Source organism: Phoenix dactylifera, chromosome 1 (genome assembly GCF_009389715.1).
Source record: "Phoenix dactylifera cultivar Barhee BC4 chromosome 1, palm_55x_up_171113_PBpolish2nd_filt_p, whole genome shotgun sequence".
Lineage (NCBI taxonomy): Eukaryota > Viridiplantae > Streptophyta > Magnoliopsida > Arecales > Arecaceae > Phoenix > Phoenix dactylifera.
The window spans coordinates 35,838,766-36,113,912 of NC_052392.1; the positions used below are offsets into that span (position 1 = coordinate 35,838,766).

Sequence of the window (275,147 nt, forward strand, 5' to 3'; positions counted from 1 at the left end):
TTTAAACTTGTTATATGTTCACTAATTTTCTCTTAAGAATCTAACATATAAATAACCATATGCATGTAATAACACTTGAGAATAGGAATTATCTAGATAGAACTAAAACCAGATCGGAAATGTACCAAATACCAGTATATTTATATCAATATTTGCTGTTCTTGATGAATATAAAGAAATATAAATATCAGCCGGATAGATTTGGATATAAAAATGGTCTTGGCCAACTCACGTTCGCCTCTATATCTAAATGAGCTTATGGTACACTTCAAGACAAATGATGATGCACGCACGTTCCTTTGCCAACACAAAAGTAGAATTTATGACTCATTTCCAGGGATGCTCATCAACCCCATTCAGAACAACGGCGGCTTCCAATGGTCTTGCCCCAATAGTCATGGAAGTCCGCGACCGCCCTCGTTTGGATGCCACAATTACGTACGTGACCAACTCGCAAAGGACAAGTCTCGGTTGCATGGGCGTGCACGAAATCTACAAGACTAAAACAGTCCATCCGTCATGAGCCGGCTCACCAGATTGCAGCTGAGTAGAAGATGGACAAGCCTAGTAATTTTGACATCAAAAGCTCAGTTGGGGGAGTTTCCTACTTTACGGCATTCGTCGGATGCTAAAAGACTGTAGCGCACAGGGCACATATATCGGAAGACAAAGAAAACTGTAGACTGGATGGCTTCTTATGCTGTGCAGCACTCCGAAGAGATACATTGGCCATATGAAAGACCCTCTCTCGCATTTGTGTCAGATTGTAGCTTTTGATCTCTGCTCTTACATTAAAGTAGGATGAGCAGCGTGGTAAAAAAAAAAAAACCCTCAGATGGGGTATTTTGGTCATTCTAAGCAGTCCAAAAAAGGATATAAACCACCCTCATCCAAGATGCGTGTTGCCAGTGCCACACAAACACACACCAATGGCTTCCAGTAGCTCAACCTCTTCAACCAAATCCAACGCCCCTTCTCGGATCTGTCTCTGCGCTCCGACGACGCACCCGGGATCCTTTCGTTGCAGTCTTCATCGGAGTCCTCGAAAGATCTCGAGTCCATCCATGGCGGATTCAAATCCTTCAAGTCGGGGGGCGCTGAAAGGAGGAAAGAAGGCGAGCTCAACCAGAGCTCTTCTCATGCAAATTATCAATCCCTCGAGTCATGATCTCTCTAGGAGGAGGAATTTCCAGCCGAAGCCATCGAGGTTTTGTTTGATGAACGAGAGTAACAGAGGAATCGCAGTGGTTTGACCTTAGTGGCTTAGTATATTGTTTTAAGGTCTTATTGAACTAATTTTGATGTACATATATATATGTAGCCGACTTTGCAATATGACTGAATTTATAGCCTCAAATTTTTATGGGCATTGGATAAGTGAATAGTTGATAAGAGGATTTGTTTGGATATTCTTTCTTAATTAATTTCCTCCCATCATGGCAGAGGCAATCCAAGTAATCCATTAATTTTTCTTTTCCCTTTGAAGATGGAGAGGTTGGAATACTACCGGTGTGTAGAAATTGAATGGGATAAAAGGCCTTTTATGATGAAAATTAGTGGGAAGTAGTTCGTTCTTAGTAAGAAAAAGACTAGGCAAGGAGATTTTTGTACTTGGCCATTAATTTTTGAATTCTCCGATTCCCGTTGGCTTCGCAGAAATACGTTATAGAGCAAAAGCTGCGAGGCAACTGAGGCTTCTTCCTGGAAAAGGAGTTTCCCCATGGAAAATCTCCACTTCCTCTCCTCATATCTTGCTAAAAGTTTGTGCTCGGGGGATTTGGGATATGGCAATGGGCTTAGATCGTAACTGATGATAATCTTATCATTAGTTTTAGAAACTTAGAAGACTTGAACTTCTTAGTCCATTTTGAGTGGGTCCCAACTCCAATATGTGCTTTGTCATCTGGCAGACTAGAAGAATTTATTAGACTCCTAGGGAGAAGTGATGCTCAATTACATTAAATTTTCTTCTCCCTAGTTAGCCGCCTAGCAGCTTCGATGCGTAGAAGAAATTAATTTTCTTTAGACTTGGTTGTTCCGGCCAGGCTATAGAACAAGAATATAGACGTACATTTGCCGCTTTTACTTACAAAGACAAATACATTAGTATATTCAAATTTTTACCAACAATTCTATATTATTATCTACAAAGCTCACAATCCTTTAGTAAAATATATAAATTGTCTACAAATAATTGTAATCCATTAGTAAAAGTCAAGATATTTGCCAATGGATTTACTAATCATAGATAGGTATCGAAATGTTACGACACTTATTTTTGAGCATAGGTAAAAGCTTGTGTTTATGCCTACGACGTTGGATTTACTATAGGTATAACCCTAAAGTTGCACATCTCTAAATTTTCACTCTTCCATCCCTTCATAACCAAAATTGCACATCTTAAATTTTCTTTCACTCTCCTATCCCTTCGCCAGTTGAAGCTATACATCAATACTAATTTCTTTTCACTTTCCCAGCCAATCTCCTTCACCACACGCCTTTTGCTTTTCACCGAACCCCATTATCTTCTTCTCCCTTCGCCTTCCTCATTTACCTTCATCTTGTGCCCTTTGCTCGCCCTCATAGAGCTCTTCTCTCCTTTGACGCCCTTCACGTCTCCCACTCCTCTTCGCCGATCTTTATAGATCCCATTCTCTTCCATCACCGGAACCTTAGGTTAGATCCTTCTTCTCCATCGGCTCCACCACTAGCTTTTCATCCCCAACTCTCCTTTACCACATGCCCTTCACTTGCCCTTATAGAACCCTTCTCTATTTCATAGCTTTTTGCCTTACTCACTCCCCTTCGCTTGCCTTTGTGGTTTCCACTCTCCTTTGCCGCAGAAACCTTAGATGAGGGCCTCCTTCTCTATCGACTTTGCCTCCCCCATTCTCCTTCGCCGCATGCCCTTTGCTTGTCTTCCCAGAACCCTTCTTTTCTTCAGTGCCCTTTACCTCCCTGACTCTCCTTCATCAACCTTTGTGAATCCCACTCTCCTCCTCCATTAGAACCCTAGATGCGGGGCCTCCTCTACTGGCTTTGCTATCGGCTTTGCCCTTCGCTAGCTCTCATAGAACCTTCATCTCTTTTGGTACCCTTCACCTTCCCCACTCACTTTCATTGGCCTTCGTGGATCCCACTCTCCTATGCCATCGGAACCCTAGGTAAGTGCCTCCTCCATAAGCTTCGCCTCACCCACTTTCTTTCACTGTGCACCCTTCGCTCGCCCTCAAGAAACCCTCCTCTCCTTTGGTGTCCTTTGCCTCCCCTACTCTCCTTCGTTATCCTTCATGGATCCCACTCTCCTCCGCCACTAGAACCCTAGATGAGGGCCTCCACCCCCAGCTCTACCATCGATTCTATCTCACTAAATCCTAGGTGGTAACTCCTCCACTCTCGGCTTTGCCTCCTCTACTCTCCTTCGTCGTCAGCTTTCCCTTCCCCACTCTTCTTCTCCTGAATCATCTCTGGAACACATGCACAATCTGAAAGGCATCATACTCCCCCAACAGCCTCTAGATGTCATCTAGAATTGGGTGATCTGTCTCTCCCAACCCCTTCTATAGAATCTACTCAATCACCTTCGCCGAGTCCCCCTCTAGGATAATGCTCCCAATCTCTAACACTCGCCTCGCATAGGAGATTTCCTCTCACGCGGCCCTGAGCTCTACCCTAAAAATTGATGCCTCGAATGTTTGCCACCCTCCTGCAGCAATCAGCCTGAAATCATTGTCCCTAATTACAAATGCAACACCAGTGCAACCTCCTCCATCTGGCAAACTATCATCAAAGTTTACCTTTAGATGGCCAGAGGGTGGGATCTCCCAAGATGCTACGACGTACTTGGGCACTATAGTAGTAGAGGGGGAGACCTACATATCCCTAGCCATCTTAGATGAAATAGCCATAGTAGCCTTAGCGACTTTAGCGGCATGACAAATATCTCTATCCACCACAAACCTCAGGGAGGCCCTCCTATCCTTGAAGACTGTCATTCTTATCAAGCCAGATATGATAAGCCAGATAGGCACCAACAGCACCCCAACCGGTAGAACTTGGAGATTGCAAGGCAGCCCTCATCTACCGAAGTAAATTCTCTACAAACTCAGTGGACTTCGATAGACATCCTCCAAATTTGAGCGGCTTGTGGGCACTGTAACAGGGCATGGCTGACCATCTCCACCACCTCCGGGCAGTCCACGCATGATGGAGAAATTCCAACCCCCTCCTCGCCAACACACTCCTAGTTGGTAGACATCCTCAGGACACCTTCCAAATCAACAAGGCAACCCGGAAGTGGACTCGCATCATTCATATCCAACCACCATCAAGTCACCTAGAACCCTCACCACCCATCATTGCCTGCAGATCAGTTGAGCAAACCCTGGCCCTCTTGGTGGCTGCCCAAACCAACCTATTTATGATGTAGCGGGACAACAAGGATCCTCTCAGCCAGCTGAGTCCGAAGGCCTCTCTGATCAGCACCTCGTCCCACTTACCCTCACTGGAGATGACGAGATCACTGACTGTGAGCCCCGCCAATCTCGTCGAATCAACTATCGTCGGTAGCCAGCTTAGCGGCTGCTCAACCACCCATCTATCCTCTAGCACATCAATAGACTGACCACACTAGTGGCCCACTTGATCTGTGCCAACATAGACGGTGCATGAGAGCAGAACTCTCTCCATATAAAAGAGCAATGCTGCCCTGGCTGAAAGTTAGCCAATATTGTGTGCGCTCTATACTTGGCCCTCAGCAAGGTGCTCCACAAGTTGTCCGACTTTAAGATAAACCTAGCTGTGCATCTCGCAGCGAGTACCTCCCGCCTCGCCACCAGAGAGTGAATACCGGACCACCATGTTTGGATGACTAATAGACCACCTTCCATGCCACCAAGTGAATACCACGACTGCCATCCCATCTACTCTAGATGAAGTTGCTGAATAACTGCTCCAAAGACCTTAGTAGTGACAGCGACACAGTAATGTTCGCTAACATGTACACTAGTATCGAGCTCACCACCGACCGAACCAAGGTGACTGCCCATCATAGATAGAGCCTCCATCTGCCATTTCTCCAGCCTGCGTCGATACCCTGCTTAACATCGGTGTAATCACTATGTCGAAGCCGGGACCCCGTGATCGGAACCCCCAAGTACGTCAATGTGCCATCTAGCTCGCCTATCGCTAGAATGTCTTTGATAGATGCCTTTATCTGTGGCTTCATCCTTGGGCTAAAGCAAATGACAGATTTAGCCCCATTCACCCGCTGCCGAGAGATAGAGCAATATCCTCCAGGATGTCCCGAACCATCCTTACCGCCCTCCTCGTTGTACGAACTAGTGCAGACAATCATCGGCGAAGAGAAGGTGCGAGATCTGAATCGACTCTAGCACCGGTTTGTAAGCCTCTAAGATCTAAGTCTCCGCTGCCCACCGGAGGGCCCTGAAAAATGCATTCGAACACATGATGAACAGTAGGAGAGACAACGAGAATCCCTAATAAAGGCCAACTGCAGAGTTGAAGAACCGTCTGGGGGATCCATTCACCAGGATGGCAAAGCACGATGTACTCACACAGCCTATAACCCAGCAAATTCAAATCTCGTAAAAACCAAAGCTCTCTAGTGACCTCAATACAAACTCCCAGCTCATTCTATCATAAGCCCTCTCCATGTCCAACTTGATACTCATAAGGCTCCTCCACTCTAGGGCCCTCTGTAGGTCGGACATAAATTCCTGGGCAATGAGGACATTATCTGAGATGCTGCTCCCACCAACAAAAGCCCTCTGCTCTGGGTTAATAAGTCTTGGTAAGATGCTCCTCAATTTAGCGACTAGAATCTTCGCTGTGTTCTTGTACAAAGTGGTACACAAACTAATTGGCCGATAATGGCAAGGCTCCGAGGCATCCTGTCCCTTCGGGATCAGGATGACGAAGATCCTCTTCCAATCTATCGGTAGTACTACTAAGCTGAAAAATAGCTGAACTGCCTCAACCACATTCTGTCTGATCAGAGTCCAATACCTCCTAAAGAAAATAAGGAAAAACCTGTTCGGACCCAGGGCCATATCCTTCCCAAAATCCAAAAAGTCTCCTGGATCTCCTTGACAGAAACAAGCTCGATCAAAGTAGAATTCTCCTCCTTTGAAATCCTAGATGATGGTTCCGGCATAAAGGACGAACTCTCGCATCTTGACCAATCTGTCTATCTGGATATGAAGAACTGCTCCAACACCTGCTTGATAGCCACTGGATCCTCAGTCACCTAGCCATCAGTGCCCCTGATACATCTAATTCTGTTCCTCTGCCTTCTGATGATAGTTGACTAATGGAAGAACTTGGTGTTTTGATCCTCCTTCCTGATCCACTAAATCCGAAACTTCTGTTTCGAGAACGTCTCCTGCTGACGAAGAAGTGAGTCATGAGTGGACTAGCAAAACTTCCGCTCCTCCATCGCCTCAACCGTCAATTCTCCCCTTGGAACCTCTAGTGTCTGTAAACTGATAATAGCCAGGCAATTGAGGCTTCTGCCTGGAAAAAGAGTTTCCACATATAAGCTTTACTCTAAAACTAAATGTCGTTTGGTGATTCCATCCATTTATGGGGCAAAAGGGTCTGATGATTGCCTATAAAATCCAGGGCTTCCCCCAGATTCTATGCAAGAAAGTTGTTTCAATGATGGTTTTAAATTAGGACGCGGTTTAGCATATAGGCTCCTGCCAACTCACAATCTGAATGCACCATGAAATGTGGAATAGCACCATCCGTCCCTGCAAATGCTGCAAAGCCTGTCAAATTGGCTACATCCTCAATAGCATCCTAGACCCATGTTAAATCTCCCCAACTTCAACATGGATCGGACATGATGTTTTAGGCGAGTTCATGCAAATATCCAACACAACATAACAATAACACAATTGTGAGGGATTTGCCAACCATTCCTTGCACAACTCACATCATTGCACCAAGAAAGTCTTTACTACAAATTCTTTCTTGAGGAGGTAATTGTAGATTGACAGCAACAGCATCTCACATTGCCTAAAGCTCCTTGTTAGCCCACCCTCATCTTGGTCGCCGACTGCCATGCGCGCCTGATCCTCCTGAGGAGCAATGAACTTCTGCGGTAAAAGAATTTTTTTTTCCAAACAAGAGAAGTTCTCCACTCCATGTTTGATCCTATCGTAGGGTCGGGCGTGCTTCTTTATAGACATTTTCAACTTTTTTATTCTTTTTTGCTTGCATGGGTTGAAGTAAGGCCCGGAAACCGTTACACGCAACTCCTTAATGACTCCCATGGACGATTTCGTATCTGCCAGGTACGTCATCGTGTCGCCAGGAATAAACTGATACATTGATTGTGGATGTATGGATATATTTTTCATCTCATGGGAGGCCATGGCGGGACTCCCGACCAAGCGCGCTCGAGAGCCGAAAGAGGGCCGCCCCCGCCACAGCGAAGGCGAGGGGTTCGATGATAGTTGACTGATGGAAGAACTTGGTGTTTTGATCCCTCTTCCTAATCCACTGAATCTAGAACTTTTGTCTCGAGAAGGTCTCCTACTGACGAAGAAGTGAGTCATGAGTGGACAAGTGAAACTTCCGCTCCTCTATCTTCTCAACTATCAATTCTTCCCTTTGTACCTCTAGGGTCTGTAAACTAGAAATAGCCATCTCAGACTTCTCAACCCATCTGAAAATGTTGCCCACCTCCTTATTCCACCCCAAAATATTTTTTTTATATAAAAAAGGATAGAATAGTCCTTTAAAATTGATATGAGGGGTAAAATTGGAAGGAATGAAAAGATAATGACATAGTTGTAGATGCGTTGAAGTGGTAAGGGTAAAATTGGAAAGGAATCAAAAGTTAATGGCATAACCGTAGATATGTTGAAGTGTTAGGGGCAAAATGGGAATTTAATAATATTAAAAAAAGGGTGAATAGTATCTTGATGTGATTTAATTGGAGGGTTTGAGCTGGCTTTTGGAATGAAACCGAGAGAAAGAGGGAGGGGGTTCTCAGGCGTGAAACAGAGAGGAAAGAAAGAAAGAAAAAGAGAAGAAGAAGAAGAAGAAAGAAGAAGAGGAAGGGGATTCGAGGAGGAAAGGGATCCCGGTTGCACTTCCAGCTGAAGGAAAAAACGTAGATCTCCTTCCCCTCTACGCAAGGACCTCGATTTTCAAAAAGAAAAAGGTAAATATCCGTCCCTATCTAGTCTTTTGATGACATTAGGCTATACAAAAGGTGAATATAGTCTAGAGGGGTCGGATAAGGGTTGTAGAGGCGGTTAAAAGAGGAAGAATCGAATTTTGACAAATTTTTCCGGCACTACGGAAAAACTGTGTCGAAGTCCCAACTTCGGCGAATTATTTAGGGGGTCAAACGACCTCCGATAGCAATGCATGTTTACCTCTTTGGAACCCCCTATGAGTGTAGAATGTTAGGTAAAAATTTCATCAAATTTGGAGTTTGGAAAGTGGATCAAACCTAGGATGAAGTAACCGGCTGTCGGTCCGGGTTACTGTTCATCCGAGTGGGAAAATAGGGGATTTCATGCCATAATAGGGTATTAAGCCTAGATTAAGCTAAGGGGACCTTGTACTCGTGCAAGGGAGTCCCTAATACACATAAATGATGAGTTAATTAATAGAAAAAGAAAAAGAGAAAGAAAAGAAAAGATTTAGGGAACGGGGGAGTTGAATCAATTAAAGTTCCCTATATTATAATTGGCACGTAGATTATGACCTTGATACAAGACTAAATGTATGGTAAATGCATGTCACAGTTGGGCAAGAAGCTAGGGAACGAGAGGAAGAAGTTCCCCACTGCCTGCTGTAGAATTCTAGAGGCGTATCGAGGCCGTGCCGGATTGGCAGGTGAGTGGGAGTCATGTACTTTGCACCATGAGCATCCTTAATTCATTTTCATGAATGTCGCCAAGTGTGAATTGATTCCACTTGAGCATATTGATTGATATTGTAGTAGATTTCTCTATAATCTTGATTCTCCATGCTTGATTATTCTGTACATGCATTTGAGGGAACATTGAGAGGAATTACGAGAGGTTGATGAGTAATCAAATTGATTCCGAATTGTGAAATGATTTCTTTTGTAAATTGATTTCATTTTCTCTATTTTAAAGACTTGTGAGTCGTAGCTTGATTATACTCTTTTATGAGTAATTAAATTGGTTCCAAATTGTGAAATAACTTCTTTTATAAATTGATTTCGTTTCCTCCATTTCAAAGATTTGTAGAGCCCTTTTTAGTGGTATATTGAGTTGGATTGCACTTCCTTGACCCTCACTCCTAACCCTGATGTTAGTTTATGATTGGGTCATGATCGAGTGAGTGGTAATCTTGATTATACTCCTTTTTAGTAGAGTATTGGGAGGGTGCATTATGGCATTCATGCATGGCTTGACAGTATCTGCAGGACACCTATAGTCGATGGGGTTGAACATCGGCCTTTGTGCACATAGTAGCCTTCTGGGTGGGCGGAGCCCAGTCCCTTCCTAGGGGGGACACGGCCCTAGGCGTAGGATCGGCCGGTCCTACGACTTATATTCTGCTTGCCGCCGGGCATAGTAAGACCCCGCGAGGTGCAGTATGGCTTTCCGCGGATGTAGAATTCCCGCGAGGTGCCGTTTAGTATGTAGATGTGAGATGGATTTCTGTTCTGGATACTGGCCGACATTTATATGATCAGTGTGGTGTCTTATCCTGCATATGCATGTGACAGTAGGGAGTTGTTGCTGGTTCGCCTAGGGCGTAAAACCCACCTCCCGATAGCTGTCTAGCATTTATGTTATCGGTATGGTGTCTTATCCTGCATATGCATGTGACAGTAGGGAGTTGTTGCTGGTTCGCCTGGGGCGTAAAACCCACCTCCCGACAGCTGTCTAGCATTTATGTTATCGGTATGGTGTCTTATCCTGCATATGCATGTGATAGTAGGGAGTTGTTGCTGGTTCGCCTGGGGCGTAAAACCCACCTCCCGACAGCTGTCTAGTGATGATTTACATATTGGTGTGGTGTCATATTCGATGTATGCATATGGCAGTAGAGAGTTGTTGCTGGTTCGCCTGGGGCGTAAAACCCACCTCCCGATAGCTGTCTTGTTGATGATTCAGCCTATTGACACCTGATTTATATGATTCAGTACTATGACATGTTGAGCATATTCATGAGTAGCATATATGTTGACTTGATTATTCCATATATGCTTCAGATGAGTTGATATTGATTGTGGTGATATTGATGACTTACTCCATATTCTCTATGTTGAGTTCATGTTCATCTTGTTATTGATCTTGAGATTTCATCTCGAGCCATGATTATATTCTGTCTCATGTGCATAGTACTCTCTACTCCACTCACTGAGTATTTATATACTCACTCCCCAGTTTGATGTTTTTGATTGCAGGAAAGGTATTGTATAGAGAGGAGCAGGATTAGTGGTTGCCTGCTAGCTGTGCCGCTCCATAGTATAGTATAGTATAATGTAGATAGAGGTTTATTCCCTTTTGGTGTATTATAAACCTTCTGTTGTATTTAGTGTATAGTTACAGTCATAGATCCTGTTGTGGATATGGGTTTGACCATGGATAGAATGGGAACCAGATTTTTATACAGTTGAGTTATATGCCTGTGATGATGTATTGATATATATTGTCCAGGTTCGTTATGTGACAGGTTATGTGATTGCTGCTCTGACAGGTAGCGTTGTTGTATGTAATGAGATAATCCTGACAGGTCACCATAGGAAAGGTGATCATTTTGTGCATGCATCATGCCAAAATTTTCAGAATTTATTGATGATTAATAGGTAGTAGGGTTCTACGTGGTGGCTGGTGGCCTTATGCCTACCCGCACCCTAGGACCGTCGCGGCGGCCCGCCGGGAACGGGGCGGGGGTCGTGACAAAGCTTGGTATCAGAGCCAAGGGTTAAGAAGAGTCCTGTCAGAGCAATAGAGTGAGTCAGGATTAAGTATAGGATTATACTATGGAGCGTAGGATTTTTCTGTATGTTATTTTGAGTCATTTACAATTCAGTAAAATATATTATGGCTCTGTGTAACGACTGCCGTCTTTTTTTGACTCTTTTAGAGACATATAAAGAATACTTCCAAGGAAAATGGAGCCAGATATAGCATTGGATGTGGGTTCTGCACATGTCGAGCCCCAAAGAGAAAAACCTCCTTCTGCTGATAGACGGAGGGTTGATGATCAAGGAGAGGTAGGAAGTAGAGATGCATTAATGGAACAGTTACTGGCGGAGAATCAGGCTCTGAGGGAGCAGATTGCTCGGGGGAAACCTCCTGCCCTGTCAGTAGTATCTATCCCACTTCCTGTACCTGTGCCAAGAAGTTTGGCCAGGCGGGCTCTAGATGATGAGGGGATTACTGTACAGGAATTTCTGAGGCTCAGAACCCCAGAGTTTAAGGGGGAAGAAGGTGAAGATCCTCAGAGATTCCTGGAGGAGACTGAAAAGATGATACGGAGACTGCCCTGTTCTGATGCAAGGGCAATAGAACTTGTAGGGCTCACAATGAAAGAAGATGCCTGGGGCTGGTACCAGAGGCACGTGGAGGACAGATTGTACAGTTGGAATCCTCCAACCTGGGAAGAGTTCAGGCAAGCAGTGATGGATGAGTTTTTGTCTCCGGCTGAGAGGCAGAATCGGGCTCTTCAGTTTGAGAGGCTGAAGCAGATGCCCGGAATGAGCGTATCTGAGTACGCTCGTGAGTTCACTAGATTGGGGAAGTATGCTCCTTACATCATCCCCACTGAAGCTGCCAGGATAGAAAGATTCAGGCGGGGTCTGATTTCCCCGCTTTATAATGCAGTATTGGCAGTAGAGGTCCCCACCTTGTCTAGGCTGATTGATAAAGCAAAACAGTGGGAGACCAGAAACAAAGAAGAAAGAGCTGAAAGAGAACAGAGAAAAATGAGTGTGGGGAAGGAGCAAAGCAGTAAAGATAGATCTGAGGGAGTAGATCTCTCGGAGGGCCCGACGGAGCAGTCTGTATGCTCAGCTCCACCTGCCCCACGTAAGAGGAAATGGAGGGAAAGAGGTCAATCACAAGATACTTGTCTACCATCAGTACCTCATCCTCCGGTCACTATGGCCAGAACGGAATCCAAGTTCCAATCATGGCCAGTATGTGGCATATGTGGGAAGCAGCACCCTGGCAGATGCAGAATGGGTCAGGGAGTGTGCTACAGATGTGGACAGCCGGGTCATTTTATCAGAGAATGCCCGCAGAGTGCCACCCAGCAGTTTGTGCCCTTGGAATCCTATCCTTCTGTGCAGATGGACAGGCCTAGTAGTAGGGGGCCTGTAGGCAGAGGCAGAGGTCAGACACCAGTGTCACAGCAGAATGCTGGACCATCTCAGCCATCAGCTCCAGTAGGCAGAGGGCAAGGAAGGGTGTTCACGGTAAATCCACAGGAGGCACAGGCATCAAATGCAGCTGTGACAGGTATGCTCCTCATTGATAAGATTAAAGCTAGAGTGTTATTTGATTCTGGAGCTACCCATTCATTTGTGTCCCCTTATTTTGCTAAAAAGTTAGCTAAGGATAAGATATTGATGCATATTCTCTTAGCTATTAGTACACCTGTAGGGGATAGTATAAAAGCGAAGTATGTGTATCCTACCTGTGTGGTAGAGATAGAAGGTAAAACACTTCTAATTGATTTGATTTCCAATACCACACCAAGCAGAATATGAAAAGCAGATACACTCACCCCTTTGAGTAATCAGGTAATTTACTCTTTTAAATTCGAGGACGAATTTTATATAAGGGGGGGAGGATGTAATAACCCCAAAATATTTTTTTTATATAAAAAAGGATAGAATAGTCCTTTAAAATTGATATGAGGGGTAAAATTGGAAGGAATGAAAAGATAATGACATAGTTGTAGATGCGTTGAAGTGGTAAGGGTAAAATTGGAAAGGAATCAAAAGTTAATGGCATAACCGTAGATATGTTGAAGTGTTAGGGGCAAAATGGGAATTTAATAATATTAAAAAAAGGGTGAATAGTATCTTGATGTGATTTAATTGGAGGGTTTGAGCTGGCTTTTGGAATGAAACCGAGAGAAAGAGGGAGGGGGTTCTCAGGCGTGAAACAGAGAGGAAAGAAAGAAAGAAAAAGAGAAGAAGAAGAAGAAGAAAGAAGAAGAGGAAGGGGATTCGAGGAGGAAAGGGATCCCGGTTGCACTTCCAGCTGAAGGGAAAAACGTAGATCTCCTTCCCCTCTACGCAAGGACCTCGATTTCCAAAAAGAAAAAGGTAAATATCCGTCCCTATCTAGTCTTTTGATGACATTAGGCTATACAAAGGGTGAATATAGTCTAGAGGGGTCGGATAAGGGTTGTAGAGGCGGTTAAAAGAGGAAGAATCGGATTTTGACAAATTTTTCCGGCACTACGGAAAAACTGTGTCGAAATCCCAACTTCGGCGAATTATTTAGGGGGTCAAACGACCTCCGATAGCAATGCATGTTACCTCTTTGGAACCCCCTATGAGTGTAGAATGTTAGGTAAAAATTTCATCAAATTTGGAGTTTGGAAAGTGGATCAAACCTAGGATGAAGTAACCGGCTGTCGGTCCGGGTTACTGTTCATCCGAGTGGGAAAATAGGGGATTTCATGCCATAATAGGGTATTAAGCCTAGATTAAGCTAAGGGGACCTTGTACTCGTGCAAGGGAGTCCCTAATACACATAAATGATGAGTTAATTAATAGAAAAAGAAAAAAAGAAAGAAAAGAAAAGATTTAGGGAACGGGGGAGTTGAATCAATTAAAGTTCCCTATATTATAATTGGCACGTAGATTATGACCTTGATACAAGACTAAATGTATGGTAAATGCATGTCACAGTTGGGCAAGAAGCTAGGGAACGAGAGGAAGAAGTTTTCCACTGCCTGCTGTAGAATTCTAGAGGCGTATCGAGGCCGTGCCGGATTGGCAGGTGAGTGGGAGTCATGTACTTTGCACCATGAGCATCCTTAATTCATTTTCATGAATGTCGCCAAGTGTGAATTGATTCCACTTGAGCATATTGATTGATATTGTAGTAGATTTCTCTATAATCTTGATTCTCCATGCTTGATTATTCTGTACATGCATTTGAGGGAACATTGAGAGGAATTACGAGAGGTTGATGAGTAATCAAATTGATTCCGAATTGTGAAATGATTTCTTTTGTAAATTGATTTCATTTCCTCTATTTTAAAGACTTGTGAGTCGTAGCTTGATTATACTCTTTTATGAGTAATTAAATTGGTTCCAAATTATGAAATAACTTCTTTTGTAAATTGATTTCGTTTCCTCCATTTCAAAGATTTGTAGAGCCCTTTTTAGTGGTATATTGAGTTGGATTGCACTTCCTTGACCCTCACTCCTAACCCTGATGTTAGTTTATGATTGGGTCATGATCGAGTGAGTGGTAATCTTGATTATACTCCTTTTTAGTAGAGTATTGGGAGGGTGCATTATGGCATTCATGCATGGCTTGACAGTATCTGCAGGACACCTATAGTCGATGGGGTTGAACATCGGCCTTTGTACACATAGTAGCCTTCTGGGTGGGCGGAGCCCAGTCCCTTCCTAGGGGGGACACGGCCCTAGGCGTAGGATCGGCCGGTCCTACGACTTATATTCTGCTTGCCGCCGGGCATAGTAAGACCCCGCGAGGTGCAGTATGGCTTTCCGCGGATTTAGAATTCCCGCGAGGTGCCGTTTAGTATGTAGATGTGAGATGGATTTCTATTCTGGATACTGGCCGACATTTATATGATCAGTGTGGTGTCTTATCCTGCATATGCATGTGACAGTAGGGAGTTGTTGCTGGTTCGCCTGGGGCGTAAAACCCACCTCCCGATAGCTGTCTAGCATTTATGTTATCGGTATGGTGTCTTATCCTGCATATGCATGTGACAGTAGGGAGTTGTTGCTGGTTCGCCTGGGGCGTAAAACCCACCTCCCGACAGCTGTCTAGCATTTATGTTATCGGTATGGTGTCTTATCCTGCATATGCATGTGATAGTAGGGAGTTGTTGCTGGTTCGCCTGGGGCGTAAAACCCACCTCCCGACAGCTGTCTAGTGATGATTTACATATTGGTGTGGTGTCATATTCGATGTATGCATATGGCAGTAGAGAGTTGTTGCTGGTTCGCCTGGGGCGTAAAACCCACCTCCCGATAGCTGTCTTGTTGATGATTCAGCCTATTGACACTTGATTTATATGATTCAGTACTATGACATGTTGAGCATATTCATGAGTAGCATATATGTTGACTTGATTATTCCATATATGCTTCAGATGAGTTGATATTGATTGTGGTGATATTGATGACTTACTCCATATTCTCTATGTTGAGTTCATGTTCATCTTGTTATTGATCTTGAGATTTCATCTCGAGCCATGATTATATTCTGTCTCATGTGCATAGTACTCTCTACTCCACTCACTGAGTATTTATATACTCACTCCCCAGTTTGATGTTTTTGATTGCAGGAAAGGTATTGTATAGAGAGGAGCAGGATTAGTGGTTGCCTGCTAGCTGTGCCGCTCCATAGTATAGTATAGTATAATGTAGATAGAGGTTTATTCCCTTTTGGTGTATTATAAACCTTCTGTTGTATTTAGTGTATAGTTACAGTCATAGATCCTGTTGTGGATATGGGTTTGACCATGGATAGAATGGGAACCAGATTTTTATACAGTTGAGTTATATGCCTGTGATGATGTATTGATATATATTGTCCAGGTTTGTTATGTGACAGGTTATGTGATTGCTGCTCTGACAGGTAGCGTTGTTGTATGTAATGAGATAATCCTGACAGGTCACCATAGGAAAGGTGATCATTTTGTGCATGCATCATGCCAAAATTTTCAAAATTTATTGATGATTAATAGGTAGTAGGGTTCTACGTGGTGGCTGGTGGCCTTATGCCTACCCGCACCCTAGGACCGTCGCGGCGGCCCGCCGGGAACGGGGCGGGGGTCGTGACAAAGCTTGGTATCAGAGCCAAGGGTTAAGAAGAGTCCTGTCAGAGCAATAGAGTGAGTCAGGATTAAGTATAGGATTATACTATGGAGCGTAGGATTTTTCTGTATGTTATTTTGAGTCATTTACAATTCAGTAAAATATATTATGGCTCTGTGTAACGACTGCCGTCTCTTTTTGACTCTTTTAGAGACATATAAAGAATACTTCCAAGGAAAATGGAGCCAGATATAGCATTGGATGTGGGTTCTGCACATGTCGAGCCCCAAAGAGAAAAACCTCCTTCTGCTGATAGACGGAGGGTTGATGATCAAGGAGAGGTAGGAAGTAGAGATGCATTAATGGAACAGTTACTGGCGGAGAATCAGGCTCTGAGGGAGCAGATTGCTCGGGGAAACCTCCTGCCCCGTCAGTAGTATCCATCCCACTTCCTGTACCTGTGCCAAGAAGTTTGGCCAGGCGGGCTCTAGATGATGAGGGGATTACTGTACAGGAATTTTTGAGGCTCAGAACCCCAGAGTTTAAGGGGGAAGAAGGTGAAGATCCTCAGAGATTCCTGGAGGAGACTGAAAAGATGATACGGAGACTGCCCTGTTCTGATGCAAGGGCAATAGAACTTGTAGGGCTCACAATGAAAGAAGATGCCTGGGGCTGGTACCAGAGGCACGTGGAGGACAGATTGTACAGTAGGAATCCTCCAACCTGAGAAGAGTTCAGGCAAGCAGTGATGGATGAGTTTTTGTCTCCGGCTGAGAGGCAGAATCGGGCTCTTCAGTTTGAGAGGCTGAAGCAGATGCTCGGAATGAGCGTATCTGAGTACGCTCGTGAGTTCACTAGATTGGGAAAGTATGCTCCTTACATCATCCCCACTGAAGCTGCCAGGATAGAAAGATTCAGGCGGGGTCTGATTTCCCCGCTTTATAATGCAGTATTGGCAGTAGAGGTCCCCACCTTGTCTAGGCTGATTGATAAAGCAAAACAGTGGGAGACCAGAAACAAAGAAGAAAGAGCTGAAAGAGAACAGAGAAAAATGAGTGTGGGGAAGGAGCAAAGCAGTAAAGATAGATCTGAGGGAGTAGATCTCTCGGAGGGCCCGACGGAGCAGTCTGTATGCTCAGCTCCACCTGCCCCACGTAAGAGGAAATGGAGGGAAAGAGGTCAATCACAAGATACTTGTCTACCATCAGTACCTCGTCCTCCGGTCACTATGGCCAGAACGGAATCCAAGTTCCAATCATGGCCAGTATGTGGCATATGTGGGAAGCAGCACCCTGGCAGATGCAGAATGGGTCAGGGAGTGTGCTACAGATGTGGACAGCCGGGTCATTTTGTCAGAGAATGCCCGCAGAGTGCCACCCAGCAGTTTGTGCCCTTGGAATCCTATCCTTCTGTGCAGATGGACAGGCCTAGTAGTAGGGGGCCTGTAGGCAGAGGCAGAGGTCAGACACCAGTGTCACAGCAGAATGCTGGACCATCTCAGCCATCAGCTCCAGTAGGCAGAGGGCAAGGAAGGGTGTTCACGGTAAATCCACAGGAGGCACAGGCATCAAATGCAGCTGTGACAGGTATGCTCCTCATTGATAAGATTAAAGCTAGAGTGTTATTTGATTCTGGAGCTACCCATTCATTTGTGTCCCCTTATTTTGCTAAAAAGTTAGCTAAGGATAAGATATTGATGCATATTCTCTTAGCTATTAGTACACCTGTAGGGGATAGTATAAAAGCGAAGTATGTGTATCCTACCTGTGTGGTAGAGATAGAAGGTAAAACACTTCTAATTGATTTGATTTCCAATACCACACCAAGCAGAATATGAAAAGCAGATACACTCACCCCTTTGAGTAATCAGGTAATTTACTCTTTTAAATTCGAGGACGAATTTTATATAAGGGGGGGAGGATGTAATAACCCCAAAATATTTTTTTTATATAAAAAAGGATAGAATAGTCCTTTAAAATTGATATGAGGGGTAAAATTAGAAGGAATGAAAAGATAATGACATAGTTGTAGATGCGTTGAAGTGGTAAGGGTAAAATTGGAAAGGAATCAAAAGTTAATGGCATAACCGTAGATATGTTGAAGTGTTAGGGGCAAAATGGGAATTTAATAATATTAAAAAAAGGGTGAATAGTATCTTGATGTGATTTAATTGGAGGGTTTGAGCTGGCTTTTGGAATGAAACCGAGAGAAAGAGGGAGGGGGTTCTCAGGCGTGAAACAGAGAGGAAAGAAAGAAAGAAAAAGAGAAGAAGAAGAAGAAGAAAGAAGAAGAGGAAGGGGATTCGAGGAGGAAAGGGATCCCGGTTGCACTTCCAGCTGAAGGGAAAAACGTAGATCTCCTTCCCCTCTACGCAAGGACCTCGATTTCCAAAAAGAAAAAGGTAAATATCCGTCCCTATCTAGTCTTTTGATGACATTAGGCTATACAAAGGGTGAATATAGTCTAGAGGGGTCGGATAAGGGTTGTAGAGGCGGTTAAAAGAGGAAGAATCGGATTTTGACAAATTTTTCCGGCACTACGGAAAAACTGTGTCGAAGTCCCAACTTCGGCGAATTATTTAGGGGGACAAACGACCTCCGATAGCAATGCATGTTACCTCTTTGGAACCCCCTATGAGTGTAGAATGTTAGGTAAAAATTTCATCAAATTTGGAGTTTGGAAAGTGGATCAAACCTAGGATGAAGTAACCGGCTGTCGGTCCGGTTTACTGTTCATCCGAGTGGGAAAATAGGGGATTTCATGCCATAATAGGGTATTAAGCCTAGATTAAGCTAAGGGGACCTTGTACTCGTGCAAGGGAGTCCCTAATACACATAAATGATGAGTTAATTAATAGAAAAAGAAAAAGAGAAAGAAAAGAAAAGATTTAGGGAACGGGGGAGTTGAATCAATTAAAGTTCCCTATATTATAATTGGCACGTATATTATGACCTTGATACAAGACTAAATGTATGGTAAATGCATGTCACAGTTGGGCAAGAAGCTAGGAAACGAGAGGAAGAAGTTTCCCACTGCCTGCTGTAGAATTCTAGAGGCGTATCGAGGCCGTGCCGGATTGGCAGGTGAGTGGGAGTCATGTACTTTGCACCATGAGCATCCTTAATTCATTTTCATGAATGTCGCCAAGTGTGAATTGATTCCACTTGAGCATATTGATTGATATTGTAGTAGATTTCTCTATAATCTTGATTCTCCATGCTTGATTATTCTGTACATGCATTTGAGGGAACATTGAGAGGAATTACGAGAGGTTGATGAGTAATCAAATTGATTCCGAATTGTGAAATGATTTCTTTTGTAAATTGATTTCATTTCCTCTATTTTAAAGACTTGTGAGTCGTAGCTTGATTATACTCTTTTATGAGTAATTAAATTGGTTCCAAATTGTGAAATAACTTCTTTTGTAAATTGATTTCGTTTCCTCCATTTCAAAGATTTGTAGAGCCCTTTTTAGTGGTATATTGAGTTGGATTGCACTTCCTTGACCCTCACTCCTAACCCTGATGTTAGTTTATGATTGGGTCATGATCGAGTGAGTGGTAATCTTGATTATACTCCTTTTTAGTAGAGTATTGGGAGGGTGCATTATGGCATTCATGCATGGCTTGACAGTATCTGCAGGACACCTATAGTCGATGGGGTTGAACATCGGCCTTTGTGCACATAGTAGCCTTCTGGGTGGGCGGAGCCCAGTCTCTTCCTAGGGGGGGACACGGCCCTAGGCGTAGGATCGGCCGGTCCTACGACTTATATTCTGCTTGCCGCCGGGCATAGTAAGACCCCGCGAGGTGCAGTATGGCTTTCCGCGGATGTAGAATTCCCGCGAGGTGCCGTTTAGTATGTAGATGTGAGATGGATTTCTATTCTGGATACTGGCCGACATTTATATGATCAGTGTGGTGTCTTATCCTGCATATGCATGTGACAGTAGGGAGTTGTTGCTGGTTCGCCTGGGGCGTAAAACCCACCTCCCGATAGCTGTCTAGCATTTATGTTATCGGTATGGTGTCTTATCCTGCATATGCATGTGACAGTAGGGAGTTGTTGCTGGTTCGCCTGGGGCGTAAAACCCACCTCCCGACAGCTGTCTAGCATTTATGTTATCGGTATGGTGTCTTATCCTGCATATGCATGTGACAGTAGGGAGTTGTTGCTGGTTCGCCTGGGGCGTAAAACCCACCTCCCGACAGCTGTCTAGTGATGATTTACATATTGGTGTGGTGTCATATTCGATGTATGCATATGGCAGTAGAGAGTTGTTGCTGGTTCGCCTGGGGCGTAAAACCCACCTCCCGATAGCTGTCTTGTTGATGATTCAGCCTATTGACACCTGATTTATATGATTCAGTACTATGACATGTTGAGCATATTCATGAGTAGCATATATGTTGACTTGATTATTCCATATATGCTTCAGATGAGTTGATATTGATTGTGGTGATATTGATGACTTACTCCATATTCTCTATGTTGAGTTCATGTTCATCTTGTTATTGATCTTGAGATTTCATCTCGAGCCATAATTATATTCTGTCTCATGTGCATAGTACTCTCTACTCCACTCACTGAGTATTTATATACTCACTCCCCAGTTTGATGTTTTTGATTGCAGGAAAAGTATTGTATAGAGAGGAGCAGGATTAGTGGTTGCCTGCTAGCTGTGCCGCTCCATAGTATAGTATAGTATAATGTAGATAGAGGTTTATTCCCTTTTGGTGTATTATAAACCTTCTGTTGTATTTAGTGTATAGTTACAGTCATAGATCCTGTTGTGGATATGGGTTTGACCATGGATAGAATGGGAACCAGATTTTTATACAGTTGAGTTATATGCCTGTGATGATGTATTGATATATATTGTCCAGGTTCGTTATGTGACAGGTTATGTGATTGCTGCTCTGACAGGTAGCGTTGTTGTATGTAATGAGATAATCCTGACAGGTCACCATAGGAAAGGTGATCATTTTGTGCATGCATCATGCCAAAATTTTCAGAATTTATTGATGATTAATAGGTAGTAGGGTTCTACGTGGTGGCTGGTGGCCTTATGCCTACCCACACCCTAGGACCGTCGCGGCGGCCCGCCGGGAACGGGGCGGGGGTCGTGACACTCTAGGGTCTGTAAACTATAAATAGCCATCTCAGACTTCTCAACCCATCTGAAAATGTTGCCCACCTCCTTATTCCACCCCCTATCCCTTCGCTAGTTAAAGCTATGCATCATTTCTAATTTCTTTTCACTTCCCCGGCTAATCTTCTTCGCCGCACGCCTCATACTCTTCATTGAACCCCATTATCTTCTTCTCCATTCGCCTTCTTCATTTACCTTCATCTTGTGCCCTTTGCTCGCCCTCATAAAACTCTTCTCTCCTTCGACACCATTCACCTCCTCCACTCCTCTTCGCTGGTCTTTATAGATCACACTCTCCTATATCACGAAACCTTAGGTTAGATCCTTCTTCTCCAAAAGGACGAACTCTCGAATCCTAACCGATCTGTCCATCTGTATCTGAAGAACTGCTCCAACACCTGCTTGATAGCCACCGGATCCTCAATCACGTAGCCATCCGTGCCCCTGATACATCTGATTCTGTTTCTATGCCTTCTGATGATAGTTGACTTATGAAAGTACTTGGTGTTTTGATCCCTCTTCCTAATCCACTAAATCCGGAACTTCTGTCTCGAGAACGTCTCTTGCTGACGAAGAAGTGAGTCATGAGTGGACAAGTGGGACTTCTGCTCCTCCATCCTTTCAACTGTCAATTATCCTCTTTGCACCTATAGGATCTGTAAACTAGTAATAGCCATCTCAGACTCCTCAACCCTTCTGAAAATGTTGCCCACGTCCTTATTTCATCTCCTTAGAAAGTTCTAGGATCCACAAAGGTTGATTAAGGAGAGTCAGGGAGGTAAAGGGCACTGAAGAAAAGGAGGGTTCTAGGAAGACAAGCAAAGGGCATGCGGCGAAGGAGAATGGGGGAGGCAAAGTCGATAGAGAAGGAGGCCCTCATCTAAGGTTCCTATGGCAAAGCAGAGTGGGAACCATAAAGGCAAGCGAAGGGAAGTGAGTAAGGCAAAAAGCTTTGAAGGAGAGGAGAGTTCTATAAGGGCAAGTGAAGGGCATGTGGTAAAGGAGAGTTGGGGATGAAAAGCTAGTGGTGGAGCCTATGGAGAAGAAGGATCTAACCTAAGGTTCCGATGATGGAGGAGAGTGGGATCTATAAAGACTGGCGAAGAGGAGTGGAGGAGGTGAAGGGCGTCGAAGGAGAGAAGAGTTCTATGAGGGCGAGCAAAGGGCACAAGATGAAGGTAAATGAAGAAGGCGAAGGGAGAATAAGATAATGGGGTTCAGTGAAGAGCATAAGGCGTGCGGCGAAGGAGAGTAGCCGGGAAAGTGAAAAGAAAGTACATATTCGATTCTTATATTCCAAAAGAACAAGAAAAAGAGAGGCAGAGCAAGAGACGGCGCGCGCAGGAAGGAGATGGACCGACGTGTCAATATTTTCGATTTTATTACTACGAGGTGAAGGATCTTCACTCTCGCGACCACTTACATCTAATTCCTAAAGCAAAGTGTCGTTCCACTTCACCATTCCGAACCCTTCCACGTACGTGGCTATCTCTGCCCAAACACCTGGCTCAGAGTCGCCCGCGACGAGGACACGACCCTCGTCTTGGTCTCCGACTTTCGTGCGCACCTGATACTCCTGGGGAGCAATGGCCTTCTAGGGTAAAAGAAATTTTTTTTTCTCAATAAAGAGAAGTTCTCCACTCCATGTTTGATCCTATCGTAGGGGAAGTGAAGAGAAATTAAAAATGATGCATAGCTTCAACTAGCGAAGGGATAGGAGGTGGAATAAGGAGGTAGGCAATATTTTCAAAAAGGTTGAGGAGTCTAAGATGGCTATTAGTAGTTTACAGAACCTAGAGGTGTAAAGGGGAGAATTGACAGTTGAGGAGATGAATGAGCGGAAGTCCCAGTTGTCCACTCATGACTCACTTCTTCATCAGCAGGAGACGTTCTCGAGACACTAGTTCCACGAATTTTTCATAAATCACGGTTCATCAGATGACAAAGCACATATTCGGTTCTCATATTTCAAAAGAACAACAAACAGAGAGGCAGAGCAAGAGAGGAAGCGCGCGCGAAGGAGATAGATCGCCGCGTCAATATTTTCGATTTTATTACTACAGAGGCGAATGACCTTCACTCTCGCAACCGCTTATATCCAATTCCTAAAGCAAAGAGCCGTTCCAATTCACCATTCCGACCCCTTCCACGTACGTGGCCATCTCTGCCCAAATGCCTGGCTCTGAGTCGCCCGCAACGAGGACACGACCCTCGTCTTGGTCTTCGACTGCCGTGCACGCCTGATTCTCCTGGGGAGCAATGGCCTTCTGCGGTAAAAGATTTTTTTTTTCTTCTAAAAGAGAGAAATTCTCCACTCCATATTTGATCCTATCCTAGGGTCGGGCGTGCTTCTTTATAGACGTTTTCAACTTTTTTATTCTCTTGGGCTTGCAGAGATTGAGGTAAGGCCCGGAAACTGTTACACGCATCTCCTTAACGACTCCCACGGACGATTTCGTATCTGCGAGGTACGTCATCGTGTCGCCGAAAATAAACTGAAACATTGATTGCGAATGTTTAGAAATTTTTTTCATCTCATGGAAGACTACGGCGGGACTCCCGACCAAGCACGCTCGAGGGCCGAAAAAGGGGCACCCCCACCACCGCGAAGGCGAGGGTTTCGATGATAGTTGATTGATGGAAGAACTTGGTGTTTTGATACCTTTTCCTAATCCACTGAAACCAGAACTTCTGTTTTGAGAACGTCTTCTGCTGACGAAGAAGTGAGTCATGAGTGGACAAGTGGGACTTCCGCTCCTCCATTTTTTCAATTGTCCCCCTTTGCACCTCTATGTTCTGTAAACTAGTAATAGCCATCTCAGACTCCTCAACCCATCTGAGAAAGTTGTCATCATCTAGGGGAAGTAAAGAGAAATTAGAAATGATGCATAGCTTCAACTAGCAAAGGGATAGGAGGTGGAATAAGGAGGTAGGCAACATTTTCAAAAGGGTTGAGGAGTCTGAGATGGCTATTACTAGTTTAAAGACCCTAAAGGTGTAAAGGGGAGAATTAACAGTTGAGGAGATGGAGGAGTGGAAGTCCTACTTGTCCACTCATGACTCACTTCTTCGTCAGCAAGAGACGTTCTCGAGACACTAGTTCCATGAATTTTTCATAAATCACGGTTCATCAGATGACAAAGCACATATTCGATTCTCATGATCCAAAAGAACAAGAAACAGAGAGGCAGAGCAAGAGAGGGCGCGCGCGCGAAGGAGATGGATCGCCGCGTCAATATTTTCGATTTTATTACTACAGAGGCGAAGGACCTTAACTCTCGCGACCGCTTACGTCCAATTCCAAAAGCAAAGAGCCGTTCCACTTCACCATTCCGACCCCTTCCACGTACATGGCCATCTCTGCCCAAACGCTTGGCTCTGAGTCGCCCGCGTTGAGGACACGACCCTCGTCTTGGTCTTCGACTGCCGTGCGCGCCTGATCCTCCTGAATAGCAATGGCCTTATGCGGTAAAAGATTTTTTTTTCTTCCAAAAGAGAGAAGTTCTCCACTCCATGCTTGATCCTATCCTAGGGTCGGGCGTGCTTCTTTATAGACATTTTCAACTTTTTTATTCTCTTATGCTTGCAGGGGTTGAGGTAAGGCTCGAAAACCGTTACACGCATCTCCTTATTGACTCCCATGGACGATTTCGTATCTGCCAGGAACGTCATCGTGTCGCCGGAAATAAACTGATACATTGATTGCGGATGTTTAGAAATTTTTTTCATCTCATGGAAGACTACGGCGGGACTCCCGACCAAGCACGCTCGAGGGCCAAAAGAGGGCCGCCCCCAGCATAGCGAAGGCGAAGGTTTCGATTATAGTTGACTGATGGAAGAACTTAGTATTTTGATACCTCTTCCTAATCCATTGAATCCAGAACTTCTGTCTCGAGAACGTCTTCTGCTGACGAAGAAGTGAGTCATGAGTGGACAAGTGGGACTTCCGCTCCTCCATCTTCTCAATTGTCAATTCCCCCCTTTGCACCTCTATATTCTGTAAATTAATAATAGCCATCTCAGACTCCTCAACCCATCTGAGAATGTTGTCCTCGTCTAGGGGAAGTAAAGAGAAATTAGAAATGATGCATAGCTTCAACTAGCAAAGGTATAGGAGGTGGAATAGGGAGGTAGGCAATATTTTCAAAAGGGTTGAGGAGTCTGAGATGGCTATTACTAGTTTACAGACCCTAGAGGTGTAAAGGGAAGAATTGACAGTTGAGGAGATGGAGGAGCGGAAGTCCCACTTGTCCACTCATGACTCACTTCTTCGTCAGCAGGAGACGTTCTGGAGACACTAGTTCCATTAATTTTTCATAAATCACGGTTCATCAGATGACAAAGCACATATTCGGTTCTCATGTTCCAAAAGAACAAGAAACAGAGAGGCAGAGCAAGAGAGGGCGCGCGCGCGAAGGAGATGGATCGCCGCGTCAATATTTTCGATTTTATTACTACAGAGGCGAAGGACCTTCACTCTCGCAACCGCTTACGTCCAATTCCTAAAGCAAAGAGCCGTTCCACTTCACCATTCTGACCCCTTCCACGTACGTGGCCATCTCTGCCCAAACACCTGGCTCTGAGTCGCCCGCGTCGAGGACACGACCCTCGTCTTGGTCTTCGACTGCCGTGCGCGCCTGATCCTCCTGGGTAGCAATGGCCTTCTGCGGTAAAAGATTTTTTTTTTTTCTTCCAAAAGAGAGAAGTTCTCCACTCCATGCTTGATCCTATCCCAGGGTCGGACGTGCTTCTTTATAGACATTTTCAACTTTTTTATTCTCTTGTGCTTGCAGAGGTTGAGGTAAGGCCCGGAAACCGTTACACGCATCTCCTTATCGACTTCCATTGACGATTTCGTATCTGCCAGGTACGTCATCGTGTCGCCGGAAATAATCTGATATATTGATTACGGATGTTTAGAAATTTTTTTCATCTCATGGAAGGCCACGGCGGGACTCCCGACCAAGCACACTCGAGGGTCGAAAGAGGGCCGCCCCCGCCACAGCGAAGGCGAGGGTTTCGATGATAGTTGACTGATGGAAGAACTTGGTGTTTTGATACCTCTTCCTAATCCACTGAATCCAGAACTTCTGTCTCAAGAACGTCTTCTGCTGACGAAGAAGTGAGTCATTAGTGGACAAGTGGGACTTCCGCTCCTCCATCTTCTCAATTGTCAATTCCCCCCTTTGCACCTCTATGTTCTGTAAACTAGTAATAGCTATCTTAGACTTCTCAACCCATCTGAGAATGTTGTCCTCGTCTAGGGGAAGTAAAGAGAAATTAGAAATGATGCATAGCTTCAACTAGCAAAGGTATAGGAGGTGGAATAAGGAGGTAAGCAACATTTTCAAAAGGGTTGAGGAGTCTGAGATGGCTATTACTAGTTTACAGACCCCAGAGGTGTAAAGGGGAGAATTGATAGTTGAGGAGATGGAGGAGTGGAAGTCCCACTTGTCCACTCATGACTCACTTTTTCATCAGCAGGAGACGTTCTCGAGACACTAGTTCCACGAATTTTTCATAAATCACGGTTCATCAGATGACAAAGCACATATTCGGTTCTCATGTTCCAAAAGAACAAGAAACAGAGAGGCAGAGCAAGAGAGGAAGCGCGCGCGAAGGAGATGGATCGCCGCGTCAATATTTTCGATTTTATTACTACAGAGGCGAATGACCTTCACTCTCGCAACCGCTTATATCCAATTCCTAAAGCAAAGAGCCGTTCCAATTCACCATTCCGACCCCTTCCACGTACGTGGCCATCTCTGCCCAAACGCCTGGCTCTGAGTCGCCCGCAACGAGGACACGACCCTCGTCTTGGTCTTCGACTGCCATGCACGCCTGATTCTCCTGGGGAGCAATGGCCTTCTGCGGTAAAAGATTTTTTTTTTCTTCTAAAAGAGAGAAGTTCTCCACTCCATATTTGATCCTATCCTAGGGTCGGGCGTGCTTCTTTATAGACGTTTTCAACTTTTTTATTCTCTTGTGCTTGCAGAGGTTGAGGTAAGGCCCGGAAACTGTTACACGCATCTCCTTAACGACTCCCACGGACTATTTCGTATCTGCGAGGTACGTCATCGTGTCGCCGAAAATAAACTGAAACATTGATTGCGAATGTTTAGAAATTTTTTTTATCTCATGGAAGACTACGGCGGGACTCCCGACCAAGCACGCTCGAGGGCCGAAAGAGGGCCACCCCCACCACCGCGAAGGCGAGGGTTTCGATGATAGTTGACTGATGGAAGAACTTGGTGTTTTGATACCTTTTCCTAATCCACTGAAACCAGAACTTCTGTTTTGAGAACGTCTTCTGCTGACGAAGAAGTGAGTCATGAGTGGACAAGTGGGACTTCCGCTCCTCCATTTTCTCAATTGTCCCCCTTTGCACCTCTATGTTCTGTAAACTAGTAATAGCCATCTCAGACTACTCAATCCATCTGAGAAAGTTGTCATCGTCTAGGGGAAGTAAAGAGAAATTAGAAATGATGCATAGCTTCAACTAGCAAAGGGATAGGAGGTGGAATAAGGAGGTAGGCAACATTTTCAAAAGGGTTGAGGAGTCTGAGATGGCTATTACTAGTTTAAAAACCCTAAAGGTGTAAAGGGGAGAATTAACAGTTGAGGAGATGGAGGAGTGGAAGTCCTACTTGTCCACTCATGACTCACTTCTTCGTCAGCAGGAGACGTTCTCGAGGCACTAGTTCCATGAATTTTTCATAAATCACGGTTCATCAGATGACAAAGCACATATTCGATTCTCATGATCCAAAAGAACAAGAAACAGAGAGGCAGAGCAAGAGAGGGCGCGCGCGCGAAGGAGATGGATCGCCGCGTCAATATTTTCGATTTTATTACTACAGAGGCGAAGGACCTTAACTCTCGCGACCGCTTACGTCCAATTCCAAAAGCAAAGAGCCGTTCCACTTCACCATTCCGACCCCTTCCACGTACATGGCCATCTCTGCCCAAACGCTTGGCTCTGAGTCGCCCGCGTTGAGGACACGACCCTCATCTTGGTCTTCGACTGCCGTGCGCGCCTGATCCTCCTGAATAGCAATGGCCTTATGCGGTAAAAGATTTTTTTTTCTTCCAAAAGAGAGAAGTTCTCCACTCCATGCTTGATCCTATCCTAGGGTCGGGCGTGCTTCTTTATAGACATTTTCAACTTTTTTATTCTCTTATGCTTGCAGGGGTTGAGGTAAGGCTCGAAAACCGTTACACGCATCTCCTTATTGACTCTCATGGACGATTTCGTATCTGCCAGGTACGTCATCGTGTCGCCGGAAATAAACTGATACATTGATTGCGGATGTTTAGAAATTTTTTTCATCTCATGGAAGACTACGGCGGGACTCCCGACCAAGCACGCTCGAGGGCCAAAAGAGGGCCGCCCCCACCACAGCGAAGGCGAAGGTTTCGATTATAGTTGACTGATGGAAGAACTTGGTGTTTTGATACCTCTTCCTAATCCATTGAATCCAGAACTTCTGTCTCGAGAACGTCTTCTGCTGACGAAGAAGTGAGTCATGAGTAGACAAGTGGGACTTCCGCTCCTCCATCTTCTCAATTGTCAATTCCCCCCTTTGCACCTCTATATTCTGTAAATTAATAATAGCCATCTCAGACTCCTCAACCCATCTGAGAATTTTGTCCTCGTCTAGGGGAAGTAAAGAGAAATTAGAAATGATGCATAGCTTCAACTAGCAAAGGTATAGGAGGTGGAATAGGGAGGTAGGCAACATTTTCAAAAGGGTTGAGTAGTCTGAGATGGCTATTACTAATTTACAGACCCTAGAGGTGTAAAGGGAGGAATTGACAGTTGAGGAGATGGAGGAGCGGAAGTCCCACTTGTCCACTCATGACTCACTTCTTCGTCAGCAGGAGACGTTCTGGAGACACTAGTTCCATTAATTTTTCATAAATCACGGTTCATCAGATGACAAAGCACATATTCGGTTCTCATGTTCCAAAAGAACAAGAAACAGAGAGGCAGAGCAAGAGAGGGCGCGCGCGCGAAGGAGATGGATCGCCGCGTCAATATTTTCGATTTTATTACTACAGAGGCGAAGGACCTTCACTCTCGCAACCGCTTACGTCCAATTCCTAAAGCAAAGAGCCGTTCCACTTCACCATTCCGACCCCTTCCACGTACGTGGCCATCTCTGCCCAAACACCTGGCTCTAAGTCGCCCACGTCGAGGACACGACCCTCGTCTTGGTCTTCGACTGCCGTGCGCGCCTGATCCTCCTGGGTAGCAATGGCCTTCTGCGGTAAAAGATTTTTTTTTTTCTTCCAAAAGAGAGAAGTTCTCCACTCCATGCTTGATCCTATCCCAGGATCGGACGTGCTTCTTTATAGACATTTTCAACTTTTTTATTCTCTTGTGCTTGCAGAGGTTGAGGTAAGGCCCGGAAACCGTTACACACATCTCCTTATCGACTTCCATTGACGATTTCGTATCTGCCAGGTACGTCATCGTGTCGCCGGAAATAATCTGATATATTGATTGCGGATGTTTAGAAATTTTTTTTATCTCATGGAAGGCCACGGCGGGACTCCCGACCAAGCACACTCGAGGGTCGAAAGAGGGCCGCCCCCGCCACAGCGAAGGCGAGGGTTTCGATGATAGTTGACTGATGGAAGAACTTGGTGTTTTGATACCTCTTCCTAATCCACTGAATCCAGAACTTCTGTCTCAAGAACGTCTTCTGCTGACGAAGAAGTGAGTCATTAGTGGACAAGTGGGACTTCCGCTCCTCTATATTCTCAATTGTCAATTCCCCCCTTTGCACCTCTATGTTCTGTAAACTAGTAATAGCTATCTTAGACTTCTCAACCCATCTGAGAATGTTGTCCTCGTATAGGGGAAGTAAAGAGAAATTAGAAATGATGCATAGCTTCAACTAGCAAAGGTATAGGAGGTGGAATAGGGAGGTAAGCAACATTTTCAAAAGGGTTGAGGAGTCTGAGATGGCTATTACGAGTTTACAGACCCTAGAGGTGTAAAGGGGAGAATTGATAGTTGAGGAGATGGAGGAGCGGAAGTCCCACTTGTCCACTCATGACTCACTTTTTCATCAGCAGGAGACGTTCTCGAGACACTAGTTCCACGAATTTTTTATAAATCACGGTTTATCAGATGACAAAGCACATATTCGGTTCTCATGTTCCAAAAGAACAAGAAACAGAGAGGTAGAGCAAGAGAGGAAGCGTGCGCGAAGGAGATGGATCGCCGCGTCAATATTTTCGATTTTATTACTACAGAGGCGAATGACCTTCACTCTCGCAACCGCTTATATCCAATTCCTAAAGCAAAGAGCCGTTCCAATTCACCATTCCGACCCCTTCCACGTACGTGGCCATCTCTGCCCAAACGCCTGGCTCTGAGTCGCCCGCAACGAGGACACGACCCTCGTCTTGGTCTTCGACTGCCGTGCACGCCTGATTCTCCTGGGGAGCAATGGCCTTCTGCGGTAAAAGATTTTTTTTTCTTCTAAAAGAGAGAAGTTCTCCACTCCATATTTGATCCTATCCTAGGGTCGGGCGTGCTTCTTTATAGACGTTTTCAACTTTTTTATTCTCTTGTGCTTGCAGAGGTTGAGGTAAGGCCCGAAAACTGTTACACGCATCTCCTTAACGACTCCCACGGACGATTTCGTATCTGCGAGGTACGTCATCGTGTCGCCGAAAATAAACTGAAACATTGATTGCGAATGTTTAGAAATTTTTTTCATCTCATGGAAGACTACGGCGGGACTCCCGACCAAGCACGCTTGAGGGCCGAAAGAGGGCCACCCACACCACCGCGAAGGCGAGGGTTTCGATGATAGTTGACTGATGGAAGAACTTGGTGTTTTGATACCTTTTCCTAATCCACTGAAACCAGAACTTCTGTTTTGAGAACGTCTTCTGCTGACGAAGAAGTGAGTCACGAGTGGACAAGTGGGACTTCCGCTCCTCCATTTTCTCAATTGTCCCCCTTTGCACCTCTATGTTCTGTAAACTAGTAATAGCCATCTCAGACTCCTCAACCCATCTGAGAAAGTTGTCATCGTCTAGGGGAAGTAAAGAGAAATTAGAAATGATGCATAGCTTCAACTAGCAAAGGGATAGGAGGTGGAATAAGGAGGTAGGCAACATTTTCAAAAGGGTTGAGGAGTCTGAGATGGCTATTACTAGTTTAAAGACCCTAAAGGTGTAAAGGGGAGAATTAACAGTTGAGGAGATGGAGGAGTGGAAGTCCTACTTGTCCACTCATGACTCACTTCTTCGTCAGCAGGAGACGTTCTCGAGACACTAGTTTCATGAATTTTTCATAAATCACGGTTCATCAGATGACAAAGTACATATTCGATTCTCATGATCCAAAAGAACAAGAAACAGAGAGGCAGAGCAAGAGAGGGCGCGCGCGCGAAGGAGATGGATCGCCGCATCAATATTTTCGATTTTATTACTACAGAGGCGAAGGACCTTCACTCTCGCGACCGCTTACGTCCAATTCCTAAAGCAAAGAGCCGTTCCATTTCACCATTCCGACCCCTTCCACGTACGTGGCCATCTCTGCCCAAACGCTTGGCTCTGAGTCGCCCGCGTTGAGGACACGACCCTCGTCTTGGTCTTCGACTGCCGTGCGCGCCTGATCCTCCTGGATAGCAATGGCCTTATGCGGTAAAAGATTTTTTTTTCTTCCAAAAGAGAGAAGTTCTCCACTCCATGCTTGATCCTATCCTAGGGTCGGGCGTGCTTCTTTATAGACATTTTCAACTTTTTTATTCTCTTATGCTTGCAGGGGTTGAGGTAAGGCTCGAAAACCGTTACACGCATCTCCTTATTGACTCCCATGGACGATTTCGTATCTGCCAGGTACGTCATCGTGTCGCCGGAAATAAACTGATACATTGATTGCGGATGTTTAGAAATTTTTTTCATCTCAAGGAAGACTACGGCGGGACTCCCGACCAAGCACGCTCGAGGGCCAAAAGAGGGCCGCCCCCACCACAGCGAAGGCGAAGGTTTCGATTATAGTTGACTAATGGAAGAACTCGGTGTTTTGATACCTCTTCCTAATCCATTGAATCCAGAACTTCTGTCTCGAGAACGTCTTCTGCTGACGAAGAAGTGAGTCATGAGTGGACAAGTGGGACTTCCGCTCCTCCATCTTCTCAATTGTCAATTCCCCCCTTTGCACCTCTATATTCTGTAAATTAATAATAGCCATCTCAGACAACTCAACCCTTCTGAGAATGTTGTCCTCGTCTAGGGGAAGTAAAGAGAAATTAGAAATGATGCATAGCTTCAACTAGCAAAGGTATAGGAGGTGGAATAGGGAGGTAGGCAACATTTTCAAAAGGGTTGAGTCTGAGATGGCTATTACTAGTTTACAGACCCTAGAGGTGTAAAGGGAAGAATTGACAGTTGAGGAGATGGAGGAGCGGAAGTTCCACTTGTCCACTCATGACTCATTTCTTCGTCAGCAGGAGACGTTCTGGAGACACTAGTTCCATTAATTTTTCATAAATCATGGTTCATCAGATGACAAAGCACATATTCGGTTCTCATGTTCCAAAAGAACAAGAAACAGAGAGGCAGAGCAAGAGAGGGCGCGCGCGCGAAGGAGATGGATCGCCGCGTCAATATTTTCGATTTTATTACTACAGAGGCGAAGGACCTTCACTCTCGCAACCGCTTACGTCCAATTTCTAAAGCAAAGAGCCGTTCCACTTCACCATTCCGACCCCTTCCACGTACGTGGCCATCTCTGCCCAAACACCTGGCTCTGAGTCGCCCGCGTCGAGGACACGACCCTCGTCTTGGTCTTCGACTGCCGTGCGCGCCTGATCCTCCTGGGTAGCAATGGCCTTCTGCGGTAAAAGATTTTTTTTTTCTTCCAAAAGAGAGAAGTTCTCCACTCCATGCTTGATCCTATCCCAGGGTCGGACGTGCTTCTTTATAGACATTTTCAACTTTTTTATTCTCTTGTGCTTGCAGAGGTTGAGGTAAGGCCCGGAAACCGTTACACGCATCTCCTTATCGACTTCCATTGACGATTTCGTATCTGCCAGGTACGTCATCGTGTCGCCGGAAATAATCTGATATATTGATTGCGGATGTTTAGAAATTTTTTTCATCTCATGGAAGGCCACGGCGGGACTCTCGACCAAGCACACTCGAGGGTCGAAAGAGGGCCACCCCCGCCACAGCGAAGGCGAGGGTTTCGATGATAGTTGACTGATGGAAGAACTTGGTGTTTTGATACCTCTTCCTAATCCACTGAATCCAGAACTTCTGTCTCAAGAACGTCTTCTGCTGACGAAGAAGTGAGTCATTAGTGGACAAGTGGGACATCCGCTCCTCCATCTTCTCAATTGTCAATTCCCCCCTTTGCACCTCTATGTTCTGTAAACTAGTAATAGCTATCTTAGACTTCTCAACCCATCTGAGAATGTTGTCCTCGTCTAGGGGAAGTAAAGAGAAATTAGAAATGATGCATAGCTTCAACTAGCAAAGGTATAGGAGGTGGAATAGGGAGGTAAGCAACATTTTCAAAAGGGTTGAGGAGTCTGAGATGGCAATTACTAGTTTACAGACCCTAGAGGTGTAAAGGGGAGAATTGATAGTTGAGGAGATGGATGAGCGGAAGTGCCACTTGTCCACTCATGACTCACTTTTTCATCAGCAGGAGACGTTCTCGAGACACTAGTTCCACGAATTTTTCATAAATCACGGTTCATCAGATGACAAAGCACATATTCGGTTCTCATGTTCCAAAAGAACAAGAAACAGAGAGGCAGAGCAAGAGAGGAAGCGCGCGCGAAGGAGATGGATCGCCGCGTCAATATTTTTGATTTTATTACTACAGAGGCGAAGGACCTTCACTCTCGCAACCGCTTACATCCAATTCCTAAAGCAAAGAACCGTTCCAATTCACCATTTCGACCTCTTCCACGTACGTGGCCATCTCTACCCAAATGCCTGGCTTTGAGTCGCCCGCAACGAGGACATGACCCTCGTTTTGGTCTTCGACTGCCGTGCACGCCTGATTCTCCTGGGAAGCAATGGCCTTCTGCGGTAAAAGATTTTTTTTTTCTTCTAAAAGAGAGAAGTTCTCCACTCGATATTTGATCCTATCCTAGGGTCGGGCATGCTTCTTTATAGGCGTTTTCAACTTTTTTTTTCTCTTGTGCTTGTAGAGGTTGAGGTAAGGCCCGGAAACCGTTACACGCATCTCCTTAATGACTCCCACGGACGATTTCGTATCTGCCAGGTACGTCATCGTGTCGCCGGAAATAAACTGATACATTGATTGCGGATGTTTAGAAATTTTTTTCATCTCATGGAAGGCTACGGCGGGACTCCCGACCAAGCATGCTCGAGGGCCGAAAGAGGGCCACCCCACCACAGCGAAAGCGAGGGTTTCGATGATAGTTGACTGATGGAAGAACTTGGTGTTTTGATACCTCTTCCGAATCCACTGAATCCAGAACTTCTGTCTCGAGAACGTCTTCTGCTGACGAAGAAGTGAGTCATGAGTGGACAACTGGGACTTCCGCTCCTCCATCTTCTCAATTGTCAATTTTCCCCTTTGCACCTCTATGTTCTGTAAACTAGTAATAGCCATCTCAGACTCCTCAACCCATCTGAGAATGTTGTCCTCGTCTAGGGGAAGTAAAGAGAAATTAGAAATGATGTATAGCTTCAACTAGCAAAGGGATAGGAGGTGGAATAAGGAGGTAGGCAACATTTTCAAAAGGGTTGAGGAGTCTGAGATGGCTATTACTAGTTTACAGACTCTAGAGGTGTAAAGGGGAGAATTGACTGTTGAGGAGATGGAGGAGCGGAAGTCCTACTTGTCCACTCATGACTCACTTCTTCGTCAGTAGGAGACGTTCTCGAGACACTAGTTCCACGAATTTTTCATAAATCACGGTTCATCAGATGACAAAGCATATATTCGGTTCTCATGTTCCAAAAGAACAAGAAACAGAGAGGCAGAGCATGAGAGGGCGCGCGCGCGAAGGAGATGGATCGCCGCGTCAATATTTTCGATTTTATTACTACAGAGGCGTAGGACCTTAACTCTCACGACCGTTTACATCCAATTCCTAAAGCAAAGAGCCGTTCCAATTCACCATTCCGACCCCTTCCACGTACGTAGCCATCTCTGCCCAAACGCCTAGCTCTGAGTCGCCCGCGACGAGGACACGACCCTCGTCTTGTTCTTCGACTGCCGTGCCCGCCTGATCCTTCTGGGGAGCAATGGCCTTCTGCGGTAAAAGATTTTTTTTCTTCCAAAAGAGAGAAGTTCTCCACTCCATGTTTGATCCTATCCTAGGGTCGGGCGTGCTTCTTTATAGATGTTTTCAACTTTTTTATTCTCTTGTGCTTGCAGGGGTTGAAGTAAGGCCCGAAAACCATTACATGCATCTCCTTATCGATTCCCATGGGCGATTTTGTATCTGTCAGGTACGTTATCGTGTCGCCAAAAATAAACTGATACATCGATTGCGGATGTTTAGAAATCTTTTTCATCTCATGGAAGGCCACGGCGGGACTCCCGACCAAGCACGCTCGAGGGCCGAAAGAGGGCCGCCCCCGCCACAGCGAAGGCGAGGGTTTCGATGATAGTTGACTGATGGAAGAACTTCGTGTTTTGATACCTCTTCCTAATCCACTGAATCCAGAACTTCGGTCTCAAGAACATCTTCTGCTGACGAAGAAGTGAGTCATGAGCGGACAAGTGGGACTTCCGCTCCTCCATCTTCTCAATTGTCAATTCCTCCCTTTGCACCTCTATGTTCTGTAAACTAGTAATAGCAATATCAGACTTCTCAACCCATCTGAGAATGTTGTTCTCGTCTAGGGAAAGTAAAGAGAAATTAGAAATGATGCATAGCTTCAACTAGCAAAGGAATAGGAGGTGGAATAAGGAGGTAGGCAACATTTTCAAAAGGGTTGAGGAGTCTAAGATGGCTATTACTAGTTTACAGACCCTAGAGGTGTAAAGGGAAGAATTGATAGTTGAGGAGATGGAGGAGCGGAAGTCCCACTTGTCCACTCATGACTCACTTCTTCATCAGCAGGAGACGTTCTCGAGACACTAGTTCCACGAATTTTTTATAAATCACGGTTCATCAGATGACAAAGCACATATTCGGTTCTCATGTTCCAAAAGAACAAGAAACAGAGAGGCAGAGCAAGAGAGGAAGCGCGCGCGAAGGAGATGGATCGCCGCATCAATATTTTCGATTTTATTACTACAGAGGGGAAGGACCTTCACACTCGCAACCGCTTACATCCAATTCCTAAAGCAAAGAGCCGTTCCAATTCACCATTCCGACCCCTTTCACATACATGGCCATTTCTGCCCAAACGCCTGGCTCTGAGTCGCCCGCGACGAGGACACGACCCTCGTCTTGGTCTTCACTGCCGTGCACGCCTGATTCTCCTGGGGAGCAATGGCCTTCTGCGGTAAAAGATTTTTTTTTCCTTCTAAAAGAGAGAAGTTCTCCACTCCATATTTGATCCTATCCTAGGGTCGGGCGTGCTTCTTTATAGACGTTTTCAACTTTTTTATTCTCTTGTGCTTGCAGAGGTTGAGGTAAGGCCCGGAAACTGTTACACGCATCTCTTTAACGACTCCCACGGACGATTTCGTATCTGCTAGGTACGTCATCGTGTCGCCAGAAATAAACTGATACATTGATTGCGGATGTTTAAAAATTTTTTTCATCTCATGGAAGGCTACGGCGGGACTCCCGACCAAGCACGCTCGAGGGCCGAAAGAGGGCCACCCCCACCACAGCGAAAACGAGGGTTTCGATGATAGTTGACTGATGGAAGAACTTAGTGTTTTGATACCTCTTCCTAATCCACTGAATCCAGAACTTCTGTTTCGAGAACGTCTTCTGCTAACGAAGAAGTGAGTCATGAGTGGACAAGTGGGACTTCCGCTCCTCCATCTTCTCAATTTTCAATTCCCCCGTTTGCACCTCTATGTTCTGTAAACTAGTAATAGCCATCTCAGACTCCTCAACCCATCTGAGAATGTTGTCCTCGTCTAGGGGAAGTAAAGAGAAATTAGAAATGATGCATAGCTTCAACTAGCAAAGGGATAGGAGGTGGAATAAGGAGGTAGACAACGTTTTCAAAAGAATTGAGGAGTCTGAGATGGCTATTACTAGTTTACAGACCCTAAAGGTGTAAAGGGGAGAATTGACAGTAGAGGAGATGGAGGAGCGGAAGTCCCACTTGTCCACTCATGACTCACTTCTTCGTCAGCAGGAGACGTTCTCGAGACACTAGTTCCTTAAACTTTTAATAAATCACAGTTCATCAGATGACAAAGCACATATTCGGTTCTCATGTTCCAAAAGAACAAGAAACAGAGAGGCAGAGCAAGAGAGGGCGCGCGCGCGAAGGAGATGGATCGCCGCGTTAATAGCCATCTGAGAATGTTGTCCTCGTCTAGGAAAAGTGAAGAGAAATTAGAAATGATGCATAGCTTCAACTAGCAAAGGGATAGGAGGTGGAATAAGGAGGTAAGCAACATTTTGAAAAGGGTTAAGGAGTCTGAGATGGCTATTACTAGTTTACAGATCCTAGAGGTGTAAAGGGGGGAATTGACAGTTGAGGAAATGGAGGAGCGGAAGTCCCACTTGTCCACTCATGACTCACTTCTTCGTCAGCAGGAGGCGTTCTCGAGACACTTGTTCCACGAATTTTTCATAAATCACGGTTCATCAGATGACAAAGCACATATTCGGTTCTCATGTTCCAAAAGAACAAGAAACAGAGAAGCAAAGCAAGAAAGGGCGCCCGCCACGGCAGATGTCTGGAATTTTTTTCATCTCATGGAAGGCCACGGCGGGACTCTCGACCAAGCGCGCTCGAGGGCCGAAAGAGGGCCGCCCCGCCACAGCGAAGGCGAGGGGTTCGATGATAGTTGACTGATGGAAGAACTTGATGTTTTGATCCCTCTTCCTAATCCGCTGAATTCAGAACTTCAGTCTTGAGAATGTCTCTTGCTGACGAAAAAGTGAGTAATGAGTGGACAAGTGGGATTTCGGCTCCTTCTCAACTGTCAATTCTTCCCTTTGCACCTCTAGGGTCTGTAAACTAGTAATAGCCATCTCAGACTCCTCAACCCTTCTGAAAATATTGCCTACCTTCTTATTCCACCTCCTATCCCTTCGCTAGTTGAAGCTATGCATCATTTCTAATTTCTTTTCACTTCCCCGGCTACTCTCCTTCGCTGCATGTCTTATGCTCTTCACTGAACCCCATTATCTTCTTCTCCCTTCGCCTTCTTCATTTACCTTCATCTTGTGCCCTTTGCTCGCCCTCATAGAACTCTTCTCTCCTTCGATGCCCTTCACCTCCTCCACTCCTCTTCGCTTATAGATCCCACTCTCCATCATCGGAACCTTAGGTTAGATCCTTCTTCTCCATAGGCTCCACCACTAGCTTTTCGTCCCCAACTCTCCTTTACCACATGCCCTTCACTTGCCCTTATAGAACCCTCCTCTCCTTCAGAGCTTTTTGCCTTACTCACTTCCCTTCAATTGCCTTTGTGGTTCCCACTCTGCTTTGCCATAGGAACCTTAGATGTTCGCCTCCCCCATTCTCCTTCGCCGCATACCCTTTGCTTGTCTTCCTAGAACCCTCCTTTCCTTCAGTGCCCTTTACCTCCCTGACTCTCCTTCGTCAACCTTTGTGGATCGCACTCTCCTCGTCCATTAGAACCTTAGATGCGGGCCTCCTCTACTGGCTTTGCTATCGGCTTCACCTGCCTGACTCTCCTTTACTAAGTGCCCTTCACTAGCCCTCATAGAACCTTCCTCTCTTTTGGTACCCTTCACCTTCCCCACTCACCTTTGTTGGCCTTCGTGGATCCCACTCTCCTATGCCATTACAACCCTAGGTAAGTGCTCTCCATAAGCTTCGCCTTGCCCACTTTCTTTCACCGTGCACCCTTCGCTCACCCTCAAGAAACTCTCCTCTCCTTTGGTGACCTTTGCCTCCCCTATTCTCCTTCGTTGTCCTTCATGTATCCCACTCTCCTCCACCACTAGAACCCTAGATGAGGGCCTCCTCCACCAGCTCTACCATGGAATCTACCTCACTAAATCCTACGTGGTAACTCCTTCTCCACTCCCGGCTTTGCCTCCTCTACTCTCCTTCGTCGTCAGCTTTTCCTTCCCCATTCTTCTTCTCCTGAACCATCTCTGGAACACATGCACAACCTTAAAGGCATTTACTCCCTCAGCAGCCTCTGGATGTCATCTAGAATCGGGTGATCTGTCTCTCTCAACCCCTCTTGTAGAATCCGCTCAATCACGTCCGCTGAGTCCCCTTCAGGATGATGCTCCGAACCTCTAACACTCACCTCGCATAGCAGATTTCCTCTCATGTGGCTCTAAGCTATGCTCCAAAAACTGATGCCTCGAAGCTATACTACCCTCTTGTAGCAATCAGCCTGGAATCATAGTCCCTGATTACAAATACAACACCAGTGCAACCTCCTCCATTTGGCAAAATATCATCAAAGTTTACCTTTAGGTGGCGAGAGGGTGGGAGCTCCCAAGATGCAAAGACATACTTGGGCACTATAGTAGTAGAGGGGGAGACCTAGATATCCCTAGCCATCTCAGATGAAACAACCATAGTAGCTTTAGTGATTTTAACAGCCTGACGAATAGCTCTATCCACCCCAAACCTCAGGGGGGCCTTCCTATTCTTGAAGACCCTGTCATTCTTATCCATCCAGATATGAGAAGCCAGATAGGCACCAACAGCACCCCAACTGGTAGAACATGGAGATTGCAAGGCAACCGTCATCTGCCAAGTAAATTCTCTGCAGACTCTGTAGACCTTGGTAGATATCCTCCAAATCTGAGCGACTCGTGGGCATTGTAATAGGGCGTGGCTGACCATCTCTACCACCTCTGGGCAGTCCACGCATGACGGAGAAATCCCTACCTCCTTCTCGCCAACACACTCCTAGTCGGTAGACATCCTCAGGACACTTTCTAGATGAACAAGACAACCCGGGGGTGGACCCGCATCATTCATATCCAACCACCGTCAAGTCACCTAGAACCCTCATCACCCATCACTGCCTGCAAATTAGCTGAGCAAACCCTGGCCCTCTCGATGGTTGCCCAAACCAACCTATTTGTCGTGGCCTGATGAGGTAGCAAGACAACAAAGATCCTCTCAGCCAGCTGAGTCTGAAGGCCCCTCTGATCAGCACCTCGTCCTACTTACCCTCACCAAAGATGACGAGATCACTGACTGTGAGCCCCGCCAACCTCGCCGAATCAACAGTTGTCGGTAGCTAGCTCAGCGGCTACTCAGCCACCCACCTATCCTCCAGCACATCAATAGACTGACCATCACCAGCGGCCCACCTAATCTGCTCCAACACAGATAGTGCATGAGAGCAGAACTCTGTCCATATAAAAGAGCAGTGCTGCCCTGGCTGAAAGTCAGCCAACGCCGTGTGCACTCTATACTTGGCCCTCAGCAAGGTGCTCCACAAGTTGTCCGACTTTAGGATAAACCTAGCCGTGCCTCTTGCAGCAAGTACCTCCCGCCTCGCCACCAGAGAGTGAATCCCCAAACCACCCTGTCTGGATGACTAATAGACCACCTTCCATGCCACCAAGTGAATGCCACCCCTGCCATCCCATCTACCCCATATGAAGTTTCTGAACAACTGCTCAAGAGATCTCGGTAGTGACAGCGGCACAGTAATGTTCGCTAACATGTCCACTAGTATCGAGCTCAACACCGACTGAACCAAGGTGACTGCCCATCATAGATAGAGCCTCCATTTGTGATCTCTCCAGCCCGCGCTTGATACCCTGCTTAACATCGGTGCAATTACTATGTCAAAGCCGAGACCCCATGATCGGAACCCCCAAGTACCTCAATGTGCCCTCTAGCTCGCCCATCGCTAGAATGTCTTTGATAGATGCCTTTATCTGCGGCTTCGTCCTTGGGCTAAAGCGAATGATAGATTTAGCCCTATTCACCCGCTAGCGAGAAATAGAGCAATAATCCTCCAGGATGTCCCGAACCACCCTTACCGCCCTCCTCATCGCACGAACTAGTGTAGACAGTCATCAGCGAAGAGAAGGTGCGAGATCTGAACCGACTCTAGCACCGGTTTGTAAGCCTCTAAGATTTGAGTCTCCGCCGCCCACCAGAGGGCTCTAGAAAATGCATTCAAACACATGATGAATAATAGGAGAGACAGCGAGTATCCTTAACAAAGGCCAAATGCGGAGTTAAAGAACCGTGTGGGGGATCCATTCCCTAGGATGGCGAAGCACGGCGTACTCACACAACCCATAACCCAGCCAATCTAAATCTCGTGAAAACCAAAGCTCTCTAGTGACCTCCATACAAACTCCCAACTCATCCTATCATAAGCCCTCTCCATGTCTAACTTGATAGTCATAAGGCCCTTCCTAGGACCCTCTGTAGGTCGGACATAAACTCCTGGGCAATGAGGACATTATTTGAGATACTGCTCCTACCAACAAAAGTCCTCTGCTCCGGGTTAATAAGTCTTAGTAAGATGCTCCTCAATTTAGCGACTAGAATCTTCGCCATGGCCTTGTACAAAGTGGTACACGAGCTGATTGGCTGATAATGGCAAGGCTCCAAGGCATCCTATCTCTTCGGGATTAGGGTGACGAAGATCTCTTCCAATCTATTGGTAGTACTACTGAGCTGAAAATTTACTGAACTGCCTCAACCACATTCTGTCTGATCAGAGTCCAATTCCTCTTAAAGAAAATAGGGGGAAACCTATTTGAACCTTGGGCAATATCCTCCCCCAAAAACCAAAAAGTCTCCCGGATCTCGGCAGAAACAAGCTTGATCAAAATAGAATTCTCATCCTTCGAGATCCTAGATGATGGTTCCGACATAAAGGACGAACTCTCGCATCCTGACTGATCTGTCCATATGGATCTGAAGAACTACTCCAACACCTGCTTGATAGCCTCCGGATCCTCAGTCACCTAGCCATCTGTGCCCCTGATACATCTGATTTTGTTCCTCTGCCTTCTGATGATAGTAGACTAATGGAAGAGCTTGGTGTTTTGATCCCTCTTCCTAATCCACTGAATCCGAAATTTCTGTCTCGAGAACGTCTCCTGCTGACGAAGAAGTGAGTCATGAGTGGACAAGTGGGACTTTTGCTCCTCCATCTCTTCAACTGTCAATTCTCCCTTTTGCACCCCTAGGGTCTGTAAACTAGTAATAGCCATCTCAGACTCCTCAACCCTTCTGAAAATGTTGCCCACCTCCTTATTCCATCTCCTTAGACGCCGTTTGGTAATCTCCAGCTTACGAGATACTCTGTACATGGCACTACCCCGAACAGGCACGCACTAAGCCTCATGAATCACCTCCTAAAAGCGGAGATATTATAGCCATAATTTTCAAATGTAAAAAGAACAAAATAATAAGTAGGAGAGGAGTACTAATCAGTATCAGACAGTGGTCCGAGACGATCCAAGGTAGATAGCTCATACAGTAGTCCGAATAACACTGCACCACCCAACCGTGGCAAAGACTCTGTCAATCTTCTTCCAAACTCTGGCCTACCTTGTAGTTGTTGCACTATGTAAACCTCGGGCTGTCGAAGCCAAGGTTAATCAGCCCATTGCTCATGATGAAGTCCTAGAACTCCTTGACCTCCTTCTCGTTGGAGAAGGTCTTACCTCCTAACTTCTCTTGGGGGCCATCGATACAATTAAAATCTCCTACCACTAATAAATGATGTCCTGAGATAGCTTTGCAACCTCTCCCCACAACATCCTCTTCTCTCTGAAAGCCGTACTAGCATATACAACCATTAACACCCACGACCTATTGTTGCCTTCCGAAATAACCATCACTACCTGTTGCTCACAAATATTGAATATGTCTAGGTTTCCACACTCCGGCCTCTATCGCAATTATCCCACCCGACAGATCATAGGATTCACTGCATAGAAGCCCTATGATCGTGGGAAGGCCCGTCTGGCTCGCTGTAAACTCCTTCCGAACAAACGAGTCTCGAATTGCATGCACACCTCTAGATTATGAATCTGCACCAACCTTCGGAAGGTTGGGGAGAAGGAAGGCTTTCCTACCCTCCGACGATTCCACAATAGGACCTCCATCAAGCATCCACATTAGAATAAGGGACCACCTTGGGTCCTGTTTCTCCATTGCTGAATAGCTCCCCACCTTCCGTTACATCCTCCTGCTGCTCCCCCTACAAAATCCGTTGCAGAAGGCGGAAGAGCCTCTCATGGGGGTGCGCACTCCCACCTCCCAACGAGACGCCACCGCTTCCAGCGCTAGCCAGACTGGGCCCTTGCCCGCTCGTTGAGGTCATCACCTCCTTTGTCGAACTCCTCCATTTCCCTCTCCCCAAGCCACCACCCAAGCTTCCCGCCAAGACCACACAACTGAGAGACGCCATCGCCGAAAAAGAAGAAGAAGAAGAAGAGGCCCCACAGCCCAAAGCAGCCTCGGGCGTCTTCGCCTCCACCGAGGATGATGCCAGAGCCACCTTCCAAAAAGGCCTGGACCCGCCCTCGCCGCTGCCTATGGGGCAGTGCTCGACCCCCGACCTATGCGATAGGAAAAGACTCTAGACCTCAGGGCGAACTAGGCTCCTCCGCCGCCCCGAGCCCTCCCCCTCCTCTGCTACTGCTGGGACGGAGGCTACCCGCCCAGTTGGCCCTCATCGATTTGCAAGGCTACATGCCCTAATCCAGTTGCTTGGCTGCATCCCGGAGTCAACCACCACCAAGCCGACCTCCTCGGCCTCTCGAGGGGACTAGCCCACATCGCCCGCGCCCGCGCCCGCGCCAAGCCCAGTGAGTCCGCACTAGCCCGGATGCCCTAGGGCAGCTAAGCCATTAGAGGCCGGATCAAGCTTCAACAAGCCCGACCCACCACTTCCCAGCCTGTCGACCAAGCCAGGTATGGATGGGCTACGGGCCCTCTTGATCTCTGGGCCCAGCCCAGTCTCCCGCTCTCCATAGTCCGCCCGGCCCATGGACACCACGCCCCCCTCGCCTCCAGACTCGGTGACTCGTCCGAGTCGACTCATCGTCCTCTCCCTCAGCACGCCTGAGCCACCGCAGAGGCTTCCTTCGTCGGCGATTGCCTCTGAGCAACTTTGGACGGTTTTTGCCACCGTCCAGGTCCGGAGGAGTACTTGGCTTGGACGTGGACCCCTCGTGACGAGCCGATTGCGTGGCCGCCGGCCTCCGATTCTCCTTGACTGGTGGCGCCACCCTCTCCCTCAGCTTGCTACCCCCCGCAGGCCCCTTGGAAGGCCTGACCCTGTTCGTGGTCAGCCAAGGTCCGAAAACCGGGCGCTACAGGCCGCACTCCATCTTTCTTCCCAACGAGCCTATAATTTACTGAAAAACCACAATACTACACTACAACAATTTGAAGGGCGACCCCCCTTCCTGTGCGGGCTCCGGGGCAGCACTGGCATAAGCCCCCCATCCGACCCCCCAATCCTCCGCCATCTCACAGGTGCCGACCCGCTTCTCCTCAGGCGGGCCTGGGGGAACTTGCACGCCCCCTCCCCGTGGTCGATCCGGCCGCATCGGAAACAGACCGCCGGCAGGCTTTCATTAGTTTCATAAACGAAGGCCTGCCAGAACTTCTCCGGCGAACCTTGGACGAATACCCCTGGCTTCAATGGCTGCCTCGCGTCCAGCTCCACTTGGACCCTCACAAAGTCCAACCTGCGTCGCTGCTTAGTGCATCCGTCCACCACGACCAGCCTGCCGGCCGCCGCGATGATCTCCAGAACCGACTCCGGCTCCCAGTACTCCACTGGCAGCCGTGGGAGGCAGACCCAAGCTGTTGCCCTACTCACCTTCTTCACCCCAGCAATGAAGTCCAGTTGCCATCTTTCCACTGCGAAGAGCTGCCCACCGACTACCCACGGGCCTCTCGACAGTGGCGCCTCCCGAACTTCTTCACACTTGAATCTAAGGATGACATGATTGTCCGCCATCGGGAGAGCCTCGGGGTCATAATTGAGCTCCCCCCTCGATCGGAACTCCCCCGGCCACCCAATCCACAGGCACCCTCCTTCCCATGCTCTGCAGGATCACTGCGGTGGAGCTCCAGGCCTGCCTAGCTTTCTCTAACCTCTCCGGCGGAATCACCACCACCTCAGGGAACAATTTTTGAACCTCCTCCAGTTCCTCATGAAAGATGTTGAAGCTGGTCCAAGCGGTCTATCGGGGCCGCACTCTAGTTACCTCTGCCCATGACTGACCGGTGGCATTCATCCCTAGGGACCGGTGTACCACGTCGGCCCCTGGCGTGACGTCGCCAATCTTCTCCTTTCTCGATCTACGATCACCCATGCATTCACCCTACGAGTGTTCGACGAAATGCCTCGCTCGCTCTCCTTAACCAGCTCTGCTTTCAACTTTTCAAGGGTGAGAAAAGTTTTTCCCCTTTTTATTTTATTTTACCTTTTGTAACGAGTCTCGTGCCCCTCATATGTATCATTTCATGTCATGCACTCTTGTTGATTTTGTCACCGGATTTCAAACGTTTCACGAGACCAGGACATACAAAGGCCATGTGTCACTTCTGTGGGGAATTAGCAATGGCCAGGCTCTTTTTAATCCTTTAACAAAGACATCTCGCTTCCCAATTTCTCCAAACCTATTAATGGCGATTTGTTTGTTTTCGACTGGTCCAAAAGGGCACGACGCTTGAACGAAGCAAGTTTAATATAGGGTCGGCGGACTGAAGGAAAGAAAAAAATAATAAAAAAATAAAAAATATTTTATTTTTGATTGAAGTTTTTTTAAAAAAATTGATGAAATTTTTTTTTATATTTCATAAAAAACCTACCTCCCATATTTTATAAACTCGTATGGTCCGGTTGAAAATTAAGATAATTTTTTTAAAAAATATTATTAAATTTTTCAATAAAATATAATAATTTTTTTTATTTGTTAAAGTATAACAAATATTTCACATATTTTTTAAAAAAATAAATATTCAACTAAATATAAATAATTTTATAATATATCAATTTTTTAGTCAAATAAATATATAAAAATTATTTTTCAAAAATCAATTTTTTAAAAAAATGTTATAATAATTTTTTTTCCACCAACTAAATGAATCCACCATGTTTCGAAGCAGTCCTGCTTCAAAGCCTCTGTAATTAGTTGTAACAGCCTGTTCCACTGGATTCCAGTAACTGAGGTGAATCCCATAAACTCAATTGGTCTTCTTGGATCAACACTGGAGCCCCATTCCTTTGCCGGACCAAACTTCGGTTCCGTCTCCACTTTTTCTTTGCTTTTAATCATGCTCTGCTCTCTGTGATGTACGAGTCCCACCAACTGCCATCTGGTTCCCCATTTTAAATTATTATTTTTGATCTTCAGAGTATTTACTTTCATATTTCTTTAATTAATTAATTAAATATCTTGTATTGGGTCTAATACTCTAGTAGTCCCGAACTCCTGATGAATGATGATGATCAGGTTCCGTGAACCAGCCCGGCCTTAACGGGACATAATTAATTATTGGGAGCAAAAATATATTAATAAATAACTTAATTAATTATTATTTTAATATAAAAAGGGGAAAAATATTCGGACCGGGCCCACGTTTCTCGTATTCCAGAGTAAAACCCGGCGCCGATGCCGGCGATTCCTCCAAGGCTCCAACCCATTTCTACGACCAAACAGACAAAAACGAAATAAATTAAAATCAAAATAAATGAATAAATGAAAAAAAAAACGTACCGACGACGATGACGGCATATACACGACGGGCGACGGACGACGGACGACGGACGACGGAATCGATACGACGGCTGCCACACGCCAAACGGAGACGGGAAATTTCAACGGAACGGGAAGAACGTATGCTCTCGCTGCTGCAGAGAATCGTTTCATTCACAAGTCACAACACCTTATGGCTTAATTTAAATTAATCCATAAATTAAAGAATTAATTAGTTTTATAGTGTCAGCTGTTCCAGTCCAGTTCGGATGTGAAATACTCGTTCAAAAGCCATCAACGGCTGTCAAAAGTTCAGATACACATCTGTCTCCGTCTGTCCTTTACAGGAAAAAAAGAAAAAAATAAAATAAAATCCCCCCATCTTCTTTTTTTTTCATGCACGAGTTCCTGAGATCGGGAAACCTCCGATCGGATTCTGTCGCCGCCGGCGAAGCCGATATCGAGAAAAGAGGAGAAAAGATTATAAAATATGATACCGTTTTTCCTTTTCTGATTAACGAAGCTGCTTTGGTTCGAGATCCAGACCTACGAGGGGGGTTTAGATCAGAGATCGTCGGCCTTGGACATGACGGAGAGGCGACTGGACCGCGGCTGGAACGCCGCCCGCCGCCGCTGCTGGTGGGAAGAGGGGCGGATGAGTGCGGTGAGCGCCCGCTTCACCCATTCCCCCTCCACGGTCCCGATCCGGACGAGCGAGTTCGCCATCGCGGATCGCCGCGCGTTGAGCCGGTTCGACGACGACGAGACGGCGCTGTGGCTGTGTTGGAGCTGGCCGAGGCCCTTGTGGAGGCTGCACCGGAAGGAGCCCGGGTGGGTGGTGGGGGAGCACATGCACGTCCGGCGCTGGGGGACGGAGGAGGTGATGGGGCGCGGGGAGCGGTGGTCTGCGAAGGCGAGGGAGCGGCCGGGGGAGGTGGGGCGGTGGCGGTCGAAGGAGAAGCGGACGGAGGGGACGGGAGACGGGGGGGCGCCGACGAGGTTGACACGGGTGGGGGAGGAGGGCCGGTGGTGGTGGAAGAAGGTGGAGGAGCTGGAGGAGATAACGGCCATGCCGCCGGCGGAGGCGGAGGGGAAGCGTCCAGACGGCGACTTCGATCTTCTCGAGGTGGTTCCCATTAGGTACTCAGAGAGAGAAACTTCAAATTTTTTCACCAAAAAGAGGAATTGGGAGAGCAGAGGAGTGGGGAAGAAGGGGGCTTAGGAGGCTAGTTGGGCAAACCGACCTCGCCTCGAGCGTGGTATTTATAGGGGAGTTTGACGCGGAGAAGGGAGGGCAGATGGGGTAAATAAGGGGATCGTTGGGGGCGATGATAGGATAGTCGGACCGGCCGTTGGGTTGTCGGTTAGCTAACTAGGGTTTGGGTTTTGGATAGAGTCGGGTAAACAGATCATTGGGGGCTCCGCGAGGCCGCCACGCAGTCGGACGGCAGTGCAATGGCTCTTCTTTTGTGAGTTAATTACAAGAATGTCCTCAACTCGTTTTGCCGGTATTTACGACGTGCCATTTTCTTGACGAAATTATCCTTGACCTTTTATCCTACGACTTGTCGAGTAACTTTACCCACGGTACGGTGATACCATCTTTTCTCTGCTCATCCTACTCCAGATGCAGCCAAGAGGATCAAAAGTAATAATTTGATATAACTGTAGAGAGAAAAGGCATCCTACCTTTGTTGCCGATCATTCCGGGACCATCTGGATGGAGAAAATGGAGTTGCCTAATACTCTCCGCAATCTGTTGTTTTTTAATTTTTTTAATTATATCCGTATACATTATATATGATATTTTTATTTTTAGCAAAAAAAAAAGACATCCTGATCTGTCGAAAGGATTCTTCCAAAATGTTGTGCTGCATAGAAGATGACCTAATAAGATCTTTCATTATATTGTCAGATTATTGAAATATAAATAACTGATTTTATTGGGTGTTATTCTATTATCAAGGTACTTGTTTGCCAATTTTCCTAGTTATATAATCAACATAGGATTTTCAAAAATTTCAGCTGAGTGCTAATTGAAAGATGTTATATTAACAAATAAAATAAGTAATTATTTGGTGACACTGCATCCTTCTAGCTTTAGCCTTATCATTTCGGGAGCAAGAGGGATTCTTGAATTCTTGTTGGTGGTGTCTTGATGCAATATCCAATTCTTTTGGTGAGCAAATGTACATGGTTAAATATTCAATTATCCTTCCATTTCCCATGTCTAGATCAAATGAAGAAAGGCAAAAAAGGGTTACAAATGAACATGAGTCAAGCAGACTCTAGAATTTGTTAGACCCACTTGCAAATCTACACATGTCAAGTTGGGTTTAAGGGATTGTAGGTCTAACCTACTTTTTTGCACCATTACTACTTGCTCTGAATTAGCCTCTTTCTTTCATTGGTGGGATTCCTTCTTAAATTACTTGGTAAACCAAACAAAGATTTTTACTAACTTGGTAAATGAGCACGATGGAAAAAAAAGAAAGTCATATCAGATTTTTGGGAAACACATCCCAATATATAATATATCATTTCCCTTTCGTAAATGCAAATTCAATCACTAGAATTAAATTGCAATTCTTTTTCTTTCTTAAGAAAAATCTGCAACCTTAATGCAGTTTTTATCTAATCTTATAAAAATTTAAATTAACAAATAAAAGTAACTGGTATTACCTAAAGTCTCCTATTTCTCAATCCACCTTCTGGATGTGAAAATCATCCCATATACTTACCTCAATCTAGTTAGCCCTAAGATAAAGTGGATAAGTTGCGAGCTAGATATTCTCTAAAAAATTGAGTTTAGAACTGGGATTTCTGAAAGAAACACAAAGATATAATGCATGGTAAACCATGTTCAGATTGGTTTTTATGTTGTGTTTGGTAGCGACTTCAGCTCTTTACTTAGAATAGCTCATGGAGAATACCTAGATAACTAATGCAATATATACATTAAATATTATGGGTTTGCTTTATTTTTTATTTTTAGTAATTTTAAAATAGTTCAATTTTCACCATCCGACCAAAAAAGGAGAAAGAAAAGAAAGTCGGTTAGTAATTTTAGAGGATGAGAGAGAGAAAGAGATAGAGGTGGCCGTAGTAATTTTGCCTTTCTTACATTTTTTTTCTGGCTCTTTAGGCTGTGCTTATATCTAGTATGGATGCGCTACGGATGTATAAGAAGAAGAAAGAAGGAAAAGAAGAAGAAAAAACAAAAAAGAAGAAAGAAAGAGAGAGAGAAAGAAAGAAAGTAAGAAAGAAAGGAAGAGGGGTTGTAAGTCTTTTAACAAATCTGAAGTCGTCTATCCCCGGGTAAAAAGGCAAAGGAATCGTGAATAGGGGAAGTAATTAAAAAGAGGCGGCCGTTAGAAAAAGAGTTGGAAAGTCTTTTAACAAATCCGAACTTGTCTATTCCCGTGTAAAAAGGCAAAGGAATCGTGAACAGGGGAAGTGATGAAAAGACGTTTCCTCTAGTTCTTTGTATGAACTATATCCAAGACCGAAAAAATAAAACAAAATAAAAAAAAAAAACTAGAATCCGCAGAGAATAAAGCAATTCCTAAACCAAAAGTATATAATATTTTTTTTATTAATTATAGAGATCTATACAGGTATATAATTAGTTTTGCATCAAATATATATTATATAGATTTTGAATATTTATATAGAACTAAAAAATGTGAATAATATCTACCTACTAATCTTTTAAAATAAAATTTTGAACTATGAGATAATTCATTTTCTTACAATTTTGAGAGTATAATTGGATCACTTATTAGTATTCTTCAAAGGAATCTTCATAGTATTTTTGTTCTTTCAGTTCCATTTATATAAGTAAGGAAGAGGAGGGATGATCTATAGCCCAGCTTGCTCCTGAATAAAAGAAGAAGCAAAAAATTATTTAAAAAAAGGTTAAAAAAAGAATAACTAAACATATGCCTTAATTTTTGGAGCCAATATTTTTCTCACATATGGGAATAGAAAAGTTTGCGCATCTATTTTTTGTTTATTTATGTTGGAAGTCTAATTTTTAACCGGTACATCAAGGAAAAGAATGCCCTTACTTTAAATCTCTGCCTTTAAACTAATGTGAAACAACCAAGAAAAACCTCGAAGCAAGAGATACTAGAGACCATATCAAATGAGCATTATAGTGACAACCAGAATAACAGAAGGCATCTAATATTCAGTATCAGATAATACAAATGCTTCATTAGCATATAAAAGATGTAGCTAAATAAACATCAAGGTGTTACTAAATTCTTCTGGAATAATTTAAATAACTAACAAGCGGACTCTTGAATAATTCAAAGAAAAAATATATCTCCAAGTGATACATGGTTTTCACCAAGAACTAGATTATAGTTTTCAAAAATAAATGCAGTATACTTCTAGGTTTTTGGTTGAGTTCTTCTTTTCGGACCTAGAGATTTTGAGGTCAGGCTCTATCCTCTTTTTTTTTTTTTTTTTTTTTTTTGCTATGGCGGGTTTATCATACAATATGTGTACGAATACATCTAATAAAATTAAAAAATACTAGTTCACGGAGTGCCCAAGGCAGCTTTTCTTTTTCTTGGCTCAGCACAGATAGGCCTAATAATGAGAAACAAGTACCTCATAGCTGTCAATTAATATTTTAGAGCTTTGTGCAAAACTATGGTTTGCAAACATAACCTAATACTCCACATATATCATTATATAATTAAATTATCTAATCTGCCACCTTATTTAATTCCAGTGTCCCATTAACAGGTGGCCTGCCAATGCCGCCGCATCACATGATATGTCCCAAATCGGTGGGTTTCGTAGCCCATTGGAAATAGAGATTCCTTGGATTCTACTCTCCATGCTCGTTTATGGATAGGTAAGGGCGGTTTTTATCAGTTTGAGGGGTTGGTGTGAAGTGGGTTGGGCAATCCCCCTAGTTCCGTGAGAGCTGTGACAAAGAAGAGGTCACAGTCCACTGTCTCAGCTAAAAAAAACAAAACTAATTAAAAAATATTATTTACTTTTTTTAGTTTTATATAAATATTTAAAATTTTTTCGACTGATAATCATTATAGTGCTAAATATATGTATGCAAAGATTCTTACATACTCCTTCCATTTAAGCGGTCGAGTCAAAAGTCTGAATTCATTCAAATTCAATGCACGACGATAAGCCCGTAGTCAATCCAAATAATTATGTATTGTAGTATCTTTTGATTTATATAGATTATAGACCGGATCTATTTTGATACTATTTTTAGATCATTCAATAGATTTTATTAAAAAACTATATATTTCTTTATCTCAATAATAATAATTTTTAAGCAATATTAAAGATTCATCGTGGACAACATAAAAGTCAAATTTTTAGGAGGTATCGATCAACCATGCTAAGAATTGTTGGCCAATTATAATAAATCCTTTATATCTCAGAATTACATATGATAAGTTTAATTGGTTGAAGGGGGACAGCTATATGTTCAGCTTACTATTATATATATGATCTGCATAATCCCAGCTGGTTCACATGACAACCTTAAGCTCGGGACCCACAAATTACAATCCTTGGCGTACCTAGGGTCTAGGAATTTCCAAGATCACAAATTGTGGAGGATTTCAAATTCTGAGCAAGGAGAGTCTTGTAGATGAGAGCGTGCTTGGATGATAAGTAATGCAATTTGACATCTTTACGGAAGAAACAGAAACAATGGTCAAATGTCTAATCGCACCAAGTCAAAGTCGATCCACTCATGGTTTGTCATACCAGTCTGAATCGGATAGTATGAAGCATACTGTACAGTACTGATGCGATACTAGTATCCGGTACGGATGGTGTACCGATACTTGGTACAACGAAAAAATCTCATACAATATCGTATCGACATAATCATAGAATGGCATTGGTACGGAATGTGGTACCGAAATGACAAACCTTATATCTACTTGATTTCAAGAAGCCTTGGTGATAAGTTAGTTTACTAAGAAGCTTCTGAAGTGGTCACACTAGCTTCAAAGCCAATACCAAGGCTTCTGGCGGCTGTTATTCACAAACAACATCAAAATAGGCAGGGACGTGCTAAATGTAACATTTTTGTTTTGTTGATGTCAGGTGTCATAATATTTCACTATGGTTTTATGTGCCATATGAGAGCTAAAATCATAGCCATGTATAATGGCATACCGAGTATTTGGTTTGCATTCTGCGAAAGTGAAAGAGAGCCACCAAGGTGGTAGCCTAGTGGTACTGGGCAGAAATTCTAACCTTAAGGTCCCAAGTTCGAATCGCTGCGGCGACGATTAAATTGTGGACCGGAGCTCACTACTTTGGCCACTGCTTGGACTTGAGGTATAGGACCGCTCTTGAACCGCTAGTAGCCGGGGTGGTGCCGGGTGTGACGTACTCACACTTGGAACTCGAGCCAGAGCCTAGAGGGGTAGCTGAGCCGGGCCCATGGGTGGGGAGGGTATGAGTAAAACCGGTCGAGGTGCCCAACACACGGCCATTTCTGCCCGCATCGAACATTTTCCTGGCGGGGCGGGGGCCCAGTGGGGGCTGCTACGCGGGGTTGGGCTTGTCCCTTCCTCCCCCCTACCTCTTTTCTTAAGCAAAAAAAAAAAAAAAAAAAAAAAAAGTGAAAGAGAAAAGAAAGAAAGAAATGGGTATATTGACTATATATATTTGATGTTTTAATTGGCTTTTCATGTTCCCAAAGAGCCAAAGGGGAAAGCCTTCTTGGATGGGTCTTATCATAGCAAGTAATGGAGCACTCTCTTGGTCTCTTTGGCCGACAATATTGGCGGTGTCACGAGGACGAGCTAAAGCTTCTAGTCTTCTTTTCGTCAGCGTGAGTCTCTCCTAGAGGTGATCACGGGCCTTCTGGCCCGTCCAGCCCGCCCGGCCCGGCCCGAAAATTTTCGGGCTTGGGCATTGAAAAAGCGCCCATGGGTCGGGCCTGGGCAGGAAAAGCGGCCCGACCAAAAAAATCGGGCCGGGCCTGGAAACTTTTAAAAATGGCCCGGTTCGGCCCGGCCCGACCATAAAACATTAATATAATATATTAAATTTTTTTTTTTGAGAAACCCTAGACTAAAGTCCTAAACCAAACCCACCCACCCACCCCCCTCGCTAAGAGCCGCCGCACCCCTCCCCTTCCCTCGCAGAGAGCCGCCGCACCCCTCCCCCTCGCTGAGAGCCGCCGCACCCCCCCTCCCTCGCTGAGAGCCGCCGCACCCCCCCTCCTTCCCTCGCTGAGAGCCGCCGCACCCCCCCCCCCTCGCTGAGAGCCGCCGCACCCCCCCTCCCTCGCTGAGAGCCGCCGCACCAGGAGGAGCAGCGAGCAACGATAGCGGTCGACGACAACGACGAGGCGGTGATCGCCGCGCTCCGCGCCTCCCGCTCCAACATCGTCTCCATTCTCCGTGCCTCCGCCCGCAAGGACAAAGGCCTCGCCGCCGTGGACGCCCGCCTCTCCCTCGGCCTCGACGCCCGCCTCTCCCTCGGCCTCGACGCCCGCATCAACCGCGCCGTCCCCCCTTATCTCGACTTCGTCGACTGCGTGGACCGCCTCCGCGAGACCATCGCCGCCGTGACGGCCGGGTGCGAGCCGGCAGTCCTCCTTCTCTTCGAGCTCGATCCCGGCTACGAGGTGCAGGATGGAAGAGAGAGAGAGAGAGAGAGAGAGAGAGAGAGAGAGGTGGGGGGGGGAGGGAGGTGGGTGTCGGGTCGGGCCTGTCGGGTCGGGTGTCGGGTCGGGCCTCTCGGGTCGGGCCCGTCGGGTCGGGCCTCTCGGGTCGGGCCTGGGACCAGATTTATAAGGTTGGGTCGGGCCTGGACAAAAATTTAAGCCCGACAGTCGGGCCGGGCCGGGTCTGAACATAGCCATCGGGCCTAATTTCTGCTGTCGAGCCCGGCCCGAGCCCGGTTTTGATCAGCTCTAGTCTCTCCCAACCACCCAATTTAAATGCATGGGAGCCCCCACCAAATTCTTTGGGTGCATACCCTTTGCTCTTCCATAGGCATTTGTGCCGGTTCGTCCTCATATTCCATGACTTTTCCCCAAGCTGGTCCATTCCTTTTTTTTTGCTGAAAGGTTAGGTGTATAATCTAAATGCATTGCATTACTATCCATGGTGATTTCAGAGGATCTAATTGCTCATTACCTCAAAGTCTTGGTAAGACAGCATAACTCTTCTCCATTCTATTCTATATTGGACTAGATTAACCCCATGAAGAAATTATTAGGTGGATCACGTATGGTAGACCTAGGGTGACATAAATCCACATAATAATTTCATCCTAAGATGAAATGAATACTCCTAGGATGATATCATCCTAGGTCCACTATGGACCCCATCCACTTAATAATTTCTCAACCCCATGGGCATTTTTTCCTGTGCATAAGTTTGGACGAGTGCAGGATAAGTCCATCACCCATTGGACCATCCGATTATCCAATATAATGTCAGCCACAACCACTATGTTTTATATGCACAAGGTGCATAACAAACCACAAGTTTCTTAACCATGGAAATTATGGACTTGTCAAGTTTCACATTCTCATAAGCTACAAATTATCCATGGTTAAGAAATAATCCAGTGAGATGACTGGAATGGTACGTACCCTATGAAAAATCCTTTATATAATGAACTTTGGAACACTATGAAATATCTTTTAACTGAAATGAAAATTTTGTTTGTGGTTAAAAAGTAGAACACCAACTCAATGTTACACGACCATCTCTTAACATACCATTACAATGTCTCACAAATATCATACCTCGATCGTTAGAAAAACCCTTTATCTTTGGCTTTTACCATTTCCCATGGTAGAATCACTCTTGGGCAAACTAAAGACTGTTTGGTTCTCCAAAAATGACATAGCAAGAATTTGAATAACCCCTTGCTCAACAAGAACTAGAAGATCATGATAACTTCATGATGACAATTCTATTGATAATATATTAAATTCCTATTAAAGTGCTCATAGTTTTGAGTCCCACATCCAGTGTAAGTCATACAATAAACAATCATTAAGAAATATTCAAGTGCTACCTGTTTCAAGTGGAAATTTTCAATGCTACTTTCAGTTTATGCGTAGAAATCTTCCAGTGGGCTCCCTGTGTGCTACCAGCTTCACTCTAGTATACCTCCATGCTGCAGCTTACAGCCTCAGTCGTTGACAAAGAGGCAGATGATAAGGGCATAGACGCTCATATGCATGCATTAAGAATATTTCAATGCTCATAAGAACGTCATCTTCGAACTCTATTCCTATTCTTATCTATTTATCTCTTTGATCTCTCTTATTTTCTATCCTATATCCCCAATGTTTACGTATAAATAAACGAGTTCTCACTAATGGATAGCGAAAGCCATGTTTTTTAATGTTGTACAAGAAATGGAGCCATCCTAGCAACCCCCCTCAAGCATTATCCTTCCTTTTCAAGGGATAGAAACCTAGCTTCCTTCCAAGTTTCAACTCATTAGCCCTCCAATTGTTCCACATGGTTAGGTTCCGAACCTCCGGTACTCACGGCAATGGTGAGGGGAGCGGATACCCGGTCCCACGTGGCGGGGTCATGGATAAGGCTATGGACAGCGATATCCAGGATAAGATCGACCGCTTTAACATCGAAGACCCAGACAGCTGATGTCGCTCCACACGTGATGACATACGCGACTAGACGGCGTACAAGCTCCAGCTGGTACCGTGGATGGATATCTGCAGGATTTCATATCAGCTGTTCTACATTGAATAAGATATCCCAAGAAATCAGATGGGATATAGTTGCACCGTGGTGATTCCTCCTGAACTAGTATTGGTGAGAGAATAATTGCACCTTTTATCCTTGTTGGATGTCTGCTGTTGGAACGTTTTAGAAGTGGATATGCATGGACTCATGGAGTAAGTGGGATAGCGCATGTTGTGCTCCAGGGTTAAATGGTTAGGTTGCATGTGAGGTTAAACCATGCCTGCTCTATTCACAATGCTGGTCTGGATTAATTTGTATTGTTTTTGGTATATACAGTTCTGGACTATATGTGGATCCTTGATGAATAAAAATGTAATTATTCAGAGCATGATATCGATTAGAACTAGCCAACAAGTTTCGTGTTCGTTGGTTTGCATCCTTCTTATTTCTTAGCACATGCATATTGGAAGAAATATCTATGTCTGAGCCTGCAATGTATATGAGATTCGACGGTGTCTGCTAAAAGATAATAACATTTGAATCATAGAGGTACAGGTTCATGCATGTGGTTGGTTTTAAATAGGAGTTCAAACCAAAATAGTATCTAATCTAATCTGGTCTAAACAAAACTGTATAATTGTCCTGTTTAGAATGGATAGAATGATTTGACAAAAGTAAGATTGATAATCATTTATAGTTAAAAATGTTATTTACAAACAATAGTGAAACTCTTGTAAACTAATACTACAATTTGGGAAAGAGGGAAGGGGTGGGGGAGAGGGAGAGGGAGAGGGAGAGAGAGAGATGTCCTCCCTACAAAGCCTACATGAAAATGATGCAATGCAGGATTAAGTACATAAAATTTTTGGTCATTAAGCCCTAATCAATAAACAAACAAGAACGGCTGAGTATTAGTTTTTTTTCTCCCCCTTCATTTTCACATATTTTCATGCCTATGATGCTCTGTTCTCAACCATTGTTTTGATTGATTAATGGCACCAAAGATACACCATAAACAAGTTGGATAACCTTGCAAGTCATACATATGAAACATTGACAATTCCCCTGATTAACTAATTTATCAAATTGGGTTATAGGTCATTTATCTCAATGATGTCACTACTCAAACATCAAGTGGAACTAATTAATAACATATTTTCTGGAAACATAACCAACAAGTCTTAAGTGTGTGGGTTAGTTTTACGAAAATTCTACAGCCTTCTGCTCTTAAAAGATCTTTTCTGATAAGGAAAACTAAGGATATACACTCGTTTTCCAAAAAAATTGTGAATTATTAATTAATGGATGCTACTAATTAATCAAGTGAAGCTTAGAGATTAACATGAAGATTTTGTATTATAAAGACTTGAAGCCATCACATTTAGGGTTACAATTAGTTAGGTGTGCAAGATGTTATTTTCAAAGATCAAATAGATTCTCTGCATAACCTTTTCCTTCTAGTATTCCTTACTCCTTAGAGAGGAAACTATCATTGGGTACCCAAACTTAAAAAAAAAGAACCCATTATCCCATAGAACAAAGCTCCAGTAGAAGACTTAAGAGGGCTACAGCCAAAGTTTTATTCCATAAAAAATTAGATCCTATATATCCACAATTCAACCAGGTGTTTGTTGCCTTTGCACCAAGGTTGCAAGTGGGTTGGATAGGGATACACAAAATCCAAATGCAATCCATATTTCAATCTGATCAAAAAATTGAATCCCAACCTAATCCCAGTCTATTCAAATTAGATTGGATCAGATATAATATTAATTTTATCAATCCACTAGATTTTTTTTGGATTAGATTAGATTAGATCAACAATATTCTCGACACAAATGATAATAAATATATGTAAATTTATTATCTAATTATATTATAAACATATCATGCATACAATGTGAAACATTATTAAAAATATATTCTATATAAGCTTTGATTAATAACCATATATGGTTAAAATTTACAACACAAATTACTGACTAGTTATATTTCATAAAAAAAACTAATTTCTTATATTCAAGGAGGAATTTGAATTATATATATTATACTAATTTGAGAACGGTTCAGGTTTGGATTGAGTATATAGTGATCTATATTCAATCTAAATTTGAAACAGGTCAAGTTTGTGAATTTAAGTTTAATCCAAGTAACTTCGGTTCAGATTGGATCAAATACCAAATTAATTTTGGATCAGTTTCAGATCGGAAGTGGATCAATCCAATCTACTTGCATCCCTGCTTACTAATATGGACTATTACCCGACAAGCTCCTCTGCCATATTCTTTCAACAGAAGTCACTCTCCGAGACAAAATTGTAATGTTGGTTGAAAGCTCTCTTTCTCTTTCCTCTTGGAGGACTTGAGTGCAAGTTTTGTCTAGATCTAGAGTTTCGTGAGCTTTTTCCCTTTCTCAACTTCAAACTGAAAATACACACACACACATGCATACATACATACATACATACATATATATTTATGTATATATATATATATATACATATATATGTATGCATATGTTCACGAGTATACGCATGTATATATATATATATATATATATATATATATATATATATATTTTATATATATATATATATATATATATATTTTATATATATATATATACAGACATGAGACTATTGGTTGCTTCGTTATTATAAAAATGAAAGTAAACTATCTACAGAACAAAAAAGTTTTTTTTTTTTTTTTAATTTCTTACTTGTTAATTGCTGGATATTGATTACAAACTTGTGGTCTTAATCTCCCATCTTTCACATGAATTGTGTGCTTGTGTAACTCTTTGAAGAAAGGTGGTCAATCCATGTACTCAGACCAGTTTCGGACTATGGGATAGCAACTAATCTGGCTGCTGCTTTGTCCATATATGATATAACAACGGAATTAGTGGGATAAAGATGCACGCAGTCTTCCTCCATGAGATGAGATATTGGAGCGTTCTAACCCAGCTACAAACACCCCCGTGTGGAAGTCCTTACTTTGTCTAGGGTTGAGAATGGAAGTCCAACCCTAAAACCACTTGAAAGTGCAGGGAAAGGGCAGGCCTAATCTTTGAAGAACTATAAGAGGGGACGAACCTGGCTAGATTAGTCCTTTGGGTGGAAGCAGGAAATAATTTTAGGATAAAATCTGGAAAGAAATTTGGGCCGGTGGATCACTGCTACCCATCAATGCGGCCTAGGATTAGGCCAGTCTTGATCCAACATATCAAATCTTGGGCTATTGGGCTGGGTTTGGGTTGTCTCTTTTGCACAAAAGAATGTTTCACTTTTTCTCGTGATGTCAACCATTAGATCGTGGCCACTTCAAGATCTATGCAGACAGATCGAAGAAATAAAATGGAGTGCTTTGATGTCTGTGTAAGATGCGATCCAATGGTTGATGTTGCGAAAGAAGATCAATTATGGAAAAGATACGACCTGGCCTCTTTATGGGTAAGGTAGTCAAAAATTTCAAAAAAATGAGATACCATACCCTTAGCTCAACCATGTTTTGTTCTTGGTGTTCAATTTGTGTTTTCTTATCACAACTCCATTTACCATTTTAGTTTGCTTCTCCCTTGAAGATAGAGAATCAAATCATGTTAAAATATGTTTCCAGGAGAAGGTATCTTCATAATTAGACTTCTCTTTGTTTAAGAACTCATGATGGAGATGCAAAGACCTTTTCCATGAATACAAACACTGAAAATCCTTTGCTCCAGAGCAACACTTTGAAACTTTACTTCTCTAAAACAAACACTAAACCCTGCCTTGAATGTCGCCTCACAAGTCAACCCATTTCATCATCTGAACACTTACCTAACTTTAATTGAGAGATAGCTCATAATCCCTTGACTTATTCTCGTCCTTGCCGCCTTCATACAAGCTCACGCTTGTACTGCATGCTCAATGAGCCATTACCGAAATGATATTTCTAATGACAATTGAAGTATTTGGCATTCATCAGAAATCTACCACTAGAATTCCAATATGGTGCAGTGTATGCCTGTTATAGGTTGCGCTATTGACCAAATAAACACATTCAAATTGGTTATGTGCATATAACATTCTAGATACTCATTAACTATGATAACCCAATTTTTCTTGGGCTGGTGGGCCGGCTTGAAGACTTCGGTTGGGAGTCTTCTTTCTTCCCGATCTCATCAGAATCCGAGAATTTAGGGCAATCTAAGTTTATCTAAAACTCTAGTATCTCATCTATAAAAGGCCCTCCAGCTCCTACTACGAACTTCACCGTTGAAAACTTAAGAAATCATTGCTAGTTCTTAGCTTTTCTCTTCGGGATTTCCTTTGAGATCATCGTGGGAAACATCATCGGACCACCTCGTTAGACCGAGATAATTGTCGTATGCCTCCTCTCTGTTTTTTTGATTTTATGATTGCTGCCAACTTAATTTGAGCCGGTGAATCACCAAAATTTCATTTGAAATAGGGATGCACTATTTCGACCTCTTTGCTTCATATTCTTCGCCGTCGGCTGCCGAATTTGACCGAGCTTCACCATCTCCTAGAACCCTGTGATCGTGTGGTTGTTGGTTAGGGGGGAACAACCATGATCTAGGCTAAGTTTGATGGGTTTATCTTTGATGAATTCTTCCTCTCTTCTTCCTTACATTTCTTTGTGTTGTTCGACCCTTGTCGATGGCGATGACTACGGCAGAGCCCACCTATGGCCATCGTTGTCGGGGCTGGGCCGTCGTGGCTGCCCCTAGTTCTAACCAAAGAGAAAAGGGAGAGTGGGCTCTCCCCCTATTTTGGAAAAGAAAAAGAGAGCCCTCTCTTCTTTCTCTTTCCTCTCTCGTCTCTCGTCTCTCTCTTTCTCTCCTCTCTCTCTCTCTTGGTTTTCTCTTCCTCTCTTTCTCCCTATTTATATGGTTTAATGGACCAGCAGGAGGGTCCCAGATATTCTCTTTGTGGACCTAGGTTAACCCCAGTAGAGGGTCCTGGGCTAGTGCTACTATGACCACCCGTCGTGCTAGCCTTCACTCTGGCATTCGTCAGCCCTCCTTGAACCCCCACCATCCACAACCTAGCATGTTACCTTTGTTGTATTTGATACCTATTCCTTAATCTAATAATTTGGAAAACACTGTTTTGACTGATTTGGGCGATCGGACACCACTGAACTTTATTATCACTAATCTCGATTGTGTTACCTATACCATGGTCTAATTCTTCTTTCATGAGTTAACTAATTTGATTGGCCAGAGCTAACTGACCCAGATCATTAGATGCTCCTACCTAGTTGATCATGTTCTTTCTTCACTCTGACCTTGTCAGCTACCATTGAACCCATAACGAAAAATTCTTGATCTACTATCTTGATTGGATATATATTTCTTGATTAGATGAATTGCATTATACTATGCTGACTGATTCAAACAATCAGACGTTATCATATAGTCAAACTCATACTTCTTTCTATATGAATCTTTTTTCATAGTCGGCCCTGATTTTGTATGGGGTGTTGTAGTCATCCAAACATAAAGAAATCCAACGAGATTCTATATTCTAGTTTCTAAATTGAGGTAACACCCAAACCCTTTATTATTTTAATTTTAATCAAAGAAGGATAGAGAATATAGATAATTCAAATATTAGAATTCTAAAATTATATAATTATTGAATAATTGATCATTAATATTGCAAGTGATTGATGAGGAATAAGTTAGTTTTATATTGATATTAAATTGACTGAACATGTTAGGTGTGGATTGGTAGCATTGTAGTTGTGTTGGATTGCGATAGAGGTAAGAACCCCGGCACCTAATCACTAGTATATATATAACATGCTTGTTGATTTACACCGCTGGTTTCACATAATAAGATTTGTGTTTTTGAATATGGTTTTGTATGAGATAATATGTTTTATATGATTTTCAATATGAACATACTTGTATGATTATTATATGTAAACATGACTATATGAACGATGATTATAAATATCAAAAAATTGTGAAAAATACACTGTGTAATCGAATTGATTTGATAACTATAACATGCAAATCAAATGAATAAGATATGATTTAGATTAACCTTGTTAGGAGATAGCCTCTATGAGCTTATGCGTGGGATAGCCTCCACGAGTTTATGCATGGAATAGCCTTTATTGGCTTACGCGTGAGATAGCCTCCACGAACTTTTGTGTGGGATAGCCTCCATGGGCTTTCGCGTAGGACAACCTCCATGAGCTTATATGTGGGATATCCTCCACGAGCTTATGCGTAGAATTTTATTTAGCAGTCTTGGACTAGGTCATAATTTTGGTTAATCCAAAGCTGGAAAAGTAATTGCTAAGAAATCTAAAATTGAGATAATGAGAAACAATTGATAAGACACATGAAACCAATGCTAAATAAAAAGTTTTACTTGTTAGTATTTGTGACATCTGTCTCTTTTGACAAGCCCAAAAAATTTGATGTATGTATATGCAGATATTTGTTGGTTTAATTGAGTTATATTGGATGTTTGAAAAGAATTTTTCTAATTTATATTTTTATTTTGATGTCGCGTTGCTATTTTCAAATTATATTATTTTATTGGTGTGAATGTGCAGAGATTTTTACTAGGCTGTAAAGCTCACAACTATTCATTTTTTTTAGAGTTGTAGTGTGCGTAGTTCTTGGCTATGGTTGAGATTAGAAAATGATGAATTATTAGAGCATCCTTGTTACCAATTGGATGAATAAATTTTATAATTTTGTACAAGTTTGTTATACTAGTTATGAATTATTGTCATTATTGTTCATGGATATATATTGAGGTTGTAATAAATTTTTCAGGCCTTGCATATTCTCTAGGTTTTTGATCTAGAAAATATACGGTTATGTCACATGGCCGACCTAGGTGATAGGTTTGGGGCATGACAGAAGTAGTATCCGAGCATAGGTTTAAGATCATTAAGGATTGTGACAAAAATATATCAGAGCTTAGGAGTATAATCACTTGGGACATAACCAAAGTAATAGAATTAAATTCAGAGCATAGGTGTAAGATCACTATCTATTGTATTAAAATGTATGCATTGGTGTTGGTATATGATGAGTACGGAAGGACTGGATGATTTATATCTCTGATCATGATTAGAGTGGTTTGACCAAAGATAAGTGTAGGAAGGTTAACCATGGTATACCAATTATACTGTACCATGTTCATGTGTTGTTTAAATAACTTAGAATTTCAAACATGATATGGGTTTAGATGTTCTTGCACTTTTATTTTTGCTGCTAATTATTAGAGTGAATTTTGTATGTAGATCATTCATAGTGTTGGAGTGAGCTAATTTTTTTTTTCATAGTACTAGAAAGGAATGTTCTTCAAGATTGAATCTGTATGTGGAGTATATTTGGAATTGAAAGTTTTGGATACTACAAATTGGTGTATTTAATATTGATATATTTGATTTTATTTTGAAGCCATAGAGTTAGCATATTGGTGGAAAATTCTAGTAACTTAAATTTTCATGTTTAGATTGGGCTACTAGATTTTTTTTATAATTGCTGGAGAATATTGGATGTTTCAAATAAAACTCAAGTCTAGGTTTATGATTCGACCTTAAATCTTTTACCATTGTGATGAAGCTGCTAGTAAAATAAAATATTGAGTAGAGACCAAGATTTTGAGATGCTTATATGAGCTATCGCATATAGCGTTGCTGATAGATGTTAGAAATTTTAATTACTGAAAGATTTGGAGGTTAATAGAGTTAATTCTACTCATAATGATATTGGCTCGAAGATTTCTAACCAATTGAATTTGGAGTAAATTCTTTTGGAAGGAAGATCAATTTAGATTGTCTAATCAAATTGCTAAGAAAATCCAAGGTTAACCCACTTTAAATTAAACTTAGATATTTTGGGGTCTAGAATAGTTATGGAGATCTAGGCATCCTGATAGCTGAAACTCTGGCTAAGGCCACAAGCCGCTGTGGAGAAATGGAGGGAGGTCTCAGTAGCAAGAACCGACGGAGGAACCGGCCAGAAAAAGGAGCGAAATTGGAAATATCTAAAGAAAAATAGGAAAAAACAGGGCACTCGTTCTTCTCGGCCAAAATCCGGCGATCACCAACCAGCACCGAGCTTTCAAAGAATCCAGAAGAGAGAAAGAAAGGTAGATCGAAGCTAGTTCGATCCTTAATTGGTTCTCGGCCGCGAATGGCTGCAGCGACGATGATCGAGCTTCTAAAAGGAAACCGGAGAAATACTTTGGCGAGAGCTCTGTTCAAGCTTGGATCTCCGATGGGAAGCGGAGGAGAAATGGGGGAAGCTCTAAATAGAAATTGGCCGTGGCCAGAATTCGACTCATAGTGAGATTCTGTCCGACTATTTTAAGGAGGAAGAAGAATCCCATCGAAAGTCATTTTCTCTCAAGACACGTGTGCGGTATGTGCCGATCTTTTTTTTGAATTAAAAAATAGCTGGGCTAGTCAAGTTGACCGAGCCCAGTCCGGTGGTTCATAGTAGGTCATCCCTATCTCCCGAATCGGCACCCAAGACAATTTTTGCCTCATCTTTTTTCCCTTTTCCTAAAGGTGCTTTTGCCTCCATTTACTAAGGCAAAGGTGCAGCACCCCCCGCCACCGACCACGAGAGAGAGAGAGGGATTCGTTTGTCCTATAATCATTGCAAAGTGGGTACTTGTCCGCACCTCGCCAGACCCATTTGAAACCAGAGGGACACACTCATTAACGAAGCACTCTGTGACGCTATTTAAAAACCCCACCCAAAACTTTATGGTGCATGCCTCCGCTTGAATGAGTTCTCTGCTGACTCATGGGACCCACAATAGTGCACCGTCAAATGCTGATCTCATGTTTCAAATTCCAGACCACCCAATCCCTAGTAGTAGTTTCTTTGGAGCGACTCCTCCCATGTCACAACGGCAGCAAGGACTCGCTCATTTACAAACGCCAGGTTTGGCATGGTGTGGGTCCCTCCTCTTCTGACAAATTTTTAATGGGACGACAGCTTTCATGGCCTGCGGAAACCAACCTAAAAGAAGAACGCTATAATATCCTCTAGTGGTGGCTGGCATCAAAAAATAAATAAATAAATAAAATCATATTGTATCATTTTTGGTGTATCCCAAAGGGTTGCACCCTCATTTATCTTGATTTTTTATAGAATATTATAGGCTTAGTTCGCTCTTTATCATGCAAACACATGTAAGTATAGGTCATTCGATTAGCTGCAAGCTCCAATTGTTAGCTCCGTTGATTGGCATTACATTTTTGAGAGTTTGCTCCCGGAGAAAGCTCAAAATATAAATCTTAGTGGTGGCACATTATCACTAAGAATTTAATAGCTCCAATCTACGCTCAACAAGAAGAAGGCTTGTTCTATATTGGATGCCAATTAAATAACTTTTGGTTCAAACTTCACCAAACTAGGATTAGATCAAGATGGGTCAGGTTCTTGGATCAAATTAAAATTTGCCACCATTATAACTGGCTCATAATGTTTTTGTAGAGGGTTCATCTTTTCTATAGAAGGCCTGGTATATTACTACATGCCCCTTTCCTCTAAATCATCAACTGCGATTATGGATATAAAACGAGCTGCTAATGGTATGTACTTTTCTAAGAACATCTTTGACTCCAGTTTAATCTCAGTTAAAAATTAACATTAACAACTAATCGATACTTATCCCCAGACATTTTTCATTCTTTTGAGTGAAATATATCAGCATATTTCAATATCCAAATCCTCACAAAGCAAGCCTATGTCTTGTTGGTTCAGTCTCTTTCTTCTCAAGTACATACATACATACATACATAAAAGAATGGTGGCCAAGGATAGAGGTGGAAGAAGGTTTTCTTGTCTATCTTAAGCCAGAAGGTGATTCATATGCTTCCGACTCAATCATTCATTTAATAAAGAAGAGAATCTTCTCGAAAAGGTTGATCTAGAGAGTTCTAGTCTCAAAATTATAGTATTTCATATCATACATTGCATGATAATAGCTAACTGCATGCCATAAACTTTTATATAAAATAAATATGCCTACACTATTATAGCAAATCATTGTTGATGAAGAAATTATTGATTGAACTAGATCCACCACTAAACCATTGGATCGTAAAGCAATATGTACAAAAGATTTGTGCATGTTGCTTCACAATTGGGCTACTCTACTATCTCAGTCCAACTAAAAATTTTATCTTCCAAGCAACAAAAAAAAAAAAAGAAAAAAACTCTTCCGTGGGCATCTTGGATTCCCTATACGGTAATTAAAAACTAACACTAAACAACTCAGGACACGTGCTAACCGATCTAAACTAAGACCCCCATCACATTTTTGTAGTGAGAGAATCTAAATAATCTTTAGACATGGCCAGGAGGCAATTCCGGTCATGGTTGTCCGGTTCACTACCTTTTCGCCATTTGGTAGAAAAGACTCACACGCCAGCACTAATAAACAAGAAGGGGAAGGGAGGGTTCAAGAGGAGGTCGGAAGGGGAAGGTGGTTAGTAAAAGAGAAGTAGAGATGCCGCCGGCGGTGAAGGCCGGAAGCCGGCCGCCATGGGTGGGGCTAGCGGCGGCGGTGTGGGTGCAGGTGGCGGCGGGCAGCGCCTACACCTTCCCGTTGTATTCCCACTCGCTCAAGTCGGTGCTGGGCTACAACCAGCGGCAGCTAACCATGCTCGGCGTCGCCAATGACTTCGGCGAGAACTTCGGCATGATCCCTGGCGTCGTCTGCAACCGCTTCCCGCCCTGGCTTGTCCTCCTTATCGGCGGCGCTTGTTCTTTCCTCGGCTTCGGCGTCCTCTGGCTCGGCGTGAGCCAGACCGTCTCCGGCCTGCCCTTCTGGGTGGTGAGTGAGCTCTCTTGTATATTTCCTTACTCTTGGGTTCTTGATCTTTGATTATATTCTCTGATCTATGTTTTTCTGATGAACTATCGTTTAAAGATTTGATTTTTAACGGTTTTACTGTTTCGGCAATTGTTATTGACTCCTATCTGTTTTTTGATATACTTATTGATTCCGTTTTACTTTAAAAAATTCTGATTCTGTGTATGTGGAGAAAGATATGAATGTTATAGGCATCTAATTTATGCTTTGAGATGGAGTGTCCTTTTGATTCAATGGAACTGGGCGGTTGGTAGGAGGAGAAGTAGCCTCTCTATGTATCTTAATTATGCGCTTGCATATTTGGTCGGAGAGTTATTATGATAAATTCATGCTTATGTGCTATAATTTGTGTTATCATTGTACAAAAGAGAGATAGTTATTAGTTTCTGATTTGGGAGGTTTAAGTGGCCCGTGGATTGATGACATGCCAGAGATGCATGAGGTAAAGGCTGATTTGTGTAGGGGCAGTTAATTGTACAAAAGTGTTTGTGAAAAAGCAGTGAAGTTCTTCATTTTTTGGGGGGCAATCATTTGGGTCAAAGTATATTTTTGAATCCTTGGGGTCATGTCAAGTTGGTTTTAAGTTTATATAAGTCCATGTGCTGATGGTTTTATATGAAGGAAGAATCTATGGCAAAAGTCTGTCTAATCTCAAGTGTGCTCTACTCTGGTTGCAGTCTCTTCTTTTTCCATTGATCTTCTCCTCGTTTGATCTTTCTCCATTGAAGACAGGCCAAACTTCTTACAAAATCTTTCGCAGGAATATTGTTTCCATCAATTTGTATGGAAGAAAGGAACCATAGTTAGATTCTTTAATTGATCACCAAGAAGAGACAAACAACATATAGTAGATGCTGAAGATAACAAGCTAGTTGATGTTATGGAGATAAGGAATGTTGATGACTGGATAGTTTACCCTTAGACTCTTCCAAGACATTAAGTGATTAATGTCAATTAGTGAAGGTGTAAGAGTTTTGGGCAAGGATGATATCATAACACAAAAGCAACAAGCAGACATGACTTTGCAAAGTTTATGGCATATGAAGAGTTCATCCAATCAATGCAATGCTAGATGTCTATTCATAAACTTAAAACTGCTAGGATAAGCTGCATAGATGTGAAACCAAATGGCATAATCCTTCATTACATGTTTAAGATCTATCAGTGTGCATAGTTTTCATTGCTTTGATGCCCACTATGATGTTCATAAAAGAAGGAAAACTAATCAGATTGCAATGTTAGCCTTCAGGGCTAGGTGGGTATGTCAAAGCTAGATATGCAGGGAGTGGTTGTAAAAATGATGAGAGGACAGCAGCTTGCTTCAGGTCCTCAACTCCTTCGGAGTAATGAAAACATGTTAGTCTGGAAGCATAGATCATTGTTATGTTAGTTATAAAATCTCTGATTATCCAATTCATATGTCAGACACCAGCCTGCTTCCATTAATGTGTTGCTGAGTGAGCTTGTTCTGGGATTTGAGAGCAAATCGAAGTACCCTGGATCAATTCACTGCCTGTTTAATCAGAAGAAGTATCCTGACATCCTTTTTGATAGCTCTTTAAAGTAACTTTTCATTTTCTAGAATCGGACTTTATATTCACTGGGATGGCTACTGTAACTAAGTTTATCAAAATGACATTATTCACAATTGAGAGGATTTAGTTGGCCATATGTTGAGTCTTTGTTTAACTTTTTTTATAACAAATTTTCAGTACCACACTTAGAGCCCCATACTTAGGACTGAAACAGATAGATGGTGCATTGCCCACACTCATCCAGACTTCATCATGTTCCATCTATATCCACACTCCAAGAGATGAGGCAGGTAAATGTGTCAGTGTTCATTCAGAAATTGGAAGACAACATTTCAATAAAATGAGCTCATATTAAATTCCTCCAAAAGCAAACATCAATCTGTTATATTTAGACTCTGATAGAAGTTCCATTGTGGACTCTCAGATCTGTTGGTCTGAGGGGGGACCTCTCATGGATATAAAATTCAGAAAAGAGCTGGGAAGTGACCTTCTTCTGGAATCATCTAATCTCTTATCTTCTTCACCCCTCTACAGTCCTTTCCTTAATCCAGATAGAGTAGTTTGGAGATGGAATTGTAATGGTGCATTACTGCATTCTCTGTCAAATCCAATTATTGTTTCTTAAATTTTGATTGAATTATCTGAAAGAATTCACTCCAGTATGTAATTCTGTAGCTCCTTGAAAACAAAGACATTTTATTGGTGGGCCATCAGAAAGGCTTTTGACATCGGAGAATCTTTTTTAAAGGAACCCGCCCATGTCCTTTGCGGCTCAGATGTTGAGAACAACCTAAATCACCAGGCATATGGTTGTTTTGCAAATTGGTACATATCAAACGTATTCGCAACATGACTCAATATCATATGGTAGATAGGAAGATAGAGAAACCTTTCTTCCACTAGATAAAGCTTGGGGTCTATCTCTGTGTTACGAGATTTTGTGATGCTTGCTTGTATAAAAGTTTTAATGAAAGAGTAATTAAAACGTGAGTGGGCTGATGAGATTGGGACTCTAATCTAGAATGACTAGGAAACATGGAAAAGTAAAGAGAATCTTTCCTAGTATCTCTCAAATAAACATTTATCTTAATGTAGGAAAGAGGAAGTTCTTTTTGAAAAAAAAACCAACATGGGGAAGGAGATAATTTTTCCTAATATTTCTCAAATAAAATTTATTTTAAAGATAAAACATGTATTCCGATAAGAAATAATGAAAGAGCATTAGTTTTTCTTAAATTTTAAAGTAATATTATATTTGAAAAATCAATTATTTTAATTAAAATTAAAATTATTGTTAATATGAAAATATATTTTCTAATCCTAGTTCTATCATATTTGGTTCATCGATTGGCTATGAATCAAGGTATGCTGAACCGGCCCGTATCGGCCGGTTCAACCCGTACTGATGGGGCCGGAACTGGCCGGAACCAAGCGGTACCGGACTGGAACCGGCCGGTATTAGATGCATACTAGACGGAATCGGATGGTTCCGTCCAGTACGGCTAGGAACTAGTGCGAACCGGTCGGTTTGCACCGGTTCGCTGTGGGTAGCATGCCGCCCGCGCGCGCTGGGCAGTGCGCGTGTGTGCTATGCAGACCGGTTTGGCACCGGTCCGGTACGGCTAGGAACCGATGCGAACCGGTCTGGTAGGCGACCGGTACGCCTACCGATACCGATTCAGCATACCTTGCTATGAATTTTGAATTATGAACTCGAAACCATACAAGCAAACTAACGAATTATATAACATAGGTTGAGAATGGATTTCATTTTTTCTGCCAATATCATTTCACAGGAGGATCTTGAAACATGACAAAGTTATGCGTATCAAAGGTTGTCCTGGTTCTTTCGTCCAATTGGACTTTCTGAAGGCCTGGGAGAGTTAAGAAGTTTTCCAGGATTGGGTGGGATCTCATCATTATGGTGCTTTAATGGCTAATGTGGAGGCAATGCAATAGAAGAATCTTTCAACATGAGGGTTCATCTGTCGATGAACTTGATCCTGGCTAGAATGGTATTAGGATTCTCCCAGCAAGCTCCAAATTGCTTTGTATCCTATAAAAAAACCTTATGTTTCTCTTAACTTGGTTCTCATTTCAACTTCCCTAAAATGAATTGATTGGTATCGCCCCATTCTTCTCTCAAAGAATGATCTATGTCTTCTCTTATAGGAAAGTTGCCACGAATTACTTCATGATTTAATGATCTTCAACTTGGTATGTAGCTATCACAAGAAATGATTTTTGTCGTGGAACCATAAAAAGCTAATGAAGCTAAATTTAATCTGAATAATGGCAAAAATTTTATTTTATTTTTATTGTCAGCATATTAAATTTACTAATTTTTCAATTTTTGTTCTCTTGCTCTAGCCAAACCCAAACCCCTGGCCTCTATCTTTTTTATTTTTTTTAAGCAAGTATGCTTGTTCCACAATTACACATTCTGAAGATGTTACTTTAATAGATTCGCTAAGAGGTTTTGTTGGTCTCCTCTTAAGCAATGTGCTTTAGTAATATCTAGAGAATACTCGGGAGAAGAAACTTCACTTCCTATTGTTCTTGCATAAGTATGCCATCTGCATCCACATCTTTTTTGTTATTCCTCATCATTGTAGACCCATTAAATGTCACATCAACAACAATAACATGGAATCCTGTACACCTTCACTCTGTCTATGTATTCTAAAAAGGTGCAATTTTATGCTTTAGGGGATAGTTTATTAGATTTAACATCAACATGAGGGAGCCAACCCAAGTTTTTAGGCTATTACTAATCAAGAGATAGGCTGGAAAATACTTCTTAAAGAGTGCACTCTGATGTTATGGAGGGCAATCTGCTTACCATGAAAGCTGATGTGTTGAGAAATTTTGTGAAAGTCCTCGAAAGACCAGTAGAAATCCAACACCATGTGTTTCCTCCATTAAGGTCTGATACATGTAAATATAACTTGGGCATCCCTTTGGTGTGTTGTAGTGCCAGATGATGCCTTCATCTCTACAAACTGCTTAAACTCATCTGAAAACCATTCCACCAGTAACTGATTTAGCTTCTTGATCTTTTCATCCTGTCTACTTTCAGCATAGACTTCCACTGCTTTAGAATAGGGAGCATGTGATGCTTGTATATATGAAGTGTAAACTGAAACTTTTCTCGAAAAATCATATGCAAAAATAACTAAATTCACTTCCACTCTTTGAGGCATTTGCTACAGGGAACCCATCATTTGAATGGATGTACTGCTGTGAATGTTTGGTAAGATAAATTTCACAGCAAATCTTAAAACAATTCTGCTTTCCGTAACTAATGATTTCAACAGAATTTAACCTGTAATTTTATTATTCTTGTAATTGAATCTCTCTCGGCTGAAGGTTGCTTTTCTAAAGTGGCTCAGACTCGAGTATGATAATCTTGTGAAGTCTACGAGACTGATTTGGTACTGTGTATAATGATCGATATCAACATAAAAAATTTTGTTTTCAGGAAATGGTCAAATATCTCACTATGACTTATAAATTTCTTGGAAATCTGTATTTATTGATTATGCGATTAATTTGTTGGCTGTGTATCAACCTTAATTCTGGATCTCTTTCAATGGAACGATTTTATATTGAAAAAGTTTCTTATTGAAGCCACAATGTTTTTAATGATGAGATTGCCATTCCAAAGAGTGCTATAATCTTATCTTTGATAGCCTTTGAGGCTATCTGGTTTTTCCATTGACATTGGTGAGTGCTATGATATTTTCTTTGATAGTCCTTCCATCACACCTATTTTTTGTACCAGCAATGAAGATGACTTTTAGTATGGTACAATGAAACCTAGAGACGTTAGAAACACTTCTCCAAGTCTGCCTGATAATAAGTTAAGACTGATGCAAAGGAAGCAAAAATTATCCAAATTAAAAAGGTCTACATCCCTTGGATATCTTTTCCCAACTAAGCGCGTAAACCTTGTGGTCTGTAACAGAAATAAGACATTCATAGGAAACAGAAGAAGCTATACTTGGTGATCAAAGAAGCAAGAGAGTAGAAAAATATAGCAAGAGAGAGCAATTACTGTAGGGCGAGCGAGTGACTAGAAGGATTGGCTGGGAACAGCGAGTTTTTTTTTTTTTTTTTTGGGGGGGGGGGGGGGGGGCGGTGATGGGTTGGCTGCATTTCTTATGAAGGAAGATTTGTTATCTGACTGTGACTAAGAGTTATCTCCTGTTTGACTCAGATGACTAAGAATACAGGAGATACTTGGAGAAATTAGGTGAGAGGAACCCATGAAAGTAAATACTAAAGAGAAACTAGCAAAGGTTATGCGAGATAGATTATGAGGTTTTGTGAAATTTATTTATAGTTGGGTGGCACGGTATGCCAGGGTGTTTAAAGAGAGCATGATGTTCAAGAATTACATTGATACTTCACTCTGAAATACTTTCTTTTACTAAAATATCCTTACAAGGTAGCAATTGATAATATAGTAAATGACAAGAATGCTCCAAAGTTTCCAAACAGTAAATTCTAAGAGAAATATATATTTCAAAATTGAATTGTGAAATCTAAAATTTGAAGATTATTTACTTTGACACTAGATGAATTTGTGTTGGCACATCTTAGATGATGCAAGCATAAGCAATGCTTATTTAATTGTTACTTTATGATTCTTAAATATTTTATTGTAACTCTTTTGAGTTTGTATTGTCCTTCAGGAGCAGTAAATAAACTTGTAATTTTCTCGCAATAAATTTAGCTAGATGACTTTGTGACAGATGCTGATCTACTGTTTGTGACATTATTCAGAAGCATGCCTCATATCTTAGACCTTGGTTTATTGGGTTTTAAACTGTTGTGACCACTGCTATGTGTAATAGTAGTACTGTTTCTGATGTTATGGCAGTTATGGATTGCATTATGTATTGCTACAAATAGCAGTGCATGGTTGGGCACAGGTGTTCTTGTCACCAACATGAGGAACTTCCCTCTTAGCAGGGGCCCTGTGGCTGGCATTCTCAAGGGTTACATTGGGCTTAGTGCTGCAGTGTACACTGAAATATATATTGGACTGCTCCGTGATTCATCTACAAAACTGTTGCTATTTCTTACACTAGGGATTCCTGGTATATGCCTAGCAATGATGTATTTTGTCAGGCCTTGCACACCATCTTTAGAGGAAGACTCATCAGAACATGGCCATTTTTTGTTTACCCAAATCTCAAGCATATTGCTAGGTCTCTACCTCTGCGCTACTACGGTCTTGGATGATGTTGCCTCACCAAGTGATGCTGTAGCCTATAGTTTGTTTGCTGTAATGGTTCTCTTACTCCTGGCTCCCCTTGCAATCCCTCTGAAGATGACACTTTATCCAAAAAAGAGCAAAAAAATTGGTTCTATTGGCCCATCTGGTTCATCAGACTGTCTAATTGAAGGAAATTTAGATAAATCAGAACCATTGCTAGCCCAATCTTCATCAACAACGAATGCTGGGAGTATTCAGGAAGCTGATGATGTTTCTGATGTGGATATACTTTTAGCAGAGGGAGAGGGAGCTGTGAAAAAGAAGAGAAGACCTAAGAGGGGAGAGGATTTTGAGTTCCGTGAAGCTGTAATTAAGGCTGATTTTTGGCTTCTATTTTTGGTATACTTTCTTGGAGTTGGATCAGGTGTCACTGTGCTCAATAATCTAGCACAAATTGGTATTGCAGCAGGTGTTGATGATACAACTATCTTGCTGTGTCTTTTCAGCTTTTGCAATTTTGCCGGCCGTCTTGCGGGGGGTGCTGTTTCTGAGTACTTTGTCAGGTGGAACCATTTTCCTTTTCATTTTATTGCCCAGTTATTGTATTTTGCAGCTATATATGATCAAACATGGCCAAAATGTTGAGTAATTTCAAGGTTTTATTGAGAGGTTTTCCAACCCTTGCTCAAAGAAAAAAAAGATTTATACAAGATTTTATCTTTTGCAGGTCTAAGATGTTTCCTCGGCCCATTTGGATGACATGCACCCAAGTTATCATGATCATAACTTACCTTCTCTTTGCTTCTGGCTTAAATGGTACCCTATATGCTTCAACCGCTTTACTTGGTATCTGCTATGGGGTCCAATTCTCTGTCATGGTGCCAACTGCATCTGAGCTCTTTGGGTTGAAGCACTTTGGGTTGATCTATAATTTCATGTTGTTAGGAAATCCGCTTGGGGCTCTCCTATTCTCAGCTGGTCTTGCAGGGTATTTGTATGATGTTGAAGCAGCAAAGCAGAACTCAGGTTTTCATGATGCTTTGAGCAATTCTTGCTTGGGGCCTAATTGCTTTAGGATCACATTTCTAGCTCTAGCTGGTGTCTGTAGCTTAGGCACTCTGTTGAGCATAATTTTGACGGTGAGACTTAAGCCAGTATACCAAATGCTTTATGCTGGTGGGTCATTCAGGCAGCCTCGGAGCTTGAATCATTGATAGCAGTGACCCGAATGAACATGGCCTTCATCTTGAGCTGGGGCCCTTTCTTTGGTACCTGTTCTTGTGTTGTAATGGGTTTGTGTACTTAAATATCGTGCAGTTATCAGGAGCCTTCTCTGCCCCAATGAATGATTTGGTTAATCTTGGGAAAGAAGCTTCTTATAGATTGAAGTATTTTACCTGACTAAACGTGACTTACATCTTTGCACATGACATGATGACTCATTGATCCAATACTAAAAATGTTACAATTAAAATCAAAATCCTAATTAAAATTTTAGGAATTCAATTTTAAAGCTGGAAGCATATTTGTGTTTAATCATAATAGTATAATGCATCTAGTCTATTTTCCTTACCTGTGTCGTTTTCATTCTTAAGCTTTCAATAATTCTAGTGAAAGCTGTATTTGATAAGTTTTCAAATGAGGTTTTCTAGGATACATATAGTTTTCAATAAAATGTATCAGCGGTAAAGCAATCCTTTAAGTTGTTGATCTATCAGTCCTATTTTTATGACGATCGTTGTATTCTGATCCTTTCTGATCCTTTTTTAGCTTAAGATGCAAGCTTAAGTGATGATTAGTTATGAGTTGTTAAAAATAGAATTCGTGATTCATGATTACGTATGCTGGTTCTTATTAGTTTATATTCTTTATGAGTTAATACATTCTTGGGACTTTATGAACTGCATTTTGTCTTCTCATCATACTTGGATGAAGGATTGTCTTGTTTTCAGGGAAGGATGAAGTATTCTGTTCTCTGCTGTCTGCATCGATTTCTGAACCCTTACCCTTTCTCCATATATGTGCCATCACCAAGAAATTATTGACTTGAAACTCAGCTACGCTTCTTGCCAGACCGAGCATCTTTTGGGGATCGTCCTCCATTGTCTCTGTCTGTTGTACCTATATTTTTGTCGCTGCTGCTCCCTAACTCACTGCAAGGCTATCTTCTTGGACTGTTGTACCTTTGCATTGCTGCTCAATTACTCACTTCTAGACCATCTTTTACCCTATGTTTTAGCCTCATCAGTTTGCTGTTTTACATTATGCCCTTAGTTCCCAGTATCATGTTTTCACAAATGCTCTTTCTGCAAATCCATGCAAATGACCTGACACTTTAAGGTGCTATATATGCCATCACACTTCTCTTAAGTTATGAACTATAGATACCTCGAAGAAATTCTCATGCCTTTCTTATAATAGACCTTTATCACCATCCTCGGTCATCAAATATTCTCTCTCATGGATGGCAGGTTATGTTCAGATAGAGTGAATGTAGAAAACTGGTAGACCATTATTCTATCATGATAAATGCATGTCTTCTTACTGTTTACATGTACTCTTATCCTTTGAATGGGCTTGTGACATTTTTAATATTATATGTAGTCCCCATGCGTGAGCCTATCCTGTAATGTGGTACCATATCATTAGGAGGTCTAGTCCCTGGTAGTCACTGGCATATATTCGGCTGAATGCCATCCTCAAAATTCCAGGGGGATTATCATTAGAAATCCCATCATTTTGATGTCTTCTGATTTGAGCTAATGGTCTGAAAAACCAGGAGTGGTGGTTATGAGCTTGAATCCCAAAGTCGGATTACCTACAGCCTCTTCATGTTCATATTAGAGGTTCGGCAGTATGCGAACTTTAGCAATAAATCCATCTTGGAAGCATTTGAATTCTTGATGTTGGTGGTGGGCATTTTTCTAAAATTATTTAGCCGGTTGGTCGATGGTACAGATCAAAACCTTTCTGGTAGGAACTGCTGAAGTAGCATTTGGTCTTCAAATTCATTATGGTTCTGTTATAGCTCAAGGTTCTTCGCTGAAGTTTCAGAAACTTTAGAAGGTCTGACCTATAAATTTTTACAGTGGACAATTAAGTCAGACTCCCCAATTCAGTAGTAAGTTCGAAGTCACATCTAGAGTGGGACACTGTTTATTAACGGACCACCGGCATCTCGGGGCAATCTTTCAATTGCTTTTCTGATTGCTAACTGACGCAAAGATTTCGAGTGGAGTGGTCATGATCTGGTATAATGGTGGTCTATTGATGTTTGCAGGAACATGTAGCTTTTTAGTCAATTATTAAAAAAAATTAAACATGGGATCTGCAGGGACCTCACTCCCAATGATCTTGCTTTTTGCAAAGAGAATCGATCAACGAGTTCTTTAGATAAACAAAGTGTTCCTTAATTAAGTTGGTTGGAATGATTCATGATATGAGACTACAAATTATATCCCATATGATGTTAGAGGACAGCCAACAAAAATACTTTCCCATATAATTGTTTGTCTACAGACCCCTTTTAGCAAAATACATATTCCTCTTCCTTCTGACTTGAATGTTGCCCACTTTAGAATGATTTCTAAAGATCTGACCCCAATGTACATGAATGGATGAGTCTCTAGGCTTGAGGTTTGAGAATTTATGGGCATCAACTGTTCTGCAAATGTATAATACTTCTTGTCCAAGCATGCTTAATTGCAGAGCTTTGATGGAATCTGGTAGCCACTTTCACCTACCTTCACAGCCATCAGTTCTTGACAAGAAGACAGTGTTTGAGACATTTATACCAAACCTAATGTATGGATGCTTGGATGCTCTCCACAACCATTTCCATCAATCAAGCCCTTCTGAGGTGGGTGACTGACTCCATCAAGTTGACTTGGACTCTTGGGATGGAGGAGACTCAAGCTATACATCAAAGAATTCATGAGAACAGACCTTTCCCCCTTATATTGCATGCATACATATGTTCATACATGTATACCTAACCTCTAATCATTTCTCCCACAACTTTGAGATTTTGTTATCTTCCTCACAATCAGAAAACCAAACAACCAAAGCAAAGCACAAATGCAAAGTGGACAAACCTCCAAAGTAAAGCACTCTCATGGCTCCTGAAAAGCCAAGGCACAAAAGCCTGCTGAAAGACACTAGGAAAAGCTCTTCTCCATGTGCTTAAGTTGGCTTCAAGTCCTGAAACATGGAGTCCCACCTGATCGCCTCGGTGCTGCTCCCCCAACATCCATCTTTATCACCACCTTTCTCACCTTCCCGATTGTTGTACGCCACCGGGCTTGCGCTATGCGTGACAGAGTTTGGTCTGGCAACCTTGACACTGCCCTCGGTGAGCATCAGCCTTCCCTGCTTCAGTAGCGCCAGCCTCTTGTTCCTCTTCAGCATGGTTCCCTTCCACCTTGCACCACCGTATGAAGGCCTTGGGACGACCACGATGGCCGAATTCTCTCGACGGACCAACGAGTGGATGTACTTGGCCAGGAACTTTTTGGTCTTCTTCATCGCAGCGAGGAGCCTAGCGACCGGCTGTGGAGAGTTGGACTTCTTGGCTAGCTTGAGTATCTCAAGCCTGTGCTTGGCTATGGAGATCCCCATGCTTTGGAGGAACTCATGGTTGAAGTGGATGATGTCCTCTTCCTCAAGCTCATTATGGGAGAAAAGGAGCGAATACTCATAGATAAGGCCATGTTCAAGATTGGATTTGGAGAGCCAAGAGTACCAGTCCATGGCTTTGGGTTTCCTGAGGGGGAGGGGAGTGGAGGATGGAGGTTTATGAGTAGGGAGGAAGGGGAAGGGCTTGTGGAGGAGGTGGTGGGTTCATTAGATTTATTTCTTCTTTCATCTCTGGTCTTTGTGGAATTTGTAAGCAGTTGTTGTGTGGTGGAAGCAATGGGAGGTGGGTGGTGGCCCACATGGATTGGGTCTCATGGGAGGTCTCTGTTTCTGTGTCTGGTGTTAAGGTTAAAATGAGAGGGAATGGAATCTACTTTTCTTTGGAGGATAACAGAAGCTGACAGGATTGCAGTTAATCTTTTCATTTGGGGGAGTAAAATATTGTGGTTAATCTTTGAGGGATGGGATGTCACTTCCAAAGCATCTAGTGTCTTGTGATTCTTTGTCGCCGGGCATGGCCATTGATGAATGTAACAGAGATCATAATTTATTATTTACCATCTAACAAACGAGATGCAAGGAGAGTAGAGATCTTCTGCTGCTTGGTTCCTTTCAAGACAGGAAATAAGGCTACATCTTGATCACAAAAAAAAGGTTTGGAGCCTCAAAACAGTGTCATAAACTTAGCCTCACTTGGGGTCATCATATCACTGTGAATTCCTTTTATCATCTGCCTCTAGAATTTAGTACATGCCATATATCTGAGGAGCAACAAGGATAGCTATGATATTAAGATCTAATATTCTAAAATTTTATTTTTGATTATTAATGCACTTTTCCCCACTTTCGGATGTTATGCTTCTCTTATTTAAAAAAAAAATAAAGAGGAAAAGAAACAAAGCTAAGCTAAGGCAGGCCATTTGGTAAACATATGTATCTCTAGAAATACTTAAAGAATATCGTCTCTCCAATCCACCACACATCTACTAAGCATTAGCTTGATATGGTCATATAGATATATCATTTTTGCAAATAATTTGGAGAGTTGTTGCCATCATGATACCTCATTAGAAGTTGAAACAACTTCTGTATGTACGACTATCAATAATTTGAAACCTTAGTTGAACTAATTTCTTTTCTTTAATCAAGCCAAATTAAGATTTATTTATCTTTCGGTCAACTTCTAAGACTAGCTTCCATTAGTTGACCATTAAAATATATCATGGTAGATGTATATTATTCATAAATTGGAGGAAGATTACATATGAGATAAGTTGTAGACCTTTATTTCCTCATTGTATTGTAGGTAAATATATATGGTGTGAGACATGAGCACTTCATATGATGGATTCCATATGAGAGACTCGCTGCAGCTAACACCAAGTTGATTTTAGCTTAGACAGTCATGGCAAAAGATCACAGTCTACATCCATTACACCTTCCGTGTGTCGAGGGAAAGCGGTGGTATAATATAACCTACAAGAGACAAAGTAAGGTATTGCAATTCAACATTAGAACATGGTTTGTGAGAGTGACGACCTTGTCTTTTAACTATGGAAAGATTCTCACATCCATGCAAAAAGACATGACCTAGAAAGTGAGATGGGTGCCAAGGCCATGAGGACGAAGAGTGAACCCCAAGCTACAATCACGGCCTGAACAAAGGTGATGGGTGTGGGTCTCCCTCTCACCAAGATGAATGCCCTGTGGGTGTGAGCAGGGAATGAAAGGGATAGTATGTCCAGGCTTGCCTTTGTCAAGGGGAAGGGCAGATTCATGCTTTGATTTGTCCAAAAGTTGCCTCCTTTTCATTGCCAATGCTTGTGGGTAGGTAGGTCACAAGTCATAAAGCACCCTTGAGAACTACCATAACAAACCCCTTCAGTGGGATAGTTAAACCATAATTTTAGGTTCCAACAAGAATCTAGATGGCAATAATTCCTCTTCACTTTATGAATGTTGCTTTGTTGTTCCGAAATTTATCGACAGAGACTGTATGGTCCATGAGATCTTTCAATTTGGATCAGACTGTAAACTTATCTTTCGGCGGCACTCGGCTTTATGAATTCTCTTTATTTTCTATTCATGGTTGCCATTTTGATGATTTCAGGACTGTTCAAACCCTTAGCTTGTTTCAACTCCCAAATCTATTGCAATCATTCAAAATAGATATAAAACCATAACATACATGAAGGTAATAAAACAGGAAATGCAAGAACGTATGCTACATCATATTTGACTCCAGAAAATAGTCAAATTTGTTTAAGAAAAGAAGAAGAGTTCAATTTACCACACCTAAACATCTTTTATCCTACATAAAGATATGTACATACCTACATGATCCTGCACCTACTACCAAGTAAAATTAGTCTCTGTCTTTGCTCAAAAGAAATATTTCCATCTCAATCAAAAGTCAGACAGGTTCTATTAAGTCCAAACTGCTCCCGTGACTGGGATAGAAACCATGATTGTAGACAGATTGGCCAAGCACTGTGGAAATACGCTCAACAACAATCCTCACAGTGTTTTTATAATTTAATCACTTTGTCCACCGGTTTGTATCTACTCGCTAATATATTATTTTGATTCAAACTGTTTAAAAAATGATGCTCAAAGGATGGAAGGTTTATGATGAGGCATGATGAACTCTTGCATATTTTTAGGCTGATGTGATCATTCCTGCTATTATAATGCAGTTGTCTTGAGTTTATTGTCGGAACTCATGTATATCTATTGAAGGAAAATGCCTTGGGGTCTCTATTTTGTGCACATAAAAAATTCTCGATACCAACTCGTGCTCGACAATTTGGTGCTCAATTACATTCTATCTATTTTTTTTTTAAAAAAAAACTAGAAATCACCCGTCATATTACGACTCAGTTCATTGGTCTGATGTGGAAGTCAGTGATTCACTGAACAGTAGGCAAAGCCCTGCTAGCTCCATGATGGATGATTAGTAGCATCCTTTGAAAAAAAAAAACTCACAACCAATCTATTGCATTGATCCTCTTCTACCATGTAGGTGGTTGGGCAAATCTACAAGGTTCATGCAATGAACCCCGATAGTTCCTTCTTATAGTGTCAACAATTTCATTTGGACTAGTTAGGATTCAGATGCTTATGTCTGTGAAACTAGCAAAAAAAAAAAAAGAAGAAAAAACAACTAACACAAAGTTAAAAAGAAGATGGTGGAGAGAGATTAATTTGAGGTTCCTCAACCTTTTAAACGAGAAATATGTTTAACAATCATTTTAACGCTTAATAAGCACTTTTCTTTTAGGTTTGATTTAAAGATCAAGCTTCACCTTGTTAATGGTTGAGAAAAAATGTGTAGAAAAATATATTCTTTATGCACCAATGGTATATCTCATGTTCACTTAATATTTTCACTCCATATGGTTTAACAAACACTTTCAAATTTCATCAAAGTAAAAGTATTCTTAAAGAAAGTATCAAAAAAATAGAAAAACAATTCAAGTTGATCGATGTGATGATCATAGAGCACAAATTAATTTTACAAACAAATAAGTTTTGTACTCTCCTCTGTGCTAGATTGTGTAAATAAAATATAGTGATTGGTTTATAATTGAAGTATTTTCCAAAGACCTACATATATAGGAATGCATTCTAGTTTGGAAATGGAAAACTTCCTTTTGAAATAAGGTCAAAATATTTCATTAAACCATGACCAGCTAATAGAGAAAAGATCGAAGGGAATTTTGATGGGCATGTACAAGGTAACATTTTAAATAAATGATTGACATGAATTCATTTTTTTATTAAGAATTGTGGTAAGGATGCCATCACCATGGATGAAACCTTGGAACTCTCCCAAATGGAGAGGATGCATATATATTTGCTAAGCTTGAGCTATTTGGCCTTGATATGAATTCCATCATGCATGTTGGAAAATCATGGTATTGATGGATTACCATACCCAGAAATTTGAAGAACATATATAGCCCTAATTGGTTGCACTTTATTTTTAATATTAGTCGTATATGTAAGTCACCCTTCGTCATCTTAGCCATTTAAGTTGTTAACTTAATTAATTTTTCTATGTTTATTATAATAATTGCTTAGTCTTCTTTCCTGCATCTTATTTCCTTGATTAGAATGATCCATGATCTTATGTCTCCCTTGGGCATTCTGTTGAACACTATTAAATATCATTTTGGCCCATACCTAGCAACCCAGAAAACCTTTGACCATAAAGCCATCATTCTCCTTTGGGCTTGCATTTGAAGAGGTCATACTCTATGTTATGATGTCATCAATTTTCTTTGATTTATAACCATTTACCCTTAGTTTAAACTTATCATCAACTTAGACATTTCATCAAGGATTTCCTTTTTATCCATACTTCATTCTTTTGCTTAGATTTGATCATTGGCTCCATCAAGGGTCCAAGCAATAAAGAGAAAATGTGTAATAGAGGCAAGATATGTGCTTTAGGTTGCTGTTTTTAGATTGTGGAGCTAGCAAGAAGTTTCGAGTAGGGTTTTCAACTTTTCCAAGCAGATCAATAACTTGGACAAGTTAATTCGATCCAAAAAATCAAAAGAATAATTAAACTATTAAATTTAAAAATATTGATAATACATATGAGAAATATGTAAGAAGAACAACAATGTTAACAACAAAACAGCAGCAGCGGCGGTAATGCTAAGAGTATATTATAAATTTTTAGTCTAATATTTAGTTTATCAATAATTGCTTCTTATGAATAAATTATAAAAACTAAAATAAAATTAACACCCATTTATTGTAGCTATTGTGTAAACTGCCAGAGATCATAAGCATTGCTAGTTGACCTCTAATCACTATCTTAAGATCATTCCAAGCAACTAGAGGCATGGGATGGTGAACCAACATGCTTCCATCTTCAGTGCCCAACAAATCCTCTAATAATACTACAAAAAGGAAAGGTTTGTTACAAAGAAAATCTTTGCTTATGGGAGGCAGGAGAGACAGAAGGAACATAAAATAGGGATCTTTTAAGATAGAGTTTCCATTAAGAGGTATTAAGGTCATCTCAAGTGAAATCATATGTTTTCTTTTCGAATGCTAGCCGAACTGTATTGTGAATATTATAGTTAAAATACCATTTGGTGGAAGGCTCATACTATGTCAATTAAAAGATTCTCATTGACCCGGTATGGATTGGGTTATACACAAAAATGTGAGAGGAAGGGTGTCAGATGAAGTATTAAATTGAATAGTTTGATGGATCTTGAAATTTTAGTAGTATTTTGACAATAAAGTTATTGAGGAATAAAAAATGATCAACTTGTCCAATCTATTAGACCTGAAGAAGGAAACAAGCAACCGATAGTTGTGGTAGCCATATCAGTTAATGGAATATTCACTTGATCAATTACATGTATTTTGAGGATAAAAGAGCACTTTGAGAAGATGATTATGCTATGATTAGAAGTTTGCAATGTTTAGTTAATGAGTTTGCCGTATCCAGTGAATATTAGGTATTTTGAAAAGTATTTTAAGAGGAAAGATATAATTTAGCTATTACATTGGTATTTTATGAGGGTTTCTTTCGAGAATGCGAAAGCTTTCACATGAATATTGGCTTAGAATTATATACCCTTATAGTTGTGCACGCAATAAGTTTTCCAACCAGGCTAGTGCAACTTAAGAACTGAGTTTTCTAGTAGCTATTAGATTGATACCAAGAACATTTCATACATTATGAACCACCTTAAATTATTTTCTTTTAGATAAACAAAAATGTACTACTACTTGTTACCCATTTGGGTTGTTTGTTGGTCCGATACATAGTCACATGTTCAGCATTTGGAAACTATTAGGTTGGATGCAATTATTCAGAATTTAAAAAAATAAAAAATTTGTCAAAAGTTTAGAAAGAGTTTGGACATCAAAGAATAAGAAAAACAAAAAAATAGATTTTTTAAAAGATTTTTGTTTTTTATAGAAGTGGAAAAAGCAACAAATGATAGCAAGAAAAATATTGTTAGCAACGATATATAGTATCATAAACTTGTAACATAAAATTTTTGAAATCAGTCACAAATATTTCACAAAACTGAAGAATAATAAAATGATATTGTCAAGAGAAAATTGAAAATAATTTAGATTTTTTTAATAATTTGAAGAATAATGTGACTATGGTCCAATGTGGTAGTTGGGAAATGAGAGATAGTAGTGTTAGTTGGGGCTGTAGATACCCCACATCCCATCACCAATTGCTAGTAAACTAAATGATGATGTAACATGCTATCTCTAGCATTTTTCATTTATATAAACACATTGATTAATAAAAAATATATATTCATTAAATAGAGAGCTTGGTTATTAGTACTTTATGTTTCATATGAGAGCTGTTATTTAATGTTATTTATATAATATAAAAGCTAATAACAAAATACAGTCATTAATACCTTGTTTTGCTTGATCACGACTAGGGGTGAAAGTAGACTGGATAATATTTGTCCAGATCTACCTTTTTTTCCAAATCTATCCGGATATGGATAGAAATTTGAACATCCAATTAATATCCATATTCGTTTCTATATCCATCAAAGAAAAATAAATATGGATATTGATAAACAACTATCCAATCAGTATCTGAATATTTGACTTTATTTGTAATTCTATTTAGGACTCATTTAGTTTGCAGAAAGAATTTTACTCTATTAGATTATTTTTTTTGAGAAGCTAATGCCTAGATATATAATATCTCAAAAAATAGTTTTTGCATATTTGGCAAATATAAAATACATTTTTCAGTGACTTATATTTGGTCAAGCATCTAATTTTTTAGAAAAGCTATGAAAAATACATGTTATATCCTTAATAAAGGGACCACAAGGAACAAACATCACATTCATAATTTTTTAAATCAAATACTTGAAATACCAAAGTTTGGAGGTTTTGAAGGTTTAACAATAGAAAGGCCATCATTTGTCTACAGTTTAATTAAAAACCAGTCAATAATACCAATAGAAGAAGAATGTTGAGATATGGATATCCCCCGTAGATTTTTTTTTCCATAAAATATGGAAAACTTATTTTTTTGGAAAAGCTACTTTTCAATCTCTCTTCTTTAAAATCTCCAATAATATTTTTTTATTTTCTTGTTGACCATACTTTTCTCAATCCTTTTTTGGCGAACCAAACAACTTCTTAATTTTATATAGGATTGGATTGAAAATTCTATATAAATCAAACTCGTTGGCCCATCTAGCTCCAAACTCAGCTAAGATTTTAGATATATGGATATTTTTTTTCTTCCTATAGAATATGGGCTAGATGGAGTTCTATTGATACAATGCCATGCTTAAATAGGCGGGCCAAATTCATGAATCTTATAAAATTTTCAGTCCAATCAAGTCTTTAATAAACCTTTAATTCTATGGTCATAAAGTTTATTTATTTAATTTATATTCATATTTATATATATATTTTCATTTTTAAACTTAAATTTTTATTTTTATTTATAATTATTTTAGATAAATATGAATATAATTTTTTGTATATGTTTAATTTGTATATCTCTACCAAAGAAAATAAGTATAGGGATATCCTGATATCTCACCGGTTTCAGCATCCATGGCCTTCCATTCTTTTTCGGACAGGTGCACCACACTCGTTCCATTTCCCTCGCACCCGGTGGCGGAACCGACCAGCCTCGCAAAAAGGTGGTCTGGAGAACAAAAAATGATATCACCATGCAGAGACGCACACGTGTACAAATCAAGAACCAGCGACGGCAGATCATTCGTTATCCGCAAATTATATATTTATCTAAAGCAGTTAGTCGGCGAACCCCACCCACAGTTTTCCAAGTAATTAATAATTATAAAACCATGCGGTTTCGGTGCCCCACGTCTTGTTCCACCGCCTCTCAAATTCTTGTTTCCACCGATGAAGGCGATGTTATCGGCTATCCGGCGATCAGCGATCCGGCGGCGCAGCGTTGCTACCGTGTTCTGCGGCGGCGCGGGGGGAGCGTGCGGCGGCGAGAAAGGCGGGGGGCCGGCCGGCGTCGGGCCCGGGGTGCTCGGGAAGGCGGCGGCCGGGATCTTGGCTGCCGGAGGGTCTATCCTGGCCCTGTGGATGTTCTCTTCTTCATCTTTCGCTGAATCCGCGTCGGACCGGAGCGATCCCCAGCATGAGATCGTGTTTCGGAAGCCAAAGCAAGACAAGAAATCTAAATTTCTCCTCGGAGGTCATTTCTTTCCTCTTTGTTCATTTATACTAAAGAGATGTATTATGTCTTTTTTTTTCCCTCTCTGTTTTTCTTGGTTTTTACTTCTTTTTCTTGTTTAATTTGTTGTGTGGAACTATTAAAAAATATCCCCTTAATGGAATCTGTATATGAGAAGGAGCCCCTTAATGGAATCTGTATATGAGAAGGAGCTCTTTTTCTTATCTTTTGATCTTGCCATGCGTTTTTCTCTTAGATAAGAGAAGATGACTCTTTAATGGAATTATACACGAGAAAGCCACAAAGATGGCGTAAGATGTAGGGGATACTGCTTATTTTCGTGTTTGTTAACATTTAAATAATGGGAGGCAAGGAAGAAGAAAGAAAATGTGGCATTCTTGTATTTGTCTATTCACTCGATGGAAGAAAAAAGAAAAGGAAATATTGATATATAAAGAAAGGGGTGTGGTCGGATTGGGCTGCTCTTTATGGTTGTGGAATTTTGAGTGAATGAATGAGTTGTGATTTGATGTCCATGTATAGAAGAAAGCGTAATTGAAATTGTATTGATTATCATCGTTGTAAAGGTAGGAATGTCACTATGAAGTTATTGAAATGGTCTGTTGAATTCAGATGACAACTATTCTTGTGAACCAACTGGAACAAATGATGCTGTGGTCAGCTCAAGGAAGAAAGATCAAATGCTTAAGGTGATTTGGTATGCGAGAAAAGAAGACTAGTTGCATTCTTTATATTCCATTTTATTAGTATTGGTTAAGTTATATATTTAAGAGCCTTCTTGGATAATAATTATTGTGGATGATGTTATGATAGTTGATGTAGTGACTCCACATGTAAGAGTAGTGAGATTGATGCATATATGTAGATGGAGTTTATGCAGGTGCATAATGTGCTTTAGTCTCTGAGAAAGCTATTCTATCTATTATAAAACTAATAGGTGCAATAAATTTTGTCTACTTAGAAGGATTCATGTAGGTAGTAATTCTTAGCAAAATGAGCATCATGTAAAGTTAGAAAGGTTTCATGGAACCATTTTACTATAGGCGCTGTTAGAGTTGCAGAGCTACCTCATAAATTCATAAAAAAATGAATGCTGTATGAATATATTCACAATAAAAACAACCGGAAATAACCCATTTCAGCAGTAGGGCTTAGTCTATGCAGAAGTGATAAGGCTTAATTATGACTTATACGATTTATGTAATGAAAGCATGTGGAGATGTAGAACCAAAATGCAATTCAACTAAGGCACATGATGTCACTAAATCCGCTTGATTTGCTACTTTGTTTTTATTGCAAGAGAAGATGGGAAGATAGCTAAATGTCTTAAGTAGGATCAAAGTAGGCTGTGCAAAGTTGAATATTAATGATCGTGATGGTTCAAATGACCATGACGGGTGCAGAAAGAGGAGGGGAAGACCTAAACTAACATGGATGAAAATTATGAGAGAGGACATGGAAAGAACTCTTTGGATATGGAAACGAACTCCTTGTCTCATACTATGTGCTTCAAAGCATGGCAATAGACATGGAACACTCGTTACAATGAACATAACTCCTGAATGTTATGATGTAGGGTTGCTTCTGAAGGATATTTGCTGGCAATAGAGATCTTAGATTGTTTGCTCGTATATATATGAAATGGTAAGTATGAAATGATATATATATGATTAGTTAGAAGATACATAGGATGGAGAAATATATCCAGAAAAATGTATAGACATCCATCAATAGAAGTCATGAGCATGACAAACTCCCTTTGTAGTCTGTTTCGTCATCAATGACCATGTCCTTTTGGTGCTTCTTAGTTTTATGTCGTGGTCTTTTTGATTTCTACAGGTCGAAATCAAATTCAAAGATTAAAAAATACTGTAAAGGAAATAAATTATGAAAATGTTACTTGGAGCAACTAGGAAAATAATAAATACTATATGATGTATGCATATTCTTTTTGATTTAGGTAGATTTGAAATTTGTATCAAAAGAATAGACTTAAAACCAGTGATCGAAAAGTTGAGCATACTGGCTTGGGGCCAAGACCGCTACATGGGACCCCTATGTGCCCTGATTTAAGTAAACTAGGCCTGAACCGCCTTGTATCTTGCTGATATTGATCCTGTTACCGCTTGGTACACCTTTTTCTATGAACAAATATGCTTATTTGTACTGAGGCATGAGGCCAGCATATTGCATATGTACCATGCTAGGTCACATTTGGTATGGGTCTGTACCCCAATATTAAAATCCTCATTATGAAGGGAAAAAAAAATGAAAATTCATGATTCTAAGTTATTGAGTTGATTCATATTACATCATTATCGCACTCTATTGATAGATTGCAACTTTAAGACTTTACAAAAGAAAAGAAAAACTGAGAAAGGCTGTAGACCATCATGAACAATCCACACTTTTGCATCTAAAGCACTATGCACACGTACAAGTTGATATTGAATGATACTAGTTGTTATGGATAGTATAGCAATGGACATCATTCTATCATGTTGGCTTCCAGTATTATAGGTACCTTAGGATATGACGATGTATAAATTTTCTTTTTAATATTTGTATTGAGGAGCTTTTCTGGAAACAATAATCCTTGTGTTGAGGAGAATATGCGGTAAGCCAGGGATATTTCCAACTTATAATGAGTACTTTATCTTCTGTACATAATCTGTTTTTAAGTATCTAACTCTTTATCTCATCACACCTACTACCATGGAATGCGATTGGAAGCTAAATGGAATCTTATTTTTGTACTCTCAAATGACCTAAAATTATCAGCATTAACTAGATTTTGTTTGAATTGGCTATCTGGGTTTAAGAAGAAAATCCTTTCATCTATTTCGGCTACCCTAACGTTGCCCGGAAATGCCCCCTCCTTCAGCCATGGTTAGGCAACAAGAGGAAACCATGCCTTCCATGATGGCGTCTTCTGCAAGGAGTAGGATGTCTTCGCTGTCAGATCTTTGTGGTAGCGGGGGGAGAACTTGGAAGGCTGGGTGGGGTTCTTTCTTCCGAGTGTACAAGGTTGGCTCGGTGACTGAGGGCATGGAGGTGGCATTGTGACCAAGGGCTTGGATGTCACTTCTTCATTTCTCTGCTTTTTGGATAGGGGTTCTTCCATTTTTGATAGTGCATGAAATGTTTTAGAGAAAACATCTAGAATGCACGTCCTTTTCTGGCTTTGCATTGACTTCTTAGCTAAATCATTATAGTGGTTAATATATGAAAAAAGTATCTTTAATAAATAAAAAAAGGAAAAATAGGAAAATAAGAGAAGAAGAAATATTTATCTGAGTTACAAAATTAGATTAGACATTGTTGATTGTTGTACTTATTGTTTGATAATAATCTAATAAACTTAATTTACAGTGACAAAATTTAAGACATCTCTGATTTTTGAAAGAAGTTAATGTTGTTATTCATGGTAGAAATGTTTTTTGTCTTACAGTGAAGGGTCCATATGTCTAAAAGTAAATGTTCATTGAAAATTATTCTTCCTTACATGATCTGTTGTAGGTAAATTTTTTTCTATTTTTTCTTTGGGTATGCATCGATATAATTATCTTATATCAGATTGTTGAATATAAATATTTAGCTCATGTAACCAGCATAAAATGTTTATTCCTTTTCATTTTGCTTTCCTTCATTAGATATCTTATTGTACTATAAGTTGTTTGCAAATGACAATTCATTATGCCCAATCATAATTGTTTTTTCTCATATATTTTCTTTATTAAACAAACATTTTAATTGGTAATATAAATATATTCAGGGCTGTAGAATATTAAGCATTGGACTATTTTCAATCCGTATGATGCAAGTATGTTCAATCCATATGATGTGCAACTCATTCTAAGAATGATGCTTTGATGAATAGGTATGCAGTATGCTTGTTTTAAATCTCTGGGATTCATCTTGTTATTATTATGGTATTACTGGCAGGGAAATCAGCCAGTCTCATACAACTGGTGCTGCAGAAATTCATATATTATGGTTATTGTTGATGACAGGATCTTAAATTTATGTAATTTATTGATGTAAGTATAGGGGCACTTTTGAATAGTACAGTGAACTCTACAGTTAAGCCCATGATTCATGATCCATTGGAGAGTTGGCTAAACTTTTAGGTTTTGCTTCACCAATGAAATTATTTGTCTTATCCTTTGTTAGCATTTTATGGGTTATAGACTGATGGGATAAATTTACAACTTAGTGAATTTGATTATGTAAGTTACTATAAGTTTGTCTTAGTTTAGTTATATTCATGGTGAAGATGCATCTATTGCCTCCTTTCTTTGCATCATGCACTCTTATGCTTTCATGTTACAGGATCTTATGATCCATGATCCTGGTTGTTTCTGAATTAAAATGGACCAAAATTGTATGGATCTATCCCTGGGTGAGGACCAGAGAGTATTATAAATTCTAGACTTTTATTGCAAATTGTCTTGCATTATTGGATACAACTTGATCAGATCATACACATGTGACCTTATGGAAAGCATATTCTCTTAAGATCCATTTGACCTTTTTTTTTGACTTTTAGCTTGACTTCTTTTATCACTAATGGCTTTGTTGAGCATAATATTAGTATTCCAATTAGGGTTTTTAATTTCTAAGCTTTAAAGAGAAGAAAATATGGGTCTTTGATGAGTTAAAAGCTAAAGGTAATTCTTCATGTTTCCCTTACAATTTTTACGTGAAGGATAACTAAATTGATATTTTTGGAGTGGTGAATTGCATTTCATTGAACAATTTCAAAATAATGGCTTATTTTGTTTGCGGGATCATGAAAATTTACTTTATATGGTGCCAGATAAATGTGAAACTATAGGATGAGGAAGAAGATTTTATTTCTTCTTTTAGAAGCCAAACAAAAGGAGTTGGTTTTACATATCAATTCAACAAATGATGATGATGATGGAGATATCGTTAATCATTTTAATTTGTTTTGAGGCTATGTCTCCATAATCTTTCGAGTCATTTGAGGATACCGTAAAAAATTCTATAGTCGTATATAAAGTTTTTTGTACCAAACCCCTAGGCCCAATATTGGGCATATTGTACCAGCCTGATAAGTGATTGGTTGGCATGGTGGCTCGAGGTATTGAACCAAGACATAGTACAGTTGGTATCTTGCCTCGAATAACTCACCATATGTTAGTATGATGGTGAATCGTACCAATTGACCCGTATCCTCAAGCTATTGCTACAGCATCAGATACCAAGACTAAAAATTACTCATACATACATGATATTCATTTCACTAGATGTTCTATAAATGAGCATGTGGTGGTGGAAACTTCTCATCTTTATGCGTGATGATTTCGATCTAAGAATTTTACTGCATGTAGTGCCAATGCTAGTTGCCAGGACCACGCAGGCATGTTTATCCCACATCCTTTATGCGTTAAGGAGATCTTGGGTGCTTATACAAGGTTAAAGAACCCATATAATATCTTATGGCTTAGCCCTTTTTGATGAGGTCCTAGGCCATTACAAAGGATATCAGATCAAACCTGACACATGGCCCATGTGTGACTAAGGGACATTGTAGCATGGGCTCTTTTGGGGCTAACCACAAGCCTATTGTGGTGTTTGTGATTTGCTTATGATTGGATTGGGTATTTAGCTTGGTAGGGATGCCAAGTCTTAAACAAGGAGAGTATGCCAAGACATATGAGGGCATGTGTTTAGTCCCACATTGATTGTGTGCCGAGGATATCTTGGATCCTTATATAGGGTTAAAGAATTCAAATAATAACTCGCAGCTAGGCCTTTTGGGTGAGGTTTGAGGTTGTTACACCAATCAAATTCCAAGCCACATGTTAGGATTTCTACCAGATGAAGTGGATTTGTGGTGGCCAAAGTCCATTTCATTGAGTTCCAAACAAGTCTAGCATAATCAACTTGGACTTTTATGGTATGGACTGATATTGGCATGACAAGATACTTGAATCCATTTTCCCGTGTAACTTATAATTGACTCTTTCTTCGAACTTTCATGTTATTGTAATTTTAATTCTTTTGAAAGTTTCAGAATCTTGATCTGTAATCTGATCCACAATCTTATCTGATTCAATTTAACCCCCTCTATGATCTGATCTGAGTTTTAATCTTGTCAAATTGTGCTTCAGCAGGCCAATTTTTATGCAACAAAATTTTAATATATGCTCTATAACATGATACTTTTCTTGTTTGCATTTACAGATTCGTATCGCAGAAGGGTGTTTTTTAACTATGAGAGACGGATAAGGATGCTAAGTCCTCCTGAAAAGGTATTTTATGGAATGTTGCTTTTGGTTCATTGAAGTAATCCAGAGAGTTTCTAGTACATGTTGTTTCTTTTTTGGAATGGTAAGAACTCATAAGCTTATTGAACATGTTTAGTGTTTATCTTCGTTTGGTTTTTAAATATAACAGCACAAATCTTTTTTTGGTAACTTTTGTATTTTGATACATATTTAGAAAAAAAGTGTTATCTAGCAAAGCAGCCGGTTTTATAGGAGCATATTTTCAAAATTTCTATTTTAAATTCTAGAATTATTATTCCAAATTTAGATTGCCAACTTTCTCCAATGTATCTTGTCCTAACTCAAGGACAGGGTTTTATAAAATTTTCTTTTGCATCTCCCTATTAAAAAAAAAGAGCATGGAGTAATTAAATTGGTGTATATAACTGTGTATATGAAGTCTATGGGTGTTTTTGGTCATTAAAAATTTGTACATCCGTTATCATCAGCCTGTTGTTCCTCCATCCTCCTATCAATTATTGGCCTCTCTAACTTTGGTTGTTTGCAAGGAATGTTGAACCGGCCCGTACCAGCTGGTTCAGCTTGTACCGAACCGGTACTGGCTCTAACCAGTCCGATTCGGTGTTAAAAATCGGTACCGGTCCGAGCCGGCCAACCATACCAGCCCGTACCGGTTCCAAATTTTTTTGGGGCTTTTGGATGCGTGAACCAAGCCGAACCAGTGGTATCGGTTATAAAATGATCATCAACATCTACGGTTACAAGTGTTATAAAATGATATTTTTAATCACCACCCACTCAGCTAAGCAGGTAGATTATCTTTCTAAAGTTTTTTGTAAGAACTTTTTGTCAATCCTTCTTTATTTTGTTTTAAAAAAAAGCATTAAGATAGCTTCTTAACTAAGGTCAGTTGTGGCAAGTATTCATACTTTTCAAATTAGATTTTATTGAAACAATATAATTACATTGATATTTGCTTTCTTATCATCTTCCTACACCATTATTTGCTTAACAGGATCTTTGTATTCGATTTTATATTTTCCTTTTACTATGTATTCATGTAGAAGATATAAAGATGGAGGCATGCAATGCTTCAAACTAAGTTACATTCAACATGATATTAAACTTGACCTTTATTGCTTTCGCATTTTCTTTTTCTGACCCATACTTGGCTGTGCATCATATACTTCAATTTTTCATTTGTCATGTGCCATTAAAAAAGGCAGCCTAGTGCATGAGGCAGTTGACATTGTAGAGTCTGAGGAGGGTTAGATGTACGCAACCTCACCCCTGCATGTAGAGAGGCTGTTTTCGTGTTTCAAACCCTTGACTTTCGGGTCACAATGGAGTCACCTATCCGTGGCACTAAGGCTCATCCCCTTTTAAGTGTGTTATTGCTATGATATATGTGCTGATCCAACATTTATACTTGCGACTATCTAGGGAAATAGGCTATACCTGAGTCACTCTTACGATAATGTTGGAGTACCTCACTGCAATAATGCATGCACATGGTATATTTTTTTGAAAAAAATCCTTCCTGAGTATTATTGCTTTATTTGTTTTGCTATGTTTTAGTTTGATTTTCTCTTCTAAATGAAGACTAAAATAGAGTTATATGATTTGTAAAATATTCATTAAATTTTTATTATATTCGCTAACTATACTCCATATTTTGTTAAATAGCATCCTATATGTTATGGTTCATGGGCAAACATCAACATACTCAAAAATCTTTTCTTATTTCCAGATTTTTGAATACTTTGCATCTGTTCGGAGTCCAGAAGGGGAAATATATATGTTACCCACAGATTTGATGAGAGCGATTGTGCCTGTATTTCCTCCATCAGAATCAAATATTATTAGAGAAGGACATCTTAGAGGCGAGCGTCATCCTAGCGAGTTGCACTGTGCTCCATCTCCCTTTTTCATGCTTTTTGATACTAATAATGATGGACTGATATCCTTCCCAGAGTAAGTTGAGGACTTTAGTTTTGCAACGTCAAGCTAAAATTCAAATGCATGTATCCACATTTTCAATCTGTAAAAACTTTATGATAGTTGAAAGTTCTGGGTAGCGCTACATGTAAATTGATCTTTCTTGACACTCTTCATTTTCACTTCTAACAGGTATATCTTTTTTGTGACATTGCTTAGCATTCCTATATCAAGCTTTAGTGTGACTTTTAAAATGTTTGATCTCGACACTAATGGGTAAGATTTGCTCTTTACATTATTTGAATTTGTATCTTCTGAGTTTGAAGTATGTTAGAATGAATGTTTCTTCATTGCAATCTTGCAATATCCAGATGCTACTTTTCATTATTCTCTGTTGTTAGATGTTCTTTGCTACTTATGTATCATGTGCTAAATATTTCTAATTTATTTATGCAGATATAGTTAATTTGTTAGGAAAACTGATGTTGGACTTTCATATCAAGTATTATAGCAAAAAAATATAAAGTTATACTATAAACAAATTATGTTTTGTTGATATCTTAATTTAGGATATCTATCTTCTTTGGTTCTCTAACATACAAACTTTATAAGGCATATAAATTGGAAAATTTACTAGTCTTTTCAGTATTAGAATGGCTCAACCTCATACCGATTTGGACATGTATGGTCCGCTTTGTGAAATTTTTGTGGGGGACTCCTAGAATGCGTACATAATGTGTGATTAGTACTTCCAAGTTAAGAAACAAAGATTTCCAGTGGTTTTGATGCCTTTGTCATCACCTTATGCGAACCCACTTAGTGCCATGCTTGTATTTGGTATTTACTTTTTATTAATTTGAATGATTTTTTATAAGAATAACATAGATAAATGATTTTCTGATTTGCTGCACTGGAGAAGGGTTTATCAAAACCTTCATACTGATTCAGGTCATGGCTTTTGTTTGAAACTTGGTTGTTATGTATGCTTTCAGCTTTTTCTCTAAAATTCTTGGAGCAAGCTTTCTCCCACCCTGTTTTGCCCTCATGTTTTTTCAGATTGTTGGATATAGGAGCATTGTCCTAGAAGAGCATCATATAATGTATACATCTTCTTGATGCAATCCAGCTATAGAATTTGTCATTGATTGTTGATTATGTTATTTTTTCTCCTTGAACAGTGTATTTTTTCTTATGGAAGCCAGATTAGTGGGTAATATTTTTTATTTTTCTGAGGAACTTATCATGTCTATTTGCTCAAACCATGATCATTCAATCCTTTTCGCCAATGAAATGGAGAGTTGGCATCAGAATAGAAGTAAATGTTGAGAAAGTTGCACAAAAAGATCAAGTACATCGTTATGACTGGTTGTCAACCTGCTAGTAGCCTCCTGGGAAGTGGTTCCAAATTCTTGACCAAGGAAATGCTGGACAAGAGAGGAACTTGCTATGATATCTAAAAGCTCTGTTGGCTAATAGGAAGATTCACTTCTTTATAGCAGTTATGAGAAAGGAGAAGCAGTTGGACTCGCTAATTTAACAAGAAAACTTTGGAGTTAGACAAGAAGGTGCTTATTATTTTTTCCTACCCTGGAGGAGGCTTAGGGCTTCTATGTTTAGGAAGAGGGAGTGGACAGGAATTTGAAGGTATTCAAAACATGTTAAAGAGCTAAGAATCTTTGCATGATATATCAAATATCTGAACAGCAACATCCAACTTGTTTACAAATAAGAGATTAGGAAAGATTGCTTAACAGATTTTAGTGATGTCAAAGCCTGAATAAGTTAAGAAGTATATCTGGAGATATGGTGTTTGGCAGATTAGAGATGCAGAAAAACATTAGTTACTTCTTTTAGTAGTCTATTCGAAATTTTTTGACCATATAGTATCACGCAATATTTAGAGACTCTGCCTGAGGAATTCTAATATCAGAAAAATGGTGGTTTAAAGTGAGGAGGAACAACTTGGACAATTTTTTTTCATTTCTGCTTTGACTATTAAAGGAAGCACTAAATTAATTTTCAGAAAATGGCTAATACTCCAAAGTTCAAACTATTAATAAGTCGTACATATGTTGGCCTTTGAGTTGGTACTTGAAGACAAAGATTATGCCATGTTGGTGGAAGACAGTGGGAGCAAAAGTAGTACTGTAGGCATGGCTTCAAAGAAAGTAATTGCTTTTTATTTATTATTTTGTGTTGGATCTGTCACCCGCTTGTGGACGTAAGTATCTTTGCTAAACCACATGAATTCCAGTGACTTTGTTATTTTTAATTGTGTTTATTAATTTATCATAAGACTTTATTGTGGGATGCATACTTATCACTTTGTTTGCTACCTAAGGGATGTGGTGATGGGATCAGTACTAGGTATTTTGTAGAAACCCCAATAAATAATACTAGATCAAGGTTTAGGTAAATTTACTGAACATATTAGAAGTCTTTGCAGCCTCCTCCTGGTTTGATGCAAAATTTGATAGGAAGGAAAATTTAGCATCTGGAGATATTCAACGAAGTCCCCAACTCTCCATAAGGTGCTACAAGGATAATTTAAAAGGTTGGTTATTAACAAGTAATGAAGATTGGCAGGAGCTTCAAAAGATTCAGGCAGTCCATACAATTGTGTGTCCAATGAGGTGACATACAACATCATGGACAAGGAAACTGATATGGGTTTCCATCCAAGTTAGGAAAGTTGTGCCTTCTCACCAACAAACTGTTCTTGAAGCATAACAGGATCTTGAATTATCTTCGAAGTGTTAACTTTGAGATGGAGAAAGAAAATGAGGCTTTATTGATTTGCTACCTTGCTTCTTTGTGCGACCACATGGTGATCATTTTCCTATGATAAGGATAAAATGAAGTAACAGCTTTCATTAAATAAGATCAGAAAAGTCCTAGCTAGAGGTTTGATCAAGGATAATTGCTTGTATCTGAAGATGCTAGTGTAAGGCAAGGATAATTGAAAGCGGATCTTAAGCCGATCCATCAAGATCCATAACCCAGGTGAAGGGCAAGAAGCAACCTTATCATTCCAAGGAACATGATCACCATTAGGTGGGATGGTCCATGATGAGTACCAAAAAGAAGAGTCATTTCTTTGGATGCAGAAGTGGTGGTTGAGCCCACTTATCACAACGATCAAAGCCGACACAGCATTATGGTTTTGGTGGTAATTGAGAAGAGCAGCATTTTGCATACCACCTAAGCGTAAACTTGATTGTAGGTGGGGTTTTGATGGCTCCTATATTAGGATAGAGATGTGATATTTTGCCTGATGGTGAAAGGGCAGCCACTTTGGGTTGCCTTTGAATGTAAACAATTGCAGGTATATTCCAAGTATACTGAAGGAGTATAGTGGTAGGAAGAGCATATTTATGTCAACCTCAGTTTTGTGTTCTATGAGGAGCTAAGCTAGCTTGTACGTTAAGGAAGAAACATGGGCCAAGCTAGCTTTTACTTGTTCTTCAGGTTGGCTTGTCAATGGAAGCCGATGTGAAGCATGTTGGCAAGAAGGGCCTCATTTTCACTTAAAAGAAGCTGAGTCCAAGTGGCACTCTTCTCCATCCAGCGAGCAATGAGGGATAGTGACATCTCTTGTCTCATATGAAAGAGGACAAGATCCTTATAAGGAGGGCCCACATGGTGCAAAATAATGGGGGTGAATATGTGTGTGAGAGAGATTGCTCAGGAAAAAAGGAGAAAAAGATAAAGAGATAAGAAAGAGGAGAGAGGATGATGAGAGATGGATGGTTTGGTTCTCTTGTTGATATCATGAATTTTCTCAGACATTTTCCTGTGCATGTCTCTTTGATCTTGCCTTCTTTTGTAGTCTTTGTTGTGCAGGTTTTCTCTTAGGTGTGACTCTGCTTCAAATGTTTTAGTTTCATCTGTTGTTATGATAATCTAGTAGCGAGTCTTCTAGCTCTTGTAATTTGGATTGCACTTTCTATTTATATTGTGGATTTCTCATTTCTCATGGATGTATGCATCTTTATATAATCACAATTTCCTTTGCTTCTTGTTATTTGTTTATTTATAAGCATTGTTCTCTTGTTGGATGTTTGTTATCACCTTGTTCTACAACCCAAGATATTTGTTGGTTGCATTAGGGCTTGGATAGTCGTAGACATCTCGACACCTCTTATCCTTACAAATATGAAGACAATTATGTTTTGGCTTTTAGCATGACCTACTCAATGAAATGTGGAGCAAAGTGAGGGCAATGCCCATTACAACTGAATTGGAAGGATTTCTCCTTGACTGATAGGTGCTATGATTCACATTATTGGATTGCTTACTTTCCATTTCATAGGTCATGTTCCAGTGTGGTCCATACCTTGATGCAAATGGATGAACCATTGAAAGAGTGCAAACCATTGCATGCTGAACTGTCTGGTTCACCCCATACTGAACCGAATTGGGGCGGAACCAGGACGGTTCGGAGCTCTAGTAACTTTTTCCCTTTAAGAAATCTTTCATGCACATTATTAGTAAATTGTCCCTTCTATGTCTACTATATGTTTCTTTACTATCTAACCTAAAATGGCTTCTCTGTGTCAAATGGTAAGATTTTCAGTCTCCTATATTAAGATATGCCTGCATGAAGTTTGCAATATTTCACTTGTGACTTCTGGATAATTTCTAATTTTTACTGAAGCTTAAATCCTTTCCTTTTTTGTATTACTATGTCTTCTTTGTTTTACTATTTGGTAGATACAGAACTCTATTGCATTTTTTTCATTTTATTTTATTTGATTTCATAAATATGTTATCAAGTTGGAGTTTTACCTTTTTGTGGTTTACTTGTGACCATTTGCGCGCAGTTAAACTCTTGTCCGTCCTGTTAAAGACCCGCTGTATATCAGCATATTCCATCATCACTATTTGTTGTTTGATAGTAGAGGGTATGAACACATTGTAGTTACCTTTTTATCCAGTAATCACTTTAAAACTGAATAATCCTGTATTGTTTTCAGAGAGATAGAAAGAGAAGAGTTTAAGAAAGTGATGGCATTGCTGCGTTCATATAATAGACAAGGAGCCAGTCATAGGGATGGACGTCGTACTGGTCTGAAAGTTGGTGGATCTGTAGAAAATGGGGGTCTAGTGGAGTATTTCTTTGGCAAGGATGGAAAGGGACACCTCCAACATGATAAATTTGTTCATTTTCTGAGGGACTTGCATGATGAGGTACTTCTCATTTTTCATATCCCTTTTAGATTGGTTTTAAAGAGTACGTCCAATAATGCCGAGACTTCTTGATTCTAATTAACTTTTGAAATAGAGCTTTTCCTTTTTTTTCTCCCTATTTTTGTGGGTTTTTTTTTTCCTTTTTTTTCTTTTTTGAGGAGGGGGGGGGGGGGTTGAAGTTTGTGATTCTCTTATGGCCATACATTGTCTTTATCATCTTTATGTATGTTACTGAATAATGTAGAGATCAGTGTAAAGAAAAAAAACTTAGTAGAATTAATCAGTGTGAAAGGTTTCAAAAACCATGTTAAATAGTTGCAACTTCATTTGATGGTGTTATAACATGATTGTGAGACTGCAGTTGTCTCACCTGCACCATCACCCTTAACTATTTTTCCAGTGACTTTTTGATAGGATGTCATATCAATGCATTTTATTTAATTAAATCACTTTATTGAACAAATGAGAACTGAGAGTAAGGATTAATTTCAGTAGGCAAGCAGGGAAAGAATGATGAAAACAAGTAGTTCAGACCCTTTTTTCACCTTGAAAACTTCATTTCCGAAATTATGGTCATGCGGTTCATTATATTAAATATCTGATTGAAGCAGGACCGAGTTTGATGACCCGCTGCTGCAATAAAGAAAAGGATTTTGTATTGTCTTTGTCTATTTTCTGTTTTGCATAATTCATGTAAGATAGAGAAAACTAATCAAACTGGTATTTCCTGGACATCATTTGATTGTGGTCTCATTCTAATCCATTTCAATTCTAGCTACATTTAGTACCCTACTGTCAGGTTTCTTCAAAATTTGCAACACAGATTTTGCCTTACTCATATCTAAATAATTCATTATATTTAAAATTTGCAAATAATTTATTCTTTGAAGGTCATCTTAAAAGTCCATGATCATTTCAACTATGATAGATGTAAGATTGTATGGATTGCATGGCACCTGTGTTTGTTTCTAGGTTATGTTGATTGACACAAGTTGCTGGGGCTTAAAGATAAAAAATTAGAACGGATATATATGGCCAATAAAAACCATGTAGACCAGAATCTAGAATTACATTATACATGGTTGGTTGTTACTTTAGCTTGCTGACATTTTACTAGATTTAAGCTGCTCATTGACTTGATTCCTCACGAGTTTCAAGATTGTAAAACCACTCAATGAATGCATGTGGATGAAAATAAGTCACAGAGTCATCTGAAGTACTATCTGCATCAAGCCTCCACAGCAATCTCCATTTGACCTGACAAATTGTTCTCCCAGTGAGTTGATGGCTTACAGAGCATTTAATATGGGATTCTAAACAAAAGTTTATAAGACTCCATTTGATTGATGAGAGAATGGAGGAAAGGAAATGAATATATGGGTGGAAATTTGCAGATGTAATCTTACTCCTTCCATTTTCATTTCTCTCTCCTTGTTTTCTCTGGCAACAAAACACAGGCTGAGGGTGTCAGCATGAACAATATGTCTTTCGTAAATGACAGATTTGCATGGACAAATATCCGGCTGCAGATGATTGATCATTCCAGTCAATATTTGTCATTGTGCTGGAGTATTAGATTCGAGATTGTGAGTCATTATGGACTAAGATTCCGCTTATTCTGAAACCATTAATCTGGTTCAAGATAGCTGGATTACATTCAATTGGGATTAATTTGTTCATGTTCTTTGTTTCTCTGGTTATTGTTTACTGAAAACTGTTTGCTTTCATGAGAAGTGTATATTATTTTGTATGTTAATATTCTACAACTGCGATGACACCGATGTTTGCATCGCTGCTTTTAAATAATTGAAAGCCTAGATATATATGGGGCACCTTATTTGTGAGTGTTCTTAAAAGTTAGATTTTGATGAGCTTTTGATAGAGCGAAGTTTTTGAGCATTCAAAATTTGTTTAGCAGATTTCCCTTCTGTTTCTTTTCATTTATCCGCACAAAAAAAAAAAAAAAAAAACTTTGAGAACAGTTGATATGAATATCATTGCATTAGAGATGGTTAAAATTACATGTCCATGACATGTTTATTGTTCATGCTTGCTTTGAGCTGTCTGTTTATCAATCATCTTGCAATGTATATGCTGATTTAGTTAGAATTTTATTCAGAAACTCCTATCATCTGTAAGAACATTTTCTTTCTCCAGATTGTGCGCTTGGAGTTTGCTCATTATGACTTCAAGTCAAGAGGAACCATTTCTGCCAAGGATTTTGCATTGTCTATGGTAGCTTGTGCTGACTTGAACCATATAAACATGTTTCTTGATAGAGTAGATGAATTGAACAATAACCCACACCTCCGAGATATGCGCATTACCTTTGAGGTCAGACATCTCCTCCATATCTTCACATTTCTGACCTAATATACATTTTCTTGTATGCCTCACACATGTTGAAACTTTCAGGAATTTAAGACTTTTGCGGAGCTACGAGACAGATTACAAGCATTGACTTTAGCAATATTCGGTTATGGCAAAGTAAATGGTTTGTTGACAAAGCAAGATTTCAAAAGAGCAGCATCCCATGTAAGTCTCATTGGTTCCCTTTTCCCATCCATTACATATTTCTGTTATTTTAAGATACGAGAATTAGTACTAATTAAACTGAGGGTAGACAATCTCAGCGTCTAGTTGATGTGCTATCCTTTGGTTTCAACTGTTCAGTTGACCTGTCGAACAAACCTCTAGATAATGCCTAGATTATTTGGCTGGTGTTCCTGATTTAGTTCTAGCCCCCATAAAGAGATGCTTTACCAATGACCAAATGGATCTGTACCAACTTGGTGCTAGATAAGCTGTTATCTATTATTTTTAGATGACTTGTTTAGTTGCCTTCCTGGTTTGGATTACCATTCTGATGCCATTGTTTTGTTTTGATGCTGATAGGTCTGCAATCTCTCTGTGACTGACAATGTTGTTGACGTCATTTTCCACGTATTTGATGCAAATTGTGATGGAAATTTAAGCTCGGAGGAGTTTGTAAGAGCTTTACAGAAGCGCGAAAGTGCCATTCGCCAGCCAACTGCAACAGGTCTTGCAGGGCTGTTGTCTTGCTGGTTGAATTGCAAAAGGTGTTCCGTACCTCAAATCCCTATGTAGATCTTGGCGCAGTCTGCTGTTGCACCAAGCTGGACTCACTAGAGTAGGAGGATCTCACTCGTTTCAGTAATGTTGGTGGATTAGGGGGATGGTTTAGTTGATAATCTCGTATCAAGGTATGGGAAACTAAGCAGAATAATTATGTAGTTCTGATTGTTGGAAGTAGAATTAAGTAATAAATATCTGATCCTATTGTTAACGGCTAACATATAATCCTGTTCATATCTAGGGTCAGGAGATGCTTTTAATGTTGGGACGCCAGAAGTCATATGGAACCTCTTTGGCAGTTGGCACCACTGTAGGGGTATGCCTGCTCGAGTTCAGATCCTCTAATTGTATATGTTTTAGCTGTAAATATCTAGAGGTCATCCATCTCGGAAATGGATGGCTTTTGCTTACCTCGGGAATAGAAAGCACTATATTGGGTGCTGAACATGGCAGGTTGCAAGATGAGCAATAGCTGTGCATTTCCAAGATGGATGACATGGTGGCTGCTAGGCAACCCTCTTTCGTGCAAAACACGCGCCATAAAGGATCCTAGTTCATGCCTACTCTTTTGTATATATTACTTATGTAGGTGGTTGTGGCTCTCCTCAACTGTATTTATATGTGATCTTTTTGTAATTTATTTGTTATTCAATGCTTCATCTCTTGCCTTTCTTGAAGATACAACTGATGTCGCATGGGTTATCATCATCATCTTTGTTTTTCTCTTATTTTTTTTCTCGTCTCCTCCTCCCCTCATTGTGTATATTGAAAAAAAGAGAGAGAAATGAGGGAGACCCACCACTATGATTAACAATGTCCAGATATTTGGAAATCTTCTACCGGAGAATCAAATTGAAAACTGAGGGGGTGAGATTACGCTATTGTGTTCAATCAGCACTAGAAATTAAACTTTCAGGCAAACTTGCTTGGGGCGTGGCATCTTTTAAGAAAATGTGGTGGGAATTGGGATGACTTAGACAACAGAAACCTCTAGAGGTTTTTCATTGTCTTGATCCTACCTAGAGTATTGCATGTCTCTTCTTATATTGAGGTAATGTACAAGAAAATATCTAATTTTATCTATTATTGTATGCTATGAGATAATTTATTAGATTATCATTAATATTTGGTTTTTTTTCTCCATCTTCTCGTTATTTGTAGACATATTTTTATAAAAATGCAAAGCTTTTATAGAATGGATAGCTCATGATTCGACCTTGAATCATTTTTTCAAACAGAAGAAAATTCTGTAAACTATTTACTATTTTTTATGTAGTGCTTGTATACTTATCGAGCATTTCATAAAACTTGTATATATATTTTTTTGGAATGGCTAAGAATGTCTTTTTTTTAAAGTATATGGATAACATTTTTTTAAATAGGAACTAAGTCAAAAAGTTCATTAGGATGGCTAACCATGCTGGTAGTACTTTGTGGGTGGAGGATGGGGAGCTGCTTCGGGAGATTCGTTATATTTGTTTTTCGATTTTATTGGGTGCATCCGTACACGTGTTGTATGAATCATCCGGTCCAGCAAAAAAAAAAAAAAAGCAGGCTGGCTTCGTCGTGACATTTTTGTAATGATGCATCAACATAAGCACTTGATGAATAAGATTTATAGGAACAAGTGGCTATGATTGGAGGCATACATGGCTATGTGGTAAACGTTATGGGGGATATAGGTTTTCCTTGAAGTTTGGTGGACTGCATGGATGTTATGGATGACTCGGCTGGAGAACGAATTGTTGTGATGGAGGTTATCCCATTATGCGAGAGGAAGTAACGTGCAAGGTCGTGGTGAAAGGAATTGGTTAGGAAATCCAAAGAGGATCGAAACCATGCCGTTTGAATGAAATAGTCTGACTATTGGAGCTTTTATAATACTGCTAATAAAGTGGACACTTAAACGCATACGGACTCAAACACAAATTAAAAAGATTTCTTGATTATATAATTAGCAGTATAAAATAATTTAATTATCATGTCTATTTATTACGGATAGGCTTAAGGTAATCGTTCTTGATGCTGCAAACCATCCACAGACAAGGACTAGTCCCATGCTCCCCCTTTTTTTTTTTGGGTAAAACCCATGCTCCCCTTTGCGTTGCACTTATTCCCCACTATGCACTTATTCTCCTAATTCCCGTCCGTGTGTGGTTTGAGGTTGCTAGGGATGGCGAGCTCCACCGCTTCTTCATTTCATTAATATATTGGTTGTGTCCTTTAAATTCATTAAAAATTCCACCATTTCAACAATAAAAAGTAATAATCTCATAACAAATAATGCTAAAGATAGTCGATAGATTGAACATATTTGCAGATCTTTAATATTAGAAATCTGCCAAATATAATTACACTTGACTCAAACCTATTTATGCTAAATTCGAACTTGCTTATGGGTCGTTTGCAGGACAAGTTGATGGATTGGATCATAAATTTCCACCCTTACCCATACACGAATTAAAAAGATTTCTTGATTATATAATTAGTAGTATAAAATAATTTAATTATCATATTAATATATTATGGAAAGGCTTAAGGTAATCATTCATGATGGTGCAAACCATCCAAAGACAAGGATTAGGAGGGTGCATATCATATCCATGGTCCCCTTTGCATTGCACTTAATCCCCACTTTGCACTTATTCTCCTAATTGCCATCCATGTGTGGTTCGAGCCTTTGAGTTCGTTAGGGATGTTGAGCTCAACCGCTTCTTTATTTCATGAATATTTTAGTTGAGACCTTTGAATTCATTAAAAATTCCACAATTTCAACAAAAGAAAATAATAATTTCATAACAAATAATGCTAAAGATTGAACATATTCATAGATCTTTAATATTAGAAATCTACAAAATGTAATTAAGGTTGACCCATAATAGTGAGCCACTTGTTTTCTTGTCATTTGTTCTATTCAGTATCAAGTTAACCTGCAAGTCAATACAATAAGAATAAATATTTATCATATAAAACAAATTTAAAAAGAATAAATTAGATATAAATTAGAGGATACAAAAATTCAATGACTAATAAGGGTTCTATCAAGGGAAGAACCTATTCTAGTAGTACTAGTCCTCTTACTTTTTGGTCTGGGTTCTTGCCTAGCTAGGTTGACTCCCAGTCAAAAGTCACCAATTTCGTAATGTTGCCCCAGACTCTAACTGTTCTTGTGGCCGGATGGAGAATCTAAATTTGAACATGAATTCACTATTTGTGAAAAAGATCTGAACGTGAGTTTATAGAATTTGATAAAGTCACAGATGTTCATGATTACATATACTAAATCTAACGGTCGTGATTGTTTATTGTCAGAAATTTATTTACGTTATATAATTTATGATTTTGTAATATAGACACACATGTGTAGTTTTTTTTTTTGCCAATGAAAAGGAGGTAGGGGGGAGGAAGGGATAAGCCCACCCCCACGTAGCAGCTTCCACTGAGCCCCCGTCCTGCCAGAAAAATGTTTGATGCGGGCAGAAATGGCCGTGTGTTGGGCACCCCGACCGGTTTAGTTCAAACACATAATATACTGCTGCCTTTGGATTGACCAGATTATCACACTTACCAATTATCTATTTAAGTCAGCCAAACAAAAGCTTGGGCAGAGTTTTGCAGTAATAGGCTTAAATTTGTAGCCCAGGCCCACCCAATAACAGTATAGTAGGGTCATCACAAATTCCACCCATATCTACAAGTCATGAGCTGACCAGCTCAATATGTGTACTCTTTGATGTAAATAGAGAAATAAACATGTATGCCAAAGTTATATAGAAAACTCAAGGTAAAAGCAAGTTCATGCAAATATCATTGACTGAGTGGAAATCAATGCACTTGGTATGAAGTTGTTTCTTTTCATCTATAATATTAATGTCTATGTCTAGTATATTTAGATTTTGAAATTAATGAGAGAGAGATTTTTTATAAAGCATATAAATAAGAGGTTTAAAAATGAATAGCATATTAACTTCTAAAGTGAGATATTGGAGTAAACTATTTACTTTTCTGTATTACAATTATATGGTTAATCAAAGATTAGTTCCATATAGGTTTTGAGAGATTAGCTGCATCACAGAACATGGCAAGAGAATACAAAATATATAGGAGACAGAAACAAGTTGAACATTAGAGATACAAATGCATGGGATATTGAATGGTATAATAGTTTGTTTCATTAACCTATCTATTCTGAACAGCTTGTTTGTACTATAAATTCTCTAAAATCATCTTATAAAAGTGGATCTCACTTGTCCAATTCTCGCTACAGTAGTCGAAATGATTTATATCAAATCCGGCGATCCTCTTGGAGCAAACAAGAATATTAGAAAAAAAGTTGTCTTCCCGGAAATTTATTGCTCCTAAGCGGCAGTTACAAGAATGTTGTTCAGGTTACTTAACCAAGAAGATAGGATTGACTCATAGTCAACTTAGCATTGCAGCAACCATCCAAAATAGCGTCAAGTTGCATTTTTTTTTTATAAATTATCTCAGTGGATGGTGACAAATCTCCCGCTAGTTAGTGATCCTGGTTCATCATCACATTCGGGCTTCCCATGGATTTTTTATCTCAAGGGCATTTTTTGAGATGCACGGGTCATGAAGAATGAAATCTCTGGTGAAACCCCTCGAGCAATATGATGTTCAAAATCAGATTATTGAAGTTATCTTGATTTAAAATTCTATTACTGAATACAGGGATGCTGTCGAGAATGTGCCGTGGGGAGTTCAAGTGAATTTCTTGAAAGCTGAAGTTTGCACGGATGGGCTCTTGATCATCTTCAAAGGATTCACCCTCCAACCAAAGGAGTTGCATGCAGATGAGGGAGTTTGGAGTTGAGACGCTGGATACTGGTTATATTACCTAACATTTGCAACATTTTGTTACTCTCACAAGGAGGCTTTATTCTAAATTATTCTAAATAGGCCGTTGTGATAAAATCTAGATTATTTTAAATTACCCAAATTATTATCTTTCAGGAATTCTTGGGTGCTAAAAATTTGTTTGGATGATTAGACTGAAAATTCTACAAAATTCATATATTGAGCCAGTACAACCAATAAAATTATATGATTACAGGCTGGGTTAGATTTATATTCATAAATATCTAAAAGTAGGTTTGAATTACAGACTAAGCTAGCCCAGTCTAATCCTATAAATATAAATCTAACTTAGCCTGTAATCCAAATCCAAATATTGATGAATATAAGTCTAGCCTAATCTATAATTCTATAATTTTGCTAGTTTAATTTATAAATGTTATAGAATTTTCAACCTCTAAATAGGCTCTCGCTAAAAAGGAAGCAATCTTCTACCGTATTAAAAAAAAAACAACAAAAAAAAAAAGGAGGAACTTGGACTTGGAGAACATGCTTCGTTGGTTAATCTAGGCGAGCTATGCGGTCCCATTCCTCGCATAGAAACTTCATAGTGATAAAGTGGCACTGCTGCGGCCCTTCCATCCTTTCGCGCCTGGCATTTTACACACTCGGAACCATGCGCCTCCACCGCGTCTTCGATCACGACGGTGATGGGAGAGATCACCGACGACAAGCTCACCCTCCGCCACGACCTCCGATCCCTCATTGCTGTCTGCACTGACGTCTGCCCGCCGCTTTCTAGGCCCCGAAGACACTCGTCTCGAATACGATAGTCTGCATAGATTGTTATATGCAGATTTCTTTCCGCATAGATATTGCATACGTTGGTCCGCACTGCAAAAGGGGTATCCGCATATTTTTATATGGATTTATGTTCTCATAGATATTTATGCGCCATCAGCAATTTTAAAAACTGGTGTCCGCATTTACATTACATGCGGGCCACCTCCGCACAGATATTTTATGCACGCGTTCGCACCATTTTCCACGTGACTGTTCTATGCGGGGTTACATCCGCATATATTTTATGCACATGGTGTAATTTTACATGCGAAAGCCCGCATACGCTTTCCATGCACGTTTGTGTCTGCAGAGTATTTTTTTTTTTTTTTGCAGGCATCGGTGCCCACTTTCCGCATAAATATTTATATACGTATTTTTATTATCCGCATAGCAGTTGTATGCGCTTGGCCGCGCAATATTGAATTAATTTCATGCGGACTTCTTACCGCATAGATATTCCCTTCCTCCTTTCTTGTGAACAAAAAGAGCCGGGCCGCCCAAGCTCCCCAATCCCTTCCTCCTTTCTTCTGAATAAAAAGAGCCGCGCCGCCCAGGTTCCCCAATCCCTTCCTCCCTTCTTCTCACTAAAAAGAGCCGCGACTCTCATCGAGAGTTCTAAAACGATACCCTTCTCGATCTTGTCGATGAAACCCTCTTAAATTAATAGTCCTCACTAACACCCATAGTAACAGCTTCTTTGGGGCTGCTGATGGAACCTTAACTCAAGGTTCTTTTTGTCAATTAAATTAATATTATCAGGGTCGATTCATAAGTAGGGATAAGGTGTTACTTATAATTTTGATAAAATCTCGAACGTGATATGACAAAAAAAAAAAAAAAAACTTGGAGCAAGAATTTAGGAAACATTATCCCTTTGTCAGCTGTGTACAAGTCTCCTTGCTTGTTTCAGAATTAGAGTGCCTGGTGCTGTCACACTAAGCAACTAGTTAACTTGGCATAGGCGACAAAGGGATACGAGTAATTAATGAAACAGAATCAATGATGACTCAGGAAGCTAAACACAGAGCAAATAAAACCAGTGGAAATAATGAACACCCTCAAACATCTGACAAGAAAAGCAAGGAAACCTTTTGTGATATAGTCAGCTATAGAGTGCTTGATCAAGCAATAATGCAATGCCAATTTCAAGAATCAAAATAAAGTTACACAAGAAATGACCAAGCAGCCAGTGAAGCAACAAAGGAAGAGTTGGCCCCGAAATCTTATCAGAGTTAATGTTCTTTTTATGAAAAAACCATAGCTCTCTTGGTCTCCACATCTTTGATACTGCAGATTATTCCTTTTCAGAAATGAGTTCTTCTGCAGATCACATTGAGAAGGCGACACAAGATAACAGCTGCAATAGATGAAACCATCCACAATAGGAACAGAGATGAATGGAGATTGCACATAGGGAGTTCAATAAATTCCTCAGATATCACTGAGAGCTGAGGAAAGAGGCTGACAAGACACTCAGAAAAACCTTTTTCTTTATTTTTTTTCTAAAAGAAATGGTGCATTTCACTCAAAAACATCAACCATTATGATCAATCTTGGACTTCCAAGAAAATCGTTCGACAATACAATAGCCAGCTACATCGGCCCCAATTATGGCTCAGATATTGTCCATCCAAAATTGTTTCTGATTTGAAGAGGCAGAAGACCAATTTTATGGTGTAGATTAAAATAACCATAGCAAATATGGGATCATGTGTACCAGTAAACATGAGGTTGTGTAGATCGATGAACAACAAACCTACCAACCACACAGTGTGTGTTAAAGAGGACTGCGATCAGCACTAATATAATATATAGTAACCACAAATTTATTGAGATGGTCTCAACATTCAGTTCTGATCAAGTATAGCTCCATTCTGAAAGAAGCCTCAAATTCTGATAGATGAAACTAGGATATTGCAAATACAAAATAGGTTGATTTCCAAAATTTATAAGCAGATTTAGACAGAATTTGGAGAGAGAAATTTCATTGTTTCGACTGGCAAACAAATTAGTTGTCTGGATTTTGCTTGAATCCAATTAGAAGAGGATTTAAGTATCATTAAAAGTAGGTCAAACCAAACATCCTGGAGTTTGCAAAATAAGCATAAGTAGGACAATATGGTCCATTGCCAAGGAAAGAGAAAAAAAATAATCCTTCAAATAGAAGAAAAAGAAATATCCAAGAAAGGGCTGGAATTTTTGTTAGAAAAAAAGAAAAGAAGAAGAAATTTTGCTTTTAGTGGCTTCAGGAATGAGGTTAGGAGAAGCATTTATGTAGAAATTATAGGTAGGAATAAGGTCATTTTAAGCTTATAAGATGGGGGAAAAAAAGCCAACTTCTGCAAATGCAGAGGTGGAAGAAATATTAGTTGTGACACTGCGGAATTCAACCTAAATACAGCAAGTTATTAATTGAAAAAAATTTCCCTATACAATACATGACCTTATAAATATAAGCATATGAAAAAGCATCAAAACATGCTGCCAGACAAATTGAATTAGACTTGCGCAACAAAATGAGATCGCAACCAAATTTCATTGTTACAGCTTTGATACCAATAAAAGAAAGTTTTAAGAAAATGCACACCTCTTACAAGAAAAAACTCCCAAGTCTTCTAGATTCTTAACTTAAGAAGTGCTACAAACTTGTGATCACCTGTTTACCATCTAAAACCCAAAATTTTGTTTTATATGAGCAAACTTGCAGAAGTTAAAGAAATATTCAAGTATAATTTTCAGTGGACATAACAATATGCTTCAGGCTCAAAGGCACTATGAATCTCCTCCGTTTGATTTTTTTTCTTATTTTTTTGATGAAGTCTTATCACATAACAATAGATGTCTCCAACATCAAAATTCTTAGTTGACACGATACTTTTTTCTTTTGCTGTAATGGATGATTCATACAATTATAGTACAATTGCATCCAATAAGATCAGAACACAACAAATCTCGAAGGGCTCTAGGCATCTCTGCTTCCCCAACCCACAAGGTGCCCCCAGAGTGACTAGCCACATACGACGCCACCCAATCTGCGACCCGGTTTGCCTCCTTGAAAATGCGTTTAGCTTGGAAGGCCACACCACCACTCTAACATAGCCTGTATGTCTCGAATCAAGGAATGGCCCCCTCCACCGTCGCTAAAGCCACCTTGAATCCATCCAATCACAGTGGCTGAGCCTCCCTCAAGTATGACGAAGGAAGCCTGCAACCCTTGCCGAGCGTTGTTTAGGCCAGCCCATGCCACCCTCAGCTCTACTCCAGGGATTGAGACATCAAAGATCTGATAGCCTCTAGCAGCCACCACCCTATAGTCCAGGCCCTTGATGACAAAACCAGCACCACCCCTCCTGTCACCATCACACACACATCCATCAAAATTGACCTCGAGAAAACTCAGGAGTGAAGGCTTCCAAGTGAAAAACATTGTCTGAGGCACTGCACGAGCAAAAGAAGAGCCTCAGGGGTCCCGAACTGTCAAAGGCCCATACGAAGGGTCTGCACAAGTAATCTCCACAGCCTGAACCCGGGCACACTCCAAAACGAACCTCAGGAACGAGCTGCTCTCGCCAAATGTCCAAGTATTCCTGGCCAACCAGATATGGTAAACAGTACAGGTTGCCCCCATGGCTACCTGTCGCATCTGAGGGGTGTCGGCCCAACGACGAATGCCTGCAAGAGGGGGACCAGATGGCTCCAGGCAGCCAGGGGGATCCCGCCAAGCCTCCAGACCCTCCTAGCCCGCTCGCACTGAAATAGAGTATGCTCCACATTCTTATCCACCTGGCAATCCGGGCACTGGGGTTTGACACCCTGCCCTCTCCTACTCAACTCAAGTCTTGTCGGTAATCGCCCTCAGCCCACTTTCCACAAAAAGAGTGCCACCCGCGGGTGGAGACCAAATCTCCAGATCCAGGCGAAATCCAGCCCTAGGCTATGCTCCAGCTGGAGGGTGCGGAAGACGTCCCCCACCCTCGTACTGTCTCTGCAAGACATGCTTCAAACCCTCATGTCCGAGCCAACCCCGAAATCGGAAGCGACTAGACAAGATGTTCACCAAACAACGGATCTATCTTGTTGTCATCCCACTCCGCCCCCTCAGATCGAAGCAAGTGGCAAACCAAGAGTCCATCTACCGCCTTGACGCTGACCATGGTCAGCCAAAGTCTCAAAGGAAGAAAATCCATCCAAGGGTCCTCCATCACATCCGCACTCTGCCCATTGTCCATCAGCCATTTGGAGTTTGCCAAGGCAGTAAGCACATACCTGCAAATTTTCCGCCATAGGTAGGAACACCTCCGGTTGCTTGGAGCCGCTCCATCAGTCCGCACACAGCCATACCTAGTTGTCATCACCTGACTCCAAAACCTCTGTGGCTCAAGGACAAGACTCACCATGTGGCGACCGATCGCCTCCCGCCTATCCAGAAGGGACTGCACTCCTAAACTTCCCTCGTGGATCGGCATGCAAACTCTCTCCCAAGCTAGTAGGTGGACCCCTGGCCACCACCATGCAAGCCCTACAGAAAACTCTGAAGGAGCCGCTCAATCCCTATCAACACAGTCTTCGAGACAATTGTGCTGGACATGAGATAAACTGGTATGAAACACAAAACCAAACCCGACTAGCATCAGCCTGCCCACCATACTTGGCAATTCTCTGTGATTCTTAAATGGCACATTACAACACTTAGTATGTTACATGATCATCTCTACATTTCTTTTGTACACTTGGTTAGTCTTGGTGATTCCACAAAAAAAATCACATCCCTCATTTTGAAAAAGGATCTTGCATATAAGATTGATTTAAGGAGCTTGTAGATGGAAACTTCCAACAAATTTTTTATCTTCATTTTCTGATTTCCTTCATGTATCTTCATCAAATTTGTCCTTGATTTTCACATGATGCAATGTCATACTCAACAAGACATAACATCATGTCATAAAAAAGCATTTCATGACATTTGAGCTTTGACAAGAAAATTTGAGACTTAAATATTCATTCCCAATGTCCAAAAACAATTGAGATCAAAGACTGTTGATTTTTTCAGTTAAATGATAATGGTTCTTTGTTCATTGAAATTAATTAGGGTAAGAATTTTTCTAGGATATCTCTTCAAGAAGAGAGAATCAATTGGAAATCCACTTGAAATAACTAAATTGTGTACCTTGGAAGGTCTGTGTACTATATGATTTACTAGTCTAGTTGCATTAATACATACTGTCTCGAGAGCAAACACGGACAAGACTAGTTTCTGCTTGACTGACAGAAGACTTGGACTAAGATTCACTAAGATGATTATTTTGCTAGAAATAAGAATATTAATCAAATGCATTAAAAATATTAATCAATCATAGTTATTTTATTAAATAAAACTTAGGAAAGTATATTAACAGGGGTCATGCTTGGTCTAATAGTAAAAGGTTTGGACCGAAAAGTGCAACAATGTGGGTTCGAGTCCTCGAGCAGCCACTACGGTCAAAAAATGCCAAAAGGTTAGGAATGTTCCCAGTTCGCCCCTCCCAGGATCCCCGATCGCCGGGACTGTAAGTGGTTAATATCCTTTTTAAGAAAAATATTCTAAGAGAATGTATTTACAACCATCCAATAAATCTATACCAAATCTAGCAATTTTTTTAAAAAAATATATAAATTAATCAAATATGGCAGTTTTAGCTAAACATCAGTATGTCACATATGATGCAAGGATAAGATTTAGGTGCAACTCGGGAAGCAGCATTGTGCTGCTAACCCCTGTGAATTTTACCAGTCTATTACCTTGATCAACAGCACATATCCCTTGATATTCAGGGAGTCAACCAATAATGGTTTCTTAAGTTCAGCAATCAAAGCTGATATAGTGGCAGCTGTGCCTGCATCCAGCCCAATACTGCTACTTCGACTGCATGTAACTTGCATCACTAATGTAAAGAACTAAGAAAAGAGGAAAAAGGGCAGAAATGGCTCAAGAACACATTCAAGTAGTTTGATGCAAATGTACAAGGAAGTAGGATTTCCAAAATGTGGGCCCATCGAGTTGATTAGACAAGGCATGTTGTTTATGTACATGCTAACTAAGCATGGTAATGATCATTGACAAAATTGACAACGCATTTGGCATGACTGCCAATATGGTGCAGTCTTCCAAAGCACTGTCAATGCCCCAAACTCTTAATTTTCCCCATACCTCATGTCTTCCAGCCACGACGGTTGATTACACCCTAAGATGATCCTTATGCAGTCTAGGTAATGAAGAAAGCAGTCTCTCAGAGAAAGGAAACAAAACAATCTCACATTACCAAGATGTATTATTCTAGAAGGCAAAACAATTTTGCACTACCAAGATGTATTATTCTAACTCAACAATCTAAAGATATGTGAACCCAGCTTGAGGATCTAAGGATTCATATGACAATAGCAGCAAAGGGATAGCAACGCTGGTAAGGCCACAAAAGCAGTTTCCTGAAGAACTTAGAATTAAATTAGCATTTTAAAATTATGCAAGAAATACACAACAGATACAATGAACAAAATTGTATGGCGACAAGGCATTCATTACTCATGAATTACCAGGCTCATGTGCGAGGTGAGTGCATCTCTGATCCTCTCTCCAGCCTCATCCCCCTTGCCCTCAAAGTCCGGAAACTTAGGCTCCTTCACACACACCTCAATCTCATCTGGCATAGGCTCACTACATTTGATAAGGTAATTATGAAGCAAACAGCTAGCTACCACAACATAAGGCAAGGCCTCGGCACACTCATCCTTCCAACTCGTCTGAAGTAGCTGCCACCTCGCCCGAACCCTCCCAAAAGCCCTGTCAGCCAGCTCCATCCCTCGAGCATGGACACTGTTAAAAATCGAATCTTTGGAGGAACTCGACCTTGAATCCACCATTTTGAACGGCGTCAGGAGCCAGGAAAGCAGCGGACAGCAAGAACTTCCCAAGAGATACCGAGGCACCGACACCCCATTCAGCTCTACAGGAGGACCCCCAGCAAGCACCACATGCTGAGCTTTGTAAAGCTTGGTTCTTGTAATAATCTGTGCTGGGGTCATCGACCCGTGCCACCCAACAGATACATCAAGGAACCTCCCTTCCGAATCCACCAACCCCTGGGCGATCACCGACCCCCCCTTGAACTCCCCCTCGACGAAGAACCGGGCGAAGCCAAGCACGCCGCAGCAATTAGGGAGGGACATCCAGGTGAACCCCTGTACCACGCGCTGGAGGTCGGAGGAGAGCTCGAAGAGGTGGCCAAGCTGGTCGGCGACAGCCTTGCAAACGAGGTAGAAGGCGCGGCAGGCGGCGGCGGGGGACGGAAGGCCAAAGCGGCAGGCGACGCCGCGGAAGGGAGCGGCGTGGGCGAGGCGGAAGAGGGCGGCGCCGAGCTTGTGGTCCGGCGGGCCGGAGGAGGGATCCGACTGCAGGGAAGGGGAGAGGTGCTGGAGAAGGAGGTAGAAGGAGGGCTTGGACATGCGAAAAACTTCGATCCAGCGGGGATCAGAGCCATGGGAGGAGGAGGAGGAGAGGAAGCGGAGGAACCAAGAAGAAGAGGAGGAAGAAGATGAATGTGCGGGCTCTAGGGTTAGGGTTTGGAGGGATTGGAGGGAACTAGGGGGGAGGAGAGAGAGGAGGCGGGAGAGGGAGAGGGAAGCGGAGAGGAGGGAGGATTCGAGGGAGAGGGTTTGGGAGGGAAGGAGAAGGAGGTCGGAGTCGGAGAGGAAGCGGAGGGAGAGGGAGACAGCGGAGGTGACGAGAGAGAGGACAGGGGTGAGGTCCTCCGCGGTGAGGGGGGGACTGGGGGAGGGCTTACACTTCTTCCCGGAGGTGGAAGTGGCGGAGGAGTGACGCTTTCCGCCGCCCATAGGGGTGGGTTTTTGGAGGTGGCGCAATGCTTTGACAGAGGGGGCAGGGAGCCCGACAACGACTTGCTGCATTTGTATGTGGGCACCCACATTTGAATTTTTTATTTAGCGAAAAAAAAACACTAGAAATATGTACTTTTTGCTACAAAATTTAAGAAAATACTAATTTTCTCTTCATGATCTTAGATTGGAGCTAATGATTTTTTTTTTTATGAGAAATCTTCATTTCCTTCGGCAAAACCCCACAAAACTCTTATAATTATTTTTTTCATTAAAAATCTTTATTTTTCTACAATAAAACCATACAAATTTTTTATAATTTAACCATGGATTATATGCATCTGAAATAGACCTTATGTAGCCGTATATAACAGCATTAAACAAGATTTTTAGAAGAGCCAACTACTGTGACGAGCATATAAATAATAAAATCCACACTAATGAATCTCGATGATTGGCTATATGCAAAGCTAATGTAGTATATTCAGTATAGATAATAAATTCTTCCTATAGTATTTCGGGGGCACCATATGAGTTGGAGATGGCAAGCTGCCTAAAGTACTTCGAAAATTTTTATTTTTTAATTTTATTGCTTGTATCCATATTAGAAATATATGAATCAACAATTTCAGCAATATATATATATATATATATAGTTTTATATATATATATATATAACTATTTTAATTTTTTAAAAAATAAAAAATTAAAATATTATTTTAATATATTTTTTAATTACACGTGTGATCTTGCTGTGGAAAGGACAAGAAACTAGTGCTGGTGCTCCGGTTTGGCAAGCCCTGCTACGCAAGCCCCACCATCCAAAAAATAAATTTCTTGTTTGTCACGTGCGGCATTCTAGCATCTGTACTTCATAGAGTTCCTAACTTTAATAATGATAATTAATAACAAAAAAAAAATCTTATAATGAGAAAGAAACAAAGAAATATATTCATAAGCAGATCCACAATTTTTACCATGGCGAGGGAGACTCAATCTGTTAGAAGAAATAAAAATGTGCACGCTTATTAATGAATCTCTAATAGACCTATCATTAAATTTCAATTTCCATGTATTATGTAATGGTTTGTTCCATTTCGTGGAAACATGGACTCAGATTTTGCTATAATCAATGAGCTAAAGAGGGACATGTCATCAAATTTTATTTTCCATTACTTACATTGTGATCATATAGTGGTAAGTAGTCACAGTATGAAAACACAAAATTTTGTTTTAATATAATTGATGAATCATATGAAAGTAGATTGGATAACATTCATCTAGATCCATTTTTGTAAATGAAACTATCCGAATAGAGATATAAATTTAAGCATCTAGCTAATACCATATTTGAATATCTCGTTCTATATATAATTCTATTTAATCTTATATATTTAGAAAAATAAATAACTATATTAACATATTACTTCTGAAATTATTCTTTTCCAAAACCTTAAATTGCACAGTCAAAAGTTCTGAAATTTTTAAAATTGAAACTTGTCTTGGCCCAACCAAAATTGAAACAAAGTTTGTGAACCTTGATTCAGAGAGATTATGAGAATATAATCATTTAGTATACTGGGAACTTTGAAATATATTCTCAGTAAGTATATAAAAGATAATCTGTCCACCAAAATCTGAAAGATTCATCCATACGGAAGTATTCTCTTAAAAGAAATGCAAAACAAGAGAACCGGACATGATTGATGGATAAGAGAACGATTTCCTTGAAATTTAAGTAAGAATAACATATAGACAGATCTTAAGATCAGTTTTCTTTTACTAACCATTGGTTTAAGAATGGCCTTGGATTTCCTCATTCAATGAATATAGTATGCAATAGGATCCTTTAAGCATTTTCTTTAAATCTCTCATCAACTATGAGGTGGAGAAGATGTAAGAGAGATGCACCATGCCCATATTGGAAGATGAAACTAATTAAAAAGGCAGTAAAATGGGTGGTCTGCACCAAGACGAGAGATAATAGGGCATCTCTCTGAATCTTTTCTCCATTCATACATAGAATTCCTTGTCTTTCTCATGCAAATAGGAGATCCATATAATGATTTAGAAGTGAAGCATCATTCAGATCATCAGGAGCATGATACGCAAGATGCATGTGTCTCCCAGTAAACATATTATTTCCTAAGAATTAGTGTCTTAGTTGTTTTCTAACATATAAATTTGCAAAAATTTTAAGGAAATCTAACATATATATGATACTTTCAGAGAACATCAAAAATTTCAAAACGTAAATCCTACTTCAGTCAGTAAGAGTTGATACGAGTACTCAGACCAAATTGCATAAAAAAACCGGCACAATGTAAAATTTCTAAAGAAAAATGAAGAGGAGAATAGAAGTGGGGTAGAAGAAGAGAGATACCTTGGAGATGGGGGCAGTGATGGAGGTAGAGGCTGCATAGACAAGAATAGACGATGACCGAGGCCATAGGATGCCAGCAGTATGAAAAATCCCAACGCAACCAATGCATTCAAACTGTAGATTTTCATTAACAAATTTGACTTATATCACAAGGCACTGTGAGAAATCTAACATGCTTCTAAAAATCACAAAACAAGCAAACTTCAAATCCTTCTGTAACCTACTAATAAAACCACCTCCCTGATTAAACCATGAAATATAAGCATACTAATCTCGAGAATCACAACGCTTTGCGAGGAGGAAAAGGAGGAGGAGGAGGAGGAGTTGACCGGGGTACCTACTCTTGCTGTTACTTCAAATCCTTCCCTTGCTCGACGAAGCCGGAGAAGGTAGCTGGCGGTGGAGTTGGATGGCGAAGCAGCAGACGCATTGATGGCCGGAGGAGTGCGACTTGAAGGCGCGGACAAGAAAGGTGACGACGTCGGAGAAGGTGGTCGCTGCCGGAGGTTGTCGTCGGCGATGGACAGGGTTGCCGGAAGAACTGGGGAAAGTGGGAGGCGGACGCGGGGGGAGGAGAAGACGAGCAGACCTTGACCGGTAAATTTATTAAGGGGAAATTAATTCCCCACCCTCCCGATGACTCTCGTATAACAAAAAAATCCACCAGAACTACGATTTCCGATCCACAAATTACGCTAATCTTAATTCCCGGTTAGAGAGATTTCCATTTTTTAGAATTCCAAAAATGCCCCCATGACTCCATTAATTTCGTCCTCCATTTTCCAAGGGAATCTCAAAAGACTTAGGGCTAGGGGAGAAAGTATGGTAAATGAAAAAGCAATGAAATGTTTCTTATTTGATTCGAGTTTTCAAAGGAGAGAGATGAAAAAGTTATATTTCCATCGGAATATAATTCTCACGTTTTATGAAAAAAAGTCTTTCCTATGAGAAACATGAGAAGTTATTTTTTCATGTATCGGAATTCATCCCATTTTTATTTTTTTTTCAAAAAAATTCTTCATCATTAAAAAGGCATTAAAGACCAAATTTTTATTAAAGATATAATAAGAATTACACACAACTTTCCTAAAAAAATGGATGGTCAATCAAATATAAACACTCTGAAAATCTGTCATTTTTCCATTATCAATCAAATATGCCAAAAGTACTTTTTCAGGCATCCTTTTCTCAAAAATTTGCTTCTCAAAAATCATATTTATAGAAAAAAAATACTTTTCGCGAACCAAACGAGCCCTTACACTCTCTTCCCCGAGAATCTGGTTCTGCAATAACCCACGAGCACCATTTCTTTGACGTGCTTACAAGTGTTTCTGTTAAGCAATTTTGATATGAATACTGCTTCCCCTCTGGGCTCATTTACCCAAGCCTGTGTGGCAACCGGAGATTGGTGAAATGGACAAAGGGTAGGTGGTTATCGGATGTTCCTGGGAGTAGGAAACCAGGTTGGATCATATAATCAGATATCGCAGATCATTGGGAGATTTGAGCCAAGTGCAAGTAGCTGTTTTTGTAGCAGAGATTGCTCGGGTGATATGTTATGGCTTATAATAGATGCGGAAGTGACTGATGTTAGAATTTACGGATGTCAATACTTGGAGATTGCCCGGACTTTGGAAGGGGTACGTACATGACTTTACTGTGCCAGGACTCACCATCGCTTAGCTGTTGGTAGTGCTGGACACAAAAAGAAGAGGCTCATCTTTTGACGGGAGCTGCTTAGAACAAACTTGGGATTGGATGGTAGCTGCAGGAATCTTGGGGCTCGGTGAAGTTTTAATTGAGCCATGAACTTGTATAGCAAGCTTTACTGTTGCATGCGCAGAGATATTGAAGTAGCTTGGAAAACAAATCTTCTGGGCTTTACTGTTGCCCTCCACTTTCAAGCCTGAGGTTGTTTTTCCGCTTGGGTGAAGGAAAGTAGTATTATTAAACTGATAAAGGTCATAACTTGGACACTTCTAGAACTGTGCAAAAGGTTCTGAAGGCAGTATTTAATGCGTCGATTGAATTCTTCGAAGCATCATCATTTTGACATGATTTTTGGATGGTGAAAAGACTTTTCGAAAGATTTGAAATGGCAATCTGTATGGAATGATAGCAATATGTCCCAAGCTGACATGTGGCACGATCAGCTTGGGGCACCGTAGAGTTGTGTTGATCTAGGCTGTTCATATGCCTATAAAAGGCGTTTAGCACCCTCCTTCTTCCCACTTCCATTCGCTTGGGGTCTATTGTAGTATTGCTGCACTCTGATATCAGGCAAATCTTCATCTTTTCTAGTGCTTCTGGTAAGTTTTTTTTTGGTGAAGCATTCGTTTCTAGGTGTGTCGTCATCCTTAGCATCTTCGATGACCCATTTTAGATGGCGTTTGTGCTCTTGACCGCCGACTTTTTGTCATCTTCTTCAAATTTCGTAGATTAGGGTACTCTCTTCCTTCTTTTTATTTCTTCTTTCTTCTCCTTCTTCTTTCTCTTTCTTCTTTTTCCTTCTCTTTCTTTTTTCTTTTTTCTTCCATGAGTAAGGTTGAAGCTTCCATAGGTAGTTGGTTGATGGACCAGGCTTCACCAACTCCATTCTTTGCAAGCGACCTCATCAACAAAATGATAGGTCAACACCACAGCTTGGAAAGTATTTAAACCGAGCTGACCTAGAATTGTGTTATACACATACGAGATTTTAACCACCAAGAAATCTAGCTTCACAGTTGCCCGCAGTGGTTCCCGACCATCAATGACTAGAAGACTGATGACACCCTCAATAGGGATGGGATCCTCTAAAAAACTGATGAGAGGAGAATTAATTATCCTAAGCTGATCCACATGTAAATTCATTTTTTGGAAAGCATCGTAAAACAATACGTCTATCGAGCTTCTATTAACAACTAAAATTCTTCTTATATCATAATTTGGGAAAGTAAGAGAGATTATAACAACATCATCAGGTAGAGCTTGAACTCCCTCCAAGTTAGCAATGGAAAAAAGAGAGGATGTCACAAGTCCATTGTCTCTTTGGTGTTGCATCCTCTGCTCGGCCATCCTGACTACGACTTCTCGACGAGCTGGCATCTCCAGCCATAGGACCTTCAAAAATGGTCTTTATTACTCCCATTGTTGGCCAGTTGTTATGTGGCTCCTCGGGAAGATGATGATCCTGATTGGCTTCATCCTACTCTATCTGATCACTGACGTAAGACCAATGTGCCCACATTAGATGAGGGCTTCACTCTCATCCTTCAATTGTGGACACTTCTCGGTGTTATGGCCATGATCCCGATGAAACTTATAGTACTTCTTCTTGTCTCTTTTGTCCGCTGATGCCTTCATTCTCTATGGTGGCCTCAAATATCCTCAACCCTCAATCTTCAAGAGGATTTGGGTTCTTAGTGCATTGAGAGGAGCATACCTCTTAATTTCTAAGGTGGACTTTTCGGCCGACGCAAAATCCCTTCGTCTCATCAACTTTCTCCTTGGCTCATCTTTGTCATCTCTGCTCCTTTTATTCCTTTAGCCAGGCTTATCCCCAACTGACTCTTACCGAGATGCCATTGCTTCCTTAGCATTTGCATACTTTTTAGTCAAACTAATAGCTCTACAAAGTCCTTTAAGGACCTTTTCTCTAGGAAGAAAAGAAAATAAAATGGCCTTAGTTCGCCCTTTATAAAGGACATCATGACCGACTGATTTAGGTTGTGAATCTCCAATATAGCCATGTTGAAACAACTAACAAAATCTCTGAGAGACTCTTCCTCCCTTTGCTTTACAGTGAACTAAGTCTCGAAGCCTCGGTGCTGCCTCGCTACTGATGAAGTGAGCGGTGAATAACCAACTGAGTTACTCGGATGAATGAATTGAGCTTGGCTGAAGGCCCAAATACTAAAACCGAGCTACCTTCAAATCGTAGCAAGGAAAGCTCGGCACAACAGAGCATCGGTGGAGCCTTAGAGCATCATGAGAGCTTTTAAGCTCTCCAAATTATCCATAGGACCTAAAGTACCATCGTAGAACTCTAATTGAGGTATTTTAAACTAAAGTGGAAGTAGCTCCTCCATTATCTCTGCAAAAAAAGAGGCTCTGAGGTGAAATTCAAATCATCATCAAGCCTCGGCATCCTTCCTCTCAAGGCTTCAATCTGATGATCCATCTTCTTGATCTTTCAATCGAGGTTGGCTTCATGCCTAGAAATCCTTTCTGACCAATGGGGAGAGGAAAGACCAGGAGTGGTGTCTTTACCGAATGTAGGCTAGGTGAATGATGTCCGCCGCTCCGTTCATGACTTCTCAAATGAGAATGACAACTTTACTAAACTCGTTTGAGGGGCCATGGATGAGAATGGGGACTAGGAGGAGTTGGAGCCAGATTTGGATTCGGTTCATTTGGTTGTTGCTAGTTGGCTATCGCTTGCTGCAGGCATTGAACAGCTACTGTCAATATTTACACATATTGCATAAGTAGGTCAAACTGCTTAGGTGTAATAAACATTGGTTTTGGTTGCTGAGGTGGAGGAACTTGGCGAGGACTTTGTCGAGAGGCATATGATTCCAGGTGAACCTCCAAGCGAGAAGTGCTTGATGCACCTATAGTCCTCCTCAACTTCATGACCGAAAACTCTAAGGCCCTGTTTGGGGGAGCTGTTAGTAGTAGAGCTTTTGGAAGTAGAGCTGTTGGAAGTAGAGCTGTCTGAAGTAGAGCATTTATAAAAAGCTGTTTGCTGTTTGGTAACTATATTTCTAAAGTGCTGTGGCACTTTAACATGTGTTTGGTAAACAAGCTGAGAAAGTACTTTTGTGTGACAAAATGACCATAAAAGACATTACCAGTATTATATAACAGAGCATAATAAAATATAATATGTATTAATACATAAATATATGATATAGTATAATATTAATGTAATGTAATATAATATTATTATAATATAGTACTATAACATTATGTATTATAGAATCATAATTTAATATAATATTAAATTATTTAACATAACATATCAATGTATTATGATATAATGTAATATAATATTATATTTATAGTATAATACAATAATAAATATATAAAATATTATAATTATTAGTGTAAATTAATTTTTCATCCTTCTAATGATCATTTATCTCTCTAACAAACTTTATAGCTAGATGATAAAATTGGTTAAATAATTACTAATATTTTTATTTATTTATTTATTTAGATCAGATTATTTGTTACTCACTCATTATTTTTCTTTTTATTTATTTATTTATTTATTTATTATTTTATTTCATTAAAATATAGAGAGGTCGCCAGCCATGGGTAGTGGTTGGCATGGTGGCTGCCACCGTGGGCAGCTACGAGGTCCCAAAATAAAAAAAAAAGAAAAAAAAAGAAGAGGAAGAAGGAATAGAGGCGGCGACGTTGAGAGGAAAAAGAAGATAGAGGGAGAGGGAGAGGGAGAGGATGGGCGAGAGAAGAAGAGGCGGGATGAAGATTTTGGGGAAAAAAAGTGTGATTTAAATGGAGGTATTTTGGTCCAAAAACAGCTTTCCGACAAAGTTGAAAATAGCATTTTCGGAAAGCTCCAAATTGGAGCTTCTTCCCAAAAGCTGTTTTCAGCTTCCCGCAAAAGCTGAAACAGCTTTCCGAAATTTTACCAAACACCATTTTTTATCTAAAAGTACTTTTTTGGCCCTCCAAAAGCTCCTCCAAATAGGGCCTAAATCTCTCTCGATTTTCCAAACAGGGATCAAAGAAGGCCCTTTCTCTAGCACCAATCTGTTGTCGCTAGAATCCAAGGTGAATGTTGAGGTCGGTAAGTAACCGAGGTCAAATGGTGAGGTTGGTTTCACTCTGAGCTAAAGAGTTGGGGCTGATATATGGGATGTCAATTTTTGACTAGGGGGATGCCGGTGGCGAACTTGACTAAGCTTTTAGAATGCTGGACCAACCTGAAAAGAAAGTCCTCTTGCCGGAGGTTATCCGGTGGGAAATCTTTCGATGCTCAAGTCAGTCGAACTCTAAGAAAATAGTGAAAGAAAGAAAGAGTCTTTAGAGAGAGTAGAGTAGAAAGAATAACCTACCTGAGGGTCCCCCAACCTTCTTTATAAAGGATAGAGTTAGTGTTTGTTACCAAATTAATAAGACACATTATAACTGCAAAGTAACGACTCTCCACATTATGCACATGGTGACAACCGCTTTAATCGTGCAATAATAGCCAAGCTGGCTTAATCATTGCCAAGGTCATGGCCATGGTCATGGCCATGTTCTTAATAAGCATTAACTATCCTCAAATGGTGTTTAATGAGACACGTGGCATTTCTATGTTGCTTGGTCGGACAAAAAAAAATAGCACTTTGCTTAGCACCAAGATAAAACATTTTAGACAATACCGAGGTCAGACACTTCTGTTTATACCGAGGTTAAATTAACAAATATTCACCATATCAGATATAATAAATAATAAAAATATAATATAATATAATAGATATATAGCCCAACTATTTTTCAAATTAAACTTTTGATATTAATATTATGATATACTATCACTATACAACATTCTAATAGTATATACATATCTATCGATATAGTAATATATTATTTTAAAAAAATAATATCATGGTCTAATCTGCATATAATAAAAAATAGAAAAGTATTGCATTTAGGAGATATTTAAATGTAATATTGCAAGATCATTAGTGATTTTATTTTCACTTTTAAATAAGATTATTATTATTTTTAGAAATTAATAAAATATTAGTGTAATCTAACAATCCATGTGGAATATCAGCAAGATATAATACTAATGAAAAGTATTTTTCATTAAAATCGGTATACATTACACATTAAATTTTCACTAATGCAACATAGTAGTAAGTGAGGTTCCATTGTAGAAATTTAGTTTAGATTAACTCGACTTAACTAGAATTCTGATTAATATTGTTAACTCAAACCCAAACCCAATATACATTGGGTTAATAATCATATTCAAGCTCAAATGTAAAGAACTTAAAACACATTTAGTTCGCAGAAAGAGAAGTAAGAAAAGTGCGGTCAACGAAAAAAAATGGAGAGATGTTACGAAAATAAGATTCACATATTTTATAAAAAAATCTATACAAAATATTAAAAAAAATTAAATTTTATGGATTGAAAATTAGGATAAATTTTTGTTCCAAAAATATCTTAAAGCTTTTAGATGGAATGAAGTTTTTTTTAAAAAATATAATTTTTATCGAACAAATATAAAAAAATTATTTTTTTCGGATATCGTGTTTAAACATTTTTTTTTCAAATATTATTTTAATTTTAAAAATTCCGTACGAGTCCAAAATAACGTATGGACCAATCCAGACCACCAACCTACTCCGCTGCCAAAAAGTGCCAAAAAGTATAAATGGCTTAAAGTCAGTCAGGCTCGAATTCATCCAAAAGGGCCATCAATAAAGTCTCGTGGAAACCGCCACCACCTCCATTGCCGTCTCCTCAACCTTCGCCACCAAGTAATCGCTCAAGACCGCCTGGAATTCCATTCCCATGGACGCCAAGAAGTCCCCGGGTTCTCCGTCCGCCGCGGTGGCGAGGCTGAGGATCGCCGGGGCGTGGTCGGGGGTCCTGGAGGTCGAGCTGGAGGCGTGGACGCTCCCGATGCTCCGCGCCGAGGTGGCGCGGCGATCGGGCGGCTCTCCCGACTGCATCAACCTGATCTGCGGCGGAAAAGTGCTCAAGGACGGCGAGGAGGTCCGTCCCCTCTCCCAATTGGGACTCAAGAACAACTCCAAGGTGCTCGCGAGCGTTGTCTCGCGCGATCGGGGGAAGGCCCTCAATGAAGAGGCGGCCGCCGAGGCCGAGCGCAGCAAGAAACTCGCCAGAATCCGGTTAGATTTCTCTTTCCCCTCTCTCTGTCCATCGGTTTGGGATTCTTGGAGATTTTGGTTGCTTTCTTGGTGGGGGTGACAGTTCGATGCTTAAAAGTTCCCAATCTAGACAAGAAGGTTATGATCTTGCGCTCTTTGGGTTACAATTTGCAATGGAGATGAGTAGTTACTTGAGAATGCTTTTTGAAGTTATGGGTTTTGTTGGGGGGGAAAAATATAAGTCACGCTTGCATGAACGGCCGAGCAGACCTCCTCCGACTTGGAGGCGGCCGAGCAGATCCTTTGATTAGGAGATCCGGAGGCGCCCAAGTGGCCTCTCCGACCTGGAAGCATCCGAGCAGACCTCCTCCGATCTGGAGGCGGCCGAGCAGATCCTTTGACCAGGAGACCCGGAGGCGCCCGAGTGGCCTCTCCGACCTGGAAGCATCCGAGCAGCTCTACCAATAGAAAGACGCCCGACTTACGTGCTGTGATCAAATCCCCCGCAGCGCGACCAAAAAACTACGCCTTGCCTTCGTCAACAATCAATGCGTAGGACTCCTGCGGGCATTCAGTTTACTCAACAATCAATGCGTAGGACTCCTGCAGGCATTCAGTTTACTCAACAATCAAAGCGTATGGCCTCTGTTGTCTACGGACATCAAGCCTTTTACGGCAAACCTGCTTGGCTACGAATGATGGCATGACTTCACGATGACTTGAGAGCTTCGGCCTAATCTCCTACAGTAACAGCATTGATTCACACGATCGGGCATTAATTTCTACTGCATAACCAATCGTACGACAGACCGTTTGCCCCGTCACATCACAGGTAACCCAGCCCCCTCTATAAAAGGAGAACTTCCCCATTTTGAAGGGGGCTGGGAGATTGAAACTCTGAATATTCACTACTCTCGTTCATACACTTGCCCCCTCTGACTTAAGCATCAGAGAGCCGGCGCCGGGAACCCCGGCCACCAGCTTCTTGCAGGTCTTCCGGAGAACGTCGCGCGCCGCCAGACCACAGCCCGCCGATTCCCACCAGAGCTCCACCTTCCTGGCCCAGTGGTCACCCTCGGGTCCAAATTCCAGCAGCAGTTGGTGCTAGAGGAAGGACCCGAGTCGCGGCCATGAAGCTGAGAAGCAAGGGAGCTTCTAATGCCTCCCGACGTCTTCCACCTAGCCCTGGACACTCTGTCCAAGAACTCACCACCTTCGGCCGATTCGACTCCTCAAGTTTGGCCGGAACAGTTTGATGCCCTGGTGCAGCAGGTCCAGGCCTTGGCTGCTGCCGTCCAAAGTCCTGCAACCTTGGGGCGTCCCGACAGCAGCGTTTCCTCAGGCCCCGGTCCAGCCGGTGCCCCCTTCAAGTGGACCGGCCCCCCAAGGCCAAGATCTCCATGCCCGAGCATCCTCCTAGAGAGAACCCCCAGTGAGGGGTCCAGGCGACTGGCCGCAACCGTCAGAGGTCGAGTCAGTCCCAGGGCAACCTGCGCTCGAGCAGACCACCGTGGCAATCCCCCAGAGCGACGTACTCGACAAGAAAGTCGAGAAGCTGGAGCGCCTCACGGCAGGAGGGCGAGACGTGAGGGTGACTTCGAGTTTACCACGAAGTTCCCTTTCTCCCAACAAATCGAGGATGAGCCGGTCTCGCCGAGGTTCAAGATGCCCCAGGTGGAGCCCTGCAACGGCATGACCGACCCCCTCGATCACCTGGAGAGTTATCGGGCCTTGATGGCACTGCAAGGATCCTCGGAGGCCATGCTCTGCAAGGCCTTTCCGGCAACACTTCGAGGAGCAGCTCGGCTTTGGTTCGCCGGGCTGAAACCCAGCACGGTCTCCTCTTTCGAGCAGATCGGCAGGCAGTTCGCCACTAACTTTGCTGCCAGCCGACCCCAGCGGCGGACTTCAGACTCCCTCCTCGATATAAAGCAAAGGGAGGGAGAGTCGCTCAGGGAATACCTGGACCGTTTCACTGCCGCAACTTGGGAGGTCCGCGAGCTTGACCAGTCAATAGCCATGTCGGCACTCAAGACTGGAGCTCGGTCCTATAGGTTTCTCTTCTCCATCGAGAAGAATTTTCCAGCTGACTTCACCGAGATACTAGTCCGGGCGCGGAAGTACGCAAAAGCCGAGGAAGCCGTTGCTTCTAAACGAGGTGGGGCCGAGCAGACCTCCAGAAAGCAGAAGAGGCGTCGTGAGGAGCGCGGCCGTCCCAGAAGCCCGTCTCTGCGCCGAGCTAAGAATCCGCCTCGTCTGAAGAGTCCTCCCCGGCTGCGGGGATCGCTCCGACCAAGGTTCCCGCCTCGTCCAAGATCTCCACCGCGGCCCCGCACACCCAATGGGAGGTACGAAAATTACACTCCCCTTAATGCTCCTCGGACTAAGATCCTCATGGAGATCGAGGGTCGGGATTATTTTCGGCCTCCACCCCCGATGCGGGACCTCGGGGCCTGGCGCAATCCCAAGAAGTACTGCCGCTTCCACCGGGACAATGGCCATGATACGGAGGACTGCTTCCAGCTCCGGGATGAGATCGAGGCACTCATCCGCCGAGGAGTACTCAATCGGTTCGTGCGAAACCGGCGTGAAGAGAAAAGGCCAGTAGAGGATGCCGTGCAGCATGGAGAGCCGAATGCTAACAAACCCATCGCTGGCACTATCAGTGCCATAGATAGGGGGCCCCAGCCAGAGAACCAGCTGGGGAAAGGCTTCTTCCAAAGCGCCCCCGCACCTCTAAAGTCATCTCTTTCTCGAATGAGGACTTGAAGGAAGTTGAAACTTCCCACGATGACGCTGTAGTCATCTCTATGGTCGTAAACAAGTTTGATGTAAAACGCGTCCTAGTTGATAATGGAAGTTCGGCGAATGTTTTGTACTTTGATGCTTATTCTAGAATGGGGATGACAGAAAAGCAGTTACGGAGGATGAACGTCCCGCTGGTCGGATTTACTAGAGACTCAGTTCCAGTGGAGGGCGAGGTCGATCTCCTAGTCACGGTCGGGCTCGCCCCCTCGAGAGAGTACCGTAAGGATGGATTTCCTCGTGGTGCGCTTGCCCTCGGCCTATAACGCCATCCTTGGACGATCAGGGCTCAACGCTCTTCGAGCCGTGGTATCAACGTGCCACCTACTTATGCGGTTCCCCACCAGCCAAGGAGTCGGCGAAGTCCGTGGGGACCAGGCGGTAGCAAGGCGATGTTACATGGCGACCCACGAGGTGAAGCAACCGGCCAAAGTGTCAACTTCGACACCAGATAACCAGCTCTCAGCTGAAACTTTAGAGACACAGATTGGCCCTCAGAAGAAGCGGGTAGAGCCTGGTGAGCTACTCACCCAAATATCCTTACGAGAAAATTTTTTCGAGCTAACCGTGCAGGTCGGCTCCGGCCTTGATGCTCGCAAGAGAGATCGCCTTGCCAGCTTCCTGCGGGCCAACATGGACATCTTCGCCTGGTCGCCCGCTGATATGCCGGGGATAGATCCGGAGGTCGCGGTCCATCGGCTCCAAACGAAGCCGACCTGCAAGCCCGTGCGGCAAAAAAACGGAGTGCCGCCCCGGAGCGACAACGAGCGGCAGCCGAGGAAGTCGACAAACTCCTCAAGGCCGGCTTCATCCGGAAGATATCCTACCCGGAGTGGCTCGCCAATGTGGTCCTTGTCAGAAAAGCTAGCGGGAAGTGGCGCATGTGCGTGGACTACACCGACCTAAACAAGCCCTGCCTAAAGGACAGCTTCCCACTCCCTAGCATCGACCAGCTCGTGGACTCCACCTCGGGACATGAGTTGCTGACATTCATGGACGCCTTCTCGGGGTACAACCAGATCCGGATGGCGCCGGAGGATGAAGAAAAGACGGCCTTCATTACTGACGGGGGCACCTATTGCTACAAAGTGATGCCCTTCGGCTTAAAGAATGCTGGAGCAACTTATTAAAGGCTGGTCAGCCGAATCTTTAAAGACCAAATAGGCCGAAACATGGAGGTCTATGTCGATGACATGCTGGTGAAGAGTCGAGTGGCGAAGGATCATGTGGCTGACCTCGACGAAGCATTCACCACGCTTCGAAGATACCAGATGAAGCTCAATTCTGCAAAATGTGCATTCGAAGTCACCTCGGGCAAGTTCCTTGGCTTCGTGATTACCCAACGGGGAATTGAAGCCAATCCCGAGAAGATCCGAGCGCTCCAAAAGATGGTGCCCCCGAGGACAGTTAAAGAGGTGCAGCGGCTCACGGGGCGGGTTGCAGCTCTCGGGAGATTTGTTTTCCGGTCGGCCGAGCGCTGTCTTGCGTTCTTTGCGGCTCTCAAGCGGCCGAAGAACTTCTTGTGGTCGGCAGAATGCCAGCAAGTCTTTGAAGAGCTTAAGCGTCTTCTCGCTTCTCCTCCTTTGCTAACGAAGCCTCAACAGGGTGAGCTCCTTTATCTGTACTTGGCTGTTTCTCCGGTTGCAGTGAGCTCGATCCTGGTCCGAGAGGAGAGCAAGCTTCAGAGACCGGTATACTACACTAGCCGGGTCTTGAGGGATGGCGAGACCCGGTACTCCAAGCTGGAAAAGACCATCTTTGCCCTGGTCGTCTCAGCTCGGAGGCTCCGACCCTATTTTCAAGCTCCCACGGTGGCCGTATTGACCGACCAGCCGATGAAGCAGATCCTGCAACGATCAGATCGTGCTGGTCGAATTACAAAGTGGGCAGTCGAGCTCGGGGAGTTTGATCTTGAATATCGTCCGAGGCCAGCAATTAAAGCTCAGGCGCTCGCCGACTTTATCGTGGAGTGTACTGTGCCCGACGAGCCCAAGCCCATACCTGTGGCAGAGGAGCCCTTGGAACAGCCGTGGACCTTGCATGTGGACGACTCCTCGACCTCGGGGGGTAGCGGAGCAGGCCTCATCCTCACCAGCCCGGATGGGGTGGTTGCAGAACAAGCTCTGCGCCTCGAATTCCCCGCCTCGAATAATGCGAGGCACTCAGTGCCGGACTCAAGTTGGCTAAGGAGCTGAAGGTCGAGAATCTGAAGGTTTTCAGTGATTTCCAACTAATTGTAAGCCAAGTTTTGGGAGACTTCGAAGCTCGGAAACCATCAATGCAGAAATACCTTCAAAAAGTGCGACACCTCATCTCGACTCTAAGCTCCTTCCACATCCAACACATTGCCAGATCGGAGAATCTCAGGGCAGATCAATTGTCGAAGTTAGCGTCCTCGCGTATGAGCGAGCTCCCCAAAGCAGCAGCGCTAGAGTATCTCCAAATGCCCAGCACGGAGGAACCCGAGCCGGCCCTTTGCATTAAAGTCGAGCCGAGCTGGATGGACGAGCTCATCAGCTATCTGCAGGATGAAGTCCTCCCCAGTGATGAACGCGAGGCTCGCCGAGTCAAGCGTCTAGCCGCTCGGTACATATTGTATGAAGGCAAGCTTTATCGGAGATCTTTTACCTCTCCTCTCCTTAGATGCCTCCGCCCGACAGAGGCGGATTATGCAATGCGCAAAGTCCATGAAGGAATTTGCGGAAATCATCTGGGAGGCCGAGCACTGGCACATAAGATTCTGCGCCAGGGATATTACTGGCCGACACTCCAGAAGGATACGCTAGACTTCGTCCGGAGATGCGACCGATGTCAGAGGAACGCCAATATTCAACGCCGACCCTCGGCCCCGTTGACCTCGATCAGTTCCCCTTGGCCATTTGCCCAATGGGAAATTGATATCCTGGGACCATTCCCTCTGGCAACCGGGCAAAGAAAATTTTTGGTCGTTTCTATCGACTATTTTACTAAATGGGTTGAGGCCGAGCCAGTGGCCCGGATCACCGAGCAGAAGATGCGGAATTTCGTTTGGAAGTCAATAATCTGCAGATTGGACTTTCCCGCATCCTCATATCAGACAACGGCCGCCAGTTTGACAACGCTCGCTTTAGAGAGTTCTGCTTCGAGCTCGGCATCGACCACCGCTTCACCTCGGTCGCGCATCCTCAGACAAATGGAGAAACCGAGGTAACGAATCGTACTATTTTGCAGGAGCTCAAAGCCAGGCTCGACCAGTCCAAGGGACAGTGGGTCGAAGACCTATACAACGTCCTGTGGGCTTATCGGATCACGTTCCGTGTACCCACCGACGAAACTCCCTTCAATTTGACATATGGAACGGAAGCCGTCATCCCGTTGGAGATCGGGCTTCCTTCCCCGAGGGTAGAGCATTATGACGCCAACTCCAGCTCTTCGCAGCTCAGAAACAATCTGGACCTAATCGAGGAGACAAGGGAAGCCGCCCGAGTCCGCATGGCGAGGTACCAGCAAAAGACGGCGCAATACTACAACGCTAGAGTCAAAGTCAAATCCTTCAAAGTGGGGGACCTCGTCCTCAGAAGGGCTGAAGCCTCTCAGCCGACCGAGCAAGGAAAGTTGGCTCTGAATTGGGAAGGACCTTACCGGGTCGCGCGCGTCCAGCGACCCGGGGCGTACAAGCTGGAGTCTCTCGAGGGGACCCCCATTCCACGAAGCTGGAGTTCTGAAAATCTCCGGGTATATTACCAGTAGGACCCCAAGGGGTTCTCTCTGATCGGAGCATGAGTCTCACCTTTTTACAATAATTTATCTGCAATCGTTTAATCATGCTACGTTTTCCCTGATGACTAAATGTTTCGTGACTCTCAGACGACCCGACCCGGCTCGTTTATACGACCTCGTTCGGATACTACAATTAACACCAGGCAACACCGGACGCCTTAGCCAGAAGTCCGAAGTGCCAATGTCGAGCTTGGTCTCGATCTCCCTCAATTACCTCGGCTAAGGCCGGGATGCCCCGAGGTCGACGGTGCATTCCCAGACCCCTCGACCTCGAGAAGCGTCGCAGGTCGAGAGAGCGTGCGCAAATCCCTCGACCTCGCGTACGATAACTTGGCTAAGGTCGAGATGCCTCGAGAGCCGACAGCGCGTGCCCAGACCCCTCGGCCTCGAGAAGCGTCGCAGGTCGACAGCGCGTGCCCAGACCCCTCGACCTCGCGTACGATCCTCCGACAATTCAGGATGCCCCGAGTGTCGACAGCGCGTGCCCAGACCCCTCGACACTTCGGAAAGACGGGGTAGTACCTTCGCGGCCCTCCGTAGCGCCTCCTCGACTAAGATCGAGATGCCCCGACGAGTCGACAGTGAGCCCGAGCTCCCTCGACCTCGGGATGACGGGGTAGTACCTTCGCGGTCTCCCGAAACGTTCATGATTGACAACAAAATGCCCCCAAAATGTTCGTGGACGACACAAGGCAACGCCCACATAGATCTCCAATGGCAACTATTTCTGCTAGTGTGCCGGCGTCCCCAGAAAGCGGACCCCGAGCAAAAGAGCGTCCTCAAAAGTTAGCTGAGGAGCAAAGCTGCCGACCTCGGCGTAAGACACTCGACTCCGACCGTACAAAAGGTACATTTTAATCAATACTTATATTCATTCCTGCATCGATTGAATGCTTAAATAAAGTCCCGACCAGCGTCGGGATGCTTTGCCGGGTCAATCACGGGTTGTCCTCATTGACCCCGCGCGCACTACTCGTCGGTGAACCCTAGTTCGATTTATACCGGCAGCTCGGCGAAATTCGATCTCGAGCTTGGGGACTTGTATCGGGCCTGTACCTAGACCTGTTTAAGTCGGGGGAGGGGGTCCGACAATCCGCTTCGACGGCTAGAGGTCCGAGCTCACGGAGTCGACGATTTGAGTCAAGTTAGCGACCTCAGGTTCTAGGGTTCGGCAGGATTCAGTGCCGAGCTCGAAGGCTTGATGAGCCCGAGGACAGGCGAGTGTCTCGGACCTAAATACAGCGATATCGCTGGTCGAGGGTCCAAGCAGCGGGAACTTAGGACCCGAGTCCAAGGACTTGGCAAATATGCCAAACCTAAGTCTGACTACGTAACGAACGTGGTTGAGGCCGCGGAGCCCAAGTCCATGAACTTGAGTGAACCCGAAGAAACTTAGATCTACTGAGAAGCGAGACTTAAAATCAATTACGCAAATTTAGAAAAGAAAGTTCATTTAGAAGAAAAGCCCGAAGGCTGAGTTCAAGATTGAGGCTCGGCCGTATAACAGACATAAAGGTCATCCTCCTTTACAAAAATAACAAAAGAAAAAGAAAACCCTAGGGGGCGAGCGCGGCACCAGCAGCTGGAATCCCTTCGGCCCCACTGTCCTCGGTAGCTTCGGGGGCAGCTTCGGGAACTCCCGCCGAGCCCTCGGCAACGGCTGGTTCCTCCGTGGCGAAGGTCTCGGCCCGGCCGTCCTCAGCAACCTCGAGAGCAGCCTCGGGTGCTCCCGCCGGACCTTCCTCGGCAGCGGCCTCAGCCTCTTGAGCGGCTTCTTCAACCGCCCGAGTCCCCGCCTCAACCGAGTCACCTGCCTCGGACTCCTCGACCCCCGCTCCCGGTTGAAGCAAGTCGAGGTCGAAATCAGGGCAGAGCCGCCTCAGTTGATTACGGAAGTCGTTGAAGCCTTGGATGAGCCCGTTCACGGCTTCCTCTTCGAGCAGGTCGCGGAACTCTTCTGACTCACGAAAGAGTTGAATGGCGCTCTGGGCCTGCTCCCGGGCCTCGTTCTCCCGAGCTTCGAGTTGCTTGGCCTTCAGCTTCATGTTCTTTATTTCCTGCTCGCGGGCGACGAGCAAGGACTGTGCCTCGGCCAAACGAGCCTCGGCGGCCCGCACCTCTGATCTAGTCAGAGCGTGAGCGGCCCTTTCTTCCTCGAACTCCGCGGTCTGAATTTGGACCTCGTCCTCGCTGGCCCCCACTCTAAGCAAAAGCTCCTCCTTTTGGAGCTCGGCCTCTGCCAGCTTTTTCTCGGCCTCTTCTTGCGCCCGCAGACACCGACGAGCTCGTTCCTTGTAATCCATACCGATCGAGATCCGTGTATCGATCTCGTGGAGGTGCTGTAAGCAAGGCAAAGAGAAATTAGGCCGAGGATAAAGTTAGGGCATAAAAGCTAAAAGCGCAAAGAATAAATAATAGTAAATAATGAAGACATACCCGAACATCAAGAGGCGAGTTGATTCCAAAAAATTGTTCAGGCTCATGGCCTGAATTTTCGCCCTATCGGCTGGGAGAAGTGCGACGCGGAAGATCTGCCGCGCCGTCTCAACGTTCTCGAGAGCTTAGTCGCCCTCGAACACTGCCCATTCTGGAATATAGGGCCGCCTTTCTTGTTGGCCCTCGCCCTCCGGTGGACTGGGGAGGCTGGGCCTCATCGCCTGCGGCGAAGGCGGCCTCACGGCCCCTCGGCTGCTGCCCGGCTCGGACGCCGGGCACTCGGGTCGGACGGGCGGCCGACCAGGGATCTGCGAGACTGGCGCCGGGCATGCGAACGCCATAGCTCCTGCTGAGCTCGTGCTCATGGGCTCGGAGCTCGAGCCCCCCCTCCGAGCAGCTTCGGAAGGCTCAGCTCGGGGAGCGCTCTCCTCGACGGCCCCACCAGCCGAGACCTTGGCCTTCTTCTTCGGCTCGGGCAGGACCCCTCCGATCTCGGCCGCCCTCTTTCGAAACCGAGCGTACAAGGCTCCGCTCTTGGTCACCATTTTCGCAACGTCTGCAAGGACGAGCAAAAGAAATTTGTAAAATATTGTAAAATGTTGAGGAAAAGGAAAAAAGGAGAGGAAATTTTTTAAGTTACTACCCTTACCCTGAGGGCGCGCCGAGCTCAGACCGACATTGACTAGAGCGTCCTCGCTAACGAGGCCGCTCAGAAGAATACCATCCCCGAGGCCGTGAACGGCGTTAAGGATTCCCTGCTAGCGCGTGGAAAGCCTGGGGAGTTTGTTGGCGGTCTTGAGCCGGCTCTGCCTCCACCCAGGGTTGAACCCCCATGACCGCTCGGAACCCAAAAAGAAAAAATTTTCTTCCAGTCGTGAATGGACGTCGGAGCGCCCTGGAAGAGTGGCCGACCCCCCGAAGGGCGATATAGAGCCACTCTCCGTCCCCCTGTTGGACTTCAACATGAAGAGCAGCCGGAAGACATTCACAGAAGACGGGATCCCGTATGCCATGCACAAGGACAGGAACCCGATAATCGTCCTCCATGCGTTCGGAGCAAGTTGTGCCGGGACAAGTTGGTACTCCCCGAGCAACTCATTCACAAACCCATGGAGGGGAAATCGTAGGCCGGCCCAGAGTGCCTCCAAATACACTCCGATCCGACCTAAGGGGGGTTCGTTATCCGATCCCCCAACCCAGCGGGTTCCAAACGGAACCCTCGCCGAGGAAAAAACCACTCCTCGCCATCTCAACCTCCACCTCACTCATTGTGGACCCGATTTCATCCGGACCAAGACCCATTAGGAAAAGAAAAGAGAGAAAGGAGGGGAGAAAGAAGGGGTTCCGAGCAAACGAAGAGAAGGACACCTTTGGGAGTTTGCCGGAGGTAATGGAGGATCGACCGCTTCGGACAAGGAAGAAGATGGAGAAAGACAATGGGAAAGAAGTCAGAGACGGCCAAGTAGAGATTTATATATAAACCCCTCTGACGGCCCAGATCTGTGAAGCGGAGCACTGCTCCCCGTCCAGATCACGACACGCGTCGACCCCAAAAATTAAAGTGCTGCATTCAATTCGAGCTGACGCTTCGAATATGGAAGCACCTCGTCGGGTCGTGTGGCCCCATCATGAGCCCACGACGCGAGGACGCTTCGAAAAACGAAAAGGTACCTCCTTGATGAAACGTTTCCGAAAAAGGAGACGCCGCCCATTAAAAGCGCCTTGAAGCGCGCGATAATTCAAAATTTTTCTAATCCACATTAACACGACCGTAGCTACTTCCCGCGCTCGAGCCTGCGTTCAGCTCGAGCTCGGAAGTCGGGGGTAGTGTTGGGGGGGAAAATATAAGTCACGCTTGCATGAACGGCCGAGCAGACCTCCTCCAACGTGGAGGCGGCCGAGCAGATCCTTTGACCAGGAGACCCGGAGGCGCCCGAGTGGCCTCTCCGACCTGGAAGCATCCGAGCAGACCTCCTCCGACCTGGAGGCGGCCGAGCAAATCCTTTGACCAGGAGACCCGGAGGCGCCCGAGTGGCCTCTCCGACCTGGAAGCATCCGAGCAGTTCTACCAACCCAAAGACGCCTGACTTACGCGCTGTGGTCACATCCCCCCGCAGCGCGACCAAAAAACTATGCCTTGCCTTCGTCAACAATCAATGCGTAGGACTCCTGCAGGCATTCAGTTTACTCAACAATCAATGTGTAGGACTCCTGCAGGCATTCAGTTTGCTCAACAATCAAAGCGTATGGCCTCTGTTGTCTACGGACATCTAGCCTCTTACGGCAAACCTGCTTGGCTACGAATGATGGCATGACTCCACGATGACTTGAGAGCTTCGGCCTAATCTCCTACAGTAACAGCATTGATTCACACGATCGGGCATTAATTTCTACTGCATACCCAATCGTACGACAGACTGTTTGCCCTGTCACATCACAGGTAACCCAGCCCCCTTTATAAAAGGAGAACTTCCCCATTTTGAAGGGGGCTGGGAGATTGAAACTCTGAATATTCACTACTCCCGTTCATACACTTGCTCCCTCTGACTTAAGCATCGGAGGGCCGGCGCCGAGAACCCCGGCCACCGGCTTCTTGCAGGTCTCCCGGAGAACGTCGCGCGCCGCCAGACCGCAGCCCGCCGATTCCCACCGGAGCTCCACCTTCTTGGCCCAGTGGTCGCCCCCAGGTCCAAATTCCAGCAACAGGTTTTAAGTTGGAATTGGCTGATGTTGTCAGAGGTATTTGAGTTCTTGGGCTATTTGGTATGTTGGATTACAGTTTTATCCTTGGTTAGTAAGAAGAATCAAAGTCTGAACAAACCATGAATTAGTAATTGGATGTTGTCTCTTGCTAGACTTGCTTATGGGCAATATAGTTAGGGTTGCAGGCTGGTTAGTGCAAGCAGCAGGCTATTCCAAGGGATTTCAGATTATTACAAAAGTCTTCCTTGACCCGTTTATTGATAACTTCTGGTGGGAATTGGGGAGTATAAATTAGTGGTTGATACTATCATGGTAGGAACTGACTGAAACAACCACTAAGAACAAGAATAAAGAGAAGTCAAAAAGAAATTGTATCCCAGGACACAAGGTGGTCTCAAATGTCCGATTCAACTGTCCCAATCGAACCCTTTTCTTGTAGGCAATAAACCTAAGATGAAAGAAGGTATAAGGTCCTGGTCTGCCATACCACCCTGTATCGCTCGATATGACGCATAGTGTATCATACTGAGTGAAAAACGGTACAAAAATTCAACTTTGATTAGATACAAGCCTCATACTGCCCTATACTGAGCCATACCGCCTCGTACCATGGTGTATCGACATACAACAAGGCATATCAAGATGTGTACCGATCCTTACTGAAGTGTACCGACATGTATCAAAGCATACCAAGATAAAAATTGAAAAAATGGTTAAAGAGTATTTCAGTACAGGAAGCGTATCGTATTGTACTAAATTGGTAAGCTTCCAATATGGTATTCGATACCGAGATTGCGGACCTTATATAAGGTAACAGAAGATTGTCTTGAATCTACTTTCACTTCTTCCCCCCTCCCCCTTCCCAAAGAAAAAAGGAAAAAAATGCACACACATCACAAACCTGCCCATCCGCATGTTGTGCACACAACACTTCGATCCTTACTGCAATATGGAGTATCATGTGATAAGAAATAGACATTGGAATTTAACACTGACTGAACTTGATGTTTTTATGGATGTTGAATTCAAAGCTTCCATCATGAGTCTGTTTTCTTGCAAAGATTAGCTGAGTGCTTATTTATGTTTTCTAATAGAATTAACATGAGTATAAGATGTGGTCTCTGACATCATGAAATATTTTGGTTCATCACAAGCTTAGTGGCTTTAAAATAGCTGCCAATATATACCTTAATGGGTTCCTAATGTAGCATTAAATATTTTCCAATAATTTTTTTAACCAAACAGATGATGTTGTTGCAACAGGTTCTGTTTTTGAAATAATGCAGACTCGTGTTAGTTGATTACAATATTTATGTACCAAATTACTTTACAACGACCATGAAGTTGAACATGTTTGGTGCTTCATATGGAGGCTAACCAAACAATGTAGAATCTGCAGCCACATCCATGCTACTACCAATGCCTTCCTATTCTATTTTTCTAACTTCTTGAATCATGTTATTCTCCTTTATAATTATTCTCTAACTTTGCTTTATTTTCTGTCAGTTTGCTCACTTGATTAAGTTGTGTAAGATAACAATTCTTTTCTCCTCAATTAAAAAAATGTTTCTTTTCAAGTTCTAGAAAACAGGTTATCGTAAGGTCCATATCGTTTAGCTATACTATTTAATCACAATCTTCATAATGTTATTTAACTATGCATATAATCATGTTATGGAATTGCTTCCTAAAATGTAAGTAACATAGTGAACATTTTTAGCGGTGACTTTATAAGTGTTCAAATATTAATTCATGTCACCACAATTTTGATCTTCCAAGCTCTTCCATGTCAATATCCTGCCGTTTCCATGTCCATGCATGGGATTTTTACTTGAAGCTTTAAACAATTTGAATCCTCTATGTGAGGGCTCGGTCCATTAACCGACCCGCACTTGTCTTGGGCTTGTGGGCCGGCCCGAAGAGGCTAGGCCCAAGGCCACCATGCCTTGTGGCACGATGCAGCCGAGAAGAATGCACGATGTAGCAGAGAAGAAGACTCCGATAGGAGTATCTGAGTCTTCTTTCTCCAATTTTGGAAGAAATTGGAGACTCCTAGGGCAGTCTGAGTTCATCTAGAACTCGAGGACTTCACCTATTTAATCCCCCTCCTCCTTGGATTTTCTCCACTGGAATCGTCAAGAATAGCTGTCGATTCCAATCCCTTTTTTTGGGCTTTCTTCCTCAATTCCTCGCCGGAAAGAGCCACCAGAGGCTTCGTCGGACCAAGGTAAATGTTCCTTGTCTTACTCCCCTTTCTTTCCTAGTGTTTTAGCAGACTCTTGCTTGGGTTTGAGCTGGAGAATCGCCATGATTTGAGCCGAAACAGGGTGCTCAGTTTCGGCTCCCTTCTTCCAAGTACGCCGCCACCGGCAGCGTTCATCGCCGAAGCCAACGACCTCTTCTCTGCATCAGTCCCTAGCCGAAACCGAACCCCCAGCCGCCGTCGAGCGGGCTGGGATCCGAGTACATCGAGCCAAGAAATTTTCCTTCTCGGGCCTTTTTTTTGGTTTGATTTTGGCCTGCTGGCCGCCGCTCTTGACCGCCCTCGGCCTCATGTCTCCACCTCCGGCTGCCACCTCGCCGGACCACTATGACCACAACCACCAACCACCTCCTTCCTCTATTTTGCCAAGAAAGAAGAAAAGAAGAAAGAAGAAAAGAAGAGGAGGAGAGAGAGAACCATATCCCTCTCTTGTTTTCTCTCTATTCTCTTTGTTTCTCTCTCTACTTTCTCTCTAGAAGATCTATCGAACCCAGTATCGGGTCCTGTCGACCTGATCTACGAACCTGAGTTGACCCCTGTAAAGGGCTCTGATTCATCTTGGTGCCCAGGCTGCCTACTGGACCGATCACTCTGGCTCCGTTGAATATCCTTGAAATCTTTATTGATGAACCATGTTGATTAATCTTGGCTATGATCGAGTCCATGCCTATGATTTATTGATCGAATCGCTCAAGTCTGATCCACCCGAAATCGTCGTCCTTATTTCTTATTATTTTAATTCGATTAAAATCGTCAAACAGAAATTAATTTTGCTTTTAATATTTTTAATAGGGTTAATTGAACGGCCTAGTGAAGTTTGACGGTCTAAGATGAAAGAAGTAAGTAGATCTTACACTTATTATTTTTCAAATTATCATATTTTTTCTGCATAAGATTCGCTTGTAGAAATACCATGCTTTGCGTAGAAGTATGGATCATCATATGTATTGTGAAAATCATGCTTTATTATGAAAAATAATTTCATGAATGCTTTAATGAAAATAGTTTTGTTATGAAAGACGAATTTGATTATACTATTTAGTATTTTTCATCTATTTATGTGTATACTTTAAGAAAATGATATAAATATTTGAAAGGCTCTCAAATAGCTATGTATGATTCCTAGAATTAGAAAAATCGACATCTGGAGCTAGCATTCGTACGAACGTAGGTCCTGCAATGGCTATAAAGTTGGCATACGAAACATGAATCTATTTACGAACACGGGCTCTGTCACAGGTATAAAGTGACTGTAGCACGAATATCTGTAAGTAATGTTTTGAAAAATGATATGACTAAATGGTAGAAGAATGATTTATGTAAAAATGAACTTGGAGCTATGTTTATGAAATATTAATGATTTATATATGCTTGATTTGCTTTAATATAATGTACAATAAAATGCTTATTTTGGAATATCTATTATTTTTTTAATTTAATGATATATTGATATGAAAAAACTTATGCTTGATCCGGTAAGGTAGAATAAGATTTACTTACTGAGTTATATCACTCATATATCTCTATTTTTATTTTTCATTCTCCAGGCGAATAGGGTCCATGGGGATGAAAGATGGTCCAAGTTTGGAGTTCATGCTAGCAAGCTTGGCGATCTATGTAGTAGAACTTTAGCTCTTCAGTTGATTATGAATTTGTAGCTTAGTAATTTTTTAAATTTTGAGAATTATGGGTTTGGTATTTATGTTTGGATTTAGATGCTCTGAAACAATATTGGTTGCATTTAATGGATAATAAAATTGGATTCCTATTTATTCTATTATATTTGAGATGGATTTGAAAGCTAAATGTAATGTTGGCTTCGTGTTATCGTGGGTTATACCCCTTGGTAGCACGGCCATATCATACTCTGGATCGGGGGCATGACACTCTCAAATATGAAATGTTATTCTAGTAAAATTTAAAACACAGAAGCTACATCATTTAATGTAACCAAACCACAAAACCAATTTTCTAAAGAAAAATGAAAACAATTTTCTAAAGAAATAATATTTTTAAAAGAGTGGTCTAAGTATTGAAACTTGAAAGCTTATATTTTTCGTTTCTTTTCAACAAAACTAACTCTTTGTAAAATTTTGTGGTTTGAAATCTAGAATTCTTGCTATGGTGCCCTTCAGTTTCAATATTTTCATCCCGATATCTCTTTACATCCATTAGAAGTGCGTTCAACCTTAACATTTTTCGGATTTTAATCCAACTTTTTTTTTCTTTTTTTTTGTCATCCCTTCTCTTTACTCCTTTTATATTCCATCATAATTTTTATAAGATACGTCCTTATCATATTTGCCCAAAACCTCAGTCTCATTAGCTCTATCACTAATGATATTATTCTACCTTGTACCTAATTCAACCTTTATCTGAGATCCTTGTTCAAGTGGCTTTTTTCCCTAGCTTTTTCGGATTGCTTCCCTTCATATGGGTGTAAGGACCCAAATCTTGTTTCGTGGTCATCACATCTACATCCTCTGGTTTACTGTCAAATTAACAACCGTAATAAAATCTACTACTCGTTCATTGAGGTCTTCTCATTTGAAATCCTGTTCCATGGCTAACTCCATATATGATGAGAAAGGCTTTGATGATGATGATTTGTAACCGCAACTATATAATTAGATCTCATCTCTATTGAACATAGCTCTGTGCTTTATTTCTCTTATTTTGATTCACAATATTAGTATTTTTATAAAATATCTGGCGTGCACATCAGAATTCAGTAGAATTTTCTATTGCTCTTGTCTACCTTTCTTTTGCATTTTGAAGAAGTGCGTACTCAAATTTCCATCAGCAGTTGAAACTTGTTATCACAAATATGGCCTCATCCACTATTTTGTATATCAAAAGGACACGTTTTACTTTCCCATTGACTATCTAGAATGCTTAAATTCCCCTGATGTGCACATGCATTGTGGTGTTGTCTTTTATTGGCCATCCTTTACAAGTTTTTGACAAAAAAATATTCAAAGAATACGTAAAATCACTGTGTTCTTTGACTTAGAAATTGTTCATATGGTCTTGAAGTGTTTCGAGCCCATGAAGTAGTCATTTTGGTAATTTCAAGCAGGTTCTTGTTTCCTCTCCCTGTAGTATATTTCGTGCAAATCTTGCTTTCATATTGCCTTGTGGTCTGTTTGAATCATGCTTAGGGTGATACATATGTTACTTTCTAGTATGATGTTTACCCTGGAAAATAAGTCTAAATGAAGCTCATTAAGCTTTTCCTATTTCACCATTTTGCTTCAGCATAACTAATCTAGTTCAGAGTGCTTCTTGAAGCGTCATAACCTCTTTATGGATCATAACTTTATTTCAGAAGAATGAGCTATAAATATCAACTATATTATAATAATGCTCCAACCTGGATGCATGCTATCTTACTCTTCATGGTGTTTATTTATGAGTTTGCAACCTATGTCTGCTAGAAGAATTGTTAGCTTACAGCATAATTTTTGACAGTGATGCTGCTAAGGCATTGGCTGAGAGGCATGCAGATGGTTCACTACCAGTGGAAGACTACAATATAGAACTTGAAGATCAGAATGGTCAGAAAGTGGTCTTTAATTCTGAGTCTGATAGACGGTATATTTGCTGAATCTCACATTAGTTACCTATTATATGCATATGGCTTCAGACTGTTCTTAACTGTGATTTACTTGTCTTCATGAGAGTTTTGTACTGTTATCGACAGGGCAATCATGATGGGTCTGATGCTCCATGCAAATGCTAAAAGTCTTATTAAAAAGCAAATATTTAAGGATGCATTGGATGTGCTATATATCGCTGAGGTTAGTTGCAATGCTGCTGTCATTTCTGTTCACCATTCTTATTTCTTCAAGAAAGTTAATAGCTAGACCATCATACTTGCTATGAGAATTTCAAGGGAATACACCGTCATTTCTGAACTACTTCAAGTAATTTAATGAAAACCTTTACATATAATTTAACCATCTGTAATTTTGTATTTGCAGGAGGCTTTCTCTCTCTGTGATCCTAAATTTGTAGAGGTAATCTAAGGCACTCATTTTTCCAAAGTATTTCAACAATGAACATTATGCTGATATCTGTGATTTGGCTCTTTTCGCTGTTTGTTTCCAGATGATTGACAATGTGCCTATACTTCAACTAGATATAGTATGGTGTTACTTCATGCTTCAGGACATCTCATGTCTATCAATGGCAGGAATACGCCTGGAAAAGGCTAGAAAAGGGTTTGAACATTCACATGGTAAAGATTCCACTAGGTTTAGACTCCTCCAGGCTGGTCGCTATGCAGAGCTTGCCATGTGAGGTTCTTTCATAGTACTTGTCCACTTATTTTATGCATGGATGATAGGATGGTTTTATTATATTTCTTTATGGAAGCATCAAACTTTCCTCCCATTGAAGTATATATCCTCTTTATGACCTTGTAAAACAGATATGTGAGACTAGAACTCCTTGAAGGGGTGGTGGCTTATCACAGTGGTCATTTTGAAAAAGCCCGTAAAGCTCTGAGCTCTGCACAAGCTAAATATGTTCAGGTCTGTTGCTTTTCATAGGGCATCACCTGCTTTTTTTCCCATGTATCTGTGAAGCCATGAATACTATTTTGTCAATCTTTTTTTTTTTTCTTTCTTTCTTTTTGAACAATAAAGATGTAACTACTATTTTTTTACAGATTGAGAATGATCACTTTATTTGTCCTTTTCTGCCACATTCTCATCTATTAGTTCAATTGTCTTTGTTTAACTTCAGCTTCAAGTGTCAGATGAAGCTTTATCATTGTTGATGGGCATGGGCTACAAAGAGCGGGAAGCAAAAAGGGCATTAAGAATGACTGGTCAAGATATTCAGGCAGCAGTTGATTTCTTGGTTGAGGAGCGGGCAAGGGTAGCTCGCAGGAGAGAGGACGATATTCAGCGACAACAACAGATCATGTAAAAGTCAACAACTAATCCATAGAATGTTCTTTTATGTGTGTTTTTCATTTTGTTTATTTTTATAAACTATGATCATTGATAATAACAAATTGCAGGGAACAGAAGAGATACGGTAGAACTCCTCAGAACAAGGCTGTCAATCTGAACAAGTTGAATGAGCTGGTCTCTATTGGGTAAGTTGGCTCAGCAACTATATCCCATTTTTGCTAAATTCAGTATCCAGAATTCTATATGTTATATGAACCAATGATGACTTGGGAGCTACTGTGGTGCTAATCATGACAAATAAGCCTCCAAAATGCTACTTATTTGTGTTTGAAGTGATTCTTTTCTTTTCTCTTTTTTTAAAAAAGTTCAATATGTGACTCTAAATCATTTTCTTACATGAACATCAAGATAATGTAACTTATCATGAAGGCCTTTCCATCATTCCAAAAAAATTTTTGGAAATTTTACAAACTCTGGCTAGTTTAGATCCCTTCTGCCCTTTTTTTAGTAATTTCTCTCCCTTTTCTCTATATAGGAAAGGTAAGATTCACTTTCCCTTCTTTTTCCTTCTCACCCAAATCCTCAGGGGACAAACCTTTCTCTATTTCCCCTTTATGTACCTTCATCGTACCTCTCTTTAAAGTCATTACTAAGAAATTGCATGCATTTTCATTGTCTGCAGTAGTGATAGATTTCTCTTCTGCAATTGCTCGTAGTATGCTATTAAAAGTTCCAGAGTCTCCCACTTCAAAGAATATCACTATCTCAGTAACATGTTCATACGGTCTCTATTTCTTGCTAATTTGTCCAAGGGAACCCATCCTCCCATGCACATGTCTTCTTGTGACAGTTTATTATGAGAATATGACATGTTTATCTTGCAAATTGTGGGGGTAGGGTTTTTATATTGTGTACCAATTACTGGTCAAAGTAGGTGTCCAATGGGAAGGATACAGATATATTTCACTGACCATATGGAATCTAGGTGTGCGCCATGAAAGGAATCTAACTGAAATTTAGTGGATGTCTCATCATGACATGACAAGCATTTGGTAGTAATAGATGTCTCTGCAAGTCCCAACTAATTGATAGTATCATGTGATGCATATCTTTGAATTAGTACGTTCTGTAGGTATAAACTAGGTCAAGCAGATGCTGCTAGAGAGATTTAATAACCCTCTCAGGGGTATCATGCAACTAAACAGGGCCCTGGTTTTCAGATCTTTGGTACATCTGCCTATGCATCCAAACATGTCGCCTATAGTCAAAAGGAATTCTCATGTCCAGTTGAACAACCAGGAGTTTATGATTACCTTTTCCTTCTATTGTCCTGTTCCGACAATTGCATGAGTCCTTGGGCATTGAAAAAATTGATCTTGAATTCCCTCAAAGAGCATTTGATGTTGGATATTCTCAAAGCAGTAGGCCTCTTACCTCCTTCCCCAAGGATTTAGGGATCACTGAACATTGGACGAACTTATTGCTATGAACTGAAATGTAGAATGATTATCCACCTTTAGACAAAGTTGTTGGTTAGTTAGCAAGCACGAGCAAGATATTTCTCGGAAAAAGAGGAGAAGAAATCCCTTCACTCTTCAGAACTATCAATATTTGGACAAGGTGCAGCTTTATCTGTAGCTCGTTTGGTGAAGTTAAGGCTTAAGCTATCCCCGTCTGAGGATTTTGATCGGATAAAAAAATGGTTCACTGTTTTATTTATTTTTAAATCAGTGGCCCACAAGTGCTGGAAAATTTATTTTTTGATGTTTTTAAGATTATTTTAGCAAGAGTTATTTGGCTTTTCCAATCAAGCTAGATATGTAGTTGTACCTAGAAGGTATGCTGCTTGCAGTCAGGAAACATGAGATTTTGATGCCAAAGTATATCTTCTTCCTGTATCCATATTTTTCTTTATCCGACTTGTGCTGGAACTCTATAGATAAATGGAGCTGATGTTCAGTTTGTTTCGTAGGTGCAGTCATTTCATATTAAGGAGTTGAGCAGGGCTAAGGATATACTGACTTCTTCCTATCACCATTTTTAAGGTGCTCATGAAGGAGTCTAAGCTTGGTCAAAGTTCAAATATGGTCAGAACACCGTTTAGGTAGAAATTAAGCATGCATCACTATTGAAAGGATTAGCCTTAATGTCATTGCTAGATGATAATATCAAATAAGAGCATACCCATGTTAACTGGTTATTCAGTTTGAACTCAGATTCTAGACAAAAAAGGGAGAAAGCTAGATCTTACAGGAGAGTTCTAAGCTTATTTTCGAGTCTCAAATTGTAAGCCAAAGAACTGAATTAAGCAGTCCCCAGAAGTAGAATCTGTGAGGCTTAGTTGCAAATGCTTGGGAGTTCAGTTTGTTTGTTTGGTTTTTGATTAGGAGCCCAATGGGATCCAAATACTGAAGATAATCTCAAAGTTCTGAAAATCAGTGATATGGTATATAGAGGGTGTAAAGCTGCTAAAACTCCAATCCATTATTACCTACTATGCTGTACAGGAAGTTTGGCTTTTCATTAGAATTCTTGGTCAATGTGCTCTGTTGGTGGCATTGCTTAAATAAGATACTGCTATATGCATGCACCATCCATGGGAGCAGGGTATTGCATGCTATGTAAGTGCTCATGAAACTTGGTTACTTAGTGTGATCACGCAGAGGAACTGGTTTCTTTTATACGGAAGTGTGACATCTTTCAGGAGTCTGAGAATTTGTGTTCTACAACCAGAATCAGAATTAACTGATACACCAAGTTGATTCCCTTTTGGCAGGTTTGAGAGATACCTTTCTGCAGAGGCTCTTCGGTTGAATGAAAACAACATGGAAAAAGCACTAGATCTCTTGACAGATCCTGAAAGAAATTGTGTCCTACAGGTACTTTGTTTTTTCTCTAAAATTGTAGTTTCAGCAGCATTATGCAATGATCAATTAATTAGCGACTTGTTGACTTCCAGAGTCAACTTGAGTCGAGGAAAAAGTCGAAGGTATCAAGACCAACAGCTGCAAATATGCTATTACGGTCCAGACAATCAGCAGGTATTCTGTTGTATGCTTCTCACCAGAAAAGTCAATGCCAACGTTACCAACTCTCAAATTAGTATTTCTGCTAGTACCAAAAGTCACTAAAAATGTTTTTATTAGCACTAGTCTCTTGTTTATGCGTGTCATGTGCATTAGCTGGCATGTTGAGACTACTATTTGGCACAGTTTCAGGGAACAACCAGCAAGTTGATAGCAATCCACCTACACATGATCAAGTAGGCCCCTCAGGAGCTGCTGCTGACAATCATATGGATGAGAGAGATGAAGTTGGTCAACTGGATGCTGGAGAAGAAGAAAAATATGAGATTGAGAGAGATGAAGCTATGGAAGGTGAAATCGCAAAAGAATTGACTGGAGATCCATTAGCTGACTATGACATTGAAGTAGCAAAAGAAGGAGAGGCCTTAGAAGAGTACTTTGCCCTTCTTGATTCAAATGCTAATGCATCAAGTGCTCCTATAGACCATTAGCTTGAGGCCTTTTCTTTTCCAATCTAGTGCATAAATAATGCTACTGTAGTTAGGATTTATCTAATGTATATTCTGCTATAGCAGCATTTCAGATTTCGGTTATTGGAACTTATGTTTATAGCTTGGAAATTACATGGAGTCATCTGTGATTATCTTGGGCTACAATGCAACATGGGGCTTTGATTACATGGACCGCTCTCACTCTCTCTCTCTGTCTCTCTCTCTCTCTCTCTCTCTCTCACACACACACATAAATAATGTGCCATTTAAAATGTAAAACAATATTTAATGTTGCACCAGAAAAGGTGAGTCATAACAGTTACTATCGACATCTTACTGATCCTATCCATCCCTGCCTTGGCCTGCTTCTCGAATGGTAGCCTATACAGCCTTTTCCTAGCTCCAGTATAAGCCAATTTTAATTTATTCTTATCGATGATTTGAAGGATGATCAATGATTCCAAGGAGCTATTGGTAGGTAAGTTTGCTGCTATTATTCTGTTTCTACTTTCTAATATGGCTTCCTCGCATTTGGGACACAGCTCAGAATATTGCATTAAGATTTAGTCGCACCACCATGCTCTCAAATCTGCATTGTAGTAGAGTGCATTGGATGCATGATGCCGGACAACTGCAGAGGAAAGAGGAGGAGGAAGAACAAGGAAGGAAGAAGAGGTTATAGAGACGCAGGAAGAAGAGAAGGGGATGAGGAGGAAGAAGAACAAGAAAGAGGCTAGGATTTTTTCATTCAATCATCAATTCCCTAATTCATGAGTGGGGTGGCCCTTATATATGCCCTACATCATGAGTTGATCAAGTCAACAATTAACAAATAATTAAACTTGGACCTTTCAATTACTTGACTAAGTCAATTAACTTATTACAAACCAAATTAAACCTTACTAACATTAGACCATTAAACCAATTGATCACACCTAAAAATTGACCTTTGTAATTAGGTCTTACATTGATCAATTGATCCAATTACTTGACTTAACATGACTTAACAGCTAACCAAATTGACTTGACCAAATCAACTCGACTAACAACAAAAGCAACTAATTGACTTCATCATCTGCATGAGGGACTCTAATGTCCCCATCAATGCATTATAGCCTTCAACATATAATTATGTGACATAATCCCATCACTTACTGACGATGCTACAGGTTTCCATAGGAGTGCTTGTAATGTTTAGATTTTGATCCGGCATAAGCCTATACATTTCCTTCGAAAATGCCGATCCTGAAAATTAAACTCCAACTTCCAAACTAAATTGAGGGCTCCCAAGGGATTATACTTGCACACCTCCAAGTGTATAATACCTCAAGTGGCTTCTCAACTTCTCTCTGTATCAAATCCTTAACCATTACACGCAACCTAGACATCAGGTACCCAACTCTTTCCAGTTTGAAATATAAATTCTGTTTTAGCAGAAAGAGATGAGTAAGAACAAATAATGGATTTGAGTTCTCTGGGCCTCAGTAGGCCCAGACATGCAATGACAAACTGAGATCACCAGCCAGAATTTAAGCTTAAAAGAGAACAGTGTCTGATGGCCATAGGAGCTGAGAGGCGAACCTTAAAATAGGAAATGATTATCAGAAAACAGCAAGCAAAAGAAGGTATGTCTGAGAACGGGTGTGGGATATCAAAGCTCGAATCTCCTAATCGTGCGCCAACGTATTTTATAGATCTCCGCTTGGCTAACAATTCAGACCTCATTATGCCACCCGCTTTTTAGTGGCAGAAGAATAATACCTGCTGGTCAGCAGTACAATGCAACTAGGATGTCCATGGTGTATTTGTCCAGGATGTAGCAGATAACACAGTGGTGAGACATACTGAAATGTGCAAGCAACACTTGATAAATCCAAAATATGATCAAGAAATAAACCGAAAAACCAAAACTCTGGTGCCCAGATGCATGACAGGCAGCATATTTGGCTGCTGTATTATTACAAACCAAAGGAAAGCCTGTTAACAGCATTTCTTCAATAAAGAGACAAAGCCCCTCAGGGTTTGGATCATAAAAGACATACAAAATCTCAGATGAAGTTCCGTATGTCCAGTGATTTTGCATCTACCATCTGCTCATCCTTGAATTCCTCCCTGTAGATATACATTATAAGAAACTAGGCAAGGTTGATGCGTAGAACACAAATATAAAGCAAGTTATACTAGTGAATTCAATGTCACAAATCCATTTAAATATATGATTTTGCACTTAATTCATACACTTTAATAGATACAGAATGTATCAAAAGGGTGTAGTCTGTCGGTGCATGTGATACTAGATATTTCTATCTTGTCTAGTAAAACATGCAGCCCTCTAAATTGATTAAGAGCATCGAGCTTAACCCAGATATATACGATACATGCAAGCTCACATATGTCTGAATGAACTTTAATGCACAAATATATTTACTTGCATTCAGATTTAAAATTAAGCTGATGCAGATAGCAAACTAATAAATGCTACAATAGCCAATGCAATAAAATCTTGGATGGCTGTCCAAGAGTTTGGTCTGAAACAGTCTCAACAGCAAGAACCTCACATACTGATTTTTTGGTCCATACACTGCAATGCATCAGATGCATAGGTCATCCTTTTCCCAAGATCCTTTAATGCAGACAAATAATATTTCTATTAAGATCATAAATATACAAACCTCTTCAACTGGGTCTCCATTGCCTCCTGAGCATCCTTCTTTAGCTCCTGCAATTGCTCTTTGGCGATTTTCAGTTCCAGCTCTTCCTCGTACTTGGGAAGATCTTCCTTTTTAACGCCAAGCCTAATTCAAAGTTTCATTAACAGAAATTAACAAGGTTAAAATTCACAACAAAAAGCTGTCTGGGAACTGTAAGCAGGGAAAATAAGAGCAGGTGAGAGTGCATAAAATAAGAATTGTGTGATGCCTCCTACGTTATCAGATGTTAACAATTTATGACACTAGGATATAAAAGTTAATTTATAAAGCTATAATTCATTGATGATGTAACCAGAGAGTAGTTATGATACAGATAACATGATGAAAGCAATTTATAAGCATATTATGTTCAAATAAGGTATAGTTTTTTGATGTCCTTGGTCTGCATCCATGTAAGTGCACACAAATAACTGACATACTTGATAAGAAAACTGACATCTACAATACAGACCAGCAATTATATGCATAAAAAGAGGAAGAGCGTAAATTTCTCAAGAAAGAATGAAACAAAATTATTACGGTGCCAGAAGATATCATGCATTACATACTTTTTGTTGATCTTGTCAAACTCAGCTAAGAGAAGACCCATGTTCTTCTTGTCAGACCTCATAAGTGGCTTCTTAATCTCTTTCTCAACCTTTTCTAATGCTTCCATCATCATAGCCTCAGCACCTAGGTCATCAGTAAGGCTACTCCTGAAAACGAAAAAAAAGAACTATATGAGGTCCCAATAACAAAAGATGGTAGATTTCTCACAGAAGCATGTAAATATAATTTCATCCCTATAAATTCTTGAAGCTCACTAACAAAAAATTCATTGAATTGCATCTGATGAAATAGAAAGGATTAATAAATGCATAGAAATAAACAAAGAGAAGTACCCTTTGTATTATGTTCTCCACTAATGCATATAAAAATAAATAAATTAATCGAATTAAAATTTCAACACTTGGATGACTGGAATCTATTTATTATATTAGTAAGATAAGTAGACACTTTAAAGATGCCCCAAGATCATAGTTTTCTCAAGCACATTGTTTACACATTTCTACAACCTTCTCATGGTTAAACTACTTTGGATTTATTCCCTTATTACTGACCAACGTTCAAGTGTATCTGATTTTTAAAATGATTATAGATGCAAAATTACTATGGAAAGAAGACAAGATTGGATATCATTGGACTTAAAAAATCTTGCTAATTAAGGTTCATAGGAAACATTATTATTGATACGTATTTGATCTTTTATTGCCGAGTTTTGTCACAATGAAAGCCTGAATGCCTTTTTGTTCCCAAGGAAATCATATTCATTCATATAAATATAATCTTCTTAACAACCATTTCGGGCAAGGCTACGCATTATCAAACCATTACCATGGCAACTAACTCGTGATTGCATGCAGATACTACATTTTGCAGAGATGATGCTTTCCCATAACACCAATTGCAATCTGCTAGCTAATGCATGCCCTAGCCTCTACATATTATTTCTATCTTCAAATTTCTACCTTGTTAAAAATTAAGTATTAGATAAATTAAATTCGACTTCTCAATAATTTAAGAAGCCAATTTTAGACCCAAAAAAAAGGAGAGAATTGAACATAACTTCCCTAATGAACAACTTGTTATAACTGGTTTATATGGAAGAAGACATACATCACACAAGGATATTGAAAAAGTGGTAACATTTAGTTAATGCGGCCATCACTCATACCATAATACATGGAAAATAGTTAACCAATTAACCTAGGAAAGAAGTAATGGTAAGCTATGCATATGGAGAGTCCAGCAACCTAAAATAGAAATTAATCAAGAATAATCAACCAGATTTAAGAAGCAAATAACACTATATACTTGATTCGTATCTCTTGTAGCGTCAACAAATATGTCCGAGCATCAGGAATGCCTTGTGTCTGTTGTTCAATGGTGTATTTAATTCGTTGAGATTCTGAGAACAAATCCGCCCTGCATAAAGACCAGATTATAAAAAACAATAAGTCTTTCAAACTTAAAATCAGAGGACAATAAACTTATCCTGCGAAGATGGTACAAAATAAAAAAATCAGATAGTAATGGCATGCAACAGTGCCAACATCAACTAATCAGCTACTAGTTGGAGAGGATAAAGCTGAACATTGGCTAGGAACCTAAGAATCTTCTGAAATTTCATGTGGGAAGGAACATCAATGAAAAGTTTCAGCTTTTCCTTAACCTAGACAACATAGTTGATATCTTATTTCAACAACACAAAGTACAGTTTTTATTAAAGAAAGTCTATTCCTATAAACCCGAAAACGGACTGAAACCCAACAGACCAAATGGTTTCAGCTAGTCTAGATCATGCTATGCCAAACCGACCCAAACTGGATGGTTCAGCCCATACCCCAAGACGGTTCGTCTGTGCAGGTCAGTTCAGCCTTTAAACCATCCCCTGACGACTTCAAGACCCGTGGATCAAATCAAATAAAAGGATTCAAGGGTTGAACCAATTGGATTTGACTTATTGGCATGAAATAAAAGGATTTGGACCTGTTCCTTCTTGTGCCCCTCCTTCGACTGATACCTTCGAAACCCGACAACAAGAGTCTTCTCGCACTCCGCGTCACGAAGACCCTTCGAAAACCTAACCGCCGAGGCACCACCGACAAGGTGAGTCGACTGCCCCGCTCTCTCTCGTTATCCCTCTCCCCACACTTCATCAGCGTTGACTCCCTTCAACCGCTCCTCTCTCTCCCTCTCCCTTCCCCCTCCCTCTCCTCCTCTCCATGGGCTCCCTCTCCCTCTCCCTTCCTCCCTCCTTCCCTCCCTCCCTATCCCCCTCCCTCTTCGGCTATACCTGTTTCGGTATGACCTGAAATGGCATAGTACAAGCACAGTGCAGACTTGTATCATGCCAAATCGGTCATCGGCCAATATGTCTTCTGGTACCAATTCGGCAAACTTACGTTTAGACTAAAAAAATTTCAAACCTGACAGCCCCAGATACAAGTATGAGCTGCTGAAAATCCTTCTAGGTTGTACTTTGTTCAAATCCACTTTAGACAAACTTCTCAATGTTTTTGCAATGCACAACAGAGCTACAGCTGAAATCACTGATCTGAAAAAAGAGTGAGGATGAGGATGAGGATGAGGATGAAGGAGAATCAAGGATATACGATTAGATATAGAAAACGAAACCTCCATGGAGGAACTAATTCATTCGATGTAACCCACAAGTCACATAAAGTTCATAACTCTTCATATAACCATAATTATAGACCCATAAACAACCTATAACAATGTTTTCTAATCTTAAGAGGACTCTCGACTCACCTATAATGAAGATAAAACTTCAACCAACATGATTTGACTCAACATAGGATTCCTAGACAATCTAAACCCTCTATATTAACAAACTACTCTCCTTAGACTCCTATGTTTAACTAAAAACAACCAATCCTTAGCCTTCTAAAACATAAACCCGAGAAAAATAAAAATCTATGCATTTTCTGCATTATAACATCAAGCTAACCAGTAACAACAATAGACGGAGGTTGCTAAGAGAACTTTCATTTCATAGGATCAAAAGTACCCTCCATAAAAGAATTTTTTGTTAAATGTAATGTAAGTAATAATTCATCAAAACAAAATTTACAAAAGGGAGCACTCTATTTTCTTACTCTAGTGTAAACAAAACATATCATAATTATTCACTAACAATATTTGATAATATATAGAAGACACATCTAACTGTCAGATACAATTTTTTTAATAACATTAACCTATTGTTATATTCTTTCTAAGTAAATTTTCAGTATTGAGAATGTCTTATGAAGCAGTCAAGTGACAACAGCACCAACTCTGAAAGAAATTGTTTGACTGTTCAATAATTTTTTTTCTGCATATGGTATTTTATGAAACAGATGACCATTATTAGTTAATATTACTGTGACAGATAAATGTCATGATGCCAATAACTATTTTAGCAGGCATACGGTCATGGTCTTCTCTTAGAATCAAAATTCCATGGTCAAATACCAAGAGACAGGTTCTGATATAGAAAACCAGTGAAAGTAATTCTAAATATTACATGATTAGATGATCCATATAGAAACCTTATATACACCTCACTAAAAGCACTTTGACAAATAAAGGAAGTACAGACAGAGCAAGGAGAGTCAACAAGAAGCCAAATATTGATAATTAAGCTTCGTCAACTAATAACTCTTCAGAAGCAAAACAAAGTCTTACTTTTCTCTAACAGTCTTCATAACCTTTGCATATTGAGCCACTGCTGCAGAATCATCAGGATCAATTGTGATCTTTTCCCTTCGCAGTATCCCAAGGGCTGTCTCAAATTTGTTCTTTACCTCATAGAAGATGTTCTTCAGCATCTCTTCCAGTAGGAAATATTAGCCATTGTCAGTAATTAAATACATAAAGACGACTAACTACTTAAATAAAATTTATGAGCATCAATTAAAGTAGCTTCCACTAAAGAGCTTGAAAGCACCAATCACAAATTAATAACAGAAGTCAAATTGTACCATATAACTTTGGGTCTGCATAAATTTCATTACAATAATCAGTCAGCAGAGGAGATATAGAAAGACTTGCACCAGATCTAGTAAGAGTTCCCCTGACATGATCAGGAATGAGGGCGAAACCAATAAGATGACTGCAAATTGGTTGATAAGACTCAAGTTTCTTTCAATTCAATTGACTACTGAAATGAAAAGAAAACAGCTTAAAACTTATAAGAACTCCATCATGTGCTAAATTAAAGATCATTCCATAAGAGATGGGGGAGTAACAGAATTTTCATTTCTGGCACAGTCAATCACCCTTTTACTTATGGATTGAAAATAGCTTACATATTCGTGGCATAGTTAACCATCCTTTTACTCTAGTTAAATTTAAAATATTAATAAATCTTGTCACATTTGACTCATTGTAAAACAAGTAACAAGAAGAAAAGGAGAAAAAGAACTGATGGTATTGAAAAGGAAGAAAGAGTAATTAAAGACTTCTGTATGACATAGATAAAGAAAGTGAGGAAGAATAAGAGAAAGAAAGAACACAAGAAAAGGATAAGAGGAATCATGCCTATCCATGCTCAAAGAAAAGGGACAAGCCCTCTCCCAGGGCTGGACCAGGATTTGATGCTGTTTTTTTCTTTTCTTTTTTTTTTTTTTTGGGGGGGGGGGGGGGGGGGGGGGGTCTTTATATTCTTTATAATATTATAATGAATAATAAGAAATTTTTGAACAAAAATATGCAATAACTTATGCTGATGAAGGATTATGTTGATGGTACTAACTGGCTTTCAATCATTGAACCCATACAAAAAATAAGATTGCATAAGTTTCCATGGGCTGTTGTAATAAAACCAAGAATTTTATAAATATTTTCTTAGAAAATTAACAAAGTTATAGTGGTACTCACCTTCCTCTGCAAAATTTGATGATTCAGGGTGAGAAATTGAAAAGGCAGAACAAACTATAAATAACCAGAAGAAGGGAAGATAAAAGAGTTTAAGAAGGATCCAAGCTACCTTGAGAATTGAGATAGTGAGAAAGGAACGTGGAAGAGTTTACTTGATAAATGAATATAAACAGCTTCTCTATCTCCGAGTTTCCATAAAATTTAGAATAGAAAAATAAAAATAAGAAACTTGGAATGGTTTTAATTGGCTTTGGTCCCCTAGTTTCCATACAAATTAGAATATTACTTTCCAATCAATCATCTCCATCTCCTAGTTTCCATATGAATTAGACATACTTATACTGTCATCCTCAGTCCTATAAGAGATATACATGGTGGCGCCTACAGTTGTTATGAAACTGATTCATATGAGGTCGTGGCTTCACAACACCTCCAGATACCAAGAAATGTGGCAACAAATAAAACCATACAGTAACAGGGGGCTGTAGGATTTTCTTTCCAAGCTTCATGGGGGCTAAGCAAGGTGGGCAGCATTGCCAAACATTTTAAGACAAGTCTTTGGCTTACAAATTTTTCAGATTCTTTTGGAAGGGGGGCATGCAAATGTGGCACCGCCCCTGCCCTCTCCCATCAATTAGGGTCAATAGTCAACAATTGTTTTTAATATTTACATTACGTATATCACATCTTAGGAATTTATGCAGTATCCGATGCACTTAACATACATATACTTGAGAATACATCGGGTTACTTGACCTCAGAAACAAAATTACATAAGTTTAATACACAAATGATAGTTATACTAATAGCATATGCATTTGTACCGACATGCTTAACTACATATGAAATAAACCATTTTGTAACTTGACATATAACTAAATAAAATTTATATAACATATAAAACCACAAAAGTGAACTATGTAATGACATGATTAATACAAAGTATTAGGTTTTTCACAAGCTGCAGTGGGAACACAAGCATGGACAATATTTAATGGAGGAAATAATAAAATTCATGTGGATTTCGATTGAAAGCGGAAAAAGGAAAAGGAATTACAGGAAGCATAAGCATTGTTGGGGAATTTTGCAACACCATCATTTAAGAATTCTTGCTCTAGAGGTTGTTCCCACCTAGGCCACAACTAAGGCCTGAAAGCCTAGGCAACTAGGAGAATCACCATGGTGGCAATGTTGACAAGAGCATTCAACAAAAAAGCAAGTAAAATGACCCGTTAATTCAATAAAATCCGATCACCACCAACATCCTAGTAAAGAGGCATCATTATGGCATGAAAAATAGCAGCCAAAAACAGGCAATCGCCTGAAGTAAAAGGAGAAGAAACATTAAGACACTTTGACCAGTTTCCTTTAACAAGCAGGTTTTGTTACTCAGTTGTGATAGAATATTAGAAAGGCACTCCTCCTCAAAAGCATTTCTCAAAAGCCACAACACAATCTAAAGAAACCTATTGAATAATATTACAAGTTTACAACCCTCTCTCATGACCTCCTCCAAATGCATCTAAAGTAATCTATTGGATAATAGCTACCTCCTTAAGATGCATGTTAAGAAGAAAAAAATCTTCAAACAAAGCCAGGATCTTACTTCATTAAATTTTTAGACCATAATTGTCTGAACACATATTCTCTGTAGAAATCTAATCAATCAACCATAAAGTAACAGAAATCTTGAACGAATTTCTAAATGTCTGCAAAACATAATTAAAAGATTTGAAACATAACACAAGTGTTTTTTTTAATCAGCCTTTTCATACGCAATCAATAAAAGAACGTCCATTTAATCTGCTTACCATCTCCCTTAAGGGGAGGTAGCTTAGATGGAGCAGCTTCTTTGGCATAGGAGCGTACTGAGACAGCATGTTCATGAGGCAGAATAACTTGAGAAGCATACAACTGCAACATCACAAATGTCAGGAAGATACGACCATGGACAGTGAGGTGGGAACAGAATAGTCCTAATTTATCAAGGAAATCTTAGCAACTCATTCCAAATCAAACTAAAAAATCAGCAAGAAAATAAAAACCGAAAAAGATAATAAAATCAAACAAATCGTTGCACCCGTAGAAATCTCACAACATGATTGTTAACAAAATTACAGAAAAATGAAGTTTTAATGACAAAAACCCACTCATAAGCAGCATAGAGGCTGAAGCCAAACAACAACAACCAAGTAGAAACTACTTGTAGCAGAATATCTGAAAATAAATCAAACAAACAGTAGACACATCAAAAGAATATTCTCACAACGATTGACAGGGTAGCATCAAAGTACTGACTGAACTCAAATGCGACAAGGTGTCAGCCTAAGAAAATGCATTCCAAGATAAGAGAAATTTCTCACTATTGTCAGCTTTAACATGGTACCATTGGTTAGCATTTTGAAAATAAAAATGTCAACTTCCAAATAAATGGTTGTGACTCTTGAGAGCTGGGACTATTCAACTCAAGATTGAAATGTGTGACATCGATTTCATCGGAAAGGATCAAGTAATTGTCTTTCACCAACCATAATTGCTATACACATGAAGATCAAATCACAGCACATATAGATTCGGTAAAAAGTACAATTTCATGGCAACCAATTACAATCAGAATTCATACACAAACCAACATTTCAGGCATAGAATAATAAAAATGAAAAAAAAAAGGAATCCTGTACCAAAAGATAAAGCCATGAACCAGAAAACATTCATTAAAATTTCCATCATTTCCTATCTTAAAAGGAAACCACCTTCCGCTAGAGCAATACGATTCAAATAAAAAAAAAGAAAAGAAAAAAAAAAGATACAAGTGAGGGCTTTGATTTCCAGAATCACGGGAAGGAAAGGCAAAACCCTAGGAAAACTCTCCAGAAGAACAACCTTGGAGAAACATTGATTTATTAACAAGTAATCGAGAAGAAATCAGAAACAACAACACGAATCAAGAAACCTTGTGGAGAGATCATCGCAGATCGCGAAAGATGCGTCCACCTCATCAGATCCAGCGATGTTTAGCGGGCGATGAGGGTTTTGCTTCGGAGATCGAGAGAGAGAGAGAGAAAGAGAAGGGTACCTGTCGGGATCGAGAGAGGAAGCGAGAAGCCAACGCCATGGCCGCCGGAGCTCCGAGACCGTTCCGCGGTGTCGTTTCTTCCGATGGCTCGCTTTCAGCCGTCTCGGTTCTCACGGTGCTACAGCTACGTTACGATGCGATCTCCCTTTTTTTATAGCCGTAGGATGATCCCCTTGGCGTGGCACCGAGAAACAACCAAACCCGGGTCCAAATAGATCGGAGTCCTGGATGCGGTCTGGAGCCGGGATCGCGTTGAAGAGAAGAGGGTTTTTTTTTGCATGAATATTTTTAAAAAATTTAAATTTATATAAATATTTATGTACAATTTATATTTATTTTTTATTTTTATAATATGCTGTTTTTATACAAATGCGAGCTTCTAACACCATTAATAAAAACTATATTTATTTTAATTAAAAATAAAATAAAATTTTGAAATTATTGTTTTGTCCCCCATCATGATTGTTTTATAAATATTTTTCTTCACACATCTACCCATTAAAAATATTTTAATTATTTTAATTTAAAATCGTTAATTTTTTAACGGCGTTAGATGGTGTGGATACATATGCAAAAATAAGGATAAAAATAGAAAACAAATGTTCTACAAAATTATTCCTATAAATATCAATTTTGAAAAAATATTTATGCAAAATTTGATATTTAGAAAAATATTCATGCAAAAAAAAAACTAAGCAAAAATAAAATACGGCCGTTATTTATTATTTGAGCCCTTATCCATGTTTGTTTGGGAACAGCATACCGACTGTTGTTATTTTTTGCTGCTACAATGTGAGACAACAAACAATTCTTTCTATGATTTGAAAGTACTAGTTTATCTGTATAGTAAAAATATTGACAATAGCCATTATATAACATGAAATAATGGTCAAGTAATTTCTCTTTATTAAAAATTTTATTAATAATAATAAATAACAAAATAAAAGGCCTTTAAAACCAGCATAGGGAAGTATTATTGATAATGTTGCAATGTTTGTTATTTTTAACCTTGCTCCAGATCAGGTCAATCTAGTTTGAACTTGTTGCTAAGATCAAAATATAGTGTTGTATTGTGGATGCATGCAAAGAAGTTTCAAAAATGAAGTCCTCAAGTGAAGGATGATCCGTCATTGCATGATCTTTTCTTTTTGGTGAATGATTTCATAGCAGCAAAAATTACATGAAAATTCTATGCTAATATTGCTTTCATTTAACAAGAATTGTTGGTAGTGGCTTTTTCCATCACCTTCTCTAAACAAAATGCCGAACAACTTTACCCCCCCACTCGATTCAATGGAGTGCTATCGTTTAAGCATCGTGTGGTAGGCTTTCGATAACAAATGAGTATCAGCTTCTTCCATTGGGATCTTGGGATGCCCCTCATGCAATTAGAGATAGCAATTAGGTCCGGTTGGACCAGATGCAAGTTAGATTGAATACACGATACATTAAAAATCCATCGGTCCGAATCTATTTATTAAATGTAAAAATTCATGACCATTTTATCAAACAAGTAATTTAACTCAACCTACAACATATTGAATTAAGTTAAACAAGTTGAACGGCCGAAGATTGCTACCCCTAGTCTTGATAGTAACAAAGAATCTAATGTCTTTTCTCCATCTTCTTCCACCACCCTCCTCCTCTGGAACCTCGACTGCAACCTATACAATGTCACTGACCTGTTATCTTCTTACTGCTTAGTCAATTGCATTGCCACCATCACCATCCTCCACAATGAGACATACAGCTCCTCATCTTCTTTTGCCATTGCCAGCGGCAGTGCATCTCCAACCTCGTCGACGCCCTCTTCGAGTCCCGCCTCTATCTCTTCCCTGCTACTTGCCCCATAATGATGGAGGCCCCCAACAAAGCTCAGGTCATCTTCCATGACTGCCTCCACCATGAAAGTGCCCACTTCTTTGACTAAGCCAACCACTAGGCCCTAACGATCCCAAATTAACCATTCCATAATTAACCCACTCAACGTCTCATAAAGATATTGTGGTTAACCATTAAACCAAGCTTCCGAGCCGCAAGCCTTGGTTCTCTCTTCCCATCTTTAGCGGGCAAGCCGCTGCCTTTGAGCCCTCAATCCCACGGCAATGCCCATATCCCAATGAAATACATTGCCGCCATAAAGAAGAAATTAGTCTCAGACTCACCATACAAAAGTAAAATGTCGGAATGATATTCTCTCAACTCCTGAAGGCAAGCAACAGTTCCAAAGAGAACATATACTGGTAATAGAAGGTCAATTCTAGCAGCCTGAATGACATGATATAGAGCAAAAAATAAAAACAATGTGGGCAAAAACATGAAAGAGGACATTCTCAAAAACTGTAGCCTGATGGATTTGTTTTCTTGACACGAATGGCCAAATTTAATGGTGATACTATGTAGAATATCACAAGACTCGAATTTTGAATAAAGTGTCAGGATAAATTCTTATGTAAAGCTTAAGTTACTTTTAATAAAGAATGAGGCAGATGCATGCGGGTGCCTGAATAGGTTGCAGTTTTCAAATGTAAAAAATTTCACCATACCACTCCAGTCCCTGCTCCAGCCCCCATGCACAGTGATTAATGAACTGGTAGGTGATCTCGTTATCATCGACATAATCCCCTGCGCTGAGTGAGGAATACAGTGGTGCTGGGAGGCAGCACTCATTTGCAAATAGGTGGTGCACAGGGGTTCCTCTGCAGCAGTGGTTCAATTGTCCTGCATTGAACAAGATATAGCATCAATTACCAAGAAAAACAAGATATAGCATCATAAGTTGACATGCTAAATTTTTAAGAGCCTGCTGTGCAGAATAAATTGAGTTCTATGATCTCTGGATTTAGATCCTCTTTGCAGTAGTCCCTGAATTTTCGTAGTTTCCATAAGCTTGAGGGTATTAATGGTGCCTCTGTGATTCATATGAGGCTGAATGGAAAATTTTGGATGCACAGCTGGGCTTGTAACAAACTAAACACACAATGGCAATTGGCCAACCAATATGCATCTCTTCAACTTAAAGATATCTTAGCCATTATAAGTCTGTATGGATGCCACAAGATTCTGTCGGAAAGATGAGATCTTAGCTGGAACTTTGTTTCAGCAACACGTAAATAGATGTTTCCGAGAAATTGTGAGAACAAACCAGTTGATTGATTTTCCTATTTTAAGTAGACGAAAGGCACCATTTACTGGTAAATACTATTTTATGTGCAGCGCACATGTGGGAAACTACAATCCAACCCAAGCCCTTTGTGTTCACATACCATAGCTTCCAATTAAGCAGTGCTGAATTATCTTTCATACAATGCTCTTTAGGTGGTCGTAGATGCACTTGAACTCGAAGAGAGCCACCCATTTCATCCTATTAATAATCTTTTCCAGCACAATCTTAAAGGACTACACATGAAACATGTTGGTAGAAATGCCACCAAGAGTAGTGACACATTTGCAGGGGGCTAAGACGAAGATAAATAGGCTGACCTTTTAAAGAGTATGACCACTCTTTGAGGTGTTACTAGCTGCACGAGACTACACCTCAGGGTTTAAGGCTGGCCAAACACAAGAATGACAACAGCTCTGGAAATCAGCAATTTTTCAAACTAAGATGTAGGACTTGCTATTTCAAGTTTTCAACCCTTTGCAGATATCTGATCTACTCTTCTAGATAGCATCATAGCCAGCCAACTTTAACATTTTCTTTCACTACATACAAACATTTCATTTACCTCTTAATTATGCTAAAGACCTTTCTACCAGAAAATATCAAAGTACCCAAAATATCTACTTGAAAAATTTATGACATGGCTGTGACATGGGATTTCAAGGTCAGATAACTGTCCCTTTGTTTCTTTCTTTCCTTTTTCTTTCTTTTTAGCACATCTCTGTGAAACAATGTCAAAGAAGGGGATGTTAGTGTGCAATCTATGATTTACCAGGAGAGACGAGGAGTACTTTGTTGAAAACAAAGCAATGTGAAGAAGTGGATATGGAAGTGGCAAACATTCTTATTACGAAAGAGTATACCCGTGTCCAGATTACCACCTCATAGACAGGCAATAAACTAAGGGTGTCTTTTGCAGGGAAACAGATATGTTACTTAGTCATAGGTTGACTTTGAAGCGGAATTTAGTCACATAACAAAAAAAAAAAAAATCTTTTCAAACTAGCTCTAACATTTAAATAAATGTCAAGATAATTTACAAGAAAATATTCAGAAATTGAGAATTAGTAGATGGACTACATATATATCAGACTGTTAAATATGATGTATACAATTGGAGAGAAGCTTTTGATACAATTTTGTGAAAACTCACTCTTTGTATGTATATCGCTTTTTGTTAACTTATTCTGATATGTCTAGAGAAAAATATAAGTTTTTTCATAAAGAATCAATGTTTATGCATCCTCAATTAGAGCCATGTTTGTGTCTAATTTACCTATTATAACTAGACACAAATAGACCATGCCTCACCTAAGGGCTCGTTTGGTTCGCGGAAAGTATTTTTCCTCCTAGAAATATGATTCCTAGGAAGAAGATTCCTAGGAAGAGAATGCCTGGAAATATACTTTTGGTATGTTTGGTTAAACATGAAAAAGTGACAGATTTCCAGAGTGCTTATGTTTGGTTGACGCTAAAGGGCATTTTTGGAAAAAAATTAGGTCTTTGACGCCGCTAAAGGGCATTTTTGGAAAAAAATAAAGATGGAGTGATTTCCACAGAATTTAGTGAGCGGCGCCAAATCTTTCTATGGATTGCTTCTTTCGCCTCATGAGATTTCCGTCTCATGGAAAAGTAACTTTCCCATGTTCCTCATGGGAAAGACTTTCCCATGAAATGTGGGAATCATATTCCCATGGAAATACCACTTTTCCATCTCTCTCCTTTAAAACTCCAACCAAATAAGAGGCATCTCACTACTTTCCCGTTGACCACACTTTCCCCCCTTCTTTTCCCGCGAACCAAACGAGATGTCCACTAGTATGAGGAAACAACTGAAGTGAAAGAATGAACATATATAAATTACAGTGCACTTAAAACTTCACTCCCACAAAACTTTAAAATTAGCAAATGAGTTGAAAGCATTGATCCAAATGGCTTGACGAGCTAAGATAGGAGACTACCATCCACTTGGCCTTTATTGGATACTTGTGCAAAACATGAGCCCGAAGATAGGAATCCCTAACTACATGCATCATGGATGCAACATCCGTCAAGTTCATCCTTCCATGATTGACTTGAGCAAGAAAGATCAATTTTTGCCAAAGAAACCAAGAATTCACAAGCAAAAAACTCATCAACCACAAATACCACTCGTAAATCCACAACTTCCATGACTCTCAAGAAAATCCATCTCGAAAATTTTTGATGGCTTAGACCATCATCCTGCATTTCATCAAAGTGTCTCTTTCCAATAAGCATCTACTGGAGAAAGTATTCCATAGCCATACACATCCATAGAAGTAGATAAATGACCTCCAGCCTTGTACTCTGTAACCCATACATCCAATTGCTTGAACAAATTCAACAATTGTCTCAACAAAACAGAAAAGAAGAAGAAATGGGGGGAAAAGGCACAGAATGTACCTGAGGCTATTTATTTACCCGGTACATCCCCTTGTCTGAATTAAGCTACTTAGATCCTTCCAGGAGCTGCCTGTTGCATTGAGAATGAACCTTGCAACGGATCATCCAAAGGCTCATTGGCAAAGCGGATGATTGCTAGCCTTAATATCTCATCATTGATGTGCTTCCTCATCAATGATAGATGCATATGTGGTTGTATATGAATTTTGTAATGGATTTGATTGTCTCCATAACCTACTTGACCTATGGATCTTGTTGATGTCCATCAGAACAAGATCCATATAGTAAGCAACACGTAGGGTCCAGAAAATATGACCTGATCATCAAAATCTTCCATGCAGCCTTGTACTGCGGCCCATTATCTGTAACCACCGACACAACATGTTGCTCCTTACATGATCAATTACTTCAACAAGCAGAGGATATAATGGGCACCGTGCATCTTATCTAAAGCATCAACTGGATTATGAGAAAAGATCTTGTTACAATATATCAAGAAATTAATGATACTTCACCTCCTGGGCCCCACACAACCATCACATAATAGAGTCATATCATAGGTGTCCCACTTACTCGGAGGCTATCCATCTCTTAGCTCCTCCTTATAACTATCTAGCATCTCACCATCCTTTAGCCCAAGAAGATCTACACCCTGACCGACTCTCTGATTGGTACTGAGAGCAAACAAATAATACGTGTTGTCTACGGCCTTGGTATGGATGTGGTCGAAGTAAACTTAGGAAGCAATAGCTCTCCGCTATCCTTTTTCTTGTCTTTTACAAGCATGGTATCAATCCTTTTTTGCTTCTTATAATCACTACCAGGAAAGGCTTGGATTTACATCACGAATGGTGGCCTTTTCTAATATATCCCTGGACTTCTTTTCCATTTCGCTATCGAAGGCCCCAAATATAGATGCAATTTTGTTGTCACTTTTTTTTTAACAACTTTCAAACTGACTAGCTCCTCTTGTAGCTTGCATCTGCCCTAATGGATCTAGAGCTAGAACCCAACTCAAACTATAAGAGCTCAAACCAAACCCTATGTCTGGCAACCTCCTTCCTCTTCCATTGATCATTCAAACTCTCTAGTATGACAGCGTGAATCTACCCCTCTATGTCATCTGGATCCGATGACGGTGAGCCTCACCGTACTGCCTTCTCAGGCAGCGGCTCCACCCAGCAAAGGAAGAAAGAGGAGGATAGAAAGAAAGAGGCACAATGATGGCAAGCATCATCATTGCACCCTCCTCCTCTGACAAATTCTTTGTCGTCCGCTGCCTCCTCTATTGCCAAATCCGCACTCCTCAGGCCACGATCTCAGCCACCAAGCATTGACCAAGGCCAATGATGCTAGGGATGCATGGGATTTGCGTGCTGACAACATTGGCTTCATCATTACCTGCAACCTTTGGATCTAAACCAGATTACTTATTTGCCATCAAATGGGGCCGATTTGGCCTTGCCACCATCCTGAGTTCCGCTCCCATTGGTAACCATCAAGGGCAAGATCACCGCCTATCTAGGGTCTTTAAGGCAGTGGATTGCATCATTGGAGGCTAGCAATGCGGGGCTCATAAAAATCGATCTCTCTCGATCGATCGATCGATCTCTCTCACATTCAACCCCTCTCTCCTTTCCCTCCTCTCCTTCCTCTTCCCATTCTCCCTCTACCCCCCTCTTTCTCTTTGTTTTTCTCCTCCCTCATCCTATTTCAATACACCTCGGAATAAAATGATACGGACCCATACCATACCAAACCAATTGTCAGCCGATACGATAGACCTTGGGTTCAGTTATAATCATAATATTAGAAACATGGTCTATCGATCTGGACTGTACCGGGCTATCATAATATTAGAAACATGGTCTACCGAACCGGACCGGACCGATTGGTTCGGCCTGGTACGAACCGGTCCGGCCTGAAACTGGTATCTGGACAGCATGAAAACCGGTTCCAGCTGTTTTCAGACCAGTACCGACCAATACACATGCGTACTAGCTGTGTATCGGTCTCGTACCGGCCCGTATTTTTTTTAATCACAGCGCGCGCGGTGAAAGCGCGTGGCCCGAAAGGGCCACACGCTCCCTCGAGGCAGAGCGCCCCCTTGATTAGAAATAATGTTCCGAAACAGATTTTGCTACGCTTTTGATTAATGCTATAATATGCTAGCAAATAGAGAAATCTCTTTTGTAGTTTGTCGTATTAAAAATGACAATATGATTATTAAAATTTAATAATTTGATGACTTTTTTGTGTAGATATGCTAAAATTTTACTTCAAAGTATTGCAAAGTTTAAATTCTTATAACATCATCAGCATCATTATTTATTGTATTTTATCAAATTTGCAATTTTTAAATGTCGTAATATTGAATTGGGCTTACATCATCAAGTTGCCGATATTGTGATGAATATTATAGCAGAGATGTAAAAGTTTCTACTATAAATAGGTATAGGAAGACCTGATAGCATAACCTTGAACCCCACCCCTAGCCAAGGTAAAATACTGGCGCCGCCATTGGGTGGTAGAGATCTTTGGAGCTTTGTTTAATCAAGTTTGCAGAGTTTGCATGAAGTGTAGATCAAAATGCCTTGATGCATGACGATAGGCCTTTGCAAATTAGGATGCAATGCAACCTAGGATTGATAAATACATCAAGAAGTATGACGTGTTCGAGGCCTTTGGTGCAGCATGATCAATGCCGTGCAAAATGGATATTGACCCTCCTACACCTTATGACATATGCAGGCCACTGCTGGAGGAGCATGTGGAGGAGCTTAGGACATGGATTAACTCCAAGCTTACATGGAAGACATACAAAGTGACAGTGATGGGTGATGGATGTTCTGCACAAAGCAAGAGAAGCATTATCACCTTTCATATGTACTATGACAAGAGGGCATTCTTCTATAAGTCTGTGGATGCTTCTGATCAAGTACATGGCAATTAGCATATCTTGAAGGTAACGGAGGTGTTAGTTGATAAAATAGGGGAAAAGTATATTTTAAAGGTGGTTACAAAAAATGACACATGTGATAAGGCTGGAAAATTCTAATGGAGATGAAGAAAAACTTGTTTTGATGAAGGGAAACTTGTTTAATCTCCTATGTGACCGACTGCATTGATTCAATGTAACAACCCAACCCATAACTCGAAAAGATATATATGCAGATGTATATATGTGCGTATACACATGCATTAAACCCTTGAAAATGAATGTATGCTACAGTGTCAAGTGTTGCTTAGTGTCAAAATACATGAATAATGTTCAGGTATTAATAAAACTAGGATATCAACCTGAAGCCCAAAATATGAAATTTAATATGGAAGTAAGAAGAAGAAGACAAGGAGGAGGAGGAGGAGGAGGAAAAGGGAACTTGCATAAGCTTTTGTGATGGTTTTAAGCTTATGCATGGTTTTGAAATACTAGACTACATTATCTTTTTCGAAGTCTATGATTTTTCTTCTATATAGCCTTTTTATTTTTTGAATTAAGTGTTGGATTTTTTGAAGGTGGCCACCTTCTTTTAAATAGTCAATTTATTGTTTTAAAGTTAAACCATAAAATTTAATCAATTTCCAAAACTATTTTTTGGTATTGGCCTTTTAAACTTGTGGTCTATTTCAATCTTATACAATAAACCTCAATCTCATTTTTCAAATTAAGGTTTTTGAAATTTTGCTACAATTAGCTTATGCTTTAAATTTCTTCCATATTTTGAAACAAAGTTGTTCGTAGCAAGGATCTTAAGTTATGGTTCTTTGAAAGTTTTCAACCACAAAAGTTTGTATTTCTATTAAATTTAGAGACTCTGAATTATATGAGATTTCAAGCCAGTATTCTTAAAATGTTTATGCCTGTTATGACTTGAAATTTCATTTTGTTTTCAAACACCTACTCAATTTGTTTCCATCGAAACATATTATAACTGCTTTTCATTAAGGCACCTATGGTCTTTTATAAATTAAAAATATAATAAAACTGAAGGATAGGTTTGTCTCCTAGCCAGACCATATGAGAGTGGTCTCACTTGATTGTTTGATGAGAAACTCTTCCTGGATGGCATTTGCGGCCTCATCTAGACCTAAATGGATATGAGCAGGGTACATGAGTGTCTTCACTTGAATTATCAATGAGGAATCTCTATCTAGGTTGTATATGTGGCCTAATTTAAATTCTTGATGACAATATGTGGACCCTTGGCCAAGTAGTATATGTTGACCTCGAGATTTTTAAGTGGCCTTGTTTGCATTAGCAAGAATTATTTATGTGGCCTATTCCAGTTAATTAGTTCAATGGGGAGGATTTTGCATGACCTCATCTATTTATTGGTAAGGATTTTTTGTGGTCTCATGCCCTCATCTACATCAAGGATTTATATGGGCTTGAGGTATAAGCACACCTTTGTAAAAGAATACGAAACTATTTAAAATATTAGTGTTTTACGATATATGAATTACAATTGAATCATTTGATTTCAAATAATTATTCACATTATGTTTTTATATGAATTAATTGAATCCATTTCTAAACCTATCTTTTGAACATTTATGATATCTTATTTGTATCAAAAACTTTAATTTTGGGAATTCATTATAAAATGGTCTCACTGGACCTTCATTTAAAAATTTCAATAACAAATAAATTTATGTTACGTTTAAAGATCTTTTTTTTAAGAAAAAAATAAAGTTCTTGATCATGGTAGAGATTTACTTGTGGAGCTTTTTAACTAACCATATCTATTATGCAATCCTTCCAAAGTGATTAGTAAGAGCTATAGCAGCCGTATTTGAAGAAGTGAACTCTACATTTTGATGTGCCTCTTGGATTTTGTGACTTTAGAGGGACATCAATAATGCCTCAGTTTGTTTGTCTTCAATCGCTTGTATCTTTGAAGGTATAGTATCTAAAGAATATGGTTAAATTTGTCGGTGGATTTTATCTAAGCATTATAGGTTATAATGCATTTCTAGTTATGCCATATTCGATCTTATATTTTTCCTTGAGGATGTACAGTATTAGTCATATTTAGTCGGCTATAATGGGAAATCTCAGGATTGCAATAATTTCTGATAATCGGGATCTCAAATTTAATCTTCAAAGATATTGGTGGTGCTCTTAGAGTGTAGTCTATAATGGAGAGTCTCAGGCCATCTCGAAATTCATATACAACCATCCCTTGGTGTTAGCATTAACAAAGAAGCATACTGTGAGGAGAGCTATGCCACTTACGACATAGCATTGAAGAGCCTCATTGACAGGAAGGCATGGCAACCATTTCCAAAACTTGCTTCAGAGTACTTAGACATCATTAAAGAGATATGGAGAGCCAGATGGGAAAAAGTTTGCACATATTACATAAAAGAAATGCTATTTGAATTCTGATTCTTGCTCGTATTTATTGAATAAAGCCATGAGGTATTTGCTGACTGAATCACATGTTTTCTATATAGCTTATTATATGAACCCTCGGTACTAGTAACAAGTACAATCCAGACTTAGATGATGTCCTCTGGTCATCCAAAAATAATGGTGTATAGGCTCAAGCTTGATGGGACCCATCTATATGAGGCCGTATCAAGCCACTCCACCACCCTGGGGTCTTCCCTTATAAAGACCTGGTACTAGGGAGGTAGGTAACAGAACCAGCACAAGTTCCAAGAGTCATGCTTCATCATCCACATCACTCCAAAATCCATGAAGACAAGTAGGCCCCATGAATCATAAGATTGTAGAGCATATGTTGATGTTCTACCCTTCATTCATTATAGAATGACATAAATGCAGATAATTCCTCCATAATACCTAACACAGAAAAGTACATAAAATTGATTTTCTATATCAGTCTAGTATAATGTTAAACATTAAGCCTATTTTTACAAGAGCTATTCAAAAACCTAAGAAAGTGAGAAAAAAAAAGATTTAGGTCAAATCTAGGCAAAAAGGCATAATTATCTCATACTCAAGTATTAACAAACCTCCTTTTCAATTCCTTTACTTTCCCACCAACATAACATACTTTCTTTTCATTTCTAGAACTACGATTCTCCAAAATATGCATAAAGACATACATGCTTGTGGAACACATAGCTGCACCCTTTTTTCTAGAAAAGTATTTAGTCGTGCTTGTAATAAAGGATTAATTTATTTCTCCTTGCTTGTAGATTTATCATTTTATAAGGAGATTAAATATGATTTAAAACCATGCATATATCTTCACAAACATTCAACAAACGGTAATGCATATGAGAGTACCTGAGACTTTGACAATGTCACATCTAGCTTCTCCGCAATTAACGTAATCCATGCCTACAAGAAGAGGAAACTACTTAAAAATATTTTTTCCTAGTCCATTTTTGCCAAAAAGAAATTAACATTACAAGCAAACTGAAATTATAAAAGAAAAGGATCATATAACAAATAAATTAGCTAATGATCATATTTAAACAGCTTATCGAGGAAAAATTAAAAAAATGATAGCAAAAATGATTAACCAATGAATCGTCTTTCATGTTCAAAGAAACGAAAACATATGGTAAAACACTATAGTGCTAGTCTCATATCAAAGATCAAAATTCTGAGGATCGAACCCGTACCTAGGTTTTATTACATGCTGAACCAAGGGTCATATCAATAAAGCATATTGACGGGTTCGCGTATGTATTCCCCTAGTGTGGCCCTTTTTGGTATCAAAGGGCATACCAATAGTTTCAACTAATCAATGTGCAGTAAAGAAGTTTAGAAGTAGCATTATTCATTTGACAACATAAAAAGAAAGATATAACTATAATGCCATTCAACAAAAAAATATCATATACATTCTCTCACCTCATCACCAATATTAGTGCCTATAGAGGGCTCATGGATGATCTGTCAATCACCAACTCCACATTCTTTATTTACATTAGGTAAGCTCAGTACCGCTCCAATGTCATATAGTAATAATAGGGATTGTACATCCTTAATGTATAGATGTAACATACCAGCCAATCAGCCAGCATGATCACTATGAGAGTAATACCACTGCTCCCAACAAGTTGAGGATGTATCTAAAGTTGTGCTACAATGACAAGAGTTGCGGCTATGCTCACAATATCCCCAAGACTTTTGACTGAAGGTGCCCATTCTCATCCATAGTGTACATATGCGTATGCACTATCATACCATGCACTCTATGCATCAAGCATGGACCAAGAGTCTCAGGCAAGACCGGCCGATTCAGACCGGCCTCAAAATTTGCAAAATGAGAGAAGATCGTACCAAAATTTTTGATTTTGGCATAATTTCATAATATATTGTAGATCTATAGATGATTTACACAATCCCACAAAAAATTTTAATTTTTGAATTATATATAATTTTAAAATATTAAAATATATATTTTTGGATTAGAAATAAAAAAATAAAATTCAAAAAAAATCTGTAAAATTATAAGAATATTTAGGAGCAGGCAAGCTACTCTCTAGCTAAATTGGTGTCTATTTATTCAAGTTTTGATGCAATCATACGTACAGTGGCTTATACTTAAATTGTAAAAAAATTAAGAAATAAGTAGCCTTTTATGCATGCCCATGGGCTTAGAAAAATATATGTAGCATCCATAGTAAGGCTCTACATGGATCTGAGCTCAAAATTAATTTTTTAAATATTTATATTTAAAAAATATTTTTAATTTAAAAAATAATTAAAAAGTACTTCGTTGCTTTCAGAGCAGTGAAGGAGAGGATTGCCAAAAAGAAGGTGAAGGTAGGCCACCGAGCAACAGAGTCATCTTTCTATCACTCCAGAAAGTCAGAAAAGGCGTCCGCTCTAGATGAGCACAGATCCAGAATGCCATTCAAGCGAGCCTGGATGATCAATGGCAACAGGATGAGGTGGCCAAGCATAGGGCTCGATTTGGGCCCTCACACTACACGAGTCGGGCTCTGATTCTACAACCAACAGGAGAGATCCAAAGTTTATGAGGATGTTAGTTAGGGAGGCCATCAGTAGGGGCGGTGGCCATATTGCATCTATACCGAAGACTTTTGGTAGCAGAAAGAAATTCTCAGAAAGATTCCATCAGGAGCCACCATCCATGATTTAGATCTGCATGCCTTCTCTATTAAGAATTAGAAGCAGTAGAGAGTTGACATAATGCTGAAGAAGGATAAGAAGAATGATATGTGGGAAGCTATTGGATCCTGATTCTACTTCAGCCATATTCCAATTAATGCGACAGACAATATGTACTATACGTCTGTCATTTTCTCCATCCAGGCTACCAGTCTCAGTGTAGATCCTCTACGATCGAAAGACATCTACAGTAAGCTTCTTGATAACAATGAGCTGAAGAAGTGGATTGCCTCATAGAAGAACAAGTGACCCACATATAGACTGACGGTGATGTGTGATGGTTGGACCGGTCCTACCAGGCAGAACATCATCAACTCTTGACATATTATGATATGAAGACTTTCTTTCATAAGTCAATTGATGCTTCCGATTAGGTGCACAACGCCATGTACATCCTTAGATTGTACTACTCAATTTGAGCCCTATTCTGAACCAAAGGGTGTACGATCCAAGTTCATGGGCGATACAGTTCAGTAAACCCCGAATCAGGCAGTTTGAGATGGTACATTGTTCCTTAGTTTTATCCACAATCACAATTTTGCATTATATCCTCGTGTTCTTCTCATCAATTCACACCATGGTGCATCTTCCGAAATATTAGTCACAAGTTCAATTATGGTATGTTTAAAAGATATGATAATGCTAACTTATGTTTTATGCATGAGATCAAAATAAAGTACTTTCTACTTAACAAGCATGATTGAATTTTGGTAACAGTACTAGCTTAAAAAATCTACTTCTTATCACTAATTGCTTTCCATATGAAAGGAGTAAGTGACTTAAGTGTGATCATTTTTTATCAACCAATGCACAACAGAAATGAAAAGACAGGCAAAGATGTATCTAATAAATCTAGGGAAGGCCAAATGAAATCCATAAGTGCTTTTGGCTGATGTCTGAATACCTAGTAACTTCAAGTTAATATCTCATTAGTGTTCATGTATGTAGATCCGATTCTTGTTCATGTATGTGGGTATGAGAATCAGATTCAAACGCGTATCCAAATGTTTTATTCGACAAGAGAGGAAAAGGCAGATAGAGAGATACATGGGATAAATTATAAATTTAACTAAAATATATATTTATATCTTTAATTTTCTTTGCTTAAACATTAAACTAAACATTAAAATATTTTTGTTAAGGTCCTTCAGTATACATATTAGTCATTTAAAACTTTCCAATTGACTTAAAAATATTAGAGAAATAACACTTCCCAAAATTACCTCAATGCCTCCATCCTCTACCAATCGCTAGAAAGAAAGAATACATGCTTCTAACATGAAAATGGAGAGCCAAACTCATTGTTAGAAGAGATTAAGTCTCCACCAATCCTTAAAAGTGGCAATCATAGAACTTCATAAGTATCCAAATGTATGTATCCAACTCAGATACGTATCCGACAGGGATTTTTGGAGCCGGATATGAGTGTCTAGGGAAGGCATATCTCGTTTTGTCTATGTTTTCTTGGATCTTTGCGTTCCACCACTATGCAATTTCCCAATAAACACTTAATGCATCTTTGTTTGCCATGTTTATGTTTGTGAAACAATCTAACATCTGCTCCAACATCTCAACTGGCATTGTTTTCATATTCTGCTTTCCCTCTACTAAATACATGAAATATTTCCATTTTGACTCCACTACTGAACTGAACTACGCAATTCAAAGGCATAATACAACACGAGTGACTTCCATCTTAAGGATTCTGAAATTTATATGTAACCAGAAGAAACCAACATCTGGATTCAGGAAAAAGATGAGAAAAAATCGCCAACATATAAACAGAGATGAAAACTAACTAAAATCTGGAGGATGTAAGACAGAATTCTCAATCTCTCAATGAACATAGTCACACCTGATCAAGGTCGGTAAAGCCCCTGATAGTGTCCCCACCAATGATAGCAATTCCACTATTCCCTAGTGGCTGCAAGATAACGGCCTGGAAAATATCAACTAAGAGAAAATATAAGTTCAAAGATTGCCATGTAAAACTTCTCAGAAGCATTTAGGATGCATTGTGAATAACAACATAAGTTTTTTCCCCTTCTTTTTTTTTCCCATTTTTGAATAGATGTATGCCAGCTCATGACCAAAGGTTGCTAGTATATTGTCAACTGAACTGCTATTAGCTCCAGTCTGCAGAAACTGTGTCACGTTTGCTGCTTACTTTCCTATTTATTCCTACATACCTGAGTTAGATCTAGCTTTTGGTTCAACTGAAGGATTCGGATAGAGAACTTCTCTAGAATAAGTCTATTCAAATAGTACAGATATTTTCTAGTGGAAAAAGCATAACTAATTATTAGTTTGTGTTCAATTTATTCTCTCTTTTAAATTGGACAAACTAATACAAAGCAATCATGCTTTCTACATGGTAGAGGAGAAGGCTATATAGGTTAGATAACTGTGCTGATCGAGGTATAATATTCCATCTTAAGGGTTTCAAGTTTGAGAATGCCGGATTTAATCTGAGAAATTAAAAAAATGTCTGGTTTGGCTATTGATTTCTACATCAAAAATGAAAGACAATCTTTGGTTTGCTTGGCTAATGAATATGCTACAAGTAGAACTAAATTGCAAGCAAGTTGCATTTCAATGTTTCAGTTTCCACTCTCCTATCAACCAGGGAGCAAATGGTTGAGTTGTCTCAAAATGCAATGGAACTTAAATGAAGTTAAAATTGGTTAAGGTTTGCTTCTTGTCTTTTCTCTCCCAAACTTCCTTATGTTGAGCCTTGTTTGTGTATTGTCTCTTTGATCCCCTAATATACTAGTTTCATCTGCAAGATACCACATATTTACAGCTAGTCTTTTTGCCAATCAGCTTGGGAGGTAAAGTTTGTTAAATGGGACAGAAATGATGTTTGGACATACAAAACATCTCTGCTTCCCACTAGACAACAATTAAAAGTGTAATCTAAATGCAAAAAGTAGAATTTCTTATCACATATCCACTTATCAGCATCGTATATTTCAGCATACTTGTAATGACAACTGTCTGCACAGTATCGTAAAGCATGCATACCATGCTGATCCCTGGATGGCATAGCCTCAGCATGCAATAACCAAATTGAGAATTCAATTGTACAACTGGCATTTGTATCCCAAAATAAATAATTTCATTCCAGTAGTAAACACTTATTTATATCGACCTGCTCCCAAAGTCCATGGTTGTCTATTAGTTACTAATTTTCATGCCCAAAAACATCAGTCGTGTGACCTTACTTGAAGATATCGCACGCACTTTTCTTTCCTCAAGAATTCCCATATTACTTTTAATACATTTGCATGATATCCCAAGTTTAAACACAGGAACCATTTCTATTCTTGTTACACTGACACTACTATCAAAGTGTACAAGTTCCATAATCAACATGTATAGCTTAATGTGAGCCTCCCAAGTTCAGAAATGGCGCAATTTTTTACCTCATCAGTAAGATGGAATGATAGCAATTAATGAACAAAAAGTTTTCAAGCATTGCATATATTCTTTATATGTCTAGCAAATTATAAAGTAGAAATGTGCTTTACATTTATGTGAAATGGTGATAAACAGTACCTGTGTAGTAGTAGGTAAGAAGGGAAGCTCGGACTTTGCAGGATAGAGAGATAGGTTTGCCAAATAGCTCTCTTTTATTTAGAAAAAAAGGAAAAAGAAATAAGTATCATGGGTTCCAAATTAAAAATAAATTAACTGCAACAGAATATTAGTATGATACCTACGTTTTCCAGATTCGGCGACATTTCTATAAACTGAGCTTTGAATCAATTTATGTACATCAACAGCCACTGCTTCACCAACTTCTGTTAGAGATTCAGCTGCAACTCCAATTTGAAGAAGGCAGAAGCCTCCATGCACAACAACTAATGACCTACAACATGTCGTAGCTGAAAGAGATTCCCATGCCCTGAGTTGTAAAAGTAAAATTTGTCAAGTAAGATAAACCAGATTCTTCTTATCTGCAGGAGATTTGGTGATATAAAAAAGTAGAAGGTAAATTCCAAAAACAAAACAAAATGAAGTACCATCAAACAGCAATAGAGGTAATACTTTGCAAATAATATGGTAGAAGACTTAGGATCATTCTTGTATAACAGAAGAACAAGAAGTTTTCAGAAAGTGGAGTACAACACACTCTTAAGCAAGGTTCGCCGTCTCGGTACCGGACCTTATACCGGTACTATCCTATTACAATGTCGGGATACGGTATGATATGAGACAGCGAAGCATACCGAGTGTTGATACAATACAAAACTGTGTACCGGTTTGGTACGGTAAGCCTGGTACAGTACGATACCGACTGGTACAGTAAACTTCACTCTTAAGCACACTCTTCAAACACCCTTTACAAGCACACCGCAATCATGCTTACACATTCCATACCCTACCTCGGAAGTCTCAACTGAAACCTCTTTAAGCCAGCTTGTCTCTATGTTATAGGCAAGGGTGGATTTCAGATGGATTTAGTTTGGGATTGCATCTCTAGCTTTGTGTCAGATCTTTAAATTTCTGCTTTTATACATCTTCAAAGCATCTTTTCCATTTCAAGTCATGCCATCATTTTGATCATTTCATAGAGATAAATTGTATCTCCTCCATTTATCTCTGCTCAAAGAGAGAGTAGTTGATCTAGCCAACGACGAAGTATTCGATCATTAGAGTGAATGATGACAATGACCTAACAGATTTTTGATGAATAACCTTTATACAGAAAACATCCAACAGGGTCATGGTAATTTGATAATCTGGATCACTGTTTCATGCACCTACAATTGAAGAATTATAAAAATTCGGATCTTTTAGGTGAATAATGTTAAGATTTTCTAATTTTGCTAAATGGAGAGGAATGTATTAAATTTGTCTCGCTATGAAAATTTTTCTTGCGAGCAAATCAAGGAATTGCCCTTTAAGCAAATTAAATCCCCATCTTGATATACATTGTATTATGTCTAAAAGAACTGCAAAATGTAGAATTCATTCTTTTGAATATTTTTTAGATTTTAAAGATTTTACAATTAATAACTTTTGTTGTCAACCTAATACCCAAAAGTTGAAGCTAATTTTATCATTATCCCAATTTTGAAATAGCAAAATTGTTCTTCTCATCTAATTGGATAGTAGCGTAAGTTAAGATCCAATCCACTCTCTCGCTTGTTAAATTTATTACCATCCTAATATCAGAACATTAAAACTGTCCTTCCATCTAGATGGATACCGGATGCCTAGTGTTAAGATATGACCGGATTTTTCACTTGATATCCTTTTTACTTGTTTGCATCCCTCTATCTGCTTCCCAACCAAATCAAACCCTGAGTTTCAAGAAAGTAAAGATATGGCTGATCTTAACAACCCGTGACCCCCATTAAAACTCCAAAGATGATGTTTTAAACCCCCTATAAAATCCAGAATCATTCCCACGATTCTCCCCCCACCAACCCTATTAAAAAGCCATGAAGTCTTTAGAATTCGAGAAGAGAAATCATTGAAGAGTAGTAAGAAAAAAAGCAAGAAAATAAGAAAAGAAGGGTTTCATTGCAATCAAGAGGCAAAGAGAGGAGGCAAAGCTGTTCCAAGCACAGAGCTTCACAATAAGAAATCAATGGAGCTCTTAGAATAGCTCCACCTCCCCAAGGGGTTGCAATCACAAAGCAAGTGCAGGTACAATCAAGCAATAGGGTTCATGTGGATGAAGCACAAGAAGAATAGCTCGCATGTGTTCAAGAAGAACACAAAGTCATACATGTTAGAGATAATGACATTCATGCAGAATTGGTGGATGAAGTGGATGAAGATATAGGGACAAGCTAACAAATTTAGCACCAACTCCCGGCGGCTGGGCTGATAGTAGAAAGTACAGCAGGCACAAGCCTAGTCCTGTGGGCCTGCACCAGACTGTATGGCCGGGTGACAAAACAAACATGGGCATATCAAATCATATCATAAACTGCGCAGAAACATAATAGTATCTCATAAAAGGGCAAAAGAACCTAGAAAAGTTGTATTAGAGACCCATTATGAAAGGAAAGTTTGAACATGCCAATAATGCAAAATGGGCAAAGTTCGAGATTTTTATGCACTTTACCCTTTATTTGTTTATTTATTCATTCAGTTATATACTTTTAATATCCCAACTTTAAAAAGTTCCCGAGCTACAAGTAGCAGGAAAAAATTTACTTTTTTCCTCCATCAAAGGTGATATCAGTCAAACATGCAAATAGGTTAAATAAGCAAACAGATTTCCTTTCTAAATAGAGGCACAAACTTTAACTTTTTCTTAGTTTGGAGGGAAAAATTAAAAGAAACATTTAAACGTGGCGAAATGTGAAAAGTGGACTTTTGGAGTGAAAATTTATGCAATTTACCATCATACAAGTACCGTCTAAATTAACTCTTTTTTTTTCCTAAAACCCTAAACCCAAAGCAGCCCTATTCAACAGGTCCATCAATTTGAATCAAGACTAATAGTATTGAAAAAGGTAAACTAAGAGACATGAAGCCCTTTCATTTAAAAAAAAAATAAGAAACAAATAGCCAATGCTTTAGCCTCTAGAAGTACAAGTGTAAAGAAGTATGAAATCTTTCAAGATATCATGAAAATAAAAATTGCATTCAATGCACCACACTAACTGTCACTTATTCTATCGATAGTATTGGTGGCAATGGTGATATCCTTAACCTATTATACTTATATGTCTCTAAAGTTTTGAAACATATAAGAGCAACAAAATGGACAATTGTAAGGAATTACCAAATCTTTAAAAGATATCATGAAATAGCTCGTATTGGATATAGCAAACTAATTTTAACTTAGTTTATCGACAATACTGGTGGCAATAGTGATATCATAGATGTGTTAGAAATTTAGAATTATATATCTCTAGAGTTTGACCAATATATAAGAGCAACAAAATGGGAGGTTATGTTATAAGAAGTCAATATACCATAGCAACTCAAGAACTGCATAATTTGCAATTTTAGAATTTATCCTCTTGCAATCTACACCTTGAGGAACAACCTGATAACAGCCAGTTAAGTAGGAGAGAACTTATGGATAAACATTTGACAAATTCATACTAAAGCAAGAAGCATGAAAATGAACTTCAAGAAAAAGATGCATCCAAATTGGAGGATGAAACCCTTACAGGAGAAATATATTTTGGGCGAATTGACAGCCATACAAGGCCAGAAAGAAGGTTAGTTACTGCCAAAGCAAGGGTTAATATGTCCGCCCTTGACTGTGAACTGTTTAGAGAACAAAAGAGTAAGCGTAGCATGGTAAACGTTCAGAATTCAATCAAACAAACAAAATGAATTGTATACTATTTGAACAGATGGATAGATGACAAACAATTGGATGCATTATCTTTCTACTAATAACTAAAATAGTTTTATCCACCATATGCAAGAACGTGAAAAAATAACTCCTTCGCCCCCCCCCCCCCCCCCCCCCCCCACCCACACACATAAAAAAAAAAAAAAAAAAAAAAAAAAAAAACCCAAACCCCCATCCTGAAAAAATGGTTATGAGTTTGGGAAAGAACCAACATGACCAAACATCAATTTCCAAGACTTTTCATCTATAGATAAACAAGCAGTACATCATCTAGTTTTATTTTACTTACTAGTTGTTACAGTCAAAATTTACCCATCATTTAATATGTCACCAATTCAACCCATAAGAAGCTTAGGAACCAATGAACATATTAAAACATATCTTTCAACCCATAAGAAGCTTAGGTTCTGGCTGGTTCGAAGCCGAAACAGAAGAAACAAGCCAAACCAACTCGGTTTCATACCGGGTAGCTCGGTACTGCCCAAACCGGACCGAAACCATGGCAAATATCTAATGTGAAAAATCAAGTTTATGGCTTGTGAATTAGATGGATAGGGTGTAAAAAGGGTGAGTATAATTAGGGAAACGGTAAGAGAACTTTCATTCTTTTGGATTGACAAAATTCAGAACTTACATACAAAGAGTTTCAAATCATTGCATACGATCCTTAAGATTTGAATCCATTATTTTTTCTATGCATTTGCTCAAGGAAGAGGATTGAAAGAGGGTCGATGCCAGCATTATATCCATAAAACTTTGCTCACGGTCAGAACTCAGAATTTTACATGAAATTAATTTTAAAAAAAAAAAATTCTTGGTAAGGATATCTACTGCCATACTTTGAATAGAAAGAAGACATATCAGCTGTAATTCAGCTATTTGGCATGTAATCAATAAACAAATAAAAAGCTAATTGATAGCATAAGTTTCTAAATCCCTTCTTAATCAGAAACTTACACAGAAAACCCCCCAAAAAAAAATCTCTCTCTCTGAGAATAGCCATTACCACATTCAAATAAACCAAGATGGCCATTGCACCTCATTTTTTGGATCGAAGCAAAATCTTGGTAAAACCTAGCTTTGATCGATCAACAGCAGGACAAAATACTAGCAACGAGGGATGAACAAAAGAGAACGGAGATACCTGGAAGCATCGGTGACGGGGGCGATGCCGGAGAAGGCGCGGTTAAGGAGGACAGCGAGCAAGGAGAGGCCGCCCACGAAGATGGGCAAGCTCCGGACGAACCCATCGTTGTTGGAGACCCAGTCGCCTACCAAATCCCGCCGGGGTTTCGGGCCTCTGTAAGCCCCCTTCGCACCAAAGAAACCAAGTTATAGAAGAAGAGAGATGAGAGAGGAGAAGAGAGGAGGGTATGGCTGCGTACCTGAGGATAAGCCGAGGGAGGAGAGGGAAGAGGAGGAGGGGAAGAGGAGGCTCTAAGGAGAGGCGAGGACGGGACTGGCCAGGAATGGCGACGGAGAGGAGGGCGAATGAGAGGAGAGGAGAGGGTTCGAAAGAGAAGAAGGCAGCCCACCTCCATCCGCGAAATCTTTGGGAGGTCGTCTCTTGGTGCTCAAGAACCAAACATCCATCATCTATTACCGTTAAAAAAATGTTGATATACGAATAAAAATGACCGTTGGAAAACTATCTTGAAAGCAAATATCCATCATCCGTTGCCGGTTTGCTTGCAAGATTACGACACGTTGAAGGATATTTAAAAAAAGTCTTCCCAAACGTTGGGTTAACGACGGTGTCGAACGGTGAGAGTGACGGAATCTCATCCTCCACTGCTCCTCCTCCTTCCTCCTCGCCTCCGCCGGCCTTACCATTGGCATCACCAACCGTCCCTCCATCCCCGGCCACCCCGGTCGCGAGCGCGTCGCCGCCCTCCGCTCCGCCAGCGCCCCTACGTCTGCCCTCCCGATCCCGACCAAAAGACCCTCTTCGCCTTCCTCTACTCCGGCATCTCCACCCCCCCCCCCCGACTCCCTTCTCCTGCCCCTCGCCTCCAATGGCTCCACCACCAGCTGCTGGCTCTCCAATCACGTTCTCGAAGACGTGATGGCCTTCAGATCGCAGCGATGCAAGTGCGGGGCTGGAAGGGGATTTGTCATTTGTCACGCCCTCGACCCAAAATCGCAGCGCAGAAATGTGGTAACCAATGCATGCTTGTAAGGTATTTTCCTACTTCCACCGTAATATCATAATAATACAGAAAAATAAAATTAAAAGAATCTCAATTTTAATTTTAAATACTAATCAAATTATCTAATCTTAAACATTAATCAAAATTAAAAAAAAATCTATATTTGTACGGGCAATGTTTGCTTCTAATCTCAAGTCCATGGCAATACCCATTAGCGACTAATTCTCTGGATCTATTACAAAAGAAGAGTATGAATGATAATCTAAATAGTGATCTTAACTAGATAATTTCATGTAATAATTAAAATATAATAAGAATAAGTATTTCTATCATAGGTAAGTAAATGATCAAAATTATTTTATTTTAAAAAATAAAAATCTAGAATATCCAAAATTACTCAAATATTCACATACATATTTACAAGATAATTCATGTAATAAATTTAATAAGTATTCTTAGCAAGAATAAGTATTCAAATAAAATTATTTTATTAAAAAATTTAAAATATATAATATTTCTCAAAAACTCATATTTATATTTATATTTATAGGTCTAATTTAAAAATATAATATTCAACTCATCAGCTTTAATTGGCTATATTATCTCTATAGGCAGGGCCGATAGTACTATACTTAATTTCTGCAAACTAGGTCCATAATATTCACTTAGCTCTTGCGGAGTAGGCCCATAGTAATCAAATTTCAAAATAGTTAAAGTGTCATTACTTGATCCTTATTAATATGGTTCGTAATATAGTCATGCGAGTCTAAATTTGAAATATATCAATTCTCTTTTTATAAAATATATATTATATTTTAAATAAAATATTTTTATTCTATATATGATCAATAATCAATATACATAACATTCTATAATAAAATATTACTTTCAAATAATAAATTTAATTTCTCTTCAAAACACAATTCCATAAAATTCATATATCACATGTAAGTATATTTATAATTTATTTGTTATATTAATTAATGAAAAAATTTGAGAAAGATGGATCACCACTTTTTTGATAAAAAAAAGAAAGAAGCGATCCATCTTTCTTAAAATTTTTCATTAATTCTTAAAGATGGTTCGCTACTTATCTTACAAGTATATGAACAACTCTGGATACTTTTTCAAAATTTTCTCTAAAACATATTGATTTAAAAGCCATATTGTAGTACTCATCTTATTGGACTTCTTCTTGCTCGCATGATTGCGCCATCCATAAAATCGAGTCTAATAATTAGAAAAGTTTGGTAATTATAAAAAAATACGAGGAAACATTGAAGGTAGAAACCAAAGCTAGCTAAGTGGCAACATCCAATGGTCTTGGTCGGCCTAATAAGGTAATCCAATTGGTCAAGTTACGAAATGAGAACCAAACCAAAATAATAATAATACAATAAAGATTGATGACAATAGAGGCCAATGAATTAAAATCTTTAGATTGGCCAGACTTGATGGGTATATACTTTAATGGAAAAGGTTTCATAGCATTACTGCTTTTGTTAGGGCGTTAGTACTTTAATTGGTCAGATTTTGGAGCATTTGATACTGGTAAATGATACAAAATAGCGTATCCCTGTACCACATGATGATGAGTTAAAGGTTCTTTATTAAAAAATTGAAATTTCGAAAACTTCAGGTTAAATAGTAGTTTATTCTCATGTTTCCTTATTTATCTCAATTCTTGCCTAACGTCTCTTTCGTGTAGCTTACCACGCAGCTTGGAGAATATATAGGAAATGGTTTTGAGGGGAACGGTGAGAACATTTCATTCCTCTGGCGAATGCATAGATGACAAGACTCTTTTTTTTTGATGACAAGACTCTTTCCGTTCAAGAATCTTGGTCTACCACTAGGCTTTAGCCTCCTCGGCATTGACCTCATAATGAATTAAGTTTTAAGATGTCACTCCTCAAGATTCCCCCAGTTTGGCTGCTTCTTTCTGACACCATTTTGTGGTATTTTTCTTTTTTTTATTCAAAGATTTTTCTTTTTTTTTATTCAAAGATTTTTTTTTTCTTAGGCAAACCTAAGTTTTGACTCCAGACCCCGTTCTAAAGACAAGTCAAGGGCGAATCAACTAAGCTAACACTTGTTGGCTCCCTCTTTGGTATCTAAGTCACTATTGATTTAATTCATACTCCTTTTCAGAAGGTAAAAAGAAAGGTGCATCAATGAGCAAAGAGAGAGAAAAATTTTTGATCAAAATGTTGCTACCGAATCCGGACCGAGGTAGGAGTGCAGCTTGAACGACTTTAAAATCTGCTGGAGGCAAGCTGAGAAGGTTGGTTGAAGCGTCGGGCACTGATATCCTCTACTAGGTGGCTTGCAAAAAGTCGACTTGCCGAGAATTTCCGACGGAAGCCCTCCGATGCCTAAGTCAGAATAACATGAAAACAGTGTGGAAGGATAGATACCACCGTATGGCTCTACTTAAGGCATCTTGAACCGAGGTGGGATCAGTTCCTCCATTATCCACCAAAAAAATGGAGGCTCCGAGGAGAAATTGAGGTCGTTGCTCACCCTCGGAGCCTGTCCTTTGAAGACACGAATTTGCCAACCCTTTTTCTCGATTCTTCTACAAAGTTCGGCTTCCCACTAGGGCAGGGGCTCCATCAGGCGAACAGGCAAGATACTATGGACGAAATCTCTGCCAGAATGAGGACTTGAAGTGTATTGTTTCCCATTCCGGTCGGGGGCGCTTACGTCGACTCTAACACAACCGCTTGGGATCCCTGTCCAGAGAGCGGTGGCTGACTAGGCTAATGTTGTGTGTCGGCATCTGAGCATGGGGACTAGGCTGGTTGGATTTCGGTCGGGCCAGCTTCAGTTGCACTACCGCCTGCTGCAGGCCCTGGACTGCCACGATCAACGCTTGCATCTGTTGAATAGCCGGTCGCATTGCTCCTTGTCTACAAGCGCAGCGGGCTGTTTTGGTGGAGTAGATTTAGGGCTCTGTAACGACCCTCGGGAGGTCGGGGTCCGACATTGCGAAGCACGTGATGCATCGTGGGCTCCTCGTGACCTCATACTAGTTGTCCCTTCCTCTAATTAAAGTTGATGTAGTTGGGGCTAGGCCCTTCCTCTAATGCCAATCTGTTGCCACCGAATCCGGACCGAGGTGGAAGTGCAGCTTGGACGACCCTGAGGTCGGCTGGAGGCGAGCCGAGCAGGTTAGTTGAGGGGTCAAACATTAGTCTCCTCCGTTGGATGGCCTGCAAAAAGTCCACTTGTTGTAGAGTTTTCAACAGGAGACCCTTCGATGCCCAAATCAGAATAACGAAGTAATAGTATGGAAGGAAGATCTTAGCAAAGGATGGTCTCTGTGAGTAATAGTGAGTGCTTGTTATACGCGTACCTCAAGTCTCTCGGGTTGCCCCTTTTATATAGGAGAGTCGGCCTTATCGTTAGCTAGGCCAACGTGACGTGCAATGATGTTAGGCAGTGGCCGGTGGCACGGCCATAGTGCAGGGGTCAGTTCGCGTGGGCAGAGTGTGGCGCAAGTATGATGCGGGATGTGGGGCTACCACGAATGCAGACTGCCAGGGCTGTTAGTTCTTAGGGCTGTCAGCATTGGTCGACGTATGCTGATGGTTCTTCTTGGTTAGCGACTCCTCGATTGGAATAAATACTAGCATGTTTAGGTGATGCATATGATATTAACATACTTTCATTACTAAGTCCATCCATGTTGCATATTGGTGAGTGAGCCTCCATATCCAAATACTTTACCTTGTCTTAACATATTGGGGGAGCATTGCACGGCACTGAAACTAATCCGTAACCACACAAAACAATCAGAGGGTTGCTAGAACATGTTCGGCTGGGAACCTTCCAATGCTTAGATAGAGTTTCAGAAGGAAACAAGAAAGATGAAAGTGAGATAGAAATATGTGATTATAGTATTCGGATTTTTCATCATATTTGGGGGGTCCGTGTCCGATATTTATAAAGGAGATAAGAGAGGATGAGATGATGAGGGATTTAAAAGAGTGGGAGAGGCCTGAGGTATAGAGAGTTAGGAGGGGAGGGAGGAAGAGGAGAGGGGTTTGGATAGGAGGAAGACAGTGGACAAAATTTTTTCATTTTCAACTTAACTTGATTAATTCTACATCATTTCTATCTCATTTCTGTTATTTTCCATGTCATCCCTACAGGGGCACTTTAACGGCAATATTAAATCTCGGTTGACGGCAGGCCAATATTACAATACTTTAAAGTATCCATACTTAATTGCAAAAATTAGAATAACAATGTTAAAACTGAAAAAGATGCTTAAGTACAAAATATTTTCAGTAATTAAGCACCCAGTATTCTTTCTTTCTGTCTTTTTTTCATTGGGCCGGCTTAAGAGATGGTGTCTCAGGCTTTTGGGAGCCCAGCATGTGTTGGATTCCCTGTCTATTTTTCATTTTTAAGGTGCTCATGGGAATCTTATGGCCTCATGGGATCGAACAAAATTTGCTCGACTCCAGGATTTTTCATTATGCACTGTTATGGAAATAAAGGATCTCGAACTTAGTCCCACATCGGCTAGGTTGCGAAAAGGTCTATGCCTTAAATGAATGGAGGAACCATTTTCCTTGCAAGGCACCTTTTATGGGGCAAAACCGTGAGAGGGGAAGAAACTATGAAATTCCTCCCCAAAGCAGACAATACCTTATGAGGGGCGCAGCCATTCTTCTGCCTACAATCGGTGGGGACTAAGGTCTGAGGCCGGGGAATACTTTCGACCTCATCACTGGTGCTTTCGTTGAGAGTTCTTGACCCTGGCACAGACCTTCCCGTTAGGAGGGCTGATGTTGTGGGAATAAGGGGTCTCGAACTTAGTCCCACATCGGCCAAAGTCTGGGCCTTAAATAGATGGGGAAATCCTTTTCCTCGCAAGGCGCCTTTTGTGAAGCAAAACCGTGAGGAAGGAAGAGACTATGAAACCCCTTCCTAAAGCGGACAATACCTTACGAGGGATGCAGCCATTCTTCTGTCTATGATCGGTGGGGACTAAAGTCTGAAGCCGGGGGATACCCTCGACCTCATCATATACAGTTATATTTATACATCTCATGGAAGAAATAATGTCCGCTTCCCTTTGCATCTCAAGAAGGTCCCAAGGTTCTTTCTTTTCATCTTTATGATGGCGTCAAAAGTGGCCGAGCTGGTGGGTGTTGGTGTCTCAAAACATGACCGGAATAGGTCCAAAATGGCCAAGCAAATTCTTGATAACAAATCCAAGTCTAACCACCACTCAATTACTTTATGGTTGCTTTTGTGTATACGAATATAATTGTGAATTGGACTTAAGTTTGGATTGGACACATAATTTTAGCATTCGATAAATATAATTCTTTACCTGCGTTTTGCTTCTTATTGAACTTTAGTGCCCAACCGAACCGAGCTGGCATATGCGAGTGCTGAATCACGAAAAGCATATGAATGGCCATTGTTAGGGGGAAAAAACATCGCCGTAGTTCGGTGAGCAGACCCCCCGAGCGGGGGCCGACCGAGCAGACCCCCTTTAGCTTGAAGTTCTCCTCTCCAGACGATCAAAGGGTTACGTCTTGCGTTTGCCATCAATTAATGCGTATGGGCTGCGCAGACACCTGATTTACTCAACAATTAAAGTGTATGGCCTCCATCACCTACGGACACCGAGCCTCTTACGGCAGATACGCATGCCTTCAAATGATGGCATGACTCTTCGATGGCTTAAGGCTCCGGCCTGATTTCGTACAATAATAGCATTGACTTACATGACCAAGCATGGCCAATTGAGCAAACGTACGACCTGCTCTGTCACAGTCACAGGTAATCCGGCCCTCCCTATAAAAGGAACATTTCTCCACTCACAGGGACAAGGCTCTCTCCCTCTGGCTCTAATCTCTCTCTCGCTCCCTCCTCCTTCCTCATATAAACTTCTTGCTGACTTAAGCATCGGAGGGCCGGTGCCGGACTGCCCGGCCACCGGCTTCTTGCAGGCCTCTGGGAAGACGCAGCTCGCCGACAAGCCGCCGTCCGCCACTCAGGCAGCGGAGCCTCCCCCTTCCAGCCGACGGTCACTCCCGGGTCCAATTTCCAGCAACAGCCATCAAACAAGATGACCTTATATGTTATTTACAGTGCATTTTATTTGATGGCTGTCCATCTTTTGAGGTTCGCCATTAAGTGTCACACAACATTTTATAGTTCAAACAGTACACTGCAAAGGACTCTAGGTCGATCATGAAAACCTTATCGACGTTAACTTTTTGTTCCCTCTTCTAAGATCGAACTGTAGCCTTTTAAGTGGGAAAGGATTTGGGCGGCAGTTGGTGCAACCATGATCAATGCTGGCATTTTTTATGTGGGCTTTTCATCAAATGGCTAGGCTAGTTTATGTACTCCGATCGCAAAAACATGGCTCGCTCTTGACTCAGCAGCACAAAAAAAAAAAAAAAAGACACAGAAAAAAGAAAGACAAGAGAGTTCTTTTGACGACCAGTAATCTTCATCCAATCTACTCAGGGTGTTCGGCTGCATAATCTAGCAAAACTCCTCTATACTTCTAGTTAATCCAGAAAATTCCAACGGCGAAATTACATCGCAAGTATTTATTAGTTAACTATAGTAGCTTATGTTTTTTTTTTTCTTTTATAAGAAATAGGAAACATATAGGTGGCATATGATTGGTGAGCACCGATATTTGTACATCGGACTCGAACCATTGTGTTCAAGGTGGACTTGTTTTAATGGCTAAACTAAGTAGTGCACATGGATTTTTTTTTCTTTAGAAGATTATAGGTTAACTTGAAACTTTCTAGCTTGATTGGAACTCGCAAATAACTACCTCAGCTTCTCATGTCTCAATAAAATCACAAAAAAGTACATTATATCTATGGATATCTCTTCTGGGCCAATCAACTCGCAATTTGGCTAGGTTGATATGGAGCTCATCTCGGCTTGGACAAGGGATTGGCATTGTCTCATATTAGGAGTCCAAGGGGTCAATCTTGGAATCCTTGGGGTGCAGTTGTTCCCTACGCTTGAGTGTGAGTATATATATATCACACCCCTAGTCTGAGATCGCAATCTGAGAGTTACGGCAACCACCACATGCTCCTAAGGAACTCTTCCTACAAACATTCAAGTTATCTTACCATGATATCACAAAACAAACAACAGAATAAATTTAAATAATCAAAATTTAAACTTTAACTTAAATAACTAGAACTAAATTTTAATGACTCACAAAACCAATAATATTCAAAAGATCTTATATCAAACTCTAGCCAAATTCTGATCTAAATTTAAAATATCAAATTTTGCCTCTAGTTATTCTCTCGATCATAATCCGTGCCATTTTAGTTCTCATAATCTGTAAAAATAGTAAGATATAGAATAATGAACTAGACAACCCAATAAGCAATGAACACTTTAGCGAGATAAATCAAGCAATATAATAATAATAATAACAATATGCTGAAATTAAGCATGTAAAGTACATCAATTCAAAACTAATATTCTAGAAAGAGGCATATATAATAATAAAATACTATGCATCAAGTTCATAAATCAAGAATAATTCAATTCAGAAAATATTTATAATTTGTTGATAAATCTAGAAAAAAAGTTACATTACTTACCTTGCGAGCACAATCCAATTAATTTCGAAAGTCTCTCTCAGAGCCTAATATTCAAAAAATATATTTTTTCATTATAATTTTATCATAATTATTTTAAAAATAAAATCCTAATTCCAACACCCTCATAGGGCCGACTTAGAGGAAGTTCTCGGCACCTCGGTCGGTTCGATCAAAGTAAAATTCATATGATCATGCTCAAACTAAGATAAAGGTGGTTCAGTAGAGATCGGGTGGCCAATTCTAACAATATTCGAAAAGAGCCAAGGTGGGGGTTGACATGCCGTCTGCCAACTATAGACTAGGGCCCTTCACACGGTTGATCCAAAATCACAAAGAGAGGCACCATACTAGATCCAACATCTCTAGAGAAAGAAAGTTTAGTAGAGAGACACTAGAGAGAAAAAGGATGGGAAAAAGAGAAAATAGAGAAAGAAAGCTGCTCTTTCTAAACCAAAAAGAAGAAGAAAGAGGGTGGTTGCTGGTGTTGCCGAGGTCAGAGACCCATGGCCAACCAATAGGCAGCCGACAATGGCTGGCTGCTGGCAGCGCATAAAACCATAAAAAACAAGGGTTTCAACCCCTTAAATTGTGGAATCCACGGCACCCAGGTGGCCGGAGTTCCAGCCATGGCTTCCATCTACCGTGAGGAATTAGAGGTAGACTCCGACGATGAGCACCGATGGTGGAAACCGCTGGAATTAAGAAGAAACAGGGGTTTGTTTGCGAAAACAGGGGAAGCAGAGCATCCTCCTTTTTGTCCAAAAATTCAGCGATTGTCGGCAGAAATCGGGCTTCCAAGGGTCACGAAAGGAGGAGAAGGAAGATCCCATGATTTCGGGTCTTTACCTAGCTTCCAGTGATAATTTCCTACGGCTCCAAGTGTTGATGGTGGTTGGCATTCGGAGAGGAAAAACTAAAGAATTCGGTGGCTAATCTTCGATTGGTGCTGGTTCTCTGGTAGGGGTGGAAGGGAGGATGGGGAGAAGCTCTAAATAGAGCTCGACCGCGATCGGAATCTGACCTAGAGTCAGATTCTATCCGACCTTTTTGGAGAGGAAGAAGACTCCCGTCAGGAGTCTCTTCCTTCTTCACACGTGCGCGGCATGTGCATTCTTTTTTTCTTCTTCTTCTTGAGCCAAATTCAGTTGAGTATCACACATATAGTAAGGATTTATATGTTTGAGAGCTTCTTTGCATGGAGTTGATAGGTTGTAATGGATTTCTTTAGCAAAGTGAGGGATGAATCAGGAATTGAAAGGAACCATTTTTGCTATATAGGCTGTTGGTTGGGAAGTCTCTTTCTATTGATCTCCCTCCTCTCATTTCATTACATCATTCATAATAAAATGTTAGGTGATAAATCCATCATTTTGCTAAACAATGTATATAAAGAGACACATCTCACTCTCTATTATTATAATTTGAAGGCTGGATGTTTGACTCCGTCTCGAAAATTTAATTCAGTTTACCATCTTATCACATAACCTTAGTTCAGATGGTACAACCCTTGCCACTTGTGGTAAGAGATGAGGTTTAGTTTTTTAAAGTGCCCGCCCTCGCTCTGACCCTCAGCTTGTGCAGAGATTAGACTCTAATCTAAATAGGGGGTGAGACAAGTATAGGATAGAGTGTAAAGTTCACCCTTTTTTTTCATGCTCTACTTATATCCAAGATCACTTACATTGCATATATATTATCATGCCTTGAACCAATCACTTAAACATGACATGACTTCATACTCTCTATGATAAGACCTTAGAGTATATGTAAGAACTGTAAATTCATCACAGCCTTAATATTACTCAATAATAATAATAATCTCATTTCATAACAATTTTTTATATTAATAACTAATAAAATTTATTCAATTTTCAAATTCAGAACATCAGTGATGCTCTACCTATTCATCTTTTCATCTATAATTCCAACCATAAACAAACACTAAGCATCTTATAACTTTAAAAAGAAATATGAAGAAACTATACAGTCTAGTAAAAATCTCCACACTTCCACACCATCATAATAATATATAAATTTGAAAATAGCAAATAATTATCACTTATACGATGCCACAAAATCTAGTACCAAATATATTTTCATAGCTTGGCAAGATATCACGTAACATTAAAATATATCACTTATACGATGCCATAAAATCTAGTACCAAATATACTTTCATTGCTCAGCAATATATCACATAGCATTAAAATATCTTTCCATGCAACAATGACCTCATTTAATTATCTTTGTTACTAATTAGTATACTTCAGATCCTAATATGAGCTACCACAACCATATTTTCAACCTATGGTGGGGCATCAATAGCATCATATTTCTGACTCATGGAAGAGCATCAACAGTACCACATTTTTAGCCTATGGTGGTGTATCAACAAGTATCACTTTTCTGGATCGTGGTAGAGCATCAATAACTTAGCTAGTCCAAAGCATAATAACCACCTATCCAAATATATAATTCTCTCTTTTTTTATATTTGTTGAGTAAATATAATTCAAAGTCATATTCATTGCGAAATTTAATGCACATGAGTATCAAAATCCACACAAACCACAATCAGTAACATATGCTACATATATATACATAAAGAACCAAATATCCTCAATAGATAATTATGCAATAAATAATTTTCATATACCACACAAAGTGAAAATCATCAATGCACAAAAATAGTATATATGTACAGATGATCAATGTTCATGGATTCTTACACGTACTAATGACAGACTCAACTTAGTCCATATCTCGATTTAAGAACAGCAGTGTACAATAAGTAGAGGGTCCTAGATAGCTGCTCTCCTATATATTGGAGTCCAAACATCACAATAATAATAATAATATGGCAATTGACGATCTAGGACCCTCTACTGGAGCCCAGCCCACAAGAGGCCCACCATTGAGTCCCCTAAATCCCTTCTACTAATTCCTTATATCAACTAGAGAGAGAAAAGAGAAAAGAACAGAGAGGGGAGAGAGAAAGAAGAGAGAGAGAAAGGGAGGCTTTTTCTCTTTCTCTCTTACTCAATCTAGGATGGTAGCGGCGAGAAGGTGGTGTCCCATTCTCTCTCTGTCTCTCTTGCTCAATCTAGGACGGTAGTGGCCTAAAGGTGGTGTTCCATGGAAATGGTGGCTGCAGGATGGCGCTCCACGACAGCAAGAGGCTGCGATAGTAGCTGAAGATGGCGGTCGGTCGGCAGAAGAGAAAAAATAAAAAGGAAAATAGGGTGGCAGCTACTTTGCTTAGACTTTGCTACAAAAAAGCCGATGACGATGACCACAACTTCGGCCAAAGATTTGGCTTCGGTGAGGACCTCAATAGACACCTCGTCAATGGTGGCTAGTAATAGAAAAAAAAAACAAATGGAGGAGAAGCTGAAATAGGGAAGATGGTGCACGGCTACATCCGGTAATTGATCGACATCAATTATATAAGTGACGATAGCCTAGGAGCCGAAAGGGTGAGGAGAAAAAAGTACCTCATTTCTGAGTGCGATCATACCTGTACTAATGCCGAAGATCCCACCAAAACTCTGCAGTTAAGCATGCTTGAGTGAGAGTACTACTAGGATTGGTGACCTCTAGGGGAAATTCAATGGTGGGATGCCTAAAGGAGGAGAGGGTGACTTCTTTTATAGAGGTGCCCTAAGGCTCCGTCCATATTTGGCGATCCTAATCAGTTGCATGTGCAAAGCACATAGTCTCATCGAGCCCATTTTAGGTTGTCCCGAACTGAGGTATTACATGCAAATGTTAGTCAAGATTATAGTATTATTGCAGAATTTGATACCCTTACAAAGCTACATAGAGTGTGAAGCATATGCCCTTGTTTGCTATAATTGTTGAAGTTACTTGGAAGGGTTTGGCCCTCTCTCTCAACAATAAAAGAAGAAAGAGCGATGATAATAAAAGAAGAAAGAGACACCAACGGCAAAGACAATTTGAAACGCCAATACCCGGTAACATCTTACGTTTGGTCTTATTATTCCCGGGCTTACCGTCGGTCACGGCAGCGAGTGAGGGAGGAAAGTTGAGAGAACTTTTTTGCCTTTTAGCTGAAGTCAGATAAATGTCGCACGAACAACGAATATAATGTCCAAGTTTATCCATATCTCGCGATTATATCGCCTTTCTTATCTTTTAATCGGCGAGAAGTAGACTTTTCCAAAGTTCATTTATTTTGCCGTACCCACCACCTCCCGTGACGCTCCAAAAAGGCCCAAGTGCCCTTCACGTGACGCCATCCCCCTGACCTAACTTAAATGTAGTGGCATCTTCGTAGTTATCCGATGCATCATGCCTGAAATTATAATCCCCGCCGACGTACGCTTTTGTCGTATTGTCCCGGGAACCGTAGAACTTTCGCTGCAAATACAAAATCCATCCAAATGAGTACGTGTTAAGTCATGATTGGTTGATATGATTGTATCACGTTTGAGACGACTCAGCTGATCAGCCTCCTCGTCTCTTGTCATTTAAGGCATGAGACGCTCCTCACTCCAAACACGAATACAGCATATGCTGTCGCTAAAAAATTTGCATACCATTTGACACGTTTCGATTTGTTATTGATTCGTATGATTAGTTTAAGTTTACAGTGAGACAGCTGATCGCCTCACCCGTTATGGTGGGCAGAGTCGCAGATTCTGCTGGGGTAAAGTCTAATTAAAACGTCGCCGGCTTATATGGGCCCACCGCAAACCTTTCCTTGATGCCGGTGATAGCCTATCGTTTAATTGGTGGAGAGGTTATCGATGATATGTAGAGCTACTTATCGCCTGCTCTCTTGTCTTCTGCCTTCGCTGGCTATAAATCCGGCACCTCTGAGCCATAGATGGGATAATTTTCGTGGGATTTTTTCTCTTTATGTTAACTATTAATTGTAGAGAAAGGGATCAGTCTCGCCGCTGGTCTTCGCCGCTTTGGATCGATCTCTCTCCCCGGCCTTCGGCTGTTGGGGGTGAGCTCTGATCCCTCCCCCCCCCCCCCCCCCCCACCCCAATTTTTTCTTGTTTTTCTGTGGAATCTTCGTCTGTAAGTTTCTGCTTTTCCCCCTTTTTTCCTCCGCCTTTCTTTTCCTCGATCTTTTTCTTCCTCGAATCCGCCTAATTGAAGCATCTTTTGCGATGCCGATCCATCAAAAACCTAGCCTTTTGGACCTCGATTCCTGTCTCCGATATAGATCTCTGTAGACACGACACAGGAGTTTTTGGGCTTTGTGGTGTTGTTTTCTTGGTTCTTTTTGGTTTTAATTCCATTTGAAATGCTCCGATGAACCGAATTTTATAATTTCTTGAACTTCGATCTGCGTGTACTCCAAGATGTGGTCGTGATCTTTGTTTTATGGTTTTTGTGATAGGATCTGTTGATTTGTTTGCTCTTTTTTTTTTTTTTTGAAGATTTAAGGTTTGAAGGCGGAGATTAGAGGGGCCACGATGTCTTCTCTAAGTAGAGAGTTGGTTTTCCTGATCCTGCAGTTCCTTGATGAGGAGAAGTTCAAAGAGACTGTTCACAAGTGCGTTTACTTGTTAAAGATTCAATCTTTGGTTGTTGATGGTGCCTTTTTCTTTGTTTTGTAGTTGCTCTGCGTTTTTTTATTTTTTTATTTTTTTATTTTTTGGTTTTACAGGCTTGAGCAGGAGTCTGGTTTCTATTTTAACATGAAGTATTTTGAGGACGAAGTGCACAGTGGTAATTGGGATGAGGTCGAGCGGTACCTCTCTGGTTTTACCAAGGTTGACGACAATCGCTATTCGATGAAGATTTTCTTTGAAATTCGGAAGCAGAAGTACCTCGAAGCATTGGATAAGTAAGCTCTGTATATTCAAATTTGTGTCTCTTGTACTTTGTTTTGAAGCGCTCTCTCCCTCCCTCCCTCCCTCTCTCTCTCTCTCTCTCTCTCTCGTGCATGAAAGCATTTTTAGATAAGATTTTGATGAAATTTCTACATCTAGGCATGATCGGGCGAAGGCAGTTGACATCCTTGTGAAGGATTTGAAAGTTTTTGCCTCATTCAATGAGGAGTTGTTTAAGGAAATTACGCAACTTCTGACTTTAGAGAACTTCAGGTATGAGGTTTTAATGTCTTAGCTGTTTTCTTTCTTCTTCCTTGCTTGATGGACAGCAATGTGCGTATGTCACAGGGAGAATGAGCAACTTTCTAAATATGGTGATACAAAATCGGCAAGAGCAATAATGCTTGTCGAGCTTAAGAAACTGATCGAAGCAAACCCCCTGTTCCGTGACAAACTGCAGTTTCCCACCCTAAAAAGTTCCAGATTGCGCACTCTCATTAATCAAAGGTGAGATTCAGTAGGTTATTCTTTAATTTTGTAGTCTAACTAGCAGTTGGGCATGTGCAATTCATGCACTAAAAGAATTGTAATGAATCGTGTGGTTTTTGATATCTTATTTTTAGATGATTTTTATGCAAGAATAGTTAAAAATAAATCAAAATCCAGGTGAAAGGAACATGAAAAGAAAAAATATGTAACATATAAACCTGACTTCATAATTGCAGCAAATACTTTGATCCCTTCTTAAACCAAATTGCTACTTCTGAAAGTCTCTATATTTGCTTAGAATTTATGGAAGATAGTAAGTAACTTTAAGATAAAAAGAGGAGAATGATATCAAACAAAGAAATGAGAAAAGAAGGTTAAGATTATTCCTCCTCTTCTATTAGGATATTTTTACCATATAAATTACTTTCAAAGCAATATGCAATGCATTTCATGATGACCATAGAATATTCAACAATGTTGTGAAATGTGATATTTCAATTTGCCTATAACATGCGAAATTTAGGGTTCATTAAATTTGCTCCATGCTCACATGGTAGGCGCTGCACCATTCCTTCTTCAAATGTACCCATGAGCTAAATTTCCTCCAATTGCTAACTCTCTGTCATAAAATTTAGCCCCCCCCAAAAAGAAATATCTTGAATATATTCAGTAGGATGGGTTAGGGATTTAATGATGGCTCAACTGTTTGGTTTGAAGTTATTTTGGATATTGGATTTCAAATAAGACGAAGCCACTTTAAGATATGCATCTGGGTTGGCTTACAATGTGATGCAGGAGCATCCAAGGAGTTTGCTTAGTTAGCTGCTTTTAATTTGTTATTTGATTAGTTTAGTCTATGGTTAGAAATTATGTCTCTAGTTATATTAGGTAGTCTTCTGACTAGAATGTGACTTATAATGAGTTTGGATGGCTAAGATTAGTTAGGGTTATTTATCATCAAGGCTGAGATTTGAGAACTGCTGTAACCCTAGTATAAATAGTCTTTTAGACTCAAATTCAGCAACCATCTTATTCTTGTTTCAGAAGTTAGTGGTTTACAAACCCTAGAATCTATTGTTCTTGTTCTTGTTTCAATATTGCCTGTTTTGCTGTCTATTTGCTGTTTTCTGCTTCCAGCACTACGTTCCTCTCCTTCCATGCACACAAAACACAGACAAACACATGCACATACTAATCTATATGGGCATGTGTGTAGTGCATGTTGTGTTTCAAAATGACATGCAAAATAGTTATTTGTTCAGAGAGGAAATATATAATAGATAAAAAGAAAAATATGTTATTTGGAGAGAGTAAGAGTAAGGCAGGTGGTTAGCAAAGAGAGGATTAGGATGAGATATGATTTCCATCTATAAAATTGAATAGTATTCTTGTCCACTAAGAGAACTATATATTATTCAAATTTAACCTGTGTGTATGACCTACTCTATATAAAGTTTTAATAAGCAAAAAATTCGATCTCCTATATGGGTAAATTTGGCATACCTAGAGGCCTGGACTTATGCTTTTTAACACGGTATAGATATGCATTTGATTATGCATATGGAAACTCCTGGACCTATGTATACATATTTATTCTTTTGCTTTCTTATATATGTTGTTTGTGTGCATATTTGTGCATGCACATTCGTGTATACACAACGAACTTGCCGGTGCTTGCTTTCATAAATGAGATATTTGGGCAAGTTCTGTTCTGGCTTGCTAGTCTTTTTTTTTATTTTTTGGTGAATGACTTGCAAGCCTTTGACGAATGACTTGCAAGCCTTTGACGGTGAATATGGAAGGTAATGTTTAATTTGTTGCTTATTTGTTCTAGCATTGAATGCAACTGACATCTTGGCTGCAAAATATTATTTATCTATATTCGGTTTTGAAAGGAGTTGATTTTGTTATTTGATTTGGCAGCTTAAACTGGCAGCACCAGCTCTGCAAGAACCCTCGGCCAAATCCTGATATTAAAACCCTTTTTGTTGATCACTCTTGTGGCCAACCAAATGGTGCACGGGCCCCGTCACCAGCGAATAACCCACTGCTTGGATCCATACCTAAAGCAGGAGTTTTTCCTCCCTTGGGTGCACATGGGGTAACTAAACTAAGTTAAATTTGTAGGCTACTTTTCTTGTTCACCACATCAAACTAAAATACTTGATATAAATTGTTTTCAGCCTTTTCAAACTGCGCCAGCACCAGTTCCTGCACCTTTGGCTGGTTGGATGTCTAATTCATCAGGTGTAACTCATCCAGCTGTCTCTGGTGGTGCCATTGGAATCAGTGCTCCTACAAATCCTGGTAACATCACCTACTCATTTATGCTAGTAGAAGATGACCGCAACATGTTATAGATATCGATATGGTTGGTAAAACCACTTATTTTGTTACTTTGAATTGTTTTAAATCCTTTGTGTAGCTGCAATTCTAAAACATCCTAGAACACCTCCGACTGCTAACCCTGCTGTAGATTACCCATCAGCAGATTCTGATCATGTATCCAAAAGAACAAGGCCCATTGGATTTCTGATGAGGTTTGTTAAATGCTTCTATCCCAATTATATTACCATCTAATTCTGCTTAGTAGTGTTTTTCTTTAAAGATCATCTAGAATTGATATCTTGTTTATTTAGTTATTCTGACCTTTCTGTTGACTCAACACTCAATGCAGGTAAATCTTCCTGTAAATATATTGCCAGTTACATATCCTCAGAATCATAGTCAGGCTATGTACATGCTGGATGACTTGCCCAAAACTGTTGCACGCACATTAAGTCAGGGCTCGACTCCCATGAGCATGGATTTTCATCCAATCCAGCAGACCCTTCTCCTTGGTGCGTTACTGTAACTGTTCTAGTTATACCATGTTTTTGGTTTCCTTTAGGGGTTCATCAAAATAAAAACAGCTTCTGTGATTGCTTTCTCATGCTGGCACTCATCTTTTGCTTCTGTCATGGTTTAGTTGGTACAAATGTGGGTGACATTGGATTATGGGATGTTGGTTCAAGGGAGAGATTAGTTCTAAGGAATTTCAAGGTTTGGGAACTTGGAGCTTGTCCTATGTCTCTACAGGTTTGTTCCATCTATATGATACTAAAATGTATTCCAGTACCAACTTGTGCTTCTTCACACTTAATTATTATATTGCCACAAAAATCTGAAATTCGACTCCATGATGCTCAGGCTTCTCTGGTCAAGGATCCTGGTGTATCAGTTAACCGCATAATATGGAGCCCAGATGGCTCCTTGTTCGGTAAGGTTACAAAACAAGAAGTTTCTTTCTTCAAATACCAATTATGTACACCCAAAAGAATGGTAACATTCATATTGACTTTGGCATATTAATACCTTCTTATCATCTTCTAGGTGTTGCTTATTCAAGGCATATTGTACAAATATATTCTTATCATAGTGGTGATGATATCAGGCAGCACTTGGAGGTATGAAAATTACAAACTGCCTATATTGATTCCATTACTATCTCTGCTTATTTTAGTTAGTTGCTTTTTTATTAATGTCTTCTGTTGATATTACTTTTCATGTTGCAGATCGATGCTCATGTTGGTGGCGTCAATGATATTGCATTTGCGCATCCTAATAAGCAACTATGCATAATAACCTGTGGAGATGATAAGACAATTAAGGTTGGTTTGTAAAGTATGACAGAAGTATATACAATCAGATATCCTTAAAGCACCTAGTGACTCTAGCTGTAAAAAGTCAGGTATGGGACGCAACGACTGGTACCAGACAGTATACCTTTGAAGGTCATGAGGCACCTGTTTATTCCGTTTGCCCACACTACAAGGAGAACATTCAGGCAAGAAATCCTTTTATGATTTATAAATCAAGTTAAACAAAACCAGCTTTTGTGTTGTTTTTTTATAATCATTATCATTGATGATGTGTTGATTTTTTTTTTCTTCTGGATTGCGTAGTTCATCTTTTCAACAGCATTAGATGGAAAAATAAAGGCATGGTTGTATGACAATTTGGGTTCCAGAGTGGATTATGACGCTCCAGGTCACTGGTGTACTACAATGGCATATAGTGCTGATGGTTCCAGGTTTATTTTCTGGGGTGGCAGTTTTTGTTAGTGAAAATTCAAGATCCTCTGCAATTATATGGTTTCTAGCAACTGAAGTTTCTTCTAAAACTTTTTGTAGGCTCTTTTCATGTGGGACCAGCAAAGAAGGTGAATCATTCATTGTGGAATGGAATGAAAGTGAGGGAGCTGTCAAGAGGACCTATCAAGGATTTCGAAAACGATCTTTGGGTGTTGTGCAATTTGATACCACTAGGAATCGGTTTTTGGCTGCTGGTGATGAGTTCTTAATCAAGTTCTGGGATATGGACGGTACTAATCTTTTGACAACTGTTGATGCTGAGGGTGGTCTACCAGTAAGTTATTTTGTGGCATCTTATCATTTATTTTAGTAACCTCTCATAGGGGAAAAAACACGAACTGATATTGTTTAGCTTCAATTTCTGTCTTTTTAGGCAAGTCCACGTATACGCTTCAACAAGGAGGGTACATTGCTGGCTGTATCTACACATGATAATGGGATAAAAATCCTGGCAAATGCTGATGGACTTCGTTTGTTGCGCACATTTGAAAATCGTTCTTTTGATCCTTCAAGGGCTGTTTCAGAGTCAGTGACAAAGGTAGTTCTTATGCCTGATTAATTGTGCTTGACAGCTGCAGAAGGATATCATATCATATTGTTTGTTTTTATGCAGCCTATAATATGCCCATTATCTGCTGCTGCTGTTGCAACAAGTTCTGGAATAACAGAGAGAGCTGCTCCTGCAGTGGCTATAGCTGGAACGGTTTGTTGATATCTCTGGCTCTTTATTTAATTTTGTAACTTTTTCTAAATTATAATTTTATTATTCATAAATCTATACCATATTATTCATTATTCAAACTCAGAAAAAAAAAAAAAGATCTACAAACTCGGTCACACTAACTTCTTATTCAATTTGATAGAATGGAGACAACAGAAACATGGTGGATGTAAAACCTAGATTAACTGATGAATCTATGGACAAATCAAAGATCTGGAAGCTTACAGAAATCAGTGAACCAACTCAATGTCGATCCTTGAGGCTGATGGATAATTTGAGAACAAGCAAGGTATGGTTTTCACCTTTTGCCTATATTGCTAGCAATAATTTCAGAATTATCTCTCAGTATCTGTTTGAAAACTGATCTATGCTGCACTTTAGTAACTGCGTTGTGGATCTATTATTCAAATCAAGGACACCAATTTTTTTTGCTTCTTACATTTTCCGCATCTTTTAAGTTTTTAAGGCTACACCTCTAGGCAAATGCTTTTATTGAGGCAGAAGGTTTTATTTTGCAGTTCTTGTCATATACAAGGTCATAGATGATGCCGAATTTTAAATAGTTCTTTCCAGTTTATAGTAATTCTTTCTATTCACTATGATATGTTTGCGGTAGACTTGGAGGCATAATTCATTAAGATTGGAATGAATTATAAATTGGATTTATCTTAATTTTAACTCATTTTATTATATTGTACTTTTTTATCCTCTGCACAAATAGTTTTATTGAAATTTTAACTGGTTTTACTGTTATCACTTCATTGAGCAGACTCCAATTCTTTTTCGATTTGCTTCTCACTTGCGAGCACACATCCATGTTGAATTCTCTGTGTCTATTTGATTAATCATGTGCTTTAGCATTCTTATGTATCACGTACATAACTGCTGGTTGTGTGTCTTCATCTTCAGACTGGAGAGTTGTCTTTTAATTTAAGACAATTGAACTGTTGAAACATATGCAAATCGGGAAAATTCTTCATTAAAATTTATAATACATCAGTTATTCAAATGGCATAGTTCGAAGCTTAGGAAACACAGTTAAAGTAGTGCAGAAGAGAATGAATCATGGAAACAAGGAATTTTTAGTAATTGATAGAATAAATGTTTTTGGAAAACAGGATTCAAGTATGGAAACATGTTGGACACTAAAAGCTTCATTCCTGTACTTTGAGTGTTTGTTTTGGTAGATGCACTTTGATGTTAATTAAGACACTTTATCTACAAGTCCGATATATATTAGAATGCTGTTCTTTGGCCAGAACATACACCTGTCCTATATCTAAATTGAATACTTCCTACAGTTAAATTAGTAGACCAGACTAATTTTAGGTTTCTTATTTTTAAATTATCATGGCTTTTATATGTAGGAGAATTGTTATTTTGAAGTTGCTAAAGAAAAGAGATGAGATTTCAGCCTATTTTTTAGTTTCTTCCCCTTTTTCTGCATAGTTTATTCAACACTCAGATATAGGCTTCCTATTGTTAGGGACTTGCTTTTACAATTATGAGCTTGATTGTGTCTATCTCTTCATTTTCATTTCCTCAAAATCATATCTTTACTACTTGTAGACCCGATCATCAAGGAGTAATCAAGTATGATTATATTGTAAGATCTATAAATTCTGAGATCCACATTTTCATTTCTGTCATAATGTGGTTATGGCCTTTTAAGACAAAAGCCAAATGGAATCAAGGTGCCCCATGCTCTGTGCTGATTTACATCACCATCCTTTTGTATTTTAGCTGCACAATTAATTAATGCAAAGTACAGATGGTAGCATTTTGTGTTTTATCTGCACAATTAAATATGCATGTTTTTATTTTACACCATACAAACAGACACTGACAACATATACCTTAGCTTTGGCCGTATTTTCTTTTTGACCATTTCGGCTTCAAGATTTGTTGGTTACCATGTAAGAACATTTGAAGATTCTGATCAGATTTCTTGCCATTACAGATTGTAAGATTGATTTATACCAATTCTGGAGTTGCCATCTTGGCTCTAGCATCCAATGCCATTCATCTGCTTTGGAAGTGGCCTCGTAATGAACGGAATTCAAGTGGAAAGGTAAAGGAAATGATAATTGCCCCATATCATGCCAAGCTTTTTCTTGAATTAGAAATATTGGTAATAGGTTTTCACACAAATGCTACATTTTGTAGGCTACAGCAAGCGTCGCCCCTCAATTATGGCAACCCCCGAGTGGCATATTGATGACTAATGAAATAACTGATACAAATCCTGAAGAAGCAGTTCCTTGCTTTGCTTTATCAAAGAATGATTCTTATGTCATGTCAGCATCGGGAGGAAAAATTTCCCTATTCAACATGATGACATTTAAGGTAGGCTTTGTAAGCTGTTAGAAAACATATCATGTCAAGGTTTGTGTCTTAGAATCTCACCTTGTGTGTCTTAGAAAACATGTCATGCCAAGGTTGAATCTTAGTATCTTACCTTGTCTTTAAGGTCAATCATTTTGATTTATCCTTGACGAGTGCAGACCATGACAACATTCATGCCTCCACCACCGGCAGCAACATTTCTCGCATTCCATCCTCAAGACAACAATATAATTGCTATAGGAATGGATGACTCCACAATTCAGATCTATAATGTCCGAGTTGATGAGGTACTCCCACAAAAGGCATTGTTTGTGATGCTATCTGATACGAAAGAAACATCTGATTCTAAGGTATTTATCTTATGCAGGTCAAGAGCAAGCTTAGAGGCCATTCAAAAAGAGTTACTGGTCTTGCCTTTTCAAATGTATTAAATGTGTTGGTCTCATCTGGAGCTGATGCTCAGGTAAATGATGGAAATTCCCTTCATGCTGCACTGGGACCATCTCTTTTATCATCACTTGCTATATTGTCTAGCAAATGAAATCAACAAATGATACTTTGGACTTTGGCTGACTTATGCAATACATCTGGTTTCTTGCTGCAGATTTGTGTGTGGGGAACTGATGGATGGGAGAAACAGAGGAGCAGATTTTTGCAGATACCCTCTGGACGGACTCCATCCACTATATCAGATACACGCGTTCAGTTCCATCAGGATCAGATACACTTCTTAGTTGTACATGAGACCCAAATTGCTATATATGAAACTGCTAAGCTAGAGTGTGTGAATAAGGTATTCTTATTTTTAGATTGGAAATTTGGGAAATACAGGTTTCGTGCCTCCATATGCTGATGATTTTTTTGTCTTTTAGTGGGTCACTCATGAAGGTTCTGCGCCTATCTCGCATGCCACATTCTCATGCGACAGTCAATTGATATATGTTAGTTTCCTGGATGCAACCATTTGCATATTTAGTGCTGCAAACCTCCGACTGAGATGTCGGATTCTTCCAGCTGCTTATCTCCCTGCCAATGTCAGGTATTTATCCAGAGAATCATTTTGCATATAAGAAAATTTTCCTTTTTCTTTCTCTTTAGTGTAATTTTGGCTGATGAATAGTCTATAAGCATAGTAGGTGCTTGGCATTCTTTGGTTGCCAAAAAAATGGGATGGAAATCATTTATTTCTTTTCTATTAGTCAGCAGTCACTAGCGATGTTAATCATATGCTATTATACTTGATGATGCATGCTATCTTTTACTCATTGAATGGGGTCACTTGTCTTTTCACATGGTCATTTTGTTTTCCTTATTGCTCCATTGTCCATTCCATAGGTGGTTAACATCAAAAGAAACATGTGGTTAAGAATATAAAGCAGGTTAACTGACCAAAACTGACAACTAAAACTACAAATAATTGGTGAATAAGGAAATTATAAACCCACCTGATATAACTAGGGCAAGTCTGATGGCTATGACCGTGACCATTGTTTATTGATGGGTGCTATTTATGCATGTCTTGATTATTTATATGATCTGCAAGATAAAAAGACCTGCAATTTAGTCTTGTAATGCTATGCCTGACTGAGGCTGTAGACATTAATGAATTGTCATCATTGGGGGTTATTGCTGATTTCTGTGTTTCTGTATGCCAGCACAACTGTTCATCCACTTGTGGTTGCTGCACATCCATCGGAACCAAATCAATTTGCCGTAGGCCTGACAGACGGTGGTGTCCATGTATTGGAGCCACTAGAATCTGAAGGAAAATGGGGAGTTGCTCCCCCTGCTGAGAATGGGTCCGCAAGCCGCATGTCCACACCACCTCCTGCAGGAACCTCAAGTTCAGATCAACCGCAGAGGTGATGGAAGAAGCTGCAAACAGTCTTTAACCTCTTCTCTTCCCTTGTTTTCACCCTTGATGGTTAATGAATGGCTAACTGAGGTATGCTGCTGATTTGCTCTATCTCCCTACAAAAGCATTTTATGTGTTGAATCAACTTATTTTTATCCCAGAGAGGCCTTAACTCCTTTTCTTTCTTCATTTGCAGTTGGGGCATGAAAAACATATGTAGTCCTCCAAGAGCAGGCATAGATGGTTAGATTCTTGCGAAGTAACTATGGGGTTTTTCGTTAGTCTTTGCTTTGGTATGGTGTTCCAGTTAGGTGGTAAATAGTTGCAATGTAAAATTATGCTGTTTATTTGTTTTGAGAAGTTTTTTCTGACATGGATGAGAGTTCGATGAAGTTTGTTTAACTGCAAGTTCTCTATCATATCTATTGGCTTGAAATGCCTGTTATGCTTCTTCTTCTTCTTCTTCTTAGCAATGCCTGTTATGCTGCAAATGTTGCAGAAAACGTTACTGGTGACTTAGATTATGTTGATGCCTCACCAAATGCATTTATAGGAGTTGGGGTAGATTATTACAAGTAATCTAATGAAAATAAGAAGCAGCGATGTGGAAACATATTGCTAGTGGATAGCAAACAAAAAACTTTTTCATTTGTTCTCATCCTGGGAGGTTTTATGCAAGTATCTTACTTCGAGAATGTTGCTCAAGGAGCAGACGATGCAGCAGCATATGCCCCAGTGCATAGCTGTGGCCCATTCTTGACGTTGCAGGCTTATTGATCAGGAGCGTGGTACTAATCTAGGGAATGGATCTGTAGTGGATGGAAATCTTGATTAGTTTCCAAGGTGTAGGTTCATGTTGTTTTATATGGAAAATTAGGGCACTTGCTGACTTGTTATGAATCTTAGAGACTTATTGGTAATTTAACACAACCAGGGACTACCAATAATTTTTCTCTGACAACAGCAAGATGAGATCGGCAGCTCCATTGACTTCACATTAAGTGTGCAATCCAGGACTTACAAATAATTGGGTTTCAACTAGGAACCTATGGATATCTTTCCTCAATGATGTTATTCCGTATAAGAAAAAACCCACCCACTGAGCTTATGTGATGCTTGTAGCTCAGAAACTATAAAATAATTTAAGGTTCAATTGCAGATTTATAAATAACTTTTCCTCGATATAATTTATGTTATTTTTGTTTTCTGATTGGAAGTAGGGGGGGTGGAATCTTTGTTAGGCTCCATTGGCTTCTCCTTTGACTTTGCATTAAGTTTGCAACATAGGAACAAAATTAATTTAATTTCATCTAGGAACCTACGAGATATTTTTTTTAGCATATCTTTATTGAGAAAACAACCTCTTCCATGGTGCATGAAGCTTTGCGCGAGAGTTTGTACGTCTCTAACCATGTGCATCACAGAAGATAGGCTACAACTTAACTATATCTTAATTCCAAACTAGTTGAGGAGGACGGTCACCTGAATCCTTTCATCCATTCTGCTCTACAGTATCAAGTTCTTCCTCACTATTTTATCTTATATGATTTTCAGTGTACTTCTATCTCTCTTTTCTTCTATGTGTATCAATTTACTTCTTCGTACTAGCATATTCCTCGATATATATTGTACATGTCCAGGCCATCTAAATCTTCCTCTTAATTTGTCTTCAATTAGTACTACTCATAGTCTCATACCTTTTTACCGATAATTTCATTTCTTATTCTTTTTTTTTATTGTATTATTAGACATCTATCTCAATATTTTTATTTTGGCAAACAAATTCCAGTTCTCGTATAAAGCAAACTGAGCGAGTTCTGTCGACTATAGTTGTTGGAAACTCAAATACTTATTAAGTAATTTAAGATTTGACCAGAGACCTGTAAGATCTTTCCTCAACCATAGCTTCCACTTGTACATGTATTCTGATTATAGGAAATTTCTAAATTTCTAAATAGGCTTGCCTATTTCTAAATAGTTGTTACATGTGATCGCCTAGTTGCCTGGCCTACCACCTGGGTGATAAGTTTAGGTAAGCCTTGCCTGGACCATCATTCATATATCCATGTACACAAAGATTCATATATATATATATATATATATATATATATATATATATATATATATATATATATATATATATATATATATATATAGGAATATGTACTTTATATAAACGAATATACATGTGTAATATTAGTTTGTATATATAAATTTAGGTAAAAACAAATATAAGCACACTTACATTCACAAATATGTATAACTACAATTCGTTCATGCATAAGTACTATATTTGAATGCATATATACAAGTGTAACATTAGTTTGTAAATTGCATATAAAAATTTGGGTTTTTGGAAAAAACATATAACCACATTAGTGTACATGTGTGTGTAACTATAATTCACACATGTATGTAGCTAAATATGTATCCACACAAATGCATCCATAAATATATGCGTATGTATGTATATAGACATAGTATGAAGTATTTTCTTGTAATCTTTCTTATATGACACGTAAGTCAGAAACTCTTGACTAAAGATCAAGAAAAAATTATCATTTAAAAATTAAATTAACTTAGATTTAAGTGTTAAACATGTAATCACAGAAATGATTTTTTCTTCAATAATAGCAACTAAATTTCGTCAACCCCATACGACATGCTGGTATATGTCGGTACACCTAGTACAAAGATCAGTTTGGCGTATCGAGACTTAGTATGCCTCCTATATGGAGTCTTGGTTTGATAACAATACCGTACGATGCGATATACTTTGTAAAAGATTGTGCATACCAGTTTGGCAAACCATAATAGCAACGTTAGCTCCAATGCCTAACAATATAAATGACTAAGAAAACAAACTCTACTTGAACTAAAAGAACACTAATGTATGCTATTATTATGAATTTAGTAAAATTCTAACAAATTATAATATATCTTGAGGGAGACTTGATTGTTAAATGTTCATAATATATACTTCAAGGTAGGTTAAAATGTTAACTTAGTGAAATAGTTGTAAAAATGAAGTGTTTGAATCAAAGAATGACTGATCGAATTTGTACTAGGTCTATTTCTAGGCGACCGCCTAGGCTATAGGCTAGTCTATTGCCCATAGTTGCCTGGCTTATTTGACAGTTGCACCCAACACATGAACCAGAGCCTACATAACATCTGCAATATCAAAGAAGATTGTGGCAAGAATAAACCTTGTAAGAATGCTGTCTTCAGGTCCTTGTAAGAACTTCAATGAAACAGAGGTTTTGTACCGCCTTGGAGACCTCCTTGGGGTGTTGAAGATTGTCTACTGGTGAATGCTACTCTTGGAACGTGTTGCTTTTGTAGTAGGAGAATATCATTAATGATCATCTTTATTTTCTTGATTATTTATTGAATGGGGCCTTGGAGGCTTGGATCTTGTGCTTGGTGAAGTGAGGGATCCTCCTCAATTTTCTCCTCAAAATAGAAGCGACACAGTTGGGTTAGCAGGAATGCCTACGGATTGGTGGTCGGTGGAACAGCATTCTCGCAAGCCAGTACCTGGGCATGTGGACATACTCGCACTATTATTCAGTGACTTAATGAAATCAACATATTATCAATAATATAAAGGTGTTATTCATACTAATGGCATCTCAAGACCTAATCTCTAGTTACCTTTCCAAGGCATCCGAACCAGCTCTAAATTTGTCGATTTTCTTTTCCTGCGATTCTATTGGAAAGATTCGCAACGTCTTTTGCCTATGAAAATGTGTTTTTACTCCAAAATATACCTAAATCTAATTGTTAGATTTCTTTTGCAGGCAGTTGATGTAGGTGGATTTTCAGGAGTCCTAGAGCCAGGCCCCTTCAATGCTAGGAGGCTGAAATCATGATAGCATGTAGCCAGCGTATACGGATAGTTATATTTTTTAATGCAGTACATGTGAAGAGTTACTTATTACCTTACATAAAAATTGTAATCCTAATCAACTGCTTTTTTGGTGATGACATTAGTTTGCTCGTTATCTTAATATTGTCGTGTACGCCCTGATTCGAGGCATTTAAACAAGTGAAAATACCTGAGCAAAGGGAATACATACTGGTAACCATACAGGTATGTTTGTAATAGATAAAGCTAGCAACAGGTAAACGAGAAGCCGGAATCCTGGAATCTCCTGCAGGTATGTTTGTAATAGACAAAGCTAGCAACAGGTAAACGAGAAGCCGGAATCCCGGAATCTCCTGCAGATTTGAAACTAGCATCATTGCGCCAAGTGCAGATGAAGAGTAGTTCAGTTGATTATTTGTTGGAGCTGCCATATTGGGGCGAGGCCATAAGTTAGCATGGTCTAGAAGTGATCCAATCTTCGAACGAGTTGGAGATGAGATCCAAAAAATGAACCATTTGCTATGGAATCCACTCACTTTGGTTACAATTTTTTCTGGATGGTAGTTAAACTCGGACGAACAAGCACTTTTCAAGGTTTAATCAGATTCAATCAGCTTTTACCGTACGACACTTCAGAGTTGATTTGATTCCACAATGCCGTTGATTTGGATCAGTTCGCTGAGTCGATCAAAGACCGCAACGGGCCCTAATCAAATTACTTGCATTTAAAGAGATTTGCAATGAGCATTCATTAGTAAGAAGGTTTATCCCCTTTTCCATTAAGCAGAAATAAGCACATGACAGCTTCTATTGCACGATTAGCCCAAGATTGCCTCTATTGAGGATTATTTTACCTGACACAATGCCATTTATTGGCTATTTTAACACCTAATACAGGAGAGTAACAGCTTAACTTGCACAAAGCAGCGTTCATCAGATAAAAGATTATTTTTTTTCAGCTGGACATGACTTAAAAATATGAAAGTACATATTTTATTCTAATGAACAGAAAAAAAGAAATTATCATGGGTATAAATAATGCAAAAGACTAGCTTATGTATAGAAAAACACCTGGGGGTTCCTTAATCCCTGCAGCCATTTTCTTTTTCTCCTGCAGAAATACTTGGGTAATCACACAAAAAAGCTGTAAACAGCTGACATGCAGCATCTCTCTTTGTTCCTCAGCTGAGACTGACAGCTAGAAATAGCACTACTCGAAAAGCAGAATAATATAGCTGCACATATTCTTTTGCAACGCAATCTCAAACCATTCTTTCTACAAGCTGACGTGCCTCCCACTCTTCAACAGGTAAAGGTATTATCAATGTCAAAGATTTAAAGATGCTTTTTTCTTCTTTTTTTCCTAGGATCAGTCAGATACCTTTAATTGACTTCAAAAAATAGGCAACACAAATATTGTCCAGCACATGAACTCTGATTATTATATCTCTGAATATATATATACATATATATTTACAAATCCACAGCAGGCTCATGCAGATCATGCTGACAAAGCATATATACACTTTAGCATCAGTGTCATGCTTTAAAAAAGATGCTTTCACGTGCAGCACACAAGCCTTCCCCACCATTAAATTAGAAATCCACTAGACAGGACACTAAACACCATCCATATGTACAGTTCCATCCGTCTTCGTTCATATATACAAAGGTAGCCTTCCCAATAATGCACTATTAACAGGCTTGGACCTTGAATTACTCAGGTCGAACACTTACCAGATTAGGAAGGGCAGCCAATTGAAGCTTTTTTATCTCAGTAGCAGTCACTTTGCAGGACTCCAGGGAAAGGGATCTCAGATTCTTCAAGGGTTTCAGGTGCTGCAATCCAGCATTGGTGATGCGTGAATTTGACACGTTCAGAGAAACCAATGCAGTCAGTCCTGTAATGGATGAAGTGTCAAAACAACAAAGCGAAAAGCGACAACTAGGCAAATGTTTGAGAAGAATGACATCTTAAATGCTGAAAGCAGTTAGTGGAATACCAGAGATCAATTCCAGAGTCTTATCCGTGAGGTTGCAATTTTGAGACAGGTTTAAGAATGTCAATGATGTAAGGTCTTTGATGTTTTTCACGCCAGCATCAGTTATTGACCCACCACATAACTCGAGGGACTGCAGGTTCTTGAAACCTGATTAAAGCAAAGGGAATATTTGTTGTCATATTCAAACATCTGGGAATTGAATACTCAAATGTGTTAAGCTGAACCACAGAGAGAGAGAGAGAGAGAGAGAGAGAGAGAGAGAGAGAGACCAAGTTCAATTACAAATTGGTTGCCTCTCTACATAACGTGACAATGTAGAACTGACCATCAAAATTATGATTTCTGCCTTAACACAGTCGCCCTATCACACAATTTCTTTGTCAAATCTGGAGGGTGGCCTCCTGGTCGCGTGAGCATAGAATATGCAAAACTACAGGATGCCTTTCTGGTTATAAAAGATTAGCATAAAATATGCAAAATTACAGGATGACTTATTGTTACAAAAGATTAAATTGGTGCAACCAATGATGCAGGCTTCCTAACTCTTAACAGGTTACATTAATAAGACCCTCACTTGCCCTGTTTGAGACATGAATACAAAATTTGGACAGTTGACGTCGACTTCAGAACCGGACATCAACATCCTTAAAATTTAATAAAAAGTGGTTTACTGATAGAACTTTTTTTTTAACTGCTTAACCATTTAATAGTTTGTTCCGACTTCAGACACAAAATCATTTAAATGCTTGGCAGCAAAAGTGTTAACTTAAAATTTACAAGACTATTTTATATTGCCTAGAATCCAGCAATGCCTGCATCGTTAATTTCATCGATGTTCCTCTGCTAATGCAGAATCATGTTCTTCATGTCGAGCATGAGTAAATTCAACAATGTGGCTTCAAGACAGTTCCCAGGAAACCCCAACAAGATGATTCCTCACAAGTTCTTCCCCAAAATGGGTCTTTCAAACCTATCAAGCACAACCTTGCTAGACTTTTAACCAGAATTCAAATCAGTCTTGCACATTACTGGTGATAACTGATGACATGTATGGCAAAATACTGCTAAGAAACTCTACATAATTTTTTATTCAGTGAACAAATACCAAAGCAGCAGCAGGCATGGAAACAAGCAAGCTAAGAGAAGTAACAGGATATATCTAATTTTGAGATAGCTCGAGCTTTATCCTTGAAAAAAATTTGTGCAGCATGAGCAACACACGATATGTGATTTTTGCCTCTCTAAAACTGAAAGTCCATTCCTTGCAGATTCCCACGGCATCTTTTCAACTAATTTCAATAGCTGGCAGGCTGTAAGAGTGCTACTTGATGTGGAAGCTTAGGTAATTACAATATTGAATGGCATGACTGACAATATCTAAGAAAGATGCATAGGACATAAACTAGTATCATAATGAAAAAGTATTACTCTCATATTTTTGCATGAATTTAACCAAGAAGCAGAGCTTCTGCTGAGTGATAACCACCACTGATGAGTAATGAAATGCTTTCAATTTTTAAAATCAGGTAAATATTTATATTAATTCACCTACATCGAAAGCAGTTGGTTCCAAAATCTGTGATACGAGCTCCAAAAAGATCCAGATGAGTCAATCCAGTAAGACCTGCATCACCACGTCCAAAGAAACTAAACACACTGATACATATATGTACTGAAGACCAAAACAGGTTGAAGTAATTTGTTCTGCACTACCATATATAAATAAGAGCAACTGCAAGGACAAATTAAAGTGATAACGCAGCAGAAGTAGCTAACAGCAAATATAATTTCTGACATAAACATGCTGTCTGTATCACACAAGTTGCCTATTTTTGCATACATGAATTTTACGATCTAGATGCCATAGAGATAGAATATGCTTGACCAGGTATCATTTTAATGCCTGCTTGCACTGTTTACCCAGACAACCCATGAAATCCTTAAAGGTTCACAAGAAGGGAAAAGGGAAGAAGACAAGGGATAAAATTTTTGAAGAAAGTCCAAATAAGGGTTAGACTTCTATGGTCATTAGTTACATCCTGGGGAATTGACATTTCTGGCCAGTAAGAGATATTCTTTCAGGGGCACAAACACATCATGAACAGTCAGATGATGAAAAATACTTGAGTAAAAAGAAAAACCTAAGACACATACTAAATTTCTCAACAACAAGACAGAAATGCAAAAGAAACCTAATAGAGTTAATAATCTATGCTAAGTTTGTTCAAGAACATATACCATTGGGAACAGATATAATTATCATAAGAACGAGTGACCTCACACTTGTAAGAATTATTGTGGGGTATTATTAGTTCATAAGCTGTAAAGAAAAAATTGCATTCACATGGCATGAACCAATATGCTAAACAATGAGCACAACCAAATCTCTAAGTTGTTAAAGTTATAAAAATAAGTATTACCAGAATCTTGGTGCAAACTTTTCTGTTAACATATTTGTTGAAGTTTAATAATGACCCTTTGGGATTTTTTTTTGAAGAATTTTATGAATAATTTAGAGTATTCTCCATGATTTTCCGATCATAGTTTCCCTCGTCATAAAACTAAATTCTGACTTTTCGAGCATCATCACAAATTTCCATAAGAGATGCAAGTATACTAGGAAGAAAAGAAAATCATTAGGTTCTCATGTAAGCATTTCAAGTAACCTGGATAATCCCAAAACCCACAGGCTTCTTCCAGAGGTTATATAATTGATGGTCCCGGATAAATCAGGCTCAGCCAGAAAGTCTTGTCCCTAGACTCATTCAAATTAGTGGGTAGTCCCTGCAACCTAAGTATAACTTACTTTTGGCCAACAATAAGTTGACTGAGTTCATGGTTTACCAAAAAGAATAAGATTAGCTATCTGTTGAGACAAAGTCCAAAAAAATGTGAACATGGTCCAAAACATCATAGTTCATAAATTCATTTTTAGGCCCTGCTAATACCTAAACTCGTGGAACCTTCACCACACTTTCCCCCCAAAGATATAACATTGGATCCTTCCTCCTTGCTCTTCACTGCATGATACTCAACTCATTCACTTGGTAAACACTTGGACAACTTAAAAAATTAATTCTCCACCACCGCATTCTTAGATTCGTCGTCGAATGATGCACATGTTTGTGGCTGATGACCAGAAATATCAATCAGCAGAAAACAGCATTTAGTTGACAAAACAAGCTTCAAGTATAAGTATAAACTTTGGTTACTATTAATAAATACAAGCTTACTGCTGCTGATGGATATTGTAAATATGTATGCCTGTTCACGTGGGTTCTCTTCACCACATCACACTATTACAATCTCCACATATTTTGTTAACTTCATCCACTAAAATATATGTAAAGCTTAGAAACACCAAAATAAATAAATAAATAAAAACACAAATTCAAACGTTTGCAGCAAGCAATTGTAAGAAGATGACCCAGAGAAGTAAATCCAGTTGTGATGGTTTTATCTGCACTGTGAAGTCAAAGTCTCTCCTCAGTGGATGACAAAAATGTCATCTCTGTATACAATTACAAGCCATCCAGCCAGTTAGAACAGTGCTTTCCTCCAAAGAGAACTTTAGGAATGCACAATTTCTCATTCTTTTATAACACATTATAACACAATGGTGTCAATATAGCCTATTTATAGAAAACAAGTTTAAGCTATTAAACATGGATGAGGAAACAAAGCGACGAATGCGACCATATAGCAGCTAACCTGACATGGTGGTGCTTGCAATGTTCATAAATAAACAACCGTAAGTAATTTTAAACATTGATATATATGTAAATTTTGAGAACATTGATATATATGCAAATTTTGAACCTTGATATATATGTAAATGCAGCAGTGCAGGAACTTCTAAAAAAGACATACTTGTAAGAGCTGATATGCCTGCATCTGTGATTTGGCGAGCATCCAGATTAAGTGATTTAAGGGATGTCAAACCAGACAGCTTCCTCAAACCACTATCAGTGACCAAAGTAAATGACAAATTGATACACTCCAGGTTGTGCAAACCTACAAAACAGTGACATTGAATAAGTCTTTTAATTAATAAGAACATAACTTTGATCTTTCATTTGAGAAAGCAACCCTAAAGATCCTTGCGTCTAGAATTCATACGAGCAATATGGAGTGTATATCTTGACACAACAAAGAATATGACAGGATATCAGAAGAAAACACTAAATAAATCAATCACTAATGAGAATAATAACAAAATGTTCATCCACGGTGCAAAGCCGTTGCAAAGCGCATAGTACGTACAATTCTCATATAAACAAAAGGTAATAGAATATTCTCCTCAAGTTTATCATGCATCATGTTAATGATTCATGAATCACACTTGTAGTAGTTCGTCAAAGGCAAAACAACCAGTGGACTGTGACATCATATTGATGAGGAAGAGTAACGGGGATGGGAACTTCTCAGCCAATATACTGAGCAACAAAAAGGAGAGTTGATCTCCATATGTTCTCAGCACTGGATAGTCAGAGAAAATAAGCATCCCAATTGTCACAATACATGGTAGCCATGTCAGAAGTGACCTCCATGTCAAAATGACCCATTACAACTAAATAGTCCAAGAAGGATACCAGATATAACATTATATTCAACCTTTACGTTTGAAGGCAGGACCAGAACTTGACGCTCATACTATCCAGAGACATGAGAATCACCAAAGATGCAGAAACAGTGAGAGACTAACAATATTGATGTAACTAACATGCTTAGCATTATAATACATCAAATCCCAGGAGGAGAATAAGATGGCAAGTAGGCAACCAGATAGAATGACTGATGGTTCCAAAACAATAACATGGAGTGTTAAGGACCACACCATGATGCAACGAAAACTAGCTTACTGCATGCAAAACATAGGTAAAACCTGAGCAAAAACCTATATAGCCAATAAGTGAATTGTAGCATGATTGTGAGCAATCTTGTAGAAGCTCTAAACAAAACTTGATGAATATAGTAGCCTTGCTGTCAATAATGCAAAAATGGGATCTCTAAGTATCATATAAAACCACGATAAAAGAAAACCAAAAAATAAAAGAAACTAAAAAAAGTAGAGGGCTGATGTTTGTCATCTCATAGTAGCAACGCAAATGCTACTTGACAAACTAAATGTAACAAGAATGGCATATCAAGCTTGCAGCCAAATTTGCTTGATAGAGATTCTCCTACTAAAAATGAGAAGCTAGTTTTTTGATACCATGGTTATGAAGGCAAAACCACATGCCAAAATGGATGCAAAGGGCCACAAGCATGTTGCATCTCTAGCTACTTTAGAAGTGAATTTTAAAAAAAGAAGTGTGCTTTTCAGTTTTCGTATATGATATCCATAGGAAAACAATGACTGCACTGATCAGCGATGACCTGATGGTCATCTTGGTATCACAGTCTAAAGACTCTGAACCATGCTCTTTTAAGTTCAGAGCATATGCAACAAATCCCAGGGCTTCATATCCTTGTTAACAAAACTCTAGCTTGCGTTGTAGATGACCTTCCCACTAGTGTGAGGGGAAACTACTGAAGCTATAACCATCTAAGTTAGTCTTTTTTCTTGACCTGCTTGTAGGAAATCAAATCTTGCTAGTTAGTAGACAAAGAAGTTCAAGTTTGTAAGCTACTTAATCCAATCAAAGTTATTAAAGTCTAAACCATGCTCTTTTTAAGTTCCAAGCATAAGCAACAAGCCCCAAGTAGTCTGAAGCTATAACCATCAAAGTTAGTCTTTTTTCTTGACTGGCTTGTAGGAAATGAAATCTTGCTAGTGAGTAGAAAAAGAAATTCAAGTTTGTAAAGATGGGGAAAAATAAGCTACTTAACCATAGATCCTTGCCACTGGAAACCAGATAATCTCTCGACATCTTCAAATCTTGGGGGTACAAATTGTTAGAAAAAAACATTATAACTTATATATTTTAGTGATTACCAACATAATCTAAAGGGCTAAATATCCTGGAAATGAAGATCATGAATAGGGTCATGGGAGGAGCTGGATGAATAGAATGGTCTTGATTCCTTCAATCCAAACCAGCCATCATTCAAGTACTGCATAATAACAGCAATCTTCCAGCATTTGTAGGCTCGTTCTAAATTCCCTGGCTATCATGAATAAAACCTTGAAGTCATACCAATTCCAGAGAATATTCTGATGACCAAAATGCATTTGACTATATTATGAAGTTTCTCAACAAAGGTCTTGGTGTATGAGAGAAGATCTGAAACTTATCATCAATGGAGATAAGCAGTGAATAAGTCAATGTAAAATAATAGCCCTAAGAAAACACTTGCTCAACAAGAGTTCGCAATAAGCATGAAATTAGTCAATCCATTAGTACAGGAAAGAGCATGCTTTTTAATTTAGAAAAGCACATAATAATTGTCAATAGTTCATAAAGCACACTTACATTTTTTATGTATACACTCAATATCCATAATAATGCAAGGCCAATTTATGCACTTAATGCCATGTAACCAAAATCCAACTAAATAACTTACAAAAAAAGGCCAGCAAAACCATTACATGATTTTTTCGATGATCATCACAACGAATACATAAATGTGAACATTATTTCATAAAAGCACACTAACTTTTGCATTAAAACAAAAGATGGAAGGCTAACCAGAGAGATGACGAAGTCCATTGCTTCCAACTTCTGTGTCTGACAGCTCCAAGCTTTTCAATTGCAAAAGGCCTTAAGAGGAACAAAACACAATAATGCTGATAAGGATCTCACAAGTAACAACAAAATATATTTCCACCAATATTTTACTTAACTACCTTGAAGCACGTAAGATGAACATTGATTGTGTATTTAGTTGCAAAATAGTATGAGATCCAGGGCCAACTCGATATACCTTAGATCAACCAAAGGTCTTCCCCTATAGACTGACTAATATAACAAAAGGATTTAGTGTTACCCTTCAGTTGCAGGTGGAATCTTATGATGACTAGGGGATGGGCTTCTGCTACAGTTGAGAGGTAAGGGACACAATTACAGGTGCAGTCTCAAGAAAACTTGGGCCCAGCTGTTGGCTAGGAATGAAATTTGGTTTTGAAGGTACACTACTTGCTTTCTTAACTTCAATGAGGTTTCAGATTGCGCTCCTATCTCACCTCAAAATTCAAGATATGAATAGATGAAAAAGAAAAAAGAAATGTAAGAGCATAATGATAACCCTTGACAAAGTAATTTTGAGGACTACCATTAATGAACAAGAATTAAATTATGAGAAGTCAATTTGGCAACTTGCACTCAAAGTCATCTATAATCATTGATTTTACATATTCGTACATCAAATTTGACTTAATTGGGGCCTTAAATCCATGTCAGGATAATGTACTTCAGTAACATCCTAGCAATTGATACATTTTGTACATCTCAATATATGCTCCACAATTTCATTTTTAAAGCTCCCTCGATTGTTGGAACTTGGAACTATCTCTAAAAACATGCCAAGGACTATGTAACACCTTTTTTGTTCTCACTGAAAGCATTTTGATACAATTTTTGCATCAATTATAATCAATTTTAATCAACCTTTAACATATTGAGAAAAATCGGTTCATATGCGTAACGATGGAGTTATAACCTAAAGCACGAACAAGAATGGTTGACTACAATATGTTTATTCGACCAGTGCAAGTTGTGGCAAATTATTTACATGTATAATAGCAATCAGTGGTCCCTCATTTGGTCAATTGAAAATTTTAGCAGAAATTTACAGATAAAAATAAATTTCTCGACATAGATCAATCTTGATCAGTATTTATTATAGAAATTTAGACCAATGAGTGAAATAATAAACATAAATTGCCAGCATCATATAAAAGCCTATCTGAAATATACATTGTTGGCACTAAAATCTTTTTTCACCAGTATATCTTCTACCATGAAACATTCCAAGCATCAACTGAAAGCATATCGTAGATGCAATCTTAACAACTTACCTTTTAGGTTTAACAAACCTTCATCGCCAATCTTACAAGAATCCAAGTTCAAGCTCTCCAAATTGATCAAATCTACATTCAGCAAGACTTTTTAAGAAAAGCATATGTGATAAAAAAAGGAGGTGACTCTGATATCACAAGACAATTAGAATTCTCATTGACTACTAAAAATAAAGCAGGTCTATATGTGCATGCACTTGGGTGTTTGTGGGTATCCATCTAAATGGATGTTTGTGCAAAAGAGAATATAGTTAAAATACTTCCATGTTTGAATTCAAGCATGTTGCAAAGCCAAGTTATGACCAATTCAAGCATGTAGAGAAACAAACTCAGGCAATTAAAAATTGTCTGGAAAGCCAATAGAAACCAATGCTTGTCATTGAAGAAAAGACATTCGTTTCGATTCTAAAGCAGGAATACAAAAGTTACATCATGGGTCTCAAAGGGGACAAGTTGTTGAAGCAATGAAAAGCTGGCCAAATGCACGAGGTTTCTGCTACTGCAAAGTTTGAGAAGAGTCATATATAAGCAGTCTTACCCCTGCATGCAAAGGGATTTTTTTCTGCATTTAGAACCCGTGACACCCAAGTCACAATGGAGCAACCTTACCATTGTGCCAAGGCTGACCCTCTAATGAAGAAGCAATGCAAGGAGATGGCAAATTCTTAGAAGTTGTAAAGAAAATGCTCTCCATTACCACAACGTCTATAACACCAGTACGTGTGCAGTGGAACAGTTCTACAAGGCCTATAAGCTCTCAAGATCAGTTTCCAGTGTAAAGTCAAGGAAAAAGAATTCTCTATGAACTTTGTTTCGCATGAAGTTAGTTTTCATCTCATTGATCTCAATAATTCACTAGCATATTGTAAAATGTTCGAATATTACACAGACCAATGGAAGTACCGAAAAGGCATATGAAAACCTCCGAACACCTATAAGCGAAAAGAATTAAAAAAATGTGAAGGAGGCTTACCTTTTAGATGGACCAAAGATGCGTCTGTGATGTTGTTGAACCCCAGGTTCAAGACTTTCAACCTCAAAAGCCCTTAAATGCAATAGCTAACCAAGTGAGACGCTTGACTAAATTGACTAAAACATAAGAATACACCAATACTCATACTAGGCAGGAAAGGGAAAAAGGTAAACTAATGCACATAGAATATGATAAATAATTTAGACAAATCATTGAATATTACTATGATAACAACTTATATGATATATTGAATCTACCTAAAGAACAAGAGTCATGATACATTGCCTAAAGATCCAAAGCCAATTAAATGATGATGTAGCAAATGACAAAGCTATTTTTCTTTAAGAAGTCCATATAATCCTTTGATGTAGTGGCACTATGCATAATATATCAAAACGTTCATGTAACCTTGAACTATCTCTCTCCAGCCAACATATGTAGTCAAAGAAGGCTCTTCTTGTGCATGTCAATCCACTCACCAAGTTGCATAACTAATGCAAAAGAAAAGATAATCTCGAAATTTGCTACTCTCATGTGTCATATGGAACCACCAGCACAAACCAAGGTTTTAAGTTCAGCCGAGATCAATCCATTTATGGCCAAAATTGATTGGTTTCAGATGCGACTGAACCAAAACTGTGCTTTCCAGTCAGTTTCAAATGAATAATCAATTTTGGTTGTTTTAGCCAAATTCAGCCAATAATGACCAAAATCAAAACCTGATGCTTTTTTTGAAGTTTTATTTTGGTGTTTATGTCATATTAGGGTCACTTCTTTATTTATATGGAGTACATATGCTTTACAATATCCATCTTCAATTTTTTTCTTTCTTTTTCTTCAATTAAAAGATGGTATAGGTTATAAACACAACCATTGACGAGACAAGGTTTACTAAAAAAAGTGTTAATTACTATATAAAGGCCATGTGAACAACTAAATACAATCAACCTCACAAGAATAATACCTTTTGTATAAAATAAATATCAAATTTTATAACTAGATGTATTTGATAACACGGCCAATTAAACTTAAAATCATGATAAAGAAAAAAAAAAACATATTCAGCACATTTCTGAGTTCTGAATAAAAAAAAGTGCATTAGGCATTGAAAAAGCTTTGCAATTGCCAATACATGTTTTTCGACTAACTAATGTTGAGGTAAGTGACAGTACAAAAGACAAGTACTTATGTGCAATATTAGTTTCAGCTAAAATTGTTAAAAAAAATACATGTGAAGAATCTATATAATGCAAAAGATTTTCAGACATTGTGGAATAACTTTTTCCTGCTTTGATTTATTATTCTTACATCATTTCAACTTTTAGTATTTTTCCTTGATTCTTTTTTTCCAAAACTTGGAGTGAAACTTCTAAAGCCACTGAAACTGCCGAAATTGAAATTCTACAAGCCTGGCCAGAACCGAACCAAAACTGAGTTTTCAAACATAGTGGAAATTCAAGGTTAAGAACCAAGAGAATGTTCTATCATGCAAAGCCAAATAAACACTTCAAGCATCAATATTTCTTTTGTTGGATCCTAATATTTCTTTTCCTCCAAGTCTTTTTTTTTAGCATAACATAGTAGAGGGAAAAGGCAGGATCAATTTTAAATCATGAACATCATGGAAATAGTTGAAAACCTATTTGACTGTTTGCAAGTCAAAACCTATTCATCTCCAATTATTGTAGCTGACTCAAATCCATTGTTTGTTTTTTATATATCTAGTCCAATATTCAAATAGTAGCCACAACTAAATCTTTGGATGCATATGTGGCATTTCAAATTACAAGCAGAATAACTGTAGGTCTAATTATAATAATTAAGCTGGTGCCTGGTGAGGTTTGCACAAGAACATTATGAATTAGTTCATTATGGTAATATAAGATTGCATACAGTATAAAAAAAAATTAACATATTATACCATGATAATAACACACAATACACTATTATAGAATATCAAAATAACAAAATTATTTTTTGTTATATAAACATTAACATAGCATTTATAATATCTAAATCAATTTTAATTATAATAGAACATCCAAAAAATTTTAATTTATTTTAAAATGAAATATTTAATGAGCAATCATCATGTAGCAGACTAATATATTATGTAATGTTGAGTCATGCTATTCTTTTAATTATATAAACATTATATAGCATGTTATAACATCTAAAGCATTTTTAATATGTAAATAACATCATCATTTAAGTAAAATAATATATCATAATAATACTATTCACATTTCTTTCTTAAAAATATAAAATATAATGCAAAATAATTGTATTATAATACTATCTAATATAATAATGTATAATATAATCATATGATATTATGGATCAAAGTCTTGGTTGGACCCGATCAATCCTAGGCAGCCTGAACCAGACCAATGAAAGACCACAAAGTCCTGCAGAAACTATGAGACCCAAGTCCCCTGTAAAATGAGACATCTTGGACAGTCCTGATTTGTACCAGCTAGGGACAAACTAGGTGAATGCCCAGGTCAGCTAGTACCAACCAAGATAGGGGCAGGACCCAGTGAGTGCATGTGTGAGTGAGTGAGGAGATAGGGAAGACTGAGAGAGAGAGAGAGAGAGAGAGAGAGAGAGAGAGAGAGAGACTCTTTTGTTGCTTGCGGGGCGGTTCGCACATGAGAAAGGATAAGAGAGGAGAGAAAGGTGAGGAAGGAAAGGAGAGAACAGAGAAAGGAGAGGAAGGAGAAGAAAAAATAGAAAAAAGAGAGGAAGAAGGGGAAGGAGGTGCTCGGATCCAGTCTTTTTTCCTCAGATCAGGTCTCTAGGCCAAAATCATCTTACAAACCCGATATTCTCCTCCCCCAGGACCCCACCTTTTAAACATTAATAATAAACAACAGACAACAAAAGAAACAAAAAAGTAGTAAAAAAAAAAAAAGCATCCCCATGATTCGTCGGGACACCAAGCGGCCCCAAATGTCAGGACAATACTATCTCAATCCAACCATGGAACAATAAGGGGTCTCAGAAATGCGACTATAATAACTATATTTTATAATATGTAATATTATTATATTGCATGTATCTTATATTATTTCACCCTATCATTCCAGATATATCATAAGTATTATTCAAATAACATTATGTATTATAATATATAAAATTATTAATAACCATATCATTTTTACTTTAAACATATTATAATATTATGGCCAAAGTAAGATTATTATAACCATGCCATAAAGTAATAATTGTTACCGGATCTTATTACATTATTTCATTTAGAATTACATCTCTTATTTACATCTAGCGAAACCATATTTTTCTATCCACTACAAGTGATATGACTATCATCACATGTAACATTATCCACAGATTCCAGTTAACATGATCAAATAGGCCCTTCATGCAACTACCATATATCTAGCCTCTCATTCACTCACCAGCAAGCCGCTCACAGCCATCATCAGACAGGCCGCACCGGTTGAGATTCAAAATCAGTAGTGAAATAAACCCTGTGAAAAGTGAAAGCAATGGTCATCTCACTTGCTGCACTCCAATAAAATGATATCCATAATAGCATACAATTAGAAGAGATCCAATGTGGGCAGCCTTAGAATTCTTGATTAACGAAGCAAAAGATGAGACATGTAGACAGACACTAGTAAAATAGATAAATTGCGCTAAGAAAACATGAGAAAAGACATGATTCAAATCTAAGCAACATAAAGGATTCATGATTAACTACATTCAAGGTTACAGATCCTTGAGGTAATATCTATTCTTAATTAATCCTCTACAATAGATGATAAAGAAAACGATAATGATGTAATATATATTACAAATTTTTATGATAAAATTAAGACATTTTAAAGTGAGGATTAGAAAAGCTGCAGAACATGAGATATTGCAAAGCACTTTATAATATCTTTCAAAGAGGGTAAATTAAACACAACTACATGAGTATGTCAAAAGAACCATCATAAAGTGACATCTGTATTTTGGTTTTAAAAACTTGCAGCTAGACACCCAAGTTTGTTTTTGGGGAGGAAGGAATGCGATGCAAAACCTAGGTTAGATTTTTTTTAAGACAAGAACATGAGGATGATTTAGTTTTACTGAAAAGTGGAAAATCTAGTTAATAAATATATATTTCACCTAATTTTATCAAATGAAACAAAATGAAAATAAGGACTTCTAGGGATCTGGAAATTGTTGCTGAAGGTTTTGAGTGAGAATGAGGTTCTAGGTACACAGGTTCATTCAGGCCATACTTAAGGTCGAGTGAAGGGAATGTTTAAATATATACAGCCAATAATCATACAAATCAATCATATTGTCACTTCAATCTTAATTTTCAGCACGAGAATAAAGATAAAAAGGTATAGAAACTATAAAAAAAAAAAAAGGACAACTGTCTTTTTCCTCCTTTTTTTTTTGTTTTTTTTTTTTGGGGGGGGGGGGGGGGGGTTGGGGTGGGAGGGGATTGCTGCTGGAGGTTGAGTGAGAATGAGGTTCCACGAACACAGGTTAATTCAGGCCATACTTAAAGCTGAGTGAAGGGAATGTCCAAATATATGCAGCCAATATTCATACAAATCAACCATATTGTCACTTCAGTCTGAATTTTCAGCCCTTTCATTGCACCAACTTCATCAGTTCTCCAAATTCTCTTAGCCAGCCGGCAACTCTTACAAGAGATTAGTCTGGCAACTCTTAATTAGAAAAAGAATAATGGAAATTATATTATATATTGGCTACCTCTTTTATGTCTAACCTAGCCCCCAAATTGAACATGAGAATAGCACAGTATGGGCAATAGAAGGATGGCTAGTAAGCTCAAGATCAAATGATCAGGGGTCAGCACAGTGCACTAATCACGTCATACTGTACCAATATACGCAATGACATGGAAAGACAAACCAATATGTAAAAAGAGCTGCAATAGCAAACCAAAATATGATAGTTGAGTACGATATCCCCCCCCCCCAAAAAAAAAAAAAAAAAGAAAATTTCATTCCTAAGGTCAGAGGGATCTTTTTTCTTTTCTTCCCTTAACTTCATTAGGTTTTAAAAACTTTTTCAAGACTACCTTGTTATTAGAGTTCCTCTAGCACATTCTAGGACTAATTCTTGCCAGTATTCTCCTTAGACATTCTGAGTCCTCTTGTATCAGCCACCGACATATAACACTTGATTTTTAAGGCCTTCCAAGCAATTATTCAAATCCCAAGGAATGGGGCCATCCTGGTTCTTCCATGGAACGCGAGGTGCTGCCATCCCATCCCATGCCAACAATTGGGATAGGGGATGTCCTAGGATGCGCCAAACAGGATGTTGAGATGACGGTGGGGCAGTCTCTTCCCAACACTTAGGTAGTTTCTTCCCAACACTTGGCTTGATGCCCTATCCCAACATCCGGCGGAACATCCCACCAGGACTAGAATCCTTGCTTCCAACAAGTTGATTATGGGGGTTAACATCAGGTGAAATCTGGTAGCTTGTTGGTGAAAGAGGGTAAAGATCTTACCCAAAGGTGGGTTCTTTGCTCCTCCATGGAGGAGGTTGTGAGTTCAAGATACACTACAGGACATTAAATGGTGGCTCAAAAATGAAAGGTTTGTGAAAAAGGAAAAGCACTGGTTAGATGTAATTGGGTCTAGCAATGGCGGTGCACTGGATACAAGGTAGTGGAGAAAATGCTAAAGCGCCCAGGCTCACTGGGCCTAGCCCAGTCCTAAACAACTGGTTCTCTACCATATACACAAACTACAACAAGAGGGTAAAGGCTTTTCATCAATCAACCAAGCTAAAAAGCCAAATAAAGTGTATCTGTCTACATAATTTCTCATGGGGGTTGAATCTTAAAAGTGAACAAAGATCAAGGACCTGAAATACAAGAAAAAGAGGGGGTGGACGCACCTGAAATAACCTCCAAGCAAGCAGCAGTCACTGGACAACCCTCCAAGTTCAAGTGAGAAAGCTTAGATAAACCTGCACCAAATAAACATCAGAAACAAGTTTAGACAAATTCAAAGACGGATATCTTAAAAAAAAAATTGGTAAACTGAAAAAGGCAATTCAGAAATCACAAACACCAAATTGACAGATTAGAATCAACATTTCTTCTTAGTAATATCTACCTTTCAAATGAGCAATGCCAGCATCTGTAACTCTACAGCACGACATTTGCAATTCTTTTAAGTTCATAAGACCTAAGACAAAAGTAGACATGTCAATATTCCAATAAAATTTGCTAATAACAAGAGCTTTATGCTAACAACTTTAAGAGAGAAGTGTAATCAGTTAAGTATCATCCATAGTGGAAACAAAAGAAAAATAAGACAAGTTCCTAGTGAAAAAACACCATAGCACACATTCTCTGTTACATGTAACAAGCCAAAACCTGCAAAGCAAACTTCGTCATTATATGTCAATGAGGTCTTAATCAGTAGAGGGAAAATTGGTGAAGAACTTACATTTTAATCAATTTTACAAATATCTGAATATGAGATAATAGATGGTAAGAACTAAGAAGTTATCCTACTAACAAAATTACTACATAGTTTACCAGATACACAACAGACTGAACGATCAAGTTAAATCTCACTTCTTCAAAACTATCCAATGTTCAGACATCAAATCTTAAAAGACTAAAGGCCCAGCAGAAACAGTAAAAAATTCACAACAGTTCCAATATTTTGGTTCTTGTAAAGCACCCACTCTGGTGAATATTGTATATCATAAAGCTACTCAATAAATACAATTAAAGGACTACCAACGAGCATTACACCAAACTAGGGGCAAGTATACACGCACGGTCATTACATACACAAGCTCATGCAGATGACTTTTGTATGTCAGTGGCAACATAGTAAACTTTTATAAGGCCCAGTATTTAAATAGTTACTAATTTAAGGCAACACTCAACCTTCGATAAATTCTTCTTATCCCTCTTTTCTTTGGATATTAATTCCCCTAGAAATCATAAACTAGTAAATAAATATTGCAATCATAGTATAACGAAAAAAGAAAACTAAATGGGAACTACCTGAAAGAGGCTTCATATCTACATCTGTTATACAATTGCAGTATCTGATATTAATAGACTCAAGTTTAGTTAAACCTGCAGAAGAGGAATAAATTAAGCATATGTGAAGAAGACTATAACACTGTATGATAAAGAAAATAATAACAACTTATTGCATTAGTCGAACATACAAGAATATAAAAGGAAAAACATAAGAGCAATGTAGCATATTTTCTTCTTCCAGCATACAAGTGGTATAGCATGTAAGAGACATAAGAGCAATAATGGCACCTGGCATACACAAACGCAGCACCTATAAACTTTTTAAACATTGATATATTAAAAACAAGTACTAAATCCTTTTCTCATCTTTTTTAATTTCGACATGGCTGAAGAGGCATAAATTAAGCATATGTGAAGAAGACTATAACACTGTATAACAAAGAAAATAATAACAACTTAATGGATTAGTAGACCACACAAGAATATGAAAGGAAAAACATAACAGCAATGTAGCTTATTTTCTCCTTCCAGCATGCCAGTGGTATAGCATGTACAAGACATAAGAGCAATAGTGGCACCTGGAATAGGCAAACACGGCACCTATAAACTTTTTTAACATTTATATATTAAAAAGGATACTAAATCCTTTTCTCACATTTTTAAATTTCAAAATGGCATGGCACATGTGCCGGCACAGTACATATCGTGCCATCCAGTGCCAGCATGCTCACTGACACCGACATGTGAATCTTCGCAGAGAAGTACTCAAAGGAAAAGAAATTTATGCACTCTAAAGAAATTATCAAGTATAAAAAGACATCAAGAAGATATGTTCTTCTGCCATCACCATTCTTTTTTAGAGGACAAAGTCTCATGTTAGTTTGAGGAATGTCTAGAAGACTGACACATTTGTCCTTTGCAGGAATAACAAACCTAGATTGAGATGGATGCAACTATCTAAAGGGCAACGAACCATATTGATTCCACTCCATCAAGGTTTCCCTTATAGCACAGGAGGGGTGTCTAGAGATGCTGGATGGCTGATTTGCTTCACTATTTCCTTCCATAACAGAGACCAAATCCTAGTTTTTATTGAATGCTGGCAAAAGAGTGGGGTTACTCAAGTCAATGAAATGTATGGCTTACTACCAAAAAGATGGCAGATCTTCTTGCTCATAATCATGAAGTCACGAAATGTTTGAAAACGCTTGTATGTAGTATAATCTTTCCAGTGCATTTTGTGAAAGAGAGTAACATGTCTCCTACATAAATAGATTGATTGATTGATTGAGAGTTGTCTTGTTCCATGAAGAAGTCCACCACATGGACCACATGGAGGGGGAGGGCCAGTAAGTCAACCTGGGATCTTCTCCAGGGTCAAAGCATAGTAGACTCATCCTATTCTTTCTTGACCACCAGTGGTCGTACTGCTAATGATCCATGGATACACACACATGCACATTCATGTGCAGAGATCTTGCTTGACTATGTTATGTCCACCCAATTTTAAGCAAAACATGTGCACGTGCATGAGGATGCACTACTCCATGCAGGTACATAAACTGACACCATTAGCAGCACATAAATCGATTTGAGATTCAACAATGTTTTTATTTTGGTTCAACTATGTTTCCTAGTTTCTTCATACTAAACATCAAACTGCAACATGACAACCAATAGATCTGCATTTCTACAGCAAGTCGAGAGGGAGGGAGAGGGGGGAAAAGAGAAAAGAAAAGACAACCTTTCAAAGGAATCAGACCACCATGAATCTTCAAGCATCTCTCAAGATCCAAATTTTCCAAGTTAACTAAATTGGTAAAAGCCTTCATTCCTTCTGCAGTGATAGCATTGCTCTTCTTAAAACTCAAGGCTGTCAAATTTGAAAAACCTGGAAGAAGAAACAACATGACAGTGAATATTCAAGGAGAAAGCAAATGTCGATCACAATGATGTCCAGTTATGAAAAGAAAAAATAAATAAGGAAGATTACAATAACTTCCAAATAAAAAAAGGTCAGAATTCAGAACAGTGTCAATGATCTCACTCACCGTAATTGATAAGTATACTGAAAAAAAATAAGTTAGAGTAATATTCATGTGATGATGTATCATTGTCCCATTATTTTTATACCCTTATGTTTAGAGGAAGTGATATATCTAATCTATTAGCATTGTAGAATTCTTTTAAACAAAACTCAAAAAATTGTATAAGGAAAACCTAAAATTAATTATTTAGTTGGTGTTAAATAACAAATCCAAAAAAAAAGAATATCGGGAACCTACCCCATTCAAACTAGTTCATGTAGTTTCGAAAACATTTACAGAAGTAGCACGAGAAAAGGTTGCCAAGGCCTGAGCACTTTCCTATTCTAAAAACAAGTCTAAGCAACAACAAGATACATAACGATTTTGAATTGCCAAAATAGAGCCCTGCACACATGCAGAATCAAAGATCAACAGCAAAAACAGACACCATCATCAACCTGTCTTTCTCAATGTTCATAAATAGTAGCTTGCACTACAAGTAAAGAAAATGTAAAGACTGGTACTGCCATTAATTGATGGATTAAGGCCATGAAGACCATGTAGCAAAGACAAAATTGAAAAAAAGGATAAAGATAGACAGCATAAAATATTGAGTTCTTTATCCAATACCCACTGCCAGAAAAAAGCATCGCTTGCTGAAATTAACAAAAAATTCATTACAAGCATCAGTCCATTATAGAGATACACTGCACAAAGTTCATTGAAAGAGCTCCAACTAATCAAATAACAATAACAACAATAACAATTATCACGATGACAGTGATAAGAAAACAATAATAGTAACAGCAGCAGCAGCAGCAGGTATGAGCTACTAATGATCCAGACCACTTCTAAATGTTAGTACACCCACCCAGCTATTTCCAATTAAATAAAAGAATCCAAAAAGAACAGCCTGAAAATATGGACCTTCCACAAGTAGACAGCAGATTCTTACAATAACAAAATAACCCCTTAAAAGTCAATCTAATGTAGTCTTAGGACTCTAACTTATACTTAGTTTATGTTTTTTATTGTTTCTGTGTTTTCCATCCAAAGCTATGTTTAGGCTTGGATTTTCAGTCGAGTCATATACTGGTACTGCCAAGCAAAAAGGGTCCACCTAGGTGTGATAGAAAGCCTAACCCAACTCCAAACCACCACACTTAATTGCTTGAGCCTTAGCCTTTCTTCAATGCCCACAGTCATCACTCATTTCTAGGAACGGAAGAGGATGTATGATAGTCTTGAAAATAGAATTGTTGAATGTATGAAAGAAGGGGGGAAAGAAGTTAAAAGAGAAAAAAAAAATACAACATAAATCTGCAGAAATACGCAGAAATCTGCAGAAAATAGCACAGAGAGAAAAAGAAAAAAGAAAAAAAACACTGTTCATGGAATAGTAACCTGACCCGTTACTGTTCACGAAACAGTAATCCGACCCAGTTACTATTCACAAAACAGTAACTCGGCCTATAAAAAGGAAGGACAACATCCAAAAAAAAAAAGAGAGAAGAAAAAAAATCCTAAAAAGGTGAGTGCCACCATGGGCAAAGCCCTGAGAGACCTTTTTTCTTCCACTTTCATCCTGCTTCTTGACCTATTTCTTCTTGGATCCACCTTCTTGACCCCGTCATCCTTCATCTCAATACCTTGGTGGAGCGCGACCTGAAGATTCTTATTGGATTGGAGGAACCAAACTCGCAAAGGTAATTATCCGACTAGTTCTATCACCATCTTTTGCCCAGCCCACGTTTCTTCGTCCATCTATCATTATCTCCACCCATCATCATTACCATCGTTGCCATCTATCACATACTTGAAACCCGAGTTTATTGGCAGTATTTTTTTATTGTTTTGTTGTAGTCATTTTCAGTTTGCTGCACTAGTTATATTTGATTGATTAGGCTTCATTAATAAGATATCTATCATATTTTGTTTTGCGTTCACATACCTCCAAGATGATCTTTTGGGATGATGAGTATTTACTGAAGTGTCTACTGAGTCTAATCAATCGCACCATAATTGATTATTATGAAATCAATCTACACATGTAGTAATCGATTATAGGTTACACCACAATCACTTGATTTTAAACACACAAAACCATAATTATTTTTAAAAATCGGTGCTACACTGGTTGTTGGGCTTAAATTTGAGCTCAAATATTTATCTTATAATGTGTGCCTCAAAGGTGATAGTGATTCCACATGCAAACCTTGATTTGTCTCTGTTTCTAGATATTCTTAAAGTCTATTTGAATCTTGGAGGGTTATTCCCTAGTTGGATTAAGGAAAAACAATTTGATATGTCAATTTGTCTTCTAGGGTTTCATGGCAGAACCCTTACTTTACAGTTCACATTTGATTACCTTGACCAAGATGTTAGCACCCATTCACCCAAGGCTACCATCAAACTGAGAGTCAAATGTCCAAAACCGATCCAATTATTAAATCGTATTTTGATCAATAAAAAAGTCAATACTCAACACATACAGATGGGATGAAAGTTGCAGGTTCGAGGTCAGAGTTGCACTTATTGGAACTCTCTTGACAATGCCCAAAACTTGTGAGTTTGCAATTAGAGTCATATGTCCCTTTTCTGGGATGAAAGTTGCAAGTTCAAGGTCAAAGTTGCACTGATTAGAACTCTCTTGACAATGCCCAAAACTTGTGAGTATGCTATTGGAGTTGCATATCCCTTTCTTGAAGGGTAACCACATCAAATCAGCAATTTAAGAAGACACAACCTGACTCCAATAATACGTTCCCAAAATTCTAGCTTAGGTATGCATTACAAAAATGATCATATCAGTGATGTCAACCATCCAATAATACAAAACAATGCCTACTATTATGTGTAAGCTCGATGCAAGTAATTGTCATGTCCAAACAGGTTGCATAGGATGTGGAAGTAGATGATCTGCCCTTTGTCTTTTTCCCTTTTTATCTTTATTTAGTTATATCCTGAGTCCTGACAATAATTGTGGGGCAATACAAGGCATGGGGGTGACTGTCTCGAGATTAAAGTGGCTGGCAGGCAGATCATGCATTTCTGCACAGATTTCTAAGCAACCTGTCTACATATAATAATTACTCATTCCATGTGTCAAGATAATTCAAAACAGATTAACAAATAAAAGAAAGGGCAAAATATTCATATAAGAGATCTATTATAGCAAAAAATGAAGTTGATAGCCGCAGGACACTTACCAGACAAGTGCTCAAGACCATGATCTGAAATATGGTCACAGTAATTAAATGTCAAGTCTTGTACATTGGAGCAATCTTTGAGAAGGACCAGCCCAGAATCCGTTACATCAGAATAAGAAATATCAAGGGAAAGCAAGGATTGCCCTTGGGAAGAAATTATGCCCATCCAATTGTCCTTCACTCCTGGGTACTCTCCCAAATGGATATCCTGGTTTCAGGTAAGAATTTAAGGGGGGGATATATAGGAACATGTCCCACATTGATCATACCATAGGTGCACAGAATTTGAGAGTTCACATTCACAGCTAAACATACAAAGAAAAGGCTCCTTGAAGTAACTATTGTAAGCAATTGTAGCCAACTAATTGGTACTAAATGCTATCAAAAAGCAATGCATAAGAACTGTGTAAATTTTCATTTACCCAAAACTAGTCCAGACTGCGACGCAAACTTCATAGTAAGCAGCAAGCACACCAGTGACAGCTTCTCGCAGATGTATTTTATGATGAACATGTCTTTAAAGCAGAAGATGCCTTGTTTAAAGTGATAAAAATAAATTATAAGGAGTGAATTAATTCCAGCTATTCGTAGATGCTACTTGTATAATATCAAACACCATAAATTTGCACAATATAATTCCAGCATATATGTCAAGGCTTCTCAACTCCAGATTTTGTACTCTACAAGTTATATTCAACAGAAATAATGACAAAGAAGCCTTTCACCATCAGAATGGATTTGGATACAGATTAGAAACTTACGTTAATAATCTGGATTAAAAAAACAGTTCCCTAAAGATTAAGCTCCATCTAGTTGTTACCACAATGTAACTACTATTATCAGATCACGTACGGTCATTACCATATTATTGCATATAATAGCTATATATGAATGGAATCCCTGAAAAGTTTTGGTATCAAAGGTCATCACCTGTCAGACTGAACAATTTTGTAATGATAAACAACTGCAGGAGAATGTTACCTGAAGAGCACAATCCTGAAAGGCTTTCAGAGACACATCAGTAAGGCAGCGAGATTCCACCAATTCATCGAATATCTGCTGGCTTATATCTCTGGGTAGCATGGCAAAGCTGCTATACTTGTTGATATCCTGCCATCACCCAAGAAATGAAAGAAAATAATAAGTTTTCAATGGGAGCATATTTTTAAAAGGCAAAACCAAATTGAAAAGCCATTTATGAAAACACAAAAGCAAATACCTCACGAATTTTTGCAACGCAAAGTTCCATAAGGGAGGGACACTTCCCCTGCCCTCTCCGAGCAACATCCACAACACAGCGAGGCAGCGAGAACAACAACCATTTTGAACTGCCACTTTTAGAGTACCGTCCAGAGGTTGTCCGTGTATCACTTTCGTCAACCAGGTCCCTTTTCCTTGAACAAGCTCCCCCCATGGAGGATAACTATCTCGAGAGCACTTCAGTTCACAGTACCTTATATGCCCTCCAGCTTAACAATGATACCATCCTCCAATTCCAACATCCACAGAAACCTAAAAGACCCTTGGATTGTTCCAAACAAAAATCTAAGTCAGAACAAGCTATATGTCCCTATTAAATAGATCAGAATTAATTAATGGATTCTTTATACAACTAAGATCGCCAACCTATGAGATGATCTCAGTAAAATAAGGCAAGAAATTGATTACCAAAGAATCCGTTTTTACAAGAAAAACGATCACAGAAGTAGATCCTCTCGACCAACTAAAAGTGACTTTTCGTCTGATTTCTAGCAACCGCTTACTATATGATTTCTTTTAAAAAAACAAGATAACCAAAACTGTGATTAGGCTTTTTGGTGATTTCATCAGTAAAATAAGGCAAGAATTTACTAAAAAAAAAGAATCATAGCATCCATCGAAAACCAACATTTACTAGATAAACAACCAAAAAAGTATTTTTTACGACAAATCAAAAGCAACTTCCATGTTTAATCGCCTTCAGATCAGCATCCACCGAAAATCGTACAAAAAGAAAGAAAGAAAAATCCAAACCCAAAGATCAAACACCTAAAAGACATCCATCAAAAGTTTCATTCAGTTGCCTCTTCCAACATCATCTCCGAAACCGCAATCTCCGGTTCGATAACTCAACAAAAGCCATCAAAAACAGCAAAAAAACAAAAAAAGAAAAAGTCCGACGCATTTAGAGTTCCAATTTACAAAATACTACGTCAAATCACGCGGAAATCCCACCGATCGGACGATCGGAACCCAAATTCTTACCTAAAAGGAGAAAAAGAAGAAGAAAAAGCCGCCCAACAATTAGGGTTTAGGGTGGGGAGGGAGAGAGAGAGAGAGTGGAGAAGGGAGCGGACAGAGAAGGGGGCAGGTGCGAGACTGAAGCGGCACGGAAGAGATTGAGAAGGGGGGAGATAGGTGGAGCGAGGCGGGGAGCTGATGACCTCCGAAGCTACCGATCTCCGCCACGTGTCAACTTGGAGGCGCGGAGCACCGCGCTTCGGAGGCGGGAGATAAGAAGGAGGCCAGTCCCCCTCCGCTGTTCCTCCCAAACATCGCACAGTCATTATACCTTGCATGGCCGTTTTCCATTGGAGAAACAACTGGGTCCCATCGTTCTGCCATCGTCAGTTCCCCCTAAGTCCCAGTTGGCCCCACTGCCTGCGCCTATTTGAATAAGACACGTCATTCACGGACGGTGTGCTTTGTACAGTAGAAAACAGCTGTGGCCGAACTGAGTGGCGGAGACGAGGCGCGCGGTGGGTCCGGTTTGTGCGTCCCTTTTTCTGATATAGGGCGGAAGGTATTTCTCTTGGACGCTTGCTCACGCTAGGCCCTTTTATGTCCCCCGGAAAAGAATTGGGTCCGGAAATAAAAAATAAAAAATAGTAACATATTTGGAATTATATCTATTTTTATTTTCCTTGTACAAAGTTATATCTATTTTTATTTGATTGAATCTTTTTGAGTAATAAATTTATTTTTGAAAAAAAATTTAACGATATTTTTTGTCCATGAAAAGATCCGTGAACCCCACTCAACTTGCGTGTTTTTAAGTACCTTTTCCATCATTTAATCCTATCCACTTTCTTCTAGTTCCAGTGCTCCCGTGGAACTTTGGTTAACAAGTTCCACTAATACGACAAAGGAAGGGATACTCTGTGGAAATCGAGATAAGTCGTGTCGGAGTAGGTTTAGAAAGCGATGAGAGAGGGATAGTTTATCTGACACTATGGTGATGACTCACTTGACGTATTCTCATGAAAATTGGTAAATTTCAAGAGACTGGATTCTAAAAATCCCAATGTTGTACCTGATCGCATGGAGACAGATTAAATCGGCCACGGTGCGCGTGGCGCGATTAGAACTCGCTTGGTTAAAAAAAAAAATCACACTTAAATTTTTTTTAAAAATAATTTTTAAAAATATAATATCTATAAAATATTTTTTAATATTTAAAAAAATAATATATTCTATGTTTGGTTGAGCATCTACTTTTTTTAATATTATCTTAATTCTTAAATACCTATTATATTTTTAATAAAAAAATATTTCTAAATTTTGATAACTTAAAAGATAATTTTGAAAAAAAATTAATTTTCAACTAGCGGTAAATTAGCTTTTTGATGTTCTCTGTAATAATACTATTCTTTTATTTTTTTTGAAAATTTTAATTAAATAAAAATATTTTTTTAATTTTTTTTATTGACCATAATTTTTTTTTTTAAGGAACCAAACGCGTCTGAATGTTATTCAGTTGGGAAAGTTGGGAAATGTTTGCTTTCTGTGCTTCGTATTTTTTTGTTGGAAGAACGTCACAGCAAGCGCCATTATTTGTAGCGGTATTATCAAGGGGCGAAGGACCCGGGCAGCTCAAGCCCAATATTCTTTTTTTATGGAGCAAAACCAAATCGTCACCAAAAAAACTGTGGATTATGGCATTAAATAAGGATATGCTTATGGCACGTGCCGGATGCACGTGTTATTACGGGGTAGGTAGAATGTTGCGTGATTCGTAACATAAGAAAAATATCTAGATTATCTTTACAAAGTCTATTATGTTCTAGCCAACTTCATAAGCTTCTGGATAATTTCGTAAGTCTCTAGACATTTAGCTTTTATGGTCCGTTTTAACATATGGGATAAGTGAGGAAAATATGTGCCAAGTGTTTGATGAAATGCACCGTCATCACATTCACTATGCAAAAATGTTAAATTCCCAACTTTTGTTTGTCGACGCTAGCAAAAAGCGTCGGCAAAAAATGCTAGATCACAAAAAACTTTCGACGGTTGCTTGTAGCGTCTGAAGTGTCGTCGGAACCGTTTCCGACACTGGGCCTTCTTTGCCACCGCCGGACGTGGGGCAACTTAGACGTCGGACATGAAGCAGGAAGCGAGGTTCTCGAGGACGATGTCGTTGGAGGCGGCGAAGAAGGCGAGGACGGGAGAGGTGAAGTGGCGCTCGTCGGGGGTAAGGGTGTGGAGCCAATGAGGGAGGTCGGCGGAGAGGTCGACCTCCTCGGTGGTCCAGAAGGAGGCGAATTGGGAACATCAAGAGACGGTCAGGGGTCAGGGTGAGGAGCGGCTCCTCCAGCTCCTCAATGGCGCAGACAGGCATCGACGACATAGACGGAGATGAGATGAGACGGCATAGACGGAGATGAAGAAGAAAACCCAGAGATGGGGGTGTTTTTATAATTCGAGAAAGGGTATGTGGAGGGGACGTTTGGGCGTCGTCGGAAGCCAAATTCCCTCCTACCACTTTTCTGGCCCGTTGGATTCCGGCGAGGGAAGGAGAGAGATGTCAAGAAGGAGGCCCGTCGGATTCCAGCGAGGGAAGGAGAGAGATGTCAAGAAGGAGGCCCGTCGGATTCCGGCGAGGAAAGGAGAGAGATGTCAAAAAGGAGGCCACGGATAGACGGCCGTCGAGTTAGTCCCACATCGGCGGTCGATCGAAATAAAAGGAGAAAGAAAGGAAGCGACTCAGGAGCGAAAGATATGAGATAGCTCCTCTGTTGCCGACTCCGGCGTCTGCTCCGCGCTCTTCAAGGACGAGGACCCATGCATGCCCAAACTGCCGCCGCGTAGCTCGTCGCCAAGCTTGCCGCCAGCTATCCTGCCTGCCTCAACAGAAGATGGCCTACTACCCTTCGTAGACCGCGATATCGCTATATTCGGGCAGCTCCCCCACCGCCCAGGCCGCCGTCCCATAGCCGACGAGGTTGCCACGCTTGAGGGTGCGTCGGGAAGAATTTTAGAGATGCGTTTTAGCATCGGTAAAAGCCGAAAAAAGCATCGTTAAAATCATTAAAGCGTCGCTAAATTACCGACGCTAAAAAATGTCGGTAAAGTGTCGCTAGTTCTCGATGCTTTTGGAGGCGTCGGGAAAGATTTTTTTCCACTGTAGCATAGGCGGTGCTTTACCAACGCTTTGGGTAGCGTCGGGAACTTTTTTACCGACGCGTAAAAGTGTCGCTAATGGCCAAAAAAAATGTTGCTAATGCCCAATTTTCTTGTAGTGATTCTTCCTTGCCCAAGGCAATAACAGCCTTGTTGCATCTTCATGAAATGCTTAGATTATTAGCTCACAAAATTACCACAAGTCTTTAGCAGGCTCCCAACTTATTTCACTATTTGGTAGCCCCTTCCATTTCACTATATATTCATGACTTAGCGGTACACTAGCTTATGGAACCATATGGTCCGCCAGCCTGCACTTCGTCTCCATGACACAGTCAAGATTTCAAAAGGTGCTCTCCTTAACTCTATTTTGTAAATTAGAAATTAGAATGAAATGTTTTTGTAAAAATAACTAGATTTTCAATCCTCTCTTTGGACTCTCAGTCTGGTTACATTGTGGACTCATCAATGGAAATTATGCATTGGTATTTCGATTGTTCCCATACTTGATTATAGTGGACCTACTCTGCAGGATTTAAAGACCTAATCTATGGGGGTTAACTGCAAAGTAGTGGACCTACTTCGTAGGGATTAAATGCCTAGGCCCTGCCATAGGGATAACATGATTGTAGTCTCATAGATTTATGAGATGTTAAATATTGGCTTTAGAAAATAATTTATATATTGCTTAATAGAATTACATGTGAAATATTGATTTAGAAAATGATTTATTGTTTGTTAGAAATATTTGTGTAAGTGATAGATTGGTTTAGGAATCTGACTTATAATTGTTTTTGGAACTATACATGGAACATTAGTTTTGGAAAATAGATTGTATATTCATATTTGAAAATATTTGCATATGAAATATCAATTATAAAAATCCTAACTTCGCCAATAGTATTATTTTATCTTATTTAATAAATTATTTTGAAAAGTGATTGTAAGTTGCTTATTGGAAGCCTATGCATAAGAAATTTTGGTTTGGTAATGGCTTATAGATAAAATAATCAAATACAACTCTTTAGAATTAAATGTACAATTTTGATTATAGGAATTCTACAATTGTTAAAGAAGTTATTTTGTATCATATGTCCATAAATTATTTAAAGTCTATTTTGTTGTACTTGCTTGACCCGTTTTGGTCATGGTTGTTGGTAGCTTACTAAGTTTTTAAGCTTACCTTTCTTTCTATGCTTTAGAGCCCGAAGTTCGGAGATGATGTGTTGTGAATGGGATGATTCTAAATCTAGATGGAATGACCTTGCCACCATAGCTTTGTCTGAAACCTCTTAATATTGTGGTTTTGTAAAATTTATTGAAACTTAAAAGATTTGAATTGTTCTACATATTCATGTGTAAATTTTCTTAATGTGTTTTAGATTTATTTACGTTTTGTGTTTGTCATCTTGCATGCTCCTAGGACTCAGCTCTTCGACATGCAACGGATTGCTTTTAGGTCGGGGTTGGACGTGCTCCTTGGATGACCTACGTGTGTGTAGCAGGTTGCCACGTCGGTGCATGCTTTTGGATTGGAGGTGCGACGTTCGTAATATGCAAAAGCTTATAAGAATGATTCTAAATACTTGGTATCATATTTGGCATATTATAATGCAGTTATTATGCCCTAATCTTAAATGACAACATCAACTTCATACCATGGAAATTCTATTGGCTAACATAGAGAGATCCAAAATTAACCCATCAGCACTTGCAATAATCAGGACTGATCACCAATACTGTCTTCAAAGGCCCAACCAGTCCTGCTGCATATCCTCTTAAACTTTCTAATCAAACGCAGCCATGGGATGACTGCCATCAGAGCAGCTCGAGTGGAGGTGCTCAAGTGGAGGTCCCTTCGTCCATTCACTTCTTGGGCAAGCATGGAACCTACAACCGCCGAGGTGGTAGCCTGGTGGTACTGGGCGGGGATTCTAACCTCATGGTCCCAAGTTCGAGTCGTTACGGCGACGATTAAAATGTAGCTTCGGCCACTGCTTGGACATGAGGTATAGGACTGCTCTTGGACCGCTAGTAGCCGGGATGGTACCAGGTATGACGTACTCACACTTGGGACTCGAGCCAGAGCCCAGAGGGGTAGCTGAGCCGGGTCCATGGGTGGGGAAGGCATGAGTAAAATCGGTCGGGGTGCCCAACACACGGCCATTTCTGTCCGCATCGAACAATCTTCTGGCGGGGCGGGGGCTGCTATGCAGGAATGGGCTTGTCCCTTCTTCCCCCCTACCCCTTTTCTTTAGCAAAAAAAAAAAGAAAAAAAAGAAAAAAAAAAGGCATGGAACCTACTAGAAGAACAAATGAAATTATCTCCCAGCGATGGGGACGAGACCAGCCTATCCAAACGGACTCGACAAGAGCCAACTCAAACGAGAGTTGGGATAAGGCCTCCGTCTTTCTCTCTCTGTCACTCTCTCACTTCTCTCGACCGCAAACTCGCTCTCAGCCATGACGGCGATCTCCACGGCTTTGGCGACCTCCTTCTTCGGTCTTGCGAGGCGGCAGGTGGCCGCGGCCCCGGCCCATCGCCGCCAAGCCCCGCTCCTCCCCCTCCCCTACCGTGGGAAGCCCGCTGCCGTCTCCGCTCGCTCCTATACCATCGTGGCCAAGCGAACCGGCGGAATCGGGTTCGGACGGCTCAGGGTTTCGCGGAGGTCGGGTTCGTGCGCCCGCCGGTTCGTTGCGTCCGCCGCCACGGCGGAGGAGGGCTCCGACGTTCTGACGAAGATTCCACCGGACGAACGCATTCCAGCCACCATCATCACTGGGTTCCTCGGTTCTGGGAAGGTAAAAACCCTAATCAAATTCTTGTTTCTGTGATAAATATCCAATTCTCTCCCATGTCTATTTTGTGATAAAAAAGAGTGCATCTTGGATTGATTTCCGATCGCTTTTTGCTGCTGTTGTCGGTAAAAGTTTTTTTTTGACCAAAGAGGGACTTGGCTTTCCTGGTTCCTTGTCCCCCCCCGTGCTTTTGGAATCTTAAGTCATGATTTCTATTCTTTTCCAATGCAGAGAAATTTTGTTTTGTTTGTGATTATAGAAGAGGAGTTGTTGTCACTTTCCCAACTCTCTTGTTCTATTATCATTTAAATGTTGTATGCCTTTTTTTTGATTTGTGACATAAAAGAGTGGCATCTTGAACTGGTATCTAATCACTTTTAATTGAGTTGTTTCTAAAAGTTTGATTATTTGATCAAAGAGAGGCCTTACCCCAATACTTACTGGTCTTGGAATCGTTGTACTTGTCCTTCTTAATGCAACAAAATTGCGTCTTATTTATACTTTCTAATCGCAAAAGAGGTGTTCTTATAAATTTGACGCCATGTTCAAGTTGGGAGGCGGTGCTCGGTCAATGCATTTTGTTAACTTTGTCATGCATTTCCCTTCTTGGTCACGAGTTTGATCTGTCTCCATTTGCCCATTAAACCCTAGTAGAAAGAAATAATCCACTGGTTTGTGTTTTGTTCTCCTCCATTCTTTAGACTATTGCAAATTTCCGCAATATCTTGAGTTTCGTTTAATTATTTCTGCAAGAATCTGTGAACAAAAGGTTTTTTTTTTTTTGGTCGAGGTGGCAATTTTAATCATATTTTATGTGGGTTGCGTCCTAGTAATATTGCTTCTGTCATCTCTACCCGAAAGTTCATCTTTGAGTTAATCTTCCTTCTTCTAACCATGGATATTTCACTAATTCTGAAGAAATCGTATGTTGATAGAGCACTTATCATGTATAAGAGTATATTTGCAATTTCTTTCCCCTTTTTCTTTAACCCAGTTACTTTGCATTCTATTACTGCTTCACAAAATTCGAAGCCAACAAAGCTATTTCTTCCGTAAGTTATGTCACCGAACTTTTGAATCCAGTCATAAGGAAATTTTGTGCAGGCTATAAAGCTTAATATTCTGTAGTGGCTGAAAGGACTTCATGTAAGTTGCAGTAAATCTAACATTTCAACAAGCCATAGACAGTTCCAGTCCAGTTAGATCCATTCACTTAAAAATTTGTATGAGCTTAGAATTTATTAGGATTTTTGTTTTGGATATTTCATTTAGACGGACATGGAATTAACATCTGAAGATTGGGAAAGAAGTTTATAGATCCAATGGCTTACCATGCCCTCTACCTCAAATGAACTTTGCACCTTAACCTATCCATGTTGACCTTGAAGAACATATGGAATAACTTGCCCTTTTCTGTTATCAGCTCAATAAGTAAGAACATGAAAATTTCAATTTACACAAGTGCCATCACAAGATATGGATGGAATGGCAACAAAAAAAGGCGTTTTGAATTGCATCTTTTCAACTTGACAACTGTTGGAGTCTGACATGTTTCCACTTCTATCAGACATTCATGATGCTCCTAATAAGATATGGATGTTTTACTTTTATGTTTCCTTCCACTTTAAACACCTTTTGTTGGTTTGGTTTCCTTTTTAGTTTCACAATAATCGAAGATGTAATACATCTACTTGATGCTTGGCTTTCAAGTTTGGGCGTTAAAGCAGATCTATCAGTTGTTTAGCTATTTTCTGAGAGCATAATCATATTATCCATTTGTCCATAGAAGTTGACTATCATGTTATTGTTGTTAATACTTCACAGTTCACACAACTGAAAAATCTTCCTTGACCCCATGTAGTTCTTATACTCATCAAAAATCAGTTCATAAAATTAACTAAGAAATCTTTCTTGTTACATGTACAGTGAAAACTATGTCTAAGCTGAGCGTTCATCTTATTACTCGTTGTAATTTTGCCTTGAGTTACACATATACTTGATTACTTGCTTCATGTTGCTGCTTTCGCCACATATGTTGCCCCTTAATATTTAGTATAAATCAATCCTTTCATCCTTCATGCATCAAGTACCATTTAGAGGGAGGATAGACTTCTTTTTCCTCCAAAAGAGTTACTTTTTCATTTAAACTATACCTTGATCTGATTTGATTAGTTGATTTTGTTGTGGAATGTGAATATTCATTAATCAACATATGCAGATATAGATATAGTAGATATTGCTACCTCTAATATTTTGTAGCTAACCAATTTATAATAAGCTTTAGATCATCATGCCAAGTGGCGACCACTTATCATAATTATCAATATTTGATGTTTTCTATTGTTACACAACTTATATAATTTAATTTGAATTTTTAACATTTTTGGTTTGGACATGTTTCATATTGACAGACAACTTTGCTAAACCATATATTGACTGCTGACCATGGAAAACGCATAGCAGTTATTGAGAATGAGGTATGAATATATGAATTTCTGCCACTCAATTAATAATTTTTATGCATTTTACTATGTAAATTGATATGACTGCATTTGCACTTCTGATTTCTTCTATGCTTCCCTGAGAACAATATATGTAATAATTGCATGAGTTTCTTCTGGAAAAATATTCTTACTACATGCAAGCTGTATTTGCACTTTCTTCATCAACATATTAGTTCTTGTCAGTGGATCTGTTTTCATTTTGTTTCATACTTAATTAACCAATTTAAATCTACAACGTTTTATTTCAGTTTGTAAGTTCTTCCTGCAGGCCCATACACATTTATTTCTATTAAGAGAGTGAAAGTATGCTTTTCTATCCATATGTTGAATCTTTATATTATATTGCAGTGATTCTCAAGATAATACATGGTATATATCATCTATACCACATTATATTAACATATTTCATTTCTGTACTTCACAATTATGGTTTCACCAGGCGTCTTGTATAATTGGAACTTAACCTCCTTTCCTAAACCAAGATATTTTATAAGGCCTCTTCCCACACCCCCCCCCTCCCTCCCTCCCTCTCTCTTTGATTGCATTCTAACTTCATTTTACTAGTCCTTTTTGGCACTCATATGTTCAAAAACTTTTGACCGGTCAACATCAAGCATTTAAATCACAAGGTGTCTAAAATTTGAAAGATGTCGCCGCAAAGCTGATCATCATTGCCTTGGCTTTTTGGTTCTCCAAGATTTGCCTGATAAAAATCCAGCTGATTATTGATATGAAATCATATTTTGTGTTATACCATTTTGTTTTTATGTCACTACATTATGCTTATATGCCTGCATCATGTTTCTTATAATTGTACATAGCATGCTGAAACATTTGACAGATAAAATAATCTCAGCTAAAAGACTGAGGTCTGACAGATGATTACATTATTCAATTTTTTTTCTCTCCCTAAATTTAAGGCTGTTGCTTCTACAGTTTGGGGAAGTTGATATTGATGGTTCCCTGGTTGCTGCTAAAACTACTGGAGCTGAGGATATAGTTATGCTCAATAATGGTTGTCTTTGCTGCACTGTGAGGGGCGATCTTGTCCGAATGATTAGTGAATTAGTTGAAAAGAAGAAAGGAAAATTTGATCATATTGTAATAGAGACTACAGGTAGGGGATTTATGTATTTTCTTTCTGAAGTTATTTAATTTAGATTGCAATAAAACATTACTTGTTTGGAAGGCATCAAAATTTAAATCTCACATCATTGACATCTGTGTCTTTTGTTTTTCCCCCCCCCCCCCTTCTTTTTACTGATTGCATTCATGCATAATTTATTTGGTTGTGTCATGTTAATTTGGTAACGAGCCATAATTTTATGAATAGAACAAGGAAGATGCAATATTGGAAGTACTTGAAATTTAATTTGATTGTCCATAGCAGATATATATATATGTTTAAGTTGCAACATCTGTCTTTGACCATGACCATGTACTTCATCATCATGGTGCAATGTTTTGCATCTTTCGTGGTGAACACTTAATGCCAGTGCTCCTTTTGTTTTGCTTTATATTTTTCCCTTCTTTTTGATTGGTTTTGGGCAACCTTGTTACCTGCAAGATCAGAAGAAATGTGAGGATTTAAATAACAAAATTATCCTTAAGTTAGAATCAACTGATCTTGCCTCCTTTCCCTTAGTATTAGCCTGCTTTGGTTAAAAAGAAACATTTGAATTTGAGAAGCAGGTAAGTTCTAGTTGTATGCAATATGCATATCTGCAGGTTCAACATTTTCAATGATTGCATTACTTCTGATGTCAAGAGTATTTAAGCCAGTTGGATAAGTGGAGGTCTGTCTCTAAAGCATTATGCTGTTGTTTTATGCCATTATTACATCAGACAATTGGAAACATTTATAAGATCAGTAGAGATGATGCCAAGGTGGATGCATTGGTAAAACTAAGAGCATAGAGATTCAAGTGAATTTGTGCTCGACTTACATGCACATGTTGGGAAATAGTGCCTGCACATTCCATGTACCATTCAAATCCCCTCATGTACGGGTCCCACCTGGTCCATCATGTTGTATCTACTCGAGAGGAAGTTTGTATGGGTATACAGTGCATGAAGATGCTATTTGCCTACGGATGTATATATGAAGAACACCTCATGAAGATTATAAATAACACAGAACAAGAGGATATAAGCTGTCCTAGATAGTTTGTAGTCTTGAACATGGTCAATGTAAGGCAGGGACAGGCCCGGTCGGGTTAGAAGTCAATTTCGGTTTGAAAATTTAGAAAAGAAGAGAGTTTGAAGATGTTCTAGATGTATGTGGAGTAAATTTGGGTTCACCTTTCAATTGGATGGACTGGTCTTGGATGATAGCTGATAGAGAAGTAGGATTGTTTGCAATCATATTTAAATCAAAATAGAAACAAGAAGCGAAGTATAGAATATTTCTTTTCAAAATAACTGTCAGCTAATCGTTGACATTTATACTTTTGCTTTTGCACAATGTCCATTAGATTCAAAGTTTTCCAGTCTTGATGCCAAGCCCTGTACTGGTAGCTTATAGGTAAGGGTTAGGCCTGTACAGTACACCCCCTGTACCAGTACATGGCATGTTGTTGGAAATGAGGGAGTACCTGTACCATGTGTTGGTACTTTATTGAGCCCCTATACTGTGCCAGTACCTTATTGGGTTGCTATTATGTACCTAGCATCTGGTGATACGAGTCAATACAGAAATCCTTGATTAGATCCTTTGCAAATTGAAGTCCTTGAGGGCTCCAAGTCTCCAATCATCCTGTTTGAGAGCTGGAAAGAGAAGACACCTTTTCTATATTTTTTTAAAATCCAGACAGGACGCCTGTTGACTGCAGTTAAATAGGTTGTAGTCTTAGTCATCTCAGCTGAACAGTAATGAAACATATCTTTAGTACCATATCCATAATAGAATTCCTGTATGAAGAATATAACCATTGGTATACGGCTGCTTATCTCTTGCACAGCCAATGACAAATATATAGAATGGAAGACCTGGAAGACCTCCAAAACCTAACAGTAGAGATGTTGATCTACTTTATTCATAACCTATGAAAATCTGTCTAAATGTAAAGCTGATTTAGTTTTCTTTTTTGGTCCCTTTTGACATATTGATTGGGGTTAAGTAAAATCTTGATATCTAATTATGCCTTACACTGAGTATAGATATTCCGGTCTAAACCAACATGCTCCATCCACTCAAAGATTATTCTACTTGTGCAGCCTGATTGAGATCCATAAAGCTGATTCCAAGTTAGTAATACAAGAGTATTTTGTGTATAATTCCTAATGAGAATTACTATCTGTTTGGACAAGTGTTTTCTCCTCAACTAATTGTAGTAATATTTGGTTGCCTCATGTTATTTATTGTACTTCAGAGCTTCTAAATATCTGCACTCACATGTTCTGTTTAAGTTCTTTTGCAGGGTTAGCCAATCCAGCGCCTATTATTCAGACATTTTATGCAGAGGATAAGATTTTCAATGATGTCAAACTGGATGGCGTTGTTACTTTGGTTGATGCAAAGCATGCAGGCTTTCATTTGGATGAGGTAAAGCCCAAAGGTGTGGTGAATGAGGCTGTTGAGCAGATTGCATATGCTGACAGAATTATAGTGAACAAGGTATAACTGATTGCCAAGTACTTAGTACTAGATGAACTTAGTCTTGGGTGCTTTAGTGGGTTTGTTTGCCTCTTTAACTTTTAACTGTTCATGCTGAACATGCATGCCTGCCTTTTGTCATACTTAAGTTACCAACTATAAAATGTCACCTACAATAGTTAGATGTGGATGTTGTAGTAGGCTGGAGAAAAGTTGATCATTCAACAAAACTCTTGTCCACATAGTATATATATCACATCTAAAATAAACTAAAATTTGAACATATGCTTATGAATGTTGCAACTTATTTTCTAGATAAATGTTGATGCCAAATCAATGAATGCTTATCTTAGAATTTTGTGAACATTTTCAAAATAAACACATTGAAAAAGTTTCTCCTGTAGTGAAGTATGCCTGGTACATGGCTTGCATGAGTTAGCACATTCAGCAAAGTGACTAAAGGACATACCACTGTCTAGAAACCCAGATGGGTTGACCCTCCCGACCTGCCACCTATTATAGATCAGGGCACAGAAAAACCAAAAATATTAAAATTCTGTTGACTTGGACAGTTGAACCATTGGTCCTACCTGGTTCAAATCGGTGTCAACTCGCCTAGGTCAAGCTGGATGATGGGAAAAAGAGAGAAATTTAAGAATAAGTAATCTCTCTAGAAGCCCTCTTCTTCTCTCACAATCTATGGTATACACATCAATAGTGCCAATGAAGAAGGCATGGCCAAATTCAGTGGAGGTGAGGCCGGCCAGATTTGGAATGGTCGTATCACTAGGAAGGCAGGCAGGTAGATCGATAAGGGGAGTGGAAGTAGTGCAGCCGGATCAGAGGGAAGGAGATGGCATAGCCAGATCGGATGGGAGCAGAAGTGGTGTGGCTAGATCGGGAGCAGAGGCCACGAGGCCTAATCAAGAAGGAATGAAGGCAACATTGTCATGGAAGAGGCTCTCATCCTTCTAGGTTTAGGTGGCATGATCAGATCTGGGGAGAGGGAGGGGTAAGAGAGAGCTAGAGAGGGAGAGACCTTGATGGTAGAGGAGAGAGTAATATGGATTAAAACCAAAGACTTTGGGAGAGGAGAAGTACTACATGGTGAGTCCTAAACAAAGGCATACTTTAGGTGGCCGGTTTGACCCCATGACCTGGCCACAGTAATGGGTCGTTCAGAGTCAACGTGTTCCAAACATTGAGACACATTTATACATTTATTATGCCTACGGTATACAGAAGAGTTAAAGAATTGTTATATTTGAAATCATAGTTGAACTTAGTGCTTTTGTTTCCATATTTTATCTTAAATAAAAGATGCATAATGAAGGTTTTGTATTTTCTCTCACAAATTGACATTATATGATCAAAAAACTTAAAGAGGCATGAAATGGTACATATTAACCATAGTTTGTAAGAATAATAAAATGCTTATGCAGTATTAGTTGAATCATCACCAAAATGAGGGCAAAATGACCACCTTGGTTGGTTGAGAAATTTGATAAAGACTAGATTAAATACCAAAATGAGTACAAGATTAAATACTAAAATGAGTACAAAGCCATTTTGATTGGAAACAATTGAGGGGAGTTTCAGGAAAATGAAGAGTAATTACTTCTATATTTGTATGGCATTTCCATTTCTCACCTTTGCGATTACTAATCTAAATAAGTATGCACATGCTTGAACTGGTAAAGTAGAACCTTGTACTGTGTACATGAGCATATTATGATAAACTACATGATAAGATTTTTATGACCTACTGCTATGACCTTATCATAGCACTTCCTTTTTTTTTTTGAAAAAAAACTAAGGGCCCAAGTTTATGTCAGTCTTTTAAGTAAAGTATTAATTGGAGTCAGTCTGTAATTGGAGTCAGTCTGTAAGTTGTAAACTAAGGGCCCAGCTCATTCTGATTCTTATGTATGTTACTTAAGATTTGTAATAAATAAATTGTTTTTAACAATTGAGTGAGTCTTATTTGCTATTCTGATTTTTTAATAAGGTCCATTTGAAGTTTTCCCTAAGTGATGCAAACATTTGGGAGAGGGACTGATGGTTTTCTCTCCTTGCTTGTAGACTGATCTTGTAGGTGATTCTGAGATCTCTTCACTGATCCAGCGGATAAAGGTTAGAATTAAAGCTTGCATTACCTTATTATTTTTTTGAGACCTGTACAAATTCATGATATTACTTTCCTTTTCTGATGAATACAGAATATGAATCGCATGGCTCATTTAAAGCGAGCAGAGTATGGACAAGTTGATTTGGATTATGTTCTTGGGATTGGAGGCTTTGATTTGGAGAGGTTCTCTTACTTTCCAGTTTCTTCCTCCCAATGCTTTACTATTTAGTTGTAATGATAATGGTTCTCATGATATTGCTTGTTATACTAAAGGTATAGCTACTTAATTTGATCACCATAATCCATGATTTATAATCAAACTTTTCACTTCTCTTTATGCTTGTATTGCAATTGACCAGGATCGCTTGTTTGCATTTTGGTCTCAACTACATATCTAGTTTACTGCCTGAGATATTGTATTTTTATTTTTGTTGTGATGTTGCTATTACTTCTGCTTCTGAAAATCGAACATTTTTGACCTGTTTAATCTTTTTCAGTATAGATGTTTATTTCTTTGACTGAAAATATGAAATTCCAAAACAAAATTATTAAAGTTTTATTTGAGGAAAATGAAATGTCGTTTCCCTTTTGAGCAGTTAGTTTGGAAATTTGAAACACCATTTTAATTGAATCATTGCATCCTATATTCTTTCGCAAGATCAAAAGGTATTCATAGTCTGCATGATCTAGTTGCAGATTGTATTTAAACTTATTATGTTTTATTCCACTTCTTGGTTTTGCTAAATAATGCTTTATTGTATGGTTCTCCTTCTTTATGTTCTTACTTTGACTTTCAATCTTTCCTTCCCAGGATTGAGAGTGTTGTTAATCCTGAAGCTTCAGGCGAAGACCACTCAAAGCATGATCATGATCACCATCATGACCATCATCATCATGATGACCATGACCATAAACATGGTGAGTCTTATCTTAGTGTTACAAGCAAAATCAGTCTTCTTTCCATGTGTTTATTTTACAAAAATATATTTGATCGCTGACTCATGACATATTAGCACAATAACACATTTTAGCAATCAGAAACTTTGTTATTTGTGGTGTCAAAACTTTTGGGTTGTTTGGTCTATGGATCTTTTTGCCCACGCAATTGTTCAGCAATTCATAGTTGTAATCTGATGATGTATCATCGCACAAGAATAATAAGAGCCAGATTTATCTTTTCTCATCTTTCCTTTTCTCCTCTGTACTAATGACTGAAACTGTTCACCCACACCGTTATGTCTGTCAAGATGAAAAAGACCACAGCATTATTACCCCTTTGGCTGTTACTGTGTCATGACACAATTATGATCATGACCGCAATCAGAACAAGCTTGACTATTAACAAGGCCTTGCTAGTATCTTCTTACATATGCTAATGAGGTGATTCTTTATCAGACATTATATAAACTGCAAGAAACAGCATGTTCTCAACTTTTGGCTGTGTCTGCCTTTATCCCAACATTTGGATTTTATACTTAGTGCTAAATCATCGCTAGTTTCAATACAATTATTTTGTTTGCATTCAAGAATTGTTCTTCATTACTTCTGAATATGCATCGTAGTAACCTTACGATTCCTCAGTTCTGTAACCATTTCAGTTAACAAGTCAGTGGCTCACCCATTTGTCGCTGAATCCTTTTTATTATCTTCTTGGTCTCTTAATGACCGTGGTGAGTGCTTAACTATCATGTGCTTGTGGTATGAAGGTAGGCTGTCTAGAAAGTTCCCTAACCAAAGGTTTCCTTCTCGAACAACCAGTCCCATATGCTGCCTAATTCCCCTCTCTTATAGACAAAAGAAACCTTCATATCCAACCTATCACCAAGCATTAGCAGAAAGCAAAGAATGGCAGGAATATTCCTGTTACATCTTTAAGCTTCATGGAGCCCCTCATTGATAACCTATATCTGTCCATAGTTTTGCCCCCTTCAACTATGAAACTACAACCTGAATGCCTTCCCAGGTTATTCAAAGTCAGCAACAGATATTGGTTGAAGCCACAACTGGGTTCCTCTGAGCTAGCCCTAACTCCAAATCCAGCATTGACTCTTCTGCTTTGCCTCTGAAGAATGCCATCAAAGTCCAGTTTATACTAGGTCTTTTGAAGGTATCTGTTTCAATGGGTACAAGTAATGCCAAACTTTTGGCACTGCTCTTGAAGCATATAAAGAATTCCTTTGCAAGAATGAAGGTGTTACCTCTAACTGCTGATTCAATATGCTGATACTGATAAGGCCATTTTTCTAACATGTCATTAGTATTTATGCAAATACCAATTCCATTACTTGAGAAATGATCCAAGTTGTTTTCTGCAGAGCATCATGCTGATTCCCATTCTCATGATCATAGCCATGACCCTGGTGTTTCTTCTGTAAGCATCGTTTGTGAAGGGAGCCTGGATCTTGAAAAGGTCTGCTTCTAGTTGCTCTTTATATAGTTCCTTACTTTTTCTTCCTAAACTTTAGATAAAGAAATGCGCATTCTTTCCGTAAGAACTTTTAGCTTGTTCTTTTAACTTTTAATCTATATGGTCGGCCACTTATGTCACTGCACTGCATCTATTACAGGCCAATATGTGGTTAGGAACATTGTTGATGGAACGGAGTGATGACATATATCGGATGAAAGGCCTTTTATCTGTTGATGGCATGCCCGAGAGGTTTGTCTTTCAGGTTTGTACCATATTCCCCAGATTATCATGTTTTCTATCATAATGTCTACTTTTTGTTGCTGAGATGTTGAAATGTAAGATAATCAAATTTGATTTGAATTATAGCAGAATTCTCTGTTACTTTGCTTTGAATCTTTGTATGTTACATTTCCCCTTGTTCTGGACTTCCATTTTAGCAAGAAATATACAGGCTTTTCAATTGTTAATAATATAAATTGAACAGTCTTGTTGCTTAACATAGTGTATTGTTTGGTAGATGATGATATGCAGTTATGTGTTGCTTTTGTGCAATACGTATATGGAAAATAAAGGGTGGATGGCTATATATTGGTGCCTGTGGAACCAACAATTAGTACATATTGAACAGTGCAACATATAATGTTGCATAATTATATTATGTTCGTAGTCTCACAATTTCTCTATGCTTTGGAAGCACATATCCACTCTAGCAACATTACTCTCACTTGTAGTGGAAATGCTCTACTTTATAGTAATTACAGATAACAAGATTTACTGTATCTTTTTAGAGGAAATCAATCCTATCTATTTTCCAACAAGGAATGCATCTACTATGCTGTATTTTTTGTAAGACTTACACTTCAAGTGCTAATGCTATACTTGAAATTTAGCATTCTCCCTTGTTTTGATCTTAGTGGTTAATCTTCTAGCAGTCACCCTCATTTGATCTTATTGGTTAATCCATGTTATACCATGAGGGACATATCACGTCAGGACCAAGGTTTGCAGTACTCGTGCATAATGTCCTATGTCGGATGTACCATACCACACCAACACCAAACCGATACTCGGTACCTCCCTGCCGCGTGTGGTCCGCAGAACACACTACATACCACGTGTATCGACATAGTACCAGCATGGTACCGGTACAGACATCCCATACCAAGATTGTGAACCTTAGTTAGGATATTGGTTCTCAAACTAGGCCTCTTCATTATATCTTTTTGTACCTACTTTTCAACTGAGATAAACCAAGATCTCGGTTCACTTTGGTACCAGCTATCCAACAAGATTGCTGATATTTGAGTTTTAAGAACCTTGTTTGGCTTTGTTCTTCTCTTACTCATTAATTGTCCTGATCCTTATGCTTTGGTAGATATCCAGGTAGAGGATTTTGCCTGTATGTCTGGACCTTTCCTTCATATAAACTCCTTGATTGGCATTAGAACAAGATCTTTAGAAACTAAAATCTGCATTGTTGTTCCCATTCAAACTATTTTCAAGGGCTTTTTGGTTATAACAGTCTGCATTTTATGGTCCCTTGGTGAAGATATAGTTAATTTTATTTGTAAACTTCATTACTGAATGCAAGGGTAGCCAATTGTCCAAAGGAATCCATTGATTCAAATAGTGATTGTCTGTTTCCATTTAATGTTGGTATATTCTTTTGTTTTTTTATGTGCCACCTTATTTTTGTCTTTCTCCAAGATATAACTGGTTACTTATTGAAAGTCGTCCTTTTTTTCCTTGAAGTAATTTTCCCTAAATACTCCAACTTAAGCTGTGGCTTTTAAGCAATGTGCAGTTTTATATTAGCATGTGGAGCAGAGCGGCAAAAATTATCTTATTAACCTTATGGAAGGTCTTGTTGCATGTCAAATGCAAGAAGTTTGGCCTCTGAAGTATTTGATTATTGTTTTTGAAGCAATATAATCTCTCCATTCTGTATGATTTACATGTCTCATGAATTACTTTGCACAAATTAGGCATACTTGCCATCTGCTGAAGTTTTCTTTACTAATAACCATCTATATATGCTGCAATGATTTCCCAAGTACATGTCAAATACAAACGCTTGCCCTTTTTGATATTTGGTTGTTGTTTTTTGAGCAATATAGCCTTTCCATGCTTTATGATTTTCATGTCATGCAATTTACTTTGCGTGAATTAGGTATACTTGCTGTCTGCTGAAGTTTTCTTTACTACAGAAACCTATATTTTCTGCAATTGTTTGTAGTTCTACTTATCTTCTTACAAATGGATGACTTATCATTATTTTCATTTCTAATTTCTTTGTTTTTTAAATTTTTTAATTTGGCCAGGGAGTTCATGACATTTTCCAGGGATCCCCTGATAGATCATGGGGCCCTGAAGAACCTAGGATCAACAAAATTGTATTTATAGGCAAGAATCTAAATGCTCAGGAGCTAGAGAAAGGCTTCAAGGCTTGCTTGTTGTGATGATGGCATCTTGAGAGCTCCAGTCACTGCCTTTATCTTATTTCCTTTTTAAGGATTGTCATCTATCGGCGCTGATCTTCCGATTTGTGTGCCAGGGCGAGCTACAAAGAAGGAATGCTGGTGCACTTAGGAGACGAATAGGTTTTTTCTTTTTTTTTTCAGTCTCCTGTTTTGGATCTTTCTTGTGAAAAAAATTATAATGTATGATACTGGATAATGGATATAAAATGCCTTGTTCCTATGTAATGCTGATTTTGTTAATGACACACAGATTGTGAAAACCTTTATTATCAGATTATGAGATATTCCATACTTAATACTTGTCTTATCTATTTTTTTGTTTCCGTAATCAATTGGCATTGACAAGCTGATATATTATTCCTGCTGGCTTTGTGCAATTTGGCATGTTAACAGATGGAGCACAGAAGCTCATAAGCATTGACTTATCTCTGATGTTGATGTGGATGTCATTTTTAAGTGTGATTAGGAGCTAAGTGGGCTGCATCAACCCTCTGGAATTTTGATAATATGTAGTATGGTAGAATGAAGTTCAATATTGGTTCAACTGCTCGTAATCTTTGTTATCTTTCTCACCCTTGTGTTCATTCTTGTGCATTTCTCTGTACACGTTTGCAGCTTGAATGTATTTGTAGATTGAAGCAATCTCAAGCTTGTGAACGTTTCAAGCTCACCCAAATTGACCTGAAAAGTCAAGTCTCAAGAAACGGCAGGGTGGTTAATTATCCATTAAAATTATTTTGGCATGTCGATTACCTTAGAATACTTAAACTAAGCCAGCCAGACCACCACTGCATGATCCGAGGTTGTGCATGGGGGGGGGGGGGGGGGGGGGGTGATGAGCCATATAGACCTGCCTCAGATAGGGAGTGACCAGATGAAACTTTGGTTTCTGATAATGTGGTGTCTTTCTTTTCCCTCGGATAGGAAGTGACCTTGATTGGACTTGAACTGCTTCCAAATCTGAGACCTGGTTTTGGATCAAAGCTAGTGGCTTGGCTCTGCTTCTCTGAAATTTTGGGTGAATCATGTTTATGTGGATTAGGTTCCCTAAAGTTGGCCAGATTTGAGATTTAAATTGGTCTTCATCAAGCTGGTTTAAGTTGTGAATTCGGCTGGATTCAGATTGGGGAGGACCAAGGTTAGATCCAGACTTAGGTCTTATCAACTCATTTGCAGCCTTTGGGCGTCTTGCAAAATTTTCTTTTTGGTTACGATGATTTCAGCCCTTCAAGTTGATCATATGAGGCTGTAACCGTTTGAATTTTATGACATGAGCGAAGATCCCTTGTCATCTTAGACTATGGTATCTCTTGGCGCATATTATATGAGAGCTTTGAAAAGGCTTCATGGATTAGGTCATAGACTATTAATAATTAACAGAGCTCGTAGCAAGAATATATTCTTTTAGTGCAAGCATGAGCCATCTATTATAAACACTAAATACTATTATGCAGTACATATTCGGAGTTTTATACTCCTGGGATTAACTTATAATTTACAAAGGTCTACTTTGGTGATCAGTGCTTCCCAATACAATGTATTATCCTTGCACATCAGTATTGACGGAAAATCGAACGCTTCAAATAACTGTTCTTTGTTCTGAAGTAATCTGCAGCCCCTAGTTAGAAACCCTGAACTTGGATAGATGCTACTTGAGAACTTGGACTCTAGATCAATTGTTTAGTCTAGTTCTTAGAACAACAACTAGATCTGACACGAAAACATCTTCACTCCTTGTAACGAATATATCTTTTTGAATGTTTCATGTGATCAGGATGGCCGGCCACCATTAATGAATTGCCACAATCACGTGTCGTCTAATTAGCCCAGCTATCTTTTATTTGAGTATCCATACATCATTCTAGTTAACTAGATCAATTATTTAGTCTAGTTCTTAGAACAACAGTTCTGATATGAAAACATCCTCTATCCTTGTAACTAAAATGTATCTTGTTAAATCTTTCATGCGATCACGACGGTGCCTGGTCACTGTTGATGTATTGCCGAAATGTGTTGTCTAATTAGCTCAGTTATCTATTGTTTGAGTTTCCATACATCATTTTAACTAATTATTTTAATGAGGGCACACAAATTTGAAATGGTGTCAATTCCTAATTCTTCCAAGAATGCCAAGATAAAAGCTTGTAGACAATGGTCGTCCTATCTCTAGTCATAATTATAGCATTCAGAAGGCTTCTGAAAACCAGATTATTGACAAATTGCCACGTCAACGGTCCACTCAGGAGAGGCATTACTAACTCAAAAAGTTTTGCTCTCTATTAGCAACTTAGTATTTCCACGCTAAGAATTTAGAGCATCGCACATCGATTAAGCGACGACAATAGCTAGGTCTGTTGAGAGGACAATGCAGTCCTCCAAGTTCAGCATGATTCGTTCAAGCTAAAGCGATATGTGTCTTGGATCTTCTCAGCCCTTTTGTCTTTAGAGTTTGGAAATGGTTACAATATTGGTGTCATTGATAGCCTTGATGAGGATGTGAAACAAAAGAAAACAATTGGTCGTTTTGGAGTGGATTAAGATGGTGGGGAGCTCTCATCTGATGTGATGAAGTTGTTCCTAATATTTAATGCAACAATGGAGAGTACAACAGGACTTGGCATTACTTCGTTTACAATTTAACTTCAAACAAATACATGAGGTTGATACCATTGCGTTATCATCACGGATGGTCTCGTGATCTGTTGGTTGGTCATTCTATACTTGGTTCTTGTCATCCTTGTATGGATTTGGAAGTGTGCAAACTTCCGAGTCAAGGTATAGCTTTCATCATGCTCGACTTAATTGGCCCATCTTTTTGGTTTGGAGTTAGCTTGTATTTTTGTGGTGTCTGCACTTAAAAGAGAGAGAGAGAGAGCAATGGCCAGGGAGAGTTGAAGTCTCATGTGATTGCAGTGCCCAGATAATTAACGGTATCTCATTTGCAAAATATGCATAAAACTTTGACGTAAGATTTACAAGGAAAGAGAAAAGAGAGCGCTATATGTATTTCCATAATCTTTTTAACCATTTAGGATGAATAGGAGCTTAATGCAAGATTGCCAACTAATATAGTTGGTAAGATCAATTGGGGATTGGGACCAATGTCCCTCACCTGATTTTCTGCTGGGTTGGCTCCCGTACTGGGTCTTTGAAAGTGTCAAAGCTTGTAGAATTATAAAATTTATGACAAGCTTTTCTCTCTTGCATGAGACAGGATAAAAACATGAGAATTTGTGAGCCACTTAGTTTTTTATGTCATATTATTCTTAAAGTTTTATGTCATATTATTCTCAAAGTTGAATCCATATTCTTATCTGCCATGCATGTATACATGTCAAAATTTTTAATGGACTCTCTCTCTCTCTCTCTTCTGGCTGCATGCATGGTTTATGTGTATAAACCACATGAAAAACTTTGTGCTGAGTGTTTTGTTGTTTACTTTCTTTTTTCTTTTTTTCCTTTTTCTTTAGTTATGGTGTGACTTTTTACGTCTTTCTACGAAGGCAGCACCCGAGATGATTTTAGCACAATGGATCAGCAATTAAGGATGCGCTTTTTGTCAATAGCAAAACGATCTGTGATCTTTGAAGGAAAATTTCAAGCCTATTGGATTCCATTAGATGATGTTTACCTGAATTGTTAACACCACAATTGGATGCTCTACATAATTGTTTGGTTTTCAAACTCTATGGTCACCTACATTAGACACATTGGCAAATTTTTGAAAGAAAATAGTGTACATCCAATGGTTTTTGATTAAAGGTGATGTATGGTTTAATTTTTTGATAAAATTTTTGTTGTATATAGCCAACAGATAATGAAAATGGATCTTATATGTGTATGTGTTATCATAGTTTTAATGGAATTATATAGCAACATGCCCTTTATAAATGCTATCGCCATCTATAAAATTTTAATGTTATTGTCTATATAGAAATTTTGAAAAACATCCATAAAATCATTAAGTATTATTCAAAGTTAAAGTACCATAACACCTTTGCATTGGTGTACATTTAAAAGTGTATGTAGACTTGACCCAACCAGACATTAAGAAAACAAAAGGAATGGGTATGGATACGTATAATTCGTAAGTCATGTCCGAGTTTAGTACTAATCATGTACAAAATAAGTGGGTAGAGTGTGAATATCGACACGCCATATCTTGATAAATTTAACAATGATAAAAGATAATGCATATGTTGTTAACCATATTGCTATTTGTTGGCAAGAATTTCCTCACCAATATCACATATAGGGGCAAGCAAGTTTCCCTGATATGCTACCGAATCAAGCTGACCCAAGTAGGTCAGCTTGGATATGGCTCAACCATGCATAAACATGTGCATGCAACAGGCATGTGTGAGACCATATAAGTCATCTAATTGGTCCCTTTAAGATTTGTGCAGATGATGAACAAGTCTAAAGTGCTTTGAGTTCTATGCGGGGCGCGATCCAACAGTCGATGTTACAAAATAAGATCAACTATTTTTTTTGCACGAAAGATGCAACCTGAACCCTAATGCTGCTGAGAATTCATGACCACTTCGAAGCAGCAGTAGAATAATTTGAAGTGTTAGAGCTCATAATGTTGTACTTAGCAAGTAGAATTTTTAACCTCAAACTGATGGTTTATTGAAACCAGGAACGGAAGCAACCCGTTTGAGTCTTTTTCCAGAGTAAAATATTAAATGTATGGGCCATGCACAAGTATATACTAACACCGTAGCACGCGCGCACGCGCACGTACGTACACAATTAAAAACCAGCCTGGGTTTCATTCTACTATTAGTATCATGTCTGCCTTCAAATGGAGGCATAGGTAAATATTCAAGTATCCAACCCAACAGACTAAACGTTCTTATGATCATAATAATAGGACCTAATCTTCATACTTGTAAAGGGGTGGTTGGAAGAGTTACTTGTATAAAAATAGTTTCCAACAACTCAAATAATTGAGTGTGGAGGCCAGGAGGCAAATGGGGACCTTGTCCTTCTACATAAACTGGTGCAAGCAGTCAGCCTATCTTTATCCACAAGATTCAACCTACAGATCTTACTGTTTCTATCATGATAATGATATTAAGATTAATGTCAACAGGAAAAATACCTGCTTCATTCTCTTATTTTCAGCTATCATTACAGTGCCTGCCTTCTTATGTCCCCACTCCCCACAATTCTACAAAACAAGAATATGGTGGTTGCATGATTGCTTGCTGTCTGCATGGGTCCTTGTAGTTGGTTTTGGTATTCCCTTACCAAACCTATCCCAAAGAAGTAAACAAACTTAGAGAGAGAGAGAGAGGGGTAGTTCTAGACTTGGATGGGATTACACGCATGGCCTTTGCTTCCTTATCCATATCTTCTTAGATGTGTAAGAGAATAAAGGTACCTTAGGAGACAATGTACTATAAAGAGCCACTCATGTTTTAAGGGGACTAACTTGCATGCAACTTTTTCTTTCACAACACTAGTTGATGCCTCCATAGTTGTTGATGGGTAAAGTGTCTCATTCATGTCAAACCAATAACCAACCCCTTTTCCGCATTCACAAGTCAACAATAACAACAAAAAAAAAAAGTCATGCAAATTGAATTATTGGAAGAAGATCATTTATTAAGCATACCTTAAACTTTTTATTCAGTTGAACACTATGACCGATGGCAATAGTGGGGCCATAAGTTGTTACGAATATAATAACCAGATGTTTCAAACATTTGAGAGATTGACGAACCCATATTTAATGAACATTTTTTATATAATTATTAACTCGACAAATATATTGTTGGATAATACATTTTTATTTTGCCAACCTTATCAGAAGCACAAAAATTATATCAAAATAGATGTATTGTTTAAAATACAAGTGTCTAAAATCATGAAGATGGTGGGGATGCGTAGAGTTGGACATTCTAGTCTTCGAATATTGGCAGTATAATTTTACGAGCTTGTATCCAATATTATATGAATAGTATATTTATAATTTTAGGAGTTACATTTTTTCGAAAGAATAAAATCCACTATGGTCATCATAGAGGATACTTTAAAGACTCTATAATTCTTATATGCATACTTGCATATATCAATGGCCATTATATTAATGTTGTACCACATGTTGCCAATAAAATCCCATGTGTTACTGACATGAGGTGCACAGAAAGGTCCCTGTTTCAATGCCCTAAACCATGGTCAAACGTTTGATCACTTTTACTAAGAAATGGCCGCGTTACCAAAATGAACGGCCCAGATCAAATGGCAATATCTGGAACAGGACGGTATCTACATTGGGATCCCCTCCCCCAAGCAGCCCCTGCCTTAACTAAACTGCTCTTGGAAGTTGGAACCAACCCGCCCAAATCTTAAAAGCCAGAGGAACTGAATCACGTGTTCCCTCGGGCCTCAAATTTACCCCAGATCTAGCCTCAGTAAGACAAGGAGAGCGCCATTACTCCCTTTGTCCTTATTGAGCCCTGCCAGCTGCACTACGCTGTCCCAGAGGAACATCTGAACTCAAGGGGACCCCCCCCTGCTCAAAAATGCTGGTGTCAGTGGAAAGGTGCGCATGGGAAGTGGAGTCTGGTCACCTCGCATCCTCCCAAGAGGTACGTTTTGATGAAGCCGTTAACTCCCAAAGACAGAAACCCTCCAAATCTATTTTTTCACTTTATATTGGGAATCTAAGTTTATTGATACAGTTTAGCCTTTCTTTCTAAGGACAAATCATTAACTGTTATAATGGTTATGGCAATTTTCTTGCTTGTCATTTTTCATCAAATTTTAGATATTTATTTTTTTTAAAAATAATTTTATTATAATGTTAATTTATTTAAATGAATAGTGTAGGTGCCAAGTAATGTTGTTACTAATTATTAAATAATAATCAGTTCTAAAAAAATAATTATTACATAACTACCATTCTATTATTCTCTGCTATTAATACATAACGTAATAAATATTAAAATATTTGTAGAAGAAGATGAAAATAAGAAAAAAAGAAAAGTAATTTTATTTTTCTATTTCATCATATTCGGTGCATCTCAATAATTATATATATAAAAAAATATTGTAGCCTAATCATACTAATGGTAAAAAATATTACTAACTCATACAAGTTGTTATATAATTTCTAAAATTATTCTAATAAAAAAATAATATAGGTTGATACTGAATAATATTAATAAAAAAGTTTATGAACGATGTAGGTTGTTATGTGATCCTAAAATTATGCTAACAATACCTAAATAATATTTCTGTTATTGAAAAATTAATGACCATATATAGTGTAATTGAAGGTTCTTAATGAAAGTTACATTGGCATGACAGCCGTAATTTATAACGTTGAGAGGTGGAGTCCGGTTACCTGCCGCCCTTCTTGGAGTAAAAGGCACCCCTCCGATCCCTATTTCCCTTATCTTATTTGAGCCCTTCTATATATAGATTCCAAGCTTTCTCTACCGGCTCATTGAATTCCTTTCCTTTCCTTCTGCCCTTCGGTCGGAAGGCATTATACTAATTGTATAGTGGTGTTGGGGACTATCTCCTCCTTAGATTGGCTCTAAAGGCTTCACCTTTATTTCTATTCTCCCTCTCTCTCTCTCTCTCTAAAGGTCTCAGGGGAGATTCCGGGAGATGGGTGGAGTTCTTCTCCAGCTCCTGCGCGTCTGCTTCTGGGCATTTCTATGGCTCACCAGCCCTGTGGCGGTGTACCCCACTGGAGCTCCTCCTCCTCCTCCTCCTCCTCCTGTTGGGGCCGGCGGAGGGGCCGCCGTCATCGATGGGACGACGCCCATTGCGGTCACCGATGACGATTTCATATGCGCTACGCTGGATTGGTGGCCTCCAGAGAAGTGTGACTACGGGACTTGTAGCTGGGGCCTGGCATCCATGCTCAATCTGGTAAAAAAGTTTGGTTTTTGCTCAGTGTTGGTATAGTTTGCAATGTGGAGCTTGCCAAAATCTGAACTTTTATTTAAATGGATTTTCTTAGCATTGATTTTTTTGTAGAATTTGGCAACAATGCTCAATTTGGTGTTTTTTTTTTTTTTTTTTGATTTTGTCTCAGTATTAATGTAGTTTGCAATGTGGAGCTTGTCAAAATCTGAGCTCTTTCCTTTTGCCAGAATTTGGCATTTGTTTGTTTTGTTTCCAGATGTTTTCTTTTAGCCTTGTCGGTGTAAAGCTTTATGTCTTTGTCTGTATCTGGCATTTGTTTTTTATGTTTTGGTGCTTAGTTAACATGCATAGAATTTTATAGGTATTGGCATTTAATGATTGGAGGTGATCATTGGCAATGCATTTTGGTGTATGCTTGGCCTCTGTTGGATCTCTTTCTTTGTAATTATTCATTTGAGAAAGTTATTCTTTTATGTGTTGATTTATAATGCTTATTTATTTGATAAACTGTGCTTTAATCTACATATTTTCTAGCACTGTTTTATATGGGGTTGAGGCTGATGGCTAAGAATTTGCTGGGGATGGGATAGTTGAATAATTTGCAACTTTGGGATTGTTTTCCATTTTTGTTTTTGAGTGAAAACTGTTTGCATTTTTTCATTAATATGCCCAATTTATTTTTTCACTTTTGTGTAGAATTTGCAAATTAAGATCGAGCCTTCCGATAAAATTCACTCCATCTTCATTTACATTTCCTCATAAAATCTAAATCTTCTGAAGTCCCATTGTATATTTTGAGGATGGTTTCCTTTCCATGGTTTCTGATAGTAGTAGTATTTCTCTTAAAACGAAATTTGATTTTCTTCATGTTCTTTTTCCTTTTATCTTTTTTTTCCTTCTTTTTTTTTTAAGAAAAAAGGAAGGGCTATGTGATTTAGTATGTCTTCCTTCCTTTTTATAATTCAATAGTTAATAACGAAGTAAATGATTCAACTATGTTATGTTCATATTGGCAATCTCTTGCTTTTCTGTTTGAACCTTATAATATTTTTCCAATAAAAAAAGTTACCTTCTGAATGTGAAAACAAAATGATTTGCAAAATGGTGATTGACAGGTGTTTCATCTTTTCCTTCCTGCAGAATCTTTCCAACAAAATTTTACTAAATGCTGTCAAAGGTAAGTGGTTTTTTCTAGTATCTTTTTTTTTTTCTTTTTTTTTAAAAAAAACTATGCATATGCCTGTAATATCAAATGGCCAATCTGAATTTTTTCTTTTTTTCAGTAATCTAATTTTTGTGATGTTGCAGAATTTTCTCCATTGAAACTCCGTCTTGGGGGTTCCTTGCAAGATATGGTCATCTATGGCACGGATCCTCAACAGCCATGTACTCCCTTTGTTAAGAATACTTCTGAGATGTTTGGTTTTACTCAAGGCTGCCTACCGATGCATAGATGGGATGAGCTCAACGCTTTCTTCAACAAATCAGGGTATTTCGGATCATTTGACATACTAAAAATGCCTCATGGACTAGTTTTTCTCTTTACCTCGCTAAAAAAATCTGTTAGGATTGAAATGCATGCTTTTATTGCAGGCATTTCCTGCATTTCTCATTGTTCTTTTCACAAATTCTGTCTATGGAATTCACACTACAGGGCTTTAATCATTTTTGGGCTGAATGCCCTTAATGGAAGGGTTCCTTTGCCAGATGGTTCTCTAGGAGGACCTTGGAACTCCACCAATGCTGCATCTTTTATTCACTATACTGTCAATAAAGGTTATGCTATCCATGGTTGGGAGCTCGGTAAGTTTCATGTCTCATTTAGATTCTTCGCTTCATAAGTGGTAAGGAATAAGTAGGCTCGCATCTCTTCCTCTTTACTTTATACAAGTAGTACTGCAATTTGAATAAACAATGACAAAAGATTGACAACTTATTGATCTAATTCAGAAGAATGTATAAAATCTTCTGCGTAAGGTCTTCTTCAGATGTGCATGAAACACAATATTATGCATTTTCTTGGAGCTGAAAGACCTCTTTACTTGTCAGGAAATGAATTAAGTGGAAGTGGAATTGGAGCTAGAATTGGAGCAGATCAATATGCTGCAGATGTGATCTCCCTCAAAAAAATTATTGACAACATCTACCAAGGTTCCCCTGATAAGCCACTGGTACTCGCACCAGGGGGTTTCTTTGATGCTAGTTGGTTCAGTGAGCTCATCAACAAAACCAAACCCCACTCACTGGATGTGATCACCCACCACATATATAATCTTGGTCCAGGTATTGCTGCTCGAACCCAGCAGTTTTCAGCTTCTCTATTGGAAATTTCTGTCAATGACTTACCTTTGATAACCTGGATTTCGAGTTCAGGGGTCGATGAACACTTGATTGATAAAATTCTTAATCCCTCGTATCTTGATGGCGAAGCGAGCACATTCAGCAATCTCCAAGGAATTCTCAGAAGCACAGGAACTTCAACCACTGCATGGGTTGGGGAAGCTGGAGGAGCTTACAATAGTGGCCACCATCTTGTCACGGATTCATTTGTGTTCAGCTTCTGGTAAGCCTGCTCTTACCGGTCTAGAATCTACTTTGGGGGTAAGACCTGTAGTGGAAAGACTTAATTTTCATTAAAACTTGACAGGTATTTGGACCAGCTTGGCATGTCATCAACATACGACACAAAGAGTTATTGCAGACAAAGCTTGGTTGGTGGAAATTATGGCCTCCTCAACACAACGACATTCCACCCGAATCCTGATTACTACAGGTTAACTGCAACCTTTTTATGTAGATATTTTCTAAATCCACAATCAAATGTTATCTTTCTTTTGTTGGGCCTTATAGTTTACATTTAGTTTGATAGGATGTGGTTTATGAAACAAGTAATCTAAAACCTGAGATGTTCAAAGATTGTCGATTCTCCACAAATAAGAATCAGTGCTTGGACTTTGATACCTATATGCAGAACAATCCCATGTCAGACGGATCACATTAATATATCTCCTCTCTTAATGCAGTGCTCTTTTGTGGCATCGACTAATGGGAAGCAAAGTCCTGCCAACGAACTTCACGGGGACAAAGAATATACGGGCATATGCGCATTGCGCAAGAGAATCCGTAAGTTTACTCAACCTTAAGCCAAAGTCTTCCTTGTTATTCTCTGTATCGATTCATTTGTCATGATTTCTTCTTTATCTTTTCAGCAAGGGATCACACTTCTATTAATCAATCTCAGCAGCAACACTACTACTCGAGTTTTTGTTACCACTGCATCTGCCTTTTCTATGGCTTCGAAGCATTACATTCCTAGGACAAGGTTCAACCATGTACCTGGACTTCAAAGAAAACTTGGATTTATCAGGGAAGAATACCACTTAACAGCCAACAAGGGGAACTTACACAGCCAAACCATGCTGCTGAATGGCAACATTTTGTCGGTCGATTCAGAAGGGAACATTCCTACACTCAAACCCATTGAAGTTGATGCATCACTACCAATAACAGTTGCCCCATTTTCTATTGTTTTTGCCCACATTCCCTACTTCTATGCTCCTGCTTGTAGGTAGCTTATTGTTCCATTATATACTGAGAGGATGGACTACTAAGTGGTCCCTCCATTCTTAACATGGCTCTAAGGCTATGAGGTTTGTGATTCATTTTTGAATATCTTTGTTCAAATAATAAATGAAAGTATAAAAAAAAAAGGAAGAGATGATTTACATAATAGTGGCAAGAAAAATCAATTCCACCCCCTTTCATGTGTCAATTTATAATTGTTCTAGCGCTATCCTAATTTCTCCATACCATATACCAATAACCAGTACTTGTGTCATGGATGAGATGGTAGGAGAAGTTTGATTTTAATTGAGGTGTGCATCATGATCATTGCGAGGACCCGTGCAAGCGTGTGTTTAGTCCTATATCAGTTATTCGCTAGGTAGATCTTGAGTATACATATAGAATCAAAAAATCTAAATAATAACTTCCGCTAACCTTTTTGGTCGAGGTTCTGGACTATTACAATTATCACTAAAAAAAAATGTGCCTCACAATCCTAAGTATGGACTTATTCTTGTTTGCAAATTGACCTCTATCCTATTCATAATCTTGGTTTCGTTGATTTATCAATTTCAACTTTTGTTATGCTACCGGTCTCTATCCAATTTAGAGGCTTTATATAAGGTTCTTGAGCATGACCATCATATATTAATTAAATATATTGATTTCCTTGAGTTAATCAGTCTCAAATTAACCCATAACTCTGTGTGTGTGTGTATATATATATATATATATATATATATATATATATATATATATATGTTCAGAAGCTGGTTAATCTAAACCAAATACTTGTAGTTAATAATTAATAAAGGATACCTAGATCATGCATATAATATTTATCATGGAATTATGAACCATATTCTCATACATAGATAATAATGATAGAACCAAGAAAAGACTGACCCATGCATCCATCAAGAACTTTGTCCTTCAAGCACTTTATAAAATTTCTTAACAACCATGGTAAAGCTAAGAATGTAAAGCATTCTGAAGGAATCCATGCGGATGTCCTCTAGGATATGGGAGCATTTATAGGTGTCATAGAGGTAGTGTAAATATTCTCGTCCATGTCCAAAAAGGACGACATCCCCTGGGATAGAGTTATGGATGGAATCTCTTGGCATCCATTGAACAGGGTCACTTTAGGACAGGGCATAAATGGAGGAGGGAGGAAAGTTTAAACTTTACAGCTCACCAAAATGCGTTTAATATCTTTTCAAGTAAGTGACACGATGGATACCCTTCGGCTTCCTTTTTCCAGGAAAATGAAATCAGAAAGGTATAGAGAGAAGCAGGGGAAAAAAAAAACCCTTGAAAGCATGAAATCCGGAGACACGTAAGTACTGATAGAAGCTATCCTACCGGACCAAAAAAAAAAAGAAACAGTGTGTGAGAGAGAAGCTAATATTCCAAAATCATAGCCCGGGGTGACAGCTCTAATCCCCTCTTGCTGGACTGTTGCAGGATTACTTCATCCCATGTCCACGGAGAGGCTAATGGCATTGCAGATCATGTAGCCCCGCATGTAGCTCTGTTCTCTGGAATTCTATCATGTCCATTCCTATTTAACTTTGTGATCTGTTGTTAGATTCCAATGGATTCATTTATACCAGGATTGTAAAATGCTGCAATCTTAACACCTCAAAATAAAAACAAGAAAGATAGAAATGAAAAAGCTTACAGATGATCCGGTGTTCAGCAAGAAAAGTAGATGGCAAAAAGCATTTTTAGTTTCATCAAAAAAAAAAAAGCATTTTTAGAAGATATAAGCCTCATTTGATAGAGCTTTTGGATCTGGCCCTCCAAAAGCACTTTTAAATAAAATAAAGGTGTTTGGTAAAAATTTTAGAAAGCTATTTTAGCTTTTCTAGAAAACTAAAAATAGCTTTTTGAGAGAAGTTTCATTTTGAAGCTTCTTTAGAAAAAATACTTGTAGGCTCCATCGGAAAACTATTTTTTTACCAAAATATTCGTAATAAAATATAATAATTGCACAAAATATCCCTTTATAATCCTAAAAATCTGCAGGAGTTCTAACAAGAAATCCTAGTAGCCGAACAGATTTCTTCCCATGAAAAAAGTATTTTTTTTCCTATTTTTGTATGCAGTCTTTTGAATCCTATTTTTTAAAAAAATTTATAATTTCTTTTCTATTCCTTCCGAAACAATCTGTCTTCCATCAAATCTTTTTCATTTTCTATGACAGAGGACCGCGACATCGCGGTCCACCTCTCAGCGTGGACATCACGGTCCTCCTTTGAGCGTGACCGCAACATCGTGGTCCAAGCTCAAGCAGGTGGATAGGGCGATAGACCGCAACATTGCGGTCCTCCTTTGAGCGTGGACCGTGACATCGCCGTCCACCTCTCAGCGTGGACCGCGACATCGCAGTCCACCCACTCCCTGTCCCGATTGATCTCGCGGTCCTCCATTATTGTATTATACTATAAATATAATATTATATTACATTATATCATAATACATTGATATGTTATGTTACATAATTTAATATTATATTAAATTATTATGCTATAGTATACAATATTATATTGTTATATTATAATAATATTATATTATATTATAGTAATATTATACTAAGTCGTATATTTATGTATTAATACGTATTATATTTTATTATTCTCTGTTATATAATACTATACAATTTTCTTTATGATCATTTTGTCATACCAAAAGTACTTTCTCAGTAGTTTGTTTATTGAACACATGTTAAAATGCCACAGCACTTTAAAAATTTAGTTACCAAGCAGCAAATTAAAAATTTAGGTACCAAACAACAAACAGCTTTTTATAAAAGCTCTACTTTAGAAAGCTCTATTGCCAACAAAGCTATAGTGGTATTTGGTAAAAAAAATAAAAAGTATTTTCTAGTTTTCTAAAAAGCTACAAAATATTTATTTTTTCTCAAATGAGGTTTTCCTCAAAAACGGCTCATGTAAGAAAACCATTTCAAAATTAATAAAAATTTCTTGGTGACCAAAATATATAATCACATTATAACTATTAACTAAAACTAATAATAAATATACTATATTATATTAACTTAAATTATTTTAATTGTATTGTTACATTGTTATTTTATATTATATTATTATAATAATACAATAATACATTACTCTATTATATCATATAATATTATAATATTTAATACAATATGATAATTACATTATAATATTATATTACATTATATTATACAATGTTATATAGTACTATATAATATTCTTTAAATCATTATTTTATCATATCAAAATATTTTTTAATTGGGTTATCAAATAAATGCTGAAGTTTAGTTACCAAAATAATAAACAGTATCTTTTTGGTTAAAACCTTCACCACCAAAAGCTTTAGTTCCAAAAGTTCCACTAAATCTCAAACGAGGCACTCTTCTTCGTCGAATCGCTGTCATGTCCAGATCAAAAGAAAGTGATAGATGCTGTCAAGAGGTAGTACTAATCCTTTTTCTCAAAAAAAAGGAAAAAGAAAGAAAAAGAAAGCCAAGCACCTAACGTCCTTGCCAGCTGCCAAAGACGACCCCTGTAATTCTCCCTCGCCATGATCACCAAGAAGGAGGATCCTAATATCCATTTAACACCGCTCATGGTTTGCTTTGCTTGTTGATAAATTAAGAAAAAATAAAAGCAAAACAAAGAAATGATTGGCTCCTCAAAAAGAAGCATAAAATGCCAGTTTCAAGTTCCCATCTTCCAATATCCTTTGCACTTGAAATGCGTTTTAAACCTACTGTATAAAATTTTTCACCTCTAGGAATATAATATACCAGTATATCACAAATGTAAGATTGAATTTGGCCATCAAAATATTAATGCTAAATGAAATTTTTAAGGATCACTATCAGTTATAAATTTTATATTACACATAGGCGAGCATTTCACTGAAAACTTTCTTGTGCATCAAGGTAAATCCCAAGAGCCTGTGTGTCTAAACAAACCAGCAGAAGACCCTGATTACAAAAGACACCACAAGATTCCATTGAACAGCAAGTCTTCCCAAAAGCAACATTTAGTAGGCTCATTTTTATAATAAGTAAAGTGAAATTTATGATGGTTATTTACCATAGCTTCTATCTTTAAAATGTGAATTGTTGAACCAGCCTTCTGACTAAGTAAAAAAAGACAGAATTAGCATTGTATGTTCTTGCACTTAGAGTGTGGACGGGCCAGATTGGTTTACAGGCAAATTTGAAACCAAACTAATTTAAAATAATTTTTTGAAACCGAAATCAAATTGACCATCTACAAAAAAAACCATTTGATATATATATATATATATATCGGATCTAATTGGTTTGAATCGGTTGTTCGAAAACTCAAACCGAATTTTTTCAGTTCAAAATTTTCTCGAACAAACACCAAACTAAGTTTGAAAAAAAAAAATAGAAAACCAAACTGAAAGGACCAATTCGGGTTAGGTTACCAGTTTGGCCTCTCTTTTTTTTTTTTGTCACACCCCTACTTATCTGGGCTCTATGTTTGTCATTTAATATCAATCTCAAAACTACTCTGGTCTTTTTTTTTTTTTTTTTTTTTTTTTTACTAAAGCGGGCGATTCATACATAGCGGGTACGAATACACCCTATAGAGTCAGAATACAAAATGTCCCGAAAAGCTCTGGGCATATCTCTCTCCCCAACCCATAGGGTACCCACCCGAGTGGCATGCTACATACGATGCGACCCAGTCGGCCGCCCCATTAGCCTCCCGATACACATGCCTAGCCTGTAATATCACTCCCTCCCTCGCCAACATCCAGATGTCACGAAGTAAGGGATGGTCACCCCCATGACTACTCGGGCCCCTACGGATCCAGCTGACCACCGTAGCAGAGTCACCCTCGAGCAGGATCGAGCTCGCGTGGAGCACCCGCCGCGCGTAGGATAGACCCATCCAGGCCGCGCACAGCTCTGCCCCTGGAACTGAAGTATCAAAAATCTGACAGCCCCCTGCTGCCATCACATCAGCGCCCGGCCCCCTGACAGTAAATCCGGCCCCTCCCCTCCTACCGCCATCCAAAACAGAGCCATCAAAATTGACCTTGAGGAAACTCGGGGGTGGGGGCTCCCAGGTAAAAAATACCCTATGAGGAGCTGCCGAAGCAAAGTGGGAGCCCCAGGTGTCCCGAGCTATCAAAGGTCTGTAAGCAGACTCTACATGGATCATCTCATCAGCTTGGGCACAGGCCCGCTCCATCACAAAACGCTGGGAGAGCCGCCGCTCCCCAAACACCCGGGCGTTCCTGGCCAGCCATATCTGATATGCTGTACAAGACGCCCTAATGGCTGATCTCCTCATCTGGGGAATACCAGCCCAATGCCGAACTGCATCCAGGAAAGTAACCCTCCCACTCCAGACGTCCCCCTGGATCTCAGTCAAACTCCAGACACCTCTCGCCCTCTCGCAGTGGAAGAGTACGTGATCCACTGGCTCAGCCATCCCGCACTCCGGACATAAAGGGGACAGGGTCATACCTCGTCTACTCAAAACTGAGCATGTCGGCAACCGCTCCCAAGCCACCTTCCAGAGGAAGAGGGCCACTCTCTGGTGTAGTCCGAACCTCCACACCCAACCACAGTTTAGGCCCGACTGTAACCCAAGCTGAAGAACCCGGGAGACCTCGCAGATCCTCGCACTGGCTCGACAAGTAGTGCTCCAAACTCTGACATCTGGACCTGCAGAACCCGGAAGGGGGATCGCCCGTACCCGCTCCGCAAGATGCTCCCCAAATAGCTGTCCCAGCCTGTCACCATCCCACTCTGCCTCCCCTGGCCTGAGCAAGTCCGAGACCCGTAGTCCTGCCCCTGCCTCCACACTGATCGCTGTCGGCCATAGTCTCAGTGGAAGTGCATCCACCCAAGGGTCCTCCAATACATCGATGCTCCGTCCGTCACCGATCAGCCACCTCGAGTGCGCTAGAGCCATAGGCACATACCTCCCGATCTCTCGCCACATAAAAGATCTCCTCCGAGGAGCTATCACCAGCCCCTCGGGTCCCGCTCGGCCATACCTGGCAGTCATGACCTGGCTCCAGTGACCATGCGGCTCTAAAATAAACTGCACCGCCCTCCGTGCCAAAAGAGCCTCGCGCCGCACTGACAGTGACTGCACCCCCAGCCCACCCTCCCTCAATGGCTGGCACACTCTCTCCCAGGCTATCAGGTGTATCCCATGCCCCCCCCCCCCATAGGAGCCCCAAAGAAAGCTCCGCATAAGCCGCTCAATCCTCTCCAACACGGACTTCGGCACCGCTGTGTGAGCCATCAGATAAATAGGCATGGAGCACAGAACTGACCTGATCAATATCAATCTCCCCATCATAGACAGTGACGATGCTCTCCACCCCTCTAGTCTGCTCCGCACCCTCTCCAATAGGGGAGTGCACTCTGCCACCCGTAGTCTCCTCCCAGTGATGGGTACCCCTAGATAAATCAGAGTCCCCAACTGCTCCTGCATCCCTAACATCATCCTGATCTCCCGTCGCATCCTCCCCTCAGAACGGGGACTGAAAAGGATAGCGGACTTTTGTAGATTGACCTTCTGCCCGGACATAGCACAATACTCTGTCAGCACATCCTGAAGGGCTCTGGCATCCCTCGCCCCCGCTCTAGCAACTAAGAGACAGTCATCTGCAAATAACAAATGAGAAATAGGTCGGGCACCCGGGGCTGGATAATAAGGCACCAGCTCCCGGTTCCGACAAGCTGTATGCAATAAGCGGGAAAGCACGTCAGAACAGATGATAAATAAGAACGGGGACAGAGGACATCCCTGGCGAAGTCCCATAGTAGCTCTGAAGAAGGGCGATGGCGTGCCATTGATCAAAATGGAGAAACTCGGCCCCTGTACACACCCTAGGATCCAGTCAATCCAAGTCTGGTGGAACCCAAAGCTCTGTAATGCCTGACGTAGAAAGTCCCACCGGATCCGATCATAGGCTCGCTCCATGTCTATTTTAACTGCCATCAAACTTCGGCTCCTGGAGGCCCGCTGCAGATCACCCATCATCTCCTGAGCAAGCAAAATGTTGTCCGAGATACTCCTCCCTCCCACAAAGGCACCCTGCTCTTGACTGATGATCCTAGGCATCAGGTGCTTCATTCTCCCCACCATGATTCTCGCCACCACCTTGTAAAGGGTAGTGCACAAACTAATAGGTCTGTAGTGACTCGGCTCCGAGGCGTCCAGGCGCTTCGGTATCAATGTAATGAAAGTTGACTTCCAATCATCCGTCATCCTCGCTCGGCTGAAAAACAACTGTACTGCCTCCACCACTGTCCTCCCAACAACACACCAATATCTGCGATAGAAGAAGGGTGGAAATCCATCAGGCCCGGGGGCCTTATCCTCTGCAAGACTCCAAACCGCCTCCTGAACCTCCAAATCTGACACTGGCCGCACCAAAGCTGTATTCTCCACCTCTCCTACTGTGGTCTCCGGCCGGGGGAGCAAGCCCATCTCATATACATCACCAACATCCGTCCACCTGGATCTGAAGAACTCAAACAGGGCATGTCTAACTGCCGACTCCTCCTCCACTCGGTGGCCCTCCCCGACCCTCAAGGATCGGATCATATTCCTCTGCCTTCTAATAACTGTCGATCTGTGGAAAAAGGTAGTATTCCGGTCGCCATCCTTGACCCACTGAATCCTGGACTTTTGTCTCCAAAAAATCTCCTGCTGGCGCAACAATGAATGATGGGAGGCTAGTGATCGCCGCAGTACTACCATATCGGCCTCCGTGAGCTCCTCTCCTCTATCCTCCCGCCCCTGGACGTCCAGTATCACTGCCTCCACCTCCTCTAACCTCCGGAAAACATTGCCGACGACCTCTCGATTCCATCGACGCAGACGCCGTTTGGTGAGCTCCAACTTCCGTGACACCCTCTGCATAGCATCTCCCCGAACTGACACACTCCACGCCTCCCTGACTACATCCCAAGACTGGGGATAGGACAACCACAGCTTCTCAAAACGAAAGGGGCTATGATGGGCAGATCCCGAAACTGTAGATATCAAAAGAGGGCAATGATCAGAAGCAATCCGAGCTAGATGACTGACCTGGTAGGCCGGGAATCGCTGGATCCAATCTGCTGAAGCAAAGGCCCTATCAATCCGCTCCCACACTCTGGCTTGCCCAAGTTGATTGTTGCACCAAGTGAATCGGGGCCCCGAAAAACCAAGGTCCACCAGCC

The 275,147-nt window shown here is 39.8% G+C and overlaps 13 protein-coding genes and 2 long non-coding RNA genes across 27 annotated transcripts; 6 read left to right on the forward strand and 9 right to left on the reverse strand.

Moving 5' to 3' along the window:
* Window positions 1-47,150: 47,150 nt before the first annotated feature.
* LOC103696036 lies at window positions 47,151-48,200 on the reverse strand. The gene has a single exon (XM_008777536.3). The coding sequence runs from the start codon at window positions 48,083-48,085 to the stop codon at window positions 47,513-47,515; it is 573 nt and encodes a 190-aa protein (XP_008775758.1). The 5' UTR covers window positions 48,086-48,200; the 3' UTR covers window positions 47,151-47,512.
* Window positions 48,201-66,988: 18,788 nt separating this feature from the next.
* Window positions 66,989-75,737, forward strand: LOC103696035 (protein NUCLEAR FUSION DEFECTIVE 4-like). The gene is made up of 3 exons (XM_008777535.4): window positions 66,989-67,465; window positions 73,925-74,826; window positions 74,991-75,737. Exons 1-3 carry the CDS (start codon window positions 67,139-67,141, stop codon window positions 75,475-75,477), a joined length of 1,716 nt encoding a protein of 571 aa, XP_008775757.2. The 5' UTR covers window positions 66,989-67,138; the 3' UTR covers window positions 75,478-75,737.
* A 2,456-nt stretch (window positions 75,738-78,193) lies between these two features.
* On the reverse strand, window positions 78,194-79,385 carry LOC120112901. Its single transcript, XM_039133014.1, has one exon. The coding sequence runs from the start codon at window positions 79,010-79,012 to the stop codon at window positions 78,446-78,448; it is 567 nt and encodes a 188-aa protein (XP_038988942.1). The 5' UTR covers window positions 79,013-79,385; the 3' UTR covers window positions 78,194-78,445.
* Window positions 79,386-86,746: 7,361 nt separating this feature from the next.
* Window positions 86,747-104,262, forward strand: LOC103696033 (calcium uptake protein, mitochondrial). The gene is made up of 9 exons (XM_008777532.4): window positions 86,747-87,104; window positions 93,318-93,385; window positions 95,112-95,335; window positions 95,492-95,575; window positions 100,276-100,489; window positions 102,647-102,823; window positions 102,905-103,024; window positions 103,385-103,713; window positions 103,827-104,262. The coding sequence occupies exons 1-8, from the start codon at window positions 86,801-86,803 to the stop codon at window positions 103,595-103,597; spliced, it is 1,404 nt and encodes a 467-aa protein (XP_008775754.2). The 5' UTR covers window positions 86,747-86,800; the 3' UTR covers window positions 103,598-103,713; window positions 103,827-104,262.
* Window positions 104,263-115,554: 11,292 nt separating this feature from the next.
* LOC103696032 (protein ALP1-like) lies at window positions 115,555-117,202 on the reverse strand. The gene has a single exon (XM_026800756.2). The coding sequence runs from the start codon at window positions 117,185-117,187 to the stop codon at window positions 115,802-115,804; it is 1,386 nt and encodes a 461-aa protein (XP_026656557.2). The 5' UTR covers window positions 117,188-117,202; the 3' UTR covers window positions 115,555-115,801.
* Window positions 117,203-126,908: 9,706 nt separating this feature from the next.
* LOC103715908 (NEDD8 ultimate buster 1) lies at window positions 126,909-149,933 on the forward strand. 2 transcript variants are annotated; one of them, XM_039133026.1, is made up of 11 exons: window positions 126,909-127,363; window positions 144,780-144,902; window positions 145,012-145,108; window positions 145,292-145,327; window positions 145,419-145,606; window positions 145,741-145,843; window positions 146,058-146,239; window positions 146,338-146,415; window positions 149,007-149,109; window positions 149,190-149,271; window positions 149,443-149,933. In XM_039133026.1, exons 1-11 carry the CDS (start codon window positions 127,023-127,025, stop codon window positions 149,745-149,747), a joined length of 1,638 nt encoding a protein of 545 aa, XP_038988954.1. In that variant the 5' UTR covers window positions 126,909-127,022; the 3' UTR covers window positions 149,748-149,933. The 2 variants fall into 2 exon arrangements, with proteins under 2 accessions (XP_038988954.1, XP_038988957.1); XM_039133029.1 differs by having other exon boundaries at window positions 126,996-127,363; window positions 149,449-149,933.
* Window positions 127,370-138,345, reverse strand: LOC120112905. Its single transcript, XR_005514570.1, has 3 exons — window positions 138,294-138,345; window positions 127,707-127,780; window positions 127,370-127,612 (listed from the first exon to the last, which is right to left on the reverse strand). It is a non-coding gene; the product is annotated as an uncharacterized LOC120112905 (long non-coding RNA).
* Window positions 134,471-138,399, reverse strand: LOC120112904 (translation initiation factor IF-2-like). Its single transcript, XM_039133033.1, has 2 exons — window positions 138,314-138,399; window positions 134,471-138,219 (listed from the first exon to the last, which is right to left on the reverse strand). The coding sequence occupies exon 2, from the start codon at window positions 136,207-136,209 to the stop codon at window positions 135,463-135,465; it is 747 nt and encodes a 248-aa protein (XP_038988961.1). The 5' UTR covers window positions 136,210-138,219; window positions 138,314-138,399; the 3' UTR covers window positions 134,471-135,462.
* Window positions 149,934-151,582: 1,649 nt separating the features above from the next.
* On the reverse strand, window positions 151,583-161,167 carry LOC103715881 (probable ATP synthase 24 kDa subunit, mitochondrial). The gene is made up of 7 exons (XM_008803659.4): window positions 160,959-161,167; window positions 159,694-159,796; window positions 156,689-156,833; window positions 154,313-154,423; window positions 153,007-153,153; window positions 152,420-152,542; window positions 151,583-151,859 (listed from the first exon to the last, which is right to left on the reverse strand). The coding sequence occupies exons 1-7, from the start codon at window positions 160,995-160,997 to the stop codon at window positions 151,796-151,798; spliced, it is 732 nt and encodes a 243-aa protein (XP_008801881.1). The 5' UTR covers window positions 160,998-161,167; the 3' UTR covers window positions 151,583-151,795.
* A 2,049-nt stretch (window positions 161,168-163,216) lies between these two features.
* On the reverse strand, window positions 163,217-183,959 carry LOC103715882 (protein COFACTOR ASSEMBLY OF COMPLEX C SUBUNIT B CCB4, chloroplastic-like). Of its 10 annotated transcripts, none has more exons than XM_017844895.3 (9): window positions 183,383-183,959; window positions 183,142-183,308; window positions 181,807-181,906; window positions 181,606-181,679; window positions 178,383-178,571; window positions 178,223-178,293; window positions 176,520-176,617; window positions 172,805-172,858; window positions 163,217-163,679 (listed from the first exon to the last, which is right to left on the reverse strand). In XM_017844895.3, exons 1-9 carry the CDS (start codon window positions 183,536-183,538, stop codon window positions 163,671-163,673), a joined length of 918 nt encoding a protein of 305 aa, XP_017700384.2. In that variant the 5' UTR covers window positions 183,539-183,959; the 3' UTR covers window positions 163,217-163,670. The 10 variants fall into 10 exon arrangements, 7 of the variants coding, with proteins under 7 accessions (XP_017700384.2, XP_017700385.2, XP_008801886.2 ...); XM_017844896.3 differs by having other exon boundaries at window positions 176,520-176,588; window positions 178,387-178,571; window positions 183,383-183,955; XM_008803664.3 differs by having other exon boundaries at window positions 176,520-176,603; window positions 178,387-178,571; window positions 183,383-183,954.
* A 12,661-nt stretch (window positions 183,960-196,620) lies between these two features.
* LOC103715883 (protein TPR3) lies at window positions 196,621-207,574 on the forward strand. Its single transcript, XM_039133061.1, has 27 exons — window positions 196,621-196,740; window positions 197,187-197,295; window positions 197,410-197,589; window positions 197,735-197,848; window positions 197,924-198,082; window positions 199,988-200,165; window positions 200,248-200,371; window positions 200,490-200,608; window positions 200,742-200,904; window positions 201,033-201,142; window positions 201,254-201,323; window positions 201,437-201,510; window positions 201,619-201,714; window positions 201,795-201,890; window positions 202,009-202,136; window positions 202,237-202,471; window positions 202,571-202,735; window positions 202,811-202,900; window positions 203,061-203,207; window positions 204,879-204,989; window positions 205,085-205,264; window positions 205,423-205,551; window positions 205,632-205,727; window positions 205,869-206,057; window positions 206,137-206,303; window positions 206,920-207,209; window positions 207,316-207,574. Exons 1-26 carry the CDS (start codon window positions 196,647-196,649, stop codon window positions 207,128-207,130), a joined length of 3,534 nt encoding a protein of 1,177 aa, XP_038988989.1. The 5' UTR covers window positions 196,621-196,646; the 3' UTR covers window positions 207,131-207,209; window positions 207,316-207,574.
* A 4,832-nt stretch (window positions 207,575-212,406) lies between these two features.
* LOC103715884 (F-box/LRR-repeat protein 14) lies at window positions 212,407-236,562 on the reverse strand. Of its 3 annotated transcripts, none has more exons than XM_008803668.4 (16): window positions 236,416-236,562; window positions 235,391-235,683; window positions 235,153-235,281; window positions 234,172-234,379; window positions 230,680-230,826; window positions 228,954-229,028; window positions 228,046-228,117; window positions 227,825-227,896; window positions 225,346-225,417; window positions 221,927-221,998; window positions 220,954-221,025; window positions 219,626-219,697; window positions 216,864-217,007; window positions 214,546-214,617; window positions 212,994-213,140; window positions 212,407-212,891 (listed from the first exon to the last, which is right to left on the reverse strand). In XM_008803668.4, the coding sequence occupies exons 2-16, from the start codon at window positions 235,583-235,585 to the stop codon at window positions 212,707-212,709; spliced, it is 1,734 nt and encodes a 577-aa protein (XP_008801890.2). In that variant the 5' UTR covers window positions 235,586-235,683; window positions 236,416-236,562; the 3' UTR covers window positions 212,407-212,706. The 3 variants fall into 3 exon arrangements, with proteins under 3 accessions (XP_008801890.2, XP_008801889.2, XP_008801891.2); XM_008803667.4 differs by having other exon boundaries at window positions 235,391-235,693; window positions 236,416-236,553; XM_008803669.4 differs by lacking the exons at window positions 212,407-212,891; window positions 212,994-213,140 and adding an exon at window positions 213,660-213,986 and having other exon boundaries at window positions 235,391-235,693; window positions 236,416-236,554.
* On the reverse strand, window positions 215,465-216,855 carry LOC113463302. Its single transcript, XR_003387326.2, has 2 exons — window positions 216,227-216,855; window positions 215,465-216,122 (listed from the first exon to the last, which is right to left on the reverse strand). It is a non-coding gene; the product is annotated as an uncharacterized LOC113463302 (long non-coding RNA).
* A 5,346-nt stretch (window positions 236,563-241,908) lies between the features above and the next one.
* On the forward strand, window positions 241,909-255,773 carry LOC103715886 (P-loop guanosine triphosphatase YjiA-like). The gene is made up of 10 exons (XM_008803670.4): window positions 241,909-242,352; window positions 244,761-244,826; window positions 245,790-245,970; window positions 248,273-248,469; window positions 250,531-250,581; window positions 250,668-250,759; window positions 251,388-251,494; window positions 252,892-252,986; window positions 253,144-253,248; window positions 255,308-255,773. Exons 1-10 carry the CDS (start codon window positions 242,014-242,016, stop codon window positions 255,443-255,445), a joined length of 1,371 nt encoding a protein of 456 aa, XP_008801892.2. The 5' UTR covers window positions 241,909-242,013; the 3' UTR covers window positions 255,446-255,773.
* Window positions 255,774-262,882: 7,109 nt separating this feature from the next.
* On the forward strand, window positions 262,883-267,086 carry LOC103715887 (heparanase-like protein 3). The gene is made up of 9 exons (XM_008803671.3): window positions 262,883-263,359; window positions 264,497-264,533; window positions 264,665-264,845; window positions 265,011-265,159; window positions 265,406-265,639; window positions 265,730-265,919; window positions 266,004-266,129; window positions 266,380-266,479; window positions 266,566-267,086. Exons 1-9 carry the CDS (start codon window positions 263,093-263,095, stop codon window positions 266,926-266,928), a joined length of 1,647 nt encoding a protein of 548 aa, XP_008801893.2. The 5' UTR covers window positions 262,883-263,092; the 3' UTR covers window positions 266,929-267,086.
* Window positions 267,087-275,147: the final 8,061 nt, after the last annotated feature.

What these genes read in the sequence shown, in the direction of transcription:
- LOC103715908 (XM_039133026.1), top strand. Translation starts at nt 127,023, where the DNA reads ATGGACGCCAAGAAGTCCCCGGGTTCTCCGTCCGCCGCGGTGGCGAGG. An exon ending in ATGTGCTATATATCGCTGAG is followed by an intron (nt 145,109 to 145,291) that starts GTTAGTTGCAAT and finishes TTGTATTTGCAG; the next exon opens with GAGGCTTTCTCTCTCTGTGA. An exon ending in AATGAGCTGGTCTCTATTGG is followed by an intron (nt 146,416 to 149,006) that starts GTAAGTTGGCTC and finishes CCCTTTTGGCAG; the next exon opens with GTTTGAGAGATACCTTTCTG.
- LOC120112901 (XM_039133014.1), bottom strand. Translation starts at nt 79,012, where the DNA reads ATGGACTGGTACTCTTGGCTCTCCAAATCCAATCTTGAACATGGCCTT.
- LOC103715886 (XM_008803670.4), top strand. Translation starts at nt 242,014, where the DNA reads ATGACGGCGATCTCCACGGCTTTGGCGACCTCCTTCTTCGGTCTTGCG. An exon ending in GGTTCCTCGGTTCTGGGAAG is followed by an intron (nt 242,353 to 244,760) that starts GTAAAAACCCTA and finishes TCATATTGACAG; the next exon opens with ACAACTTTGCTAAACCATAT. An exon ending in TGACCATGACCATAAACATG is followed by an intron (nt 251,495 to 252,891) that starts GTGAGTCTTATC and finishes TGTTTTCTGCAG; the next exon opens with AGCATCATGCTGATTCCCAT.
- LOC103715883 (XM_039133061.1), top strand. Translation starts at nt 196,647, where the DNA reads ATGTTAACTATTAATTGTAGAGAAAGGGATCAGTCTCGCCGCTGGTCT. An exon ending in TCAACATGATGACATTTAAG is followed by an intron (nt 205,265 to 205,422) that starts GTAGGCTTTGTA and finishes TGACGAGTGCAG; the next exon opens with ACCATGACAACATTCATGCC. An exon ending in CATCTGGAGCTGATGCTCAG is followed by an intron (nt 205,728 to 205,868) that starts GTAAATGATGGA and finishes TTCTTGCTGCAG; the next exon opens with ATTTGTGTGTGGGGAACTGA.
- LOC103715882 (XM_017844892.3), bottom strand. Translation starts at nt 183,538, where the DNA reads ATGGAGGTGGGCTGCCTTCTTCTCTTTCGAACCCTCTCCTCTCCTCTC. An exon ending in CCCGTCACCGATGCTTCCAG is followed by an intron (nt 181,907 to 183,141) that starts GTATCTCCGTTC and finishes TTCTCTAAACAG; the next exon opens with TTCACAGTCAAGGGCGGACA. An exon ending in GCCGAATCTGGAAAACGTAG is followed by an intron (nt 178,294 to 178,382) that starts GTATCATACTAA and finishes TCTAAATAAAAG; the next exon opens with AGAGCTATTTGGCAAACCTA.
- LOC103696032 (XM_026800756.2), bottom strand. Translation starts at nt 117,187, where the DNA reads ATGCAGCAAGTCGTTGTCGGGCTCCCTGCCCCCTCTGTCAAAGCATTG.
- LOC103696036 (XM_008777536.3), bottom strand. Translation starts at nt 48,085, where the DNA reads ATGGGAACCACCTCGAGAAGATCGAAGTCGCCGTCTGGACGCTTCCCC.
- LOC103696035 (XM_008777535.4), top strand. Translation starts at nt 67,139, where the DNA reads ATGCCGCCGGCGGTGAAGGCCGGAAGCCGGCCGCCATGGGTGGGGCTA. An exon ending in CCGGCCTGCCCTTCTGGGTG is followed by an intron (nt 67,466 to 73,924) that starts GTGAGTGAGCTC and finishes ATGTTATGGCAG; the next exon opens with TTATGGATTGCATTATGTAT. An exon ending in GTTTCTGAGTACTTTGTCAG is followed by an intron (nt 74,827 to 74,990) that starts GTGGAACCATTT and finishes TATCTTTTGCAG; the next exon opens with GTCTAAGATGTTTCCTCGGC.
- LOC103696033 (XM_008777532.4), top strand. Translation starts at nt 86,801, where the DNA reads ATGAAGGCGATGTTATCGGCTATCCGGCGATCAGCGATCCGGCGGCGC. An exon ending in TGAGGGACTTGCATGATGAG is followed by an intron (nt 100,490 to 102,646) that starts GTACTTCTCATT and finishes TTCTTTCTCCAG; the next exon opens with ATTGTGCGCTTGGAGTTTGC. An exon ending in ATATGCGCATTACCTTTGAG is followed by an intron (nt 102,824 to 102,904) that starts GTCAGACATCTC and finishes TGAAACTTTCAG; the next exon opens with GAATTTAAGACTTTTGCGGA.
- LOC120112904 (XM_039133033.1), bottom strand. Translation starts at nt 136,209, where the DNA reads ATGGATTACAAGGAACGAGCTCGTCGGTGTCTGCGGGCGCAAGAAGAG.
- LOC103715884 (XM_008803668.4), bottom strand. Translation starts at nt 235,585, where the DNA reads ATGGGGGGAGCTTGTTCAAGGAAAAGGGACCTGGTTGACGAAAGTGAT. An exon ending in TTGCTTGGAGGTTATTTCAG is followed by an intron (nt 225,418 to 227,824) that starts GTGCGTCCACCC and finishes CACTTTTCACAG; the next exon opens with GGTTTATTTCACTACTGATT. An exon ending in TGGCTGTGAGCGGCTTGCTG is followed by an intron (nt 221,999 to 225,345) that starts GTGAGTGAATGA and finishes ATTGCATTTAAG; the next exon opens with GGCTTTTGAGGTTGAAAGTC.
- LOC103715887 (XM_008803671.3), top strand. Translation starts at nt 263,093, where the DNA reads ATGGGTGGAGTTCTTCTCCAGCTCCTGCGCGTCTGCTTCTGGGCATTT. An exon ending in TGGCATCCATGCTCAATCTG is followed by an intron (nt 263,360 to 264,496) that starts GTAAAAAAGTTT and finishes TCCTTCCTGCAG; the next exon opens with AATCTTTCCAACAAAATTTT. An exon ending in CGCATTGCGCAAGAGAATCC is followed by an intron (nt 266,480 to 266,565) that starts GTAAGTTTACTC and finishes TTATCTTTTCAG; the next exon opens with CAAGGGATCACACTTCTATT.
- LOC103715881 (XM_008803659.4), bottom strand. Translation starts at nt 160,997, where the DNA reads ATGGCGTTGGCTTCTCGCTTCCTCTCTCGATCCCGACAG. An exon ending in ACCTCCCCTTAAGGGAGATG is followed by an intron (nt 156,834 to 159,693) that starts GTAAGCAGATTA and finishes TCCTACTGGAAG; the next exon opens with AGATGCTGAAGAACATCTTC. An exon ending in CTACAAGAGATACGAATCAA is followed by an intron (nt 153,154 to 154,312) that starts GTATATAGTGTT and finishes TTTCGTTTTCAG; the next exon opens with GAGTAGCCTTACTGATGACC.